Source organism: Narcine bancroftii, chromosome 12 (genome assembly GCF_036971445.1).
Source record: "Narcine bancroftii isolate sNarBan1 chromosome 12, sNarBan1.hap1, whole genome shotgun sequence".
In the NCBI taxonomy this organism is placed as follows: domain Eukaryota; kingdom Metazoa; phylum Chordata; class Chondrichthyes; order Torpediniformes; family Narcinidae; genus Narcine; species Narcine bancroftii.
This window is the reverse complement of record NC_091480.1, coordinates 28,980,107-29,268,464: the sequence shown is the minus strand read 5'-3', so window position 1 is coordinate 29,268,464 and position 288,358 is coordinate 28,980,107. Positions and strand designations below refer to the sequence as shown.

Below are 288,358 nucleotides of genomic sequence, written 5' to 3'. Positions count from 1 at the left end.
CCCACTAAAACACTCTCACTCCAACTTTACTCCATTAGGATCTCCCCAAACATTCTCCCGGTATGAACCCCAACCATCTTCCCCCATGTTCCTCACCAATATCTTCTCTCGTCCATAATTTCCTCATGTTCTCCTTCTGTCCCATAATCCTGTCTCACCCATGACTTCCCCATCCCTGCAACTCCTTTATTTTCCCCACAGTTTCACCCTCAAACTACCCCAACCCTGGTTCCTGTATGGTCTCCACTGCCCACAATAAGCTCACAAACGAAAGACCTCCTTGCACAGTCTGTGCTTTGGACAAGTGAGCGCAAGAAATGCGTTGCAAAAAAAACCTTGGAAAACTCAAGCTTGCTCCCCTCCACACTCCCCCATCATGCACCACCACTACAACCTGCCTTTTCCAACTCAATTTAATTTGGTGGCTGAATTTACATTCAATAAATTTACAACTCTTTGTGGAATCAAGGAATGAATGAAGAAAGAACTTCCATTTATGACTTCAGAAGATCCAAAAACAATGGGAGGAAACTAATCTAATTTTATGGCATATCTCTATTAGAATGTGAGTAATCCCAATTTAAATTTAGCAAGTCCTCCACTAGGAGGAATGAGATAGCATTGTTATAATGTTGGTTGCAATGTTAGGTATCTACAAGGACAGAGACACATTATGTTTCTGTTAAACTTTGTCAGTTAATACACTGCCAAAGTTTCCACACTTACTAAGACATCCCAAACCTAAGGGAAGGGCTTTGACCTTAAGAATTCTAAACTCTAGTGACTGATGAAACAAACAAATCATTTTCAGACAACTATTCCAGTTTACCAACACTACTTTCTATGATCAGAAACACGAAAATAAAATTTCCAACTTACGGCTTGGCTCTTTAAATTGAAATTATCTACAAATGTTTCCAGGCTCTGGCTGGACATGTAATGGGTTAACACTATGATCAGAAACTTGTTGTCATCAATGAACCTTGGCCTGCTCAACAGGTCAGCAAAATCACTGGGATTGATGGTATTCAACACCTGTGAAATACATAGAATTACATCGATGGTGTTGAATGTACATATAAATTTGTATTATTAAAATATCAACTCTATTTATGGTCACAGTAAATCATTTGTCACAAACATTTAAACTATTTTTGCATGCACACCTTCCCCTGGAAGTTTTTACTATTTGTTTAATTGCCAACATTTAGAAGGTGGAGTTTTCTGGGACGCAGTCACTCCAAAGAGAATGTTGCCGACATCAACCACATTGAGGATAACTTTCAGTTTTGATCATAATCAGTTGGCAATAGGTAATTTGGTCTCCCTGAAAGCATCAGCCAGACATCCATGTGCTGAAGAAACTCAGCAAGTCACTGTAGGGTGCATTGTGGAGGGTCACCTGACCTCTCTGTCTGGAACCTAGTTGGAAGTCACATCACCTGCCAATTAAGGTTGGACTCTGCCCATTCATTAGTGCATACCAGACCAATGGCTCCTTTAATCACCAAGTGATGACCTGGGCTGGACTCCCCAGTTTACTGCACATTAAAAGCCTACTACAAGCAGCAGATGAAACCTTCTCTGTGCCAGATTGTGAACTGTGGATATTGCTGAAGGAGTCATGGGTCATCTGCGCACTACACTTAGAGCGCCATAATATTGTGTGGAAATACTTAGCATTGAGACACACCCTGTTGGTACAGGAGATCAGGAGTGTGTGTTGAAGTCCCTATCTTGTAAGAGTGTGCTAGTTTCCAAATATTACTGCATATGTGTAATAATAGAGTGAGAGAAGGTGGCCACTGGTATTGGAGATCACTGTGATGTGAATACCTATATGGTTTTAGTATCAAGTATTGTTTTATGTCTTACCTGTTATGATTTCCCCATCTGTACAATAAAGATAATTCTTTGTTTGCCAGCCAATATCTGGACTTGCTATTGGGGGGTGGCATAGTTTGCATAGCTGTTTGGGGTGGGGGGGGGGGCAATCTGGGTTCAAATCTGGCACTGGCTAAGGAGTTTGTACATTCTCCTTGTGTCTTCATGGGTTTCCTCCGGGCGCTCAGGTTTCCTCCCAGCTTTCAAAATGTACGGAGGTTGCAGGTTAATTGGGTATAATTGAATGGCACAGGCTCATGGGCCAGAAGGGCCTGTTACCATGCTGTATTCTAAATTTTCAAAGATTTAAAAATATCAAACTCCAAATGGCCTGCAAGTTATTAAGAATTCTTTCATACTGGCCCAACCCAAGACTTCTATCTGCTATTAGTACACGTCTCTCTCTCACTATTAATTATAAATCTTCTGCCATTTGACAGGACGTGGTGAATGAGCACTCCCAAAAACTATTCCCAGGTTTATGTTCAGTGCAATGCTCACTGCTGACATGAACAAGTTGTGCCAACCATAAATCACAATTGAAATCGTGCATAAATAGGCAGGGAATAAAACATGGTCAAATTTCTACCCATTATGTCTTTCAGATGGAGAATTTCTTCAGAGGACACAATATTGTAGGTGAGTATCTGTTTCTTTTACATAATTTAAAGTAATTAATTAAAACTTTTGAGCAAGTCAGTTTAATTTCTCAGATTTCAATTAAAGTATTGCCAGACCATAAGTGATTCATAGCTAGTTACACTATGAATACCAGAACTATTGTCTTTCAGCTTGGTAACCAGTGAGAAAACTGAGCAGATCAGTATACAGTTCAAGGAAGTTTCCAGCAGATAGAATACAATACATTGGGTTGGCTGACAATTATGTGAAAATGAGCAACCAAATGGAATTAGTTTGTGGTCGATATCCCTCCATTCCCTGACTGCTCATGTGCCTGTTGAAATGTTTTTTAAACATTGTGATTATATCTGTCCTATCACCTTCAGGACAGCACAGCTGGCGTAGTGTTTAGTGCAATGCCTTTACAGCTTCAGCGATTGGGATTGGGGTTCAAATCAGTCAGGAGTTTGTATGTGTGGGTTTTCCCCAGGGGCTCCAGTTTCCTCCCAATGTTCAAAAAATACTGGGGGGGGGGGGGTGTAGGCAGAAATGGCCTGTTGACATGCTGTATGTCTAAATTCTCTTTTTAAATTAAATTTTCATGCACAAATACTTAAAGAATTTTGTTTTTACCTGAGCAAGGCGATCTGAAGGAATATGCAGAAAGGTATCTCTCAAGGTCAGAAATTCAAAAAAGCTTTGGTAATGCTTTTGAAGATAAACAACAAAACTGTTGTTCTTGTAGCAGAGGAGGGGAAATACTGAGGTAAAAGAAAGGATTCATTTGATTACTCTCTGACAAATGTTAATTGCTATAAATAACTAAAGTATTCTAAACATTTTTAGCTCATTAGATTTGGTTATTTCTACCTACATATGGCAGGGAAAACAACCAGTTATAAATAAACCCCATCTTCAAATGATTAAAATGATTGGAGGATTATCACTTCCAGATTTTAGATTTTATTATTACACAATTAATATCCATAATTTATTACATTTTGATAAGTCAGAGAATTACCCCTCTTGGGTAGGAATGGAACTGAAGTTTTCAAAAAAAAGTTGGCAATTTTAGGATTTTTTTTGCCATTTTCCTTTTCTAAATTGACACATAATCCATTAATGAGAAATAGGTTGAGAATATGGGCTCAATTTAGAAAATTTAATGTGTTTAATGGCTAGTCCCATTATAGATCATATTTTTCAGCTGTCTCTGATAGACATGGGTTTCAAGGAATGGTATAGATTGGGTATCCAAAGTTATAAGGATTGTTTTATTTGAGATAACTTTGCCTTATTTGAACAATTGTCAGCCAAATTTAATCTCAAACAATTTTTAGATATTTAAAGGTTAGATATTTTGTTCAGTCCAAGCTTTCTGATTTTTCTCTAATCTCAAATACTAATATCCTTGTATCATTTTTTAACTTGTGTTTTTTCATGGTGGATTAATGTCATTTATTTATAATTTATTGGATTTGAGATCAACCTCAATGACTTGGATTAAGAATGATTGGAATGAGATTTGAACATAACATTTTCAGATGAAGATTGGTAATCTACTCAACTTGATTAATGATTGTTCATTTTGTGCAAGGCATTGCTTATACCAATTTAAGGTGGGACATAGAACTCGTATGTCCATACTTGTGCAGATATTGATCCACTATGCAAGTGTATGAATAAATAAATAGATAAATAAATAAATAGAAACATTGAAGCTTCACTGATCCATGTATTTTGGGAGGACCCAAATTAAGAGCAATTTTTGAAAAGCTATTTTTCAAACTTTATCATCAATTTTAAGATCAAAATAGAACCTCGTCCATTAATTCCTTTGTTTGGTTTTTCACGTGAGCCAGACACACTTCTGTCTGCATCTCAGGAGAAAGTTTTAGCCTTTACCACAGTGATAGCCAGACAAGCAATTATATTGAAATGGAAAGATGACTCTTCACCTAAGCATTCACAGTGGTTACATGATTTAATGTTCTATTTAAGCTTGGAGAAAATTAGATTCAACATTAATGGTAGAAAGTTTCAATTTATAATAAAGATGAGGAGCCCATTCATAGAATATGGTCATGATCGGAAGAATTGAGAATTTTGAATGTTCTGGAGAATTTTGAATGTCTGATCCATAATTTCCCTTTTTTACAAAGGTTACCCTGATTAGAGGGAAGGAGTTGATTAGATTGTTTTTAGGGGTTTTTCCTGTTTTTTTTCTTACCAATTTTTACTTGGATTAATTTGGAAAATATGGGTTTCATAATGGCTACCATAGATTAATTCAATAACTTGTTTTTTGTGTGGATTCAGGAAGTCTAATATCGTTCCTTTTTTGTACTTGTATGTATTTGATGACTTGTTGTGTTTTCCTTAAAATTTTGGATGCAAGTTTATGTTAAACTCAATAAAAATTTTGTAAACATTTCAAATTACTCAAGTGGAACACAACATTGCAGGACTTTCTCAGGGCAATGTTATCAACGATGCTCTGGGGTTGGGATGAAGGACCTCTCCCATTTTCCTTTGTGCAATTTATGACTCAAATCACTGGAATATTTAATCTTTGGTGCCCATTGGTCAACTTTTAGATTTATTGCTAGAGTACATACATGGCACATGCAACCTTAAGATTCTTTTTCTGCAGGAGAGGCAGAATTACCACATATTGGTAGTGCAAAAAACTACAGTGTAAAACATGAACAAAGAACTGTAAACCAATTACAGAATTTTTTTTTAAAATCAGTGCACAAGTAAGAGTCCTTAAATGAGTCACTGAGTTTGCTGTTGAGGGGGTCTCATGCTGGAGGGGCAGCAGATATTCCTGAATCTGGTGGTGCAATTCTTGTGGCACCCATGCCTCTCTTTCCTGATAACAGCATTTGCTGGGTGGTGTGGATCCTTGATGATTGCTGCTACTCTCCAAAGGCAGTATTCCCTGTAGACGTTCTCAATAGTGTGGAGGGTTTTGCCTGTAATGTCCTGGGCCATGTCCATTACCTTTTGGAGGGCTTTATGCTTAGTGGTATTGGTGTCCCCATACCAGACCATGATGCAGCCAGTTAGCACATTTTCCATCACATCTGTAGAAATTTGCTAGAGTTTCTGATGTCACACCAAAGCTCTGCAAACTCCTGAGGAAGTAGAGGCACTAATGTGCTTTCTTCATGATGCCATTAGTGTTAGGTCCAAGAAATACCCTCCAAGACAGTGACTCCCAAGATCTTAAATTTGCTCACCCTCTCCACCTCTGGATGATCACTGGATTGTATACTTCTGGCCCTCCCTTCCTGATGTCAACAATCAGCTCCTTAGTTTTGGTGACATTGAATGTAACACAGGTCAATGTTATTGCCTCAGAGCTCCTCCCTACGTGTATCGTGTTGGTGGGAGAGGACGACACAGGGAATGTGATAGAGATGTCGATCATCTCCATCACAGATATCCCTAAGTATTGGGTTGTTGTTTGAATTGTCTGTTTCCCAGACTAGATATTTTCTACATTTCCTATTTACAGTCAATGCCATAACATTTTAGATTTAGACATGGTTTGAACTGAGATTCCTCTCAAAGAAATCACACTGCTTTAAGAATAGTTACAATTGAACATCGAATTCAATCATACTGGTGGAATCAATCATAAGTACTTGGGGACAAAAAAAAAGTTTAATATTTGAATGGTAATTTTCACTGTAGAAAAGGGTCTTAGTGAAAATGTGTTTGTTACCAATGATCTAGCCCTACCAAAACCTGTACAGTTTGCCTGTGGCTTGAAAACAGAAGGCAAATTGGAGGATATACATTTTCTTCCAAATCTCTAGAAAGATACCAGTGCTCAAGGGTATCTGAGATGATCTAGTCGAATGTTGGGTATCAACAGAGTGGAGCTGAATTTGTCTGCCCATTCTTTGAGACCACTTTGCTGTTCCAGTATGTCTAACCACCCAAGCAACATTTAAAAAGCCTTACACTATCAAACAGTATGCCTGTATTCAATATATCCACAAAAATGATTGAATTATTTGAAGTTTTGCACATTACCTTTATCAAAAGTCAATATAGCTTCATAAATAGCTTCTTGAACCTTGACATCCAACAACTTTTTTATGGAATTCAGAATTGTGACACTGGGAAAATAAAGAAATGTGTTAGATACAATGAAGTTAAAAATGCATTTCTAATTAAACCAGAAGCATCAATCATTGGGCCATATCTCATACATAATCTACCCTGTTTCAATTATCTGTGGGTTTTTTTTAGCCTTTGCTATTTAGACATCCTGGTTTTTTCCTAGGTTTCTTTAGGGGTCCATGACCCCACTGAAATTTGCATCTGTACATTTACTTTTTTTCAGTAGGGTAAGGGTGGAGAGGATAAACACAAACTTTGTATATTGTTTGAATTTTGCAAGTCTATGAAAATCAAAATAAAATATTTTTTTAAATTATCTGTCAGTTCTGCATTCAAGGCAAAACTGCTTGGGGACATACCCTAGTTTTCCCCCAAGCCTCTGACAGCTGTATCCAGTGCATGCCATACTCCTTTGGGATTATGCTGCCCTCCAGCAGCTTCCCTACCCCCTGCCCCTCAACAGCCTAGCCAAGCCTATGATATTGACCCTGAACTTTGGTTTTTACCACTCACCCATTTTCTGTTGCGTTTGAGCATTTGGTTTTTTGGCAGCAGCCCCAGACAAGCACTGCACAGTAAAAGGATCAAACATCCCTGCTCTGCAGTGAAAATGCTTTTTAAAAATCACAGTAATAGGAAAAAATGGTGGAACATACTTAAAAGGATCAGAATAATCCTGGTGGTAAACCAGTTCCAAACTTACCTAATTCAGTTGACCTTTAGGTGCCACAGAAATCTGGTGTGGTGACAGGATGTTTTTGAATTTATCTAAGTAAGGATTGGCTACAAACTGCACAAACACCTGTTCTTGCACAGGATATGAAATTGCTGTTGGAAAGCTTAATGCAGAGAAGGTTTAAACTCCTCTCACTAAATACTCTCATACTCTAAGGGTCACATGAATCTAAAATGGTTGCAGTCTACACTCAATGTTCAGTAAAGTAGCACGCTGGAGTTCTTTTTCAAAAGTGGAGACACCTATATGCATTTTCCACTCAATAATTTTTATTGGACAGGAAATAACATTCATTCTTACTAGAACTGCTCTTCATGGTCACATTGAATTTTGCCTACAACTCCAGTTAAAATCCTTATCCTCGTCTCTCTCCTCCGTGCCATCAATCATCGACATCTGCATTTTTAACCTCTTCCCCCTCCAAATTCTCCCCATTCCCCACTTCCAATCACAAACCTGGTAAATGTCTGGATTTTTTTCCCCTCCCTTTATTAGACCCCATCTGAGTGCTGAGCCACATGTGCTCCAATCTATACTACCTACCGGTGATCTGATCAATACCCGTTCTAAGCCGCCTCCTCTCAAATGGTTTATCTATTCACAGCAAACCCCTTCTCCATCTTGCACTCACTCTTCCTTCTACCCTGCAGATACCCATCTGTCAATTCACCATGTAAAATTTGAATATATAACGGATCTACACCTATAAATGAGATTGGCTTCAACCAGGTAACTGTTCCTGGAACTTAGAACATTACAGCACAGTACAGTCCCTTCAGCCCACAATGACACACTGACCAGTAGAAACCTACTCAACAATCTAACCCTTCCCTACCTCATACCCATAACTCTTTATTTTTCTAGCATCCATGTGCCTGTCTAAGAGCCACTATTGTACCAACCTCCACCACCATCTCTGAAAATGCATTCCAGGCACCCATTATTCTGTGTATATAAAAAAAAATCTCCCCTGATGTCTTCCCTAAATGTCCTCCCCTCACTATGTAGATATTTGTCCTTTGGTATTTGCTGCTGTTATCCTTTTGTTGGAGGTCCACCCTCTCCATGCCACTCATAATCTTGCAGACATCTATCAAATTACCTCTCGTCCTTCTTCGCTCAAAAGAGAAAAACCCTAGCTCTGTTAACCTTGCCATAAGACACGTTCTCCAATCCAGGCAACATCCTGGTAAATCTCCAAAGCTGCCACATCATTCCTGTAATGAGGCAACCAGAAACTAACCCAATATTCCAAGTGAGGTCTAACCAAAGTTCGATAGAGCTGCAACATTACCTCATGGTTCTTGAACTCAATCCCCCTGACTAATGAAGGCCAGCATATCATAAGCCTTCTTAACTACCCTATCAACCTGCGCAGCATCTTTGAGAGATCTATGGATTTGGACCCCAAGGTCCCTCTGTTCTTCCAGTATTAAAATTCTTGTTAAAAACATTGCTAATTGTTTTTAAAATCATATTAATTTCTACCTTACATTGATACAAAAACATTTCATTTGAGAGGGTTTTATTTTTATTTATTGTTAATGCCGCCCATTTCAAAATCAACTACATCTGACTGGAAATGCTTTATCTTGCGAAGCAACTGGGCAGCACAGATGATGTAGCGGTTAGCGCAATGCCTTCACAGTGCCAGCCGGTCCAGACCAGGGTTTGAATCCCATGCTGTCTGAAAGGAATTTGTAGATTCTCCCCATTTCTGCGTGGGTTTTTCCAGGGGGCTCTGGTTTCCTCCCACTGCTCGAAATGTACTGGGGGCTGTATATTGGGCAACACGGACTCGTGGGTCAAAGTGGCCTGTTACAGTGCTGTATGTCTAAATTTTAAAATCTAAATTGTAACTGCCAAAATGCTAAACATCTTATTTTCTATGTCTATAACTGCATGGAGACTTACATGATTTGAAAGCCATTGCAGGTCTGGGAGACGAATACCATCGGTACAGTTTTGGCAGTGAGACTGGGTAGAAGTGCTTGTAACCTTGAGTCAAGCCAGAACTGGAGCTCGGTGTCATTGGCTTTTGAAAGAATTGATTGAGAAAGATTCAGGACTTTTTCCAATAAAGTTGCACCAACATCAGAAGTGAAAGCCACATGGCTCTGAAAAAGAGGGCATTAGAACAACCTTAATTCCAAGGTAGACAAAATGTAGATAAGTTGGTCTTTTGGTCTTAATGTAACCATCCAGGTCAGTTCAGAAATGGAAGAATGGTTGTCTGTATGCATTGGACACAATGCTTATTATAAATGGTAACTTAACTAGCTAACAGGATACTCATTTAGCAAGACAAATTTTCACTGTTGTCATTTTGGTGCATTCATTAATTCAGATGATGGTCTTTAATGTTCATCCGGCAGATATTGCTCAATGTTGGCAGAATTTTCCACCTACAGTATCGTGAAAGGATTCATTATTATTTCCCTGTGTGATTCACTTGTGTAAGACTTTCAATTATTTAGCTTATTTTATTCTGTTTCTGTAAGAAACTTGGGATCAGCCTGCACAGATTAAATTCTCATGCAGATCCTGGAACACATGCTCCATCCTTACGGAATCCAATAGAGCAGCACAGATGTCCTCAGATTTTCATATTGATGTCCATGGATCCTACACTTGGACAGAGTGGTGCCAACAGAACCATAAACAGCTGGTCACTGGCATTGCAATTTCCCTTTGATTTGTGGCTGATTTAAATGAAATGCATCTAATTTGTTTTTCATGCTTTAAACATGTTAGAAATTTGTTTAATTAACAGTATTATTTTTCAGTAATGCTTTGACAGGTAGGGCTGGAGTCTCAGTGAATGGGAGCCATTCTGATAAGAAACTGGCAGATATAGTTGGAGAGATCCTGCATTACACTGGTCCGCTCTCCAGCAGAAGATTCTGTCTGGAAGCATACAAAAAGAAAATATTTGATTTAGGCAGTCAACTGGCAAGCTCAGACAGTTTATCAACAGTTTGATTACAGTTAGCGTCCATCGACAGTACCTTCGTGTTTAAAAGCATCAGTCCATTCCTTCTTTAGCACTGAAATTAACATTGAAATGGCTGCATATTGTGCTGAACCAGTTTAGAAATGAATCAATTCACTTGGAAAATTCCTAAGCAGCTTTTATCAACAGATCTTATTTACAGCCGGTTCTACCTGATTAACAGCAATGCTGAATGCATCGATGAACTCAGTAACAGTGTCTCTCGTGATGAGACTGAGAATTTTCTGCACATCTCGGATGGTTTGCAGTGTTCCGTTGTTACCAGCCAACTGCCCCAATTGAGCCACTGTCAGAAATTCCCTGGCACTGAGCTGCAAAATATTTAAAAAAAAACAATGAATCCTCTGCTCCCAATCTGCAGCTTACTCTATTGGCAAACATGATGTATTACTGTAAGTTTAAACGTAAGTTCATGTACTATTATGATGTCAGTCATTTCATCTGGGCAACAAAGCAACTAACAGTATTTAATAAAGTAGCTTCATGAGTGGGTAACTTTTACTTTGATCTGTTTTATCTGTTTTATATTTATAAATATAATCAGGCTTGTCTTCAACTTCTGGGGTTTATCCTCTGCACACAAGTCTTCAAGCTATACTCAAGGCACACAGGAAGTGAAGAAGACACACAGGAAGTAAACCCCACCCAGCCTCACTTTGAAAGCAGCTCACATGGCAACAATGAAGTTAGATTGAATAAAGTAAAACCAAAAAAGCCAAGTCAAGAAATGTTGTCATTGTAACAATTGTAGCCTGCAGAACTTCGGAAAGGACAAAGCAAAAGAAAAATACAGATGCTGGAAATCTGAAATTAGAGAATGCCAAAAATATTCAGGACATTTGGTAATGGTGGAGAGAGAAAAACTAAGTTAAGGTTTCTATCACTGGAGGGTTCTGTCAATAACCTTTCATCTGAACCTGATCTGTCTTTAGCCTGAAATAAGACTGGCCTGAAATGTTCGATCATTCTCACTCCATAGATGCAGATGGCCTAATGCGTATTTCCTACATTTTCGGCTTTAAATTATAATCTAACTGGGATCAGCCAAGACCACGTTTCTTATTGTTAAGTGTTATTTTCAAAATCATTCAAGTACCCTTTTCTTTCCATTCTTCACCAATATAGATACAATGAAAATAAGTTGAACCACAATGGTCCATTGTGAAGGATTGATGTAAACCTCTAGCACTGACTGAAACAAGCAGCAAATTGACCATTTCTTAAGTTTCTTTCAAATGAGTCAATTTCAACCATAATTTTTTTTCATCAAATTTCCTCCACTTCAGCCTGAAGCAGAAAAGAACATGCAAAATGTGTCTAGCAACTTACTTATTATCACATGGTTTTATGTTGATACAAACATAACACAATGCTGATAACCTAATTGACACATTAGAAACATCAGGCCAATTCAAAATTATACTATTTGGAGCAAATTATAGAGTATTTCTAAAAAGAAATCCTGCTTAATAGTTGACATCTTCAGTTTGATAATGAAATAATGTGAATGAATCCAAGGCTCTGTTTTCCTTCCCAAGTCAGAGCGACAGTAAACATTGAGCAGAACCACACAAGAATAGTGCAAATAATGTATTTTTATATGACGAAGAGTACACTTCATATCTAAGTGGATCCAAGACCTGCAGTTTACACTTTCATTATGCTGAGTTCATGAATTTTCTGAAGAATTTTGTACTATTCGTGACCATTTATTATATCCTAAACTTAGCCAGTTGAAGATGGTCAAAATCCATTCAAGAACAATAACCAACTGCCTCTTTTGTTCATTCTTTGAAAGTTTACTGAACAATATTTCACAGGCTTAAGAAAACAAATGTTGTTTAACATTACTTCCTTTGATAATCTAAGTAACTTACACCAATGAAGTTCTTGTTCAGTACAAGGAAATTTTTGTACACGAGGAACGACCGAAATTTGCCAAAGTTAATCAGAAGCCATGGTATGCTTCCTTTGGTATTAGCAGTGCACGCGGATGCTGAGAAAATAAACACACATTAAATTAATGCTCAGTAAATAAAGCAAGGTGGCAGATTCCCTGACTGTGTCCATTTAAGAGATAAACCATCAGAAATGGTCTTGGATTGCAGACCAGCCTCCCTTCTCCACTACCCTCTGAGAATTCCTGATGAACATATCAACTGTCCGTGTAGCTACATAACTTGCATGATATTTTGCTCCATCAGTACTTGCTAAACTGTAAATTGACCAGCTCCAATTGAAATAAATGCCCATTGAATCCTTTACAAGTTGGTTATCGTAATGACAACAAAATCAATTTGCTGCTCCTGCTCTTCAAGGTGATTATTGGTTGAACATTCAATCCTGGTTTGAATCTCAAGCCACGCGTCATGTGGGTAAAGTTAGTTTCATTACTTCACGTTCAAAATTCTAACAGAAAAATTGTTAAGAGATTCATCGATGCTTGAATCTCATGGAGCGTCTGTCAATGCACATTTTCTCAAGGCTTCTTCAACAACAACTCTACTAAGGCGATATAATGAGAAAATGGATATTACATGCATGCAAGCACAACGGCAGAGCACTGAAGGTGCTGGGCAGATTGCATTTGGCGTGCAATCCTGGCCATCCAGCTATAGTTAAGATATTAAGCTGGAAAGGTTCACAAGGATGCTAGCAGGACTGGTAAACTTCAATTATAAGGAGAGGTTAGATATGCTGTGACTATTAGCTCTGGAGCATGGAAGGGGAACTTTGTAGAGGTTTATAAAATCATGAGGGCATAGGTAATAGTCATTTTCAAAGGGTAGAGGAATTTAAAACTAGAGAGCATTGACTTAAAGTGAGACATGCGGAATATTTTCTTCACTCAAAGGGTGACGGGCACAAGAAGGAATGGTAGCTGTGGGCACAATCTTAACACGCAAAAGACATTTAGTGACATTCAGAGATAGGAAAGGTTTAGAGGGATACAGACTGAACACAGACAACTTCAACTAGGTTCATTGACAAGTTGGGCAAAATAGCCTGGTTCTGTGCTCTATGACCCCATGAAGGTTGGATGCACGTTACCTGTTAAATTAAGCTGGTGCGTCAAATATTTAACAATAAAATTGAAGATGTCTTCCTGTTGTGTCTTTGATAAATTGGAATAGACGTTGTCCAGTCCTTTCACTCTACAAGTTTAAAAATATGCAAAATATTTTATGACATCATTGATAATAGTGATTTTAAAAAGTTCAAGACATTTGCTTTTTTTTAATGTAAATTTGGTAAATTCTTTGCATTGTAAACATTCCCCCCCCCCCCAGTTAAATTTTAATTGTAACCATACCAAGTGCAGTGATAATGTTTGTTTTCCCAAGAGTCCAGCTAGACATCCCATACCTCGCTCAGGAAGGAAGACACAGTATAGAAGTTCAAGGTTACAGAGATCAGAGAGAGGTTATTGGGTGGAGACCAGTGATTTGGGAAAATATATCCTTTGTGCAGTTACTGCCTGAAAGGAGTAAGGGACGACACTTTGGGTTCACAAAAAGCACAATCGTTTATGCATTAATAAGACAGAAGTTGAGGATGCAAAATGAATCTTTATTCCACAATTGATTTCAACTTCCTATCAGAAAACCAACCACTCATTTTGTATTGAAGTCACAATGCCTTCATTGGAGAGGAACAGAGAGGAGCTTAAAAGTGGGCCACGCATTTGCTGGCATCTGGCTGCAACTAAAATCAAGTCAAGGTTGTGGGAAGCACTTTTCAGTTCACTTTTTTTTTAACATTTTTTCTTGAGGATTAATTTCCTTGGCTGAAATTATTTTGAAGAGCAAGAGAAACCTCTATGAAAATTTACTTCCTCAATAGTTTAAATCCATAGTAAATTCAGATTACTTTAAAGCCCTTCTGTGAACAATTTAGGCATGTGCTGATCCAGTGTAAATCCAGTTCTTTTTTTCAAATGATCTTCAAATGTTTGTTTTTAAATGTTTATCCAACATGACTCAATCAGAAAGGTTTCAAGCCATGAACAACAAATGACATTTAGCACAAAAAAATGCTTTTTAATCTTATCAGAAGCATACTTACATTGCTTGGTAAGATTCACAGGTTATATTGGTGGGTATTGTGTCAAGCTCAGTTTGTTTAACACTGAAGAGCAGCAAATTTAATTTATTCTGAAACCAATCAATGTAGTCACTTGGTTTAAATATTGGAAAATATGGTCCCAGCAGGTCAAAGAAGATCTGCAGCATTAGATCCCTCACCACTGCATTCTGATTTGATGTTATGTCCACCTAAAATGAAAGAAATTATTATTGGAATTAAAGACACATCCTGCACGAGACCCTCTACTAAATTTTAAATAAAAATATATCAGCTCAAATTACGTACACTCGAGCCTTAACCAGTTGAAAAACATTGAGGTAGCAGTTTGAGTGAATCCTTCAGCCAACAGACCCAATAACATGTTCTCACTCTGTCCCCTACTAAAGCTCCTGCACTACAATGTCCACCATGGATATACTGGAGAGCGTTACAGCAAGATGGATTGCTGAAGGAGTCTGTCCAAAATCTTTAGCTGCCTCCAGCAATTCAGCTTACCGGCATCCTTCACTAATGACATCCAAGGCAATTGCTCATCAGGCCAATCAGGAAGAGGTGATAAAGGTGGCTTTGCTTTTATTTTTAATAATCATTTAATAAACATTTAATAAATTGAGAATATTTACACTAAACTATAGTTGCAAAAAAGATTTTGTAAAATTGAACAATAAAACTGGTCTTGATTGAGAACATTTGACAGCTGGTTCAGTGGCACAGAAGATGGGTACCCAGAGACATAATTACAATTTTTAATTTAGACATACAGTACAGATACAGGCTTTTCTGGCCAATGAGCCTGTGTGGCCCAAATACCCCAATTATCCTACAACTCCCATTCGTTTTGAAGGGTGGGAGGAAACTGGAGCACCTGGAGGAACCCAAGCAGACATGGGGAGAATGTATAATCTCGTTACAACAGTGCCGGATTCGAACCAGGGTCGCTGGCATTGTAATGGCATTGCATGAATTGCTACACTGACCATGCAACCCAAACTTATCCTTGGAACTTAACCTAAAGAGAGGGAGCATTATTGCTCAGTAACCATCAATAGTGTTACATGGAGAATAAATTGTAGGTTAAGAGTAGCAAAGCTAATCTTTACTGTGCCCATTCTTCTGTTAGTTAAAACCACAAACGGAGTAAAATTGGTCCTGTTGACTTTACAAAGCAGGAAATGGTGAATTGCCTGGATTTTTATACATCCTGCCTGTATTGTTTTTAATAGGAAGTCAGATGGATGTTTAGCCAGCAATGGATTCACTACCAGTTATTTTGTGCCTTCAGTGAAGTTGAATTTTGCTTCAAAGTTTAATCCACACTAACAATGTAACCATAAAATAATTTAGCAATTATTATGTGTGAGAGACCGTAGCATTTTGAAACAGTGCAACAACGTCCATCTTCACTGCTCCGAAAATAGGCAGGTTCCATATAGGTAGAAGCTCTGGTCGTCCTGAGCACTCCCTTAAGTGGTAAAAAGTTAAAATTAATGCTACATTCGCTGAATCGTCCAAAGACAAAAGAAAGTTCATCTCACCACTTGTGCATCGAGATTAAAATAGTTTATGTAGTTGACCAAGTCGCTGAAATTTCTGTTTCTGAAATCATTAAGGATCTTGCTGATTTTGTCTGTATTATTTAACACATCAAGACTCACAGTCAATTCGGACAGTTGCTTTGCGCTGAAGAGATCCAAGATTTCAAACTAAAGAAATCAAGCAGTGCACAAATTAAAATGCAATTATATTTCAAAACCACAAAAAGAGCATAAAATATATTGCTTATAAATAAGATCAGAAATTTCTGTCTGGATCATTTGTATAAAAAAAGGTGCCATAGTATCAATAAACTTACAGCAGAGAAGTTCTTATTGAGATCGATGAGCTCATTGAAATTTAACTGTGAGATGAATCTAAAAAAGTTTTTGATTGTCCATTCACGGATTCCATTAGAGTTTCCAGCACATCCAATTCCCAGAGACCCTGAACAAAAAAAAAATATTTATGGTTTTGTCCCCAAATTATTCATAAATTGAAAATATACGTCATCTTGTTTTACCGCACATTTTTCTACAATTTACCAATAAGTGTTTCAAGTTCCAAATGCCTCATATTGTGGAGATTGAAACACTGCTATCTGAGCCCAGGAGTATGCTCTGAGTATCTTGATATACCTGATCGTTCCCAAATTAGAATAGATAAGATCAGCACTCTGTCAAATATATCTGAAAGGAATTTATTTTCCATTCCCTCTTCTGTAGCAGGTGGCACACAGGCAAAGCATTCCCAAAGTTCTCAGACTTTAAAAGTCTGATCAATTTTTGGCTCACTGAATCCTGCTTCCTGAAGCTCAGTCCTACCCCATGGTAGTCTCACATTTGAAAGAAGAGTAGAGCTGAAAGTTTCTGACTCCCCACTAAAAGAATTTCCCATGGTGCAATGGTCCCTTTTAGTTGACCCTTCGCCCTTCTCAAAGCAACAGTGTTGGTTGCTTTGTGTTGGGGTTACCAAACTGTCTGGCCAACGCTATTTGGCATGGAAGACCCAAGAGAGTCCCAGTTACATTGCAGTTTTTGTGTGGACCCAATTGTGTTAATTATTTCCTGGAAATCCTGGATATACTGCTTTAAACAAAGACTTGAAATGTCAGACCCTTGCTGCCTATAGCATTTAGGAAATCAGTGGTTTTCAGCTGTGGTAATGATGATCACCTTTTATGTCTTCTCACACAGTGAAAGTAAGAAATAAACCTTCACAGCCCTCGGGGGGCAGAATTTTAATGTATTTTTTTCCATCATTTTATTTTGCACAACAATATATCAATAGAACTCTCCATGTAACTTACAAAACTGAATTAAATAGAATGTTCTCAAGAGATGGTTTGATTCATTAAACATCTAATTAGCAAAATTTAAAAGTCAATGCATTACCTGAGAAATCTTGTTGGAACTTCAGGATGCGTTTACTGAAAATGTGGATCTCGTTTTGCTGTGACAGCGAAAGGTTTAGGTATAAATTATCCAGCCCTTTCATTCTGTGGAGAGTTTTTTTAAAAAGTAGCATGAATCAAAGTTCCACATTCAATCATTTTGAATCAGCTCCTCTATCACTGATTTTATAGACTGTACAGGATGGAGTTTCAAATAAAATAAACAAAAGAAGTTCGTTTAAATCCGTGTTGCCAAACCTTTCTGGTTGTGGGGACATGCAGGAATATATTTAGAGGAGTCACAGGCTTAGACAATATTAAACCCGGCAGTTTTCAATCAGTTACACTACAAAAAATCTACCTCCAGTGCAATTTATTGTTAGAGACTATGTTCTAGTGGGCCACTTAAAAAGGGGCAACAGTTGGCCGGCCCACAGGCTGTAGTTTGGCTACCCCTGATTTAAATAGTTGAAACATATTGAATGTTCGTTTGTCTAACTAATGCTCAACCTTCACGAGGTTGCACTGGTACAGGCTTGACCCTGCCATCCTTTTCAGTGGAGTGAAATGGCTATGGGGAAGGGAGAGGTATATTTCAGGTAACTGCCTTTTTTTTATACAATTGTGTTAATTTGAATGTTTTTAATTGTTAAGTATTTTATTGTGTGAATTTAGTCTACCCTTGGCTTTCATCCTGTCAAGCAAAGCATAAAAGGATGTTCAATGCAAATAAGATTCAAATATTTTCAAAAGCTAATGCATGACAGCCAGTTTATTTTAAGGAAATGGATGAACCAGGTGGTAAAGCATTTCTGGAAATTTATGGTTAGTCCCAGCCTTACCAATCAGAGGAGGAGCTGATTTTATTCATGAACTTCTCGAAGCATCTACTCATGGGAAGAACAGGTTTAAAGGGCAGACAAGAGGCAGGAGTTGGTGGCTTCAAGCACTCGGTAAGTTTCTGGTCCTGAATATATTCTCCTGTACCAAGTGCTTAATAGAACGTATAAGGATTCAACATAAATATGGAGAACATAAAAATTGTATCCATGCTTTTGTACACTGTGCTTCTAGATAGAAAAAACAGTTCATTTATTCCCTTTCAGCCAGCCCTGGCACTCATGTCATCTATATTTGGACATAAATGATTACTGCAAGAAAGATTAGAAAGAACATTAAGTGCCAAGAGAATACCTGAAGAGAAAGACCCCAAGAGCTCTCCCTTGATGCCTGGAGACCTACAAAACATCAGGAGTACTTTCTTCTGACTGTCGCAATGTCCTACCTTTGAGATTTACATTGAAATGCATCACATTTGAAGATAGTGACTTTATCATAATTATTTTTAAACCTTTTGACATTTCTGACATATTTGCTCCAAAACGCAGATGAAATATTTGTTCATATAAGTGAGCAGTATAAAAACACTCAAGTCATCATGTAGACCAAAGTTTATTTCTCGATGGATAAACTGGAATAAGCTTGAACTGATTATTGCATTCCTCAAAATTACCTCTGCCAATCTTTCAAATTAGAATTTCAATGATCTCTATCAGAATTAAGGCTGTGTAGGTCGTGGATCAACAAAGAATATTACAGTTTTACTGATTTAATTAACTTCGATGGGATAAAAGGCCAACGAGATTTAGCAAAGGTGAGTTCGACATAAATGTAAATGAACTTAATTTATAACAACAACTTCAAAGTGCTTTACTCACGGAAGTTCACTACATTTATTTTAAATGCCGACACTGTCAATTAACCCTGTATGTAGATTGTGCACTCACGTTGCCTGATAAGATTCACACAAGATATTAATGGGTATAATCCCCAGCAATTTATAGTTGATACTTTGCAGCAGCTGTAATTTGTACTGGAACCACTCAGCATAATTTTTATCATTAAATCTGGTAAAATGGGATCTGAACAAAGATCCCAGTCAACATTGCATTTCTTTTTTTTTTATATTTTATTTAAAATATTAAAATCATGATACATATAAGCAAATAATACATATGATCAATAAAGAATACATGGTATACATAAACACAATACACCCCTCCTACCCACCCTCCCCCAATTCCATCCCTCCCCTACCCTACCCTCCCATACCCATTCCCCCAAATCTCTCTTACTCAACTAACCTAAACCCCAAAAGAGTAAAAGAAGAAAGAAAGAAGATATAAACCACAATTACATAATTAATTACCATGGATCAGAGAAACACCACTACAACACGGCCAGAGAATTCAAAATGTTAAACCCATACAGTCCAAATAAAGGCTCAAATTTTCCGATATAAAAAAATCACACAAGTTATGTGTTTTTTTTTACAATGGAATACAAGATCTCACTTCCATATGCCATCTATGTAAATTCAAATCAGTCTCATTTTTTTCAAGTAATCACTAAACTTTTTCTCACTACAACCAATGCTAGTATCAAAAATGCAATTTGAAGCCTAGTTAATCTCAATTCTAAACTCAACTTTTTAATATTACCTCACAAAAATACTGATGGATCCAATGGAAATTTAACTTTAAAAATACCTTCTAAAAATTCTTTAAGTCACATCCAAAAATGTTTTACCGTATCACATAGCCAAGTGGAATGTAAAAAAGAGCCTACTTCCTTTCGACATCTAAAACAAATCTGAAGTAATTAAATTATATCTCTTTAATTTTTCTGGAGTTAAATATAATTGACATATAAAATTATAGTGAACTAATCTATATCTCACATTAACAATTTTAGTCATACTAACTTTACATGAGTTCCTCCAATCATCTTGATTAATTGTTATCCCCAAATCTTTTTGCCACTATAATCTAGATTTTTGCAAATCTAATTTAGGCATTTTATTCTGTAATAACAAATATATTTCAGATAAAAATCTTTTCTTCCCACTTTCTGTAAGTAAAATTTAAAACTGAGATGGTCTTGGCAGCCTTAAAATATTTCCAAAATTATCCAACAATAAAGCTCTAACTTGATAATAACGAAGAAGAGTATTTGATGGTATTTCATATTTTTCTTTCATTCTTTGAAAATAAATAAAATAACCCGCTTCATAACAATCTTGTACAAGTTTAATCCCCTTTTAATCCAATAATTTCAAAAACTGATTATTAAACGTAAAAGGAAAAGGTTTATTCTGATATAAAGGTGTCCTAATTGGAATTTTCCCTTGTGAACCTATTTCTTCATTTATCATATTCCATAATTCCATTAAATGTATCAAAATAGGTGAATTATGTTTACATAATAACTTGGAATTCCATTTATAAATAAACTGATACATCTTCTCTCCAATTTGAGTTAATTCATACCAATGATTTTTTCCAAATCAAACATTCTATTAATAAATTTTAATTTTCATCTTAATACAATTAACTCTGCCTATTAATGTTATCAGTAAACATTTCCATCAATTCAAGTCATTTTTAATTTTCTGAAAGGTAAATAATTTAATTTATACAAATGATTAAAATCTCTATCTACTTTAATACCCAAGTATTTAATTTGATCTGACCAATTAAATTAAACAATATATTTACCAAGGTCCAGACCTGATTTATTACATGAAGGAGAAAAAAAATTGTATGTTTTAAAAGTTATTTAACACGGCCATTTTAAAAATAAAAGAAGTTGAAGAACATGTTTTCTGAACTAGCCTTGGAACCCAGTGTAACGTGACTGATTGCACTCAGAGACAAGTGAGGAGTTCAAACACACTTTTAATAGCTTACCATAAATGTCCGGTAGTCCTCAGGTGAATCTGAGGTAAGGTGGGAAAACCAGGGTTTATACTGGGGTAAGTGAGATTAAAACTGTCTGAAAAAACTCAAGGTATTTGATGGACAAACTTAAGATCGTCCACCATGAACACTTCATGGGAAGTAGTTCAGAGGTGGAATGGAGTTTGTGATATTTAAGGGAAGGTCTGGAAATTAGTTTCCCATACTTTTAAGCATTATAAACAAGATTGGCTTTCAGTTTGGGGAGAAATTCTACATATGAGACCCCAAGGCCATGGCAATGAATTCTAATAGATTGGTAGGGAGGGGGCTTTAACTGAGGTCAGATCTTTGGTCCATGGGAGACGGAATCTGAGGTAAGTTTGTCTGTGGTGAGGAGGAAGTGAAGTCTGCTGGGGGAAACTCAAGGGTGCTACTCATTTTGAATAACTGAGGCTTCTGTAAAAGGATTCACCTGCTCTCAGAGGTTATTCTCCCCTCCTCCCAGCTCCCAGGTGCTCAAAGCCTGAACAGGACCATCAGGAAAACCAGCAAAAAAAAAAAATTAGAAACTAGAGAAAATCAGGTCAGGCAGAATCCATTAAGAGAAGTTGTTGGTCAATGTTTTGGGTTGGAACCCTTTCTCATCTGCTACATTACTGGCTTCTGGTCTGGGGGAGGGTCTTTTCATTTAACTCATCACTATACTCAATCGCTTATGCTTCCTCATGTTAGCATTCCTCCCCTTCGAGTTTTGATTCACATGTGCCAATGGTGACTTAGTCAATTGCATTCTCCAGTCCTGCAAATTCTATTTTCTAGTCCAAGTGCAGAGCCTGACTCACAAAATTCCCTGCTCATGTGCAATCGTGACAAAGTGTGATACTCATGGAGACTTTTGGACATAACATTAAACCAAACCCGGCTTGGGTCTTAAACGAGGGGACAAAAAAATTCTGGTTTCTTGGTTTTATTAGCACTAATGGTGCTTCCACAGAATAACCAGTCAGAAGTGACATGAACATAGTACAAGTATCAATACTAGAAAAGAAACATTTAAAGGTTTTGCTGAGTGAGATGGATGAGAAAAAGCAAGTGTTATAGAAACACCAGAGTGAACTAGTTGGGCCAATAGTCTTTTGCTGCATTTTCTTTATACTGCAATTTTGTAAAACAAAAATGATGAACATTCTCCTGGGAGGCTTCCCAGAATGAAGATACCATGAGCTCACTGATAAAAGCTTGCTCCACCTTAACCAATCGCTTCAGTGAAACATGAATGCTATATACTCACATGGCTTGGTATCCTTCACATGATATGTTGGTGGGTATCATGGCCAGCTCTTTTTCAGTCACACTGGGCAACAGCAAAAATAATCTTTCCTGAAACCATTCAGCATAGTCGGAGGCATTAAACGATGAAAAGAAGGGTTTCAACAGCTGCATGACCTTCCTTAGCATCAGGTCCCTCCCTGTGGTGTTTTCAAAAGCTGTAATATTCATCTGGAATGAAAGGAGAGGCAACTTCGAGTGGTCTACGGGAAGATTTTTTGATAAAAATAAAACAAAAGAAGAAGCATTCATCCTGATTAGAGTTTTTGTTTGTTTCTCCAACTTGAGAAGACACACAAGTGTTAAAGGAGGTTATTTCACCAATAATGATGAACTTTCATCATTATTGGTGAAAATCACTGAACCCATATAAAATGGCCATCAATCACAGGAAAGGTGAGAGTAGTGCACTCCTCAGGACAGGAAGCTCCTTTCCCCACTTCCTGCTTTATCCCAGCCATCAACAACTTGCATTATCTTAGACGCTGTCATTATTATACGTGCATATTCATGAATATCCTGAGGAAATAAACAATGAAAATGTTTCTGGTTTGAACTCTAACATCTTTTCTTTGTGGTCACTAAGCAGAAGTCACCATTATGCAATTTTAATCCTCTCTTGAACAGCCCTTGATAATTATTTCAATCCGTTGATTAAGATGGAAAATATTAATGAGTAAACAGAAATTGTTTAAAAGTCGTGATTGAAAAGTATTAGAGATGTAGTGATGGAGTGGGGGGGGAGTCTGAAACAGAGTGTGTGGCATCTGGGGAATGTTGCATCTTGGGTAGATTCAAGATGGAGGCCTCCACATGAGGTCTAATCGGTGTGTGTTCTGGCTTAGTGCTGTTTCCTTTAGTTAATAAATCTAATTATTTAAAAAGAACCCAAGTTTGTTTATTTTAATAAAAGAAACATCACAAGAGACAAAAGGCAAGAGATCTTACCATATACGTATCGTAATTAAATTGGATGAAATAGGCAAGGAGGTTGCTGAAATTTAGGTCCTTAAGTTTATCAACAATTTGTCCAATCTTGTCTGCATTAAACCATGCTTCAGAGCTCACAGTCAATTCAGCAAGTAGTTCAGGAGTGAGGAGGTCCAACACTTCAAACTAACAAAATAAAATGTTGCTTGTTAAGACAAAAATTTTGTTTCTTTTCCAATTGAAGATCAAGCGACAGTCAGGATAAACAACAGTGTCATTTCTATAACTTACTCCAGAAAAGTTCTTGTTCAGAGCCAAGAGGTCATTTAATTTCACGCCTTTCAATGAATTTATAAAGTTGTTTTTTATCCATTCACGGCTTCCAGTCATATTGCTTGAGCATGCAGTACCTGGAAAGCCAAGAGCGGCAAGGTCAAAAATTACAAGCACAAAGCACAGGAGGCCAAGACTTGAAATAACTGAGAAAAAAATTGCATGTGTTCATTATTTGAGATGGTTTTTAACAGAGCTCCCGCATCACAGTAGGTTATTTGGCTGCTTCCAACTGCATTACACGATGCTTGTGCTGCAATCATCTCCAGAAGAGAACATTACAGTGGGTTCATATTTAACAACACTCATTTGAGTGGTATCATTATTGGTGTTAATCTCGACTCTGGAACATCATTAAGGTGTAATGACAAAACAGGAGCCATTAGTGATGGTTTGTGCCTGTGAAGCAGCTGCCATGGTAAAACTGCTCCTGGAGTGGAGCCAAGTCTGTAATATGGAGATGAGAGGGAGAAGAGTATGGAGAATGGAGAATAAAACAGGATTAGTGCACAAATAATGTGAATCGGTGATGGATGGTTGTCAAGACTTCATTGGCCAAACAACCTGTGTGAACACTGTGTAGATATAATACAGAATCACACATGAACAGGCTGTTCTAAAGTTCTGAACAAAATTAGACTTTAAAAAAAAATTTAGAATACAGCCCTCAAGCCTGTACCACCCAAATGTACCAATTAACCTACAAACCCCTTATGTTTTTAAGAGGTTGGGAGGAAACCAAAGCATCCGGAGGAGACACACACAAGTTCAAAGATTCCTTTTATTCTCATGTAATACAAAATCACGTGGAGAAAAAGCAAACTCCTTACAGACAATGACATCAATAATGTTACTGATGTATTACTGGCATTTGAGAAAATGCTGGGGGTCCATTGCCCAGAATATAACAAAATTGGGCAGAGTCAACGTGGATTTCTGAAAGGGAAATCTGTTGGAAGCTATCGAACTTGTGATTTACAGAATAGATCAGGGTGATGTGGTGTATTTGGATTTTCAGAAAGCTTTTGATAAAGAGCCACATGGGGATTATTAAACAAATTTTGAGTGCATGATAATATGGATAGTATATTCTTGTTGGTTGAGGATTGAGTAACAAAAAAAAACAGGTTGTAGAAATAAAATGGGCATTTTGATGGGAGGCTATGACTCCCATCAAAGTGAAGAGCTGGAGGGATTGTTGCTGAATTCCTAGCTGTTCACTAATTTCCCTTAACGATCAGTATGAGCGAATCAGCAAAATGCATCCAAGTAAATTGATGATACAAAGTGAGGTGGCAGCGTGTGCTGCAAGAAGAGTATAGATGGATTCAATGAATGGGGAAATACATGGTGAGTATAATATTAAATATCAGAATGATGAGTGAGTTAAGAGGGACATGGGTGTAACTGCACTTGCAGGTACTACAAGAAATTAGGAAGGCAAACGTTGACAATTATTGAGTAGTTATGATTTGAGTAGAAGACTAAAAACGTCTTGCTCCAATTATATAAAGAACCCAAGTGAGTGAATCTGAAGCAAAATAAAACTAAAGGAACTCAAGGGTTGAGCAGCATTTTTGGGGTAGAGGAATTGTCAACATTTTTGGATGGAAACACGTCCACATCAAGACTATTCCTAGAGATTGAGGTAGCCAATAGATCGAGGAGAGGATAGGAGGGGTGAGATAGAGGCCGGCAGGGGCCTGGTGAAGCAGGGAGGGATGAAGCATAATGGATTGCTGGAACTGGGTGGGAAGGGTAAGGCTAGAGTTGGGAGACAATTTGATAGAGAGGGAAAAGATCAACCTGGTGAGCTAGGGAAGGATGAAGGTGGAGACAGTTGTCTGGGTGAAGGATAAAATAGGTCTGGTCTCCTGACCTGAAAAAGGATATAACACAGGGCTCACGCTGAAGTTTCCTAGATGGCAGGTTTGTTGTACAAGGTGCCACGCCAGACCCTCTTGTTTGGAAGAATTCAAAGCAATTTTATAGAAGTGTGCAAAATTCTTACTTGGCTTGACAAAGTAGTTGTGGAATTAATTAATATTTCCCCTGAGTGGGGTAGCTGGAAGTGGATGTCACAGTCTCAGATGAAGGGGTCAGTCATTCCAATCAGAAATGGAAACTTCTTCACCCATGGGATGTGAATCTTTTGAATAATATGTCTGATGCTCAGTATATTCAAGATCAATTGATGTTTTGATCTGAAGGGAATCGAAGGATATAATGGAGGAAATTGGCACTGAGGTCAAAGATAAACCATGATTTTATTGGATATTGAAGCAGATGCCCTCCTACTGCATTTACTAGTTATGCTCTTACATTGAATATAAACATTTCTCAAATTAAATTAAAGCTGTAAAATAAATTAATGTGCACACATTACCTGATGAATTGAGTTGTAGGAGCATAATGTTTTTACCAAATTTGAAGAGTTGTGAAAACTGTGAGTCCAATAGATTTGGGAACACAGAATCAAATCCTTTCACTCTGTAGAGAAAATAGCAAATGAATATTTTAATTATTCCATACCAATAACATGGACTTGAACTCGTGAATTTTGGCTTCACTCCATATTTATTTGATTGAGTACATTTGGAAGGATGTGTGCAGTTTCTGACGGGAAACATGGAAATTTTGTTTTATTGCATGCGTTGAAGAAAATCTTCCTAAACCAGCAGTTCTGCTGTTCAAAGTGTCATGGCTATGAGAGGTACAGAGTTCTGGAGCACGAGGCAAAGAGCCCCAACACATGAATCACGCAGGCATCCAAACCATGCAGGAAACAAGAGCAATTCAGCCTTGAACAGAGTCCAGCTCTGGGAATCCGGGGACAGCAGATATGAAGGCAGGGATCAGGGAGAGAACCAAACAGGTCTCCTCTCAACAATTGCAGCTGCATTGCTACCATTGGAACTCAGATCCCAGGGTGATCCCTGTGGTGGGCTACCGAACAGAAGCAAACCCACAAAACATAAAGTCTGTTCAACAGGCTTTATTCAACATAAACTTCCACAGAGCTGGCTGTGAGGAGTGCTGTTGCAAGCTCTGAGACCGTCTTTGAAGGGCCAGATCTGGTTTATATCCCAGAAGGTGATTGACAGCCGACCGGGCGGGGCTTGGTCCATTCAGTTCGGCTGATTGACAGCCAGCCAGGTGTTGCCTTGTCCCCGTGTGCTTCTGCAGGTTCAGAGGTCGCCCCCTGCAGTAGGTCATTGGGGTACCACCACAATCCCAACCCATGTCTCATCCTTGGGGCAAGTGGCAGCAATTCTGAGTTTGAAGTTTAATTGAAACAAAATAACAATGTGACAGAAAACTGGAAAGAGCTGGCAGTAAATATCTTGGTTTTTATTTTAAAATAAGAAACCTGTTTTCATGCAGATGATGTCCCATTGAAAATTTCTTGTCAATCAGAGGCCAAAAATCAGTCTTTTGGTGAGAGAGGCCTCAGTAAACTACAACAAATGTTCTTACTCACATGGCCTGATAAGATTCACATGTGATGTTGGTGGGTATGCTAGCAAGCTCGACATCTGTAATAGCAGGAAGCAGTGGAGGGAGTTGCCTCTGAAACCAGTTGGAGAAGTTAGTTGGGGTAAACACTGGAAACAAGGGCTTCAGTGTCCCAAATATGCTGCTGAGTAGCGTGTCCCTTATCGTCTCGTTTTGAATGACAGTTGTACTGATCTGAAACACAAAGGAAAATACATGAAAAGTAACGTGTGCTTCTGTTTGCTCTTAGTTTACCTCAGATTACAATTGTATTTAAACAGAATGTGTTCATGAGGCTACCGTGATACATTGACATGTGAAACGGCAATGAAACAAAACTTCCCTGTCTGATCGTCTTCTCCATCTGAAATTGTTTTTTTTTGTAATTCTTTATTTATCACACTATGAACCATACCAACCAATATATTTACAGATGCATCTCTTTAAATATTCACAGCGACATTTTCTTTTTTTTCTCCCTTCCCACCCCCCCCTCCAAAAACAGTAAATATTGAACATATAAAATACAATAAAACAATATCTTTATCCAAAAGGAATACAAACAAAAAAGACGTATCATCTACCTATACACATTAAATCTGATCGTGTTTATCTTCTTATCATTTTAGGTGGTGGTGGTCCGAGGCCTGCTCTTTCAGTTATGTTCCATATACGATTCCCAGGTTTTTTCAAACATTGTAACTTTGTCTTTTAAATTATATGTGATTTTTTTTTCCCAATGGGATACACTTAAACTTGGTTATATATTCCATTAATGTTTATAGTGATATAGTCCAACGTGGCCAACTTGTATCTTTATTTTCACTTCTTTTCCGCCTCTTCACCACCTCCATCCCCTTTTTTTCCCATTAATGTTTTTTAAGTTTTCCTTTTTAATCTCAATATATGACAACGCACTTAAGACATGAAATACCCCAACAATCCACACAAGTAATAACCCTTTAACCCAAAATGAACCTCCCCTCCTTGGATTGCCCCTTGTCCCTTGACGGCAACCACAACTCCCCTTTCCATTTGCTTTGTGAACTTACTTACTCGCAAGCGTCAACCGATTTTGCAGTGACAATTATTCTCCCACCCCCCCCAGAGAACACTATTTTCCTATACATATAACAAAGCTCTCTTTTTTTCCCCTTCTCTTATCCATCTTTAAATCTTTATAAATACATTATCTTTACTTTATATTTTTACATATTTTGTATATTTTCTTGCCAGTCTTCCTTCTTGTCACTCCTCCTCCTCTCTTCTCCTGTCCTGCAAATGCTCAGCAAATTTTTGGGCTTTCTTTGGATCGGAGAATAGTCTATTCCGTTCCCCAGGAATAAATACTTTGAGTACTGCTGGATGTCTTAATATAAAGTTATAACCTTTCTTCCATAAGATTGTTTTCGCCGTGTTGAATTCCTTCCTCTTCTTTAAAAGTTTGAAGCTTATGTCCGGGTAAAAAAATATTTTTTGTCCCTTATATTCCAATGGCTTATTGACTTCTCTTACCTTCTTTCTTGCCTGCTCCAGTATGTTTTTTCTTGTCGTATATCTTAGAAGTTTTACCAATATGGATCTCGGTTTTTGATGTGGTGGCAGTTTCGGTACTAGTGCTCTATGTGCCCTTTCGATTTTTATTTCTTCATGTGAATCTGTCGTTCCCAGCACCTTCGGGATCCATCCTTTTATAAATTCCTTCATATCTGACGCTTTTTGCCTTCTTTCAGGCCCACTATTTTTATGTTGTTTCGCCTACTGTAGTTTTCCAATACGTCTATTTTTTGTGTCAATAAATCTTGTGTCTCTTTAATTTTTTTTCGCTCTCTTCCAACTTCCCTCTTAAATCATTTATCTCCATTTCTACAGCAGCTTCTCGTTCCTCCACATTTTCTACTCTTTTCCTTATTTCAGTCATGACCAACTCTAAGTTTTGCATTCTGTCTTCAGCTCTTTTAATTTTTCTTTTGATTGAACTAAATTCTAATGATCGCCATTCTTTTAATGACCTCATTTGTTCTTCAAAAAAGGCTCTATCTAAATTTTGTCCTTCTATTTTACCTTCTTCTTTCCTTTGAAATTCTTGGTCTTTTTCCTCCTCTTCTTCTATGTCTGTATCTATGTCTGTGTCATCTTCTCTTTTCTGTATCTGTGTATCTTCATCCTTCTCTGGTGAGCTGCTTCTGTATCCTTGCTGGGCCTCCAGCTGCTGTGTCTCCTGCTGTTGGGCCTCCCGCTGCAGGTCGACCCACTGCTGGGCCTCCTGCCACAGGTCGTTCCCCTGCCAGTCGCCCCGTTGCCACTCACCCTCTTCCAGCCCTTCCTTCTCTTTCTCACCACTCTTCTTTCTTGCTTACTTCCCCCAGCCAAATGCCCCAATACTGGGCACCTCTCAGCTGACCGCTCAGTAGCTGGCCGCTCCTCAGCTGAGTCTCCCTCCCACCGGCGTTATCCTTTTCTTTTACTTGCACACTGTGCATGCGCAACTCTTCACACATGCACAGTTGCGCACCTCTTCTTGGCTCTGAGAGCCATTTTTGAAGTCCGCCGGTCGGGAGGACACCTCTCCTCTGGGGACTCACCAACATCGGAGATCGGGTACTCCTCTCCACGTTGGGTCTCTCTGCTCCAATGTGCAGATAAGACCTTCTTCTTTCTTCTCCAGTGATTTTCCTTCTTCCCTTTTCTCTGTTATTCTTACTTTCTCTCTTTTGGGTGCCATCTTCTGTCTCTTCTCTGTAACTTTATTTTTCTCTTCCTGTATTTTATGTTTATTGAGCTCTGTTTTTCCAAACTTTTTTTTTCTTTTCTCTGGAGAGGGCTGGTTCCACTCGACCAGCCATTACTCCATCACATGATTCCTTTCCCATCTGAAATTGTTGATATATCCATCTATCCCTATCTCCTGCCCCAATACTGTGCCGGGAAAAAAAAGCAAAGCAAAGAAACAGCTGATGTGCCAAATTTCTTCTGTCACCACTTGTCTATGATACTCAAAGAATGTGTTACCAACCAAGTGTAACGAACAGCAATAAACAATGAACAAAACAGTGGTTAATTTTAAAATACCAATTTTATTTCTTACTCAAACTATACTCTTAACTCTTAAACTAACACTAAATCTATCGCCAACTATGTACAGGTGTACTAGTTTGTAGGCAAGACTCAAACTGGGCGGTCTCTACAAAGCTTTCAAGATGCTGGCACCGGTCTCTCCAAGTGACCTTCACTGTTAGTCACAATCAAAATGAAGCACTTTGCTTCGCAAAAGACAGGTCAATCCAAAGGCCCAGTTATTCACAGAGCATGCTATATTCAGAATTCCACAGAATGCCTGGCCACAAGAGCTGCTTCAAAAAGCTGCTTTCTCTTCAGCAGTTGGAATGGTTCTCCCTTGAAAAATCACTACAAATGTATTGAATTCTGGAACAGACTGTGACAAGCCTTCCCTCAGTTCTTCCAATGTATCAAATTGTTGCTGGGCTGTAACTTGTGTGGTAATGGTACTTGTGTGAAATGTTAACAGTAACCACTCAGTTCCTCCTGTCTATACTATCCCTCACAGTAATAATCTCCGTTTACTAAAACGGGAGCTCGTAATAAATGAAACAGTCATTTACAGGAATTTATCAGCTATGAGCCAGGAGACAAATTAGGTTTCAGTGTGCAATGGCTACCATCAATTTCAATTTGCGCTCCAAAATGAGTTGCATCACCGTTCTGTAAAAGTCAAAGCAAATCAATGTGAAAAATTGCTAAAGGTTTATAGATTCCTTTATTAAATTAGAGAACAACACATAAATGTGCTGGAGAAATTCAGCAGGCCATGTAGCATCCACAGGAAGTAAAGGGCATCTACTGTTGTTTCGGGCCTAGATCGGTTCATCAGATATAAATAAAAGCAGGCAGGTGCCAGAATCAAAAGGTGGAGGGAGGAGGAGAGGAGGGAGAAAAGGGCACAGGCTAACAGATAAGAGGTCATTTTGTCATGCACATAAAGTACACACATTTGTACTCCTTTGTTTACCCTGTAAACAGGCACAAAGAGGTTCCACGAATTAAGTGCCACGATCAGGACAAAATAAAGAAGCAAAAGAGAGCCCCTACAGCAGTGGTTCTCAACCTTTTCCTTTCCACTCTCATCCCACTTTAAGTCATCCCTATGCCATCGATGCTCTGTGATTAGTAAGGGTTTGCTTAAGGTGGGATGTGAGTGGGAAGGGAAGGTTGAGAATCACTGCTCTAGACTCAATTGTTACTGAAATATTTTGCTTGAGAAAAATCGTCATTGGCCCACTTCCTTTGGCGCTATGAAACCATGCACATAACGAGTCAATGAGGTGCGATTCAAAGAGTGGTTTCCACCCACATACCACTTCCTTTGGAGCTGTGAGTAGAAAGAAAAAGGCTGAGAACCACTGCCCTACAGTGACACTGAGTTACCATGGATCCTGCTGCCTTCTCTGCTACCAGTGCTTCTGTCGACCTCATGATATCATTAGTGCGGCCATCTGGTCAGACCAGCGATGAACCCAAGCTGAAGGCTTGTCCTCCAGATCCAATTATGCCCTCCCCACAGATATGGTTAGGAAGGCATCGGCACCCAAGGACCTAGCTCATTATTGGCATCCTCACTGGTCCTGGCCCCAATACCTGGTCCCCAGATGTTGGTTATCTTGGCCTGGCGTGAGTCCTTTACCTGCCAAGCTCCATGTTGGACTGGTGCCGAGGTGCCCTACACTATAAGGCTCACTTCCAGTCTTTTTCTTCTTAGCAAAATTATTCCCCATTCCGATCCCACCCCACCCCCCACCTCCATCTCACCCAAGACTATATATAGAGAATCTTTGGACTTACTGGACGAGAAGTTGCGTTGGTAAGATTTTCAGAGTGCATGAAATCGCTGATGACTCCCCAATATTTCAGAAGCCAGTCTCTGGATTCACTAGTATTGGTGATGCAGTCCACGCCTACAGTTAAAAGGATTACATTAACACAGATATGAATTTTATCTGGCTCATTTAGAAGATATGTTCAGTAAAATGTACCTTCTACAATGGCCCAAACTTTTGTTAAACATCCTGTTATTTTTCCCACTTCATTTGTGAAAAGATATTGAATACCCTGATAAAATTCAAATTAAGGACTTTCTTTTCATTAAAAAAAAACAAGATTAAGCCAAATTCTCGACTTTATCTACTTTGGATTGCAATTTTTGCCTCCTTGCAATTTCCAAATAATTCAGGATGCTAATTCTTTCATTACAAAACTCTGCAAAATGTTCACATACAATATTTACGCAAACTCTTCAGCAACTGAATGACTGTTAAGTTGGCAGCTTTCTACTACATTGTAAATCAACTGAGGATTGTGCCATAATATAAGAGTTACACATTCCAGAAATATACAGAACAGTTGCTTGGATATATACTTCTTTTAGCTTCTTAATTAAATGTTGTTAAATAAACTGCATATTTATTTTTGTTTTACTCTACGTGTTAGGGTGGCACGGTGAGAGCAGCAGTTAGTGCAACGCTGTTACTAGTAACCTGGGTTTGAATCCTGCGCTGTCACTAAGGAGTTTGTATGTTCTCCCCGTGTCTGCATGGGTTTACTCCCACTCTTCAAAACATATGGGGGTTGTAGATCAATGGGGTCCAATTGGCGAGCACAGACTCGTGGGCCGAAAGGGCGAGATGTCTAACACTGTGCTTATTTTAGCTCTCTCTTTCATCTTTTAAAATGCACAGCTTTTATTGGACATCAGGTTTTATTCTAATGGAATTCCTGCTTAATTACAAACACGTGCATTATTTACTGAATATTGTAACTTTTTTGGTGGATGATTATTTTAAATTTTGAATACACCAAGAAAAATGAAAAAATCTTAGATTTCTTTGAACAATTGCCTAAAAATTTAACCTTGTAGCACTGCATCAATGGAAGTAAAACACTCCTTTTGGATTGTTTATGGAGAACTAAACCTTAAATATATTTATTAAAATTATTCTTTCTTACCTGTGACATTAATGTAACCAAAGATCCATTTATCCAGAGCTGCCTTTGTGGTTAATGACATTTCATTCAGACTAACATTGAATCCTTGTACACTGTCAAATAAGTTTGAAGCAGGTAAGAATTGCATGAAGAATTAAACATTCTTTGACTTTTGTCAGCACCCCTCACAGAAACCTACAGCGCTTGGTGTTCTAGACGGTCTCCCCTCCAAGTACTGACCAGGCCTGAGCCTGATTAGCTTCTGAGATCAAACAATCTCAAGCATATTCAGGCTATTAGACTTGGTTACCATGTTTAATATTTCTGATGTCCTGACCAGCTGTGTTAACATTGTAGTACAACCCTTATACTAGTCCAAAACTATAATTCTTACTCCAATTATATCCCTAATGCAGAATGAAGCAAAAGAATAATTTCCTGGGGGGATTCAAGCCATATCTTTGAGGAGGAGGAGGGGGGAGGAATGAGAGGGAGGAATTGTTGACTTTACAGGTTGAAGTGTTTCGCCAAGGTTGATCATGGAGAGATCACCAGTAGGAGGGCATGAGAGGATGGGAGGCGAAGAGACAGTGGCAGCCGGGGGATTAGCAAACCAGACCAGGGGAAGATGATGGGTGGAGTTGGAAGAGGAAGGCAGATGGTCAATTGGAAGTTTGCGAGGGGGAGGGAGACAAGGTGGGGGTGGGATTAGGGGGAAGTGGAGAGGGATGAGTTGGGGAGGGGGAACAGGAGGAGGTATGGGGAGGTTGAGGGGGAGGATTGGGGGAGGGGAGCAGGGGGGTATGGAGAGGTTGATGGGGAGGTTGAGGGGGGAGAGGTTGGGGGGAGGTTGAGGGGGGAGGAGGTTGGGGGGGAGGAGGTTGAGGGGGGAGGAGGTTGGGGGGGAGGAGGTTGGGGGGGAGGAGGTTGGGGGGAGGAGGTTGGGGGGAGGAGGTTGGGGGGAGGAGGTTGGGGGGAGGAGGTTGGGGGGAGGAGGTTGGGGGGAGGAGGTTGGGGGGAGGAGGTTGGGGGGAGGAGGTTGGGGGGAGGAGGTTGGGGGGGAGGAGGTTGGGGGGGAGGAGGTTGGGGGGAGGAGGTTGGGGGGGAGGAGGTTGGGGGAGGAGGTTGGGGGGAGGAGGTTGTGGGGGGGGAGGTGTAGGGATGGGAAGGGGAGTTGAAATGGCAAGTAACTGGCAGCTCAGAATTGTCACTGTAGACAGAATGCTCTCATGGATTGTCTTCAGAAAAGATAATCCAAAGCCAAGGATCAGAAGGTCTCTGATGTACTATTCTAATATTAATTGAAATGTATTGAAGCCATCATCCAAAGGAGCTTCTGATAAGAGCGTTATCTGCTTATTTAGAAGCAAAAGGCAATGACAAACTTCATTACTAATACAAATGATTAATCTTTGTTTTTCCTCCTGGTTAAAAACAAACAAAAAATTACCCAGGCCTTTTCAAAAATGCAATTTCTGTTTGAAAAACATTAATGACAGTAATAGAAGAATGTATCTTACAATGTTTTAAAGTTTTCACACACTATGTTGGAGTACTGAAGTGACTGGAGTATCGGTTGGGAAATGCCAGCAATAAATGGCTGAAGGAGCTGCAAGAAAGCATCTAGAAAAGTGCTGTTGCTTATCTTCAGGTCATCTTTATATCTCTCCCAGATAGCTTGCAAAATTGTTTCTTTGGCCATCAGTGGAATTGCCATTGTATCATTAACCTGCAATATACGGAAAATTTGTAGCAGCATCTTCAAAAGCCAAAGCACCATTTTAGCCCACAAGTCCCATTTGAAAGCAAACAGTTACAGATAAGCAAACAGATAAACATCATTTACAAAACTATAATAATCCATCACTATGAGAAAGTATTGTGAGAGAACTGGCAAATCTAATCCAGAATCAGTCTGAACTCACATTGTAATTATAAATATTCTGTTTACCCCTTATCACAGTTGCTGGTATTAAGTGAATTTTTACGCACTTGAGTTGAAACATTACCCAAGACCCAGATCACATTTAAGTTTCTAAGACTGAAGACCCTGTCTAAAATTCCAGAAATGAGATCAGATGCATAGCCAAGTAGTGTTGAAGAGTCAGAACTCTCCCCCCCTCAACCTCCCCCCAACCTCTCCCCCCTCAACCTCCCCCTCAACCTCCCCCTCAACCTCCCCATACCCCCCTGCTCCCCTCCCCCATCCTCCCCCTCAACCTCCCCATACCTCCTCCTGTTCCCCCTCCCCAACTCATCCCACTCCACTTCCCCCTAATCCCACCCCCACCTTGTCTCCCTCCCCCTCTCAAACTTCCAATTGATATCTGCCTTCCTCTTCTAACTCCACCCATCATCTTCCCCTGGCCTGGTTCGCTAATCCCCCGGCTGCCACCGTCTCTAAATGTTGGGATATTTGGTGTTTTTTCCATCATAGACATTGACTCAGATTAGAATCGTATTTCTTTTCTTGTGTTTACCTTGCCATCTAGTGGCAAATCCTAGCACCTGCAACTTTTCCAATGGTAACCACAGAGCAGATTGTAGTTACTGGAAATACAACAGCAATACATTCAATTTTCATGCAGAAAACAGGTAGTTAAGGTTTAATTTTTTTTTTATGTGAGGGAAGCACATTTATTAAATAATATTAATGAACTACCAAACTATTGAATTCAGAAAGAGGAACATCAAAAATGAAACTGTTTCAAATATTATCTTCTTTGCATATGCTAACATCTGTTTGACGCCCATTTCACAGACCCAATTTATCTAAGTCTTCCAATAACTTACACACCCAAATGACCTACAACCACTATGCTTTGAATGGTGGGAGGACGAAACCCACGCAGAAATGGGGAGAACATACAAACTCCTTTCAGACAGCATGGGATTTGAACCCAAGTCCAAATCGTTGGCACTGTTACAGTATTCTGCTAACTGCTATGCTAACCTCTTGTTAACTGAGCATCTTTTTTTAAATTCTTAGTCAAAAATTGCACAGTTCTTTGGACATTATCTTGCCAGGGCTAAATAGAGCCACAACTTGTCCATTTAACACCACAGCACAGGGCCAACTCTTTGGCTCTTGATGTTATGCCTACCCATATATTCCTTAAAAACAAGTACTAAACTTTCCCTACTGGCAGGGACCTGGAGCCACTGCCAGAGAGGATTGGAGATGCAGGAACCTCATCACATTTAAACAGAACTGCAGAGGGTCCTTGAAGAGCTGTGAGCAGCAGAGCCCTAGGCCTGGTGCCTGAGGCAACATGCACAGGGAGAGTAGAACTAACTGGGACCTTGATCTCCTAGTCAGGGGAGAGGAATCAGCAATGAATGTTACTGGGACCACCACTGATTTATAGTTAACCCCTTGTTGAGTGTCTCAACATTGTGCCTGCTAAAATCCTGCAAACATTGTGCCATAGTGGCCTGTACATTAATGTGTAAAGTTCTCCCTCCAGTTCTGACTCTTCAAATGTATTGTAATTCGACATTTAATCTATTACCCTATAGCTTGACATTTTCCTACATTAACTTGCATCTGCGGCTCCTTTGCCACCAATCAAATCTGTGGATACCCTGATGAATTTGCCACTAGTCATGTTTCCTTTTTTTCATTACAAGTCCCATAAACCCTTAAAAATTTTAAAACAGATAAGGGTCAAACTGCTTATTTCTGAAGGAGCTCTTGAATATTTTTTCAGTATTTGAAAAAAATAATTCAGTGGATTGAGTTCTGCCATCAGAATGAAAATCTTAACCATTTGACCCGTATCCGTTTTTAATTTCAATATATGCCCCAATGTGCCTGTGGGGGGAAATAGTGGGAAATTCCACTCATCCTTTCATCCTGAGAATTAGCCTGGTAAATTTCCTTTGGATTGCCTCCAAAGCAACTCCACATTTTCTCAACCTGAGAACCAAAATGGTGCATGGTTCACCACATGTGGTCTCATCAAAAACCTGCAAGATCGCAACAAAAAAATGTCAAGGGCAGTAAACGTGGATTACTTATCTGATTCCATATTTGTACAGTATACTTTTTCTCCCAAAACATAGAATTTGTGTAGAAATTTACCTTAGCTGAAATTTCTATTAAAACTAGCAGCAAACTACATTTTTTCCCCCATCTTAATTCCAAACCATTCCAGAATTCACAGTGTATGTTACCTCTCTGTTGAACATGTCCAGCAGATTCTCAAGCTTTGATAGACTGAACTTCTGGGTGAATAAGGCAGTGGCATTCAGATCAAAGATGTTCACAGGTCTCGTGACAGCAAAACATTTGAAGATAGAGGTTAAATTCTCAATCGTCAACTGTTCCAACACATCACACTGAAAGGGAACACACACGAGAGTTCAAAGCTATTTTCATACAAGAGAACAAAACAAAAAAATGCCACATTTTGGCCACATAAAAATTGAGAACCACTAATTAAGTGAAATTGATCCTGAATCAGCAATGAGACCCAACAGTGAGCTTCAGACCACATTTCCACTGAGCTAGCAGTTCTCCCTGTGATGAAACCACTATTGTAAATATTTATAATATGTAAATAACATCTTTCCTGGTTGACTCTGCTCTCATTGGCCAGCTCATGACTCCTCCCCTTTCTTCCCGATAAGGACTGTCATGCCACAAGCCTACCCCCAGTTCGAGTCCTGGTCAGTGTGAGCGACCAAGACATGGATGCAGTCCATCTCTTGCAAATAAAAGCCTTCAGTTTCAGCAACTTTTACTCTTTGTGTATTGATCGTGCATCACCCCCCCACCTCCCCCATCGAGGAAAGTGGACAAGACCAGAAGCTGTGAACGTAGGGATGGGAATGTGGTGCTGGATTAACAGGGGAGAGTTGGGCCAGGAAACAAGGCAATTATAACAGCAATCAGGGAGAAGTGTAAATGCTGTGATTGATGAAGTGTCAACAATTGGAATGCTCTTGATGGAATGCTAAATATCTGGTCTGTATTCTTGAATGTTCACATTCAGATGAGTAATTCTTAAAATATTTTCTAAAATGTAGGCAGAGGTTTTCATTTGTTCTTTTAGCAATCATTTCTTAAGCCCTATTTAGGTCAGATTTTTCTGATAACAGATACTTAAGCAGTGGGACAAAAAAATGTATTGCATCCTTATTTTCTTGCGCAAGAGTTCAATACCTTGAATATTCCACACCATTTTTATCCCTTGACTGATGCAGAGCATTTCTGGCCCACAATTGAGCATGTACTTTTATCAGGGAGATTTAGGAAGCTATTAGCTGACAGAGTCTGCAAAATGGAAAACCACAAGAGAGGACAATATGTTTTATCAAATTGGATTTCAAATACTGAAGTGTAGGTTTATTATTGTCTATCTCTATCCCGTTGTCTTCAGTTTGTAATTTGACCAAGAGTCTATGCATGACATATTAATCTGCCACTTCATCCTACAAAATAATGTAGACATGGTCCATATTTCCAATATCTATGTTTTTATTTCAAATATATAGCTTTGCAGATCTTGTTGTTTTTATGTTTTATTTAACGGGTTATTATGTGGAATTATTATTTTGTGCAATTGTGCAGATTAAGGTAGTTAAAGATGTGTTTTAAAAAAATTAGAATAAGAATCATGAACCCGTGTCATGAAATTTGTTTTGCAGCAGCCATATTTTGTATCATGTGTCATAATGTGCAGATTGACTAAAGGCTTTCACTGGCCTTCGAATGTAGAGAAAGTACAGCTCTGTGAATGCCTTTTTTTGGAAAATATGCAACTCCCGTAATAAACATCTGTTCAGATAACATTGAGAAACAGGGCAGATAAATCATAATCACACTGGATTGTCTTAATTGGCATGAGGGTTTGTAGTTCCCTTTTGTTAACTTAACTCATATCAAGCCCACTCTGCCCTTGACCCCTGTATTTGCTGACCTGCTCTGATCCAATAACATAGCAAGTTTATAATTATCATCCTTGTGTTTAAATAATCCTTTACTTTTAATTAATAATCACAAGGTTTACTAAATTCTAGCAACAATTATCCAGCTCCAAATTACTCTGTTTTGTTCAGCTTGACCAACGACAGAGATCAGATGCTTTGCTAACTTCATTGTTTTTTAGAATTTACCTGAGCACATGCGTATTGCAAGACCGTATAATTACAGAAATCATCGATATTCCCAGATTGTAGCTGTGATTCCAGAAGAGTGCTGTAAGAATATAATTGTTTTAGACAATAATCTAAGAATAATGATTCAATATATGTTGTGTGTGGTCTACAGTTAGAAAAAGAATTGTTGAGAATTTGGATTTTTGAAAACTAATACAGTAAAGTCCCTGTTATCTGGAATTCAAGCAACCACCAAAAACATCGGGGAAAATAAATGGGAAGAAAAATACAGATGTTTAAAATTGGCACACCTTACCGTTAGTTCTCCAGTCATGCAACAAGCAGTCTCGGACAACCGGAAAATGTGCTTATCCGGTACCTACCAATCTCCATACGTGCCAGATACCACAGGTTTTACTGTATTGGTTTTCTTATCTTCCATGGTTTAGGGATTTGACATTCCAAGGTCATCCTGTTTGGTTCTTTTCTCATAGTTACATGTTTCTTAGACTAGGATTCATATGCTCTTTCCAAAAAAAATGGCTGAACAACAAGAATAATTGTACTTATATCCTATATATCTCTTTATCATCAAATCTTTTGAACCAGCCGCATTACTCTCAATCTTTAAAAAGATTATCTTAAAAATATACCTCATCAACCTCCAGTTATTTAATTCTTGCTATGATATAACTTCTATAGGTTAAAACCCTTAAGGTGAATAGTTAAATTAAATACTATAAAAGGGCAAACATTTCTGGAGGATTTGGGAAAAAGGAGACATTTATTTTATTTAACCAACCAAGATGTGTGTTTTTAATGGCTTGGTACTATGGGTTTGACTCAATGTTTAAAATGTGTCTAATTTTCACACATTTCAAGACTTTCAGCAACAATTTTTCTTCCCAAATACATGTTGATTAATTGGGTATCAGCCAATTAGATGACTGTGGGAGAATGGGTTACAGAGGAAATAGGGCGGCTTTATGAGCTGCATAGACTTGGCGGGCCGTACAGCCTCTCCCCACATCACAGAGGCAAATGGAACAGGGCCTTTGGCCCAACTCATCGGTGTTGACCACATTGACATTCTGGCTAGGTTCATTTGTCTGCATTTGGCCCACATCCATTCTAAACCTTTACTATTCATATGCCTGTTCAAATATCTTTGGAATTGCACCTTTTTCCATTGCTTCTTTTGGCAGCTTTTGCAAAAATATAGACTATTCTCTGAGCAAAAAATTTGCCCCTCAGGTCCCTCTTAAATCTCTTCCCTCTCATCTTAACCCTGCTCTCCTGTTAAAAAAAAATGTTTTATCCTGGGACAAAGATAGTGAGCATTCACTTTGTCCATGCATCTCATGCACTTATATATCTCAACAGAGTAATTCAACAAGATTTCATGTTCCGGGGGAGTCACGTGATGGAGTAGTGGCCGGTAGGGTAAAACCAGCCCTCTCAAGAAAAAAATTCAAGAAAAGACAAAGTTCAATAAATATAAAATATAAGAAATAAAAGATAAAGTTGCAGAGAAGAGAAAGAAGATGGTACCCAAGAAGGAAAAGTAAAAACAACGGGCAAAAAAGAAGAAAAGTCACTGGAAAAGAAAGAAGGAACAGGGAGATGTGGTGGTGAAGAACGTCTGTTCTCCGAGGTTGGTATTGGCCCTGCGTAGTTGCGACCCCCCCGACTGGTCGACTGAAAAATGGCTCTCTGAGCCAAACAAAAGTGTGCAACTGTGCATACACGAGGTAAAAGAAAACAACGACGGGAGGGGGGCTCAGCCAAGGAGCGGCCAACCATGGCGCAACCAGCTGAGGGACGCCCGACACCAGGGCTCTCAGCTGGAAGATGAGGAAGGCAGCAGGAGAGGGAGTGAGGTACCAGGCGAGAAAGAAAGTCGACGGGGTGAACGGCAAGAGGAGCAGCATCAGGAGGGCCGACAGATGAGCAGCCCAGGAGAGGACCAACAGCAAGAGGCCCAGCAGGAAGAGACCCAACAAAGTGATATAAGCAACTCATGAGGAAAATCAGAAGAGACACAGATACAAAGAAGAGAAAAAGACACAAACACAGATTCAGACACAGAAGAAGAGGAAGATGAAGACCAAGATCTTCACAGAGAAATAGAAGGTAAAACAGATGGACAGAATATAGATAAAGCTTTTTTTCAAGAACAAATGAGAGCATTAAAAGAATGGTTGTCATTAGAGTTTAGTCCAATTAAAAGAACAGAAGATAAAATGCAAAGATTAGAACTAGTCATGACAGAAATAAGGAAAAGAGTAGAGAATGTGGAAGAACGAGAAACGGCTGTAGAAATGGAAGTAAACAACAAGGGGAAAATTGGAAGAAAGTGACAAAAAAATTAAAGAGAAACAAGAGTTGTTAGTTCAGAAAATTGATATGTTGGAAAATTATAGTAGACGAAACAACATAAAAATAGTAGGCCTGAAGGAAGATGAAGAAGGCACATATATGAAGGAATTTATAAAAAAATGGATCCCGAAGGTCCTGGGAATGACAGAAATGCAGGAAGAAATGGAAATAGAAAGGGCACACAGAGCAGTAGCTCCGAAACAACAGATATATCAAAAACCAAGATCCATCTTAGTAAAATTTTTGACTTGTACAACAAGAGAAAATATATTGGAGAGGGCAAGGAATAAAATTAGAGAAGATAATAAACCATTTGAATACAAGGGTCAAAAAGTATTTTTTTTACCCTGACATAAGTTTAGAACTCTTAAAGAAGAGGAAGGAGTTTAATACAGCAAAATTGATCCTATGGAAAAAAGATTATAAATATTTATACCCGGGGAGCAAAACAGACTGTTCTCGGATCCGAAGGAAGCACAAGAATTCGCAGAGCATTTACAGGACAGAAGAAGAGATGAAGAGATGTAATAAGAATGAAGAACAGTGATAAAGTATATATAAAGATGTAACAACAATGTATATGTAAAGAACTAAAGAGGGAAAAGAGAAGGGAAGTAAGGAGAAAAAAGGGAGAGCTTTGTTATATGTGTAAAAAAAATGTTTTCTGGGTGGGGTTGGGGGTGGGTAGAAGAGAATAACCGTCACTGCAAAATCAGTTGACGCTTGCGAACAAGATCGCAATCCAAATGGAAAGGGAAGTTGTGGTTGCCCGGCAAGGGATAAAGGGCAACTCAGAAAAGGGAGGGGGCATTTGTGGTTAAGGTAATATTGTGTATGGGAATTGTTGGAGTATTTTATGTTTTAAATGTGTTGTCATACATTGAGTTTAAAAAAGGAAAACTAAGAGATAAAAATGGGGAAAAGGGGGATGGTGGTGGTGAGGAAGCAGAAATGAGGTGTAAACAGGATATGAGATGGCCATGTTGAATTATATGACTATAAATATTAATGCAATACATAACCAAATTAAACAGGCTACTAAATTTACTGAAGAAATAAAAATAGATATAGCATTTGTGCAGGAAATGCATCTAACTAAAGTGGAACATAACAAACTAAAGAGAGACTGGGTAGGACACGTAGCGGAGCATCATATAATTCAAAAGCTAGAGGTGTAGCTATATTAGTTAATAAAAATGTACAGTCAAAATAGAGGAAGAGATAATAGATCCAGCAGGGAGGTATTTAATGATAAAGTGTCAGATATATTCAGAATTTTGGAATTTGCTAAATATATGTGCATCTAATGAAGAGGATCAAAAGTTTATGCAAGATTTTTTTGAAGATTGTATATTGATAGGAGGGGATTTTAACCTTAATTTGGATCCAATGTTGGATAAAACTGGACAAAAGACTAGCAAAAAGAATAAAGTGCCCAAATTTATGGTTAAATCAATGCAGAAAATGAAACATGGATATATGGAGGAGGCAGCACCCAAGGGAGAAGAAATACTCATATTATTCGAGTAGGCATAAAACATACTTAAGGTTTGATATGTTTTTGTTGTTGGCCCATATTCAAGTGAGAGTTAGGAAAACTAAATATAAAGCTAGGTTGCTATCTGATCATTCACCCCTGTTATTAGCAATAGAACTGGAGGACATCCCACCAAGAACATATAGATGGAGGTTAAACTCCATGCTACTTAAAAGGCAGGAATTTAGAGAGTTTATTGAACACCAAATTAAAATGTACTTTGAAATTAATACGGAATCAGTAAAAGACAAATTTATATTATGGGATGCAATTAAAGCTTTCTTTAGAGGACAGATAATAAGTTATGTAACTAAGATGAAAAAAGACTACAATCGGGAAACAGAACAGTTGAAAAGGGAGATAGTAAGTACAGAAAAGAAACTAGCAACAAGGGATGATATAACAAAAAGAAGAAAATTGGTGGACAAAAAAAAAACGAAGTATTACAAATGTATAAGGTGGAGAAGAACATAATGAAAATAAAGCAAAAGTATTACGAACTAGGAGAAAAAATACAAAATATTAGCCTGGCAACTTAAAACAGAACAAGCTAAAAGAACTGTATTAGCATCAAGGAAAAAGAACAAACAAATTACATATAATCCAATGGAGATTAATGAAAACTTCAAGGAATTCTATGAAGAATTATACCAAACTAAGAATGAGAGGAAAGATGATAAAATAGGAGAGTTTTTAGCTAAAATTGAACTGCCAAAATTGCAAGAAGAGGAACAAAGCAAACTGATAAAACCATTTGAAATAGAGGAAGTACAGGATATATTAAAAAAGCTGCCGAACAATAAAACGCCTGGAGAGGATGTATTCCCAATAGAATTCTATAAAACATTTAAAGAGTCATTAATTCCTCCTCTCCTGGAAGTAATGAACCAGATAGAAGAAACACAAAACTTTCCAGATTCATGTAAGACAGCAATAATTACAGTAATACCAAAGACAGGGAAGGATCCACTAACACCAACATCATATACATCAATGTCTCTACTTAATTCAGATTATAAGATAATAGCAAAATTATTAGCAAACAGATTGGCCGATTGTGTACCAAAAATAGTAAACAAGATCAAACTGGATTTATTAAGAAAAGACGAACAACGGATAATGTCTGTAAATTTATTAATCTAATTCATGCAGTTCAAGGAAATAAGAAGCCAACAGTGGCTGTTGCTTAAGATGCAGAAAAAAGCCTTTGACACGGTAGAATGGAATTATTTATTCAAAGTATTACAGAGGTTCAATCTACCAGAAAAATATATTAATTGGATTAAAGCATTATATAATGGACCGTTGGCGAAGGTAACAGTAAAATTATATGTATCGAACCAATTTAAATTAAGTAGGTCAACTAGGCAGGGATGTCCATTATCTCCCTCACTGTTCGCTTTAGTAATATAACCATTGGCAGAACTGATAAGAACAGAAAATAAAATAAAAAGGATAAAAATAAAGGAGGAGTATAAAATCAGCTTATTTGCAGATGACATCATAGTATACTTAACAGAACCAGAGGTATCAGTAAAAGAATTACATAAGAAATTGAAGGAATATGGAGAAATATCAGGGTACAAGATCAAGTAAATAAAAATGAAGTGATGCCAATGAGCAACGCAGATTATACAGAATTTAAAAAAGAACCACCATTTAAATGACAAACACAAGCAATCCGATACCTAGGGATCAGGTTGGATAATAACTTAAGCCACTTGTACAAACTAAATTATCAGCCACTAATAAAGAAATTGCAAGAAGACTTAGAACATTGGAAAGAATTACCACTAACATTGATAAGGAGGATAAATTGCATTAAAATGAATGTCTTCCCAAGGATACAATACTTATATCAATCGTTGCCAATTCCCTTAACAGAGAAATTCTTTAATGAACTAAAGAGAATAATAAGGAAATTCTTGTGGAAAGGGGGGAAACCGAGGGTAGCGTTAGATAAATTAACAGAGAGGTATAACCAAGGTGATTTGCAGTTACCAAACTTTAAAAATTATTATAGAGCCGCACAATTAAGGTATTTATCAGATTTTTACCAGACAAGGGAAAAACCAGACTGGACTAAGATAGAACTAGATAAAATAGGGGAGAAGGTACCGGAACATATACTTTATAAGTTGGATGAAAAGCACAATATAAAAGCTCACCAGTATTCATCATTTACTCAATATATGGAAGAATATTCACTTAAAAAGGAAAAAAACGAATTACCAAATACCAAAATTGTTATTGACACAAAACCCACTAATCCCTTTTACAATAGATAACATTTCCTTTAGAGAATGGGAGAGAAAAGAAATCAAAAGAATAGAAAATTGTTTTTTTGGGAAATAATTTATTAACATTTCAACAGTTAAAGAACAAATATGGAATAACTCATGGTACAATGTTTGCATATCACCAACTGAAAGCTTATTTAAAGGATAAATTGGAAAACAGACTGAGATTACCAGAACGAAGCAGCTTTGAATATGTGATTACAGACACAATGATAATTAAAAGATTTATAACAAACGTACATTAAGCTGCAAGATAAGGAAAATTATGAAATAAGCTATAAACCTAAACAAAAGAAGGAAAAGGATTTAAACATAAAGATAAAAAATGAAGCATGGGAAAAGTTATGTTCTGGGACTATGAAGAATACAATAAACACAAGGTTATGCATGATACAGTGTAATTGGTTATCATGCCTCAAAAGTTAAAAGAATGGGATCCAACATTATCAAATAGATGTTTTCGCTGTAAGAAGTACAATTTGGAAGAACAGTACAATTTGGGCATGTACGAAAGTGAAAAGGTTTTGGGAAGATCTAAATCAGATATTAAATAAAATCACAAAAAATAACATACCAAATAATCCAGAGATCTTTCTTCAAAGTAATATAAGTAGTAAGGAATTAGGCCTCAAATTGGATAAAGCGCAAAAAAGATTTATTATGATAGCCTTAGCAGTAGCAAAAAAAATCTAATGTCAACTTGGAAAATGAAAGAGAGCCTGAGAATACAGCAATGGTACATGGAAATGAATAAATGTATTCCATTGAAAAAAATAACATATAATTTAAAAAATAAAGTCACATTATTTGAACAAATTTGGGAATCATACATGGAACATAACAGAGAGGGCTTGCCTCGGACCTCCACCCTCTAAATTGATAAGAAGACACATTTTTCTTGTTTATTTTTCATTGTGTGAAGATATTGTTTCATGGTTTTATTGTATTGTGTATGTTGAATATTTATTGGTTTTGGAGGGGGGAGGGAAGGGGGCAGGGAGGGTAGGGGGGAAAAAAGGGAGAAAATGACACTGTGTATATTTAATGAGAAATATTTTGGTCGATATGGTTCACGGTGCGAAAAATAAAAAAATTTATTAAAAAGATTTTATGTTCCATAAAATAAAGAACTAGTCTATTTAGCCTCTCCCTGAAACTCAAGCCCTCAAGTTCCAATAACATCCTGGTCTAATAGCATCTCATCTTTATCCTTTTCAATGGAATTATATCCTTCTGATGGCTGGCTGACCAGAACAGCACACAGTACTCTAGGCTGGTTTCACCAATGTCTTGTATCATGATGGGCCAACATTTGCACTCATTATCCTGCACAATGAAGCCAAGCACACCAAATGCCTCCCTTACTATCCTGTTAACCTGAATCACTACTTTCAGTGGACAATGCATCTATACTCCTAGGACTTTCTCCTCTTCACACTCTCCAGGGTTCCACCACTTAATGTTGTAGAAAAAACTCTAGTTGTAAATTTCCTACTCATTGCTACGTGTAATGAACTCCAGTTAAGAGTACCATCTCTCCAGACTGCTGAGTTGAAGTGAATTAATACCACCCGGTATCACAAGTTCACCTGATCTCTATGGCCTCAGCTTCCTGCTGTTCTGACATTTTCAAATCAAACTGCCTGAGTAACCCGACTCCAATTGCCAGGTGCAGTCTTCAGATAAAATCCCCGTTGAAGTCTGTTACACTATGCAAGTCCTGTTCTGGTTTGACTTTCCAAAAAGCAACACTTCTTACTTGCCAGAGTTAAATTTCATTTGCCACTCCTTAGCCAACTTTCCCAATTTATATACACTCTATTGTAAACTTAGATATCCTTCCTCACAATCCACCATACCGGTGGTTTTAAAACTGCCCCCCTAAACTCACATTCCACTTTAAGTAATCCCTATGGCATCGGGATTGCTTAAGGTGGTATGTGAGTGGGAAGGGAAGGTTGAGAACCACTACTCTAGACTCAATTGTTACTGAAATATTTTGCTTGAGAAAAATTGTCAGTGGGCCACTTCCTTTGGAGTTATGAAACCGTGCACATAACGAGTTAATTAGGTACGATTAAAACAGTGGCTTTCAAACTTTTTCTTTCCACCCATATACCACCTTACTGATCACAGAGCGCCTGTGGCATCGGGATTACTTAAAGTGGTATGAGTGGAAGGAAAACCAACAATTTTGGTCTTGGCTACAAATTTGCTAACTACATTGTCATCCATATAATTAACATAGATTACAAACTACAGGGGGCCCAACTCTTTTAGAAATAAGTGTGAATGGATTGTTTTTCCTAACTGATTTGTAACACTTCTGACACAGCAGTTATATAAAATATACCTATCAATTGTGGTTGATTATGCAAGATAAAAAGCAACTCAATGCAATTAGTAGTATGCAATTTATCAAAATGTCACAATGCTTTTTCTAATTAAACCTGTGAAATCATAGTTCCTTGGAGTATTTGCTTCAGTCTATTATTAATCTCCATAAATTTGCATTTATGCCTTTCAAAATCTGGCTGCTGTGCCTTGACTGACCACTACTCCTTTTACAAAGAGATCCCTCTAAATTGACGTGTGAACGACCCGTATTTAAAGCAAGGTCAGGTTGGATTGGAGCGTTCACACTGAACCTTTTACTGCGACCTTTTACATAGGGGCTGGGCATCCCAGTCCAAAAGGAGGTGGGACCTGCAGCACTACATCATTGCCATCCCAGGAAGACGGGTAACCTTTTACACAGGAGCCAATGTGAAACATTTCAGCTCTAATACTTGGAGGATTAAGTACCGGGATGAAAATTATCCCCTACCCCCCACCCCCCCCATCCCGGTTTCATCACATTCACACAGTTAAGTGAAGAGGTTAAAAGGCAGTTAATTACTATCTTTCAAGGGCAGTGTAAAAGCCCCTAAGGTTATTCTGCATGCTGGAATCTTCTTACATTCCCATCCTAAGTTCACTAACTCAGTTTATCAGACAAATTACAAATATATTTGAAGAGAATCACTCAATATTGAAATTGGTCTCCTAGCTGTCTGTAAGGTGGCTCTGAATGGGTCAAATAATTTTGTAAAATAAATGGTTAGCTTACTGCCTTACAAGCACCTTGATTACTCTTTGCACTGTCTTGTTTCCATCTGATGACCTGGTTCTCCAGTCTCTACTTAAAGAATGGTCATTTGTAAAAGGTCACAGTATTTTTCAAGAAACAATGTTTATGATTATCGGAGCAGTTTTAAAAGCATGCAAGATTCTCATACTTGACATACCTGTTATTGCTTTCACAAATTCTCTGTCCTGTTACAAGTAAAAAGAGCAATAATTCAGAAATTGTTTCACTCCTTTAAACTAAAAATAATACTTAATAAATTGCATAAAAATGATCGACTTACCATCAGGGATATCTACATCGCACTAAAGAAAAAGAAAAAACATAAGTGTTCCAAACGTCTCTATACTTGAGGGGAAGAATTTTGACGCATTCTGCCATCTTTTTTTTTGCTGTCATTTGAAGGGGTTGGGGAAACCTTGGAGAAAGTGTATGAACACTTCTTTCCAAAGGTTTACATGAATTACTGACACTCGTCTTTTAAATTACAACAAGAAATTGGGAGAAAACCATAAAAATTTTAATAATTTAAAGATCGCAAAGTCTAATCTTGTTCATTCTTTGGCAGTTGTGACTTACCACAAAAGTATTCACCAAGGAGCCTGGGAAAATAAAAGAAAGATGGTGTAAAAGATGGAACTTTTTTTTTAAATTCAGATGGACCTTGATAAAATAGAAATTTCTTCTGTGAATTTTGCATGCCTGAGAGTGACTCTTAACCAAAACATTGGTCTATCTGAGCAGCTTCCAGTCCGAGAAAGGTGCAGTAAAAGTCCAAAAATCAGAATACCAGAAATCTGGACAACCTGAGAATTCTGACTTCTCAAAAATTTTTAAACTTTTAAAATATAGCAGGCTTTTGTTGTGTGTGTGTGTGTGTGTGTGTGTGTGTGTGTGTGTGTGTGTGTGTGTGTGACGCATGTGTAAGTGCCACAGAAGTCGTGGAAATGAACAAATAATTTTTTTGTACTTTGTATTTTATATGAAAAAAGTTTCATTAATAAACTATCAAAATTTAACTGTTAATCTCTTCTTTATTTTCCTTAAATTTGAATTTTAAAAATACTGCCCGAGAATCTGGCAAATCCGAAAACTTGGACTGACCTGATCCCCAAGCAGTCCAGATTTTAGGACTTTTACTGGAGACTAAAGGAGGGGTATGGATTGGGAGATTTAAAGGCTGGCTGCCAGAAATCTTTTCCAAAGGCGTTGTTGTGGATTACACTAATTTACATTATACCACCAACCACGCCTTGACAGAAGCCACTGATTTAATAACCCAATCTCTGGGCCCTGGTAAAGACTATCACCATGCAGTAAGCAAAATGTAAAATGCAAAGATCCCACAACTCTTTAGAATCAGGAATAATCGTGTGATTTTTTTTTCTCTCTGTTTCTCTTTGGCATTTAATTTCCTCAAAAACTTGGGAAACTTTGGGATTGCTTTGTGAATACAAAGATGCAGTAAAAGTTTGTGACAGGTGCATTGCAAGATTCTGAGGCAAAATTAAATCAAAAACATGCCTCGTTTGGTTGCAGGATAAGTTCGCCTGAAGAAAAAGCTTATTATTCTCTCTGAATTATTACAAACCTCATAAACATGTATGGGGCACACTATCCAAGTGTCTTTATGTTGCACAAGACAATCCCCTTATAATTTGACATTCTTTTAGTCTCTGGGATTCAACATTCATAATTCTTGGAAATCCCAACATTAGTTAAAAAGTTATGAGAGCATTATTACAGTAAAACCTCTAGTATCCAGCACCTGTGGGGATTGACATGCCGGATAAGTGCATTTTCCGGATGCTTGAGACATTCTTACATGCGCGAGTGGTGGATGGGCAAACTAACTGAGTCATGCCGATTTTAAACCATTTTTTTAACCAGTTGTGTGAATTCCAGATACCAGGGGTCTTACTTGAATTTGCAAGCTTGATTCATGATTCTTTCTTAATTGTATAAGTATGCATCCATGAATCATTTATCAATGGAGTAGAATTCCTTTGCTGAGGAATAAAGCTCATACTCATAGAAAACTAATGATAATTATGAATGAATCTGTATTGCTCACAGGGTTTTAAAATATGGATGTCCAATTATTTTATCAGTGATTGTTATATCGCATGTTATACAAAAATAAGCCTACCACTTGTAAGTATGACTATGAGAGTCAAAGGACAAATCCATTCACAAATCATCTTCTGCCCCATTTTTGAGAAGCTGTAGTTCTTTCCAAATCAAATTCAGCTCTCCATCCTGCAAAATAAAGTGTTCACATTTCTCTTACCCATTAAAAGTAACTAAAGCATACAGTTGATGTGGAAGAATATGAGAGCAATTGTGGGAACATAGAAATCGAAGAACTATGACTATACACCACACTTGTTGCTCAATCCAAGACATTAACGATGTTTATTATTTGTTATAAGATCTTACATCTATGAAAGCACGTCTCAATGGATAAAATAATAAAGCAGTATTCTATTCATGATTTTAGAATAGCAATTGTGAATAATATATAATGTCCTCGGAGCTAAATATTTTCTTTGCTCTAATTTCCATAGTAAATATCGATACTATTTTCATTTGAGTGGGATGGTCAATTTAAGATAAATCAAGCTGCAAGCTTTGGAGACTGACTGTGGGCTGACAGGCTGGAGACATTATCTACTTGTGAAGAGAGAGGAAGGCCCTGGAACACAGGTGCAGAGATTATGTGACCAACATATTAAAGAAACAGTGCACTGATCAGGGGCCATTTTAAGGAAGCAGCACTTAGAAAAGCATCTCTTTGAAGTAATAGTGTGCTAGTGGCCTCGTGCAACAATGGACAGTTTGTCTGATTTCTCCCTGTAAGGGGGATGAGTGTGCCCCATCATGGCAAATGAAAAGTCACTTCTGAAGGAAATTGTTGTCACTTTGGACTGACCCACGAAAGGGTTCTGGAAGCTTTGTGAAAGCCACTCATCTGAAATGGCATTGGCTACATAAAGGCACTTCTTGGGAAGCAACTCAACAAGGATTTTGTAAATTTACAACAGTCTGTCAATCCTGACTCTCCCAATTCATTCATAAACATTTCTTTGCATCAATTTAAGAGTCTTTGTGTCAACACTGGATTTCTGAGATTGGATTTTGAACTGATGTTCCAGAATTGGGCCTGAAATGTTCCAGAGATGTTTTGAGATATTTTACATGTGCTCGCATGCGCACACATACACACACACATACACACACACACACACACACACACAGTTGTGCATAGTTGGAGGTTAAGCTTAGATAAGTTAGATAAAGTGTTATATATTTGGTGATTAATAAATTAAAATATTATTTTAAATATAACACTGTCTTGGCTAATTTCTATTGCTGCTGTCTGAGTAGATACAAAATATACAATAGGAATGAAGTAAAGATTGATAAGGAATCTGTCTCAACCCTCAAATGGTGTTGATCACAATTAACAAGGTTTAGTCTTTATATAGCAGCATTGGTACTTCACAAAAAATCAAGTCAAGGGCCGAGTTTCTTCTGCAATGGACTTCCATTTGGATCATTGAACATTTTCCATTATTTATACTGTAAAAGCACAATGCAAGACCTTCATACAAAACAAACACAACAGACAAAATTGCTGAAGGAACTCAGCAATTCACGCAGCGGCCTTGGAAACCAATATATAGATATGTACTTAGGAATGTACAAATCCCTTGAATTGTTCTGCCAGATCATGACTAATCTGAGTATAAACACAAAACTCCCATGGCGGCTCTCTGTCTTCCTTACGGTACACAATTTTGTGTACGTTATATTCTAAATGTAGTATCACGTGACAACAATGGGACCTTCGCCTCTACTGTTACTGACTGCACCTCTTCGCATCTTGTCTTTTTTATGGACTCTATTCCTTTCCTTCAATTCCTCCACCTCCTTTAGCCTCTGCTCTCAGGATAAGGTCTTCCATTCCGGAACATCCGAGGTCCTCCTTTTTTAAAAAAAAAATGGCTTCCCCTCTAATGCCATCAACTTAGCCCTTATCTGCTTTTCCTCTATTGCCCACATATCTAGCCTGGCCCCCTCAACCCCGAATTGCAACAAGGACAGGAATCCCCCTCCCCGACCTCAATTCCACAATTTCTACAACGTGATACCAGACACATCTTACCCTCTCTTCCCCTATCTGCCTTCCTCAGGGACCATTCCCTCTGGGATTCCCTCATCCCTTCCCACTAATCACCCCCTCAGAACCTACCCCTGTGATCATAAGTAATGCTACATTTGCACCCATACCTCCTTTCTCACCACCTTGTGGCCCCAAACAGTCCTTCCAAGTAAAGCAACACTTCACTTGTAAATCTACAGGAGACACCTACTGAATCTGAGTATAATTATTCTTGTCGTTCCATCAGGGAGATTGGACAGAAACTAGGAGATCATTTTGTTGAACACCTTCACTCTGTCTGCTGTATAGAAAGGGACATCCCAGTGGCCAACCATTTTAATTCCACATACATTCTTCGATGTTCCTTCATGAAGCAATTCCTCACACTATCTGGATTAGGGTGGAACCTACAACTTCACTCAAGAATTTTACTTGAACACAATGACTCCTCTTGTAGTTTAGCAGATACTGCCAGTTAAAATAAATTAGAAATTGTGACTTCCTTTCAATGCAAGTTTGTGGGAAAGTGACAGATGGCTTTAAAGTCAGAGTAAAAATGCCTTCGGTTTCTTTCGCAGTTTGTTGAAAGGGAATCGCATGTGGCTTTTAAAATTTGTGAAACCTGCTGCTTATTTTAAGGAATTTTGAGGATTTGAAATTTTTTAATGTTAGCCTTTGGGGGAAATTTCAGAGCCTTTTGTTACGTCTCTGTGTTACTTGGGAAGCTTCTTAAATAACTTAGATTCAAATAACAAAAGAAACTTACTGATGCCTTCCACCATCTCAGAAATTGTTCACACATTCACATATACATGCACCCCACAGTGCATGTACCCCACACCTCACTAGTTACTACAGTGAGAAGGGTGCATTCTTACGCGGTTACCAAATTGTTCACATTATCCTGACTATATAACATCCCTGCTTCTCAAGATAAAGAAAAAAGTGTTCTTTACAGCATCAACCCTTCCTCCTCTTTGCTGTGGGTGAGTCTGCATAGATAAGGATTTAGTTTGCATCCTTGTGGCTTCGAAGATTTTGCCTGTATCCATAGCTTTGGCTGGCTTCAAGCTATCCTTCCCTATAAGACACTTTTGCACTTCGGGATGGGCACTCCCCATATAATTTGATCAACTAATCTTTCCTCTATATCCTTAAACCTGCATTTTGCAGCAACAATTTTTAGTCGCGCGAGGACGTTATCAACAGTTTCATCAGTCTCTTGCATCAAGCCTTGAAATTCATAGCGTTTAATTCTACGATTAGACCTGGGTTCAAGGTGGGAAGCAAACTTTGCAAATATCTGCTTTGCATCATTTTTCTCCACCTCTGTAAGCTCCCAGTTATTAAATAAGTCAAGGCCTCGCTCCCCTGTCCAGAGAAGTATATAACTGATGTCCTCCTCTGCTGTTGTACTTTTAAAACAGCTTTTGAATGCTAAATTGCACTTCTGCTAAAATCTTTTAAACGATTCAACAATGTCTTCAGCCTCCCAGCCCATTGCTGGGTGAACTGCTGTTGCACCAGCCATTTTTTTTTCAGTAATTTTTTTTTTCTCTCTCTTCTCCCCCTTAGTATTTTCATGACTTACAATCAATTGTATGGCTTTATTCCTGTCCCCTTAGACCGCTTATTTAAGAAGTTTCCCAAGTAGCCCAGAGTCATAATGAACGGGAATGGGAGTTTGCAATGATTTTGTCAGTAAGACTTTAAGGTTAATTTAACTTTAATGTTTGGGGAAAGAGTACTTTCATGAGTTCCTCAGAAAATATTACGAGCTATTTTAAGACAAAACATAGGGAAAGTAGCTGCAATATTAAGATGAACACTGTGGAAAGCCCAAAGCTCTCTTTCAATACATTTTATTTCTCTGTAAGTAACCCAGGAGAAAATCCTGCTCCAAAACTTGCACCAGGTCCTCTCCATGAACCTCAACTTTTACCCTTCAATCCAATTTCTCTACAAATCCCGACTTCACCTTGCAGTGTATTTTATAAAGCAGTTGTCCGTTCAATAAAGCCTCTTAAACATCAAACACGGTGCCTCCGCCTTACCTTTCAATCCCTAAGTGGGCGCTTTTATTTCTTGATGACCGCTGTCTACCAGTAAATCCCAAACTTCCAGTTCGCAATCACCCTTCCAAGTTGACCAAGGGACCCGTGAGGGAAATGTTCCGGCTCCCTATGCGTTACAAATTAAACCCTGTTACTAACTTCGTGCCGAGTTTGGGGGGGGGGGGGGGGGGGTCCTCCCAGCAGAAATCTCTACTTACAACTTGGTTTGAAATTTTAAATGTTCACCACGAGCACAAGTGGGAGAAATGCGACTCACCTTCTCTGGAGCTGAAAGGATGATGTGATCAATGTCCGAGAAAAGGACGCCGAGTGTTTTCATTCAGGTTGGGTGGGGTTTCGGAACGTCAGGACGAGCTGTTTTGCGAGAGTGACAATGGGAAAGAAGACAAGAATTACAAGTTCCATTCACTAGTCTTTCTAAACTTCCTGCTACATTCAGCTACCATGGTGAAACTGGCAGGTTGCTCAAGCTGGCCCTGGCTGGATAACTTCAATTTTTAAAAATAAATGTGTTAATAAACTTGCCTTCCTTTTCTTCATTTGGTTTTCATTATCTTCTTGTTTTGGGGTGTGGGGGTTCTGGCTGGGCAAGTTTCCCTTCAGTCCTTGATGAGACTCAGCTCCCCCCAGGTCTCAGTTCAGGAGTGACTGGGCTGGGGTCAATGGAGCATCACTGCCAAGGCAAATTCTCTTCCTTAAAATAAAACGGTGGTCAGGACCATTATTGGAGGGCCAACAGTAAATAAACAAAAAATAGACTGGGTACAGGCATTCTGTTGTACAACGGAAGAAGGCTGTTTAATTATGGTGTCCATGCCATAAAAGCAGAGTGGGGGCAGTGTGTCTCATTGGTGAGGAATAACATTAGAAGAGAGATGACAGAGGATCAGAAGATATGGAATCATTGGGGGGTTGAGTTAAGAAATGGCAAGGGTAAAAAGATACTGTTGGCAGTTATTATACAGACCAAACAATAACTGGGATGTGGCCAATAAACAGAAAAGGTGTGTCAGAAGGGCAATGTTATGGTGGTCATGGCGGAGGGTGGCGGGGGGGGGGGATTTTAACATGCAAGTAGATGGGTAAACCAGGTCGGGACTGAATCTCAAGGGAAGAAATTTGTAGAATGATTATGAGATGGTTTCTTAGAACAGGTTGTGGCTGCACTGACCAGAGAAATGGATTGGGTATTGCGTAGGGAACCCTGAGGAGGCAGTGATCATAAAATGATAGCATTCACTCTGCTGTTTGAGAGGGAGAATCGATATAGTATTGGAACAAAAGGGATGACAGAGATGAACTGGAAAAACTTGAATGAAAAGGCACACCAGCAATGGGTGGAGTTCCTGTGAAAAACAAGGAAGTGCAGGACAGATATATTCCAAAAAATGTGGAATATTGGAAGGGAAAAATGACACAACTGTCACTGATAAGAGAGGTCAAGGTCAAAGAAAAGGAGTACAAGGAAGCGACAAGGAAGATGAAGGACTGGGAAGCTTTTAAAAAGCATTCAGAATGAGAATTAGAATTTATTGTCATGAATAAGTCATGAAATTCAGTGTTTTGCGGCAGCGCTATGGTGCAAATATTCACATCATAACCATCTTATGTCATTATATAAAAATAATAATGTATGAAGAGTAAGGCAGTTCATTGATTGCTCAAGAATCTGATGGCAGCGGGGAAGAAGTAGTCTTTTGTGCCGTTGAGGGCTTGTCTTTAGACTCTTGTACCTTTTTCCCTATGGTAGCAGAGTGAAGAAGGCATGGCCTAGCAGGTGGGGAGTCTTTGAGAATAAAGGCTTCTTTTTTAAGGCACCACCTCATGTAAATGTCCTCGATGGGGTGAAGTCTGGTGCCTGTGATGTTGCAGGCCAAGTTAACAACCCTCTGGAGTGTATTCTTGTGCTGAGAGTTGGCACCTCCATACCAGGCAGTGAAGTCACCAGCCAGAATGCTCTCCACAGAACACCTGTAGAAGTTAACAAGTCTTTGGTGACGTACCGAATCTCTTCAGACACCTCATAAAGTATAGCCGCTGACGAGCCTTCTTTGTGATTACATGCAAGTGCAGGTTTCAGGACAAATCCTCAGAGATGTTGACACCCAAGTATTTGAAGTTCTTGATCTTCTCCACTACTGAGCCCTCAATGAGGACTGGGTCATCTTCCCCTGACTTCCTCCTGTCGTCCACAATCATCTATTTGGTTTTGCTGACATTGAGCGCAAGGTTGTTGTCATTACACCATTCAATGAGCCGATCTATCTCTCTCCTGTACGCTTCCTCATTGCCATTTGTTATTCTGCCAACAATGGTGGTGTCATCAGCAAAGTTGTAGATGGCTTTGGAATTGTGCCTAGCCACAGAGTCATGTATACTGAGTAGAGCAGGGGGCTAAGCATGCATCCTTGGGGAGCCCCTGTGTTGATAATCAGTGAGGAGGAGTCATTGTTCCCGATTCATACTGACTGTGGTCTTCCAATGAGAAAATCAAGGATCCAGTTGCAGAGTGGGGTATAGGAGCCTAGAGTTTGTAGCTTCTTGAACAGCACTGAGGGAATGATGGTATTTTAGGCCGAACTGTAGATGATGAAGAGCAGCCATATGTATGAATTACTGTTTTCGAGGTGATCCAGAGCTGAGTGAAGAGCCAGCAATTTTGCATCTACTGTGGAACAATTGTGACAGTAGGAAAATTACAGTGGGTCCAAATCTTTGCTTAGGTTACATGTTAATTCTGGCCATGACCAGTCTCTCAAAACATTTCATCACAGTAGGAGTTAGTGCTACTGTGTGGTAGTTGTTGAGTCAGCTCACACTACTCTTCTTGGGTACCAGGTTGATTGATGCCCTTTTGAAGCAGGTGGGAACTAAAAAGTTCATCAGGAATGAAAAGATGTGCTTTGAAAGGAGGCTAGCAAATTACATCCAGAAGGATACTTTTTTTTGTATAAAGGCAAATAGAAAAATGACCAATAGAAAATGATGCTGGAGATAAGGAGATGGCAGAGGAACTGAATTAGTATCTTGAATTAGTCTTTACCATGGAAGACATTAGTAGCACAGCAGACTTTCAAGGGTGTCAGGGAAGAGAAGTGAGTGCAGTCAGGTGAAGTTGAAAGATCTAAATGTAGATAAGTCTCCCGAACCAGATGGAATGCACCCTCGGGTTCTGAAAGAAGTAGCTACATAGATTGTGGAGGCATTGGTAATAATCTCCCAAGAATCATTAGATTCTGGCCTGGTTCTGGAGAATGGGAAAATTGCAAAGGACACTAGAATTTAAGGGAGGGAGGCAGCAGAAAGAAAATTATAAACCTGTTAGATTGACATCAGTGGTTGGGAAGTTGTAAGAGTCAATTGTCAAGGATGGAGTTATGAGTGCCTGGAGGTGCATGACAAGATAGGCCAAAGGGAAAATCTTGCCTAACAAACCTACTGCAGTTTTTTGAGGAAACCACAAGCAGATTAGACAAAAAACATGCAGTGGATGTTGTACATTTGGATTTTCAGAACGCTTTTGACAACACCTGAGGCTGTTTCACAAAATGGGAGCCCATGGAATTACAGGAAATATATTAGAACGGCTGATCACCATGAAACAGAGAGTGGGAAGAGAGGGATCCTATTCTGGTTGGCTACTGGTCACCAGTGATGATAGTGATGGGGCCACCTCTTTTTATCTTGTATGTAATGATTTTGATTCTGTAATGAATAGCTTTGTGGCAAGGTTTGCAAATCATACAAAGATAGGTGGATGGAAAGGCAGTGATGAGGAAACTACGAGGCTGCAGGGAGACTTAGATAGTTAATGAGAATGGACAAAGAAGTGGCAAATGAAATACAATGTTGGAAAATTTATGGTCATGGATTTTTGGTAGAAGGAATAAAGGGAAGACTATTATTTGGATGGGGAAAACTTTCAAAGTTCAGATGTGCAAAATGACTTGGGGTCCTCATGCTGAATACCCAAAAGGTTACCTTCCAAGTTGAGTCGGTGGTGAAGAAGGTGAACGCAATGTTGGCATTCATATCTAGAGGAATTGGATACAAGAGCAGGTATATGATGTTGAGGCTTTATAATGCGCTGGAATATGGGGTACAGATTTGGGAAGGATGTAATGGAATTGGAAAGAGTTCAGAGATTCTTTATAAGAATCATTCATTCCTGGAATGAAGGGATTAGTGTATGTGGAATGTTTGATGGCTCTTGGACCAATCCTTGGAGTTTAGAAGAATGAGGGGGGGGCACCTCATAGAAGCATTTGAAATGCTGAAGGCCCTAGATAGAGTGGATGTAGCAAAGTTGTTTCCCATGGAGGGGAGTCAAGGACAAGAGGGCACAACTTCAGTATTGAAGGACGCCCATTTAAAACAGAAATGTGGAGGAATTTCTTTAGCCAGAGAGTGGTGAAACTCTGGAATTTGCTGCCACCGGTGGCTGTGGAGTCCAGGTTGCTGGATGTATTTAAGGTAGAGATTGACAGCTGTATGAAGAGTCAGGATATCAAAGGTGATGGGGAGAAGGCAAGGGAGTGGGGTTGAGTGGGAGAATGGATCAGCTCATGATGGAATCGCAGGGTGGACTTGATGGGCCGAATGGCTGACTGCTGCTCCTATATCTTATGGTCCAATACTACAGTAACACAAAACTATGCAAGGAAACAACCTGACAGTTCTAAGGATGCTTTAAGCTTTCCATGGGCAATTAACAGTGTGCATGGCCACCCAGTTCATAAAGTTGAGCAGCACAGAAATAGACCCTTGGATCTAATTTCAACCAAATTGCCTTCTTGACCTAGTCCCATCCACCTAAAACCTTCCAGGCTAAATATCTTTTAAACTTTTCAATTCTACTCACCTCCGCTGTTTGTTACTTAAACACACCACCAAGTTTCCTTTCAGGTCCTTTTTAAATGCTTCCCCTACCCTGGGGAAAAATGATGGCAATTCAATCTTTTCTGCACGGAGTTTGTACATTCTCCCCGTGTCCATTGTCCCTGGGTGCTCTGGTTTCCTCCTACCCTTCAAATGGTACCGGGGTTGTAGGTCAATCAGGCGTAATTGCGCTGCAAGGGCTCGTGGCCAAAAGGACTTGTTACTGTGCTCTATGTCTAATTTTTTTAATTTTTTTCTCAATATTTTTATTAACATTGACATTTCACATGAAAAAATAGAGTCAAAAAGAAACATTACACTTAAATCATATAATTTCATCCAAGGTACCCTACATTTTCAATCAAATAAATTATATTGTATAAATATTTTATTATATAAAAAAAAGAAAATGTTTTAAATTTAAAAATTTATCTGTGGCCTTCATTATTATTTTATGTACCCCTCAGCAATCTACATTCAAAATTCTTGCCAATTAAAATCAGAACATACAAATTTATAAGATTTGAAAACAAAAAAAATATTATAAACAATAATATGCCTGAATTCTGATAAGATTTTAAGCCCAGTTACAGCACTTTTTTTCTGGCTCCTGTGCCTGTTCCATGTTTTCTAATATTCTCTTTGTATTTTTAGCATGGATATTATTTTTCTTTTGCCTTTGTATTGTAAATATCAGTGCAGAGAAGAACAGGTAACACACCTTGAAACCCATGCAAGTGTAGGACAGGAAATCACAACTAACTCACTGATGATCACAGAGTCGTCAGAGTGAGAAACTCCATTCTTGCATTTTGAGAGCCTGTCTGAGTGGAGGTCAAGAAACCAGTGCTCACAAAAATTCCTATCGGGTTGCAGCTGGAGTTTCAGGGTCCTTATGCATATTGAGAATTCAAATGTTGAGGTCCAATGCCAATGTTGTGCAGCTGTGGCAACAGGGAACTGAACACAATAGCACTGAAATGGCAAAATGAAAACTTGGCTGAATGGTGCACCAACAACAACTTCACACAATGTCATAAAAACCAAGGGCTACAGGAAAGGAAAACCAGAGGTATGCAATCCAGTGATTATTTCGGGGATTCGAGATGGAGAGGATGAGCAAATTCAATTTCTTGGGAGTTACTATCTTGGAGAATCTTTCCTAGACCCAACACCCTATTGGCATTGTGAAGAAAGCACGTCAGTGCCTTGATTTCTTCAGGAGTTTGTAGAGATTTGTAATAAAAGGTATTCAACATTTAATTATAAAATAGGCTTTGTTTTAGATAAATTTGCCCAGCTGTAGGCTATGGTAAGTGGTCTGAGCACATTTAAGATAGGCTAGTCTATGATGTTTGCTCGGCGCGGTATTCTTTTCGGCACGATTTTTCGACTGACAATGGGTTTATCAGAATGCAATCCCATCGTAAATAGAGGAACACCTGTAAAGTCTTTAAAATATTAGATGGATTGGGTTCTGGAACATTGATTAAATAATTTTTAGTCTAAATTAGATAGATAAGGCAGTGTAAATTGTTTGGTGCTAAAATACTTTTGAACATGTTACCTGTACTAGGTTTGCTGCGAGCCCTTGAAATCCACATGAAAACATTCCTGCAAATTAAAACCTTGCAAATTATGGAGGGCATGGGATTGAGTCAGAGTTCAGGACAGTATTTATTTGCTTGGCTGCTTTTTTGAGACCAAGTGGTAAATCCCAGAATTTATTTTTTAGTTTTATTTGTCTTTTCTCTGTTGCCTCTCCCAGAAGGTCAAGTGAACGCAAAAAGGAGTATGGGATTGGTCATTGGTGGGGTGGTTTTAGACTATGAAGAGCCTTCTCCTCTGCTTTGACATACAATTGCATATTTGTAAAATAAAGTGTAGAAGTATTTCCACTGGTCAATTAACTGGTTAAACCAAGTTTTCTTTTATTTGTGTTGCTTCCCCGGAGAGCAAATTTTTTAAAATTGAGAAAATACCTTGAATTTTCTTGCCCATAAATCTAAGATGAGTTAAAAGAAGCAATCAAGGAAGTAGAAAACAAATAAATTTTAAAAGGAGTGTGGATCACTGCCTGGTATGGAGGTGCCAACCCTCAGGACAAGAATAAACTCAAGAGGGTTGTTAACTCAGCCTGCGACATCACAGGCCCCAGACCTCACTCCATCGAGGACATCTACAAGAGGTGGTGTCTTAAAAAAGCAGCCTCAATCCTTAAAGACCCCACCACCACCTAGACAATGCCCTCTTCACTCTGCTACCATCTGGAAAAAGGTACAGGAGCCTAAAGACGAGCACTCAATGGCAGAGGGACAACTTTTTCCCCTCTGCCATCAGATTCCTGAATAATCTTACTTTTTGTGCACTACTATTTTAATTTTTTTATTTATAGTATTGTTGTAAGATGGTTCATAATATGAATGTTTGCACTACACTGATTCCTCAAAACACTGAATTTCATGACTGGTTCATGACAATAAATTCTGATACTGATATATTTTAGAAACAAAAAATGACAGAGCAAGGACAAAAGAATGGTAACAATGATAACTTATGGGTCAAAAGGATACTTTTTCTATTCTCAAGTGACAGACTGGTTGGTTTGGATCTATGGCACATCACATATTTAGCAAGAAAATCCACCACTAAAGACAAGGGCAGAGAGGAAGGAGTCAATTCAATCAGTCCATGTACACCCAGGTCAAAAACATATCAAGGATGTAGGTCAATCAGGTGTAATTGCGTGGCACGGGCTTGTGGGCCGTATTGGCCTGTTAGCATGCTGTATATCAAAAAATACTGATGCTCTTAGCAAGGGTTGCATCAGTGCCGCAAGGTAGATGGGATATAGACTGAAAATGTCTGATTGGGAATGATGGAAAAAGATAGTATAGAGTTGGATAATGATTTCTGTAAAAGATGCAAAATATATGTGTATAGAACATTCACTTGACCAAAGGGGAAAAAGGATGGTAGTAGAACTTTGTTTTTCAGATTGGAAGGCTGTGACCAGCAGTGTACCATAAGAATTGGCACTGGGTACAGTGTTTATCATCTATAATTTCTATGTTAACAATTTAGATGAGAATGTACTTGACAGATTTGCAATTAAAACTAAAATTGGTAGAGGTTACCCAAGATAATAAGATCTAGATCAACTGAGAAAGTAGGTCAAGGAATAGCAGATGGGATTTACTAGGACAAGTTGAATTTTGGGAAATTAAGCAGCCATAGTAAATGGCAGGGCCCTAGAGGCTGCTGTCGAACAGAGATGTAGGGCTACAAGTATATAGTTCCCAGAAAATGGCATCATAGGTAAAGAGCACAGTGAAGAAGGTGTTTACCATGTGTGTCTTCATCAGTCGGGCACTGAGTACAAGAGTTGGAATGTCATGTGTGACAGAATATATAGAAATATTTTTGGGAGATAAATTGGGGAAAGTTAGAGTAGGTTACAAACACTTTAAAACAGATCTTATTTGAAATACTGGAGAATTCATATCCAGAGTGACTTTATTAAAACTTTGAGGAAGGCTTGTGGAGACTTCACAAGTAGATGTTAATTGCATTAACGTTGTGAAATGAATGGACTATTGTCTTTAAAGCCACAGCAGAGACATGATGACTTTTCACAAGGGTGCTCAGAGAAGTCATTGATGGGTTCTTGTTTACCTAAAAACAACAGATGAACCATAAGACTGACTCCTGTTGTTTGATGAAGAAGGTCAGGTGCCCTGATGGGGCAGGTTTCATCAGCAAGATACTGAGGTGACTGAGGGAAGTACCTCAGTTGTGGATGTCCTGAAACAACAAATCTCTCTCTGCAAACCGACAAGAACCTTCCTGAGTGGTAACCATTTACCTTTCGAGCACCAAAGTCTGGTGAACTTTATACATGTTAAATTCTGTGCCCAGTATAAGAATTGCCTGCAACAAGTGAACTTGCAGGAATGAGATTGGACTGTGAACCAAAGAACTTTTCTAAACTTACCACCCATTACATTCATATGTGCGCTTAGAATTAGAAGGGGTTTTGGTTAGGTTAAGCTAAAGTAAGTTAATAATAATATACAAGTTAAAGTTTGTATCTATTTTCATGTTTAAAGGCAACTAAAAGCAACTTTTGTTTAAGTAACCATTTGTCTTGGTGAATATCTATTGCTGCTGGGTTTTGGGGTCCTTTGGGCTCGTAACACATGTAACAACTGTACAAGACCTTGGTGAGACCATAATTGGAGCTCCAACAATGGGGGCACCAATACCTCCAAGCAGTAAGCCCTTCATAAGGTAGTGGACACAGCCCAGGACATCACAGGTAAAACCCTCCCCACCATCGAGAAAATCCACATGGAACGCTGCCGTCAGAGAGGAGCAGCGATCATCAAGCATCTTCTCCACCCAGCACACACTCTATTCTCGCTGTGGTATAGATGCCACAAAGCTCATAACCCCAGGCTCAGGAACCCTACCTGAACTTGGTGGTACCCCAGTTGCTACCCCTCTGCCATCAGACTCCTAAACCACAAACTTAATCAGAGACTTATTTAAAGACTTACTTTGCACAATTTATTATTGAATATTTATTTTTTGTATTGAACGTATTAGGGTCTGTTCATATTTCTTTTTTTTTACATTTCTCTCTCTTGTATACGAATATTTTCTTGAGTACAGTTTTTTTTGCACTACAGAAAAGTAGAAATTCTGCCTGAACCCCAGGCAAAAGAAACTCAGGGTGGTGGGTGACGTCTTGTATGTACTGTGACAAATAGAACTTTGAAGTATTGTGTGCAGTCTGGTTCCCTGTAATTAAGCTGAAAAGCGTACAGAAAAGATTTACAAGAAGGATCTTACCAGGATTGCAGTTCGAGTTATCAGGCAAGACTAAATAGGTGGTACCTTTTTCCCCTTTGATGTGAAGGCTGAGGAGTGATCCAAATCATCTATTTTCAACGGGGGCCAAACCTTCCCCACCCACCATGGGGGCCACAGACTGGATTTGTACATTTTTTAAGGTTTTTTTATGTAGTCGGTAGGAGAGAAGTATGGAAGAAACCAACTAAACCCGACTGCTTCACAGGGAAGGGGGCCCATAAACTTTTAGCAGAGTCCTAAGGGGGCCACAGCCAAATAAGGGTTGAGAATGGCTGATCTAAATGCGGACATTCATTAGTTCTCCTTCAGGTTCCACCTGTTGTTACGGGCTACTCATTTTGCCAATGAGCAAGCCGCTGAGTGAGGTCATTGTACTGATGGTGCCGTGCGTCAAAAAGGTCAGGGAAAGGAAAAGCAAAAAATCAGGGGCTGGAAATTGGAAGTAAAAAAAAATGCTGGGAATACTCAACAGATCACACAGCATCTGCGGAGACAGAAACAGGTTTTGATTTCTCACAGAACAAGCTTTGCTAACTGAAATTTTATACTTGAAATGTTTTCAGAAGCCACCTAACCCTTCTGAATATTTCCAACACTTCTGTTTTAATGATTGAAAAACCCTTTAGAGCTTAACAATTATTTATTGTCTCAGAAAAATACATAATTAGCTTTAAACAGATTGTATTTTAAGAGCCACTAACCTGTTTTTACAACAATATTTCTGTTTTTATTACATTAAATGACTGGAATCTGCACTATTAATAGGGATTTTTAAAATAATACTATTATAAAATAATCATCTGTTCAAGAAAAATTCTTTAGAAGTCTTTTTTTTTTTAAAGATCAACCCCAGAATGAGAATATTTCCTAGCTTTTACCAGCCTTATCTGATTGCATATATTCAACCCGAAAAAACAGCATCTCTCCTGACCTTGGTGCATCATGCCAAAAACACTCACTAGAGTACATAAAGATCATACAAATATTTATTCTAAAATTGGTGGCACTGCCAGAGCTGCTGTAACGGCAAAGCTACCACTGGTGTGGACCTGCGGAGAGCGGGGAATGAAGATATAGCTCCCCACCGTGGGATCCAAATGCCCAATCCGGCTGCCGACGGCTCTGCACAGATTTTAAATGGCCTGTTAAAGGAGCCGATGGTGCTTTATTTTAAAATCCTGTGACCGCGGGGCCTGGGCCCAAGATGGTGGTGTGACGCCTATGTTAGGCAGCAGCCACGAGGGGTTGCAGACTCTGGGGAAGCAGAGAACTGGCTTAGGGTAGCCCCTCCCCCCCATTTGAGGTACCAGAAAACAGGGAGACCACACACCCCCATTTGAGGATAAGCAGAGGAGATGACCCATGGGACGGTGACCACGATGAACCAACGAGGCTGAAGAACACACAGGCTGTGGGCTGCTGATGGCTGGCAGGGGTACCAGGTATCAGAACCAAGATGCTAGAGAGTGTTGAGGGCTTCCTGATCACGTCAGAGGTTTGGATCTGGATTCTGCATTGCCAATGGTTTGAACTGGAATCTGTGTAGCTATGGAAACTGCGGGAGCACTGGAGGCGAATCAATGGATATTCAGTGACTGGTGGGGGGGGTTCTCTTTCTCTGAATGTAAGGGGAGCCGGCCAATTTCTGCTGATAGCGAATCTTTGTGTGCTCTAGGACGGACTAAAGAAAATTTTGTGTAATATCACTTTTTTGTTTTTATTATATGACAATAAAATACAGTAAGTTTGAATTTTAATCCTGGAAAGTCAATTCTGGTGTCACAAGCAAAGTAAATGGCAGTGCCATTAGGGGAATTGATCCACAGAGAGACCCTGCGGATGCAGTGTATCTCACCTCCTTGAGAGTCGCAACACAGGTGAATTTTACAGCATGGTATGTTTGCCTTTATAGCAGAGCCTTTGAGTACAAGAGTTGGGGTGTGACCTTCAAATTGTACAAAACCTTGTTATTGCTTAATGTTCTGGATGCCTCACTGGAATAAATGATCTGGTTGCAGAAGACATCCACTGGGAAATTGCTTGGAACAAAAGATTGAATAAGCTGGGTTTATAAAACTCACATTCCACCTTAAGTATTCCTTATGGCCTAAGTGCACTGTGATTAGTAAGGGACTGCTTCAGGTGTATGCGAGTGGAAAGAAAAATGTTGAAGACCCACTGTTTTAATTGACTTGAAAATATCTCCAAAGGAAATGGGCCAGTGACAATTTTTGTCCAGCAAAATATTTCAGTAACAATTGGGTCTGGAGCAGTGATTCTCAACCTTCCCTTCCCACTCACATACCACCTTAAGCAATCCCTTAAGAATCACAGAGCACTTATGGCATAGGGAATACTTATGGTGGAATGTGAGTATTAAAAAAAAAGGTTGTCCACCCCTTTATATACTAATGTTGGAAGAGATTGTGTTGTTTATTTGCATTTGTACGAGTCTTAAATCAAAAATAAAATATTCCAAAAAAAACGAAGATATTTCTAATCTGCAATGTAGTCCTCGTCCTGGGTGCCGATGTGACATAGATGGAGGAATTTAGAGAATGGAACAGAATCCTCAGAGGGGACAGGGTGGTTGAGGTGTAGTCAAGGTAGCTGTGGGAGTTGGTGGGTTTGTAGAAGATGTCTGTCGAGAGTTTGTTTTTCCTTGGTAAACATGAGGCAATTGAGTTTTGGGACCTGGAAGTTGTTGAAGTGATGAAGGGTGTTTGAAGCATCCCACATGGTAGGTGGGGCGGGATCGTACCGGGGGGGACAAAGCAGAGTTGAGGTAAGCGGAGGCTAATTGAGTGGGTCTTTTTCCATGAGGCAATCAAGCTCAGGGAACTCCCTATTTAATTCATATTGTTACCAGAACATCACTCAGCAGGTACACATGTTTCTCATGCAACCTCACAAAGCATGGACTCAGTTTGGAAAATGCACAAACAATAAACAATCAGAATTTATAAATTTGCCACCATATTTATTCAGGAACCATCTCGCTCAATGCACTTCCCAGCTTTTAACTAAGACATTGTGGATAAGGTTATATCAAATGCATTCAGGATATTTTTGCTCACTCACACTGTCATACTTGCAGGAATATGGTTCCAGACTTCCAAAACCACATTTTCCTCAGTCTTTCCTTTTAATCCTTTTAGCATTCACCTTAACTTGGTTGGATCTTTCACCATGGTATTGTGGCAATGAAGAGAAAAATGTCATTAATTTCTAGTATTAGGGAGCAATTTGAAAAGACACCACACAGTGGGATGCAAAGAGAAGCAGTTCGTAGAATGTATGCAAAATGGAATTAGAGGGTGAATCCACTGCATACGCTTCAAAAGTAAAGACTCCAAGACGAAAGGATTCAAATTTAAGATTAAAGGGAGAATTTGGGCCAGAATATTTTTCTTCACGACAACAAAAAACCCCACATTTATTTAGGGCCTTTATCACAAAAGTACTTCACTGTAGAATTATCAAATAGAAATTGACTCAGAGAACCATAAGGAGAACAAGAGACAAAGATCAAATGCTTGGTCAAAGAGATAGGATTAAGAAACTTTTAGCGAGGTACAATGGTGGATTTGTCTAAAGGGAATTCCAGAGCTTAGGTACTTGGCAACTGAAGGCACAGCTGCCAGTGGAAGTGCTGGTAAATGTAGAGGAAAACAAGATGTGTGAACCAGAAGGAAACAGATACTTCAGAGAGTTGGGGGGGGGGGGGGGACTGGAGTCTATATAAATAGGGAGCAATGGGGTTTTTAAAGGTTTGAAAGCAGGCTCAAAAAAATTAAAACAGAATTCTAGGCTGCAAAACAGTGCATTTCCTTTAACAAACGGATATGGATGAAGGATTCCACAGAGAATTTTGCCTGCCTCTAGGTTTATGGAAGATGGAATGAAGGCAAACTCATCAGAAGATGGTTGAATAGTGGAGTTTGAGAAAACTAAGGCAATGGATGAGGGTTTCAGCTGTCAGAATCAGCGACCTTATAAAAGTGTAAACAGTAGCCTCAATGATCCCCTGTGCATTTCATTTAGAAGATCAAATAAGAAACCAATGTACAATCACATAATTCAAATTCAGATAGTTGCAGTAAACAAGGGTTCCAATAGATTGCTGTTAAAGGTGGCCAATTATACGTCATTAGTTGCTGCTGTCGTCAACCGAAAGACACATTAAAATTGGAGATTGAATGGATTTCAATGCCACTTTATGAGTTTATATTAATTCACTCTTTGGCTACCACCAGCATCTCAGATCTTTGTTTAGTTGGCTCAGTAAGATTGACAGGCATTTTATCACAAAGGTCATCCACAAGCACAAGTAATCCCATGATCTGAAAACAGGAAAAGCAAGTAAGACAGTTTTACATCACCATTAGGGGTGTACGTTTTAAAACTGCACGCACACAATAATGACAAAGCTTACCACAATGACTGAACTCTCTTTAACAAGAACCTCACAACAAATCTTTACTTTCCATGACTTAGCTCCACCTGGGAGCATTAGTTGAAACTCTGGAATAAAACATCAAAATGTTGCATTAAGTTCTTCTACCCTTGGGCATTGTATCATTTACACAAACTTTGAGACTCAGAGAAATAACAGCCAGTTACCTGAAAAAAGGACCACACTATGCTGTGATAGGAAACTTTGTGGCAGTGTAGAGTAGGAGAGGTTGAATGGTGCAACCACACAACACTTATCTATGAGGATCTTTGCTGGAGACTGGCAGCATTCGCTCTATATGTTGACAGATGTTTGTTATCAGTTGCTATCTAGTCTCCCCTCTCTTGACCATTTTGTTTTTCCCACTGCTCTCCCCAGCCCTGGTGTACCATAGGAGGAGATGAAGTGGACTCTAGTATTTGCAGCATTTGTCAACACGGAATGAGGGCCAGTCCCAACAAGGGCCTGACTCATCATCTCAGCACTGAAAGGTCACATTACTCGACACAACCCACCCAACACCAGCCCTCAGAGGCAGCCACACCTCTCCGAACCATGTGGAGATTAATTACTGTTAGTAGAGAGACCAGACGGAACCAAATTGAAGGGTGGGAGATAGGATGGAGCAGAAGAATCCAGGGGGAAATGGGGTGAAGGGCAATTCTTCTGCTCTCTCTCCGTCCCACCCTTTGGTTCCAAACACCAATCTGTCGGAAGAACACATTAGATAAAGCAACATCAGTGGGAGAAATAGAATTGTTCTCTCCTTCATTTCCATTTGGTCTTTATATCACCATTCTCGTCATAGCTTTTTAAAAATTTTAAAAATGTAGATATACAGGCCACTTCGGCCCCTGAGTACGTACTGCCCAACTTACACCCCATTAACCTACACTCCCAGTGCTTTTTGAACCGTCAGAGGAAACTGGAGCCCCCAGGGAAAACCTACACAGACACAGAGAGAACGTACAAACTCCTTACAGACAGCATGGGATTTGAACCCCAGTCCAGTCCCGATCACTGGCGCTGTAAAGACGTTGTGCTAACCACTACACCAACCATGCCACCCCATTGCACTTAATTTCTTCTTATCAGATTCCAGCACTGATGGCCTTTATCTTCAAATCACCTGCTCCATCCTGCGACTCACCTTCCTCTATCCGACTCATTTGTTTTTCTGGTGTCCCTCTGATACGTTGAATGGATTTCATGTGGTCCACAAGAGTTTTCCAACAACCTTTAGACTCTGACAATAAACATCAGATCCCAACACCTCTGCAACAATGCCATGATTCCACCCAAATTGTATTTCCTTATGACATCGACTATTCAACTCATTGAGTCTATGACGGTTTTCAGAGCTGACTCCATCAATCCTATTCCTTCACTTGTTTCCATGTAATCTACTCTATTCCACGTTTTCATCAACTCAACTGGATTCTCCTGCCATGCAGTGGCCAATTAACCTATCATCCTGCACATCTTTGGAACAGTGGAGAAATCCAGAGTACCTAGAGGAAACTGTGGCAGTCACAGAAAGAACACACAATCTTCCACAGACAGTAACAGAAGGCAGGGTCCTGGAGAGGATCCTGCAAAGTCCTGGAAAGAGTGTTCCAGAACAGATAAACAGTTCCCAAAAGTAATGACACAGGTGGGCAGGATGGTGGATATAGCACACATGCCTTCCTTATAAAGGCATTGAGGACAAGCATTGGGATGTCACGTTAGAGTTGTACAAGATAGTGATGAAACCACACACAGACTATTGTGTGAAGTTCCAGACCCTTCTCACTATGGCAGAGTATTCGTCAAGTCCATGTAGGAAAAATATCAAAATGGTGGAAAAAGTATAGAAAAGATTCACAAGGATGTTCTGGGAGAGGAGGGCTTGAATGATGAGGAGAGACTGGGCTTTTACTCGAGATTGTATGAGGTTAAGAGTGAACTATAAGGGTATATAAAATCATGAGGGGCATGGATCAGGTGAACGGTTACCGTCATTTTCCCAGGAGTATAAAATAAGGGGGCATAGTTTTGAACTAAGAGGAGAAAAACTTTAAAAGGACCAGAGGGGAAATTTTATCCCACATAGAGTGATGGGTGTGTGGAATAAGCACAGTAAGATAATGAGAATATTGACACATACATTGTACACTGTACATGTGCACCAAAATTCTTACTTGCTGCAGCTGAACAGGTACTTTTGTGATAATGGTGCCGCCTGTCTAGATACAAGAATACACACCAGAGCCACAAAATACAAGACATTTTATTTGAGTCACGCCAGCATTAATATCAGATAGACAGTGTCACCTGGGTTAATACCAGAATCTCATTCAAAGGTTACAGAGAGAATATATATGGTGATTTTTATCAGTCCATCTCTCACAAATTGATTTTGGCTGAACCAGATCAGTTATGTCAGCCACATTTTCACAGGAGAAGGCCTGAAGGTGACCCCTTCAAAGATCAGACCAATCAGTGAAATGCCAGTCCAGACAGACGTGACAGTGCTACATAAAGATAAAAGCCGTCAGTGCTGGAATCTGATGAGAGAAATTAAGTGCAATGGGGTGGAATGGTTGGTGTAGTGGTGAGCACAACACCTTTACAGCGCCAGCGATCGGGTCTGGACTGGGGTTCAAATCCTGTGCTGTCTGTAAGGAGTTTGTACATTCTCTCCGTGTCTGTGTAGGTTTTCTCTGTGCATGGTCAACAACCTGAGCAACTTCATCCCAAACTCCAGTGAACAGGCAGCTGATGCACAAAGACATAGTGTGTTTCTGGCACAAGTAACCACAGAACACATTTGACACATTAAAAAGGCATATGTTATGCCCACCTGTTCTATTATACTACTATCATACTACCAGTCATGCTAACCTGTGATGCATTACAGTATGGTCTGGGTGCAGCATGCCTGCAGGAAGGAGAACCAGTGGCCTAAGCATCCAGATCACTCACTGACACAGAGACCAGGTACGCCCAAATAGAGTAATTGCTGGCAGTAGTTTTTACATGCTCAAAATTCAATTACTAAATGTATGGTAGGCCAGTGACCATAGAGACTGACCACTTACTCTCTGGTCACATTTCTGAAGAAGCCAATCCATGCGGCCCCTGCACGATTACAGAGAATGATACTCAGGCTTCAGAAATACAACATGACTTTAGTTTACAAGTGCGGAAAAGAAATGCACTTAGCCGACATGCTCCCAGAAAATGCATGATCCAGCAAGCTGAGGAAAAGGACACGTTTGATATAATGACAGTAATGCACATCTCCTCTTCCCGGTTGGATGAACTAAGACAGCACATGGCTGAAGGCACAACTCTGAGGAACCTGGGTGGCTGGCCTGACAAGGAGGCAGTCGACCACCTGATGTACAACCCTATTTCCCACTCCGGGGCGAATTACTCATTGATGATGGAATCATAATGAAGGGACAAAGAGCAGTAGTCCTGGGTTCATAGCAAAACATCTACATCAGCATCCAGCACAGAGGGCACCCGGGTGCAAAAGCAACCAAACGCAGGGTTAGAGACATCTTTTTTTGGCCAGGGATGACCAAAGACATAGCTTGCTTGGTGTGCAACAGCACCAGGTCACACCAGCAGAAAGAGCCGCTGCAGCTTTACGCGGTGCTGGATCTCCCCTGCTCAACCGTGGCAAAAGACATCGTCGAATGGCACAGTCAGCAGTACTTGGTACTTATCGATTCATACTCTGGATGGTTTTAGATAAACCTTTCCCTGAACTCATCTCCTCGGCAGTCATTACTAAGTTGAAGAGGCACTTTTTTGGTGCATGGGGCACCCCATGCAATGTTATCAGACAATCACAAGCAGTTTACCATTGAGAAATTCAGATGCTTTGCAGCTACGTGGAATTTCAACCACATCACAAGCAGCCCGGAGTACCCACAGTCAAACGGGTTGGCTGAAAGAGCTGTAAGGAGCACAAACCAGCTCATGGAGAAGTTGCAGAGGGGGAAGACGGATGTGTTCCTCAATCTGCTGAACCTAAGAAACATCCCTCGCGATGCCACATTGGGAACTCCAGCGCAAAGACTCGTGTCCAGGCAGATCCGGCAACCCTGCCGGTGCCAAGGAGTCTCCTGGAGCCCCAGCTAAAGGACCCACAGGAAATTGTCCCAGCTACTAAACAGGAGACTAACACAGAAAAGGTGCTACAATAGAAACAGCCGACCACTCGAGGCTTTAGCAAAAGCGCAAGTCATAAGGATGCAGACTCCACAAGATAACATCCACATGGGCAAAGTCAAAAGGAGCTGCCAAGAGCCCAGGTCCTACCTGATAAAAATCAGGAGGAAGGGTGTATCGGAGAAACCATCGACACGTCCTACCCGTAAGGGAGCCACTCCCATCCCGAACCATTCCTGATGAGACTATATCAACCTATGAAACAATACCTGCACCCCTGAGACCACAGTGGTACATCCTCTCAGGCTGAAGCACCCCAAGCATCCATTTCCTCCAGTGGCAACTACATAACATGTGCTGGGCATGATAACCCCAACCCAAAATATCAGGATGAAACTGGAATGGCTGTTCATGGTTGAACTGTACCTATTGTGATGTACAGCACCAACATAGATTGTGGGCTGCTCAAAAATGGGGACATAGACAGCCGCTCCCATCAACTGCCCTGCACCCGCTGCAATGGCTTTGAAGCCACCATACTCACCACAGCGCTACTGCGAGTTCCCGCGAGGCATGGCAGTTAAAAATGGAGCTTGGGTGCTAGTAGACGCCATTACAAGAAGCTCCCATTGTACACAGTGTTGTTTGTGTTTAAGAGTAGAACATTGACTAAGGTTACCACTTGTGTTGTCAGTTTATTCAGTTCTGTAGTGATCTTAATAGATCGCTATCTGTCAGCCATTAATCGATTGGCAACAAGTTCTGTCAGGTGGTTCTAAGCCCCAACCCCCACCCTGTAAACTTGTTGAACAATTCATTTAGAAAGTGGCTTTGAATAGTTAATTTAAATGCATGTCTGGAAAAAAACCCAGTGTTCTGCTTTGAGTGAATGTGTTTTTTTATTAACGCAGGTTTTAGTTAGGGAAGTCTGTATTTAACATACACAAAATCAGTGGTGCTTTTCCTTAATAATTGCTGTTTTTGGATGGCTCAAAATATAAACCTTTACACTTTGTTTAAACATAATGACAAAACATCAGACTTCTCAATGATAAACTCAATTAGCGACTCATTTAAGGACTCTCATTTGTGCACTTTATTGATTTTCTTGTTCTCCCTGTATTGCACAGTTCGTTTACATTCGTTATCTGTTTACAGTTCTTTTATTTCTTTACCCGTTTTAGACTGTGTACGATTTATTTTTGCTTTACCAATAAATGATAATTTTGCCGTGCCTGCAGGAAAAAGGAATCTCCGGGTTGTATGTGATGTCATGTATGTACTCTGACAATAAATCTGAAATATGAAACAACTAAATACAACTACAATAGAAAATTTGATTGAATTAAAAAGAGACAATAAACACAAAAAATAGATAGCAAATATTCATAGTTATCTTAGAACAATAAAAGTGACTTTGCAATTGTACAGCCAATCCTTTGGTAGTGTCAGAGCAGTTCTTGATTAGTGTAATAAGGGGAGGTTCAAGAGCCTGATAGCTGGAGGAAAGAAACTGTTATTAAACCAGAAGGGCTGGTTTAAATTTCAAACTTTAAATCTAGAATTACAGCACAATAACAGGCCCTTCTGGCCCATGACTCCGTGCCACCCAATTACATCCAATTAACCTACAGCCCCTGTACGTTTTGATTGATGGGAAGAAACCAGAGTACCCGGAGGAAACCCACGCAGTCATGGGGAGAACATACAAATTCCTTACAGACAGCGTGGGATTCAAACCCCCGTCCCTGGTACTGTAATAGTGTTGTATTAATTCTACTCTGACTATGCTGCCCTTCAGGGTTCTGTACCTTCTGCCTTCTGACCGAGATGGGTACAATACAACTCTTAAAAGACATTTAGAATTGTGGGTTTGTCTGACCCCAATCAAGCCTTGGCCCCGAGAAGTTGAGTACAAACCCCACAATGAGAAGCAATGTACAAAAAGGAGATGGGTGACAATCTGGGTATATTTGGAAATTCTGTCTTTAGAGGAAAGGAGTGGCAGGTTTGCCAATATTCTCATGAACAAAAAGCTGGTAGTAGCTCATCATCAAATTACTGAAGCTGTTGGAAAAGTGATAAATTAAACTGAAAATGTGAATTTCCTATCAGTTGCCATTCAAGAGAAAAGACAGAGTCGATGCTTTCTGACTTTCTGGTCAGGGACAGTAAAGCTACACCAATGGTGTTCAGAAAATGGATGGGAAATGGAATGGAAGGCCATGACACATAAAAAGATCTTTAACAGGACCACATTTGAGAGCGTCCTGTCTAGATGCATCATTGTAGCTGCAAAGTATCAGACTGGAGATCCATTCAGAGGTTCAATAAAACAGCTGAGAGGATCACTGGGGTCTCCCTTTCCTCTATAGACGGCCGCTGTCTAAGTAGGGCTCGAGGAATTATCGAGGACCCTTCACATCCAGTCCACAGTATCTACAACCCACTAACATTAAGAAGGTGATACAGGAGAATTAAAATCAGGACTGCCAGGCTGGGAAATAGTTTCTTCCCATAGGCTGAGAGACGGTTGAATAATATCCTGTAACCATGAAAATCATTTCATGTATTTATCTATACTGTATGTATTTATTTTGATTAGGAAATAATTATGTACTGTATATTGTGTGTTTTTGTACATGCACCATGGTCCGGAGAGACACTGCTTCGTCAGGTTGCATATATACAATTAGATGATAACGAACTTGATGGACTGGAAATCAGGAGCAAATTATGAAAGGATGACATGGTATTTATTGGAATCCACCTTCTGTTCCTTGTTCCATTGCCACTCCCTTCCCCTTAGTTGCAACATCATCAGGGACATTATGAAATAGTTGAAAAATATTTGTGGGAGTAATTGAAAAGATTGCATAAGAAACAACAGAACAATTTATAAACAACAGGCATTTCCCAGGTTACAAACAATATCCGTTCTTAAGTCTTTCTTTAAGTCGAATTTGTTGGTAAGTTGGAACAGGTACATATGGTTCTTATTTAGCATCAGTTAGTCGAATGTTCATAAATTGAAACTTTCTATTGTGGTGCTGGACACGGGCAAGAAAGACTCAACCACCACATTGAAAGTCATTAATGACTGTTTTTATTCAAATTCAATGCACGCCGTTTTAAGGGCAGCATGAGCTCAGTCACCTCGTGCATTGTGATGTCATAATCACTGCCGCAGGCACGCACTGGACAGGAGACTTGAGGCAGGGAGAAACCCTGACACCGCCATCTTCCCATGGCTGCCCCGCCATGAGAGAGTGCGCCGCCACACTAACTTAATATGATATCTAATTTTCTCCAAACTTAAATAGGATATTACGCCATATAACCAGTAGGTGCTTTCAAATTGCAGCACCCTGGTAGCTCGTCTGCATAAAACCGAGATATACGAGCTCTATGTACCACCTTAAATTGAAATAAGCGATGCCTTGCACAAAATGAGGAATCATTAATTAAGCTGAGAGTAGATTACCAATATTCATCTAAAAATGTTATGTTCAAATCTCATTCCCAATTGCTCTTGATCCCAGCCAAGGGGACTGAATTTAAATCCAATAAATTATTATAAATATGTAGCGGCCTGTGCCTCGGGCCAACACAGAAAATGGCCGTTGAACGTGGTGACCAGCAAAGCATCGCGCGGGCTGAAGAACCTGTTTCCATAGGCCACTGACAGAACAGTGAAACTGGCCAATTACTGCCGGTGGATCGCAGGGGGCCCAATCGGGGCCCAGGCATCCAAGGTAACCAATCGGCAGCTGGCCCGCTCAAGCCACGCCCCGATGGTGACGCAGCTGAGTTGACTATAAAAGGCAGGACTGCCACTGAATAAACTCAAGTGTCGAATATACTCTATTGGTGTGTGTGCCTTTCTTCTCCCGTAGATTCAGGGTACAGCCTTAGGGCTATAACCGAGAGCTACAACCTAGCTGTAGCTATAGCAACCTCACTACAAATACATAGAAAGTTTCAATTTATGAAATTGTAGGGCCCATTCTTAGAATTGTTTTATAATTGGAAGAATTAACAATTATTCTGGTGGTTCATTGCCTGCTCTCCGGGGATCGCCAGTTGTTCCACATTATTGATTTTTGTTTTTACTAATTTATAAGATAACCTTGATTAGAGGGAGAGGATACATTAGATTTAGTTTTCGTTTTTATTTTTAAATTTTTTTCCCCTTTTTCCTTTATTTTCAACAAACGGGTTTAACATGGTCGCAAAAATCATTTCAACTAGAAGTTTTTGAGGCATTATAAGCAATTATTGATGTAGTTTTATCTACTTTTTTTCATTGTCTTTTTCATGTGCACCAAAGAAAAGGTACAAGGACTGCCTAAAGAAATCTCTTGGTGCCTGCCACATTGACCACCGCCAGTGGGCTGATAACGCCTCAAACCGTGCATCTTGGCGCCTCACAGTTTGGCGGGCAGCAACCTCCTTTGAAGAAGACCGCAGAGCCCACCTCACTGACAAAAGGCAAAGGAGGAAAAACCCAACACCCAACCCCAACCAACCAATTTTCCCTTGCAACCGCTGCAATCGTGTCTGCCTGTCCCGCATCGGACTTGTCAGCCACAAACGAGCCTGCAGCTGACGTGGACTTTTAACCCCCTCCAAAAATCTTCGTCCGCGAAGCCAAGCCAAAGAACTTGTATACAATGTTGGAAACTTGCAGTCAGACGAAGTGAGAGGAAACTTTCAGGCAAACCTCAAAGCAAAGCTCAACGATGTAATCCGCCTCACGGACTCGTCCCCTGAAACCCTCTGGGATCAGCTGAAGACTACCATACTGCAATCCACTGAAGAGGTACTGGGCTTCTCCTCCCAGAAAAACAAGGACTGGTTCGACGAAAACAACCAGGAAATCCAGGAGCTGCTGGCAAAGAAACGAGCTGCCCACCAGGCTCACCTTGCAAAGCCGTCGTGGCCAGAGAAGAAACAAGCCTTCCGTCGCGCATGCAGCCATCTTCAGCGCAAATTCCGGGAGATCCAAAATGAGTGGTGGACTAGCCTCGCCAAACGAACCCAGCTCAGCGTGGACATTGGCGACTTCAGGGGTTTTTACGAGGCTCTAAAGGCTGTGTACGGCCCCTCACCCCAAGTCCAAAGCCCGCTGTGCAGCTCAGACGGCAAAGTCCTCCTCAGCGACAAGATCTCCATCCTCAACTGATGGTCAGAACACTTCCAATCTCTTTTCAGTGCCAACCGCTCAGTCCAAGAATCCACCCTGTTCCAGCTCCCTCAACAGCCCTTAAGGCTAAAGCTGGATGAGGTCCTCACCTGGGAAGAGACATATAAGGCAATTGAACAACTGAAAAGTGGCAAAGCAGCAGGTATGGATGGAATCCCCCCAGAGGTCTGGAAGGCTGGCGGCAAAACTCTGCATGCCAAACTGCATGAGTTTTTCAAGCTCTGCTGGGACCAAGGAAAGCTGCCTCAGGACCTTCGTGATGCCATCATCATCACCCTGTACAAAAACAAAGGCGAGAAATCAGACTGCTCAAACTACAGGGGAATCACGCTGCTCTCCATTGCAGGCAAAATCTTCGCTAGGATTCTCCTAAATAGAATAATACCTAGTGTCGCCGAAAATGTTCTCCCAGAATCACAGTACGGCTTTCGCGCAAACAGAGGAACTACTGACATGGTCAAAGAAAAGTGCAGAGAACAAAACAAAGGACTCTACATCACCTTTGTTGACCTCACCAAAGCCTTCGACACCGTGAGTAGGAAAGGACTTTGGCAAATACTAGAGCGCCTCGGATGCCCCCCAAAGTTCCTCAACATGGTTATCCAACTGCACGAAAACCAACAAGGTCAGGTCAGATTCAACAATGAGCTCTCTGAACCCTTCTCCATTAACAATGGCGTGAAGCAAGGCTGCGTTCTTGCACCAACCCTCTTTTCAATCTTCTTCAGCATGATGCTGAAACAAGCCATGAAAGACCTCAACAATGAAGACACTGTTTACATCGGTACCGCACGGATGGCAGTCTCTTCAATCTGAGGCGCCTGCAAGCTCACACCAAGAGCAACTTGTCCGTGAACTACTCTTTGCAGACGATGCCGCTTTAGTTGCCCATTCAGAGCCACTCTTCAGCGCTTGACGTCCTGTTTTGTGGAAACTGCCAAAATGTTTGGCCTGGAAGTCAGCCTGAAGAAAACTGAGGTCCTCCATCAGCCAGCTCCCCACCATGACTACCAGCCCCCCCCCCCCCACATCTCCATCGGGCACACAAAACTCAAAACGCTCAACCAGTTTACCTATCTCGGCTGCACCATTTCATCAGATGCAAGGATCGACAACAGACTCGCCAAGGCAAATAGCACCTTTGGAAGACTACACAAAAGAGTCTGGAAAAACAACCAACTGAAAAACCTCACAAAGATTAGCGTATACAGAGCCGTTGTCATACCCACACTCCTGTTTGGCTCCGAATCATGGGTCCTTTACCTGCATCACCTACGGCTCCTAGAACGCTTCCACCAGCGTTGTCTCCGCTCCATCCTCAACATTCATTGGAGCGACTTCATCTCCAACATCAAAGTACTCGAGATTGCAGAGGCCGACAGCATCGAATCCACGCTGCTGAAGATCAAACTGCACTGGGTAGGTCTCGTCTCCAGTATGGAGGACCATCGCCTTCCCAAGATTGTGTTATATGGCGAGCTCTCCACTGGCCACCGAGACAGAGGTGCACAAAAGAAGAGGTGCAAGGACTGCCTAAAGAAAGCTCTTGGTGCCTGCCACATTGACCATCGCCAGTGGGCTGATTTTGCCTCCAACCGTGCATCTTGGCGCCTCACATTTCGGTGGGCAGCAACCTCCTTTGAAGAAGACCGCAGAGCCCACCTCACTGTCAAAAGACAAAGGAGGAAAAACCCAACACCCAACCTCAACCCACCAATTTTCCCTTGCAACCGCTGCAACCATGTCTGCCTGTCCCGCATCTGACTTGTCAGCCACAAACGAGCCTGCAGCTGACGTGGACATTACCCCTCCATAAATCTTCGTCCGCGAAGCAAAGCCAAAGAAGAAAAAAAAAACTTGTATACAAGTGAATCAATTCTGTTTATGCTTACATGTTAAACTCAATAAAAATATTTAAAAACATTAGTCAAATGCTTATCTTTAGTAAATAATATAGTTATTTTAAATATCTGTGGCAAATTCAAGTTGGAAATTTTTGAACAGCTTTATTTGTTTGCCCCACTGTGGTAGATAGGGTGTGTCATGCTGAAAATCTAAGATTGTGGCGGAACACATCAAGATGCAGGTGAACTGGTTCCACACTGTTACGGCTGCAGCAGCAGAGCAGCTGCGTCAAGATGGCTCCGCCGAGCGCATCTTTTCCCGTACTCAAATGGGCTGTGCATGTGGACTTGGCTGTGTTATGATGTCACCACCTTGAATGTGAAGGAAAGTGTGAAATTAAAAAGGGATTGGGTTGGGCATGTATATTCTTCTTTATTTAATTCTAGAGCTAAAGGTGTAGCAATTTTGATACATAAAAATTTATCTTTTGAATTACAATCAATGGAGGAAAAGGCAGGATGGATTCTTAAATTGAATTGTAAGATTTTTAGTGAATTTTGGACTTTACTTAATATTTATGCTCCAAATGCAGATGATGAAGTATTAATTTCAGATGCATTTTTATGTTTGGGTCAGGCTAATGATAATATTTTAGTTAGTGGTGATTTTAATTTGTTTTGGAACCTTTATTTGATAAATCTCTGAAGAAAGTTAAAAAATCCAAGATGGCAATCCAGGTCCAAGCATTGATGAAAGATCTTAATTTCGTAGATATTTGGAGACGTCTTAATCTGACAGAGAAAGATTTTTCCTTTTATTCATCTAGACATGAATCGTTTTCAAGGATTGACTTCTTTTTAGTATTGGCACATTTACAAGGGAAAATACAACAAGCGGAATATAAAAGTATTTCAGATCATTGTCTGTTATATTTTACATATGAAACTTCTGAGAAAATTCAAATGGCTTATCGTTGAAGATTTAATACAATGTCGTTAAAAAACTACAGAATTTATTGATTTTTTGAAAAAAAAACAAAATTTTTTTTGAAAGAAAATTCTAAATCTGTTTAAAGTAAGTTTGTATTATGGGATGCTATGAAAGCCTATTTGAGAGGACAAATAATTAATTATACTTCAAAAATAAAAAAGAATCGATTAAATCAGAGTCTTGAATTAGAGAAACAGATCGATGAGTTAGAAAAAGGAATTTCAGAAAGATGCTACAGAAGATCAGAAAATAGAATTATCTCGGCTGAAATTGAAATATACCTTGCAATCATCAATTTGAATATGTGATTAATAGGACTAAACAATGGTTTTACGAATGGGGAGAGAAAGCACACAAGGTATTGGCGTGACAATTAAAGAAAGAACAGATATCGAGGACTATTAATGCTGTTAGACGGAATTCTCTTATTACTTATAAACTTTGTGAGATTAATGATGAATTTTATTCATTTTATAAAAAGTTATATACATCTGAAGGAAAACAGGAAACTGGATCAATTGAATTTTTTTAAATCACAGTTGAATTTACCGATATTAGAGGATGGAGATATACAGGAGTTAGAAGACCCATTTACTGATTCGTAAATTAAAATGGCTATGCTGGAAATGCCAAATGGTAAATCTTCTGGTGATGATGGATTTTCAGTTGAATTTTATAAAAATTTTTATGATGATTTATCTACAGTGTTTGGGGATGTATTACGTCAAGTTGGAGAACACTATGATTTACCTGAGTCTTGTTCTAGTGCTTTAATTACAGTAATTCCTAAAAAAGATAGAGATCCTTTGACGGTATCTACATATAGACCAATTTCATTGTTAAATGTAGATTATAAAATAATAGCTAAAGTATTAGCGAATAGATTGGCTAAAGTTTTACCAAAGTTTACCAAACAGGTTTTATAAAGAATAGATATGCTTCAGATAATATTTTGCGAGTGATTAGTTTGATTAATAGATATTGACAATCTTTAGATCATCCGATGGTGATATCCTTAGATACAGAAAAAGCATTTGATAGAGTTGAATGGAATTTTTTGTTTAAAGTTTTGGAGAAATTTAAGTTTGGTCCTTCTTTTATTGGTTGGATGAAGATGATTACTATAGTTTCTTCTAGAGATCCTCTGATACATGTATCCCAGGAACTTGAAGGAACTACAGTAATCATCTTCATCACTGTTCAATCAATGAAGACTGTAATGTGGTCTCTCAGCCTTTCCATCCAAAACTTAATAATAAGTTCTTTGGGTTTTTTTAAACATTGAGAGCAAGTTTGTTCTTCTGGCTCTGCACAACTTGATTCTTGATCCTATTTCTGACTCATCATTTTCCATTTGTTGGCTATCACATTTATAGATTGCATTAGAGCCAAACTTGGCTATACAACCTTGATTCTGTTAGGAATAGAGAAGGCATCTAAGCACAAAACCTTAAAGTGCCCCTGTATGAATGGGCTGATGCTATAAAATTAATAAAATTACTTTACAGAAAAATGCATGATTTGATGTCTGATACTCCTTGAATAACCCATATAATCCTTTGCAAAGTTGGAGATGGGAGTGGAGATTTGTGGAAAGATCTTTGGGAATGGGAGCAGCTTTGATACTGAGCAGCCAGAGAGTTGTGGATCAGAATGGCAAAGTTGTAATTGTAGGTGTAAATGCACCTTTAAATCATGGAGTACAGAGAAAACAAGGTCATTCAAAACCATGCTATCCTCCATATCCTTGCCATGAAAAGGCTCTTGGCAAAATCACTGCTTTTGTTGATTGACTTGGAAATGGAATATAGAATTGAAGGATGCAGGTACCCTTGAGGGTTTTTTTGCAGAGAATGTATGGGATCAGTGTTCCCTTTAGGATTCGAATCAGAATTTATAGTCATGAACACATCACAAAATTTTTCATTTTACTACATCATTACAGGTACAAATATTGCTATAAATTACATTAAAAAATAAATTAGTACAAAAGAAGAGAAAATGAAGTAGGGTCTGTGGTTCATTGTCTATTCATAAATCTGATGGCAGAGGGGAGGAGGTATTTTTGTGGTTAAAGGCAATCATCATCCCACTTGGGACATGCAAACTAAGATCTGCCATCAAGGCCAACCATTATCAGGTCTACCATTCCTGAGATTTTCAGATTGCTGCCCCCTCAGCTACATTCTCGGTTCCGTAGAATGATTGCCCTCAAAGCGGAGGTCGAGTTAACATTCAAGCCAGCTCCTCTTCTCAGGATCATCCCATGCAACTTCCATGGGTATTTGCCACCTCTCAGTTTGCAGCTCACCAGTGTCGTTGATGATTTTTAAACCAGCAGACGTGACAGCCGAGCTGTCTGCTATGCAGATAGATAAAAAGAAACCACCTTTATTTGTTCCATGCCCAATTCAGGTCCACTCAATGCATCATGGTGGTCTTCTGAATGAATCCTTAAAATACATTCACACCAGTCTTGATTAATACTATCTGTATTCATGTAGTCAATTTCTGAACAGGATAAATAATCTAATAGCAAACTGTAAAAGAATGTCAAATGTTAACGGAAGAGATTCCTGATGTGTCTGAAGACTAAAAAAGATTTACTAGCCTTGCAGATAAAGAACCAAGATTAGGTAATATACAAGCAAGGATGCATAAATCCAAGGTCTCATGTTATGTCTGAAAACAAATCTAAAAGATGTGGCAATCAGACAAACATGGTATAACTAGAGTTAGTCTATCTAAAAGTGTTGAGATTGTATGTCTAAAGACACCACAAGGATGCATGGTAACAAAAACAGGAACAAGCCAGCTGCAAGAAATCTGTAAAACTGCATGTAGCATTCATCTAAAGGACTAAAATGCTGTATGAATTGAGTAAGGCTCAGTGCAGGAAATGAATGACCCTGTCTACTCATTCTTTGTATCCTTTACTCCTGCTAGCGTCATACAATAAAGTTGGCTGTACGCTGCTGTTTGTTTTTTAATTGCAGCGCGGGTCAACTTTAACAAAGCAGTTTTTTCCCTTACCCAGAAGATGATCTATTGGTCCATTTAAAAGCTCGAGGTTAAGCATTTTAAGGATCTCTTGCCTGTGAAGAAGTCCCAAGATAGGAGACAGCCAATAAGATGCAATAGAAAAGGCATTTCCAGTCCTTACCTGAAATGCAATAATGGACACACGGTGGTCCCTGGAATAGGTCAAAACTCAACCTCATCTAGCAAATAAGACCACTTACCAAGTGGAGTGCTCCAAACCAGTTACTGTGAACGAAAGAGAACCTACGCTTGCCAAAGGAGAGTAAAGATACTGCCAAAAATGACACTTGTCATTCTTTAAAGTGAAACTAGTATGGAGACAAGCCATGATATTTTATAAAAGAGCACTAAAATTTTCCATCGCCATCTTCTCCCCTGCTGAGACGATGAACATTTTACATTCTACGATGCGCAAGTTTCATTTCATGCCTTAATTAATACATCCTCCGTCTGTGAATGACACTTCCTGTTGCCAGAGACCAGCATCCATGCAAGAGCATGCGAGTGACCTTGTGCAATGTGAATCAGTCATGTCTTTCCAAAACAATGGAAACTGGGCTGCCACAACTAGCATTAAGCATTGGTTATTCTTAACACAACTAGTAACTATCCTTATACATATTAAGATTAACGCAATTTACCAGCAGTGCTTCTGATTTCTTGTTTCTTTCCTCCTCATGACATGTTAGTCTCTATTTTACATGAATGCATATCCAAATATCAGTTCCTTCCCCCTTCACATTCTCCCCAATTACATTCTTTCACAATAAAGGGTTAAAAAGTTTACTCACCATTACGTATTACATTGAATGAACCAGAGGTTATTATTTCTCTAAAGCACATTAACAGATAATAATATTGTGGCCGTAACTAGAACTTTGAGGATAACAGTTGGCAGCAGAATTGTGAGGGTGCATTTTTGAGTACCAGAGGTGGATGGTATTTCTATTGATGCAGTACCAAACATCACCAAACCTCAGTACCATTTCTTCACAGTAGAAAATCCTGGAAACATCCAGTAGATCAGACACCATCTGTGGGAAAAAGAACAGTTATTAATGTTTCACACCCGAGGATCTCCGTCAGAATGCCAGCACCCTTTCTTAGTCTAAACTTCAAGATCTCACTGCACAACACCAACATTTACATCAAATCCCTCTTCATAAAAATGGCATGTATTGTATCCCTTCATTAACATCGGGTAGGAAGCCACTTGCATACTCAACCTGGTGATCTGCAGTTGGACAAATTCTTCTTTTTGTTATTCTAGTACATTTTGAGGGGCTGCAATATAATATTTCTCATTGACAATGGCTATATCCCCTCTGATGCCCTGATTTTTCCAATGTCACCCTACTATTGTTTGATGTTTTTTGTAGTTCCACATTCATGACATTTGTCACAAATACTTGCTTGTTGACTTGTGCGTCGGCACATGTGTACACGTGTACTCTGCTGGCTTGGTCCATTTCCTCCTTGATGCCTATATTTCTCACAAAATAGAATAAGACCACTTGGACCATAGAGTCTGTGCTGGCTCTTAGACCATCCACAAGCCCCACTCCTCAACTATCTTCTAGAAACCAATTCTCTATTTCATACCCATCAACTCCTCTGTCCTACCCATATTCTAAGGATCATTTATATCGATTAACCTACCAACCAGTAAGTTTCAGAGAAGTGGAAAGAAATCAGAACACAGGGAAACACATTCAATACAGGGAGAAGATGCATCCTCACACAGATACGGGCCAATATCAAGATCGAACATGTGTCACCAGAGCTGCACGGTAGCAGCACTAAATGCTGAGCCAGAGTACCACTTGTATTTGATATGATGCATTCACTAAAATCAGGCAAATCAACTCCCACCGCTCTGCAAAGAATTTACCCACAGCAAACCACGTTCATTGTTCCTTGGAAAATAAATGCAGCAATCTGACGATATATTCCTCTCCACTGCTATGATCTTTTATTTCTGGTCTATGTCTAAACTTTGGCATGACTGCCCTGATGAAATTTCCGATAGACCAGGTACAGCCAAAAGATCCAAACACTGTCTGATTCCACTCTCTTCTTGTGCTTTCTACACTAGACCTTGGAAACCTTTCATTGTTCTACTTACCCAAGTAGAAGTATAACAGCATTTAATTAGTGGGTTGAAGTTAAATGTTTGGATGTCATGTTACAGTTGTACAAAATGTTGGTTTGGCCAGACTTGGAGAATTGTGTAAAATTCCCGTCACCACACCACTGAAAGATCACAAGACCATAAGATGTAGGTACAGAATTAGACCATTTGGCCAATTGAGTCTGCTCCGCCATTCAAATACTTTTCCTCTCAATCCCATTTTCCTGGGAAAGTCATCTTCATCAAGAACCTATTCCATTAATCGCCTGATATCACATCCTCAGTAACTTTTCTAATCTTCCCCACCCGTCACAGATTAGAAATGGCACAAAATTGGGAGGCTCAGGACAGATCCCCCTGGGAATTCTGCATCATTAAAGTTTTTCATAAAATGGTTAAAAAAACAAAATAATGAGTCATCTAATACAGTTTTACACCCACCTCTGTATGCTGGACTCTCATTCCTTGCTGTTCCTCTGTCACTAATTCCTGTTAATTACCGATAGAATGTGGCTTTCACTGGAAATGCCAGCATTTATTGCTCATCTCCCACTGCCATCATATACATTGAGTTGAGCCACTTTACTGTACACCGAGAAACAACAGTTCTTGGATTTAGACCATCGACAATCAGAGAACATTAGTACATTACAAAGTCATGGTGCTTCAGTGACTTGAAGGAGAACTTGTTTTTCTTACCTGTACAAATTATGTATTTGTGACGCGAGGTTGGAATACCTTAGGAATAACCTCCAGTGTATTTTGAGAATAATGCATATTACAGGCACAGTAAAGAGATGGGGAGGGTAAATGTAAGTTTAGGGTGCTGGATGAGTTGCTAGTAATTTGCTTCCTCTGGCTGGCATTGAACTCCTACAAAATTGTTGGATTTATCCAGATGATTGGAGATTATTCCATCACGCTCATGACAGGTATCTTGCAAACTATGGAAAAGCTTTGGGGTGTCAGGTGAATCGCTAACTGCAGAATTTCCAGACTCGATTAACGTGGAGCCTCCGTACTTATGTGATAGGTTGTTATGCAAGGAGCAAGTTCAATGGGTCAGAGAAACAATGAATGTGGACACAGATTGATTGTAATAAAAATCTTCATGTCCCCACGCGGGACATTCGCCACAGGGAATCACACTCACTCACACAAAGTACGTGAAACAGTTGCATCGGATGCAACTAAACAAGCAATAACTATAAGCTGTGCTCTTTGGCTTGGCTTCGCAGACGAAGATTTATGGAGGGGTAAATGTCCACGTCAGCTGCAGGCTCGTTTGTGGCTGACATGTCGGATGCAGGACAGGCAGACACGGTTGCAGAGGAAAATTGGTGGGTTGGGTGTTGGGTTTTTCCTCCTTTGTCTTTTGTCAGTGAGGTGGGCTCTGCGGTCTTCTTCAAAGGAGGTTGCTGCCCGCCGAACTGTGAGGCGCCAAGATGCACGGTTTGAGGTGATATCAGCCCACTGGCGGTGGTCAATGTGGCAGGCACCAAGAGATTTCTTTAGGCAGTCCTTGTACCTCTTCTTTGGTGCACCTCTGTCACGGTGGCCAGTGGAGAGCTCGCCATATAACACGATCTTGGGAAGGCGATGGTCCTCCGTTCTGGAGACGTGACCTACCCAGCGCAGTTGGATCTTCAGCAGCATGGATTCGTTGCTGTCGGCCTCTGCCATCTTGAGTACTTCGATGATAGGGATAAAGTCGCTCCAATGAATGTTGAGGATGGAGCGGAGACAACACTGGTGGAAGCGTTCTAGGAGTCGTAGGAAATGCCGGTAGAGGACCCATGATTCGGAGCCGAACGGCAGTGTGGGTATGACAACGGCTCTGTATACGCTAATCTTTGTGAGGTTTTTCAGTTGGTTGTTTTTCCAGATACTTTTGTGTAGTCTTCCAAAGGCACTCTTTGCCTTGGCAAGTCTGTTGTCTATCTCGTTGTCGATCCTTGCATCCGATGAAATGGTGCAGCCGAGATAGGTAAACTGGTTGACCGTTTTGAGTTTTGTGTGCCTGATGGAGGTGTAGGCGGGCTGGTAGTCATGGTGGGGAGCTGGCTGATGGAGGACCTCAGTTTTCTTCAGGCTGACTTCCAGGCCAAACATTTTGGCAGTTTCTGCAAAACAGGACGTCAAGCGCTGAAGAGTGGCTCTGAATGGGCAACTAAAGCAGCATCGTCTGCAAAGAGTAAGTTCAAGTTGGAACGGTCAAGTTGCTCTTGTGTCTTGGTGTAAGCTTCCAGGCGCCTCAGATTGAAGAGACTGCCATCCGTGCGGTACCGGATGTAAACAGCGTCTTCATTGTTGAGATCTTTCATGGCTTGGTCCAGCATCATGCTGAAGAAATTTGAAAAGAGGGTTGGTGTGAGAACGCAGCCTTGCTTCACGCCATTGTTAATGGAGAACGGTTCAGAGAGCTCATTGGTGTATCTGACCCGACCTTGTTGGTATTCGTGCAGTTGGATAACCATGTTGAGGAACTTTGGGGGGCATCTGAGGCGCTCTAGCATTTGCCAAAGCCGTTTCCTGCTCACGGTGTCGAAGGCTTTGGTGAGGTCAACAAAGGTGATGTAGAGTCCTTTGTTTTGTTCTCTGCACTTTTCTTGGAGCTGTCTGAGGGCAAAGACCATGTCAGTAGTTCCTCTGTTTGCGCGAAAGCCGCACTGTGATTCTGTGAGAACATTCTCGGCAACACTAGGTATTAATCTATTTAGGAGAATCCTAGCGAAGATTTTGCCTGCAATGGAGAGCAGCGTAATTCCCCTGTAGTTTGAGCAGTCTGATTTCTCGCCTTTGTTTTTGTACAGGGTGATGATGATGGCATCACGAAGGTCCTGAGGCAGCTTTCCTTGGTCGCAGTAGAGCTTGAAAAACTCATGCAGTTTGGCATGCAGCGTTTTGCCGCCAGCCTTCCAGACCTCTGGGGGGATTCCATCCATACCTGCTGCTTTGCCACTTTTCAGTTGTTCAATTGCGTTATATGTCTCTTCCCGGGTGAGGACCTCATCCAGCTCTAGCCTTAAGGGCTGTTGAGGGAGCTGGAGCAGGGCAGATTCTTGGACTGAGCGGTTGGCACTGAAAAGAGATTGGAAGTGTTCTGACCATCGGTTGAGGATGGAGATCTTGTCGCTGAGGAGGACTTTGCCGTCTGAGCTGCGCAGCGGGCTTTGGACGGGGTGAGGGGCCGTACACAGCGTTTAGAACCTTGTAAAAACCCCTGAAGTCACCAATGTCCGCGCTGAGCTGGGTTCGTTTGGCGAGGCTAGTCCACCACTCATTTTGGATCTCCCGGAATTTGCGCTGAAGATGGCTGCATGCGCGACGGAAGGCTTGTTTCTTCTCTGGCCACGACAGCTTTGTAAGGTGAGCCTGGTGGGCAGCTCGCTTCTTTGCCAGCAGCTCCTGGATTTTCTGGTTGTTTTTGTCGAAGCAGTTCTTGTTTTTCCTGGAGGAGAAGCCCAGTACCTCTTCAGTGGATTGCAGTATGGTAGTCTTCAGCTGATCCCAGAGGGTTTCAGGGGCGAGTCCGTGAGGTGGATTGCATCCTCGAGCTTTGCTTTGAGGTTTGCCTGGAAGTTTCCTCTCACTTCGTCTGACTGCAAGTTTCCAACATTGAATCTCTTTCTTTGGGCTTTACTGTTCCTGGACTTTGGCTTGAAGTGAAGGTTGAGCTTGCAGTGAACAAGCCGGTTGTCACTGTGGCATTCCACGCTGGGCATGACCCTGGTGTGGAGCACACTTCGTTTGTCACTTTCTCACACCAGGATGTAGTCCAGGAGGTGCCAGTGTTTGGATCGGGGATGCATCCAGGTAATCTTCAGGCTGTCCCTCTGCTGAAAAAGGGTGTTTGTAATGACAAGCCGCTGTTCTGCGCAGAGCTCCAAAAGGAGGCGCCCGTTGTAGTTGCACTTGCTGACACCATGCTTGCCCAGGATTCCTGGCCAGGTTTCTGAGTCTTTGCCGACGCGAGCGTTGACGTCGCCAAGGATGACAACCTTGTCGGCTGTAGCGGTGCGTTGAATGAGGTTGCGCAGATCAGTGTAAAACTTGTCCTTTTCTGCTTGTTCCGCCTGGAGGGTTGGAGCATAGACACTGATGAGGGTGATGCGACGCTTGTTTTGAAGGGGGAGTCGCATGGACATGATCCGGTCCGAGTGGCCTATCGGGCGGTTTTCGAGTTTGGAGGCAATGAAGTTTTTGACCATGAAGCCTACACCAGATAGGCGTCATTCATCCATAGGCTTGCCAGACCAGTAGAGTGTGTAGCCCGCGCCGCGTTCTTGGAGGCTGCCTACATCTGCAAGGCGGACTTCACTGAGCGCGGCTATGTCGATGTCAAGTCTGAGGAGTTCATGTGCAGACCGACGTTCAGGTCGGTGGGTGTCAGCCTTGTCTACCATGGTTCTGATGTTCCAGCATGCTAGCTTGAGTTTGTAAGCATCTTTTGAGGGGGAGGACGTGGAGGGGGAGGACGTGGACATGTCCTCGGGCCTGCGCAAAGGAGCTTTTAGGTGGAGTGCAGTGTGCGCAGTACTGGCCCCACCCTTTACACCCATGGTTCGTGTGCCGTGGCCAAGCAAGCTGGGACATGGCAGCGAGGTCCTTCGGTCATAGGTTTTATATCGGAGTGGCCTTCTCCTATGTAGGTTTCTTACCCGGGCTGGAGGGGCCTGCCTCCCCTCCTTGGTCGGACCATACTGCCCGGACCGGGGCTGGGACCGCCGCTGCTTTCCCTGAGCCCGGACCGGGGCCGCCGCCTCAGTTGAGTGAGGCAGGCGGAGGCCCCGGTTCGGGCAGAAAGAAGGAGGCGGCGGCCCCGGTCCGGGCAGAGGGTAGGCGGCGGCGGCCCCAATCTGGGCAAGAGCGAAGCGGAGGTGGCAGCCCGGCATCGGTCAAGTGAGGCATGCGGAGGCCCTGGTCCAGGCAGAAGCGAGGGGGAGGCAGCGCCCCCGGCCTCGGCAGAGCGAAGCAGGTGGAGGCCCTGGTCCGGGCAGAAAGAAGGATAAGCTGTGCTAGATATAGATATAATGTAGAGAAAGAAGCAACGAAAGTACCAACTTGTTGGTTTCAGAGAAATATTTGTTGCTCGTTGGAAGAAATACTTTTGCATGTGTCCAGTCAGTCAATTCAGAAATGGGGTTTTCAACAACCCTACCAGCTTGCCATTTTTCAGCCTCAACGGCTGCTATAGAACTGACTTCTATCTCTCTTTCCAAAAGAGAAATCACCTGTTTGTTTTTTCCTCTCTTTGGTTGTAAAATCCAAATGACTTCTTTCAGGACTCCAAACCCAATCTTTGAAAGATCTTAACAGTATTTCAGAGCCTGGACTTTATTACCTATACACAACAGATCAGCATTCTTCTTTGCTTCTGCAAAGTCAACCAGAGCCTCAATGTCTAACTTCAGCAAAGCTCTTGCATTTTAAATAAGATGTCTCTGTTACTCTGTTTGTGAAGTATAACCTACACTAAACCCCAACAATCTAACTCTTTTAAAGACATATTTTACCCATAAATATTCTAACATACCCCAAACACCAACCATAAAAAAAGTAACCTTTCAATGCCAACCAACTAACTGGTAGGTGTAGGCTCCACTTAACAGCAATAACAGGATCTGCTTATCTCTCACAACCATCTTTCCATCAGCTTGTCATGTACACTAGATCCCGCAGATGTTAAAATTTACATTTTCATGTCTTTTTTTCCCCCATTGAGAATTTTCATAGTCCATAAGGCACAAATTAAATGTATGGTTTACTTTGTGTACATCTATATAACATATGAAATTTGATTTTATTTTTGTTTACAGAATTGTATCTTTGATAATCCATCAAGACAGATGACATACAATAAGAACTAAAATTGTTTGAGACTTCCTGGAGTCATGTTACTTACAGATGCACTTTTATCCTGCAGAGAGATCAAGCAAAAGAAGTTTCATATCTTACCATGTAAAAAAACAGGATTTCCAGGTAAGTACGCATCCAACTTTTATCACGGGTTAACACACAAATAAAAAATTTATAGAAATCTCCTTCCCAACTATTTTTGTATCCTGCAATGCAGTAAAAGTCTAAGGATCCGGATGCCAGAAATCTGGACCAGGTGGGAATCCAGACTCCTTGAAAACACTCAGCTGAAATGCATACCACCTGAGAATTCTGACTTCTTGAAAACTCTGTTTTTATGTGCATGTGTATGTCTGTAGGTAAGCGCGACAGCAGCAACAAGCGCATTTTGAAATGAGCAATCAAACTGTGGCAATGCTATAATAAAGCCCACAATAATAGATCCTAAAGTAAATGAACTTCATGGTGTGAAGAGAAAAACACATTGAAACAGTGGCAAACTTTAAATAATTCCGAAACTAGACTGTGGTGTGAGCAATACTGTTCTAATGGAAACATACAACCTCGGAAAGTCTACAACTTACGATATAAAAAAGGCACAGAATAAAATTCTAGAATTATCAGTCTTGCCTGAGACTTGTAATAAAATTGCTGAAAGAAAAAGCCAACTTCGGCCAAAATTAGAAAATTTCAATAAAATATTGCACGAATGGTTTTTTGCTAAAATGATCAGAAGGTATGGCAATTTCTGGGGCGATGCTTATTGCCAAAGCAAAGCCTTTTCATGAGCAAATGAGCAATGAATCACTTAGTGATAGATGGCTTAGGAATTTCAAAACTCGTCGTAGCTTAATCTATTCGATATTGCTGGAGAAGTCAGTCGGGTGATGCATAAGCAGCAACAAAATGTAATGTAACATTTGAAAAAAATTTAACTGATTATGATCTCTCAGCGAATTCAATTGATAATGGTGATGCAACAGGGGTTTACTGGAAGGGTTTGCCGACAAAAACTTTGGCGGAAAACTAAGAATGAAATGGAACAGGATTTAAGCTTAATAAGGAAGTATTAACTGTTATAATTACGAGTGCTAATGCTTCAGGTCAGCATAAAATTAAGCTTTTGGTGATTGGCAAATTTAGGCCCCATGGGTTTTAAAGGAGTTGTGCACTTGCCTGCAACCTGTAAACCCCAAAAGAGTGCTTGGACAGACAAAGGCATTTAGTGATTGGTTTGTTCACGATTTTGTTCCATCAGTTCACCAGAACTTGAAGAAATTAGGGAAGCCTGCAAATTCAAAGAGCCTTCTTTTTCTCAACAAGCTGAGGGACTGTGGTGTGGTAGTGTTCTATTTAACTGTAGGGCCCACGCACATTCATCAAAATTAGTGTCTGCAGGTTTTTCCACCAAATGTAACATCATTGATTCAATCCAGGGATCAAGGAATCATTAGGAACTTTAAATGTCAAGATAAAAAAGATTTTATGATGAAAAAGATGAATGCCAACCTACAGAATTTCAAACACAGTGTTGCAATCAAAGGTGCAATATTTTCACTTGTCACTGCATGGAATGCTAACTCTTGTAAGAGAGCATGGTGAAAGATATGCCGAACCTGTTTGCAGAGTTAGGATGTGATTGAAATGAAGATTTTGAAGGATCCCACATGAAGCAGAAGACATCTGAAGCGCAAGAACTGATGGAAACTGTAAAATTATCTCTGGCCAAACTTAATGCTGACGATAGAGAAGAGGGGATTACCCATTGAAGATGATGTTGAAGTTGCAGCCATTTTCATCGATCAAGAAATCATTCAAATCATTGCAATGACTGATAAGATTGAAGAGAATTATTCAGAAGAATCTGGTGAAGAGAATGTCAAAGAAGATATCTTGGGGTACTGCAGAAAAGTCCATTAAATTTGTGGAACAGAATCATACCTTCAGTCTTCAAGATGACATGCATGCAGAATAATCTTACACAAAAAAATTACAAAGATGTAAACAGGGTAACAAATGAAAGTATTTATAAAAGCTGCAAGAGTTCCATCCTCAAGCAGGTGCAGTAGACGCAATAGAAATCAACAAATATTTGTTTATTATTTTTGTACGGATATTTTATATGGAAAAAAATGTTTCATTAGTAAACTTTCAAAATGTATCTGTTCATCTCTTCTTAATTCCTCCTTAAACTTGAATTTTAAAAGTACTATGTGAGAATCCAGAAAATCCAAACCGACCCAATCCCAGAGCAGTCCCAATTTTAGGACTTTTACTGTACTGATATTTAAAAAGAGAGTGAGAAACATTATCAGGTACAAGCCTGCACTTCCATTTATCAAGGACTTGGCCAAATCTCAAGAATAGTACTACTTTCTAATCCTAACCTTTTCCCTTTCGATTCCTTCAGCACCCAAATCACACCCAAAGATTAATAATGCTTGAGGGAAAGAGACAGGGAGGGAAGGACAGCAGAAATTGGATGTTTATTTTAATGGTGATGCACCATCAATCACTCAGGAGACTATTGTGGAGAAACCAATAGGTTTTAATTCATTTGAGAATATAGTATATCCCTACTGTTCAGTTGTCTTGCATTGAGTCATGGGGGCTGTGGGACAGTCACCTTTATACAGGAGTCTCTGGGGAGGGACCACAGGTACAACCAGCCATAAGGTATGCTTGTCCAGATAATTATACATTACAGTCTCCATCTGAATGGAGAGTGCCCAGGCAGAATACGAGGTGTTGTTCCTCCAATTGGCAGGTGGTCTCAGTCTGGCAGTGCAGGGGACCATGGACAGACATATCAGAATGGGAATGGGGCGGGGAATTGAAATAGGTTGCCACTCTGAGATCCATGCAGGAGGCAGAGTGAAGGTCAGAATCAGAATTGATTGTCACGAACAAGTCACGTAACTCATTGTTTTGCGCAACATCAGAGTGAAAACTTGCCAACTCACCCTTCTACCCTCTCGTCTAAGTCATTACTAAAAATCATAAAAAACAGAGAAGTCCCAGAACTGATCCTTGAGAGACTCCAGTAGACACAACCCTTCAATCCAAATGTACTCCCTCCGCCACAACCCTCTGCTTTCTACAAGCATGCCAATTCTGAATCCACATGGCCAGGAATCCCTGGATCGCATGCCTTCTGACTTTCTGAATAAGCCTTTCACGTGGAACCTTGTCAAATGCCTTACTAAAATCCAAGTAGACCCCATCCACCACACTACCCTCATCAATATATCTGGTCACCTCTTCAAAGAACTCTATCAGGCTTGTGAATCATGATCTGTCCTTCACAAAGGTATCCTGACTGTCCCTGATCAGACCATAATTCTCCAAATGCCCATAGCTTTCCCACCATGGACACTTAGCAAACTCTGCCTCATCTAAACCTTTGGTACTCACCAATCAATATTAGGGAAGTTGAAGTCACCCGGGATAACAACCCTATTATTTTTGGACCATTCCAAAATGTGCCTCCCAGTCTGCTCCTCGGTATCCCGGCTGCTAACAGGGGTCCTAATAGAATACTCCCAATAGAATAACTGCTTCCTTCCTGTTCCTAACTTCCAGCCAGACTGACTCAAAAGAGGATTGTGCTACATTACCCACCCTTTCTGCAGCTGTAATAGTATCCCTGACCAGTAATGCCACCCTTCCTCCCTGCCTCTCTATCCCTTTTAAAACACTGAAATCCAGGAATATTCAGAATCCATTCCTGCCCTGGTGCCAGCCAGGTCTCTGTAGTTCCAAGCTCTCAGTTCATTACCCTTATTCCTGATGCTTTTTATATTCTAGTACATGCAATTTAGCCTTTCTACCTTAGTACTTTTATACCCTATATGCTGCTTCTCCTTCCTCAAATGATAGATCTGGCTTTACTCCATGCACTTCTTTCACTGACCTAGTGCTTCAAGTCCCATCCCTCCCCCACCCCCGCAAACCAGTTTAAACCTTCTGAACCACACTAGCAAATCTTCCCGCAAGGATATTGCTTCCCCTCAAGTTAAGCTGTAAGTCATCCAATCTGTACAGGTCTCACCTTCCCCAGAAGAAATCTCAATGATTCAAATATCTAAAACCCTGACTCCTGCACCAACCACTCAGCCACGCATTCATCTGCCATCTCTTCCAATTCTTACCGTCACTATCACAGAGCACTGGCAGCAATTGTGAGAATGGTATCCTTGAGGTCCTGCTCTTCAGCCTTTTGCTAGCTCCCTAACACATTCTTCAGGACCTCACCCCTCTCTCTGCCTGTCATTGGTACCAACATGTACCACGACTTTTGGCTGCTTTCCCTCTCGCACCAGAATGCCCTGACCCTGGCACCCGGAGACAAAATACTATGTGGATGTCTTTCTCATGATTTATTCTCCCTTATGAGCCTAAGGTCTTCCAGCTGCTGGTCCAGATTCCTAACACATCTTCCAGTTCGCCTATCTGCATGTACTTCTGGCATATGTGGCTCTCCGGAAGAGGGGAGCTTTCCCAGGACTGCCACATCTCACATGGTGAAATTGAGGAGGACAAGTTCAGGGAATTGGAAGTTGTTGAAGTGATGGATGGCATATAAAATATGATGCAAGAAGGTGGGGAGGGATTGGTCCAGGGGTCAAAATAGAGGCGAGGTCAGTGGATACCAGTTCAGTGGGGCAGGATCTACATGGATAATTTGATACGTGGATTGAACAGGGTAGGGGGTTGAACAGGGCAATGTGGGCTGTGAGGTTGGAGGCAGTGAAAGGAAGATGACCAGAAGTGATGAGTTCAGAGATAGTGCAAGAGATTATGGTTTCATGAGTTTTGATGGGGTCCTGTTGAAGGGGTGAGTAAGAGATAGTGTCTGAGAGCTGTTGTCTGGCTTCAGCAAAGTAGAGGTCAGTACAGCAGACCACAATGGTGGCATCTTGTTTGTGGGTTTGATAGTGAGGTTGGGATTGGTGCGGACTGGAAGGCAGAGCATTTTGAGGGGATGAGATTAGACTATGTAAAAGGAGTTATGAAGTCGAGATGGTTGATCAGTTGGAAATATAATGATCCATAGCGGGCAGAATTCCAGAAGGAGGAGGAAGGTTTAAGGTGGCAAAAAGGGTCTGTAGAGGGGGTTGGAGAATCATGGTTGAAAAACTGGGCACAGAAACTGAGCCAATGGAAGAAGAGTTTGTACACAGAACTCGTTGAGGTATGGGTGAAGGGGGACAAAGGTGAGGCCTCTACTGGAGGTCAGAATGTTCCATCTCTGAGGTTAGAAGATCGGATGGGATGGTAAAGACCATGCAAGGGATGGTGTGGAAGTCAGTGAGGTAGAGGGTATCAGGAGGTAGAGGATCGGAAGGACCCGAGGGAGGAAGAGGAAGAGGAGGCAAGGGTGAGTGGGATAGGGTGAGAGTTTGAAAACGCTAGCTCTGAATATTTTTGGCTGCAGTGAAATTAAATGCTGGATTTCCTACTTAATAGTCAGGAACACCAAATTTCTACTTATTAGCAACAGGATATATGGAGAAAGGAAATATCATTTATGCAGAGCCTTTCAAAGTTTTGGATAAGACCAACAGATGCAGCCAATTATGCTTTTTATGTCAAGAATGATCAGTATTTTCAGGCATACATCACAGCAACCAAGGTATGTATGGCCATGTTATACAGAGGAATTTCGTATAAAGGAAACTATCTATTTTGGCAACACAAATATTACACCCGATAGCACTTTTCGGAAGAGCACTCTATGAATATATTTAAGAAAAAGAAACCTTCTGTTCTTCCAAATCATGCCATAGGATCTTCTACCAAGAGGGCAGATAAAATTGATATTTAAAATTCTCATCTAAGTAACTATACCTCCATCAATTCAGCAATTGCTCAACACAGAAATTGAGGCTTGCCTTAGCTTTAATGTTCAAGCCTCCAGAATGAGATTTGAAACTACAATCTTGTTAAGTAAAATATCGCCACTGAATCTCAGTCGAATCCATGTAACATTTCAATGGTGGCCCAAGTGCAAGAAACTTTAAGGCTGATCCACGGTAGTTGCAATCCAGATAGATCGACTCGCTAAATTTCGATGACATTGCCCAAGATAACCCAGAAATAAACATCAATTTAATGATGAGAACATTAGACACCGTGACCTGCAAGGTGCCAACACTTTTCCTGCTGGCATCAGAATCACACAGCTGCAGAAAGTAAAAGGTGCCAACTTTATCCAAAACCCAGAACATTCAGAATGTTCTAAAATATTAGATCCTTATGCACAGTATTGTTACAGATAATGTAACATCATGCATTGCTGAGAAAACAGTCAAATTTAATCTTCAATCATCATGTTCTGAAATATCTGCTAAAAAAAAACCAATTGTAATGCCTTGTTCATGGAGTCAGAGTTATATAGCAGGGGATTTGCCCTTCACTCCAATTTGCCATGCCAACCAACTTGCCTACTTGAGCTCCTCCCATATGCCTGCAACAGTCATGTCTTTCAAAACCATCTAAACATCTTGTATAATTACAATATTTCCTGAATTGCTCCCCACTGACACTTCATTCATTTACCATGTCTCATTTTGCAATGGGAGGTCTAATGTTGTCTTCTAATAGGCTATTCACATATTGCTTGAAAAAACTTTCCTTTGGCAGTCCCAGTCCATATTAGGGAAGTTAAAATGACCTATTATTACAACTATTATTCTTAGGAGTGTCTGCAAACTCCCTATATATTTGTTTTGGTTGCAACTGGGGGACTCTTAGTACAAATATTTCTGAGTTCCACCCATGTAGCCACACTTGATGATGGCCCAGCAATGCATTCTTTAAATATAGGTGCAGTAAGGAGTTAGTTGACCATTAGGAAAGGTAATCCGGGTGGGCAGGGAGTGCACGATTGCCCTCGGTAACAAGTATGCTCTTCCCTATCAAAAACACTCCTCTTCTCTCTTACCTCCACTTATATCACACCTGTGGCATCTCCACCCAGAACATTGGGCTGTTGATCTCGCATATCCCCCGACCATAATTCTGAAAAGAGCTCATTGTCCCATGTACCTATCCATGCCTTAAGTTCTTCTAACGTTTCAAACCTCTTGCATTAAAATAAATGCAGTTTAGTCCATCAGATACTCCATGCTCCCTGTCCTTCCCTTGCCTATCCAGTCTAGTGAACTTGCTTGCATTAACTTCTACATTTGCCTTAACTGCCAAATTACTACTTTGGGTTTCAAACTGCTGCTAAATTAGTTTAAACACTCCCAAGCAGTATGAGCAAATCTCCCTGCCAGGATATTGGTACCTTCCAGTTCAGGTGGTACTCACCCTCTTGTAAAGGTCACCTCTGTCCCAGAAGAGACCTCAATGGTCCTAGAACCTGAAACCCTACTTCCTGCATGACCTTCTCAGCCACACATTTATTTGCCCTATCCTCCCATTCCCATCCTCACTAACATGTGGCACTCAGCAATTGAAAGATTACAATGCTGGAGATCCTTTTTTTACCCTTCTGCCCAATCCTTGGGCTCACTCTGCAGGGTATCAACCCTTTCTCTACCTATGTTATTGGTATCAACATGCTCCATGACCTCTTGCTGCTCACTCTCTCCTTTGTGAATGCTCTACAACCATTCGGAAACATCTTGCCCTGGCCCCTAGGAGGCAAAGTGCCATCCAGGAATCTCTAACACAGCCACAAATCTCCTGTCTGTCTCCCCAACCATCATCATCTTCACCTATCCCTTCTGTGCATCAGATCCAGTTGTTCTGCCACAGACAGCTGCTGCTGCTCTCCTCTGTAAGGTCAATATCCAAAATGATATACTTGTTACCGAGGGCAATCATGCACTCCTTGCCCACCCCGATGACCTTTCCTAGTGGTCAACCAACTCCTTATTGCCTGCACCTGAGGTGTATTTCAATATAGCTCCTGTCTATGATCTCTTCAATATCATGGATGCACCCGAGCCCATTTCCATTTCCAGCCACTTGATTTGATTATCCAGGAACTACAACTGATCACGCTTCCCACAGATAGTCACCAGAGACAATAAAAGTTTCCTTGTTAGCTCATATTCTGCAACAGGAGCATATGTCTGCTCTAAATGCCATCTCAAAAATCATCAAGACTACAGAGAAATGCAAATAAAAAAATCTCCTTTCTTTCCACCGTTCACTCTCCTCCAAATCCAAAATCTCAGCACTTTCACCACAAGCACATTCATTGCAACTGTCCCAAAATGGCCACTCCCAGTCTGCCATTGGTTTATTTTTTAAAGGTCAAATTATTACCTTGAATTTGATGTGCTCAGTAGCTCTGCCATAAAATTCTTACTTTTGCTGTCATGTCCTTGTATGCACACTAGTGCGTGAGCATAAAGGGAATGAGAAAGTCTGCAGCTCAATTTACATTTCTTATGTTTTTTTAGTTCTGCTCACTGTTAAAGATCCCAAAAAAACCCACAAACCACTTTTATTAAAATAGATCTCTCCTTTACACTGTTCCATTATTCAAGTCTGCACTTCCACACTTTGTATTTGGAAATATCGGACAAATTGCTTTCCTCTTAAAAAGTGAGGTATTATTTCTAAAACATATTAAAGAACAGGTTCAGTGCGTATTCAGTTTCTCTCAACTCTAATGGTCTTCTTAGCTTCCCAAGATGACTCTGCTTTGAAGGGAGCTGTTAATTTCTATTGTTCCAAATACAAAAAGCCAGAGAAACAAAGGGAAAGGTGGAACTTTTCAACTTTGGATGCTTATGTGAACTATAATACCCAAAAGGCTGTCCATTGTAATGGAAACGAAAATTGAGAATGGTGTATAATTGGCAGTTGATTCAACTTAATGTTATGCCCAAACAATATTGATGTGAGGCAAGCCATTCATTGCTTTTTCCTCACTTTACATCAGATTACACTTTAAAAAAGCATTTTATTAACGGTCTCCCAATAACTTTACACCCTATTTCTAATACTTTATTTGCACCAACTGTACTAATGTTTAAAAAAACTCTTTCATCTTGGAGTAGATTATAAGAAGTGGTCTCTGATGAGATCGCACTTAGAATACAGGTAAACCCTGCTTTATGAAAATTCACTTATACAAAGAAACCTGTGTTCGCTTTTATGAAGAAATTATAATAGGTTTTTGCTTTTACAAAAATTGCCTCCAATAGTAGTCAATAGTTCTTGCTTTACAAATTTTTGGATTATGAACAGTTTCTCAGGGACGCTCTACCTTTGTAAAGCAGGGTATACCTGTACTGTGTTCAGTTTTAATCACCTCATTACAGGAAAGATGTAGAAACTGTGGAGGGGGTGCAAAGGAGATATGCCAGGATGTTGTCTAGATTGGAAAATATATCTTATGAGGCAGGGTTAGCAGATCAAGATATTTTCTCTTTGGACTGAAGAAGCACAAGAGGTGACTTAATGGAGATCTATAAGATTATGAGAGGCATAGATAAGGAATAAAGTCAGCATCTTTTTTCCAGGAGAGGAGTAACAGAGTGAACAGAGGAAAGTTTCGGGGAGACATCAGTGGCAAATTTTTTTTTTTAATGCAGAGGGTTGTGGGTGTATGGAATGCATTGCCAGGGATGGAGATAGGGGCTGGAACAATAGGGGCATGCAAGAGTCTCTGAGACAGGCACATGGATGAAAGAAAAATAGAGGGAAGGTTTAGTTATTTTTTGGTAAGTAAATTTGGGTCAGCACAACATTGTGGGCTGAAGGGCCTGTACTGTGCTGTAATATTCTTTGTTTTGTGATAAGCCCTGACAAATCCAGACCACAAAAGAACTGAAGCTATACTGAACAATACTCAATTCATACTATGGCAAACATGTACATGCAATAGGGCATGTAAATAAATTTTGCTAACAATTTGTTACCTTATTATAGTGGTTTTCAAACTTTTTATTTCCACCCACATACCACCTTAAGCAATCCCTTACTAATCACACAGCACCTGTGGCATAGGGAATACTTAAAGTGGAATGTGAGTGGAAAAAAAAGGTTGAGAAGCACTGCTATAGACGTTTCGATGGTGGAGAGGGTTTTTACCTGTGATGTGTTGGGCTACATCCATTGCCATTTGCAGGGCTTTCTGTTCAGGGGGGTATTAGCGCCCCCATACCAAACCATGATGCAGGCAGTCAGCACACCTTTGCCAGGATTTCTGATGTCTTACCAATATTACAATATTTGTTGTCCTTCGGTTCGTGACTTTGCAGAAACCTGTGTATGATGGAGTTTTAAGTGGAACAGCCATTGCGGTCCCACTCTCTCAGCAGAAGAGACCTTGATCCAGTGGCACAACCATTACGTCTGGAGACCTCTCTTGCTTCAATGGATGAGCAGGACGACTAAGTGCCTTGTCATGCTCTTAGTGTTCCACAATGCCTGCTGGGTCTGCCTTCTTGATCGCTAGATCATTAATCAGTCGCTTTCACTCAATCCACCAGGGCCAAACTTCACATACTGGGATAGACAGATCTCCTACCTCACCAAGGGTCGAAGACCCATCAGCTGCCCTCACCTGGCTTAGCCTGTCTGCTGAGATGGTTTACTGGGGTGCAGCCACTGTGCCTGCTACCTGGAGCTACAGGTGAGAGCTGAGTGTCAGGTGGGGACCAAAGGTAGATGAGCTGCCTGAAAAGGGCACGACAGTCATCTTCCCCCCCCCCCACCCCACCCCACTAGAGGTGCTAACCCTCCCTAGACACTCCACACCAAACCTCTGCAAACTCCTGAAGCAGAGGTGCTGATGTGCTTTCTTCACGATACCATTATTGTGTTGGGTCCAGGAAAGATCCTCTGAGATAGTAACTCCCAAGAACTTAAATTTGCTCACCCTCTCCACCCCAATGATTACTAGCTAATACACCTCTGAGTACAATGACACATGTCTATAGCACACATGCGTCAAGAGCACATCTTCTGTTGAGTGTTGAGTAAGACAGGTAGGAGGAAGATGAGACACAAGAGACTTCAGATGCTGGTAGTTAGGGCCAAAAACAAGCTGCTTGAGAAACAGTGGGTCAAGCTACATTGATGGAGGCAAAGGGATAAAGGATAAAAGGGAGATAGCCAGTCTGAAGATAAAGAGAAAGGATGAGGTCGAAACCAGGTGAAGAGGAAGATGAACAGATGGAGCCCGGGGTAAGGAGTCAGATGATTGGCAGTGGGTGATAGGTAGAGGCAGTTAGAAAGAAGGATAAAAAGATGCAGAGCAGCAGAGGGGAGAGAAAGAGAGAGAGTCTAGAAAGTGACATGGAAACAAGTGGCTATAGTTGTGGAATCTGATAAACAAGGTGATAAGTGAAATTAGACAAAGAAGGAACGATGGGTCGATGGAATTAGACAAAGAAGGAATGATGGGTCGATGGAATTAGACAAAGAAGGAATGATGGGTCGATGGAATTAGTTTGGGGGAGGGATAAGAGAATCAGGTGTAATGTGTGTGCCATGGGCAGATGGAATCTGGTGCGTAACAGGGATAGGAAAAGTAGCAGAGGGAATGTGCATGAGCTGAAATTGGAAAATCCAATGTTAGAACCACTGGGTTGTGCACTACTCTGGCTGAATATGAAGTGATGTTATTCTCATTTGTGTTTGGCATTACCTTGACAGTGAAAACGATCGGGGATTGACAGGTCAGTGTGGGAATGGGAGTTACATGTTCTGGTCAACCACCTCAGAAAGATCACGATGAAGATAGAATTACAGCCATTCTAAATTCTTTGTTTGAAGCAGTGTCTAATTAACTAGTTCAGTGACCCAGTGCAATTCAGATAAGAACAAGAGAGGCTAAAAACAGCATGTTGTGGTCAACAGGCCATGAGATGCTAGGTATTAAGGCAGGAGATGAAAATAATACCAGTAAACTCACCAGAGGCAAGGCCATACAGGACTCAGATAAGAACAACCTAGTAGAAAAGACTGCTGAGCAACAAGTCTTATCTCCAAAAGTGCATAGAACAGTACAGGCCCTTTGGCCCACAATGCTGTGCTCATCATATTAACCTACTCCATTCTCCCTTCTCTACACTGACCTTACATTCATCAAGACCCATCTCCTTTGTGAATTACCAAAGCAAAGTATTCATTAAGGTCTTTGAGTGGTCTTATCGTCATTCTAGGCATCCTCCTGTTCTTCATATACACTTGGGGGTTTCTTTAATTCTACTTGCCAAGTCCTTCGCATGACTCCTTTTTGCTTTCTTCAGTCCCTTCTTGGTTGCCTTATAATTCTCAAGAACACTGCTCAACGACGATGGCTCCTTACTCTACCATCCTTTACTTGTCTCAATGGGACAAATCTATCTGGAACCCCATGCAAGCATTCCCTAAACAACTTCCACATTTCTCTTGACATTTTTACCAAGAACATCTGTTCCCAATTAACTTACCAAGTTATTGTAATTAGCCCTTCCCCAATTAAATAGTTTCTCAAATCATCTGCTTCTGTCCTTATTCATGGCTATGCTAAAGGTCAGGGAGTTGAGATCACTATCTCCAAAGTGCTCGCCCATTACCTCGTACTAGAGTCAGCATGTCCTCTAGTAGGCCTGCTATCCTATCATTCCTGGGTATTTCTGACAAGTTCTTCTCTGTTCAAATCCTTTGAATTAAAGGGGTGCCAATCAATATTAGGGGAGTTGAAGAGACAACCACCCTGTTAATTTTGCACCTTTCTAAAATATGTCTCAGTGGTCTAGCAGCTACTTGCAGGCCTTTTGTGTATTCAATACTAGGATTACTGAAGTGCCATACCAGAAAGCCACTGGTGACCTCCCATTACTGCCACTTTGACCAGCTGGACTAGAGTCATCCAATGCAAAATAATTCACCACTCTGTTGGCCCTCATTAGCCTAAAGCTCCTTAGGATCATTCACATCTAATTTCCTCATTAAGGATCAGTAACCCTCCTCCAGCTCTGCCTCGCAGGTAGCATTGCTAAGGGGATGCAAGCAAACAGGAAATGGATACAAAAAAGGAAAGCTCATGGGTGATTGGTTTTTATTTATATAATAAAACAAGGGTTACAAATCTGATTTTGAATTCCTATTTTGTGATGATCAGTGAAGCTGATAAATATTACAGGCAAACCCTGCTTTACGCGATAATTCATCCCAAATTTTACTCACGTAAGACAAATTCGTGTTAAGTGATTAATAGAATCAATGGGAATAATTACAATTAATTATTCCGTCCCTTCAGATTGTCCATCAAGACATAAAAATGTTTTTAAAACAACTTTTAGCTGCATATAATGCCAAAATTATAATGGTTAATAAAAATAATTATAATTTTCATTTTTCATAATGACATCATAAACTATTTCTTAGAAAAATATTTGTCCATTTCCTATAGCTAGCAATTCCTTTTTTCTAAATTGCTGTGGACTTCCCTCGACCAATCATGATTCCCGTTTAAACAAATTCCATTTGCATGCACGAAGTCTAGATGCTGCCACCCCTTGCCAGTTCGTGTTCCTGACTGAATGCCTTTTAAATGTTACTACTGTTTCTATCCCCTCTCCCAGTGGTGTGCTCCAGGCACCAACCACTCTCAAAATACCTATCCTTCTGCTCTACATTTTGCACGACAGACTATCAACGTACTCGGTCTCTAACTGCTACCATTTACTCATTGATGAGACAAGCTGATTGCAGTTTATCCCAAGTGTCACTCTTATTTACCCTGAGTCATCTCCATGCATCATAGCACATTCCTTTTATGTCATTTCTGATGAAGGGCTGCAGATATGAAGTATCGACTCTGCTTTACTTCCTGAACTGATGAGATCTCGCGTTAACTGAATAACTACATGCTTAAAATGGGAAATGGTGGGTTTTCCAAATCACGGTAAATGAATTTTGCATTGATTGAAGTAGCAGTTTCTTTTATCCAAGTTTTTTGAATTACCTTCCTAAATCTCCTTGCTTCCCTTTTTTAATATGCTCCTTTAAAAAGTTATGATCCAGAAATTCTAGTGCACTCAAATTGGTGCAGTAGATACATTTCTAATGATAATTTGATATCTGAATCCCCAATCTGAACTTTAGTTACAGCCAAGCTATTAAGCCGGAGATAAATTTTTTTCAATGAAGCCCAACCCTGTACTGTGGCTTGAAGTAGACAGTGGTCAGATGGGAAGAGAGACAAGGTGTCAAGGAAGCGATTGGAGAAGAGGATTCTCACCAAGGACTGAGGGTGAGAAAACATTGTCACAGACAGAGAACAGTGCATCAGAAATGTGGGAGTATGCGAGGGAGGCGAAGGAATTGCTAGGATCATCATGGAAGCAACCGTACTTAGGCAATCTTTGAAGAACCAAATCCTTATGCTATAATCCTGGATTCAGACCCCAGTAGTAAATAAAATGCAACCGTCTCATTCATGGGCCTTGCCGTTTGGTGTGGGTGATCATGTCTCTCCATCCATCACGATCTCTGATCTTCCAAATTGTAGTTGTGGACTCCCCCTGTTTTCCTTTGGTGAAGGCTCCATCTTTGAGCTGAGACCATAGTAGATGTTGAGTTCATGATTATACATGGGAAGAATACTGTGGTTTCCCATTGCCTTCTTCAGTTGCGGTGTTCATACTGGATGGGTCACCCTGGCCATTGATCAGCTGATTCATCTGCCCAGTGTTTTTAGTTTTACAACCATAAATTCCAATTTGTAGAATCTGCTTGTTAAAAAAACCATCCGGCATATGGAATCCATGGCTTCACATGAACCTGAATGGGAGGCTAAACACCTTGCTCAAGGGCGACCTGTAGGCCATCAGATGGAAGGAGCGCCTTACTTCTCTTTTTGCTGAGCAAATGCACAGAACCTACACTGCAACTGTACATACTCGTGGAATCGTCGATTCTGTGTAATAGTCGATCCCACCTCCCACTTTTTGCCCAAAAATCAATTCTTTCTATGAACCGTGTAAAAGTTGACCCCACCCCACCCCCCCACCCCCATTTTTGGCCCTGACCACTGGATCCTCTTGCCCCAGCGGTCCACCCATCTGAACTCCCATCGCCCCAACCACCCATCCAGCTGAGCTAATTCCCCGACCATGGACTTACCACCTGGTCCTGGCCATCTGAGCTCCCAGCACCTTGAATGATGCAGTAATTCAAGAGGTCAAAAGTTTGACTCGTGTAAATCAACCCCTCCCCCTTTTAAGGCCTCAAAATGTGGTCCAAAAAATTCAACAATTACATAATGTGGTAAATTCTGTCATTATCCTTCTGGCATCAAACTTGATGTCAGTGCAAAACTGGTTCTTTAAATCTGCTGTTAATAATCCCTCTCCAATTAGATTCTCTACTTCCTCATTGGGTGACCCCAATCAATGCACATTAGCAACCACCTCCTCCTTGCTGATATCAATACAGGGACATATCAAAACTGTGCACTTGGTCTTCTGTTCTAGTCCCTCTGTACTCATGATGATGTAACCACATTTGGCTCCAATGCCATTTACAAATTTGACTTCAGGTTGCTGGTCAAATAGCAGGAAATGACGAGTCATTACAGATGGAGATCAAGAATCTGTGTAGTTTCAAAACAGCAATCTTACTCTGAACATCAGCAAAACCATGGAGCTTGAAGTGGAGGCCAAGGGAGCACACCTGTCTTCATTAACGGGACAGTGGTGAAGAGGGTTAATATTTTCAAATTCCTGGGAGTCCCTATATTGGAGGGCCTCTCCTAAATCCAGCACATTAAAGCAACTATGAAAAAGGCACGCCAGCAGCTGAGACTTTCTGATATAACAGATGATTTAACATAATAGCCCCTTTCACACTTCCATCCCAGTAAATCAGCTGTTCAGTGTCCTGGGATAGGAAAGGGGGCTTGGCCTTATACACTAGACCACTCCTAACCAGGTCACTGAAAACTTTCACACTTGCAAGGGTTTATACCCAGCGTTTGGTCTGTTCTACCTTTAATAGGAAGTGCTTGCAATGCAATTTCCAGTTTCACACTTGTCTGATCTGAAGAAGCCGGGTATTGTACTAGGTAGGGGTCGAGGCTGGCAATCCCCAGTGTGAGATGATGTCATCTGACTCAGGTGTCGAGCACATTTTGCTTTCACACTTGCCACTTTAAAGGCCGTTTGGCATTTGATTCATGGGATCACTGGCAAGTGTGAAAGGGGCTATTGTTGAATATTCCATCAAATTTCTACAATTGTTGGTTGCATCTCAGCCTAACTTGGTAACTTGAATGCCCAGAAACAGAGGCACCGATCTTCTGTCCACTGAAGGCATCCATGAGAGATGCTGCTTCAAGAGTGCAGTCGGCATCATAAAATAACCCATTACCCTGGTCATAATCTCTTCTTGTCACTCCCTTCAGGCGGAAGGTACAGAAGTATGAAGTTCAGAGCCTACAGGTACAAGAAGAGTTCTTGACCAACCGCTATCAGCATTCTTGAACTTGTCGCTCCTACCCTAACCTACTCCAGAACCAACAAAAGATCCGTCTCTGGTCATTTATTTTTGACTATTGTCATCAGTGAACCTTATGTACCTGATTGGCTGCAGCAAGCAAGAATTGTGATGCATCTATACACTGTAGTTATGTACATGACAATAAACTCGCATTGACAGGGGAATCACCTCTTCAAAAAACATTTCTATGATTTATTGGAATAGATCATTTTGGCATTTTTAAATGTCAATTCAAACATTGTTCTTTTTCATATTGTGTAATTGTTAAACATCAAAAGTTCCCTGCCCCCACAGTAAAATAATCAAAGCCCTCCAAGTAGTTAACATGCATGACTTACATAAAACCAGTTTTGCATATAGTGTATTGCCAATTTTAAAATTAATTATTACAACTTTTCTTTTCCTGCTGCATTGATTCACAGGATGTAAGTAATATCTGTAGTGTCTGCAATGACTGATTACCCCCACCTTTAGAAAAATTGATGTCAAGTGACTTTATGGAATCCATGCAAGACCCAAAATGTCAATCATTCATTTCCCTCCACAGATGCTATTTGACCTGCTGAGTTCCTCCAGCAGTTTGTTTTTTTAAATTCCAGATCTCCTGCATCTGCAGTCTCTTCTATCTACATTCTCACAGCTGTTAACCACAGAACATTATAGCACAGTCCCTTCAGCTCACAATTTTGTGCTGACTTATGTATAGTAAAAGTCCTAAAGTCCAGACTGCTTCGGGATTGGGTCAGTCTGGATTTTCAGATTTTCCGGATCCTCGGGCAGTACATCTGTGGCGCTTACACAATGCACACACGCAACCAATGCACATACACAAAAGCAGTCATCGAGAAGTCCAGATTCTGCGGTGGTCCAGCAGATTTCAGCCGAGAGTTTGAGAAATCCAGATTTTTGGACTTTTACTGTAAAACTAAATGAAACCCTCCCAATCCTTTCATCCTTGTGTGTGTTTAAATCTCTTAAATGCCCCTATTGTAACAGCCCCCATCACCACCCATGGCAATGCATTCCATCCAGGCACCCAGTACTCTTTTTACCCCTGATGTCTCCTTTAAACCTTCCTCCTTCATGTAGCAAGTTCCACGATTGATCCGGAAGCTTGGACTAATGATCCAAAGACAAATTCAAAACTGGCTACAGCTGGAAAAGTGAAATTTGAAAATAAAAACAGTCATCTACATCAATGCAGATATTAGTGGCCATGAACCTGTTGGGTTGCCATAAAGTGCCTCAAAAAACAGAACAAAAAAAAATTGAGAACGAAGCAAACTTTGATTGCAAATTTCCTGCTTCTAATTTTCCTCTCTGGCTTCCAGTATTTCAGGTGACATTTGCCTCCAGCTATTCGCACCACCTCTAGACAGACATTCCTTTATCAAAGAAACACAAGAACTGCAGATACCACAACCAGTTGTCATTCGACTCACCTGCTCCCCACCCATAACTGACTTTTGTTCTCTCCACCTCTACCGATCCTCAAAATTGAAACTTAAAACTGGTTTCGTTTCTCAGTTTCTTGTTCTGATGAGATGAGAGAACACAAACAAACTGAATTATTTCCAGTGATTTCTGTGTCTCGTTTCAGATTGCAGCAAACTGTTAGGCCTCACCATCTTCGACTGCCTCATGAATGACCATTCTTTCTACATCACCTTTGTTGACCTCACCAAAGCCTTCGACACCGTGAGTAAGAAAGGGCTTTGGCAAATACTAGAGCGCCTCGGATGCCCCCCAAAGTTCCTCAACATGGTTATCCAACTGCACGAAAACCAACAAGGTCGGGTCAGATACAGCAATGATGGCGGGTCAGATACAGCAATGAGCTCTCTGAACCCTTCTCCATTAACAATGGCATGAAGCAAGGCTGCGTTCTCGCACCAACCCTCTTTTCAATCTTCTTCAGCATGATGCTGAACCAAGCCATGAAAGACCCCAACAATGAAGACGCTGTTTACATCCGGTACCGCACGGATGGCAGTCTCTTCAATCTGAGGCGCCTGCAAGCTCACACCAAGACACAAGAGCAACTTGTCTGTGAACTACTCTTTGCAGACGATGCCGCTTTAGTTGCCCATTCAGAGCCAGCTCTTCAGCGCTTGACGTCCTGTTTTGCGGAAACTGCCAAAATGTTTGGCCTGGAAGTCAGCCTGAAGAAAACTGAGGTCCTCCATCAGCCACCTCCCCACCATGACTACCAGCCCTCTCCCCCCACATCTCCATCGGGGCACACAAAACTCAAAACGGTCAACCAGTTTACCTATCTCGGCTGCACCATTTCATCGGATGCAAGGATCGACAACGAGATAGACAACAGACTCGCCAAGGCAAATAGTGCCTTTGGAAGACTACACAAAAGAGTCTGGAAAAGCAACCAACTGAAAAACCTCACAAAGATTAGCGTATACAGAGCCGTTGTCATACCCACACTCCTGTTCGGCTCCGAATCATGGGGTGAATGGTTCCCTGATGAATACATAATATTAAATTCCACTTGCAGCCCCTCAGCACATGAAGAGCCCTTTGTTTTCATTGAGCCAAACAGCATGGAACAGGCTTTTGGGCCCAGCTCGTCCCTGTTACGAAGTTAGCATTCAGATCTAGTTCTTTGTGTCTACATATAGTCCATATCTACCCGCCTCTTCACATCTTTAGAATGTTAGAATTGGACCCAGTTATACAATTTCTTCTGGCAGATTGCACCAGATACAGGCCAGCTTCGAACTGAAAAAGTTGCCCGTCAGAACCCTCTTAAATCTCTCCCGTCACCCTCTCTTCTAGAATTGTGTACCCTGGGAAAAAGACAATTCACTTGATGCATGTCCCTCAGTTTTATATACCTTTATAAGATTGTCCCTTAGCCTGCTATCCTCCATGGAATAAAGACCCAGTCCGACCATCCTCTTCTGATAACTCAAGCCGTCCAGTTCTGACAACATCCAAGTGAATCTCCCCTGAAAATTATCGATATCCTTCCAAGAGCTGGGTGACTAGAACTCCACAAAGAACTTCAAAAGTATTATCTCACCAACACCTATAGCTGCACCATGAGGTCCCAGTTTTTGCCCTCTATACCTTTCCCAATGAATGCAAGCACGCTAAATGCCTTCTGTACTACCCAGTCAACCAGAGTTGCCATCTTAAGGTGCACTTCCAGGTGTTTCTCTTCGACAAAACTCTCAAGGGCTCAGTCAGTGTGCAAGTCCTGCCCTGATTAGACTTTTGAAAGTCCAGCACACCACACTGTTCAGAGTTAAATCTTATTTGCACTCTTTGGCCCATCTCCCCAACTGCTGTATATTTAGGTATCCTTTCTCACTGTCCACACCACCATAAATTTTGGTGTCACCTGCAAACATAATAATCACGTTAACAATATTATTTATATTAACAATTTGGATGACAAATAATAGACCTGTCATCAACCCCTGTGGGACCCCATTGGTCATAGGTGTCCAATCAGAAAGCGAACGCTTCATGACCAACCTCTGAATCCTTCCACCAAGCCAGCATTGAAACCAATTGGCCAGCTCACCTTGAATGCCAGTTGATCCAACTTCTCAGACTAACTTGCCATGTGGGACCATGTCAAAGACCTTGCTCTAGAGGTGGCCAATTTTTAATTTAGACATACAGCACAGTAACAGGCCATTTGGGCCACGAATACATACAGGTGGTGCAGGTTAATTGGATGGCACAGACTTGTAGGCTGAAATTATGTTGCATGTCTAAATTAAAAGATTGGCCTCCCCTAGAACATCCTCATCCATCCTTTTGGTCCCTTTGTGAGCAATGATTTCCCACATGAAAGTTGTACTGACTACCTCAAAACACTTACTGCTTTCCCAAATCCACTTCTTCCCAATCCCTCTGGCAAATCTCCCACTACGGATGTCTGCCTCAGAGTTCCCTGGCTTGTGCTAGCTGCTTTTTAAATTATAACATCAGCATTCTCACACAGTTTAACAGGTGACAAGTTACATTTGGTCCACAAAAAGCCACCCTCTAAGAAGAGTGATTGTAACCATTTATCCTTGATATACAATGGGACACCATCGCCATCTTCCACCATCAATATCCTGAGAGTCGCTACTGCACCAGCCGCACAAACCCTGACTAGAATAAAGTTCAAATTTATTGCCAGAGTACATACAACCCGGAGGTTCTTTTTCCTGCGGACCAGGCAAAATTACTCAAGAAGAAATAATATATACAAAGAGAGAAATCTAAACAAAGAGCCTTTGAGTCTGTTGTTTAGGAGTTTGATGGTTGAGGGGTAGCAACTATTGCTGAACCTTGTACAAATCTTGTGACACCGACACCTCTTACTTGATGGGAGCAGCAAGACTGAGCATGTCCTGGGTGATGTGGATTCTTGATGATCACTGCTGCTCTCTGACAGTGTTCCATGTAGATGTTTTCAATGATGGGGAGAATTTTTTCAATTATGCATTGGGCTGTGACCACTACCTTTCTCAGGGTTTTCTGCTCAGAGGTATTAGTGTCTCCTTAGCAGGTCATGATGCACACCACTCAGCACCTTTCCACTCCACATCTCGAGAAGTTTGCCAAGGTTTCCGATGACATGCTGAACTTCTGCAAACTCCTAAGGAAGTAGAGGCTCTGTCGTGCTTTCTTGATGACATTGGTATGATATATCCAGGACAGGTCCTCTGAAATAGCAACTCCAAGGAATTTAAATTTGCTCATCCTTTCACTGGGTCATACACATCTGGTTTTTCTTTCCTGAAGTCTACAATCAGCTCCTTGGTCTTGGTGACATTGAGCAAGATGTGGTTCTTTGCATACCGTTTAGCCAATCTCCCTCCTTTATGCTGACACATTGCCCCTAGGGTGGTGTCGTCACCATATTTGTAAATTGTATTGTTGTCACAGGTGTAAAGCGAGTCACAGGTGTAAAGCGAGTAGAGCAAAGGACCAAGTACACAACCTTTTGGGTGTAAATTATGGAGAGGTCCTTGCCAATCTACACTGATTGGGACCTAGAGATGAGGAAATCCAGGAACCAATTATACAGTGGGGTATTTGAGGCCCAGGTCTTGGAGTTTGCTGATTAGTTTTGAGGGGATGATGGTGTTGAATGCCATACAGTAGATTAGAGAAGTGCATCCTGCAACTAGCCACTCTCTTCCTGACACCACAGAGCCTTTTCAACAGCTACAAGGTGCAAATCAGGTGTGTAATATGATAGTTTTCACTTAGCTGCTTGACTGCAGTTCAAGTTCTGAAGCTGGTCAGCACCATCTTGGATAAAGCTCCCCATGCAATTGGTACCCCATCCGGCACCCTAAGCATTCATTCCCTCCATCACCAGCTGAGTGGTTGCAGTGAACATCGTGTTCAAAATACATGAACTCATCCAGACTAATCCAACAACACCTCCCAAAATTGTGAGCTCTGGCATTGAAAACAACAGCAGACTATGAACAGGAAGACCATGACCACCTTCAGGTGCTTCATTACACTGGACACTATTCTGATCTGGAAATATAATCACTGTTTCTTCCCTTTTGCTGAGTCTAAATACAAGTGTGGAGGTGCCTTCACACAAAGGACTGCAATGTTTTTTTTAAACAATTTTTTTAACTTTTCACAGTGAACCATATCAACCAAAATATGTACAAACGTATCACATTAAATTTACACAGAGATCTTTTCTCCCCTTTCTCCCCCTCCCTTTCCCTCCCTCACTTCTACCCAACCCCCTCCAATACCCATAAATATTCAACATATACAATACAATAAAACCACAAAACAATATTTTCAGACAAAGAAAAATAAACAAGAAAAATACATCATCTATTTATTACACACTGAAACTAGTCATTTTGTCTTCTTATCATTTCATTCTCATTTTAGGGGACGGAGATCATAGGCAAGTTCTCTCTGATATGTTCCATGTATGGTTCCCAAATTTGTTCAAACATTGTGAGTTTATTTTTTTTAATTATGTTATTTTTTTCCAATGAAATACATTTATTCATTTCCATGTACCATTGCTGTATTCTCATGCTCTCTTCCATTTTCCAAGTGGACATTATACATTTTTTTTGCTATCGCTAGGCTATCATAATGAATTTTTTTTGCACTTTATCCAAATTGAGGCCTAATTCTCTACCTCTTATGTTACTTAAAAGAAATATCTCTGGTTTTTTTGGTATGTTATTTTTTATAATTTTATTTAGTATCTGATTTAATTCTTCCCAAAACGTATTTACTTTCGTACATGCTCAAGATGCATGTAATGTTGTTCCATTTCCTTCTTACAGCGAAAACATCTATCTGATAATGTGGAATCCCTTTTTTTTAATTTTTGAGGAGTAATATATACCCTATGTAACCAATTCTACTGTATCATGCATAACCTTTTGTTTATTGTATTCTTCATAGTTCCAGAACATAACTTTTCCCATACTTCATTTTTTATCTTTATGTTTAGATCCATTTCCCACTTCTGCTTAGGTTTATAGTTTATTTCATTTTCCTTATCTTGCAGCTTAATGTACATGTTGGTTATAAATCTTTTGATTATCATTGTGTCTGTAATCATATATTCAAAGTTGCTTCCTTCAGGTAATCTCAAGCTGTTTCCCAATTTATCCTTTAAATAAGCTTTCGATTGATGATGTGCAAACATTGTACCATGAGTTATTCCATATTTGTACTTCAACTGTTCAAATGCTAATAAATTATTTCCCAAAAAAAGTTTTCTATCCCATTCTCTAAAGGAAAGGCTGTCTATTGTAAAAGGGATCAGCAGATTTTGCATCAATAGTAATTTTGGTAGTTAAATCATTTTTTTCCTTTCTAAGTGGATCTTCTTCCATGTATGAAGTAAATGATGCAGTACTGGTGAGTTTTTATATTGCACCAGCTTTTCATCCCACTTATAAAGTATATGTCCGCCCTATTTTATCTAGTTCTATCTTAGTCCAGTCTGGTTTTTCCCTTGTCTAGAAAAAATCTGATAACTACCTCAATTGTGCGGCTCTATAATAATTTCTAAAATTTGGTAACTGTAAACCATCTTGATTATACCTCTCTGTTAATTTATCTAATGCTACCCTTGGATTCCTCCCTTTCCACAAGAATTTCCTTATTAGTTTCTTTAGTTCATTAAAGAATTTTTCTGTTAAGGGAATTGGTAATGTTTAAAATAAGTATTGTATCCTTGGGAACATGTTCATTTTAATGCAGTTTACCCTCCCTATCAACATTAGCGGTAATTCTTTCCATTGTTCTAAGTCTTCCTGCAATTTCTTTATTAGTGGCTGATAATTTAGTTTGTACAAGTGGTCTAAGTTATTATCCAACCTGATACCATTTAAATTGTGATTCTTTTTTAAATCCTGTATAGTCTGCGTTACTCATTGGCATCATTTCACTTTTATTTGTATTGGTCTTGTACTCCGATATTTCTCCATATTCCTTCAATTTTTTATGTAATTCTTTTACTGATATTTCTGGTTTTGTTAGGTATACTATGATGTCATCTGCAAATAAGCTGATTTTATACTCCTTCTCCTTTATTTTTATCCCTTTTATTTTAGTTTCTATTCTTATCAGTTCTGCCCAAGGTTCTATTGCTAAGGCGAACAATGAGGGGGATAGTGGACATCCCTGTCTAGTTGACCTACTTAATTTAAAGTGACTCAATACATATCCATTTACTGTTACCTTCGCCAATGGTCCATTATACAATGCTTTAATCCAATTTATATATTTTTCTGGTAGATTGAACTTCTGTAATACTTTAAATAAGTAATTCCACTCTACTCTGTCAAAGGCTTTTTCTGCGTCTAGAGCAACAGCCACTGTTGATTTATTTCCTTGAACTGCGTGGATTAGATTAATAAGTTTGCAGATATTGTCCACTGTTCGTCTTTTCTTAATAAATCCAGTTTGATCTTGTTTTACTATTTTTGGTGCACAATCAGCCAATCTGTTTGCTAATAATTTCGCTATTATCTTATAGTCTGAGTTAAGTAGAGATATTGGTCTATATGATGCTGGTTAGTGGATCCTTCCCCGTCTTTGGTACTACTGTAATTACTGCTATCTTACATGAATCTGGCAAGTTTTGTGTTTCTTCTATCTGGTTCATTACTTCCAGGAGAGGAGGAATTAATAACTCTTTAAATGTTTTATAGAATTCTATTGGAAATCCATCCTTTCCTGGTCTTTTATTGTTCAGCAGCATTCCTCTATTTTATCATCTTTCCCCTCGTTCTCAGTTTGATACAATTGTTCATAAAATTTTCATTAATTTCTGTTGGATTATATGTAATTTGTTTGTCCTTTTTCCTTGATGCCCGTATCGTTCTTTTAGCTTGTTCTGTTTTAAGTTGCCAGGCTAATATTCTGTGTTTTTTTTCTCCCAGTTCGTAATACTTTTGCTTTGTTTTCATTATGTTCTTCTCCACCTTTTACATTTGTAATGCTTCGTATTTAATTTTTTTTGTCCACCAATTCTCTCCTTTTCGTTATATCATCCCTTTTTAGTAATTCCTTTTTTGTACTTACTATCTTCCTTTCCAACTGCTCTATTTCCCGATTGTAATCCTTTTTCATCTTAGTCATATAACTTATTATCTGCCCTCTAATGAAGGCTTTCATTGCATCTTTCACTGATCCTGTGTTTATTTCAAAATATGTTTTAATTTGGCATTCAATCAACTCCCTAAATTCTTGTCTTAAGTAGCATGGAGTTTAACCTCCATCTATATGTTCTTGGTGGGATGTCCTCCAGTTCTATTGCTAATAATAGGGGTGAATGATCTGATAGTAGTCTAGCTTTATACTCAGTTTTCCTAACTCTCCCTTGAATATGGGCTGATAACAAAAACATCAATCCTTGAGTAAGTTTTGTGCCTACTCAAATAATATGAAAATTCCTTCTCTCTTGGGTGTTGCCTCCTCCATATATCCATAAGTTTCATTTCCTGCATTGATTTAACCATAAATTTGGTTACTTTATTCCTTTTACTTGTCTTTTGTCCAGTTTTATCTAACATTGGGTCCAAATTAAGGTTAAAATCTCCTTCTATCAATATATTTCATTGTGTGTCTGCAATCTTCAAAAAAATATCCTGCATAAACTTTTGATCCTCATTAGGCGCATATATATTGAGCAAATTCCAAAATTTCTGAGTATATCTGACGCTTTATCATTGCATACCTCCCTGCCGGATCTATTATTTCCTCCTCTATTTTGATTGGTACATTTTTGTTAACTAGTATGGCTACACCTCTAGCTTTTGAATTATAGGATGCTGTCGTTACGTGTCCTACCCAGTCTCTCTTTAGGTTGTTATGTTCTGCTTCAGTTAGATGCATTTCCTGCACAAATGCTATATCTATTTTTTCCTTCTTCAATAAATTTAGAGGCCTCTTCCTTTTAATTTAGTTATGTATTCCATTAATGTTTATAGTCATATAGTTCAACATGGCCATCTTATATCTTCCATACATCTCTTTTCCACCTCCATCCTCTTTTCCCCATTTTCATCTTAGTTTTTTCTTATTACACTTAATATACAACAACACATTTAAGACATAAAGTACCCCCACAGTTCCCACATCCACTAATACTTTAACCCCAAAAGTTACCCCCCTCTCTGGTTGCCCCATACCCCTTGTCGGGCAACCACAACTCCCCTTTTCATTTGGGTTGCGATCTTGTTTGCAGCATCAACTGATTTTGCAGTGAGTTATTCCCCCTTCACCCAGCTCTCTCCAGAAAACACTTTTTTTAAAAAAAACCACATATAACAAAGCTCTCTTTTTCCCCTTACTCCCTTCCTTCCCTTCTCTTTTCCTTCTTTAGTTTTTTACATATACATTGTTTTTACATCTTTATATAGACTATCGCCGTTCTTCATTCTTGTTACATCTCTTCATCTCTTCTCCTGTCCTGCAAACGTTTTGGAAATTCTTGCGCTTTCTCTGGATCCGAGAACAGTCTGTTTTGCTCCCCGGGTATAAATATTTTAAGCACGGCTGGATGTCTTAATATGAATTTGTAACCTTTTTTCCATAAAGTCGATTTAGCTGTAATAACTCCTCTTTAAGAGTTCAAAACTTATGTCTGGGTAAAAAAATATTTTTTGACCCTTGTATTCCAATGGTTTATTATCTTCTCTAATTTTATTCCTTGCCTGTTCCAGTATATTTTCTCTTGTCGTATATCTCAAAAATTTTACTAAGATGGATCTTGGTTTTTGATGTGCCTGCGGTTTTGGAGCTAATTATCTGTGTGCCCTTTCTATTTCCATTTCTTTCTGCATTTCTGTTGTTCCCAGATCCTTCAGGATCCATCCTTTTATAAATTCCTTCATGTCTGTGCCTTCTTTACCCTCCTTCAGGCCCACTATTTTTGTTGTTTCACCTACTATAATTTTCCAACTTATCAATTTTCTGAGATAACAAATAACAACTCTTGTGTCTCTAATTTTTTTTGTCATTTTTTTCCAATTTTTCCTCGTCATTCACTTCCATTTCTACAGCCATTTCCCGCTCTTCCATATTCTCTATTCTTTCCCCTATTTCTGTCATTACCAGTTCTAACTTTTGCATTTTATCTTCTGTTCTTTTCATTTTCCTTTTAATTGCATTAATCTCTAATGATCACCATTCTTTTAGTGATCTCATTTGTTCTTCAAAAAAGACTTTATTTCTCTTTGTCCATCAGTTTTACCTTCTATTTCTCTGTGAAGATCTTGGTTTCTTCCTCTTCTTCTGTGTCTGTATCCGTGTTTGTCTTCTTTTCTTCATTGTGTCTGTGTCTCTTCTGTTTTTCCTGATTGTCGGGGCTCTTCTTGCTGGGCTGTTCCTCCCCTCTTGGGCTGCTCATCTGTTGTGCTTCTTGATGTTGGTCTTCTTGTCGATCTTCCCTCTGTCTGTCTTCCACGTCTGTTTCGTTGCACCCTCTTCTGCTGTCATCCTTATCCTCCAGCTGAGAGCCCTAATGTCGGGCGTCCCTCAGTTTCTCGGTCTGTGACAGCCCGCTCCTCTGCTGAGCCCCCCTCCTGCTGGAGTCCTCTTTGTCCTCTGATTGCGCATTGCGCAGTTGCACACTTTTGTTTGGATCCGAGAGCCATTTTTGTCGTGCACCGGCTGGTGGGTATTAAGGATGGGCAATAAACAGTGACCTTGCCCTGGCCCTGAAAAATATACAGATCATCCCCACCTGGCTTATTTACAACTTCAAACAAATAATAGAAGAAAGCCATTTGGTTATAGCAATAAAACTACAGAAAGCTGTACAACTAAACCCATGGTAAACAAGGGACTGCAGATGCTGGTAAACTGGAACAGCACACAAAATACTGGTGGAACCCGAGGTCAGGTATCATTCATGGAGAGCAATAGATGGTCAACGTTTCAAGTTTGAGTTGTAGTCCTTTGATATCACTGTCCCAGAACTGGAGAAGAATCATAGAGGTGGATGCTCTATGATGGATGCCAGGGTGGTGTGGAGGAGGTGGACCAAAGAACATTTTCATGCTGTATGACTTACTTTCACCAGATCAGTTGTTTCTATTCATTAGCTTCTCAAGGGCAATTTGTCAGTATACTCCCATGGCAAAACAGTGCAAATGACAAAGTCGGCATGTAGTTCCCTTGCTGGAATGCTTATTTATTGAATCCCAGTTCATAACTGTACGAAAAAACAATTCTCTTGAACAAATGTATTAGCAGTAAGTGGAGACTGCATAGCACATAAGAAAAAAGTCACAAAAGTGCTGGAGAAAAATCAGCAGGTCATGCAGCGTTCTTTATGTCTAAGATACATAACTGACATTTCAGGCCCGAGCAAGTATGAGGAAAAAGCAGGCAGCTGACTCAACATAATGGTGAGGCCAGAAGCACAGGCAAGAGGTCATAGGTACATATGGGTGAGAAGGCAGAAGAGGAAAAAATGGGAAGTGATGGGGTAGCTCTCTGAATGGAGAGAGAGAGAGATCTATGTTAATCCATCCAGTTAGAGAGTGCTCAGACAAAATATTCAGTGCTGTTCCCTGAATTTTAGTGACCTGTTTGTTAGTGTGAATGGGATTATGGACAGACAGGTTGGTGTGAGAGCGGGGCACAGAATTGAAAAGGTTGGCCACTGGGAAGTTCCCACTATTGCGCGGACAAATCAAAGATGCTCTTCGATGTAGAGGTCACAACTCAAGAACTGGATGCAGTAGATGACCCCTGCAGATTCACAGATGTTGCTTCAATTTGGGGCCCTGAATGCTGGCGGAGGAGGATGCAGACTAGGAAATAGTGCAAATGTTCTCCACGAAACTGTCTGCTGTGAGAGCAAGGACTTCCTTGTGGCTAATTCCACCCCCACCCCCACCCCATTCACACACCAACATGTCTGTCCATGGGCTCATTCACTGCAACACCAAGGCCACTCGCAAATTGAAGTAACAATACCCATCATTCTATCTGGGCTCTGTCCAACTAGATGGCATTAACATCAACAACTTCTCCATTTTCTGTTAGGCCCCTCCCCATGTCTCTCCCTATCCTTTCATCTTTCCTCTAGCTCCCCACTCCATTCAGTTATTCCCCCCCATCTCACTCCCCAACATTTTTACTCTTCTGCCCTCACACCTATATACACCTTTGACCTCTTCTGTTTGGGCCTGTGCTCCTCCCCCCCCCCCCCCCCCATCCTTTTATTCAGATGCTTCTTGCTCAAACCTAGACAAAGAGCTCAGGCCTGAAATGTTGGTTTACCATAAAGAACATTGCGTAACCTACTGAGTTTCTCCAGCACTCGTGATTAAACTACAGTGTCGCAGACTTTCTTGTTTAACTAAGAACGTGACATGTTTTGCCATATACATCAGATTCATAAGATACACTGTGAAAAACAGATAACAATGTTTATAAAACAAGCTCAAACTTGACATCCACATGAGCAGCAAGCTTTTGGCATTATCCTGAAAACTGGTGCTTTGTGAATACATTATATTCCGTTCTAACCCAAAGAAATTTCATATTGCAGCAGAACAGTAACATTTTTTCATCTCTTTAGATGCTGAAAAAGCATCCAAAAGAGTGGAATAGGAATATTTATTTTGTGTACAAGAGAAATTTAACCGAGGTTCTCGATTTATTAATTGGATTAAATTGATATATCTATCCCCTACAGATTCAATTGAATCCAAACCTTTAAGAGGGCTTAAGCGACAACCCTTCTATTTAATTTAGCTTTGGAACCATTAGCGGTTGTTTTTCGGCAATCAACAGAGATCTCTGGAATCTCTAGAGATGGAAATATTCATAAGGTATCTCTCCATGCTGATGATCTCCTGCTATACATATCCAATCCTGACCATTCAATTCCACATATTTTGCTTCTTCTCAATCAATTTGGTCAGTTTTCGGCTATAAATTAAACCTCCAAAAGAGTAAAATATTCTTTTTGAACTTCCTGATCTTTAGATTCCTCTGTCCCTTTTAAAATAGTTAAAAATCAATTTAATTATCTAGGTATTACAAAAAAATTGAATAATTTGCTTAAGGAAAATTTCCTTACCTTACTGAATTATGCTCTTTTGAGGACTTTAATTGGACATGTTAATATTCAAAACAAATATTTTGCTTAAATTCTTATACAACTTTCATGTAGTACCAGTTTTTGTTCCTAAATCTTTTTTTGATTCATTAGATCAAAAAGATTTTCCTTCAAAGTAATAAGTTTGGCATTACCTAACTTTAGATTTTATTACTGGCTCTGAATATTAGATACATTACTATTTGGATTCATCGTAATGAATACCAAGGTGCTTCAAGATGGATTGAACCAGAGAATAAGTCTACTAAAAGGTATTCTCTCCTTTCTGATACTTGGGGAACACCCTTGCCTTTTTTGGCTTCCAAATTAATTGATAATTTGGTCGTCAGACACACTGAGAATTTGGTTTCAATTTAGAAAACATTTTGGTTACCATAGGTTTTTTATTGATTAGCCCTATTCTACGTAACTTTTTTTAAACCTTTGGTCCAAGATATTGGTTATACTCAGAGGCTAAGCTTGGGTATCCAACATTTTTGAACAAATTGACCAAAATTTTTCTTCTTTTGTACAATTATCTATTAAATTTTAAATACCTAAACATCACTTTTTTTGTTATTTATAGATTAGGAGTTTCTTAAATTCTTTATCGTTGAAGCTTCCCCAGGATTTAGATCTTAATTTTATTTGGGAAGTATATAATTTTAAACCTAATCATAAAGGATTGCTTTCTGCCCTTTATGAATTACTTTCAAGATCTAGGATAGTTTCCTGGGTGGTATTAAGAAAATATGGGAACAAGACTTTTAACAACCATTTGCCGAAACTACGTGTTCACTCATCTTCTCTTTGTGCTGGGCATCCATTACTACAATTTAAAGTAATCCATTGAGCACACTTTTCCAAGGTTCAGTTAACTACATTTTATCCTAATTTCCTCTAAATGTGATAAATGTGTAACTGAGGAAGGTACATTGTATCCTATGTTTTGGCTACGTCCTTCTCTGTTAATTTCTGGCAAGGGGTATTTCGCACTTATCAATATTAACTTGATTCCTGGCCCTTTCATTGTTATTTTTGGAATGAGTGAGCCAATGGATTTAATAAACTTTTTCCACAATCCCATATAGTGGCTTTTACTTCCCTCGTTGCTAGAAGAGCCATTCTGCTGGGATGGAAAGATGCTGTCCCTCCCTCTCATACTCAATGGTTGTCAAATGTGATGGTGTGTCTGTCTCTCTCTCTCTCTCTCTCTCTCTCTCGAGAAAAAAAATCAGCTGATCTACTATTGCAATGAATCTTAACTTTCTCTTTGGGGTCCTTTTCTCAATTACTTTCAAAACTTGTAGACTATCTTTGTTTTTTTTCCATGACCCTCATGGCTTCTCTTCTACATAAAAATATTATTGATAAAAATTATTGCCTTATTCATTGGATATGATTAAAAATGAGACTGAATGGCTCATGAGTACCATATTTCTCTGTGATAAAATTTCCCAGTGAACTGACCACTTGCATGCTACTTCCAAATGACGATGCAGCACAGTGACGGAGCAACTTGGGGTGCTGTTCCCTCATAGCCCCGACGGACCTTGGTCAATCTGACCTCAGCTACCTCCTAAATTTATTGGCTATTGTAAATTACTCAAGGGAATCAAAGTGGAACTGGGAGAAGTGAGAGAAAGCAAGGTGGAAGACTACAGGGAAATAAGGAAACACATGACTCTACTGCCAAAACTAGTACTGTCAATTATAAGTGCAGACTAAAATTAGCAAGGTAATGATTTTAAAAATCAGAAGTCAGAGAGAAGGAAAAATAAGCAGAAAATATTCAACCACATCTGTCAAGATAAAAATGGTTTCTGAAATAGTTATATTTAATTTTAAGTTCTTTTAAAAATATTTTTATTGAGTTTAACAAAATAATCCCACAAGTTATATTGATAAAGCAAAAGATAACATATACATATCATATAATTAAAATAAATGCACAACAAATTTTAAATTTCATTCATCATTGTCAAATGTGATTTTTAAAATGTTTTAAGCCCATAAATCCATTTATCTAAAAGATAAACCTAAAACTAATACTAATCTAACCCTTTCATCTAATCAAGATTACATGAAAAATTCAAAGATTGATCAAGTTGCGACCTTCAGAAGTCAGTTGGATCACCCAAATCACCTAAATTATGATAGTATGCGATCAATGGGCCGCAAACTTTTTCAAACTGAAACTTTTAATCTTTATTATATCTAATTTTTTTCTAAACTTAGATATGTCACTACATCATGTAGCCACTGTGCATGAGTCGGTGAGAGTCATCTTTCCATTTCATTAAAATTGCTCGCCTGGCTATCAACGTGCTAAAAGCTAAAGCTTTCACTCGAGATGCTGATAAAAGTTTATCCGGTTCATGCGTAAAACCAAACAGGGCAATTCAATGGCATGGATCTAATTTAATCTTAAAAATTGTTGATAAAGACCAAAAAATATTCTCCCAATATCTTCCTAATTTAGGACATTCCCAGAACATATGAATCAATGAGGCTTCAAATATTTCAGACTTTTCACATAATGTAATATAAACAACAATATAAATATAAATCTTGGGATCCACTGGCCATCATGACAGAGGTGCACCAAAGAAAAGGTACAAGGACTGCCTAAAGAAATCTCTTGGTGCCTGCCACATTGACCACCGCCAGTGGGCTGATATCGCCTCAAACCGTGCATCTTGGCGCCTCACAGTTTGGCGGGCAGCAACCTCCTTTGAAGAAGACCGCAGAGCCCACCTCACTGACAAAAGGCAAAGGAGGAAAAATCCAACACCCAACCCCAACCAACCAATTTTCCCCTGCAGCCGCTGCAACCGTGTCTGCCTGTCCCGCATCGGACTTGTCAGCCACAAACGAGCCTGCAGCTGACGTGGACTTTTACCCCCTCCATAAATCTTCGTCCGTGAAGCCAAGCCAAAGAAATATAAATAATAATATAAACAAAATAGAGAGAGTGCAGAGAAGGTTCACGAGAATGTTGACAGGATTTCAGGGTCTGAGCTACAGGGAAAGGTTGTGCAGACTGGGGCTTTTTTCTCTGGAGCGTAGAAGATTGAGAGGGGACTTGATAGAGGTGTTTAAGATTTTAAAAGGGACAGACAGAATAAATGTGGATAGGCTTTTTCAATTAAGAAAGGGGGAGATTCAAACTAGAGGACATGGTTTAAGATTGAAGGGGGAAAATTTCTTTACGCAGAGGGTGGTGGGGATGTGGAATTAGCTTCCGGCAGACATGGTCGAGGCGGGATCATTGGTTACATTTAAGGAAAGACTGGATCATTACATTGATAGGAGGGGACTAGAGGGGTATGGACTGGGTGCTGGTCAGTGGGACTAGGAAGGTGGGGATTTGCTACGGCATGGACTAGTAGGGCTGAACTGGCCTGTTCTGTGCTGTAAGTGGTTATATGGATCACCATCTGCATATAAATAGGATAATTTTAGATAAAATCTTCTTGTATATGACAGGGAAAAGCCCATCTTCAGAAAAGAAAGAGAAATGAGGGAATGTCACTTCCAAATTTTCGATTTTATACTGGGTGATTAATGTACATAGTTTATTTTTATTATTAAAATTTGATAAATTAGTGAATCACCCTTCTTGAGTAGAAATGAAACAACTTTTCTAAGAAATCATCTAAGTTGAAAACACACAATGCTGAAGAGACTCAGCAGGTCAAACAGTGTCCTTTATGTAGCAAAGGTATAGATACATAACTGATGTTTCGGGCTTGAGCCCTTCATTAAAGTCTCTCCAGAATTGTGTGCTTTTACTTCAACCACTGTGTCCACAGAATTCTGTGCTATACCTAATAAATCATCTATGTTGGCAATTTGAGGTTCTGTTTTACCCTTCCCATTTTCTAAATCGACACAAAATCCAATAAAGAGAATTAGACTAAGAATATGGGCTCAATTTAGGAAATTTTTTGGTTATAATAATTTTTCTCTGGCTAGTTCTATTAAAGATAACTGCCTACTCCTACCTTCAGTATTAGAGGAAGGCTTTAAGGAATGGTACAGTTAAATTTAAGTTCTCTAATAGACATTTTAAAAAAAAATATATTTGCAAGCAAGGAATTTTGTTCAGTCTAAATTGAATGCTTTTACTCAAATCGCAGCCTCAAATATTCTTGATCTTTTTGACCTACAATTTGGTCACAGCAGATTGATATCACATATTTATCTTGATCGATTAGTTTTAAGATTAGCCCCAATGGTTGAATGATTGGAAGCGTGATCTTAATATGATTTTTTCAGATGATTGGTATTGTATTTAGCATTGCTTATTGCAATTGAAGATGGTACAGAGAATACACATGCCTAAACTCTAATTTTAACTACTAAGTGGTTCAACACACCCAGATGGAAGACGAGGTGTGGTGCCCCAATCTTACATTGGTCACCACTGAAGCAAAACACGAGGCGAAAGGCAGATCTATCATAGAGAGTGGAGCTGAAATTTAAGTGACAGGCAAAAGGAACTCAGGATCACCCTTGAGTACTGAGCAGAGGTCACCAATCTGCATTGTTGGGCTATGAAGAGGAGACCAAATCTGAAGTATTGAATTAAATAGACTAAATTGGAAAAACAGCAAGCTAATTGCTGCTTCATCAAGATGGACTGCTTGGGTCCTTGGGATAGCAGAAAAGTTAGAGTTAAAAGGACAGTTATTGTGCTTACGGTTGAATGGGAAAATGGTACAATCAAGGGAGCTGTTGGGAGATGGAAGAGTGAAGAGATTCATGTAGGAACAGGCATTTTGCAATCTTGTTCTGGGAGTTGAAGATGTACCTTGTGGTGGAACCCCACTAGAGGTGATGATCACAAATTAATTCAGGTAAAAGAACACACTCTGGGAAATGTGAAGAACACTATTCAACAGTGAAAGTCAATTAAGAGGCAAGATCTACTACATCTCCTCAGCCTCCATATTTTGCCCCCCAAAATATTGTTCATTCAGTATTTTTTTTAATCTAGTTTTAAAAACTAGATTTTCTCCTTGATGAAGATGGTTGACAAAAGGGATCTGTTTTTCCCCTCTCACTGTTTCTTGATCGACTTGCCTGGATTTGCTGCGCTGAACAGCAGTTGAATCTTTTTCACAAAATAATTGAAAACAAGTACAGGAGTAGGTCAATCTGCCCCTCAGTCCTGCACCACCTTTTAATATGATCAGCTGTAGACTACAGTACCCAATTCTTAATACCCCTCCATACTCCTTGATCACTTTAGATGGAAAGAACCATATTCAGCTTCTTTTTGAACATATCTAATGCACTGACCTCCAAAAAGACTCTCTGTGCCAGGGAGTTTCACAAGTTCACAGCTCTGTAAGTCAAGTTTCTCCTTATCTCAGTCCTAATTGGTTTATCTGTTATCCTCAGACTGTGACTCATTGTTAAGGGAAGTCCAGAACATCGGGAATATTCTTCCTGCTTTCTTCTTTCTTGCGTTCTTTCTTTCACCACTTTTATAATAGCAAAGCAAACATGTTTTTTATTTTTATTTTTGGGAAATCCATAACCAGAAATAAAAAAAATACACACACACATGCCCTTTCAGGCCACGAGCCCTTGCCACCCAAATACTGTACAAACCGTATATTTTGGGAGGGAGGAAACTGAAGCACCAGGAGAAAACACGTAGACATGAAGAGAAGATTCTATTCAAGATATTGTCAATGTGAGGTGGGGCTATATACCACATGTATAACTTTTTGAAATAATTTTTGAATTGAATGTAATGCAATTATTATCAAGGAACTACATCTTACTGTGGTTTAAAATTCATAAATAAAATAATGTTAAAAAAGATAGTGTCAATGCAGCCAGGTGTCCCCTACACACAATGTTGTACTTATTCCACCTGAAGTGGTCGGGTTCTGACAGTCATCAAAACCAATGGGAAGTTTAATAAATTATTTCAGAGAAATCTGCCTTCATAAATTGAATATCCTGATTAATTATTTTTCTTTTATACTTACTGGTATTTTCTAAATTCTTAACGAGCATTTTTTAAAAAGTTAGATCAAAGCTTATTCAACAGCATATTTACATAGATGAGGGTGTGATGAGCACATCAAAGTTTTGGTTCACTGAAGAGGGGAAGAGGTGGAACAGCTTTCAAAGACTTGGGACAGTACATTTTTTTAAATCTGAAGGCAGGGATGTCACTAATGATGCTAGTCCATTAAAAGCAGGAGATTCATGGGGTAAAATGGTCAATACCTGTAAAGCAACATAAGCACACATCAATCTGATTGCCCTGGATACCTTATTAACTATGGGCCATTTATCCATCTTGCCAACAAGATGTGGAAAATGCTAAGACTCAGCTTCAAGGCAAAATCCTTTTCTTTTACAAAAGGCTATAAATATTAGCTCACCGCCCACTCATTCAACCACTGCAGGCACTTTTCTCTGTCTTCTTTTGTCTCTTCACTTGACTTTTTCACTTGTATTTTTACAGCTCGAACGCCAGAAACACTATGACCATCACATAGCTCTGTCACACTTTTCCCTTTTAGTTCCTTGATAATATCAGATAGACTATTGACGTACATGCTCATTTCCCATTTGCTGTCCACCAGATGGGTGAAGGGATCAGGCGCGGTCACCTCTACCAGTTCTCCTTCTACAGGGATCCGAAGGTAATAGGCATGAAGCATCATACGATAAGGGCTGCTGTCGGTCTTGAAGCTGTACGTGAAATCCCCCACTATGGGATGCCCCAAGGAGCTGCAATGAACCCTCAGCTGATGTGTTCGGCCTAAACAAAGGAAAGCAAACATACTGAAATAAGTCTCCTCTGTATAGTTCGGAAAACAAAACAGGCATTGCCCATATCACACAAGGATTCTGCTTATTCCTACTAGAGAGTAAAGAAAGTCCAGTTTCTAAAGCCTCTATATTGTATTGCTCCAAGGTACATTTTTTCTTTTCAAATACTCCTCATAATTAAACCAATAATCACGCAAATACTCCTCATAATTAAACCAATAGAATATGTACTGTATCCAGTCAACAAAAATAACATGATACACTTTATTACTTATGCTACTCGCTTGAAAAATGAATGAGAGATTTTGTGAAAGTCCAATTTCCATTCATCAGGTCATCTGTATCTCAGAGTGTCCGTTAATATTATTGGTTACATCTTTAAATCAACTTGACTCTCTATAATGTAATGTCTCATGTTACCACACAAAAGACTGCTCAGCTATCCACTCTACACTAGTTCTCATAGAAATTCCATTCCCCCACTTATTTCCAAACCAGCTATTTTCTCTCATGTACATTCTCTTCTCTGCTGATTCTATTATACCCATCCCAACAGCCTTGGAAGTCAGGAAGTTAACCATTGCTGCAGCATATCCAGCCTCCAATCTGCTGGGGATCATCGTACTTGTGTGGCCATCCCCCATCAATGGTACAACTACTAGATACTGGTAGCTGGAAAATTTGATCATGCTTGTGAGATTAAGTGACAAAACACAGGGGAATAGACTTTCTCTTGTCAGAGTGATTTAGAAGGCAGATTGAAAGAAAGATGAGAGAATCTAGAATTCACTGCCTGAAGCAGATGCCCTCAACACCATGAATCATGGACCTTTTGCTTGTTTCTTTGGCACTACTTTTCACAATTTCTATTTCTACTAAGGTAGCTGGGCACTAAAATGAACATCTAAAGGGGATGAGGACTGCTTCAGCTCTAGACCTTGATAAATAAAGATCCTAAAGTAAAGCTGAGTTAGGTAACTGCCCTTGTCAAAAATGGGCAGTCAGATATCAGAACAATTAAAAGCCAGTTTGCTGTTGGCCAAAAGTCTGATAAACCCAGGTTAACTTCACAAAAGGTACTGTTACAAGCCAAAACCCAGCAGTAACAGATATTCACCATGATTTTAACTATCCTTTAAACATGAAAGCAGGATCAAACTAACTTATTACTATTAACTTACTTAACCCTCTTCTAATTCTAAGTGCATGTGTATGTAATGTGTTTGCAAGTTTAGAAAAGTTCTTTGATTCTCAGTCCAATTCTCATTCCTCCAAGTTTACTGGTTGCAGGCAATTTTTATACTGTGCACAGAATTTAACATTTATGAAGTTCACCAGGCTTTAGTGCTTGAAATGTGCTTGTCAGTTTTCAGAGAGAGATTTGTTGTTCGCTGGACACAAACTGATCCCTTCTAATCAGCCACATCAGTGTCTTGCCGAAGAAAGTTGCCATATCAGGGTTTTTCAGATGACCTCATTCTTTCAGGTCACCACAGCGTTTCTTTTTGTTTCTCCTATTTCAAGTGAAACATTAGGAAGCCAGTCCTCTCCTCTTGTATGGACCACAAGGGCTTTGACCAGGCTTTCCAGCTTGTCCTGTTCCAGTCCCAGCTGCTGCTGCTGAACTGAATTCTCTCTCACTCAGAGAAAAGCCTGTTTGACTCTCTCTCTGCTCGCAAAACCACACGACCCTCTTAGAACAGCAAACTGCACTCTGACAGCCTGCGGCTCCGACGAGTTCTTTCAACTGTTGCTTTTCAAAACAACAATCCATTAGTGAAGTCTCTATAGTCACTCCCCAAAGCTTTTGCAAAGCCCCTCGGAGTCATCCTGTCTGGCTTGAGCAGAACTCCAGTATTTTAAATGGGATCTGTTTTGAAGTGTTTGTATGTGCCACAATTTATCTCCAAAAAACATTGATATACAATATAAAACACAACATATTGCCACAGTACCTTTATAGCAATCAGATAATTGTTTTTTGATAAATCTTGAACGTACAATTTTCTGAACAAAACGAATACATTAACTGCACTGGACTTTGCATCTTAGATACAGATTTAAGTTTTGGACAGCATTACTAACCTGTTAAGGGTTGGAGGAGTACTTTTGTAACTGGATCTCCACTGTAGAAACCCCTTTCCAGAACAATCAACTCAGTTTGACATGGCTTTGGATTTTGACAACCTTTGCACAATTATACAGAAATAACCAATTTTAGAGACCAGTTTCTTTTAACTTAAAACCTCACAGACCAGTTCCTACCAGACACTTATATTTAATCCAGAGTCAAAACACCTTGCCTCAATAGAATGGTTACATGCATAATTATAATTTTCCAACTTATTTATATTCTGCAAAAATGTTAGCAGTGCTGCTGCGGACCCAAAAGGAGCAGAGAGTGGAGACACAGCGTTCCTCCGCAGGGTCCAACCACCCAGTCCAAATGCCAATGCCTCTCAACAGGCTTTAAACAGCTCGTTAGGAGCCTACAGTGTTTTTATTTAAAATACTGCAACTACTGAGTCTGTGTCCAAGATGACCCTCTTCTGCTTCTCTTTCTCTTACTGTAAAGGGTGGCTGGCAATACAAGCTGACTCTTTATCTGTCTTATAGAAAACCAAAGGAAATTTCATGTCATATTACATTTCTGTTTTATCACAAGGCAGTGAAATAATCTTGAAAATTCACAATTCCAATTCTACGAATCATATTTATGGGTTATTTTCTACATCGTGCTGTGTAATTAAAAAAATCTTTCCCATTTGGTTTCCAATTTCCATCACAATTATTCAGTTCCTTTATTTTAATGAGGTTACAACAAAGCATTTTCCTCATAATCTTCATCTTTCTACCTTTCAAACCTACATTTCTACGCAAGTCAAAACACAATGCTGGAGAAACTCAGCAGGTCAAACTGCATACTTTATGTAGCAAAGGAAAAGAAGTTACATAAACATTTTGGGATTGAGCCCTTCATAAAGGTATGGACAAACTGTGGGCTGGCATCTGAACATTTCTATATGCTACACATGCTAAAATTGAGGCAGTGAACCATCTACAATTCTCATTCAATCTCTCTCTCATCCTTTGTGGATTTAATATCGAAGAAGATTGTTAAATCATCACTTCCACGGTTTCCCCACCCACTCTCGCGAGCTGGTAGATTCCTGCATTAGAGGCAGGTGTAGGAAAACAGCAATTGGGGGTGGGGGGGGAAGAAAAGGTGAGAAGTTAAAAATAAAGGAAATATGTAATACGTCTAGGAGCTTGGGAATTCAGAGAAGAGAACAATGATGTCCTGAAGCATTCCGATATTCCAAGAGCAATTGGAGCTCTTGAGATAGAATTCTTTCTTTGGCTTGGCTTCGCGGACGAAGATTTATGGAGGGGGTAAAAAGTCCACGTCAGCTGCAGGCTCGTTTGTGGCTGACAAGTCCGATGCGGGACAGGCAGACACGATTGCAGCGGTTGCAGAGGAAAATTGGTGGGTTGGGGTTGGGTGTTGGGTTTTTCCTCCTTTGCCTTTTGTCAGTGAGGTAGGCTCTGCGGTCTTCTTCAAAGGAGGTTGCTGCCCGCCAAACTGTGAGGCGCCAAGATGCACGGTTTGAGGCGATATCAGCCCACTGGCGGTGGTCAATGTGGCAGGCACCAAGAGATTTCTTTAGGCAGTCCTTGTACCTTTTCTTTGGTGCACCTCTGTCACGGTGGCCAGTGGAGAGCTCGCCATATAACACGATCTTGGGAAGGCGATGGTCCTCCATTCTGGAGACGTGACCCATCCAGCGCAGCTGGATCTTCAGCAGCGTGGACTCGATGCTGTTGACCTCTGCCATCTCGAGTACTTCGACGTTAGGGATGTAAGCGCTCCAATGGATCTTGAGATAGAATAAAGTTTGAAAAATCCCCAGAATCTGACCAAGCAGTGGTCAGAAGGGAAGGAATTGTCGGGGTCAGAGCAGAGACACTGATAACACCAGGCCACAAGTAAGATCTTGTAAAAACTGAGAAATCTGAGAAAGAGGATTTGCTGGCATTTGGAAAGTCAAGGTCTGACCTGGGATAGTCAGCTAGACTATGTGGGAAATGGTGTCTCAGGATTATTTTTAAAGAGTTGACCAAGAAGATTGATATAGGCAGGGTGGTGGACATGGCCTACATGGTAGGCTGGCTGGAATTTGAGATCAATGGGACCCAGGGTGAACTAGATACAAAACTGACCAGGTGGAAGGTATCAGAAATAGCAGCCGAGGGCCCTTTAAAAAATATTAAAAGTTGAGGTTTGTGACCTAAAGATTATGGGTGGTTAGGCCCTCTGCTGTTCATCGTATATATTAATGATTTGAATGAGAATATGTGGTATGTTCAGTAAGCTTGTGGACGACACCAAAACTGATGGTGTGATGGGCAGCGTAGGATGGTGTCTCAGATCACAACAGGACCCAGTCAGCTAGGAAAGTTGGCAAAGGAATGGGTGAATTAATTTAACTCACAAGAATGAAATGCTGAGAAAATAGCATGTATTGATTTTGATCTATAGTAATTTGGCTATGTATGTATTTTTTACATGTGCCAATAATATAAATTTTAACAATGAATGAAATGCTAAATTTTATCAAGTTAAACTTGGCAGGACTTGCATAGTAAATAATGGAGCCTTGGGGAGCTTGTAGAATAGAGACACAGGGCTACAAATACATGGGCCTCTATAATGTTTGGGACAGACTTTTTTTTTTCTCCTTTATTTGCCCCTGTGCTCCAGTTTTAAATTTGTAATCAAACAATTCACATGCAATTGAAGTGCAGATTCCAAATTTTATTCAAGGTTATTTGCATACATTTTGGTTTGACCATGTAGAAATTACAACACTTTTTAAACCAAGTCCCCTCATTTCAAGGCAACATGTTTGGAACATTTGGCTTCATAGGCGTTTGTGGGTATGTGTAATTGCTTCATTGGTGCAGGTATAAGAGAGCTAGACTTGCTTCTGAGCTTTTGATCACCCTTGAAGTCTATTGTTGCCATTTTTCAACATCCGAGGACCAGAGCTGCGCCAATGAAAGTCATGGGTGAAAAACAAGAGGCATCATCCAAACCCAAGGGTGACCAAAATAAAGTTTGGAACATCATTAAGAAGAAAGTGTACTGGTGAGCTCAGTATTGGTACTGGTAGGCCAAGGAAGATCTCCACTGCTGAAGACAGAAGAATTCTCATCATAATGAAGAAAAATTCCAAATGTATGTCCGACAGATCAAAAACACTCTTTAGGAGGCAGGTGTGGCTATGTCAATGACTGCTGTCCGCAGAAGATTGCATAAACAGAAATAGAGAGGCGACACTGCAAGATGCAAACTAGGGGAAAGGGGGTATGCTTTGGATCTTGTGCAGTTCCTTTACACCACCACACTTTCCTCTTGCCATCACTCTGATACAGGTTCATCTCAGTCTCATCTGTCTGCAAGACCATTTTTTCCAGAATTCTGAAGTCTCTTACACATTTGGCAAACTGTAATCTGGCCATCCTCTCTGTGGGTAACTAATGGTTTGCATCTTACATTGCAACCTCTATATTTCTGTTAGTGAAGTCTTTTGTGGACAGTAATCACACCCTTAAAGAGTATTTTGGATCTGCAGGATATACATTTGGGGATTTTCCTTCATTATGATGAAGATTCTTCTGTCATCAGCGGTGGAGATCTTCCTTGGCCTACAAGTCCCTTTGCAATTACTCCACTCACTAGTCTGTTCTTCTTAATGATCCAAACAGTTGATTTTGGTAATCATAAGGTTTTAGTGATTTCTCTTACCGTTTTATTCTTGTTTTTCAACCTCAATGGCTTTTTTGTCTTTACTTGGCACATTACTTGTCCTAATGTTGGAAAATGGCAACTACAGACTCCAAAAGATGATCAAAAGCTCAGAAGCAAGCCTAGCTCCCTTATACTTGTACCAATTAAACATACCCGAGTACTCACAAATACATGTGAAGCCAAATGTCCTAAATATTGTGGTGCCCTGACATGAGGGGACTAGGCATAAAAAGTGCTGTAAATTCTACATGATCAAACCAAAATGTATACAAATAATCTGGAATGTGCATTTTACATGCAAAATTGTTTCATTACAAATTTAAAACGATGGAGCACAGGAGAAAATAAAATAAAAAAGTATCTTTGTCCCAAACATTATGAAGGGCCCTGTAGTTCTCTGAAAGTAGTGACACTGGTAGACAAGAGTAGTGAAGAAGGATTTTGGCATGCTTGCATCATTGAATGAAAGAGTTGGGACACTGCGTTACAACTGCAACATGAGACTGGAGCTGGAATATTGCGTATAGTTCTGGTTGCCATACTGTCAGAAGAACAGTATGTTGGAAGATTGAGGAAGAAATTACAAGAATGCTGCAAGGACTGCTGGACTTGGGTTATGAGCAAGGACTGGATAGGATGCAAGTATTTGTTCCCTGGCGCCAAAGAACTGAGGGACAGATAAAGTGGATAGTTCACAGTCCATTTCCCAGGGCGGCGGAGTCTGTAAGTAGAGGTTACAGGTAATAGGGGAAGATTTAAAGGGGATTAGGGAGGAGTTTTCCCACAGGCGGTGTGTATACAGAACAAACTAGAGGAACTGGTCACGTCAGTTACCGTCATACTAATGTAAAAGTTGATCAGTGTAAAAGATCATCTCAGCCCTGGTTAACCACAGGCCAGAGCCTCCGGCAACTTTGACGACGCAGATACTTACCGCGGTCCCAATCTCCCTCTTGGTAGGAGATGTGTTTTGATGTGTACACTCTGTATTATTAGTTTAATTCATTGTGTATTTAATTCATTTAGAGATCATTTGGACTTCTGCTACTTGAACAGCATTTTGAATTCTAGTGTAGATTTCAGCCCCTCAAAAGAAGTATCCATAAATTTAGCATTAAAAATGGTCTACAACATTCTACTTTTACCTGAGAATATATGGTACAACCTTTAAAAGACATTTACACACATTAGTGGATATCAGGGTTTAGAGACATGCAGACTAAACACAGGCAGATCTAAATAGCTCAGGAAGGCGTATTATTTGGTGTGGACAAGTTGGGTTGAAGGACCCATTTCTGTGCTCCATCTTTCGAGAATCATTCAACATGCTGAGACTTTATCAATTTCCAATTCATTGTGGGCTCACTCTCATATACTTTACCATTCATTCCTTCAGTGCACATCATGTGCGCCATTCCCTTTGCTGTGCTTTTGCCAATTGCATGATTTATCATCATTCTGTCCAAACAAACATGTCCTCTGACCTGTGACAAAAATGAAAGCATTAGGTTGATTACATGTCAACAATCCTTTCCCCAAAGCTCAGTTGCATATCTTGAAGTATGTCAGATTTTACAGTATTGCTTATGCTCTTAATGAATTATTAATGAAGTGGCTGTGCTATATGCCTAAAGACAACTTTGGTAACATTCAGGGTAGAGTTGAGAAATGATAGACATGGTCAAGAAAGGCACCATTGAACAAAATAAGCCTCATCGACTCAAACAAAAAGGGATGACACTGGAAGCCCTCAGCAGATCAGGCCACACCTTTGGGAAGAGTTGACATTTCAGGTCGCGATCCTTCAGCTAAAACAAAAAGGAGACAAATGAAATGTGTAAAGTTGCAAAAGGGTGGTGGAAGATGTCCCTGATAAGGTAAGACCAGGGTAATCATGGGGATACGTTTTAAACAAGGTAATCTGGTTAATCAGCGATGTGGATCAATTCAAGCATGAGAGTATAGGCGAAAGAACATTGATACAAGAATGAGATTTATGAAATGCAGAGTCTGAGCAAGACAGGTTGGGTATGTCCTCCACTCCCAGAGAGAAAATAAACCTGAACTAATGGTAGATTCACACAGACTGAGAAATCAAGTTACCAGAGGTTGGACAAGTCAATATTGAGCCTAAAAGCCCAGGTGGAAAATTAGGTCCTGTTTCTCAAGTTTGGTTGAACCTCAATGTCTCAATACAGTAGGTCATAAGCCAATGCGTCATAGAGGGAATAGGGCTGAAAATTAAAATGATTGGCAACAGGATTCTCAGGGTCATCCTTGTGGTCTGAATTCAGGTTCTGTACAAAGCGATCACCAAATCTGTGTATTTCACATTGTGAACTCCAAGTGTCATACAAATTTCCAATCACTATACAAACACTATGTAAAGCCTATGACAAAGAACATTCTTAAAATCACACTGACTGAAGAGATTATCAATGTACAATTAAATTATTCAATTCTTTTGTAGATTTCCAAAAGAAAATTTGGATGGTTCCAAAGAGAACTCATTGCATTATCAAAACCAAATGACTAAGAAAGTCCATTCATTCCTGTTTGTTGGTCATGGAGTGGATCCTCTTGTATTCCAGTGCCCATATAGCAGGGATGGCCAATCCATGGCTTGCATGCCACATGCGACTCTGACATGAATGTGTAGCTCGCAGAGGTATGTTGGCCGTGGGTGTGGCTTGCGAATGCATGATAGTGGTGTGTGTGGCTGGGTCACGAGCAGTGGAATTAGTAGAGTGCAAGTGTGATCCAGGCCACCTGCCCATCCAAGCTCATGACACCTTGGCTGTCCTCCCATACGAGCTCCCATCACCCTGAATATGGACTCGTACTGAGGTCCAAGCCGGCCACCCACTGAAGCTCCTGGTGCCCTGACCGCGGACTCTTGACTCGGCCCCCTGCATGCCCATTGGAGTCCTCGACTCCTCGAATAACATAGGTATTTACTACAGACAAAAGTATCATGTAATAGTCGACCCCCTAAATTGGTACAAAAAATTCGACTACCACACGAGTATATACAGTATCTGTACATTTTGATACAAAAATACAAATTAGCAGTTTAAAAACTATAAATGAATATTATTTTTCTTAATATCGATATAATTTTTTTAACAGTTGCATGTAAGAGTGAAAATGTGTATGTAATATTTTTTGCATGTCTTGTGGCTCTCATAAATCTGAGGTTTATCATATGTGGCTCTTGCGTTAAGTTTGGCTACCCCTGCCACATAGAAATATACATTCTTTGGCAAATCAACTGACTAGATTTCTCAAAATTAGACATTGAAGTTTGATTTTGTTTTTGGCAAGACATTTAAAGGGGGGAGGAGGGGAGAAAACAAGAAGCCTGCAAATTAAACAAATTCTTTAGTAAAGGTGCTATCTTCAAGCCATTCCAGTTACCATTCTTGATTACCGAAGCAAGTCTTACATATTATTCTCAGCTGTGAAAACAAAGACACTTGGTGGCAGCAAATGGTTACTGCAACAAATCCAGTGCAAATGTAAGTCACTCAAGATTGGGTGTCATCAACACAACGGGTCCAGAGGTCATAAATGTCATTGAAAATAGGAGACCATTCAGCCTCCAAGCTGGATCCACCATACAAAATGATCATGGTCAATCATCTGAATTTGATACCTTGGTTTTACTGTCTCCTCAGAATTTATTGTCATGAACATGTCACGAAATTTGTTGCTTTGCGGCAGTGTTACAGGTGCAAAATTGCTATAAATTACTGTATATTTTGGCATACAATTCGAGTCGAGTAAAATCTCAGGAAAAAAAGGGGGGTGGGTTGCAACAGATATACTTTTGAGACCTTAAATTCAGCTCAAAATCCAATCCATGCTGATTCAGCGTACAAGTCGATTGACCCTTGAAAGGGCAAAATTCCCGACTGTGACAAATTTTCATTGAGATTTTTCTTGAAAACAACAATTAGAATCCTTCAAAATCATTATCATTGTCTGAAAACATGAAACAGTTTTAGTTTCATATCAGTGTCCCATTTCAAATCATCTTCTGTGCCATCACTTGCACAAGAGATACCGCACTTTTTGAATTATCAGTCTCTATTTTAACTTTGTCCCATGCCTTGAGCACGAAGCAGCACACATTGCCCCGCCCTTTGTAGACGACTTTTCTGCACTCAACATCCATGTATTCCATTCCTCACGCACATGGTCTTCGAATGGCTTGTTCAAGCAGACATCGAGGTTGCAAAAAAAAGATGTTAAATCACCCAGAAAACCACCAAGTATTATGTAGTGCTAATTTACTTTTAAGTCTTCTCAGTTAAGTGACTGTGAAACAGATCCCAGACCAGCAAACTCCGCCTTCTATGCAAACCATTTGGCTGCCTGTTCCACGCATTATCTATCCAGAGTTTTACACCATTTTCATCCATCCAACTTAATGAAAATGTAAAAAGTACCTGCAGAAAATTTTATTTTTGGTTTAATTTCGCATTTAAAGATCACCATGGATCTTAACTTTGTCCCGTCGACCATGACTGATAAATCCATGGTAAACCTGGTCCTTTTATGGCCGGCACAGTTTTAACATCTTTCTATTCCACTGTCCTATTGCCTATCATGTCGAAATTCATGGGGGGGGGGGGTGGTGTTTCATCCAATATTTGCCAACGAAAACTGGCATTTCTGCTGGTTACATATAATAAACTGGTGAAAACGTACAACTTTATGATCAAGATCTTTTGGTAGTTTCTGTGCAATCTTTTTTTTTGACATATTACCAGATATTTCCTGTTTATGAAATGATTGCACCGGCCTACTGTAGCCTCAAAAGTTTTACTGAGGTCTGGGTGCAACTTGGCCCACTGCAATGCAAATGCTCTATTTCAGATGACTATGCAGCAATCTTGCTTCTGTTCATGTACCCATTCTGCAACGTGATTATCCAACTCTGGCCAACGAGTGATTCCTTTTCTCAACAAACATTGCCTTTTTGGTATTTTTCTGAGAGTCTCTTCTTTCTTCCTCCAGTCTCTTACCAACTTCTCATATACATCAAATTTTATTGCAGCAGGACATTTTCTTGGCCATTTTGATCACTTTCAATTTAAAACTCACTTCATACTTTCATCGCAAATTGCATTGTGTCGATGGACCTTTCATGACAGCAATCATTTCCAGCAAAAAACCAGCAGATCAATCACGTGATCTTTGGGAGCCAACGTATACGCCGGTCAATGGCCCACCTCAGGCATTGCAATCTTTGGGAGTTGACTTATATGGCAGTCAACAGGCCAACTCAGGCATCCCGAAAACTGGGGTGGACTTGTACATTGGATATACCATAAAACCCTTAAAATTAGACTGAAAAATGGGGGTTGACCTATACACCAGACATTCTTTGGCTTGGCTTCGCAGACGAAGATTTATGGAGGGGGTAAAAGTCCACGTCAGCTACAGGCTCGTTTGTGGCTGACCAGTCCGATGCGGGACAGGCAGACACGGTTGCAGCGGTTGCAAGGGAAAATTGGTTGGTTGGGGTTGGGTGTTGGGTTTTTCCTCCTTTGCCTTTTGTCAGTGAGGTGGGCTCTGCGGTCTTCTTCAAAGGAGGTTGCTGCCCGCCAAATTGTGAGGCGCCAAGATGCACGGTTTGAGGCGATATCAGCCCACTGGCGGTGGTCAATGTGGCAGGCACCAAGAGATTTCTTTAGGCAGTCCTTGTACCTTTTCTTTGGTGCACCTCTGTCACGGTGGCCAGTGGAGAGCTCGCCATATAACACGATCTTGGGAAGGCGATGGTCCTCCATTCTGGAGACGTGACCCACCCAGCGCAGCTGGATCTTCAGCAGCGTGGACTCGATGCTGTCGACCTCTGCCATCTCGAGTACTTCGACGTTAGGATGAAAGCGCTCCAATGGATGTTGAGGATGGAGCGGAGACAACGCTGGTGGAAGCGTTCTAGGAGCCGTAGGTGATGCCGGTAGAGGACCCATGATTTGGAGCCGAACAGGAGTGTGGGTATGACAACGGCTCTGTATATGCTTATCTTTGTGAGGTTTTTCAGTTGGGTGTTTTTCCAGACTCTTTTGTGTAGTCTTCCAAAGGCGCTATTTGACTTGGCGAGTCTGTTGTCTATCTCATTGTCGATCCTTGCATCTGATGAAATGGTGCAGCCGAGATAGGTAAACTGGTTGACCGTTTTGAGTTTTGTGTGCCCGATGGAGATGTGGGGGGCTGGTAGTCATGGTGGGGAGCTGGCTGATGGAGGACCTCAGTTTTCTTCAGGCTGACTTCCAGGCCAAACATTTTGGCAGTTTCCGCAAAGCAGGACGTCAAGCGCTGAAGAGCTGGCTCTGAATGGGCAACTAAAGCGGCATCGTCTGCAAAGAGTAGTACTATACACCAAAATACATGGTACAGATGTATAAAAATTCAATTAGTGCAGAAGAAAAGTGGTGTCAGTGGTTCATTGTATATTCAGAAATCTGATGTCAGAGGGGAAGAAGCCATTTTTGTACTAATGGTTGAAGCACTGAAGTTTGCAGACACTGTGACTGTAGTAAAATCACACTGAACTTCTGGAGGAACTCAGCAGCCATAGGAGACAAAGATATTTTTCCGATGTTTCGGGCCTGAGCCCCTCAAGGAATAAGCAGAATCCAGGAAATCTAAAAGCACAGACAATGCTGGCTGGGGGAGGATGAGTGCTCATCTTCAGGCTCCTGTACCTCCTTTGTGATGCAGTGAGAAGATGGTGAGGGTCCTTGAGGACAGAGGCTGCTTTTTTGAGAGACTGCCTCGAGTAGACGTCCTTGATGGAGTGAAGATTGATTCCCATGATGGCGCTGGCCAAGTTCGTAACTCTCTCTAACCTTTTCCTGTTCTGTATGTTGGCACGTCCATACCAGACAGTGGTGCAACCAGTCAGAATGCTCTCCATGGTACACCTGTAGAAATTTGCAGGTCTTTGCTGTCATACTAAATCTCCTCAAACTTCTCACAAAGTACAGCTGCTGGCGAGCCTTCCTTGTGATTGCATCAACATAGAGGTCCCAGGATAGAGTAAACAAAATGCAGGAGAAACTAAGCATGTCAAACAGCATATATAGCAAATATAAGGATACATAATCAATATTCAACAAAGGTATGAGAAAAATTTTAATTTTTTTAAATTAGGCAGTTGTCGGAAAAAATGGTTGGGATGAGGGGCAGGGAGCACAGGCCCACAGACAAGAGGCAACAGGTAGCTAATGGTGGGAGAGGACCACAGTAAACAGGTGGGGGGGGGGAGAAAGAATGGCTTTGTAAATGGAGAGCGAAGGGGTGGAGAGCTGGAGGGACAGAGGAGAAGAGATGGAGAATAGGGAGTGGTCTAGCAGAAGCCGGAGAAGTTGATGTTAATGGTATCCAGTTGGAGATTGCCAAGATGGAATATTAGGTGTTGCTCCTCCAATTTACGGGTGGGCTTGGTTTGGCAGTACATGAGGCAATGGACAGACACGTTGGTGTGGGAATGGAGTACAGAACTGATATGGTTGGCCACTGGGAGATCCCAGTCGTTGATGCAAACAGAGCAAAGGTGCTCAGTGAAACAATTTTGCTGTCTGCATCCAACCTCTCTACTGTAGAGAAGGCCACGACCCAGATGCATGAGGTGACTACTAGATTCACAAGGAAACTGTTGCTTCACTTGGAAGGACTATTTGGGGCCCTGAAGATTGGAGATGGAGGAGATCTAGGCACAAGTATGGTACTTCCTACTGTCACAGGGGAAAGTACCAAGGGAGCGATTAGTAGGAAGAGATGAGTGGACGAAGGAGTCATGGAGGGAGCGGACCCTATAGAAGGCAGAGAGGGGAAGATGTGTCTGGTGGTGTGATTATGTTGTAGGTGACAGAAATTGCAGAGGATAATATGTTGGACGCGAAGGCTGGTGGAGCGTTAGGTAAGGAGGAGGGAAATTCTGTTTTGGTTGCATCTAGGGCAGAGCGGGCCAGGGCAGATTAGTGGGAAATGGGAGGAGATTTAGGTAAGGGCTGAGTTAATGTTGGCAGAGGGGAAGCCACGTTTTTTGAAGGAGGAGGCCATTTCAGATGGTCTAGACTGGAAGACCTCATCTTGAGAGCAGACTTGGAGAAATTGAGAGAAAGAAATAGAATCTTTACAAGGGGCTGGGTGTGAAGTGTAGTTGAGGTAGTTATGGGAGTTAGCAGGTTTATAAAAAATGTCTGAAGAAAGTTTGTCTCCAAAGACAGATTAAGAAAGGGGAGAGTGTCGCCATTGATGGACCATATGAATTTGAGGTTGGTCAGGGTGAAGGTTGGCAGGAAAGTGAATAAAGCTTTACCTCAGGATAAATCTTCAGAGATGTTGACACACAGGAATTTGAAGTTCTTACTTCTTTCAACTGCTGACCCCTCAATGAGGACTAGTTTGTGTTCTCCTGGTTTCCCTTTCCTGAAGTCCACATTCAGTTCCTTAGTTTGGTTACTGTCGAGTACAAGGTTGTTGTTATGACATCGCTGAACTATCTTCCTCATTGCTGTCTGTGGTTCAGCTGATATCACTGTGGTGATATCAGCAAATTTGTAGATGGCATATGAATCATGTCTAGCTATACAGTCATGGGTGAAGACCGAGTAGAACAGTGGACTAAACACGCATCCTTGAGGTGTGCCTGTGCTGATTGACAGTGAGGAGGAGACGAAGTTTCCAATTTGTACTGTGATTTTCCAATGATAAAGTCAAGGATCCAGTTGCAGAAGCCCAGGTTTTGAAGCTTGCTGACCAGTATTTAGGGTACGATGCTATTGAAACCTGAGCTGTAATCGATGAAAAGCAGCCTTACATATGTGTTGCTGCTGTGTCAGTGATCCCAAGCTGGGTGAAGTTGCTAGGTGCTTCTCCTTTTCTCTGTTACAATTTATTGCTACTCTCTCCTCACATTTTCTACCTGTCACTGGTTCAGACCCAAACATTGCTGCACTCCCAAGATCAATTGTTCTGTATATATTCCCCAAGATATAAACACTTCATCTCCATGAAGAGGAGCACATGGTGTCTGTGGACCTCCAGGAAGGCCAATGGGACTGCTGGGCATAACAACCAATGGACTGCCTTCAGGACAGCAACGACTGCATTAGAATCCAGCCTCTCTCCTACTTATGACCTATGTGACTTAGGTACATACAACTGGGAAAAAAAAATACAAATTAAAAAATATTAAGAAAATATATGTAAATATAAAAATTACACTTGGTCATACATACACCAGTGCTAACGGCTGCATGCTTATGTTAGTGACCGTCAGACGATATCTCGGCATTGTGTACATTACAGCATCTCTCTCAGTTGCCATTCTGTAAGCGCATGTTATTCAAGTAAATCTAACAAATTTTCATGCTGCGTTATTGCATTAAACTCCAAAGAATATTGCACAGGAATAAGACTTCTACATGCCATGCTAACATACGTCCACTTCAAGATCCGACTGATTGGTCAGAACAGAACTTGGACACGTCAGGGAATGGCTCTGCAAAATTGTCAGTATTGCAAATAATTAAATAAGTACTGTAAGGATAAAGGCCATAGTATGTAAAATTATGATGGGTATAGATGGAGTAAATGCAAGCAGGCTTTTTCCACTGAGGTTAGGAGAGATAAACACTAGAGAACATGGATTAAGGGTAAAAGTTTAAATGGAACATGGGAGGGGGGGGAGCGGGGGACGACTTCACACAGAGAATGTTAGGAGTGTGGAAAGAGCAACCAGCTGAATTGGTAAATGCAGGCTCTATTTTGACATTTAACAAATATTTGGACAGGCACATGGCAAGGATGGGTATGAAGGAATTTGGTCAGGGTGCAGGTCAGTGGGACTAGGCAGAATATAGCATGGCACAGACTAAAAGGGCTGATGGGCCTGTTTCTGTGCTGCACTGTTCTCTGGTTCTCTAGTTGAGGACACTATTATTCTATATTAGTTGAAATTAGTGTTGAAACCACACAAACTATGCACCAAATTGGCAAATGAACAATAACTAATAATGCGCATGGAATTTACTTGTTACAAAAATGAAGAAGAGAGCAATAATTTAGGATTGTTTTAAATTGAGCACATTTGGAAAGAAGGGGAGTGTATGGAAAAAGTGTTGAGGAATATTCAAGAAATGTGTTTTCCTAAAACTGATGACTTCACAAAATGGCGGCAGGAAGAATAGTGGGGAAAAAACCACCACACATATTTAATGATAGCGCAGTATTTTGCTCCTGAAACTTTGAAAGCATCGCGATATAATCGTGCATCAGCCTGTCAAAGTGAAGGTAACTCTACTGATTACGTGCGTCAGAGGCATACCAAAGCGAGGTAAATCTTGGTTACCACACGATCTCGGAAACACCGATAGGCCTTGGCAGCTGCCATCTTATTCAGAGCAATACACAGTGCCCCACTAGTGGAGAAATCCAACTGATGACAAAATCTGTCCAGAAACAAAACACAAATGAGCAATCAGGCCATTAAATAACATTAGATGAAGTTTAAGGCAAATTTGCATGACTGCAAAAATATTGTTCGATTTGAACATTGGTACATGAAACAGTTTTCTACGTGTGAGCGAAGGAGACTACCATCACGGCAATACTGTTGAAACGTGAATGCTGCACAACATAATTCAAATGATCTTGTTCTTCTGCAATACCTATACAGTGATAAGTAACAGGTACAGCAGCTTCTCGCTTATCCTTCAATGAACTATGTTAATAAGTACACACTTTGTTCCTGCTCTAACTAACGCTTGGATCAGTGATTTCTGGCACATAGAGATCATGGCATCTTAAAAAGGTGCATTAAAATAACCTGAAGAATTAACAGTTTCTCACTTCAGAAATACAAATTGTGCATTCTGTCACTTCATTTGCCCTGATTTCTAGCATTCACAGTATTTTTCTTTTACAATCCCCAAGGATCTGTGTCAAGAGTATACACAAATAAGCACATGTACCAACTTTGTCAGGTCCTTGAGAGCTTTAGCTTGTCTCGACAATGGCTCACAAACAACCCTATAACAGACAGAGCATCGTTTGTCAGAATTAGCAACTGTAAAGTGACTCCGAACTAGTTTTACAGCCTGGAGATGAGCTCTTCAGCTCGACTTGATGATGACCAAGTTGCCAAACTTGGCTCATTCCATTTGCCTGCGTTTTGCTAAATATCCCTCTGATCAATATTCCAATAAATGTTGTCATTGTACCCACTTCCTCTGACAATGTCACACACACCCACCATGCAAAAGTGTTTCCCCTGAGGGCACACATGTCAAACTCTGGCCCTATAATTATATTTGGCCCGCAAGATCATTTCAAAAATGTATTAGAGGTGGCCCGCCCTGCAGCGAGAGCCGATGCTGTTTTTTGGTCATGTCACCCCCACCATCCTCCCCCTTTATTGCACATCCTTCCCCATTGTAACACGAGAAATTGTCACACGAGAAGTCTGTCGATGTCATCAGCCGGCAAGCCCGTTGGAAGGCTCAACCAGTCACTTCTCCCACCTGTCGAGCGGTGCGGCGGATGGGCGAGCGCCTGTGATTTCCTGTCGGCGTGACGGGCGTGGCAGGTGGCGCGTGGCCCCCGGGCAGCGCGAGCCCTGCGCGACTGGCACCGGACGGCCCTTCCACAGCGCGAGCGCACTTCTCCCGGTCGCCACGGCCTTCAGCGCTTGCACCCGCACGGACCCCAGGGACGGCTGGTTCGGCCCTGCACGTGAAGAGAGAGAGACGGTGGCTGTCCGCAAAGGCTGATCGGCAGCGCGCTGGGCCTGAGTGGGTGGGTAAGCAGGGGTGGGCAGAGGGTGTAGGTGAGGAGTAATGGGCAGGGGAAGTTATGGTGGTGCGAGGGGCAGTTAGAGGGAGGGATGAGTAGGAGGGGTGGATAGGGAAGAGGTAAAAGGGGAGGGGCAGGGCGAGTAGGGGAGGGGTGATTAGAGGGTGAGAGACGGGTAGAGGGAGGAACAGGTTGAGGGGAGAGGCAGTAGAGGGGCGTGTATAGGATGGGGTGGGTAGAGGCAGAGTGAGTAGAGGTTGGGTAAAGGACTGGTCAGGTAGAGGGATGGTGGGTCGAGGGTGAATAGAGGCCTAGAGCCTGAGGAGTGAGCAGGAAATGCTGAGTCCTGATGCAGGCCAAAATGGACACAGCCTGTGAATGCTGACTACATCTCCACAGGGACCAAATAGGTTTCCCTCAGGTCAAGCAAAGGGTGAACTTGAGCTACCTACTCCTGACCTGTAACATTATCCTCCTAAAGTTATATCCTAAAGTTTAACATTACATATGTTGAAAGAAGAGAAAACATGCAGATGTTGTTGAAAATTTTCAATAAATATTTAGTTCGGCCCTCGACTTAGTCCAAGTTTTTAATTTTGGCCCTCCGTGAATTTGAGTTTGACACCCCTGCCTTAGGTCTTCTCACCACATATCTATGCCCTCTATATTTGTTGAAATTATAGGGCGGCAGGAAGAATAGTGGGGAAAAAACCACCACACATATTTAATGATAGCGCAGTATTTTGCTCCTGAAACTTTGAAAGCATCGCGATATAATCGTGCATCAGCCTGTCAAAGTGAAGGTAACTCTACCGATTACGTGCGTCAGAGGCATACCAAAGCGAGGTAAATCTTGGTTACCACACGATCTCCTACTCCTGGTGTCCTGGTGAAACTTTCTCCATGTTTAGACTCCTCTACTCTGATGGGAAAAATACTCTGCCTTTATCCATGCCCCTCCTGACTTGACATACTTTCATACATCTCTCCTTCGTCCTCTTACATTCCAAGACAAAAAAGCTCCAGCCTATCTCGTTTCTCTTTTTCACTCTGGTGCTGTTAAGTCCCCATGAATGTTTTCTGCGGGTTGTGATCTGGTAGGGTAATATCACTGGACAAAGAATTTTGGGTGTATTTTATGGATTTTGGGCTGCCGATCACAAAACTTACCTTAAAAATTTCTTAACACACTTTTGTCATATTTTTAACATGCTTCAGGCATACATAACTAGGAAATGCAACATTAATTTTCTGCATTCGCCTTTAGACTTCTTTCCTGCTGATCCTAGTGCAGTCAGTGACAAACATGGAGAAAGTTTCACCAGGACAATGCGACTGTGAAAAAGTGGTATCAGGGCAAGTGGAATCCATCAATGCTGGCCGACTATTGCTCGACGCTGACATGAGAGGCATCAGATGCTGAGTACAAATGAAAATAAGCAGCAAAACATTTTTATGTCAGTTGAACTAACAGAATACATCAGGATCATTACGTGATTAAATATGCTCAATTCAAAAGCACAATTGTCATAGCAGTTAGTGCAACGCCTCTACAGCGCCAGCGATTGGGACCTGGGCTCAAATCCAATGGTGTAAGGAGTTTGTACTTTCTCCCGGTGTCTGCATGGGTTTTCCTCAGGGGCTCCGGTTTCCTCCCATTATTCAAAGCGTATTTGGTGTAAATTGGGCAGCACAGACTTGTGGGCCAAAATGGCTGTTAAAAATTTTAATGTTTCTCCCTCTTTCGAAGGGAAACCAACTTATCAGATCCAGTCTGGGACCCGTATGATGACTGTGCGTGCCTCCATCTTTGCCTCAGACGATGATAGAGAGTGATTTTGAAGGGCTCTAAATGTGTTGTTGTTTTCAATGAAAATCTGTCGCAGTCAGTTTTAATAAGTTTTTCAAGGGTCTAGTTATACACCACGTTCCGATATCTTGATCTGTTTTTAATTTGTATACAAGTCAGAACAGGTAAATATGGTCCTCATTTATCATCAATATTCTAAAACATCTTAAACCTAATAATAGTTCTGTATGTAACTAAATAAAAGTTAACACTTACAGGAGAAGATGATGAAGAGATGGTTACACTACAGGTATCCCATGGCCTTCCTTCATCTTCACTCCTTCCAATCAACGCCTGGTTCCTTCACTTCCCCCCCACCTCTCGGTGGTGCCTCACCCGCCCAGTACTTTGCCTAGGGCACATGCAACTTAGCCTCCAAGTGACGTCGTGATCACACACACGACTGCTTCTTCTCCACCCCCCTCCCAGCTGCTCATCCCCTCACCAGGCCATGTGCGGCGTAGCGATCGTGCACGCCGCTGCTCCTTCTTTTCACCCCCTCCCATCCTGAGATCATACATCTGTATGGAGATCAGTGTGGGGGCTGCTGGCGGGCTTTCAGGAGGGAGCGGGACAGCAGTGGCGGGCTTTCAGGAGGGAGCGGGACAGCAGTGGCTGGCTGTCGGGAGGGGTGTGGGGCAGCGTGACCTGTGGAGGGACCGTTGGCGACACAATCTTAATAAAATTTTACAATTTTGTTCATTAGTACAGAAACACGATCCTTTCTCCAGACATCTAAAATCCGAAAAGCTCCAAAATCTGGTAAGTGGGGAGATAGGCGGGGAGGCGGCCGAAGGACTGGCGTTTGGGGGAGGATATGGCAGCACCACTTGGGTGGGCTTTCCGAAATCCGGAAAAATCCGAAATTCGGAACACACTGTCCCCCAGGGGTTCCGTGTAAAGGATCATGTGTACCTGTGTTAGAATTAGGACTCAACCACGCTCAAACTGGAAGTTGACGGCATTCTACTTCTGGTAAGCTTGATGATTCGTAACTACGGGTTGTTCGTAAATCGGACATTTTTATCCTGGGGACTGCCTGTACTGTAAATCTGAAAATAACTGTGTTCAGCTTGAAGTTGTTATTATAAACACCAATTTTTTCCTCAGGATGCAAATCTTTTGTAAAAATTTGTTGCCCAGTGTATTTGATTGAGTACTGAAGACAAAGTCAGTCAGCATGAAGGAAGAGGCCCTTTAGACCACCTTCTCTCGCAAAAGCCAACAGGACTAGTTTGATGAGCTTGAGGGACTAATTAAGGAGATCTTGAATGAAAATGTCAACCGTTTCTCTTCTGTTGAGGAACGCTCTGTGGGTACACAAAGGCAATGATCTAGCAGAAAACCCAGGGACCAAGGGCAGACTGTATGGAGAGCACAGCAATTCACCGAAAGGCATGACCTGTAAAGATTCTTCAACTCTGCAAAGGTCTTCACAGCCCAAATGCTTTCCCCTCTGAATGTCGAGAATGGGGGTGAACATGTCTAGGAACAAAAGAATACTTCAAAGACCTCTTCAACCATGACTCCGTCTTTGACCCTAGTACCCTCAACCTTGCCACCACTCTTGATCAATAAGAAGTTGAGAAGGCCATTTCCCAACTCAAAAATACTGAGGCCTCTGGAGCAGACTGCAGCCCCAATCCAAATGATTCCACTTGACAATTTTCTTCAATAGGTTTGCTTCCTGAAAAAAAAATATTGGGGATTATGATAGACAATTTCAAGCTGAACACAAATATAATTTCAGATTTGCTGTATCACTTAGGAAGTTGGAGAAACATTCAATTAACTTGTATAGAATTTAGTATGTTTATTTGCATAATCATCCTGACACATTGGTTAGTTGAACTGACCTAAAAATTTTTTGATGCTGGTTTTCATTTGTATTCAACACCTGATACCTCTCATGCCAGTGTCCAATAGTCAGCCAGCATTGATGGATTCCAGTTGCCCTGATACTGCTTTTACACAATCGCAACGTCCTGGTGAAACCTTTCACAATAATCACACCAAGATCAGCAGGGAAGTAGTCCAAGTGCAAATGCAGAAAATGAATTTTCAATAATATTTTGCACTTCATGGTTTTGTACACATAAAGTAGACTTAATCTTCTTATCTTTATCTTTCTTTGCCTTGGCTTCGCAGACGGAGATTTATGGAGGGGTAATGTCCACGTCAGCTGCAGGCTCGTTTGTGGCTGACAAGTCTGATGCGGGACAGGCAGACACGGTTGCAGCGGTTGCAAGGGAAAATTGCTGGTTGGGGTTGGGTGTTGGGTTTTTCCTCCTTTGTCTTTTGACAGTGAGGTGGGCTCTGCGGTCTTCTTCAAAGGAGGTTGCTGCCCGCCGAACTGTGAGGCGCCAAGATGCACGGTTTGAGGCGAGATCAGCCCACTGGCGGGGGTCAATGTGGCAGGTACCAAGAGATTTCTTTAGGCAGTCCTTGTACCTCTTCTTTGGTGCACCTGTCACGGTGGCCAGTGGAGAGCTCGCCATATAACACGATCTTGGGAAGGCGATGGTCCTCCATTCTGGAGACGTGACCTACCCAGCGCAGTTGGATATTCAGCAGCGTGAATTCGATGCTGTCAGTCTCTGCCATCTTGAGTACTTCGATGTTAGGGATGAAGTCACTCCAATGAATGTTGAGGATGGAGCGGAGACAACGCTGGTGGAAGCGTTCTAGGAGCCGTAGGTGATGACGGTAGAGGACCCATGATTCGGAGCCCAACAGGAGTGTGGGTATGACAACGGCTCTGTATACGCTAATCTTTGTGAGGTTTTTCAGTTGGTTGTTTTTCCAGACTCTTTTGTGTAGTCTTCCAAAGGCGCTATTTGCCTTGGCGATTCTGTTGTCTATCTTGTTGTCGATCCTTGCATCCGATGAAATGGTGCAGCCGAGATAGGTAAACTGGTTGACCGTTTTGAGTTTTGTGTGCCCGATGGAGATGTGGGGGGGCTGGTAGTCATGGTGGGGAGGTGGCTGATGGAGGACCCCAGTTTTCTTCAGGCTGACTTCCAGGCCAAACATTTTGGCAGTTTCCGCAAAACAGGACGTCAAGCGCTGAAGAGCTGGCTCTGAATGGGCAACTAAAGCGGCATCGTCTGCAAAGAGTAGTTCACGGACAAGTTGCTCTTGTGTCTTGGTGTGAGCTTTCAGGCGCCTCAGATTGAAGAGACTGCCATCCGTGTGGTACCGGATGTAAACAGCGTCTTCATTATTGAGGTCTTAAACTATGACAAGAAATCACAAAAATAGGTTTGACTTTTGTGATCAGCAGCCCAAAATACATAAAATACATCCAAAGGTGTTCAAGAAGCAAAATCTTAGTTGTCCAGTGTTCATATTGTTTAAAAAAATTAAAAACTAGATTGGATGCAAAGCAGTGCAATTTTCTGACATCACAATAGATGCTCTAGAAATGCATTTTATTTGCCTTCATTACCTCCATCAATACAAATTGGGAAACTTCAGAGCATCTTTAACACAGTGCAAAACAAATATGAACTCACCTAAAACCATAGTAGGTACCTGGGTCAGCAAGCTCAGGAAACTGATGCATCAGCTGAGACTGGACGGTCAATTTTTCATACCACATCTTACTGTCAATGCGGATATCCCAATGCTTATTTACCACCAGGAAATCAGAGCTCTGGTACAAAATGCACAGTTTCCCAATGCTGGCAGGTTCCATATTACCAAGCCACGTAGCAGCAGCCCTGATTGAAAATGGAGAAACAAAGATCACTGACCAGCTCTGCTACTTTCAGGACAATACAAAACAATTAGAGTGGAATTTTTAAAAAAAAATCCATTTTCTCAGAGTATAGTGAACCTGCCACAGAAGGCTGAGAAAGCATAAATCACTGAACACATTTTATGGATTGCAAGCGAACTGGATCTAAAGGAAGATTATAGTATTAGGATAATTGCCAAATTGATTTAAAGGAACAATGGCCCACTTCTGCTTTTTTTGTAGCAGGGCCATTCTATCACACCAACATTTCTCATAAAATGTAGAAATCGACAGCATGTTGTTGGATTGAATGTCCAATCTATCAGACTCAGTTATGAAATAAAATCTTCAGCCATTGATTATAGCAGCCTATTGGACAGTAAAAGAAAAATCTATCATCTTCATATGCTAGAACATTTATTTCCAATGCTGGAACAACATACAATGACAACCCAATCACCTCCAGCCAGAATCCTCAACCAGACCTATTATGTTCAGAACCCAGAATCCAACACGTTCTTCTTCTCCTCTACACAGGACCCACCCTCGCTATTCTCTCTCCTCCCCCACCCCATTGGACTCCTCTCTCTCTCCCCTCCACCCAAGACACCCTTCTCTCTCACTCTCCCCCCAACCCAAGGGACACCTCACACTCACTCACTCACTCACTCCACCCCCCTCCAAGGGAACTCTCTCCTCCCCCCCCAAGAGAACTCTCTCCTCCCCCCCAAGGGAACACTCTCCCCCTCCCAAGGGAACTCTCTCCACCCCCCCCAAGGGAACTCTCTCCTCCCCCCCCCAAGGGAACTCTCTCTCCTCCCCCCTTCCAAGGGAACTCTCACTCTCCCCCACCAAGGGAACTCTCACTCTCCCCCACCAAGGGAACTCTCCCTCCCCCAAGGGAACTCTCCCTCCCCCAAGGGAACTCTCCCTCCCCCAAGGGAACTCTGCCTCCCCCAAGGGAACTCTCCCTCCCCCAAGGGAACTCTCCCTCCCCCAAGGGAACTCTCCCTCCCCCAAGGGAACTCTCCCTCCCCCAAGGGAACTCTCCCTCCCCCAAGGGAACTCTCCCTCTCTCCCTCCCCCAAGGGAACTCTCACTCTCCCCCAAGGGAACTCTCACTCTCCCCCAAGGGAACTCTCACTCTCCCCCAAGGGAACTCTCACTTTCCCCCCCCCCCCGGGAACTCTCACTCCCCCCCCCAGGGAACTCTCACTCTCCCCCCACACCCCGCGGTACGCACTCCTCCCCCTCCCCGCGGGACCCCCCCTCCCTTTACTCCCCTCCCTTTACTCCCCCCCCTCCTCGCGGGACCCCCCTCCCTTTACTCCCCCCCTCCCCGCGGGACCCCCCTCCCTTTACCCCCCCCTCCCCGCGGGACCCCCCTCCCTTTACTCCCCTCCTCCCCGCGGGCCCCCCTTCCCGCGGGACCCCCCTCCCTTTACTCCCCCCCTCCCTTTACTCCCCCCTCCCTTTACTCCCCCCTCCCCGCGGGACACCCCTCCCTTTACTCCCCCCCTACCCGCGGGACCCCCCTCCCTTTACTCCCCCCCTCCCCGCGGGACCCCCCTCCCTTTACTCCCCCCCTCCCCGCGGGACCCCCCTACCTTTCCTCCCCCCCTCCCCGCGGGACCCCCCTCCCTTTCCTCCCCCCCTCCCCGCGGGACCCCCCTCCCTTTCCTCCCCCCCTCCCCGCGGGACCCCCCTCCCTTTCCTCCCCCCCTCCCCGCGGGACCCCCCTCCCTTTACTCCCCCCCTCCCCGCGGGTCCCCCCTCCCTTTACTCCCCCCCTCCCCGCGGGACCCCCCTCCCTTTACTCCCCCCCTCCCCTTACTCCCCCCCTCCCCGCGGGACGCCCCTCCCTTTACTCCCCCCTCCCCGCGGGACCCCCCTCCCTTTACTCCCCCCCTCCCCGCGGGACCCCCCTCCCTTTACTCCCCCCCTCCCCGCGGGACCCCCCCTCCCTTTACTCCCCTCCTCCCCGCGGGACCCCCCCTCCCCGCGGGACCCCCCCTCCCCGCGGGACCCCCCCTCCCCGCGGGACCCCCCCTCCCCGCGGGACCCCCCCTCCCCGCGGGACCCCCCCTCCCCGCGGGACCCCCCCCTCCCCGCGGGACCCCCCCTCCCCGCGGGACCCCCCCTCCCTTTACTCCCCCCTCCCCGCGGGACCCCTCCTCCCTTTACTCCCCCCCTCCCCGCGGGACCCCCCCTCCCTTTACTCCCCCCCTCCCTTTACTCCCCCCCTCCCTTTACTCCCCCCCTCCCTTTACTCCCCCCCTCCCCGCGGGACCCCCCCTCCCTTTACTCCCCCCCTCCCCGCGGGACCCCCCCTCCCTTTACTCCCCCCCTCCCCGCGGGACCCCCCCCCTTTACTCCCCCCCTCCCCGCGGGACCCCCCTCCCTTTACTCCCCCCCTCCCCGCGGGACCCCCCTCCCTTTACTCCCCACCTCCCCGCGGGACCCCCCTCCCTTTACTCCCCCCCTCCCCGCGGGACCCCCCCTTTACTCCCCCCTCTCCCCGCGGGACCCCCCTCCCTTTACTCCCCCCCTCCCCGCGGGACACCCCCTCCCTTTACTCCCCCCCTCCCCGCGGGACCCCCCTCCCTTTACTCCCCCCCTCCCCGCGGGACCCCCCTCCCTTTACCCCCCTCCCTTTACGCCCCCCTCCCCGCGGGACCCCCCTCCCTTTACTCCCCCATCCCCGCGGGACCCCCCCTCCCCGCGGGACCCCCCCTCCCTTTACTCCCCCCCTCCCTTTACTCCCCCCCTCCCTTTACTCCCCCCCTCCCTTTACTCCCCCCCTCCCTTTACTCCCCCCCTCCCTTTACTCCCCCCCTCCCTTTACTCCCCCCCTCCCTTTACTCCCCCCCTCCCTTTACTCCCCCCCTCCCTTTACTCCCCCCCTCCCTTTACTCCCCCCCTCCCTTTACTCCCCCCCTCCCTTTACTCCCCCCCTCCCTTTACTCCCCCCCTCCCTTTACTCCCCCCCTCCCTTTACTCCCCCCCTCCCTTTACTCCCCCCTCCCTTTACTCCCCCCCTCCCTTTACTCCCCCCCTCCCTTTACTCCCCCCCTCCCTTTACTCCCCCCCTCCCTTTACTCCCCCCCTCCCTTTACTCCCCCCCTCCCTTTACTCCCCTCCTCCCTTTACTCCCCCCCTCCCTTTACTCCCCCCCTCCCTTTACTCCCCCCCTCCCTTTACTCCCCCCCTCCCTTTACTCCCCCCCTCCCTTTACTCCCCCCCTCCCTTTACTCCCCCCCTCCCTTTACTCCCCCCCTCCCCGCGGGACCCCCCTCCCTTTACTCCCCCCCTCCCTTTACTCCCCCCTCCCTTTACTCCCCCCCTCCCTTTACTCCCCCCCTCCCTTTACTCCCCCCTCCCTTTACTCCCCCCCTCCCTTTACTCCCCCCCTCCCTTTACTCCCCCCCTCCCTTTACTCCCCCCCTCCCTTTACTCCCCCCCTCCCTTTACTCCCCCCCTCCCTTTACTCCCCCGCTGCCCGCGGGACCCCCCTCCCTTTACTCCCCCCCTCCCCGCGGGACCCCCCTCCCTTTACTCCCCCCCTCCCCGCGGGACCCCCCTCCCTTTACTCCCCCCTTCCCCGCGGGACCCCCCCTCCCTTTACTCCCCCCCTCCCCGCGGGACCCCCCCTCCCTTTACTCCCCCCCCTCCCCGCGGGACCCCCCCTCTCCGCGGGACCCCCCCTCCCTTTACTCCCCCCCTCCCCGCGGGACCCCCCCTCCCTTTACTCCCCCCCTCTCCGCGGGACCCCACCTCCCTTTACTCCCCCCCCCCCGCGGGACCCCCCTCCCTTTACTCCCCCCCTCTCCGAGGGACCCCACCTACCTTTACTCCCCCCCCCCGCGGGACCCCCCTCCCTTTACTCCCCCCCTCCCCGCGGGACCCCCCTCCCTTTACTCCCCCCCTCCCCGCGGGACCCCCCTCCCTTTACTCCCCCCCTCCCGCGGGACCCCCCCACCCTTTACTCACCCCCCTCCCCGCTCGACCCCCCCTCCCTTTACACCCCCCTCCCCGCGGGACCCCCCCTCCCTTTACTCCCACCCTCCCCGCGGGACCCCCCCTCCCTTTACTCTCCCCCTCCCTTTACTCTCCCCCTCCCTTTACTCTCCCCCTCCCTTTACTCTCCCCCTCCCTTTACTCTCCCCCTCCCTTTACTCTCCCCCTCCCTTTACTCTCCCCCTCCCTTTACTCTCCCCCTCCCTTTACTCTCCCCCTCCCTTTACTCTCCCCCTCCCTTTACTCTCCCCCTCCCTTTACTCTCCCCCTCCCTTTACTCTCCCCCTCCCTTTACTCTCCCCCTCCCTTTACTCTCCCCCTCCCTTTACTCTCCCCCTCCCTTTACTCTCCCCCTCCCTTTACTCTCCCCCTCCCTTTACTCTCCCCCTCCCTTTACTCTCCCCCTCCCTTTACTCTCCCCCTCCCTTTACTCTCCCCCTCCCTTTACTCTCCCCCTCCCTTTACTCTCCCCCTCCCTTTACTCTCCCCCTCCCTTTACTCTCCCCCTCCCTTTACTCTCCCCCTCCCTTTACTCTCCCCCTCCCTTTACTCGCCCCCTCCCTTTACTCGCCCCCTCCCTTTACTCGCCCCCTCCCTTTACTCGCCCCCTCCCTTTACTCGCCCCCTCCCTTTACTCGCCCCCTCCCTTTACTCGCCCCCTCCCTTTACTCGCCCCCTCCCTTTACTCGCCCCCTCCCTTTACTCGCCCCCTCCCTTTACTCGCCCCCTCCCTTTACTCGCCCCCTCCCTTTACTCGCCCCCTCCCTTTACTCGCCCCCTCCCTTTACTCGCCCCCTCCCTTTACTCGCCCCCTCCCTTTACTCGCCCCCTCCCTTTACTCGCCCCCTCCCTTTACTCGCCCCCTCCCTTTACTCGCCCCCCCTTTACTCTTCCCCTCCCCGCGGGGACCCCCCCTTTACTCTTCCCCTCCCCGCGGGGACCCCCCCTTTACTCTTCCCCTCCCCGCGGGGACCCCCCCTTTACTCTTCCCCTCTCCGCGGGGACCCCCCTCTTTACCATCCCCCTCACTTTACTCTTCCCCTCCCCGCGTGACTCCTCTCTTTATCTCCCACATCCATGGGACCCCTCTCTTTATTTCCCACACCCATGGGACCCCTCTCTTTATTTCCCACACCCATGGGACCCTTCTCTTTATTTCCCACACCCATGGGACCCTTCTCTTTATTTCCCACACCCATGGGACCCCTCTCTTTATTTCCCACACCCATGGGACCCTTCTCTTTATTTCCCACACCCATGGGACCCTTCTCTTTATTTCCCACACCCATGGGACCCCTCTCTTTATTTCCCACACCCATGGGACCCCTCTCTTTATTTCCCACACCCATAGGACCCCTCTCTTTATTTCCCACACCCATGGGACCCCTCTCTTTATTCTTCCCCCCCCCCAACAAAACCCGATCTTAATTTCCCCTTGGCACTCTCTCTCTTTAGTTTCCTCCCCCACAAGAGCCCCTGTCTTTATCTCCATAAGGAACTCCCTCTCTATATTCCCCTACCCCACCATTACACCCTGTCTTTATCTCCCCTATGGAACTTCCTCTCTTTATTTCCCCCCACCACAAGACCCGCTGCCTTTATTCCACCCCCCCCAACAAGACCCCCTTTATCCCGCCAACAAATCCTTCTTTATACCCCCGCCAACAAGACCATCTCTTTATTCCCCCCCAGAAACCCTCTTTATTCCCCCAAGAAACCTTCTTTATTCCCCCTCCAAGAAACCTTCTTTATTCCCCCTCCAAGAAACCCTCTATATTTCCCCCCCAAGAAACCCTCTTTATTCCACCCAGAAATCCTCTTTATTCCTCAAAGAAAACCTTTATTTCCCCCAAGAAAGCCTCTTTATTCCCCCCCAAGAAAGCCTCTTTATTCCCCCCCAAGAAAGCCTCTTTATTCCCCCCCAAGAAAGCCTCTTTATTCCCCCCCAAGAAACCCTCTTTATTCCCCCCAAGAAACCCTCTTTATTCCCCCAAGAAACCCTCTATTCCCCCCCAAGAATAAAGAAACCCTCTTTATTCCCCCCCAAGAATAAAGAAACCCTCTTTATTCCCCCCCAAGAAACCCTCTTTATTACCCCTGCAAGAAACCCTCTTTATTCCCCCCCACAAGGCCTCTATATTCCCCCCCACAAGGCCTCTATATTCCCCCCCACATGGCCTCTATATTCCCCCCCACATGGCCTCTATATTCCCCCCCACATGGCCTCTATATTCCCCCCCACATGGCCTCTATATTCCCCCCCACATGGCCTCTATATTCCCCCCACATGGCCTCTATATTCCCCCCCACATGGCCTCTATATTCCCCCCCACATGGCCTCTATATTCCCCCCCACAAGGCCCCTTCGTTATTACCCCCAAGGCCCCCTGTCTTTATTTCGCCCCCCCCCACAAGACCCCCTGTCTTTATTCCCCCCCACAAGACCCCCTGTCTTTATTCCCCCCCACAAGACCCCCTGTCTTTATTCCCCCCCACAAGACCCCCTGTCTTTATTCCCCCCCCACGACCCCCTGTCTTTATTCCCCCCCACAAGACCCCCTGTCTTTATTCCCCCCCACAACCCCCTGTCTTTATTCCCCCCCCAAGACCCCCTGTCTTTATTTCCCCCCCACAAGACCCCCTGTCTTTATCTCCCCTATGGAACTCCATCTTATTATTCAACCCCCCCCCCCGCCACGCCACAAGACCCTCTGTTTATATCTCCCCTTTGGAACTCCATCTCATTATTCATCCCCCCCCCACAAGATCTCCTGTCTTTATTCCCCCCCACAAGACCCCCTGACTCTATTCCCCCCCACAAGATTCTCATTATTCCCCCCACAACAAGATCCTGTCTTTATTCCCCCCCCCACGAGACCCCCTGTCTTTATTTCCCCCCACCCCACAAGTCCCCCTATCTTTATCTCCCCTATGGAACTCCATCTCATTATTCATTCCCCCCCACCCACCACAAGACACCCTGTCTTTATCTCCCCTATGGAATGCCATCTCATTATTCTATCTCCCCAATGGAATGCCATCTCATTATGCAATCTCCCGCCACAAGACCCCCTGTCTTTATTTCCACCACCACAAGACCCTGTCTTAATCCCCCCCACAAGACCCCCTGTCTTTATTCCCCTTCCCACAAGACCCCCTGTCTTTATTCCCCCCCCACAAGACCCCCTGTCTTTATTCCCCCCCACAAGACCCTGTCTTTATTCCCCCCCACAAGACCCTGTCTTTATTCCCCCCCCACAAGACCCCCTGTCTTTATTCCCCCCCCACAGTACCCCGTCTTTATTTCCCCCCCACAAGACCCCCTCTTTAATCCCCCCACAACCCCCTCTTTATTCCCCCATGACCCCCTGTCTTTATTCCCCTTCCCACAAGACCCCCTGTCTTTATTCCCCCCCACAAGACCCCCTATCTTTATTCCCCCCCCACAAGACCCCCTGCCTTTATTCCCCCCCCCACAAGACCCCCTGTCTTTATTCCCCCCCCACAAGACCCCCTGTCTTTATTTCCCCCCCCACAAGACCCCCTGTCTTTATTTCCCCCCCCACAAGACCCCCTGTCTTTATTTCCCCCCCACAAGACCCCCTGTCTTTATTCCCCCCCCACAAGACCCCCTGTCTTTATTCCCCCCAAGATCCCCTGTCTTTATTCCCCCCAAGATCCCCTGTCTTTATTCCCCCCAAGATCCCCTGTCTTTATTCCCCCAAGATCCCCTGTCTTTATTCCCCCCCCCACAAGACCCCCTGTCTTTATTCCCCCCCCACAAGACCCCCTGTCTTTATTTCCCCCCCCACAAGACCCCCTGTCTTTATTTCCCCCCCCCACAAGACCCCCTGTCTTTATTTCCCCCCCACAAGACCCCCTGTCTTTATTTCCCCCCCCACAAGACCCCCTGTCTTTATCCCCCCCCCCACAAACCCCCGTCTTTATCCCCCCCGCACAAGCCCCCCTGTCTTTATTCCCCCCACAAGCCCCCCTGTCTTTATTCCCCCCCACAAGCCCCCCTGTCTTTATTCCCCCCCACAAGACCCCCTGTCTTTATTCCCCTCCACAAGACCCCCTGTCTTTATTCCCCCCCACAAGACCCCCTGTCTTTATTCCCCCCCACAAGCCCCCCTGTCTTTATTCCCCCCCACAAGACCCCCTGTCTTTATTCCCCCCCACAAGACCCCCTGTCTTTATTCCCCCCCACAAGACCCCCTGTCTTTATTCCCCCCCCACAAGACCCCCTGTCTTTATTCCCCCCCACAAGACCCCCTGTCTTTATTCCCCCCACAAGACCCCCTGTCTTTATTCCCCCCCACGACCCCCTGTCTTTATTCCCCCCCCCCCGCCCCGCACAAGACCCGATCTTAATTTCCCCTATGGAACTCCGTCTTTCTCCCCCCCCCCCCACCACCATCATCATTCTGTTTCCTCCTCTCAATGAACTCACTCTCTGTTTTCCAACTCCCCGCAGTATTTACTGGATTTTTGTGCTGGGTGAACTTTCCATCAAAACTGCGTCTTCGCCCAAACCGTTTGGTTCTCATCGCTCACCGCCCCTCCTCCTCCGTGAGGACATCAGGGCTGCGCCAACGCCATTGCACGCAACACCACGCCGTCTCCCTTCCCCCGACCCCACGCTATCACAAGCGTTCCTTGTCAGACCGATACTTCCGGATACATTCTGGAACGGAAGCAATACTGCCAATAGCGGCAGCCAATGGGCGGAACATCGATGTGACCCGCTCTTTGAGCGACAGACTCTTACCCAATCAGGGTGCGAGGCTGGCTTCGAAGGCGGAATCGCCGGCAGTGACGTAACAAAGCCGGCCGGCTGGCCGGCGGGAAGTTCGGAGTGAAGTTGGCGACGGAACATGGCGGACGATTATGATTTGTACGGGGTGGAGGATGAATTTGAGAGTCAGTTCGCCGACGAGCTGGAAGTCTTGGCTGAGATGAGCGAGCCGACGCGTGGTAAATCGGTTACCTTCCACTTCTCATGAGTGTTGCGTTACCTGCTCGGTCTGTGCACTGGACTCGCCTTCAGCGTCTGCGGGACTCTCTGCCAAAGCACAATGTTGGAGAAACTCAGCAAGTCAAACGGTGTCCTTTAAAATATCTTTATTGAAACTTGCATGCAAAATTCAATGAGATGCATCGCCAGTCATTTCCTATACGTGTACAGAAAATCAGAAAAAGAAGTAATATAACAGTGTTAGCCAGTTGCCTATTCATATGGGGAAGAAAAGCAAATAACATTTAATGTACACAATTAAGCCCATTTACCAAATTATTTAGATATTTAAAAAAGCCTATAAAAACCCTCTCTCCCTAATCAAAGTTATACAAAAGAAAGTTTGGAATCCGATAGTGACCTCCAGACATTGGAAGATGAATTCCCAGACTCTTCAAACTTCTTCATTCTTCCAGTCATAATAGTATTCCAAGGATGGGCCCCACATCTTCACAAATTGAAATTTTCTATCTTTAATGTTGTATCCAAGCTAAAGTAAGACGTTACATTCATGTAACCACTGTGTATATGGGTAGGTGAAGAATCATCCCTCCAAATCAATAAAACTGCTCGTATGTCCATCAGTGTAGTAAAAGTTAAAACTTTTTCCTGAGTTGGCTTATGCTGTAAAACCAAACAGAACAATTAAAAGAAAGGTTCTGTTTTGATTTTTTTTAAAAATCAGTGTACTTTAGACAGCAAAGATGAAGATACATAACTGACGTTTTGTGCTTGAACCCTTCATCAGCCTTCTTGATGTGTTCTCTTGAGGCACACCAAAGCATAACAGTGAAGGGGCAGATCAGAACCCGATTTGTCTCTAATCACTCTTGAACAAAGCCTGCCACTTTCTCCCACACTGGCCTCCGGCAAGCAGAGAGATCTCTCTGTAAAGGGTATCATACTATTGTTGTCAATGAACTCCCCTACCCCACAATTTCCCTTTGTTCAACCAGAGGCATCTGACCCCCAAGATCCTTGCAAAGGCCCTTATTTCCCTTTAATTAACTGCAACCGTTTATTTCCTGTCACACTTTTCATCCAAGTTTGACATTTCTTTAGTCAATGAAGTTCATGCCTTGATTGTCGGTTTTATTTCATTCCTTACCTTTGGGGTGAGTTTGGCACACTCAAACAGAATTTGAAATTTGCCATACTTCACAGAATATCCTTTCATGTAAGAGTAAATCTATAGATAGGAGCAAATCTAAAAGAGCTTGATCTCCACTTTGGTCAATTACATTCCACATGCTCTACCTTTGTACCTGTCAGGTCATTCGTCTAAGTGATATCTTACCACATAACCCAATACTACCTGTCGGGTGGTCAATGAGTAAACGGGCTCCTCCACTAGGCCTGTCTGTTGTGGATGGTGGCTAGACACCCTCCCCGTTTGGCTTGCCTGGTGCAGAGGACACCCTGCAGAATGAAAAACTACCTGTCAAAGGGCGGATGCACCCTCTTGTAGGGTCAACCGCCATCTAGCAAACATGCCGTGAAGTGCGGAAAGGACATCCTGTTGAATATTAGCCCTCTGTTGAACATCATGATGCCCATGTTATGATTTCACCCTTCCACATATAACCCTGTGTGTCAGTAGCCATATTAGTTTAATAGAAGTAAAGGATGAGAAAGCATTATGTTTCCAAGTCTTAATTGTGTGAGTGCAGACACAACACATCCCTTTGCATCGAAGCTTGGTCTGGCCATTTATTGCAACAGAACTTACCCCAGCCATCTTCGACCTCACTGTGGCACTGGATCCGGAAGAGGATGTCGAGAGGGTGGGTCTGAACCTGTGCAACCCCTACGTATCCAAATCCATTAACACACACGCTGATTCTTTCTGAGGAGTGGGGTATCCTCACATCAAACCCCACAAACTGACTGAAAGGAACCATCATCATCCTGTGGGATGGAGAGCCAGATAAGACCTTTGTATGAACTTCATCAATTTGATATGTCCAGTCTTAAAGATTACAAATCCATAAATACATCATTATCTTTGTTACAAGATTCCTTTATTTCTCAATTTGGAGCTATTAATGTTTTCTGCTCTGGGGATTGTTAAGTGTGGTTGATGAGCCTATTCTGGTGAAGTGTTTACAATATGAAACATTTACTGAATTGTTCTGTCCCTGGATCCTGGCTAGCTGAGTTATCAGCGTTTACTGTTTTCTGTCTCACACTTATTAGTTAACTTTCATCTTAAGGTGTATATGCTACTATTCTTTGACTCTCTCCCCATGTTTCTTGCTCCACTTCATTTTAATGATATTTAATTTTAAATGTGGACATACAGCACAGTAACAGGCCCTTTAGGACCATGAACCCATGCTGCCCAATTACACCCAATTGACCTACACTCCAGGTACTTTTTTAAATGATGGGAGGAAACCCATGCAGACACTGGAAGAATGTACAAACTCCTTATGGACCACACGGGATTGGAATCCTGGTTGTTAGTGCTGTAAAAGCATTGCTCTAAACTGCTACACTAACCTGCTAGCCACAAAGTGAACTATGCCACCCTTTTATTTGTGTGAAGTGACAATGCCAATATCTATCTTGAGCAGTCCTTGAACCATCATTGTTTGCAGGATTAATTAAGATTTAATCTGTCCAAAGAATATGCTTTTGCATTTTTACACTTGTGTATAAATAAGTCATGCAGACTGTATAGTAGCAATGACAACCACATGTTCATGCCAAAGATATATGACCAATATTTCAGCCCATAGCCCTTTGTCAAGGCCTGAAATTGGTTATGCAGTATATCTCTGCCTCCTTTAGATGCTGCGGGACCTGCCGAGTTTCTCCAGAACCTTTATGTGTTTTCTAGGATTTCTATGTTGCCTCTGCTCTGTACTAACTGATCTCTCTCTGTTACTCTGCACTTTGTTCCTGTGTTTTACACGATGTGCTATATTTGGAATGGCCAGTTGGACTGCTTGCAACTTGGTACATGTGGCATGACTCTTGAACTACAAGTTCACTCTGTGCCATGTCTTTGAAAGGTTATTTTTCTCCCAGAGCAACAAAGGTTTTGATGTTCATACTCCCACAAATAAACTGTGGTAAAATCCCAAATCTCTGCTCCACGAGAGCTCTCCTGTTGACCCATTTTAGTACGTACACTAGATGCTTTCTCCCATCCAAATCTTAAAATAGAATCTGATGTTCCCCTGCAACACAGACTTGAAGGGCCTGGCTGCAAGATGCAAACCACTAGTTAGCCACAGAAACAGAATGGCCAGGTTAGAGTTTGTCAAGAAGTATTTAACTTGAAGGTTTCCGTGCTGTAGAGTTCTATGGTTCTGTCCTCAATAACAATTTGTTACCATGGATTTTTCTGTTACCCATTTTCAACTCTTAATGATTCACGATATTGACCATGCCTAATGTCTTGAGGGTAGAGAAAATTTTTAATATTGTTTTTACTGTATCTCATAGATGATAAACCCAATCAAATAATTAAAGAATCCAACTTTCGACGCAGCCAGCAGACCTTTGAAGAAGCTATTACATCAGGAGACATCTTCACCAGGAAAGAGCAAGCTGGTAGGATCTGGGTTGAGGAGCACAAAGAACAGCAGGACAATATAGGAGGTCCTGTTCCTCAGAAAAGACATCTTGATGATCTCTACTCGCATAATGAAGAGGAATTTCTTGAATGTCCGCTGCAGCAGGATCAAGCGCAAGCAGCGAGTATGTAAACAGTGAGCCAAGATGTCATCACTGGTTTTAATTTCTTCTGCAGCTTTTCTTTTGCATTGCTATCTCTTCCACAATGTTCAATTACAAATTTTAGTGTTGAATTAGATGATGTCCAAGTCTGCACGCTGAAATGAATAGGAACTTTTATTCACTAATATTGAGCTTTCCCAATCAGAATAGCAGTTCAGAATTTTATGGGCAGCAGACAATGGGACAAGGATTTTGTTTTTGTTCTGATTGAACTCCCAGCATTGCTGGCCATCAGTCCTGACTATTTTGACGTTCAGAATGATGACATTTATTTTCTCATAGTGGAGAAAGTCTTCTCCAGTTTTTTCACGGAATTTGTCTCTCTGAAGCTACATGTCCTCATTGTTTCATTAACCTTTATTTTTTCACGGAATTTGTCTCTCTGAAGCTACATGTCCTCATTGTTTCATTAACCTTTATTTTTTCACGGAATTTGTCTCTCTGAAGCTACATGTCCTCATTGTTTCATTAACCTTTATTCGAACACTGCCAGCTTTTCCAGAGCCTTGGACCACAACTCTCCGTGCTCTCTCAAGCATTTCCTTGATCTCTATATCTCTTTAGTTGCAGCTACAGTCGATTATGTTTGGGACAAAGACACATTTTTTTCAGTTACTTGCTCCTGTGCACATTCCAAATTTTATTCGAGGTTATTTGTAAACATTTTGGTTTAACCATCTAGATATTAGAGCTCTTTTTTATACGTCGTTTCCACATTTAAAGGCACCATAATATTTGGGACATTTGGCTTCACAGGTGTTTGTGATTACTCAGGTAGGTTTAATTGCTTCCTTGATGCTAGTGTAAGAGAGCTTCTGAGCTTTTGATCACCTTTGGATTCTGCAGTTGTTATTTTTCAGCATGAGGCCCAGAGTTGTGCAAATGAAAGTCAAAGAGCCATTATGAGGCTGAAAAGCAAGAATGAAACAGGAAAAGACATGAGCCATGCCTTAGGATGACCAAAGTCAGCAGTTTGGAACATCATTAAGAAGAAAAAGCATGCTGGTGAACTCCTTAATCACAAAGGAATTGGTAGGCCAAGAAAGACCTCCACTGCTGATAACAGAAGAATTCTCTTCATAATGAAGAAGAATCTCCAAATGCCTGTCTGACAGATCAGAAACACACTTCAGGAGGCAGGCATGGATGTATCAATGACGACTGTCTGCAGAAGGCTTCATGAACAGAAATGCAGAGGCTACGCTGCAAGATTCAAACCAATAGTTAGCCACCGAAACAGGATAGCCAGATTTCAGTTTGCCAAGAATTATTTAAAAGAACCAGAATTCTAGAAAAAGGTTTTGTGGACAGATGAGACCAAGATTAGCCTGTATCATAGTGATGACAAGAACAAAGTGTGGAGGTGTAAAGCCACTGCCCAAGATTCAAAGCATACCACTTAATTTGTGAAATGTGGTGGGGCGTTATGGCCTGGACACGAATGACTGCCGCAGGTACTGGCGCACTTATCTTCATTGATGATGTAACTGCTTATGGTAGTAGCAAAATAAATTCTAATGATCCCAAACACACTGCTAAAGCCACAAAGGAGTTTTTCATAGCTAAAAACTGGAAGATTCTTGAATGGTCAAGTCAGTCACCCGATCTAAATCCAATTGAGCATGTCTTCCATGCTGAAAAGAAAACTTAAGGGGACAAGCCCCTGAAACATGCAGGAACTGAAGATGGCTGCATTAGAGGCTGGCGGAGCATCACCAGAGAAGATACTCAGCACCTGGTGATGTCTATGAATCTCAGATTTCAAGCAGTCGTTGCATGAAAGGGATATGCAACGAAGTACTGAATATGACTACTTTAAAATACATAACATTTGTATGTCTCAAATATTATGGTACCCTGAAATGAGTGGACTATGTGTTTAAAAAGTGCTGTAATTTCTGCATGGTCAAACCAAAATATGTGTAAATAACCTTGAATAAAATCTGGAATGTGCACTTTAATCACATGTGAATTGTTTGGTTACAAATTTAAAACTGGAGAAAGGGCAAGTACAAGGGGTAAAATGTGTTTTTGTCCCAAACGTTATGGTTAATTAAATTTGTATTAACCCTCACGACGTTGTATATTCTTTCTCTTTCTTGGCAGTAAGGTTATTGGCATTGCTTATGGCCAATGAATATGCCAAGTTATATACTCTTACACTTGTGCACTTTTATTGATTTTCCTTTTGTTCTCTCTGTATTGGACAGTCAGTTTGTTTACAGTTATTTGTTTACATGTTTATGAGGTGTACAGTTTATTTTTTGAACTACCAATTAATTCTGCTGTGCCCAGCAGGGAAAAGGAATGTATTCTGGCAATAAATCTGAATCTGAAATCTAATTACTGCAGCTCCCAGGCACAAGAGGCCCAGGTTGAATGCTGTGAAGAAACTGGAATTTGAGCAACTGGTCAACTTACCTGCATCTCCTCCACCAGATGATGAAATTACTCCACCCACATCACCAGAAAACTACTCCCATATCCAACACCCAAGGTAGTTTTCAGTTTATGCATTCTTGCTTTATCGTATTTGTTGTCTCTCTTCATTCTGCCTCCTCAAGATGGTTACTGCAGCAATCCATATTTTGTCCTTGTTCAGATTGCACAGTGCATCAGAACATTTGGCCGCGTTCTCTGCATCAGACAGTCCGATAAATATTCCCTGTTTCAATTCATGATGATGTGCATATAAATAATGATGTTTCCTTTCTCAGTAACTGCTCCAGAAACTTGTTGACCCTTCTTCATCTGATTACTTTTTGGTATTGGAAAATATATATTTTTACTGACTGAATTGATACAGTTTTGTAGTAGATAGGATTATTGACATTGTTACAGGCCCAGAGGACCCCAAAACCCAGCAATAATAGAAATTCACTGATAAATGATTACTTACACAAAAGTTTTTAAAAAAATTATCTTTAAACATGAAAACAGGATCAAACTTTAACTTACTGCTATTAACAACCTAACTTAACCCCCTTCTAATTCCAAGCACACGTGTATGTAATATGTGTTAAAAGTTCAGAAAAGTTCTTCATTTCTCCGTCCAATCTCACTTCTCATTCCTCCAAGTTCTCTGGTTGCAGGCAATTCTTATACTGTGCACAGAATTTAACATTTATGAATCTTCACCAGGCTTTGGTGCTTGAAAGGTAAATGGTTACTGCTCAGGAAGGTTCTTGTCAGTTTTCAGTTTCCATGTTGCTCATTGGACACAAACTGATTCCTTCCAATCAGGCACTTTAGGGTCTTGCCAAAGAAAGTTGTCCCATCAGGGTTTTCCAGATGATAATCTCTTTCCTCCAGGTCACCACAGAGTTCCTTTTTGTTCCCCTTATTTCAAGTGAAACATTATACAGTCAGCCATCTATCTCCTCTTGCACGGACCACAAGAGCTTTGAATAGGCTAGAGTCAGAACATACAACCCGTCTTCCAAAATGTTTTGTTTTCCACAAGCTTGTCCTGTTCCAGTCCCAGCTGCTGCTGCTGAACTGTAGAACTGAATTCTCTCTCTCGTGCCCGCACTCTCTCGTGCCCGCACTCTCTCGTGCCCACACTCTCTCGTGCCCACACTCTCTCGTGCCCGCACTCTCTCGTGCCCGCACTCTCTCGTGCCCGCACTCTCTCGTGCCCGCACTCTCTCGTGCCCGCACTCTCTCGTGCCCGCACTCTCTCGTGCCCGCACTCTCTCGTGCCCGATTTGAGTAGGACAGTAGGATCCTATTTGCATGCTCTGGTGACTGAAATAATTACAAGTTGTCAGAATTGCACAATTCCTAGAAATGGAGGTTTCTGATATTTTAAGTTACTTTTTCTTTTATGGATTCCAAAAATTACTGCATCTTGGACAATTCATGTTTGGTGCTGATGGCAAATGTCTGCTGAAATTTGTAAGTGAATTCATTTTATGAATGGCTTTGAAATACTTTGACACAACGTACAGTGCAAATACAAATATTGCACTGTAACTTGTGGAGTTTGTGTTAAATTATTCATCTTTTTTTTTAAAGAACTCCAATGGCATCTATTCAGAGCACCCTTAGTGTGAGTGGTATGGCTCCCATGGAGGAACACCCTGTCAAGGTGCAGAAGCGAGTTCTGAAACGCCCTCCAGTTATGGAAGATTATGTGAAAGTGACATCGACTGATGGAACAAGGGTTTACATGGCCCTGCAAGAGGAGGACATGACACCGGGGAAGAAGGTAAAAGCTTCATGCAAGTCAAAACTCGTGCTTTTCATGTGAATCCTCTTGTCTAATAACATTTGGATTCAGCCTGACTCTGATTGATCTTCATGTAATCAAAATAGTTCCATTATTTCTTTAAACTGTACAAGTGTAAACTCGATTTGGACTTTCGTGTTCTTAAATTGTCCCAAGGTGATTATAATTCTTGCATTTTTCACACCCTATCTAGGAATTAGTTATCCATTTGGGTTTTGATTAAGGCTTGTCATAAGGCATATACAAGAAATCTACCAAGGTCTGCATATCACACTAGATGGCATACTTACCTTGAAAAAGGGCTCAGGCCTGAAACATTTGTTATATATCTTTTCCTCCAATGGACACCGTGAGACCTGCTGAGTTCCTCCAGCATTTGTGTTTTTACTTCAGTCAGACTTTTGTGTGACTCTAGATGGCATATTGCACTCTTTCCCTCCAGTTTCTCTTATTTAAAAAAAGTCACTATTATTGCTCTTTTCTGATGGTTTGATTGAAGTTACAATCCTTTGATTGTTATTTTGGAAACACTGATCAAAATGTCACCATGTTTTTCAATTGTTTTTTTCTTTATTTATTCTCTTTTTATTCCCATTCTTGTTACCTTACGCTTTGCAAGTTGTCCTTTCTGTTTTGCTCAGATTTTCCATAATTTTATAAATATTTTTGTTCTAACCAAAAATGAAATCCCACATCTCTTCCACAAGTCTTCTTTCCATGTTGTCAAATCACTGGTACTTGCAATTTTAGGCCATCAAAACCAGGAGGTGATGAGATGAGAGTTTCCTGTGGTGCACGAGCACAATATATGTGCTGGAGCCACACAGATTAGACACATCAACTGCAGTTATATAAATTACCACCATATTAATGATGGGTTTCAATGGAATCTCTTTTGTATAAAAAGGGACAAGGAACTGTTTAACATAATGTTCATACATATGAAGATGAGAGAATGCACTGGAGACAAATTAGGCATTGCATCTGATTTGGGTTCTCAGTTGAAGACTGTAAAACTTGAGAAAGGTCATCTGTCTGATTTCCAGTTTGAAAGTTAGTGAAACTCAAGGTGAATTCTCGTCATATCTTTTTCTGGCTGCACTTCCCCCAGATTCTTTGCAAATGCTTTCATTGTTGAAGTGCAGCTGAGGCAGTTGCATTATTCCTTTTCATAATTAATGTCCGCTCACAGAGGTTTCTGTCATTATTGGGCAAACTAGCAGTATAAGCTGGAGATGGTAGAGACAGAGGGAAAATCAAACTGAGTTATTCAAAATAGTGCATGGTTGCAGTCATAAGATTATTTCCTCTGGTGGCAGAAATTCCTGGCATAAGTTTTATCAATTGGTGCCCATTTGAAGGTTAAATACTTGCCAATGGAATGCCTCAGGATTTGCTGAAATTTTCACAATCGCTGAGTAATCTTTGAAATCTAGGTGCTATTTCTGTTGGATGATTAATCTTTCGAATGCAGAAATGTTTGAAGTTGAAGACAGTGCTTGAATGAATGGAAAAGTGACCAGATGATGGGACAAAAAGACATTTTAAACCTAGCTGCCAAGTTCTCACAAATAGTGAGGTGGTTACTTAAAGCAATTATTCATCTGTTTTCAAGAATGTGACTACTAGGGATAAATGCACTCTTTACTTTTTTGACTTGAAGGACGGCTGCACTTAAAATGCAACATTTTTATCTTAGTTGATCGACACACCTCTTTGGAATGGACAAAGGCAGCTACACCTGCTGGGGGTACCTTTCTCCTACTTGAAGGAACAAGTTGCTGAAGAGGTAATTCATTTATTTTTGGTGCAAATCTCAGTGACTGCCATTGCAAGGACAGAATGAAATAATTAACAGGCGGCACATGTCGTGATCCTTGTATGATCCAATGCAACTTGACGGCATGCAGCGAATCCTTTAGATTTCTACACTCACTAAACTAGGATCCTATTTGCATGGTCTGGTAACTGAAATAATTACAAGTTGCCAGAATTGCACAATCCTTGAAATAGAGGGTTCTGATATTTTAAGATACTTTTTCCTTTATGGATTCCAAAAATTACTGCATCTTGTACAATTCATGTTTGATCTGGAGATGGTAGAGACCGAGGGAAAGTCACTACCAAGTTCTGCATTAAAAATTGAGGCAACTAAAGCAATTATTTGATGACTGCTCTCCAAGCGCATTCCTTTTTGCAGCAATTTTTAGTTGGCAGAAATGACCTGAACTGAGAAGGTGATTGTACTAATATTGACACCTTAGATTTTGTGACACTTTTGCTTAAACTTGTTGGTGTTAATGTATGAAGCAATGAAGTTTCTGCCAGTTAATTAATGCCAGTTAATAATTGGAATGGGTGGCAGTCCATTTGAAGTTCTGACCTGTAGCCATACCCACCCCATTACGTATATTTGCATCTCTGTAACATGCTTTCGTCAGCTCCACACACTGCTGATTCAATGCTTTCCTGTTAGGTCTGCTTTGTTCAAGAATGAGTGAGTCAGACACCAGACTGAGTCGAAATCAAGGTTCTTTATTACCGGATTGTAACACTTACAACTAACAGTGTTAGTTGGAGAAGGCGCATTCTCCTGATATCAGCAAGTGATGTTTTTTTATACCTCAGGACACATACTTAGTAAATTATCATACCATTACACTGTCCAATGAATAAGCTGTTGCTACCCTTCACTGTTAGTCTGCTGCTCATCAGCTTGTTAGTGCCAAGTTTATCTTGAGTGTACAAGGTCACATCTGCATTCTGTTACTCCTTAGTACTGGGTGACTCCTTCTCCGGTCCCATCTCATGATGTTTTTACCTTACAATCTCCACTGTAAACCTTTCTTCCAGACCCTGTTGTTGTTGACTATTCTGCACCACCCATTAGCTACTTTACATATTAGATCAAATGACATTAATGCAGCAATTAAAGTTCTCAGCTTTGTACTTTTATCCATTTGAGACTCTGTTCCTCAGTTTCCATAATGATTTCACATCCTTCCCCCACCCAGCACCACCCCATCTTCTCCACTTCTCAATTCTGTGCTCTTTCATCTCTGGCTTTTGTTGCTGAGTGTAGGCCTCACTGATGTTGGCCATTTGTTAAATACTCATGAGCAGCATTACCTGCCACTGCAGATTGTTGCCTGGGCTGTATCTTCCAGGCATTATTCTGCACTAAAGATGGTTTCCACTGATAAAGCTATGTAAAGCTGGCAGTTAGCTTCAGTCCTAGAAAAGTGCCAATTAAGATATTTCAAAAAGCAAAGTGTATTCTATTTGAAATGATTACTAAATGTAGGAAATCCCTCAATCTCTTGATCTTTGGCAAAGTGAGTTCAAAGTCCTTGCTTGCACCTACCGTGCCTGCAGGTGTCACTGCGGCGGGCAGTTCAGTGAGGGCGCACTGCTCTGTATTTACAAGCTTTTTAATATCCCTCTTGCTGCTTCCATGCCACAGAGTGATGAAGGTGATCCCACTTTTTCCTCAATCATAACAAATTTGGTGTGCAGAAAATTAACCATATTTGTATATTTTGGAAGTGGAATGTTCCTTGTGCTAGTCATTGCCATGTACATACACAAACAATGTATGTACACAAAATTCACTTCTGCCTCCCATAAGGCAAACAAAGAACCACCATTACCTGGCACCCCTAACAATGAGGGACACTGTGTGCATGGATTTGCCTCCTGCAGCCTCACAGACTCCTGTTCAATTCATTGGCAACCTGAACTCTAGATTCAAGTGTGGATCTGTAGAACTCGTCGAAAGAACCAAAGACTTGTTGATCCAAACCAAGGCTTTTATTAGCAAAAGACAGGAGCTCTTCACAGTTGGCCGACCAGTCCGGAATGAGCCGACCTGGCTAGGTACACAACCCTTTAAGGCCCAGACAGTAGGCGTGGCTTAGCTCTCAGCCAATCGCTGTAAGCACAGTCTAGATACTGTAACTATATACATTGGTGATAGGTCTGTACTATCACAGGATCAAGAAGCTTTCAGTGCCTGAGGCCCATGGAACACTACAGCACAGAAATGACCTTTGGCCATTCTAGTCTGTGGCGAACCATTTTTTTTTGCCTAGTCCCAATGACCTACAGCCAGTCCATACCCCTCCATACCTTTCCCATCCATGTACCTGTCCTTAAATGTTAAAATTGAGCCCTCATTCACCACCTCAGTTGTCAGCTTGTTCCGCACTCCAACCACTCTGTGCAAAGAAGTTCCTCCTCATGATCCCTCTAAACTTTTTCCCCTTTCACTCTTAACCCATGTACTCTGGTTTGTACCTCATCTGGCCTCAATGGAAAAAGCCTATCTACATTGACGCTGTCCGTCCCTCACATAATTTTAAATACCTTTATCAAATCTCCTATCATTCTTCTACACTCCAGGGAATAAAGTCCGAACCTGTTTAATCTTTCCCTGAGCTCAGTTCCTGAAGACAGGATAATCTAATAAAACCTTCTCTGCCCTCTTTCTATCTTACTGACATCTTTCCTGTAGTTAGGTGACCGAAACTGCATACCTTGCCCCAAATTTGGCCTCACCCATATCTTGTACAACTTCAACATAAAATCCCAACCCTTAATACTTTGATTTTTGAAGGCCAATATGCCAAAAGCTCTCTTTACAACACTTTAGGAGGCCTTATTTCCTTCAGTACCCTCTTGAATGCCAGTTCTGATACCTGGTTCCCATGAACCAGTCTCTAGCAACCTGCAGCCTGGTGTGAATAATTCAACTGCAAGTCTCCAGCAGCCCACAGCCTGCTTGAGTCCTTCAACTGAAAGTTATCAATGACCTACATCACCCAGTACATGCTCAGTTCTCACTGTTACAGTCAGGAAAGAGATTTAGGTACCACAAGACTTGTACCACCAGCTACTACTCTCCACCATCAGAGTCCTCAACAATAAATTTTGGGACATTTAAGGACTCTTTTTCATTTTGTTTTTTTTCTCTCTGTATTGCAGTCAGTTTATTTACATTTCTTTATTTGTATACATGTGTACATTGCGTAGTTTATTTTGCTGCTTCGCCCACAAGAAAAAGCATCAGGGTTGCATGTGATGTTATATGTGTACTCTTGACAATAAATCTCAAAGTAACCGGCAGCCCACAGCCTGTGTGAGTTCGACCGCAAGTCACTAACAGCCTGCGGCCTGTGTGGGTCCTTCCACTGCTGAGTCCATTGCTGGTCTACTTCTGTTGTCACCTTGTAGGGTCGTCTCACAGGCTTCTCTTTCTCAAATATGGTGGGGGAGGGGGCTGGAGGGTGGGTGGCTGGCACGGTGTTCCCCCATTTCTAGTGCCCTGCGCCGATACTGCTTCCCCAGTCTGCAATACCCTCATGGTCTCTTGCCGAGCATCCAGACTGTAGTCAAAGTTTAAATAGCTTTTTCCACACTTGAATTCTTGTACTTTTCTTATTATGAATAAGCAAATGGTTCATGTCTTGTTCTCTGTTCTTTCCCCCTGCCCAGTCCTATCCTAAGATGGCAAGTAATTTTAACCATTTTTACCCCATCATGAAACCCTCCCATCCACCCCCAAATTCACACTTGAATTTACCATGTGTTCTTGCCCATCACTCCGTAATTGTTCTTCCCCAAACTCATTTCCTTTTTCTTTACCTCTTTTATTTTCTCTCTTTCTACTTCATTTTTTTATTTTCTTCTGCTTCCCTGACCTATACCTCCCCCCCCCCCACCCCCTCGCCTTCTCCATCGATAACTGATTTTGATGTAATATATTAAAAGACAATTCAAAGCTTTCTTTCAACTTCTACTTGCTCAAAGGGGTTAAGAATTTGCTGTTTTAATTCGATTTGCTCACATGTTGTTTCTATTTGAATTTTGGGGTTGAACGTGAGAACAGATCCTGAACCGTAGTTGTCAGTCCACACATGATGCTTTATCTTTAAATATTCCCCTGTTGATCTTTGTGTATTTCTAGCATCGTCAAAGGGTGATAGAGGAATCTCAGAGATTGAGTGAGATGCTAAATAGGTAAGTCTAGGCATCTTGACCAAAAATATCTTAAATGTTTGATTTTGTTGGCAGTTTCTGGTGCTCTGATATTTTTTTTAACTCCACACTATTGAACTGGACATTTTTTAATTAAAAAGAGAACTGTGTTTACCTGGGAGCAAATCAGAAACTATTGAAAATTAACACTTAATGGAATGGACAGGATTTGGTGAGAATCTTGTTGACTTGGACAATATTTTGTACTGTTAAGTTCTGAATCTGTACTCTATTGAAGCAATCCCATCCTTCAGGAGAGAAAAATGCAAGGGAATGCAACAAAGCTTTATTCTTTTAACAATGACTGACTTGTGGTTGGCCTGTGAACTTTGGGGTGATTTATGGAATTGGCTATTTCAGTCAATTCTGCCTTCTATGAGGCAAAATGGTCCACTGAACATGTGTCAAATCTTTTAATTATTGCAGAATTTGGACCTGGCTCATTTCATGTGCTAATTTTATTTGGCGAGGCAGATTTTAATGGTTTATCTGTTTTTTTTTCCCCTCCCTTGTTCCAAGTTCATTTTGAACTAAGTTTAAGATGTACCCTCCTGAAGCTATTTATAATTTGCATATGAACACTGGAAAAGAAATAGCAACATATCAGGGAAAAAAGCAATTGGGCAATTGTGTTAATGATAATGCAAAAGCTAGAATCCAGAGCTGCAGTGGAAATGGGTGTTAAACAATGAAGATCTTTGGATTCACTCATCTTTGAAAGAAACTCTGGAGAGAAAGATGATCAGCAGTTTGATTGGCCAATAAAGCTCAGGCCTGAATTTTGGAATGTCCATAAAACAGACTAAAAGTAAATTTAATTTGGAACAAAGCCCTGACTAAGATTGCACACTAAATTGTTGCTTTTATTTTTCTGTTCTCCTGATATTTTATTCTTAAAGCCAGATTGACCGGGAATTTGGTGTGGTTGATGAAGAGGTTGAAATGGCTACAGATGAAGGGGAAGTATGTGATGAATTCCATTCCAGCGCTCTATGGGTAGATAAATTCTGTCCTCGACAATACACAGAGCTACTCAGTGATGATGTAAGTTATGTTTTTGCATGGTCTTAGCCCACCTGCTTGCTCTACTGTAAAGTGATAGTAATTGATCGTATTGAACTCTTAGTTGAGCACTCAATGTATACTGTAAGAGAATGTAAAAATATTGGGGAAAGAGTAGCAATGGATTTGAAATCTGGATTTTGCTAACTAATTGGAGTTGGGATTTGATTCGTGTGACCACATAGATGCAAAGTTCATAAAATGACGCAATGGTTACAGTATAAAAGGAGGCCACTCTCACTCTCTTTCCTTCTCCCGACAGCTAGGCAAATTCTTTATTTTCAGATAGTTTTCCACCTCTCCTCTGAAAATTACAATTGAATCTGTGACCACTGGTAGTAATATGTGCAGAAACTATCGACTGCACCACTGTAAATTTTGAGTCTTTTGGTAAGGTTGACCCATTCAGAGGGCTTTCAGCTGCTGAGCGACATGAAAGAATGGACTAAATATTGGCCTGTGGAAGTGAATGGGCGAGCTGGTGATTGGCAGTCACCAATTTTTACTCACAGTCGCCACGGAATTGGTTCTGGAAGCAGTCTGCAACCTTGATTGGAGTAGGTTGATTTTTGCCTTGCACTTGGGAAAGAAGTTGATAATATTCATGTGTATGTGTTTAAGAAGAGTTGTCTAGAGGTGGATTAAAACAGCATTGGAAAGCTATTGACATTTTCAAAGACTATAGAACAGGGCATCTAAATGCAACGTGAAACCAGTGAAGTTGGTTGCTGTTGTTATGTTGGAAACAACAATGATTTTACACAGAACAGGTCCCACAAATGTCCATGTCACAGTAACGTGATTTGTGTTGGTGATGCTGCTTGAGGCCCGAACATTGGGTAAAATTGCATTGAGAATTGGTGTGAACATGATTGACTGAATAGCTGCCTAAAAATTTGTATCATTCTCTGATTGCTAGGATGGGCTATCAGTTTAAATGAATGAATGCATCTATGTTTAATGTTCGAGCTGTTGACACTCTGTGCCTTGATTTCTGCAGGGTGTGTCATTCAAGATAATAATTTCTAGCTTTGGTTCAGCTGAGTCAAGAGTACTATTCACAGATCCTTGGCTGACTATATCTTCGGTGGAATTTAGTTAAAGGCTATTTTTGCAGCAATCTGCAGCTTGCTTCTTTTCCTTGTATAAATCTGTGGATCCAGTTTTATTAATTTGAGCTTTTCTCTGGGTTATAAGTGCCCTTTTGTCTTTGCAGTATACCAATCGCTGTCTTCTGAAGTGGTTGAAATTGTGGGATACCGTAGTCTTTGGCCGGGAAAGGACTGTGAAGAAAAGCACGCAGGTGATAGAGAAGCATTCGTCTTTGAAACCACCAAAGCAGCAACAACAGCACCAGAACAAATGGAAAAGCAAGATACAGATTACGGAAGAGATTTTGGATGCTGAACTGGACGCACATAACAGGCCAAAGTGCAAGGTAACCGGACACCGAGTACCAAGTGATTTTTTCAAATGTGCGGGGCTGACTTGAGCATTTCTTGAAGTTCCTGTGAAATATACATGAATATTTAAAGTGATTTAGTTGGATTGGTCCATTATCAGAGTCACCTACATGTCCATGGATTTTCCTCCAGCCCTCCCGTAGCCTCTGCAGCCGCACAGACTCCTGTTTGATCCAGCTGGCAAACCTGTGCATCCAGATCCGAACCTCTGATACAAACAAGAAGCTTTCAGCACCTGAGACCTCTTTGGGAGCCCTCTGCACCCTCTCAAATCCCGCTCCCAATACCTGGTTCCCATGAGCCAGGCTCCAGCATCCTGCAGCTTGTACTGGTCCTTTTGTCACTGAGCCCCTTGCTGGTCCATGCCCCGGTCACCTACCCTGGAGGGTAATCTCCCAGACTTTTCCTTCTCAGCTAGAGAGCGGGTGTTCTCCAGCTCTGGTGCCCATCAGTCTGATGATCCTCTGGAGTAGGCAACCCCTCATGTTTTACTGCTGAGCATGGGGACCGCTGTCTTGGGCTCGGACCTCTGTGGTTTTCAAGATGTTTTTGAAAATAAAAGGCCCTTTAACAGACTGTTTAAAGCCCATAGGGAGTGTGGGCAGTAGGACCCTGTGGAGGAGTGCTATGCCTCTGCTCCCCATTCTCCCAGGTCCACACCAGCAGCAGTTTCACCATTTTGATTATGCAGTCATCTGTACTGAAATTTTTAGAAGTTTCAATAAATTGCTGATCTACCTTTGAGAGTGTATCACTAGAAAAATGAGTCTGCTGCTTTCCAAGAATCCAATGTCTGTCACTGCTCAGTGAGACCATAATCATTTGAGTCAGGAGATCGTGGGTAGAATTCCCACTCCAGACACATTCTCACAGGTTCACCAGGGACACCCAAGAGAGTGCAGATGCTGGAATCTGGAGCAAAAAACAATCTGCCAGAGGAACTCAGTGGGTTGAGCAGCGTCAGTGAGAGAAAAAGAATTGTTAATTTTTAAGGCCATCAAGGCAGGTGTCTACTTTGCAGATGTGGTGTTAAAATGGGACATCTATTGTTTCAATTGATGTCAAGATCCAGTGGAGTGATTTAAAGAAGGATTAATTTTCCCAGTGTCTTCACCAATACTTATTGTTCATGTACTTCACTACAAGTCCCTTGTGTGCCAAAAAAAAGTAAGCTTATGTGTCCTGCCTTTACCTGTCTTTAGGTGGCGCTGTTAAGTGGGCCTCCTGGTCTTGGGAAGACAACATTGGCTCATGTCATTGCAAGCCATGCTGGATACAATGCTGTGGAGATGAATGCAAGGTGAGAGTGAAGAATGGTCTTGCAAAAAGAACTCTCATGGTTACACTATTTGTTGTAGAACTTGTGAAGGGCTGGTGATTGCCCCGATTATTCATTATTCCAATCTAATCGTCTCAATCATGGTTAGTGTAACGCTGTTACAGCACCAGCAATCGGGATGGGGGTTCAAATCCAAACACTTGTATGTTCTCCCTGTGTCCGTGTGGATTTCCTCCGGGTGTTCCAGTTTCCTCCCACTGTTAAGAAAAAAAATTTACTGGGGTGAAGGACAATTGGGTGTAATTGGGAAGCACAGGCTCATGAGCCCAGAGAAAGTTATCGTGCTTTATGTTGTGACAGATTATAAATATGATTTTGGGAGATAAATTGGGGCAGGTTTTTTAGTGTAGGTCACATACAAACACTTCAAAACAGACCTCATTCAAAATACTGGAGCTCTGCTCAAGCCAGACAGTCTGGCTGCAAGAACCTTTCCAAGAACTTTGAAGAGTGCCCAAGGAACTTCACTAATGGATTGTTATTTTGAAAAACAACAGATGAAAAAATTTGGAAGAGCAGGTTTGGAGCCGCAGTTTGTCCGGGAATGCTGTTTGCTGTTCTAAGAGGGTCAAGTAGTTTTTTTGCAAGCAGAGAGGGAGTCAAACAGGCTTTTCTGAGAGAGAGATCAGCTTTGCAGTTTTAAAGTCAGCAGCAACAGCTGGGTCTGGAACAGGACAAGCTGGCAAGCTGGTGGAAAAACCCATTTGGAAGACGGGTTGTGAGTGCTTAGTTCAGCCTGGTCAAAGCCCTAGTGGTTCATGCAAGAGGAGAGGACTGGCTGCCTAATGCTTCACTTGAAATAAGGGAAACAAAAAGGAACTCTGTGGTGACCTGAAAGAAAGAGGTCATCATCTGGAAAACCCTGATGGACAAGCTTCTTCGGCAAGATACTGAAGTGGCTGGTTACAAGGAATCAGTTGTGGGTGTCCAGTGAACAACAAATCTCTCTCTGAAAACTGACAAGAACCTTCCTGAGCAGTAACCATTTACCTTTCAAGCACCAAAGCCTGGTGAACTTCATAAATGTTAAATGCTGTGCACAGTATAAGAATTGCCTGCAACCAGTGAACTTGGATGAATGAGAAGTGAGATTGGACTGTGAATCAAAGAACTTTTCTAAATTTATGCACACATTACATACAAGTGTGCTTAGAATTAGAAGGGGGTTAAGTTAGGTTAGTTAAGTTAATAGTGATAAGTGAAAATGTGATTCTGTTTTCATGTTTAAATTAAAAGCAACTTCTGTTTAAGTAACCCTTTGTCTTGGTGAATATCTAATGATGTGTCCTCTCGGCTCGTAACAATGTCTAAATTTAAATTTAAAAAAAATGAATGTGTAGTTCATTCTCTTTCCATATATTGCAAGCACATTCCATATCAAGGCTTGTCTTTGAGTGATAGCAAAAAAAATCAATTAATTTACTGTCTAGTATCTACAGGAGGTACAGTTCTGCCGGCTGAGTGATTATGAGTTCAAAGCTGAGTCAGGACTACCCATTATCTGGGTTACTATGCTAATGCAGCAGTGAAGACCTTTGCAATTCCAAAGGCATTGTCTTATTTCAGATCGTTCTTCTCCGGTGGATCTGGAGGATTATATGGGGTTATGGGAGGGTGAGCAAGAAGTGAAGGACTACAGTCCCTGTGGTCTTCTCTTAGAAGAGAGGAGGCAGCCAAGTTGGGCAGATATCCTGTCAGCTGCTATTTATGTATTGTTATCGAGTATTCCTGTTTAACTCCTATACAGTGATGACCGTAGTTCAGAGATATTCAAAACCAAGATCGAAAGTGCCACCCAAATGAAATCTGTACTCGGAGCCAACGAGAGGCCAAACTGCCTGATCATTGATGAAATTGATGGTGCTCCCACGGTAAGTCCATGTTATAAAGTGGTTAAATCAGGTTGGAGCCGATTTGGAGCATTTGAATACCATAGAGACGATATAAATGCAAACCTGGAATTGCAACCCAGGAAAGTCCCAGGAAAGATCAATAGAATATTTATTTTTAAACATTTTGCCTTGTTAAGTGTGAACTAGGTTTTTACCAGAATACTTTCAACATCTGTATCTAATGTTGCCTCCCAGTTTGACAATCTGTGCCTGCAAGGACTATTATCCAAAATAGTCAGGCTTTGCTGTTTCTCATTTCTGTTTGTGTACTTCATGAAAAGAATTTAATTGTCTATAAACAGCGCAGTGTTTTAATAGAGCTATATTAAAAGGGAATAAAATGATTCTTGGGCCACTATGTTTTTTATTGTTCTATTCCAGGGTTTTAAGAAAACTTCAAATGCTTGAAATCTGAAGAATCTGGAATCTGAAAAGATGCAAGCTAATCTTTTGGTTTAAAATGAGGAATTAGTGAGGATTTTGGATGAATCAGCACTAAATAAAAAAGATAAAAAGAGCAGGTGGCGAGTTAAAGGTGTTGAAAGGCTCTCAAACTGCTGCCAATGTTAGACGATGCTGGAAGTAGCAGACTGCCATTTTAAATAAAGACTGTCAAATATGCATACTCCGTGAACTGGAACTCTTTCAGATACTGCTGTCTTTGGGCTTACTTGTACCAAGTGCTGTACAGCTTAACTGGTGAAAGCTGCAGATGAAGGCACAGAAAGCCTATTTACATGGATGTGCAAATGACTTGAGAGCACCAGCAATAATTTTCCAGAAAATGTGTCTAAAGGCAAACCATTGGGTTTTATAATTGACATAGACTCCAAAGTCAATGCAAATCAGAAAGCTCTATACAAGCAACATGCAAAAGTTTTCTTCCACCTATGTTTGCATTTAATGTCATTATCATAAAACCACTGAAGCAGGCTTCAACAGCTGCCCACTCAAGTCTGCCCCACCCTTCATGATGTTCTAGTTCTCAAATCCCTAAATTTCAGATCTAGTTTTTTTTTTAAACTGTATCCTCTTTAAATATCCCCTAGAACCCTCCAGAGCATTGAATCCCAGACTTTACATCTTCTGTGAGGTTCCCACACACCTCAGTTTTAAATGACTGTCTCAATCTTTCGAGCACCCTAATCCTTTAACTCTGTCTCCACATTTGTAATTCTCCCACCAGCAAAACATCTGTTACGCCCCTGCAGGGGTAGGTACACTTCAATCAAAACACCCTTCGTTCCTCTAAACTTCAGCGAATATAGATCATCACTTAGTCCCTTCTTCATCTTCATCATGGGGGTCACCACGGGCAAGAAGCTCAGGCGGACCAGCCATGCAATGGCTATGAGTGCAGGTCAGAAGCTGGATAATTTGTGGTGAGGGACTCCACTCCTGACATCATCAAGGTCTGTTGCAGTTGCTCATAAAGGCTACGTCAAAGGCACCTGCCATAACTTGCATAAGCAAGATGGACAGCTGCAGCAGAGCACAACGCTGCCTCTATGTTCTCCTCGAGTCACGACTTGGAAACATGACGTGATTCCCTTTTCATCACTGGACTCTCTTACAATGCCATTGTGGAAGTATCTCATCAGAATGTCTGCAGCAGATCAAAAAAATCTGACTTGCCGTCTCCTTCCAAGAACAGTTCGACTTTGGCAATGAACTTGGCCTTATCTGTGATCACCTTGCTTAGTGTCAGAGCTGAACTAACTGCGACCTCCAACTGTTCCAGATCTCCTGGCTGGGTGCTTTGGAGCTGGATTTGAGTTGATTCCTTTTTTTTTTGACAGGCTGCAATAAATACACTCTTAAACCTTATCAATCGTAAAGATGGGAAGGAAGTCGAGGCGTTAGCAGGTGCTGGAATGAAGAAGAAAAAAGAGGGAGGAATTTTACGAAGGCCAATCATCTGTATCTGCAATGACCAGTTAGTATTGTTTTCTGGCATTACAGTATGGAAAATTTGTTCAAGCTTTTAGACATTTCATTTGTTTGGTAACCTTTTCTGCAAAATTTGGCCTTGCATTTTGGAAATGGGATTAGTGGGCAAGACGATACAACTCACAGTATGAGGTGCATGTGGTTGTAGTGTATAGATGTGTGGGTGTGATTGTCGTGTGAGGTGGTACAGTTGCCAAGGATGTTTGTAATCATTGCGTGAGTGTGAATAATGTGGATTTGATCAGAGGGCAAGCCACTGCAGCATTTTTCTACATGTGTTCACCAACTTGTAGTTAATGGTGGAGCAAATTCCCTTCCCTCTCCCTTCAGAGAGCTATCCCCTCCCCTAATCACTTCAGTTTTTCTCTCTTATACCTCTCCCCCATATCCATCAATGGCATCTTGCCCCTTGTCCTGTTCTTCTCCTCTTGCACTTGTCCTCATTCCTTGACAAAGGGTTCAGACCCGAAACATTGGTTACCCTTTTCATCCCATAGTTGCTGCGTGACCTGCTGAGTTTCTCCACTACTTGTATATTGCCTTAATATCCCAGCATCTGCAGATTTTCCTGTTTAAATCTCAGGAGTCAAAGTTTTGCACAAGTCTCACGTGTATGACTTCAACAAAATCTTGATTAATGTTCCAGCTAGTACTAAGTGAATGCTATCCCATTGCTGATGTTGTTTTGCTTTCGAGACATTGAGAGGAGTTCCAATCTACCACTTGAAAGATACAAAAGATTGTGCAGCATTGATTGATCATGTCTGGTGAAACTCTACAGTGGTTTGTTCTATCGTGATTCCTCTGGTCGCGGCAATAAAGCACGTTGCTATCTTCTTGTGTGAGCTTGCTTTGTGCCAATTATCTGCTGCGCAACCTTTGTGCCTATTCCACTGCCTATGAAGTGCTCTGGACAATTTTGTTACAAAAATCAAGGCTGCAAGTTTTTTTTTCCTTTTTTGTAGATTCAGATCGCAGTTTTTGCACTTTTTTAATAAGATGGGGCTTTGCACCCGCACTGGTCAGAATGATGAATTATCTCACTTGCTTTGTGGACAGGTATGTGCCATCTCTGAGACAGCTGCGGCAGCAGGCCTTCTCCTTGGTCTTCCCTCCCACTCTCCCGTCCAGGCTCGTTCAAAGGCTGCATGAGGTTGGTACAAAGTTGGGAAAACCATCTCACTGGAAACGTCAGGTTCACTCTTACCTGGCATTTAAGGATGGATAAAAGAAATGGGTTCGTGTTAAGTTGTAGCATTGCTCTTTTTGTTTGTTTCTCTCTGAGAATTGATATAATTTGGTTGGATGGATTAAAATTGAATTGATTAATTTTTTTTGTCTCCCCATGATTGGTGGGGCATGGGTCAGAAACCTTAACTGATCTCACCAAACATTGACCTGGTATTTGTGGGGTGTTAGGCAAAGATGGCTCCAGGGGATATCTTGCCAAATTTAACAACATGTCTTTTCTTATTAAAAAAAAATGTTATTTTTTTCCAAAATCAGAGAAGCAATAAGGCTGCAGCTGCTGAGCAGACTTCGAGAATGGGGCGATGGGATAGAATCAGAACAGGCAATTGATGTAGATTGTGGTTTGAGAAGGTTGAAGTGACTGTGGGGAGAGTGAGGTGGCTGTGCCATTCAAGAGGTGGTATGTTCTCTGGCCCAGGAGTGCTGGAGAAAACTGTAAACTTGCATCTGCTTCCATTCAGCTGCTGGATGTCCTGAGCTCAGGGATATCCTGGCTGCTATCCATTAAGATCGAAACTGCTGCTAGACAATTTCAGGTTTGAGCCTGTGTGCTGCTATGAAACAGATAATGGGGAGTGGGCAGTCTGCATTTTATCATTTGTGATTTTAAGTAAAAAGATTGATTTTTTTAAAAAATGCAAATGAAAAGTACAAGAAGTTTTGAACTGGGACCCTTCACCTCACTTGAACCCATTCTCCGTCGTTTGTATATCTGCTTCTTTCGGAATTATTCTGCATAGATGCAGTTTTGCAAGAAGATGGATTCCCAGAAGTAATCCAATTCTAATTTGATTTCACCAAGAGATACCTTCTCTACAGCAATAATGATTTGTTCCTCCCTGCTTTTCCTGTTCCCACCAAGGAGCCTCTAGTCATAGTATTCCATTCACCAACCGTATAGCATTGGGTCCTATGAGGTGTAATGTTTTTTACCATTTGAAAGATTAAGCAAATGTATTTTGATGTTCAGAGTTTGTCTTTTATTTTGAGATAAATTACATTTATTTTACACTCTGCCCTTTGATAGATTGCCACTAAAAAAGGAATAAAGGTAGACCTGGGAATTCTTATGAGTCTGTGTGACAAAGCTGAAAATGATATCCGTTCATGTGTGAACACATTACAGGTATGACGCTAAACAAGCATTGTAATTGGATAGCAGAATTTATTTTGTCAGAGTGTAGTCATTCACAGAATTCATGACCTGTCTGATTATGTAATTGTGGTTGTGTTTTCTGGTTAAATGTTGACATTAATAGATTGCCATCCAAGGCATTAATGGAACATTATCATTTTGCCCAATCAGTTACACTATGTTAACTGATGTTAGTTAAAAATCTCAGTTTGCTGACTTGCATTTTCCCATGTCTATGTTAAAATGTTTTGTTTTAATTGTAGTAAACATGAAAAATATCCTGTGTCCCAGAATTATAAGAATGAAAATTAAGATGCAGTTATTACTGTTCTTTGGTGTGTCCATTTTGTCATTGTGCAAATGCATGAGCATGTGTGTAAAAGCTCAGGAATCACACAGCATCTGTGCAAAGAGAAACAATGGAGTGAAATACCAAAGTCTGCAGATGGTGTCATTGTAGTAAAAATATACCAAAATGCTGGAGGAACTCAGCCGGTCTTTCAGCGTCCATAAAAAGCAAATCTATATTGCTGACATTTTGGGCCTGAGCCTTTCTTCAAGGAATAATCAGAAATCACTGGTTCAAGTCTGCGATCCTTTGTTAGAAAAGACCAGGCTAATGTTCAGTCGGATAGAAGGGAGGGGAGGATGTGTAGAACAAAAGGAGAGTCTGTGATGGGGTGGTTGGAAATGGCTGATGACAGCAGGTACCTGTGCTTGTTAATAATGTTGTGCACCTATCCAGCAGGCCAGACTTCTAAAGTAGAACAAGAAAACCTGACCCAGTGATTATTTTTAAAAATGTGACTGAAAATAGAAAATGTTGATAATACTAAGCAAGTCAGGCAGCATCAATGGAAAGAGAAATCGTTAATGCATCAAATGAGGGATCCTTCATCAGACCTGAGAATGAAAGAAACCAGCGAGCAGTGAAGATAGGGGAGGGCAGTGGGTGGAACAAACCAGCCAGTCCAGCGAGCAGTGAAGATGGGGGAGGGCAGTGGGTGGAACAAACCAGCCAGTCCAGCTAGCAATGACGATAGGGGAGGGCAGTGGGTGGAACAAAGTGAAGCTCTCTGATGGAGTGCAGTTATGTGGAGGGTGGGATCTAATCAAGTTTCTATAGCTGAGTAATTTGTTGCTTGTGTGCTTCTAGCATGCTGGTTCATGTCCAGTTTTCCCAAATGAGAGAGGCCAGTAAAAAAACAAGCTTTATTCCATGCATTGCTATGTGCAAGCTTAGGACCTCATTCTGCAACAATACTAGGTCATTCAGGATCAAAGCTATCTTGGTCCTCAGTTCCATTTCATTCTGCACCATATTGTGCTACAAACATTTTTTTTCTCTGTCAAAGATGATAAAATTTGACATCTCTTAAATTCTAATGCCCCTCCTGATCCTATCCCTTACATCTCCCCCTAATTCCATCTTTCCTCTGAATTCCAACCCCTGTAGTGTTTGTCACCATCTTCTCTGATCTTCTCCTCTCTGATCCAAAACAGTGCATGGTGCCATCCCCAGGATATCCCCATCGTTATAAATGCTGAGACCAACTGAGTGTGGAACTCCTGCCTCCATATCCATGGCTGTTTCTATAGGCAGGAGTCCTTGTCTCTGCTGCGGTCCCTTTCTCCCATCTACAGAATTTTTCTGGGATCCCTCTCCCTGGCCACATATCATCTACCATCTGTACACTGCTAACTGCTGATTGGACATTGACTGCCTTGCACTCCTCTCACCCTTACCTACTGTACTCCTTTGACTAAGAACCAACCTGGATGTTATTATCAAATCTGCTGATAAGAATAGTTTAGTTGCAACTTATCTTTCAGAGCCAAAATGCAAGCTTATAGATAAGTCCCCATATAATGAACCCCCACCCCCACCAAACCATTGAATATCAGGCCATTGTCTCCCACACAGAGACAGTTCCTCATGAGATCTTCCCACCACAGTGTCACATTTGTGGCCCGAAATTCATTATCATGACACACAGATCTTCCCAACCTTGTAATGCCCTGGTTCTGCACTACCCACATCTGCCTGGGATTCTCCAGCCTACCGTTGCCCCACTGTTCTTCTTGTTACCATGATTCCATTATGGTCTCTTCCCTTTCCATGTATCGGTGACAGTTTTTCTCGCATTCTGGGCTGTCTGCGGGCCCTCTGCTTCCTTGAATAGAGATCCAACCAGTTCCCTTCCACCAATGCACTGGTTTGCCTTCCTGAACTTGTCATGATATAATCCAATTTCTCCTCCCACTCCAGTAGCTCAGTGGCGAGAGCATTGGTTGCAAGTTTGATCCTCGCTGGGGCCTCATTTCTGTGAGGAGAGCTTGTTCAAAGTGTCTTACTTACAGTAGACAAAGTTAAAGAATTTTATGTATGTTACATTCTAAATGTCGTATTACATGACAATAATAGAATCTTTACCTTTACTTCCCCAGATCCCAGATGAGCCTTTGCTCAGACCCATTTCAACTCTTCCCCCCCCCAACCCCCCACCCCAAGTCCCTTAATGACTGCAGTATTGTACATGTACACTTTCACTCAGGATAAGAAGTGGAAGCTTGGCAAGTTGAATTGATTAGTTCACTGCTAGGTCTGAAGAAAAGGACTCTGATCTGCACTTATGGGGCAGTGTTGTGGTATTATTGAAATGCACTTTGGTTCCTTCTTGGGCACTTGAAGGTTTTCAAATAGAGTGGTAGAGAAAACAATCATCTTTCTTCTAGTTGCATTGGACAAGCTCATATGTATGTGCCAATCTCTACACAAGCTGATATGCCTTGGCGGGATGGTTTATTCTTGATGTTCTGAGAATTCTTTTCATTTAAGAGGAATGCAGATGAAGAAGGTACTTTGGTCGATATGCAGTATTTTAATTTTTCCAGAAAGCTGGTCCACTGGATCCTTCTGATCAATTCCATTGAATGTTCTGAACAGTCCAATTATGTGGCCTGATCTTCTTTTGTGGTGCCTATTTGGTTGATTAATGGACCCACTTCTCTGCGGTCCCTTTTCTAATTTCGGATTTGACATTTTCCTGGTTAATAAGTGGTGCAATTTGCAAAAGCTAGGGTGGTTTCATTCATTATTTGATTCTCGAATAACAGCTGTGCCTACCACTGCAGTATTGGAAGCCCTGCAACAAGCAGAGGAAGTATTCTTCATTGATTTGTGCATCAGATTAATATTTTAAAAAGCAAATGATAAGTGCTGAGCATAAATCCTGTCTTTGAGGATCGAAACGTTGGGGCTAGGCACTTTGGGCAAGCTTTGTCTATGATTCTGTAAATGAGCAATGAAATCAATGTTGTGGAAAGCAGATAGTTTTACTGAATTTCAGTTGCTGCTTGGAGTCTGGGACTCCAGTTGTGAATCCCCAGTTCCCAATTCTTTAATTGCAACCATTTTCTTCAGAATGTGCTCCTGTCAATTGTCAGATTGTTGATGTGGGTATAAACAACTTGCTTTTTATAAAGGAATGGAAAAAGAAATGCTGAAAATTTAATGAACAAGAGTCCTAATGAAGGATCATAAACCTTAAACTCTGTTTTTCTCCCTCCATAGGCCCTATCTGATCACCAGCATTAAAATTTTATAAGCAAATCTTTACAAACAAGTTATACGATGATAGTTGTACAGTGTAGAAGTGGGCCCTTGACCCACTCTGTCCATATTATCAGCTTTGTCCATATACACTAGTCCCATTTGCCCACACTGGGGTCTTGTTCTTTTAGGACTTGCCTATTTAAGTGTGTGTCATAAATGTAGGATTTGTATCTGATTCCTTCCTCTGGCAGATGTTCCAGATATCAGTAAATTAGTTTTTTTTTAATTAAAAATGCCCTCCAAATCCTTTTTTTTTAAAATAAAACTAATTCCTCTTGATTTTAATACTACTACATTGGGAAGTTCTTCAACATCATTGAACACAAAAGATCTGTTAGATTTTTTATATTGCCTCTTGAAGTGGAGAGAATTCTTAAGTTTGGGGACTGAAAACCTCAAAATGGCCTATGAGGAACAATGAAAATCAGGGGCTTGTAAGAGGGCTAAACTGGAGGAATTGAGAAATCTCAGAGCATGGAGCACATTGCAGGGATTGGGGTGGGGGTGGGGGAGGGGTGGCATATAATTTTGAAGATGAGCATGTGAGTGAGTGTTGGCTATTTTCAGTCCAGAAGCCAGTTCAACTCAGTGAATGAATGATGGGAGATTTCCTGTATCTCTTGGTGTGTTTCATTCTTCTTTGGCTTGGCTTCGCGGACGAAGATTTATGGAGGGGGTAAAAAGTCCACGTCAGCTGCAGGCTCGTTTGTGGCTGACCAGTCCGATGCGGGACAGGCAGACACGATTGCAGCGGTTGCAAGGGAAAATTGGTTGGTTGGGGTTGGGTGTTGGGTTTTTCCTCCTTTGCCTTTTGTCAGTGAGGTGGGCTCTGCGGTCTTCTTCAAAGGAGGCTGCTGCCCGCCAAACTGTGAGGCGCCAAGATGCACGGTTTGAGGCGTTATCAGCCCACTGGCGGTGGTCAATGTGGCAGGCACCAAGAGATTTCTTTAGGCAGTCCTTGTACCTTTTCTTTGGTGCACCTCTGTCACGGTGGCCAGTGGAGAGCTCGCCATATAATACGATCTTGGGAAGGCGATGGTCCTCCATTCTGGAGACGTGACCCATCCAGCGCAGCTGGATCTTCAGCAGCGTGGACTCGATGCTGTCGACCTCTGCCATCTCGAGTACCTCGACGTTAGGGGTGTGAGCGCTCCAATGGATGTTGAGGATGGAGCGGAGACAACGCTGGTGGAAGCGTTCTAGGAGCCGTAGGTGGTGCCGGTAGAGGACCCATGATTCGGAGCCGAACAGGAGTGTGGGTATGACAACGGCTCTGTATACGCTTATCTTTGTGAGGTTTTTCAGTTGGTTGTTTTTCCAGACTCTTTTGTGTAGTCTTCCAAAGGCGCTATTTGCCTTGGCGAGTCTGTTGTCTATCTCATTGTCGATCCTTGCATCTGATGAAATGGTGCAGCCGAGATAGGTAAACTGGTTGACCGTTTTGAGTTTTGTGTGCCCGATGGAGATGTGGGGGGGCTGGTAGTCATGGTGGGGAGCTGGCTGATGGAGGACCTCAGTTTTCTTCAGGCTGACTTCCAGGCCAAACATTTTGGCAGTTTCCGCAAAGCAGGACGTCAAGCGCTGAAGAGCTGGCTCTGAATGGGCAACTAAAGCGGCATCATCTGCAAAGAGTAGTTCACGGACAAGTTTCTCTTGTGTCTTGGTGTGAGCTTGCAGGCGCCTCAGATTGAAGAGACTGCCATCCGTGCGGTACCGGATGTAAACAGCGTCTTCATTGTTGGGGTCTTTCATGGCTTGGTTCAGCATCATGCTGAAGAAGATTGAAAAGAGGGTTGGTGCGAGAACACAGCCTTGCTTCACGCCATTGTTAATGGAGAAGGGTTCAGAGAGCTCATTGCTGTATCTGACCCGACCTTGTTGGTTTTCGTGCAGTTGGATAATCATGTTGAGGAACTTTGGGGGACATCCGATGCGCTCTAGTATTTGCCAAAGCCCTTTCCTGCTCACGGTGTCGAAGGCTTTGGTGAGGTCAACAAAGGTGATGTAGAGTCCTTTGTTTTGTTCTCTACACTTTTCTTGGAGCTGTCTGAGGGCAAAGACCATGTCAGTGGTTCCTCTGTTAGCGCGAAAGCCGCACTGTGATTCTGGGAGAATATTCTCAGCGACACTAGGTATTATTCTATTTAGTAGAATCCTAGCGAAGATTTTGCCTGCAATGGAGAGCAACGTGATTCCCCTGTAGTTTGAGCAGTCTGATTTCTCGCCTTTGTTTTTGTACAGGGTGATGACACTCAGTTTTATACATCTTCAGTTTGTTTTGGCGGGGAGTTACTAATGTCACCCTTAGTTGTATTATAGCAGCTGGTTAGTACAATGCTCTTACAAAGCCAGCAACCCGGGTTCAAATCTTCTGCTGTCTACAAGGAGTTTGTACATACTCCTCATTTCTGAGTGGGTGTCCTCCAGATGCTCCAGTTTCCTCCCTCTTTCATAATGTACGGAGTTTGTAGGTTAATTGGAGTATTTGGCATTGTGGGCTGGAAGGACCTGTTACCATTGTGGGCTGGAAGGACCTGTTACCATTGTGGGCTGGAAGGACCTGTTACCATTGTGGGCTGGAAGGACCTGTTACCATTGTGGGCTGGAAGGACCTGTTACCATTGTGGGCTGGAAGGACCTGTTACCATTGTGGGCTGAAAGGACCTGTTACCATTGTGGGCTGGAAGGACCTGTTACCATTGTGGGCTGGAAGGACCTGTTACCATTGTGGGCTGGAAGGACCTGTTACCATTGTGGGCTGGAAGGACCTGTTACCATTGTGGGCTGGAAGGGCCTGTTACCATTGTGGGCTGGAAGGGCCTGTTACCATTGTGGGCTGGAAGGGCCTGTTACCGTTGTGGGCTGGAAGGGCCTGTTACCGTTGTGGGCTGGAAGGGCCTGTTACCGTTGTGGGCTGGAAGGGCCTGTTACCATTATGGCCTGGAAGGGCCTGTTACTTTGCTGTGCTTCTAAATTTAAAATTTTTAAGCTGTTTAAATGGTCTCCTTCCCAAAATAAACTGAAATTCCTGTAAATAACATTATAAATCCATTTGCCCAGATTAATTTCCACCTCTAATTTATAACAGGACAGAGGGAGACTTTTGAGTCTGCGCAGCCTGTTACTGGAGCAATCTAACATTCATCTTACATTGACTCCTTTCCTTTGTGGTCTTTTTATCCGCCTTTAAATATTCAGAATATTTATTGATGGTACTGCATTGGCAGCAGTTAAATTGAGCTTGAACTGGGCTCGTGACAATCAGTGAACATGCACTCAAGCAGAGTATCTTCATCCCACCACTCCCCTTCCTTGCATCATTTAAATGATCACTTGTATCACCATGGCAACAGACCAAGTGCTAGTAAATGAAATTAGTATAGAAAGATACTTGATCATTAGCATGGTAATGGGATGAAGGGCCTGTTTTAGAGCTGTATGACTGAATTCATGAGATGCATCCAGTAAGTGGAGGATAAAATTAAACTAAGTTTATTTTGCATCTCCAGCCTGGCTGGCTCTAGAGTTTTTGCACGAAGACTCGAATACTTTATTTTCCATTTAAGGTGATGTATTTCAACTCGTACCTTGAAAGGCTCAACCCCAAAACGTTGGTAATATATCCAATGGACGCAGCGAGACCAGCTAAGGTCCTCCAGCATTTCTTTTTACTTCATTTCAACTCCAGCTAATTTCTCTGTAAACTTGGGAGAACTTTTAAATTGTTACTTGCTGTAACATTGACTCTCCAGCCTGAGAAAAGAAAATCAAAGTTCAAATGTATTATCAGAGTATGACATCACATACAATCCTCCGATTCTTTTTCCTGCAAGCAAGGCAGAAATTTTACTTATCTACCTATCCATTTTGAGAGATGTTCTTGTCTGTCATTTCTGTTGTCTTTTATGCACACAATGTGGGTATGCCTTTTCCAGGTGTTGAAATCCCCACAGCAGATAAAATGTTGCTGAAAAATAAAGTTTAGTATTTTTAGTGAGCTGACATTGTACAGTGCAATTTCCTTCTGCAATACTGCAATTTTTTTTTGTTTTAAAATGCAATGAATATTTTGTAACTTAATATATGCAATGGTGGCATGCATGGATATAGTTCTGAGGGATGAATATTGGTCACAAAATCACCAAAGTCACTTGGTCTTTATTGTATTGGTTGTTATGGGATCCTGTTCTGTATATATTGATCAAGTTTTCTGCAATACTCTATTGGCTGTAAAGTAACAGGACAGACTGAGGTTGTGAAAGTTGTTGGAGAACTGCATTTGTTTTTTCAAGCGATATTGTGAATTTTTTAGATTCCAAGATGCATGGTCAGTGAAATCTTTTTTAGATCCTTAATACTTCAAATCCATGATTTCTTTCAGAATAAAGTATCTGCTCATGCTGTAAGTCATTACTCCTTGTATTGTTGCGTTGCATTTTTAGTTCCTTCATGGAAGAGGGGCAAAGAAACTGAGTATGAAGATGATTCAAACCACTAAGATCGGCCTCAAAGACCATAATAAAAGTCTATTCTCTGTCTGGCAAGAAATCTTTCAGCTTCCAAAAGTTCAAAGGTAACACGATATCTAGCAGACTGTTTCACTGGTATTGCTGTTCCGACTGGTGCCACCCATCATTATGGGGTTAGTAGATTGGAATAAACTAGTACTTGATTTTTGTGCTTTCAGAAAACAGATCAGCCAGGACGGCAGCTTCCAAAGTGGAGTATGGACGGGTGATGCCCAGGAGTCCCTGAGCACTGATGCAAGGATTCCAATCAGTGCAGCAGCACAAAGATTTAATCATATTCTTCATCTTTCCACTTCAACGGGAGAGCATGAAAAGATCACTCAGGTAAACAGCTGTTCCACTTATTGGTAGTACAGAAAAACCCCAGGTATTTGGCACCTGTGGAGATTGGCAGATGCCGGATAAGTGTACTTTCTGGTTGCTTGAGACTTACTCTTATAATGCCTATCTAATACACCTGCATTAAGAATAAACACTTTAAAAAAACAAAACTACTACAGTACTTACTGTACTGTACTTACACTGAATAGACTTCACGCATGAATATTTGAACCTTAAAGCATTTTACTTTATTTTCAGTCACATTCTTTGAAAACATTTAACTGTTGCGGCATCTTCAGATTCCTCCCCCCTCCACGGAGCTGCCCAAAAGAAGAAAAATAACATTATAGATCATTAACCCTGTCTTCCCCAAGTTTACAGATAAAGCCTCTGACTGGGCAACTCTTACTAAGCAGAGATAAGGAGACACTTTAAGAGAGTCACCCCAGTGGCAAGCAGCATCAACCTGTGGCATCCTAGCTGATGCAATTGCTGTTCATACATCTTTATTTAAACAGCTGCTTCCAGCAAAGCATGACCAAAGCATTCCACTGGCTAAATATTTGCTCTCATCTACACCAAAGGTTTATGTGTAACTTCAGAGAACATTTACTTTTACAATTTTAAATGTGTATTTTTTAACTATTATTTTATTCTTATTTATTTTAATTTTTAAAATTTATTTTCCTCATTTTTTTTTCCCAGTTGCTTGAGGCTGCTAATTGCTTGAATTTTGAATAACAAGTGTTTTACTGTACATTATTTTTTTTCTGCTGAGGGTATGGGGGGGGAAAAGATTGAGAAAATGTTGATACGTTATCATTTCTGTCACAATTGATCTAACTTCAGTCACAAGCCACCTCTTTCCCTGTGCTCTAGGGGTTGTATGACAATTTCTTGCATATGAAGTTTAAGGATCCCTCTTTCAGTGGAGTCTGTCTGGCATTGGAATGGTTGAGTTTTACAGACATCCTGAATGAAAAAGTGTTGAGCATGCAGAACTTCCAGCTGATGCGGTATCTGCCCTTCCTTCCCGTCACCTTCCATATGCTCTTCGCAGCATCCAGCGTCCCCAGGATTTCCTACCCGAGTAGTCACTATGAGGTGAGAGGAGGCTTTGTGTACAGTAAGTCAATTACATGCAGATTTGTTCTAAACAAATATACATTAAGAAAGTCTGCTTAATGACATATCCTACCAATTCCAAATTTGACTAAAATTGGCTTTTTCATAGTCAAAGAAGAGACGATTGTATTTCCAATGTTACAAGGTTCAAGAATGTTTTTGACCCTTTCTTGGGAGAAATCCAGCACACCCACCAGCTGTTGGGGGGTTTTGTCCCATGACTTCAGAGTGGGAAAAAGAGCAGTCATTTTTTATTGAGATTCTTGAGGCCATAGATCAGGAATACAAAGAAGCCCCGTGAAATCCATGCAGCACAAACTATCCACCCTGCTGCTCTGTCAGCCACCTCCTGCCCCATCTGAAATTGAGATTTTGGTTCCCACTTTGGGATCACTACCTCCTCTGGTGCATTGCATCCAGAGTAGAAACAGTTTGTCCTCTGGATAGAGGGATTGAGGAAGAAAAAGGTATTAAGGGTATAAGGGTTTATTGTGAGACCTTGTATCTAACGAATATTCAAGCATCTGGGCCTGATCATACTCATATACCAGGAGGTAAACATTTCGTAAATGTCCAAAAAATGGGGTTGAGTTGGTGATGGAGTTGTGCATGGTGGGGAGGGGGGGGGGGGGTGGTGGTGGGATGGCGGTCAGAAAGGAACAAAAATGTATAGTTTTATGTCTCTTCACTACAGTCATAAGAATTTGATATTTTTTCCCTAGTGGTCATCAAAAGTACATTGAAAATGAATTAAAGTAAGAAAAATGGGATAAAAAGGATAAGGTTAGGGTTAAGGGCCTGTGAAAGACTTGGTAGAATAAAATAGATCAGATGTACACATACAAACGATTGAGCATTACTTCTTTCTTGAGCTAATTTCTTTTTATCCCCATTTCTGACAATCTGGAAACAAAGATTCCAAATTGGTCTCATTGCTATCTCTTCCTATGTACGTGATATACTGTATATTAGCCTTGTGGCTCAGGCCTGAGTTGTCTATGTGAAGGTATTCACAGAGAGGAGGAGAGTGGCAAAAGGGAGTTGGGGACCAGACAGAGCAAAGTATTGCTAGCTGAAGGCCTATGCTTGTTTGTGGATTCCTCAAATTATGTTTTAGATCACATTTCTTACATTTATTTGGATTCTGTGACAGAGGAGAAAGGGGGCAATGATCCCTACAGATGAAGTTACTTCATTGGCACAGGGTCGCAGCTCATGGCTGCATGTCAAATCTACAAAAAAAAGGTAATGAGGTGGAAAGTATTAACCTGCTCACTTTCCTACACTCATAAGATTCAGATTTAAGATTTATTATTAGAGTACATACATATTACAACCCTGAGATTCTTTATCCTGTAAGCAAGACAGATTACAACTTATTGGTGGTACAAAAATAAACTGTACACATCATACACATGTAAACAAATAAAGATATGTAAACAAACTGATTGCAATAAAGTCCAAACGTAAGAGTCCTAGATGAGTCTCTGAGTTTGTTGTTGAGGAGTCTGACCGTGGCGGGGGTAGTGGTTGTTCCTGAACCTGGTGGTGTGAGCCTTGTGGCACCTCTACCTCTTTCCTGATAGTAGCAGCATGAACAGAGCATGTGCTGGGTGGATGTATCCTTGATTACTGCTGCTGTCAAACAGCAGTGTTCCCTGTAGATGTTCTCGATGTTTGGGAGGGTTTTGCCTATGATGTCCTGAGCTATGTCCACTACCTTTTGCAAGGCTTTATGCTCAGGGGCATCAGGGGTATAAATGTAAGAAGCTTTGTTTTGGAAAATGCATTTTTCATTTGTAAATCTTTTGGGATTTATTCTTCAGAAGAAAGCTTTCATGGATTGAGTGGCTATCCTTGAACAGTCAGAGAGGTACAGCACAGGCCTTTTTGCCCACTGTTCACCTACCATCAGCCATCCATTTGCATCCATCCTGTTTTCATCCCTTTTTTTCTATTTTCCCCATGTTCTCACCAGTCCCCTCTAACCCCCAGATTTTTCACCTCACCTGCATGCCTATAGCAATTTACAGAGACCAATTAGTTTACCATTTCTCATCTCTGGAACGTGGAAGGCAACCGGGGTGCCAAGAGAAAGCCAACGCAGTTACAGTGAAATGGGGCAAACTCCACACAGATAACCTCCATGTCAGCATGGAACCTGGAGATGTGGCACCACAAGGCAGTAACTCAGCCAACTCCAGGATATATTTTGGCATTCCATTAAATGCCTTGTGTTTCTGCCATAAATCATTTGTAGTAATGTCACCAGTTCCTTTTCATTTACAATTTGGTGTGAAAAGGCATGGTTTAGTTGTACTTAACTTGAGTACCATTTTCTTTCTGCTTGCATAGGCACAGACTAAGTATGGTCAGATGCACAATTTGTTGACGTCCATGGTTGGAGAGATTAGCCCAGTCATCCGCAGCCGCATCTCACTGAAGGCACTTGCGTCAGAGATCCTCTGCCTTCTGCTCGATATCCTTTCTCCAAAATTGCGGCCGGTAAGTCAGTCGGCGTAGCTCAGTGTTTCAGACTTGGAGAATGGTAGTGATGCATTTTGACAGCCTCGCTTTTAAACAAACTTTTCTCTCCTTTTCAAATTATCCATTTGAATTGTGATGCTGGGGAGTGACTTGTTTATTTACAGCACTGGAAGATCTAGTGCAGTAATTTAATTACTGATATGGTAACAGACCCTTCCAGCCCGTGCCACCCAAATACAGCCAATTAACCTACAACCACCATACATTTTAAATGGTGGGAGTAAACGGGAGCACCCAGAGGAAGGCCACACAGACACAAGCAAAATGTACAAACTCCTTACAGAAAGTGGTGGATTGGAACCCAGGTTGATGGCTCTATAATAGACTTTCACTTACCGCAATGCTAACCTTGCCACCCATGGGCAGCATGGTTAACTTTAATGCTGCATGACTTCACTCACTTCCTGACTCCATTTGACTGCAACATTGCATAACTTTGCATCTCGATGTCTAAATAGTTTCATTTAAATATTTGATGATGTTTGCAATGAATTAATGGCATAATTCTTCTTATTTGCCAGCGCATTAAAGCCAGACTCCTATCCAACTTCAATCCACATCAGTTTGCTTACAGGTCTAATAGGTCTACTGTGGATGTTATTGCCACTGTTCTTCACTTAGCATTGACCCACTTAGAACAACAGGGATGCTATGTGAGGTTGCTTTTTATAGACTTTAGTTCTGCTTTTAATACTGTTATTCCAGGCAGACTATTTGGTAAACTTGCTGATTTAGGATTTTCCTAAATCAAGAACTTTTTAACAAACTGTTCCCTGACTGTAAAAAAAAAATAGGCATTCATTATTCCCCAACTCTCACAATTCCCTGCAGACCAGTGTGTTGAGCCCAATGTTGTATTCTCTTTACACCTATGACTGTGTCTCCGAGTATTCCTCTAAGACCATAATAAAATTTGTGACTGTGGTTGGGCTCATTGCAAGGGGTGAGGAGTCAGCCTACAGGGACGAAGTCCTCAGGCTGTCAGTGTGGTGCTCGTAAAATAATCTGGTATTGAATTCCTTGAAGAGGAAAGAGTTTGCAATGGATTTCAAGAGGAACAGTATGGCCCCAGCTCCATTGCATATTAATGGGGACTGTGTGGAAAGGGTTATGACTTTTAAGTTTCTGGCTGAGGATCTTAGACCATTAATACCATCGCTATTGTCAAGAAAGCACATCAATGTCTCCATTTCCTGAGAGTCCTTAGGAAAATTAATCGACAGGAGAAGTTATTGATGTCCTTCTATCGCTGCTCTATTGAAAGCGTGCTGACTTGCTTCATTCCTATGTGGTTTGCCAGCTGTACGGCAGCAGATAAGAGGGATCTTTAGAAGGTTATCAATGTAGCCCAGAAGATCACTGGGTTTTCCTAGACCCCTTTGGAGGATTTATTTTGATTTCACTGTATCGGGAATGCAGCCAATATCCTTAAGAATTCTACTCACCCGGGCTATCATTTGTTTGCCCTCTTGCCCTCAGGTAGATGATTAAGGTCCATTAAATCATGGACGAACAGACTCGTGAACTGTTTCTATCCCAGAGTGATTCAAGAATTAAACTCCGCCAATTAGTGTATTTGTATTTTGTATTGTTTTAATGCTGCTTTTTTTCTTGTTGTTATTGTCCTATATGCTTTTGTATATTGAATTTGTGAGTACCGCGGTTGCTTTTTTGAATTTTGTTGCATTTTCTTGTGCAACAACAAAGTACTTAGTTATCCTCTATAATGAAAGCAACCTCAGTTATAAATATGATTATCCTGTTTTGAATTTTCCAAAGCATGATAGATTTGGGGCAGCCAATGACAAGGTAACTTATCAGCTGCTTCCCAGCTGGTTTGAAATGATTATTTTAGAAAAATAGGGCAGATTTATCTCTTTTGTGTAAAGTGATGAATGCATGGTTTTTGAGTGTTCAACAGTGGCATTTGATTGTATAATGTGAATATGGACATTGGGTTTTGCTGAAGTAACTTGAAAAGCGTAGGCTGAGGGGTGAGTGGGCTGAGTACATGGTTTGATCGAATAAACATACAGATGATTGTTGACATCCAAATTCATGAACATTAATTAAAAATGGTCACTAATAAATTTAATGGGCATTCAGGAGAAGCTTCTCTTTTGTGAGTGGCCAGGATGTGGCACTCTCAGATGGATTAATTAAGGTGACATATACAATTGCATACAAGAAAACTCAGATAAACACACAAGAGAAAAAGATTATGAAAGGAAATTCTAGTGTTCTGCAAAGAACAGTGTCTGAGGTTGGTTATTAAGGTTTAACAAGAACTGCATTTCACATGGGCAACCTGTAATTGTTATCTTTATACTGAAGAAATATAAAAAGCTTTAATTTAAAGCTTTAATCATTAAAATGGGGAGCAAGAGTTCAAATTCCATTGTGAGAACTTGGTTTTAAAAGCACTGGGAAATAGAGGACTCTTTATGTCATTGCCATTAAAAAAAAATTAACTAGTTCATAATTCACCAATGGAAATTCACCATATGTTTTTGGAAATTGAGTTTGTAATTTTTGAAAAAATGGGGTAGTAGGAATAAAACAGTTTTTAAAAACAAAAACAGTTATATTTTTATTCCTTTCAAATTGAGTTTTTGGATGACGTCGTATGACAATAATTGGCTCTAAAGTCCTCAGACACTTGAATCATCATCCTCTGCTAGGAAGCAAAGTTCAAGCAAAGATCTCAACTTTATGTATGACACCTACACACTGGGAATTAATTTTCATTTTAAAAAAAATTGAGAGAGTAAAAAATGACTCATCAGTTTGTGAACTTGATAGAATTGTTCATTTTGAATGAAACTTTTTTTTGGTAACAACCTACCATACATTAGGTCAGTTCTTAATTATTCATCTCTCCTCTAACTCTGTCGCCTGGTATTTTTAGTGAGCGATAGAACTCACAGGGTAAGACTGACAAAAGAACTCTGAAGATTTTAAATTTTAGAGATTTTAAAATGATGGCGAACCAGGTGTGTGCTTTTTCTCCGCCAGGGTAAGAATTTTGTTTGTCCGTGTTCAAACACATCTTTAATATTTTGAAATGACCTTTGTTAGTTATGAGGGGGAAAGCAAGGGGTTCTGTATGTTGCTTCACAATGCCGACGGTTACATTTAGAAAATAACCAAACGGTTCCCATGCAAGTGCTTGATGGCCAGTCAGTCCCATGATCATAATTTAGGATGGAGAATTGCAATGAGAGTAAACAGATGGAGGTAGTTTGCTGAAAGGATAAACAACACAAGCTTCTATCTCAAAATCAGATTTTTTGTCAGAGTACATGCATGACATCACATACAACCCTGAGATTCCTGAGGGTGAAGCAGAATTATCACTTTTTGCAGTGCCAAGATCTCCTGACTCAACATACACATGTAAACAAATGCAGAAATGTAAACAAACTGTGCAATACAGAGAAAGAAAGAAAAATGCAAGTCCCTAAATAAGTCTCTGATTGAGTTTGTTGCTGAGGAGTCTAATAGTGAAGGGGTAGCAGCTGTTCCTGATGATGTGAGTCTTGTGGCACAGATACCTCTTTCCTGATGAGAACAGTGTATGCCAAGTGGTGTGGATCCGTGATGATTGCTACTGCTCTCCAACAGCAGCATTCCTTATAGATGTCTCGATGGCGGAGAGGATTTTACCTGTTATTTCTTGGGCTGTGTACACTAAACACTGGGCTTTATACTCAGGGGCATTGGTGTCCTCATACCAGACCGTAATGCAGCCGGTCAGCACACTTTCCATCACTCATCTGTAGAAATTTGTGAGGGTTTTCAATGTGGAGGTTTGGCATGACAAACTCTGAAGAAAGGAGAGGTGCTGCCATGCTTTCTTCTTGATGCCATTAGTGTGTTGGATGCAGGAAAGATTCTCCGAGATAGTGACTCACAAGAACTTAAATATGCTCACCCTCTCCTAATTATGATGAATGAGATCTCAAAGCTTATTAAATGCACTTGAAGTCTTGGTTTATTTGTCACATTATACTTGAAAATTCAGAGAAGGGTATTTCCATCTAACAGACCATCTCTAAGTCATATGACCAGATAAAATAGAATAACAAGCACAATTCCAGAGGTCGGAGTTATAATATTAACAGATCATTAGTAGAAAGCAAGGGCTGCTTACTAGCACCTCTTGTGGGATTCATTAAGGAGCCTGATTTCTGCAGGGAAGAAACTGTCTTTAAGCCTGTTGAGCTTTCTCCCCACTGGGAGGAAGGAGAAGAGATGATGCCCCTGGCTGTAAGGGATCCTTCAGGATTGTTTGCTTTTCCTTGGCAGTGGGAGACGTTGATGGAATCCACAGAGGGTAGGCAAATTTGTATTGTGTTCTCAGCTGCATTCACCACTTTCTGCAGCTTCCAATCTTGAACAGTGCTCCCACATCATTGTTATAATGAATGAAATATTACAGATAAATTTTACATCAACAACTTGTTGACAATATAATATCGATTTCTTTGCTTCTTTTTGATTGAGCAAACTAAACATTGGTTAAGAATGTGGAAATTCATTATACCTTGGGTTTGGAACTTGTATTATTTTTAAAAAATTGTTCTTTTCTGATTTTTGTACCCAACAGCATTTAAATGCTGGTTTCTCTGTCAGTTCACGTTGCTCGTTGTAGCTATAGATGAGCCATGTTCAATCTTTGATCTGCATTGTTGGCTGCAATTTGCTCAGGCAATAGGAACAGCCTTAATACTTCAATGGAGAGAATTAAAAATCAGGCCAGCTTCCCATTCCTAATTAGGTTTCAATCATCCTGACAAGAAACTATCATTTACAAGAATAGGGATGGTGAGAATATATTTTGGACCAGGGAAATAATATGAAGATGGAAAGGATTCCACTCGCATTGGCTGCATTTTACTCTATATGCGAATATTATTTCTAAAAATAATTTAATCGCTTATCTGGCCCTTGCTGTGGTACTCTAAATCCTGCTTGTCAAGCAGTTTGGCCATTTTTCCTAATAAACAAGGATTCCAATGAGGATTAATGCCGCCTTCTTATTTGTACTAATGGAACTCTGCTCCAAGGAGCCAGTAAATCTCAAGATTCCTTGAGAACTAAGCTGCAGCATTTAGTACACATTAGTGTCTCTACATAAAGTATATAATGCCCATGACCATCCAACTTCCCAGAATGAAGCTAGTGTATGTGAAGCCTATTTTCTAGCCTCAATACAAACACAAATACTTCGAGTTGATTTCATATCCCTATTAGGGACCAATTACTGATTAATGACACTAACAATATAAATTCTCTAGCCTTGAGGGGGATCGTTGATTTCACTGGTATTTATGTGTTTTTTGAATTCTTATATTTTTGCATTTGTATAATTTAAGGGATGGGGCGGAATGATCTCTATGCATCATATTACGTGGAGAAAGAATATTGTTTGTTGAATTTACATGAGTCTTTCAAAATCAAAAATAAAATATTAAAAAAAAACAATACAAAGCCATATGATATAGGAGCAGAAATGGGCTATTCAACACATTAAGTCTGCCTTGCCATTTGATCCATTTTCCTATTCATCCCCACTGCCTGGTCTTCTCCCCATAACTTGTGATACCCTGGGCTAATCAAGAACCTATCAATCTCTGCCTTAAATAAACTCAATGACCTGGCCTCCAAAACTGCCTAGAGCAACAAATTCCACAGATTTACCACCTCTGGCTGAAGAAATTCTTCTGCATCTCTTCTAAGCAGACTCCCTTCAATCCTGAAGTTGTACCCTCTTGTCCTAGACTCTCCCACCATGGGAAACATAACTTGATGAAGGGCTCAAGCCTGAAACGCTGGTTATCTTTGCTATATAAAATGCACTGTTTGACCAACTGTCCACACCTTTCAACATTCAGAATGTTTCAGTGAGATTCCTCATTCTCCTAAATTCCAACAAATCCAGGCCAAGAGACGTCAAACGCTCGTCGTATGATAATTCTTTCATTCTACTTGGTTGTTAAATCACAAAAAATGGACACGCAAAATACAGGCCCTTGGGCCCTTGTTGTGCCAACCCAGATATCCCTTCCAAAAAAAGTACTAAACCCTTCCTACCCCATAACTCTCTATTGTTCTTTCATCCATATGTCTGTCTAAGAGTCCCTTAAATGCCCCCAATATTTCAGCCTCCATCACCATCCCTGACAAGGCATTCCAGACATCCACAACTCTCTATGTAAAAAGTTTACCCCTGATGTCTCCCTTTAACTTCCATCCCTTCATTTTGAACATCTGTCCTCTGGTGTTTGATGATCCTGCCCTAGAAAACAGATGCTGGATGTCCACCCTATCTATGCCTGTCATAATCTCCTCTTATCCAAAGAGAAGAATAACAGCTTTGCTAACCTTGCCTCATAAGACTTGTTTCCCAATCCAGGCAACATCCTGGTAAATCTCCTCTGCACGCTCTCCATAGCTTCCACATCCTTCCTGTAATAAGGTGACTGGAACTGAACACAATGCCCTAAGTGTGGTCTTACCAAAGATTTGTAGAATGCAACATGACCTCTCTACTGAATTCAATTCCCCTATTAATGGAAGCCCAGCATCGCATAGGCCTTCTTAACTATCCTATCTACCTGTGTGGTGACCATGAGGGATGTATGGATTTAAACCCCAAGGACCCTCTGTTCATCCACACTCTTAAGTAACCGGCTATTAACCTCTACTCTGCTGTCTGATTTGTCCTTCCAAAATGCATCACCTCACACATATCCAGATTGAAATCCATTGGCCACTTTTCTGCCTAACTCTGCATCCTGTTTATATCCTCTTTGACAACCTTCAGCTCATCAACTCCTCCAACCTGCGTGTCATCCACAAACTTACTGACCCATCCTTCCACCTCTTCATCCAGGTCATTTATAAAAATCACTAAGAGTAGGTGTCCCAGAACAGATCCTTGTGGCACTCCACTAGTCACTGACCTCCAGGCAGAATACTTTCCTTCCACTACTACTCTCTGCTTTCTTCCTACAAGCCAATTTTTTTATCCACACAACCAAGGTTCCACTGATCCCGTGCCTCATGACTTTCGGGGTGAGTCTCTCATTGGGACCCTTGTCAAGTGCCTTGCTAAAATCCATGTAGGCCACATCTACCCTCATCAGTTTCTTTTGTTACCTCCTCAAAAAACTCAATTAGACTCGTGAGGCATGACCTTCCCTTCACAAAGCCATGCTGACTATCCTTGAGAAGACGGTACTTCTCCAAATGCTCATAGATCCTCTCCATTAGTTTGCACACCACTGACTTAAGACTCACCAGTCTATATCCAGGATTCTCCCTATTTTTTTAAATAAGGTGACTACATTTGCCAATCTCCAATCCTCTGGCACCTCCTCTGTGGCCAAAGAGAATTCAAAATCATAGCTACTGTCCCAGCTATCACTTCTCTCACTTCCCACATCAGCCTTGTATGTCACATCCGGCCCTGGGGACTTACCAATCTTGATGTTTTTAAAAAGATCCCACACTTCAACTTCATTGTCCAGCACACAGTCCTATTCAATTTCAACCTCACAGTAATCAAGGTCCTTTTCTCTTGTGAATAGTGAAGCAAAGTGTTCATTTAGGACCTCCCCAACTCCCTCTGCCTCCTTTATCCTTTAGTGGCCCCACCTTTATTCCCATCATCCCTCTGTTCTTCACATATGCATAGAACACCTTGGGGTTCTCCTTAATTCTACAAGCCAAGGCTTTCTCATTCCCCCTTCAAGCTCTCCTAAGTCCTTAAGCTCCTTCCTGGCTACCATATACTTCTCATGAGCCCTTCCTTTCTCCTACTTCTAATATCTAATGAATGCTTCCTTCTTCCTCTTGTTTTTTCAGCCATGGTTCCCTTTTCCTTGTCCCAGTGGGACAAACCTTTCTTGAACCCTGCATAAGGTGGTCCCTAAACTTTCTTCACATTACTTCTGTGCTTTCATCCTTAAATATCTGTTCCAATTTATTCTCGCTAGTTACTACCTCATCACTTCATAATTAGCCCTTCCTCTTTTAAGCACATTCCCATTTTGACTGTTTTTTATCCTTTTTCATAGCTATGTTAAGCTAAGGGAGTTTTAGTCACTCTCTCCAAAATGCTTCCCCACTGAGGTCCACCACCTGGCTCTCTATATTCCCTCTTCAAGAACTCATCCCTACTCCTATCTATGTCCCCAGAATGCTATGAACTCGATTAGAGACGTCCCTGACCTTGGCACCTGGGAGGTAACATATCATCTGAGAGCCTCAATCTCATTCGCAGAACCTCCTATAGGCTCTCCTACCCAATTACCATAGCTCCTCTTCTTCCCCCCTTCCCTTCTGAGCAGGGGGGCCAGCCTCTATGGCAGAGATGTGACCACCTGACTGAAAGATCCAGATTACTTATCTTTTAAGACCTGCAAGAGTTATGAACTACAAACAGTATTTTTTTTGGAACTTTAAGAGCATTGGACTCTGCTTAATGAAAAGCTGGTCAATCTTAAGGTTCCATTGATGATACCTTGGATCCTTACATGCTGCAGACTCCATGAGATCAGTGCACCCTCGGCAAATCGTGTTGGCTTTTTACATTAGTACTCAGAATGCAAGACAATAAACCAAAAGCTTGATGTGTGAGATTGAATGCTTGTGTGAACCAGTCTTGCAAATGGACCAGTTTCTCCATCATGTGGGACCAAAAACAGCCATGCTACCAGAGATGTATGCTGCTTTTGAGATATGTCACAAATGTTACTGACTAGCTATCAGGATTTGTTTTGCCTGTTTTGATGTTTTTTAAAAAAAAGTCTCTATCTGGAGCAGCCATTCACAATCTTTTTTGTCTATGGCCCCCTTCGGACTCTGCTCAGTTTACGGGCCCACATCTCTGTTTTTAAATGTTTTCTTCCATACTTCTCTTCTACTGATTGCATTAAAAAAAAACAATTTTTTTAATGATTTCAGTCTGTGGCCCTTTTAAATGTGCTGTGGCCCCCCAGGGGGTTAGTTGAGAATGGCTGATCGAGAAGATCCTTGGATGAAATATTTAATACTAATCTGAGGCTAATCGTAACAGGTGAACAATTTCAGAATCATTTTGAATGTTCATCCTCCACTCCATAGATGGTTTTATCAACAGCTTGTTGAACTGGCATGTTCAGGTCTGCCATTGAAACTACAAGGTCTCGCTTTCAAACGTGGCTCCATGTTATGTCAACAAGTCATCGTTACTGATAACTGAGTCCCAAATTCACCTAACTTTTGCTCACCATTACAATGCTTTCTATGCCATGGAGCATTGTCTCTCTTCCCCAAGTAACTTTGTCACAAGAACTCCCACGCTATATCTATTTAAGTGATATCCATACCACAAACCTCCCAGACCTCCCAGAAGCCTTTAGCTGGATAAATTTGAGGCTGAGGAAAAGAGAATGGACTTTAAAATTTCTCAGAAAGTAGCTGTAAATTCTTCTGGGAGCATTATGAAAATTTCCTACAAGTAGGTTACAAAAATGACTTTGAAGTGGCCAAAAAAAATCATAATTTAATTCAGGATTTGAACTCTAAAATAAATCTCAAATGGATAGAGCTATTCATGACAAGATTCCCACAGAGCCAAGTTCATGACTTGTATCATATATTGGTTCATATTGACACATCATTTTGAAGTAAGACACTAAAATGTAAATGCATATTTCTTGCTATATATTCTGTGTTTATGCTCTTCCCTTTTGTGTATGTCATGTTTTTTTTTTCTTTGCCAAGTTCTGTTGATGAAATTCTGCCTTGTCCCTCCTGTCATCTTCCATCATCCTCCTCATTTCTTTGTTATATTTTAACATTTTAAATTTTACATTTTCTAATTTGGACGTACAGCACGGTTACAGACCCTTTCGGCCTATAAGTCCATGCTGCCCAAATACAACCAGTTGACCAACACCCCAGATATGTTTTTGAATGGTGGGAGGAAACTGGAGCACCTGGAGGAAACATTAGTATATCTTTATTCAAAATTCTTTATTGTTGGATTTTGACAAATGGCCATCGCCAATCATGTTCTCTACTTTTGCTCTAAATTGGGGTGAGATGTATTTTCTTATGGCATCATAAAGACTGCTGTCTCTAAGAGAAACCCAGATTTTTCGAGGAGAATCATAGATAATTTCTATTCAAACCTAGATTTTTAAAAATTTCTCTATGTGGAATCAAAGAACTACTTTCCTCATATATCATGTGTGTGGCATGAAATAATCAGATTTCAAAAATATCTTTTCACAAAATTCAACAAAAGTGATGATATTTTTACTGCTGAAATTGATGCATTTATAGCGCTGAGACGCACGAAGAAACAAATTGAGTCCCCTTGGTTTTTCAAGGCCAATATGCGATTTCTGAAACAATGCAACCACTTTCCATAGTGAGACCCCACAGAGTTGAAAGGCTAGATCCTGGAAGGCTTATCACTTGCTACAAATCTTCTTCCAAAGTAGTGTTTCAGTATTGCCTTGTTCACTTCAGAAATACTACAAATTGATAGTTTGAACAATTTCCAAACTTTGTTTCTAATCCATTTGCAGAGACAGAAAACCTACTTGTAGCTTTTAAAAAAAAATCCCTTCAGAAATCTTCCATTGCCAAACCCTTTGGCAATTTTTATTAACTCTGGACCAATGTTACCCAAAACGCATACTTTTAAAATAGTGCTCAGGTTCCTTTGGATTCCGCCATTGAAGGAGAACAAGACCTTGGTCTTGAAAAGCAAAAAAATACTAATGTTGAAAAATAGAAAATGCTGGAGGTACTTCACAAGCCAGTGATGGAGTTAAGGTTTCAGATCAGTATTAGGAAAATTTAGAAAGCAGCTCTGTTTTTTTTTAATTGCAGAAAAGGGAAAGGATTAAAGAGAACATAAATGCCTGAAATGAATGTTGATTAAGAAAAAAAAATTATGATGCAGATAAATGGCATCTGAGAGGAAGAGATTGTTCACAGTCACTAAATCGTTGAAAGTGTAAATAGACGAAAAGAGGAAAACAAAAAATTTCGTCGGAAACTCTAATTTAGAAATGCAGCAGCTGCTAAATTGTAAACCTTATTTCTTGCATTATCTCCTCTTTCTAAACCACCTCCTGTCCACCTACACATTTCACACACTGGATCCTAACCTTGCTTGTGCCTCATTCTGCTTTATTATCCTCTTGTTTGTTTCCACCTATCACTCACCTGCCTCTGTCTCCTATCTCTACCCCTCCCCCACCTGGCATCCTCTGTCTGTTATCCTTCACCCATCTCCTGTCCACCTACCACGCACTGGCCTATCTCACCTCCCTTTTATAGACTGCCTTTCCTCCCTCTCCACTCTCAGTCCTGATGCAGTGTCTTGATTTGAAATGTCAATAATCCCTTTCCCTCAGCCCAGGCTGCTCAACCAGCTGAGTTTCTTCAGTTGATTTTTGCTTCAGATTCCATCATCTCTCATATCTTCTGGTTATTTTTTTTTACTGCTTTATAATGGTTATCTAAAGTTAACTTGGATTTTTGAACCCCAAAGACAGTAATATACCAAGACAGAAGATGAAATGTTCAAGCTCAGGTTGGATCTTGTAGGAACCAAAAAAGAGGTCAAAGAAAAAGACCAAGCATTTTTGGCTGTGCTGGACTCTCTCAGTACTGAACAGTTTTTTAAAGATTTTTTGATAAATTGGATCCAAGAAGACAAAATTAAATGATGAAATTGGTCTGGTTATTAAGAAGGGCAGCATGGTTAGCTCTGCGCTGTTCCAGTGCCAGTGACCGGGGCTCAAACCTGGTGCTGTCTGTAAGGAGTTCGTATGTTCTCCCAGTGTCTGTGTGGGTTTCCTCCAGGTGCTCCAGTTTCATCCCACCCTTCAAAACACACTAGGATGGAGGTTAATTGGGCGGCATGGGTTCGAGGGCTAAAAGGGCCTGTTACCATGCTGTATGTCTAAATTTAAATTTAATTTAAAAGATTGATTTCTGCGCAACCTAATGCAGCTTAAATCAGTAGCATTGAAATCAATGATAATCTAGTGGTTCCTCGTTGTCGCATTTTTGCTGACAGATGAATCTTGATTTAAATGTGAGAATTTTGCCTACCCCTATGTTGACTTCAGTGATTGAATGAAGCACGGAGGGGAAGAATTCTGCTAGTGATGTCAAGAAAAATAAATGTGTGGGTGAGTACCTAATTTGTGAGGCATCAGAAGGATTTTCAAATTAAAGACGTTCTTTGGAAGAAAATTGCCCCTAAAGATGAGAGGGACCAGTAACTTAAAACTGTTAAATAGATGGCACTTAAGTCACACATTACAACTTCTTAAAAACTTGGTTCCATTGAGGCTGATGGAACCTGGTGTTTGGAAAAACATTGTATGCGTAGATGATGCTGCATTTTGTGTTTGGCACTGGCCATTAATCACACGCTACCTTGTAGTTTAAAAAGTATATGACATTGAGGAGTAAGGAAAGTATGTCACTTAAGTTGAAGAGTATCTACTGACTTGCATGTTCTTCTGTATGTAAATACCACATAGTAGCTGTTGGCAGCACTTGCTTGGTATTATCACTTGTATGTAGGAAACCATGGTAAAGAGTGGTTAACGGAAGATTGAAGGTTTCCCTTGGAGCAGAGTTTTACCAACTACTAATTCAGATATTATAGTGAGCATATTATACAGTAACAGGTAAACACAACCATCCTGATTTCATGTGTGTGTATGGGTCCTTGTCCTTGACCCTGAAGAGACAACACTTTTTGACTGCCAGGTTAAGAAACTGAGTTTGAAGGTTCAGCTATCATTGCCTTGCCGAATTAATATGGAAATGGAGCAGGTGGTTGATAAATGTACTCATTATATTTTATTAATACAAAATTGATCATTAAAATGGAAGGTAGCAAAAAAACAATATCGCATGCCATGCACGAGTTTCCATAAAAATCAAACTACTGATTAACATAATTTTGTTTCCTCAACAGCGTTTTAAACATTTGGAAAGAACAGTTTGAATTCTGTGAAATAATAAGAACTTGATAATGCTTATTAAAGAGGTGAAATGACAATTATTTAACAGGAAGAATGGTTAATTTGAGGGATGGGATGGCACGGTCAGCATAGCAGTTACAGCGCCAGCAACGATATGGACAGGGTATGAATCCCATGTTGTCTGTAAGAAGTTTGTACGTTCTCCCCATATCTGCATGGGTTTCCTCGTGGGCTCCGGTTCACACCCACCATTTGAAATTAACTGAGGGTTGTAGTTTATTGGGTGGCACGGGCTTGTGGGCCAAAATGACCTGTTACCATTTTAAAATTAAATTTAAAACTGAATGTTGAATGAAGGCAAGAAGAAAAACTTCAATTGCTGATCACAATGTAAAATACTAGGACACAAAAGGGAAACTTAAGAAGAATAATAAAACAACATCACTATCATCCACCATATTTTGCTTTCATCAGAATTACAATTTGGAGAGATTCTCGGTAATGCCAGATGCTATTTCAGGAGTAGGTGATATCACTTACTGAATTCATTCTGATTAATAGGATTTGTTGCATCCTTTAAAAAATCCTGATTGAGGTTTGTAAGAGTACAACTCCCATGCTCTATGGCAGGGGTGTCAAACTCAAATTCACAGAGGGCCAAAATTAAAAACTTGGACTAAGTCATGGGCCAAACTAAATATTTATTGAAAATTTTCAACATCTGCATGTTTTTTCTTCTTTCAACAAATGTAATGTTAACCTTTTTCTTATTAAAATAAATGTTTAATAATAGTTTTGGTTAAACTCTTTCCAGAAGAAGCATTAACAAATGAGAAATAAAAAATTCATAAATAATATTTCTCTATAGCCTTTAAGCTCCTTTTAAATGTATTTTTTTCACAAGCCAACAAATTAAAAAAAATAACAACTTGCTTCAATGGGAGTGTTTCTAGTGAGCCGGGAAAAGCGCGGTGATGCGAGGCAATGCATGGTGACACCTCGAATTTGGCCGCACTGGAAGCACATCCGGTTGTGGCCGATGTGCAGCGATTCGAGGTGCTCCGGCGTCCTACTTTTGAGGTGGTCGATGCGGGGTGATGCGAGGGACGACCTCGCAGTGAAAACACCGCGGGTGACTCACCGGAAGTCGCAATTTTTCACCCGTGGTTTTCAATTGCTCATCGGATTTCCTGGTCACCTCGCACCGCCCTGCATCACCTCGCATTCCTCGCATCGCCCCGCATCACCGCGTATTCATCGCTTGGTAGAAACAGTTCAGGTAGTCCAAAAATGCGCGGTGATGCAAGCGACAAAAAATCGTGGTGATTCGAGGTGATGCGGTGTGATGCGAGGTGTCCTTAGTATAAACACAGATATTGACAAATAGGTTTGTCTTTTAGAGTCTGCCTCCCACCTGTCTTGAAAGGTCCTGTTTTCTGTCTTTCGTTTGGCCATTTTTCGTAAGGGGTTTATTACATGTGAGTTGGGCGTCAGGTCGCAGATGCTAATGGAAGTAAAGAGAGGAGGTGGGGGCGATTAGCGGGCTGACGGGCCGGCGCCAATGCATTTGCAAAGCATTCTGGCATTTGTAGTATTAGCTGTGCATGCGCTATTCTGGCGCGGCGGCCAGCGGGCCAGCTCTAATGCATATTTGATATGATCTTGCGGGCCAAATATAATTATATCATGGGCCAAATTTGGCCCATGGGCCTGTTTGACATGTGTGCTCTATGGGTTAAGTTATTATAAACAGCTGCACGGGATGACCCGGCTGCCTTTGGATGTATCCAATGTGAATTCGGGTTGTGGTAACATATTATAAAACCTTTGTTGCAGGTAAATACCCAGCTGTATAGCGCCAGGGAAAAGCAGCAGCTAGCTGACCTGATAGGAGCCATGCTGTCTTACAACCTTACATATCACCAGGAACGGACACCTGAAGGACAGTACATCTACTTATTAGATCCGTAAGCTTTGATTCTTAGACAAATTCATTTTAAATGAATGATATTAAAAGTTGCAAAGTCGAAGAACAATTTGTACATAACGAGGGCAGCATGAGAACACTATTATGGGTTTCATTCAGGAGCTTGATGGTTTGGGAAAACCTGTTTGCGTGTGATTTCACACTCTTGAACTTTCTCCCTGATGCTTTAAATATTCCTGCATGTCCTGGCAAAGGCACGTAGAATCTGGGAAAATTACTTGAGAAAACAGATTTAAGTGCTTCTCATGAATGGTTTGAGTCTTGTGACTAGGAATGGTTAAGCTGCTAATATTTCTGTGGTGCTGTCGTTACAAATCTAATAAAATAAAAGTTACGCTAAGGTTTGAGGAATTTATCCAGCTCAGAATGGTTCAAATATTGAAAATTCACAGATCCTTGAGTCCTAGATACAGGACAAATTATGAGCCTTGCAGTACTTTGAAAGGTTAAACATTGACTGTGCAAGAAAATCTGATTTGCCAGTGTGTGCTTTCAGTTTCCTGAATGATAATATGGAAAAATGAGTAGAGATTCCTGATTTTGCACCCCAATGTAAGTGTCCTGTTGTGGACACTTTAAAATTCATTTCCAAGGATCTGGACATGATTGACATTACTGATTCCTCGTTGCCCTTCAAAGGATAGTGATGAGATAACTTAAAAGCTTCCTTCAGGCCTTCAGACAAAAGTACTTCCACAGTATTGATGGATATGAATTTCCAAGTTTTCAACAACAATCTTATATCTGCCAATATAATTACAACTTGGAATAGTCTGCAACTTGGGATCTGTCCCATCCCAAACACACTCTCCTCCTTTCTGAATCAGGGAGAAAGTTCAAGAGTGTGAAATCACACACTAATGGTTTTATTACCCCACCCCTCCACCATTAGGTTTGTTATGTACAAATTGTTAGAATGAAAAGATCACTCACTGTAATGGGCTCTTGTTCTTCTACTTTATACTGTTGTACGAGTTGACTTGTTGGATGCCTTGCAAAGTGAACCCTTCTCACTGTATTTGGTATTGTATGACAATGACCTTGAACTGGAGAGGAGCCCGAAGGTGGTGGTGGTCCTGTGCACCTACTACTTGCATCAGTATTGGTATCAGAGCTTGTGAATTTGACAGATGTGGTTGGAGCAGCCAACATCTTTTTTGCAGTTACCAAACTTTAGAAATTATTATAGAGCCACGCAATTGAGGTATTTATCAGATTTTTACCAGACAAGGGAAAAACCAAACTGGACTAAGATAGAACTAGATAAAATAGGGGAGAAGGTACCGGAACATATACTTTATAAGTGGGATGAAAAGTTGGTGCAATATAAAAGCTCACCAGTATTGCATCATTTATTTAATACATGGAAGAAGATCCACTTAGAAAGGAAAAAAAACGAATTACCAAATACCAAAATTATTATTGATGCAAAATCCACTAATCCCTTTTATAATAGATAACTTTTCCTTTAGAGAATGGGAGGGAAAATGAATTAAAAGAATAGAAAATTGTTTTTTGGGAAATAATTTATTAACCTTTGAACAGTTGAACTACAAATATGGAATAACTCATGGTACAATGTTTGCATATCATCAATTGAAAGCTTATTTAGAGGATAAATTGGGAAACAGATTGAGATTACCTGAAGGAAGCAGCTTTGAATATGTGATTACAGACACAAAGATAATTAAAAGATTTATAACGAACATGTACATTAAGCTGCAAGATAAGGAAAATGATGAAATAAACTATAAACCTAAACAGAAGTGGGAAAAGGATTTAAACATAAAGATAAAAAATGAAATATGGGAAAATTTATGTTCTGGAACTATGAAGAATACAATAAACACAAGGTTACACATGATACAGTAGAATTGGTTACACGGGGTATATATCACGCCTCAAAAATTAAAAGAATGGGATCTAACATTATCGGATAGATGTTTTCATTGTAAGAAGGAAATGGGAACAACAGTACATGCAATTTGGGCATGTACGAAAGTAAATACGTTTTGGGAAGAACTAAATCAGATATTAAATAAAATCACAAAAATAACATAGCAAAAAATCCAGAGATCTTTCTTTTAAGTAACATAAGAAGTAAAGAATTAGGCCTCAAATTGGATAAAGCGCAAAAAATGATTCATTATGATAGCCTTAGCAGTAGCAAAAAAATGTATAATGTCAACTTGGAAAATGGGAACACAGCAATGGTACATGGAAATGAATAAATGTATTCCATTGGAAAAAATAACATATAATTAAAAAAATAAAGTCACATTGTTTGAACAAATTTGGGAACCATACATAGAACATAACAGAGCTTGCCTAGGACCTCCATCCCCTAAAATGATAAGAAGACAAAACAACTAAATTCAGTGTGTAACAAATAGATGATGCATTTTTCTTGTTTATTTTCCTTTGTGTGAAGATATTTTTAAATGATTTTATTGTATTGTAAATGTTGAATATTTATGGGTTTTGGAGGTGGTAGGGAAGAGTGGTGGGAGGGAAGGGGGGGCGGAAAGGGAGAAAATGCCACTGTGTAAATTTAATGACAAACGTTTACATATTTTGGTTGATAGTGTGAAAAATTTTTAAAAATATTAAAAATAAGAAAGAGCTTCGCCAGCAGATTTAGTTGGACAGGAGATGGAGCATGATCTCTACATCATAATTAATATTCTATAATAATGTTGCTGGATATGACCAAGCTCCTGAAAGTGAAAAGCAGTGTCTGATCTTGTCATCAGCCATTCCCACCCCCCACCCCCATTTACTCAATACTTTAATTATGTTGGATAATGATCAGATATCACAGGGAATAGAATTCACCACTGAGTTCCAGAGGTACATTTGGGTAAAGTGACCAAATTCTTGGGCAGCAAGATAAATATTAAACTGCATCTTCTGAATTGGCGGCAGAGAAGCTGATGTTACAGGGTGAAATTTGAGAACAAGCCTCAACGTTGCTGGTAAAGATGAAAAGAATAAAATTGTTAGTGTAGGAGGCTAGAATGGGAAGCCTTTTGATCTCAGGATTTAGATGGTCTCAATGAATCTGGCACTGAAAACCAGGAAACCAGAAATGTATCATCCAGTGATCATTGGGGAAATCAGAGGTGGAGAGGGTGATCAAATTTAAGTTCTTGGGGTCACTATCTCAGAGGATCTTTCCTGAACCCAACACACAAATGGCATCATGAAGAAAGCACATCAGTGCCTCTACTTCCTCAGGTATTTGGCATGACATTGGAAAGCCTGGCAATTTTCTACTAGGTGGGCAGCCAGGAGGTCCGGGGTTCAGATAGACAGGTGTCTGGGGTGAAGATCCACAGCCGGGAGCTCAGATGGCCGGGGTGTCGGAAGCTCCAGTGGGCGATGGCTGAGGCGAGGGTCCTCTGAAGGGGCACCAGGAGCTCCAATAGGTGGGCAGCTAGGTGTTGGGAGCTATGGTTGGAGGACTGCTGGGGTGAGGGTCCACTGTTGAGGCACCGGGAGCTCCAGTAGTAACTGGGGCATCAGGAGCCATGCTTGGTGGGCTGCTGGGGCGAGGGTTTGCTGTTGCGGAGCCGGAAGCTTCAGTGGGCGGGTGGCCAGGGTGTCGGGAGCTCGGATGGCCACTACAAACTCTCCTAGTCCAGTGCCACTACAACCACCCCCACCCCTTTCCAACACCGCCACCACAACCTCCCCCCCATTCCCATCCAGAGATCCTTCTAGTTGGAGTGTTTCTTTGTTTTGTGTGAATCTGAAATTAGTAGTGCAATTACTTAACATACCGCCGTTAATATTATTCTATTATCCAAAAGATTCTGTACCTGAACTACCAATAAATGGTGATTCTGCCTCACCTGCAGGAAAAAGAATCTCAGTGTTGTATGGGATGTTATGTATGTACTCTGGCAATAAATCTGAAATCTGTCCTCAAAATTGTGGGTTTAGAATGGCTTCTTGAACAATGACTTTGCTGAAAGAAGAATTCATGACAGAATATTCAAGGATATACATTCTTGTGATTCTCTGTTTTGAGTTAAAGTTCTAGAAGAACATAAATCTTTTCATTTGTAGGTTCAGGTGTGGTTGAGTTTTTGCTCCCTGCTGATTTTTTTCCCCCCATTGTCTTCTGTTGCTTTTTTGCTAATTAAAGAGAAGTAACTCCCTTTAGGAGCAGTGGTTATAGAACTATTTTAATTAAAATCGAGGGTGACTGTGTCCTTATTTCAGGTTTATCCAAACCTTGAAGGAGTTGATAATTCTTACTGAGAAGTACTTACTTCTGGATATGTCCCAGACTCATTTGTAAGCTAATTGCATTTTTGCGAGGAGATTGAAGTACTGGACCGTGTAGCAAGGAGATTTACAATAATTACATCGATTACCAAGGATATACAGCATGGAAATGAGCCATTTGGCCCAATTTGTTCACTGCAGTGTTTCTGTTCTACTAAAACCACTTGTTTATGCTCACCTTAAGATTTAGGATACTAGAACTAAAAGAGATTATAATTTTCTTGAAATATGAAGCAAGCAGTAGCCATTTTCTTTCAAATGGCTGGATCAAGGGATTTGTTATGAAAGAGTTTGAGATAGAAAAGAGCTTTCTATGTGGAAGATATTCAGAGCTGCATGCAATGGTGTAACATAATTGACACATAACCTAAGTACTGTATATGCCGGCATATAAAATGGTACTTGAACTTTTAAAATGTCACACCAAAACCAAGGTTGCCCCATACGCCAAGTATAAAATCTGAACCTTAACAGCAAAGTCTCAGCACTCCCCTGTGGGGTTCATCCGTCCAGTTCTACTGCTATCGGCTCTGTACAGGCTTTAAAACGCCCTGATAAAGGAGCCATCAGTGGTTTATTTTAAAATATACTAATAAATTTTAAACCTTTACTGGGTAATTTGTTTTTAAAGTATTATGACAGTATCACTCCACGGGTCAGTAGATGGTTGATAAAGGACTATTGGGGCAGTAAGACTTGATAGTCTGATACAACAAGTAAAGCTCAAAACCTACATTTTAAGTGGAAATTCAGGGGGTCATCTTGTACGCCGGCATGTATGATAATTGAGGAGAAGCCTGTTTAGATTTGTAGAGAAGTACAGCACAGAAACAGACCTTTTGGCCCATTAATACCAAACTGACTATCAGCCTCCCATTTATGCTAATCCAACATGGTTCCATTTTTTCCCCCTGGAATTTACCTCTCACTTGTACTCCCAGGGTTATTTACAGTGAGCCAAGCATCTTATAAACCTGCACATGTTTGAGATGTGGGAGGAAAGCAGAGAACCTGGAGGAAATCCATGTTATCAAAGAGAAAATATACAAATTCCACACAGACAGGACCTCAGATTTCAGATTTATTGTCAGTGTATATTCATGACATCACATACATCCCTGAGATTCCTTTTCCTGCAGGAGCGCAAGACTCACAACTAATTGGTAGTGCAAAAAAAACTGTACACCTTTTTCCTGATGGCAGCAGTGAGAACAGGGCATGTGCTGGGTGGTGTGGGTCTTTGATGATTGCTGCTGCTCTCCAACAGCAGCATTCCCTGTAGATGTACTTAATAGTGGGTACGGTTTTGCCTGTGATATCCCAGGCTGTGTCCACTATCTTTTGAAAGACTTTACACTCAGGGATATTGGTGTCCCCATACCAGACCAGTCAGCACACTTTCCACCATACCTCTGTAGAAATTTGCCAGGGTTTCTGGTGCCATACCAAACCTCCACAAACTCCTGAGGAAATAGAGGTGCTGATGTGCTTTCTCCACGATGCCATTAGCGTGTTGGGTCCAGGAAAGATCCTCTGAAATAGTGACTCCTAAGAACTTAAGAACTCCCAAGAAGGAAAAAAATTAAAACCTGAGGTCAGGATTGGCTATTGGTCTCTGGCGCTAAGACGTAACAACTTTACTAGTGGCACTACTGTTCAGAGGATGCTTGGAATGTGACTAAAAGTAGTTCAACCAAATACCATTTGTAAAGCCAAGTAATTGAATGAAGGGGGCTGGAATGACAGGAAGTGCGAAAGGGGGTTGGATGGAGTCAGTCAATATGGAGGATAAATACTCAGTTGGACCAGTTGGGTGAAATAGTTTGTTTCTATGCTCGAAGTTCTGAGTGAAGACTTTGAAAAACAGAGGGCAATCAATTTGCTTGATGAATTGGTGAAAGGGGTGCAGGAAAGGAATACCTATGGTGCCTTTGCAAAGCATTTTTTTTTAAATTGACAAATTTTTGGGTTTTCTTTCAGCAAACAAGTTTGAAAGTTGAATTATCCAGCACTCCTTGACCTGAAATCTTGAGTCCTGCTCGGGTTAGCTAAAGCGATTTGTATTTGCATTGTACTTTCAAAATGTGACATTAAATATTTCAAAGTTAATCACTGGAGTGCCATTAGGGTTTTTTAACACTGACCTGTAAAATGAGATGTCAAATTGACTCCTGGGAAAGTCAACAAAACTTATTATTGACACGGACATCATAAGCAGGCCTGTCGCAAGAAAACCCTGCACCAACGGGTAACCTGCTGCATCAGAGGTCCTAGCACACTTGATCACTGCTATACCAGGGTAAGGAAGTCCTACCGTTCTTTCCTGAAATCACATTTTGGGAAGTCTGATCACGTGGCTGTGATCCTGCCTTCACACAGACAGAGCCTAGAAAGAGAGGCTTCAGAGATCAGAACAACTGAAAGATGCTTGCAGGAGGATGAAGGATCGTTTCAGGACTTCCTCGAGTCAGCAGATTGGGCAGTGCTCAAAGACTCAGCTGAAGATCTGAACAATTACACCAGCTGTGGACAAGTGTGTCCCCACCAAATCGTTCAGGGTTTTTCCAAACCAGAAGCCTTGGATGAACAATGAAATCTAGAATCTGTTGAGAGCCAGATCACAGGCATTTAAGTCCAGAGATCCAGATCACTACAAAAGAAGCAGGAATGACCTTTGGAAAGCCATCTCCTGGGAAAAGTGGAATTTCTAGACTAAAATGGAAACAATGAAGGATTCCAGAATGTGGTAGGATCTAAATGACATAACCTGCTACAAACCCAAATCCGGCGTAGTCAGAGACGGCAAACCTTCACACCCAGATTAACTCAATGCCTCCTACTCCCAATTTGACCATAAGAACAAGGAAGAGCCACCACTGAGCACTCCCATGTCTCCTGTTGATCCTCTCCTTGTCTATATCTGAGGATGACATGCGGGCCGTCTTCAGGAGCATGTGTCCAAAGAAAGCATCTGGTCCTGAAGGAATACCTGGCTGAGTATTAAAAATCTTGCTGACCAACTTGCCAATGTATTCATGGATATGTTCAACATCTTACTCCAGCAGGATGTGGTGCCCACCTGTTTCAGACATATATCAATCGTACTAGTGCCCAAGAAAAGTGTGGTAACCTGCGTAAATAACTATCAACCAGTGGCATGCACATCAACAGTGATGAAGATGTTATGAGAGGCTGGTGTTGAAGGCATATTATCTCCTGTCTGAGTGGCGACATGGTTCTGTTCCAATTCGCCTATCATAAGGACAAGTCTACGGTGGATGCCATCTCACTGGCTCAACACAAAGCCCTGGAACACTTAGACAGCAAAGATGTATACATCAAGATGCTCTTTTTTGACTACAGTTTGGAATTTAACACCATTATCCCCTCGAAATTGATTAGCAAACTTCAAGATCTTGGAATCAACACTCCACTGTGTAAATGGATCCTGAATTTCCTCACCTCCAGACCACAATCAGTGAGAATTGGTAAGAACATCTCCTACATCAGTATCAGAGCACCACAGGACTATGTTCTTAGCCCCCTGCTCTACTCGCGATACACCACGACTACGTGGTTCAGTATTACAACACCACCATCTACTAATTCTCTAATAATACCATGGTAGTGGGTTGTATAAAAAGGCAATAAGTTAGCATATAGGAGGAAGATTGAAAACTTGGTTGAATAATGCACCAACAACAACCTCACACTCAATGTCACCAACACCAAGGAGCTGATTATTGGCTTTAGGAATGGAAATCCAGAGGTGTATGATCCAGTGACATTGTGGGAATCAGAGGTGGAGAGAGTGAGAAAATTTCAGTTCTTGGGAGTCACTGTATCAAAGGACATTTCCTGGACCCAACATACTAATGGCATTGTAAAGAAAGCATATCAGAGCCTTTATTTTCTCAGGAGTTTGCAGGGGATTGGTATGACATTGGAAAACTTGGCAAATTTCTACAGATGTGGTGGAAAGTGTGCTGATCGGCTGCATCATGTTCTGGTATGGGTACCCCAATACCCGTGAGTGTAAAACCAAGCACCAGGTAGTGGACATAGTTCAGAATATCACAGGTAAAACCCCACCATCAAGAACATCTACAGGGAATGCTGGCGTCAGATAGCAGCAGTAATCATCAAGGATCCACACCACCTACATAAAGAGGTATAGGTCACATAAGACTCTCTGAACCAGGTTCAGGAACAGCTGCTACCCCTCACCAACATACTCCTCAACAACAAACTCAGTCAGAGACTTATTTATTTTCGTCCTTTATTGATTCTTTTTCTCTCTGTATTGCACATTCAGTTTGTTTACATTTGTTTACATGTGTACATTGTGTACAGTTTCTTTGTTCTACCAATAAGTGGTAATTCTGCCTCTCCCACAGGAAAAAGTACCTCAGGGTTGTATGTGATGTCATTTATTGACAATAAATCTGAATCAGGAGGACCTTGAATGATTTGGTACAGTCAAAAATGGAAAATCATAGTTTGATGAATAATTAATATCTCATCAACAGATGGATTGTTTCTTCCCTCATTCATTGGCTAATAGAGTTACTATGTCCTTTTGATGCTCATTGAAGTACTTTGAAATGGTCCATGACCCGCAACCATACATCAATATAGGAAGCTGAGAGTTCAAAGGCTGAGGGTATTTTGCTATTTTCTTGTTCATTAGGATGTTTATCATTTCTAAAAACGCTGTTCTTGCCACTGCTATTCTTGTTTTTATATCTATTTTGCATTTGCCATCAGATGTTACCCATGATTATGATTAATGTCATAAATTGACAGCCAGTCTGAGCACTACCAGGTCTCGGAGCCAGTTGAATGATAAGGAAGAGAGTTGCCCTTACAGTTGGTTTCATTGCAAGTTTCTCAATTGTAATTAAAGGCTAGAGAAAAAGCAATGCCTATAGTGAAACATAAAATGAAATCGATTGAAGTATTGCTGATCCAGATGTGTGTTTTAGTGATCTGAAACTGATTTGAAGTGGGTAGCTGAGTCAATCCACAATAATATTGTGAGAAGAGATCCATTTCCATCCTGACTCCAATGTTGTTCAATAAATTTAAAATTAAATATGAGCATTGTTCATTTCTCACTATCTTCCAGGAGATGCTGGCAGGCACTAACAAATTCTGTTTGACTCTTGTTAGTGGCTTAAGCTGTTCCAATATATTTAAAGTCTGATCCTTTTTGTGCATATAAACTACTGGCTATTGTGAACTATGCTCATGTTCGAAATGCAAAGCTACTGCACCATATTATTACAAAGTACAATTACCCTTCAGTCTATGCAAAGAACAGCTGTCACTCCTCGTAATCTTACTGCTTATGTGCACAGATAGTGACTTTGTAATTATAGTCATAGATTACTTTGAAATGTGCACCAAGTATTTGCCTATTGCACAGATTACTGACTTAAATACCCTGAATTTCTGTTTAAGTAGTATGCACTAATTACTTCGTGACTGAGAAGCAGATGACAAGTCACTTGCATGATGTTTGTGCCAAACTGGCCTTTTAGTATGCTATTTGAACGTACTTCCTGCTGTTTCCAAGTGAGAACTTTATCCTTTGTCCAGTAGCTGACAGTTTTGTTTAGAAGGATCAAAGTAGTGATCCTTTAGGTTAAGTTACTTATTGCCTGATAGCAGAAGACTAGCTTTGAGTAAAATCTCTGTGGTGGGCCAAATAACTGCATGTGTTAGCCAGACACAATACTATAATCCATTGCACTTCTGATTGAGTAGCAAACTGATGGACATTCATATATGTTTTTTTACACTGCAATTGCGATATTTTACCATTATGAAGTGCCAACCCAAAGCCGGCATTGGTCGTTCAGTCTGGAATGACCAAAACCTGCAAATTTCAATTTCAGTCCATTATTTTAAACAGAATACCAGCATTCCAGGAACAAAAGTGGCGGGATGTGTAACTTAACAGCATTGGTGTCTAATGTCACGTATAACACCGTATTTCACACCCAAAAAGTGGCTCAAAATATTCTCCTGGTTTTGTACGCCAGGTTAAAATTAGGATGATAATGGTGAGAGCATGGGAAAAAATGCGCACAATTTCTAAAAGAATGGGGGAATATGATTGTCATATCATACCAGATGCAGTGAGCTGGTTAAATTCTGTTGACCTCCTTAGAATTTATATGTTTAGAACACAGAACATTATGGCGCAGCACAGTACAGGCCCATGAGTACTTCTAAACTCTAAAGGATGGAGCCAAGCCTCAATTTGCCATTCTCAGGAGCCAATCTTCACCTTAATGTGCCTTTTTTTGTGTGTAAGGAGACAAAAATTGCAAACAAATCCAAGTGAAATTGCACCAAGGACGTTTCTAAACATAGTATGTACTCTACTCTTTCAGCATAGTTAAACTGCCATAGTATATTTAGGTTTTATTATGGATTTGCTTTTACCAGTATGTGCACAGGTTCTCCATGCAGAAGCAATCGAAGTAGTATGGTAGGTGGCCTAAAGTGTTTCTGACTAGCTGGCTGATTTTGGACTGTTTACTGCCGTGGATCAGCCCTTTGTTTACATAGAAAGGCACGATGCCAATGAAAGAAGTCATCTTATTGTGCCTTTTGTAACTGAGCCAATTAGTCATGATAGCCGATGGAGAATCTTGAAATGTCTCGCAGAAAATGTGGCAGCCAATTTGCAAGTGGCAAGTACAGAAATGGTTGAGGGATAAGTTCCCCAAAACTCCTCTGTTCATCAAATTTGTGTCGTGAGATCATTTGGGCTGTAGGAGATGGTAGTTGAAGCTAGTGTTTAATGTTGCAAAAGGACATTAGTTTTTCAATAAGCCTGTCTGAATGTAGTGTTGACTTCTTTAGAGTGGCCTGGAGTTCACAAGCCACTAGGTCAGAGGAGCAAGTGCTACCCTCATGATGCATCTAGCTCAATGCCTCAATGAGTGCTGAAGAGGCATTGAATACCATGACATGTGAAAACTGACTCCGTTTTACTTTTGAAATTTCTATAATAGAGGTTGTTAAAATCACATTCATGTGATTTTTCAATACGCGCAGTTCCAGAGATCAGTTACTCTAAAGGTCAAATTCATCTGCTTATAACTGAAAATCCGCTCGTGTCAGCTTAGTGATTTTGCATTTCAGTTTTTTTTTCCCTTGACATTCACAAATCTCCGATTCTCCAAGAACTGAAGAGAAAATCTCCCTGGCAAGAGTATAAAACAGAGGTGGGGTGGGGGAGCTATTTATGATCAACACGCATCCAATGGAAGAGGATAATGAACGGTGCTGGCATCTGGAAGACAAAAATAAACACTCATTTAATCAGTTCCACAGGCAGATCACCATCAAATCTCCTTGATCCTATCTTGAGGCACAGTTCTCCAGAGTTCTGCACACAGGAAGCAGTCGCACTGAGAGGGGATGTGTTCCTCTGCAACACAGCATGAGACCAGCCAGTCGTCGGTTCCGATCCACCAGCTTACATTTCAAGCACGGTGCGAAGAGACAATCCTGATAACTAACTGGGGGCTGCCTTTGGCTGTGGCTCTCTTTTTGCTTTGGCTCATCTATGCATTCATCTACCTGCCAGCTCTGGTGCATCGGTCGATGATGGAGAACACAATGAAAAATCTCTCGCAAGTTATCGAGCATGAACATGCTAGTCACCTCAACTCAAATTAGAAGACTAAAGTCTAATAGAAGCAAGGGAGAGGTTTGTGGGAGGGGTGACTGGGAATTATGCTTACCACTTCAATCTCGCAATGATGCCTTTACTTGGATGCTGAGTAATGCAATGCAGATTTAATATTGATTAGGTTGCAACCCGTTCAATGTTCAATTTTGGGCAAAGAGAGGCTAAAGCAGCATTGTGTTTGGAACTCTTGAACTTGGTCAAGCCTTCTATGCCACAATCCAATAGATTTCAACGGAAGATGGAACTGAAAGTATGAGATCTATGCCACAAATGGCTGAGGGAAGGAGTCAGAAGTATGTACTAATGGGGTAGTGTTTTCACTCTAATCCTTCATGGATTGGAACTCCCATGTGATGTAGTGACAATCATCCACTTTTTCTTTGGTAATGCGATTTTTCTTTTTGGAAGTTGTTCTTTCATAGTCTCACAGCACATTCTTGAACTGAACTAGGCAGTGTGGAAGATGGGAATAAAATAAAATCCTAAATTTAAGATTATTCATTCCCTGAGGATCAAAATTTAGTTCTCAGAAAACCTGCTGACTCTTTTGGTAGTAACTGCTATTCTACAAAGTTTGTTCAATTCCAATGGAAACTGTTATGCAATATTTTATCCTGATTTAAACTTAATGTGATAGCTATTGTTCCACAGGGAGAACCAACATTTTATTGTGTTGCCATTCTGTAACTATCCGCTTGACTTAGTTGATGTTTTTGACAGAAGCCCTTGGATTATTAGACTTTGGATTGGGGAATGAGTTATATGCTGATAGAACTATTTCACTCCATGTTTCTTCTCAAATGAAGCTTCTGCTTATTGAGGTTATGGAAAAAAAATAATAATTAAAGGGAAAAAGGCGGCCATCCTAATACTTTTGTCTACATTCTCTTCCTTCCACTAATTGCACCAAAATTACTTATTGAATGAAAGCTTTTCAAGGACAGATTGGAAAGTCCTGAGGGCAATTTATGTGGCCATGTAAAATAAACGTTCTTTATTTCTGACATCGAAGTGGGCACACTTTTTGCTACAGGTACTTGTAAAAATTTTCACTATTTCCAAGGCAGAGGGAGGAAACCTGATAGAAAGCAAATTAAAATATTGTGCTTTCCAATTTGCACAAAACCCCAAGGACTGGTGTTGAGTAAAACTGTTTTGAATCATGTTTGCTAATTTGTTGATTTTGGCGGTAATGTTCTTGAATTTTATTTTGTTCAGGAATACTCTAATTTATTCAATCGTTCAGGACATTGTTTTTCAACATATAACAAGTCCAGAGATTACTTCCTGAGTGTTTGTAATAATTTAACTTTTAAAGGCTGCTTCTGTCAATTTTACTTCAGTCTGTAATATCATACTTTCAAATGTTCCAAAGGTCTGAATTTTTTGGGCTCCACTCCTTGTAATCACAAGTATTGGAAGAAAAACATGTACACAGGATGAATGGGTGGAACTAAATTACTTTGACTACATTTTGGTGCTCTTCCATTACCTGTAGTTAGTATTCCAGAATGTGTGAACTTTGTACCTTGTGTTGGCCATCTCTGAGCTTCTCTACCATTCACCCAGAAACCCATTTGACAATTACACATTTTTTTCTAAAAATCTAACCCAATCTATTTTTCTGATTAGGAAGCTAGTGATTTTAATAGAGTTTGCTGGACCTAATGTGTAATCTTCCACCACTTTGTGTTGAAGATGCTGTTTGAATTGCACCTTGGCCTGCTTTCTGATAATTTATTAAACTCCGCAATTAGCCTTAGAAGTATAGATTTCAGTGGCCAGTGGGGAGCTCCCCATATAACACGATCTTGGGAAGGCGATGGTCCTCCATTCTGGAGACGTGACCTACCCAGCGCAGTTGGATCTTCAGGAGCGTGGATTCGATGCTATCGGCCTCTGCCATCTCGAGTACTCCAAAGAAGAGGTACAAGGACTGCCTAAAGAAATCTCTTGGTGCCTGCCACATTGACCACCGCCAGTGGGCCGATATTGCCTCAAACCGTGCATCTTGGCGCCTCACAGTTCGGCGAGCAGCAACCTCCTTTGAAGAAGACCGCAGAGCCCACCTCACTGACAAAAGACAAAGGAGGAAAAACCCAACACCCAACCCCAACCAACCAATTTTCCCTTGCAACCGCTGCAACCGTGTCTGCCTGTCCCACATCAGACTTGTCAGCCACAAACGAGCCTGCAGCAGACGTGGACATTTACCCCTCCATAAATCTTCGTCCGCGAAGCCAAGCCAAAGAATAGATTTCAATATAGGCATAATACATTTCCCTGTGTCTGTTCTGAGAGTTATCAGATAAGTGGCATGGTTGTCAAGCATTGCAATTTCACTGTTTACCTTGTGGTTGAATTATTCTAGACTAATGTACTCTGCCAGTTAGTGGCATTAATGTGAGTAGTGATTTTAAAAATTGAAACCTCACTTTTGTTTTGTCTCTCTGATGCAGAAATCTACAAAATAATTATCTCTTTGAATGCCCTTGCCCATTCCACATTAGTGAATTCTTCATATCATGGCTGAGAATAGATTTTACTCCTTGAAGTACTTCCTAATTCAGCAAATGTCAACTTTGAGCACTGATCTTTGTGAATATGTAATGTTGTATCTAGTCATCCTGTACAAAGCATTAAACTGATCCACATATTTCTGACTGGTATTTTATAATCTACCTAAGACTATCAATCCTGTTTTTTTTAGAGATTTACGTGTTTATGTGTGTGTGCATGAGAGGGGGGGAGGGGGAAAAGAGAATAGCTTTGTTTGTGACTTAAATATAGCATGTTTCATCAAACAGAAGGAGTAAATATTTTACTCCTCTTCCTGTGGTTTCTGACTTGCACAGACTCTCAGTCGAGCAACACCTTGGTTTTAAAATTCTCGCCCTTTTTCAGATTTCTGCATGCTTTTGCCTTCCCTGTCTTTGTAATCTCCTCCAGCCGTGTAACTTTCAAGGTATCCAATCATCTCTAATTCAGGTCTTCAACACACTCAGTTTTTAATCACTCCACTATTGGCAGCTATCCTTTCATTTCAAAGTTCCAAACCTCAAAGAACTTCTGCCTCTAAAGTTGTCTTCTGACTCCTTTCCTTAAACCCTTGATCATCAGTCCCATTAATGTGACTAATTGTCAATGTAAATGATAACATTTCTGTGACGAATCTTGGGTCAGTTAAAGGTGCTTTATTAATAGAAGTTGGTATTGGTCCAAAGGTAGAAGAGGTTTATTGCATCAGTGAGCTATTGTAGTAGACCGTCAGAATCAGAATTTATTGTCATGAAGATGTCACAAAATTCATTGTTTTACAGTAGCATTACAGAGCAAATATTGCTATAAAATTAGTTTAAAAATAAATAAATTAATGCAAAAGAAGAGAAAGTGAGGTAGTGTCTGTGATTCATTATTCATTCAGAAATCTGATGACAGAGGGGAAGAAATTATCCTTGTGCTGTTGGGTATTCATTTTCAGGCTCCCGTACCTCTTTCCCGATGGCAGCAGTGTGAAGAGGCGTGGCCTAGAGAATAAGAGGATGCTTTCTTAAGACACCGCATCTTGTAGATATCTTTGATGGAGTGGAGGCTGATGTCCATGGTGGCGGTTTTAGTTTTTTCCTGTCCTGTGCACTGTCTCCTCCGGGCAATGAGGCAACAAGTCAGAATACTCGTCACTGTACACCTGTAGAAGTTTGCAGAGTCTGGTGACATACCAAATTCCTCAAACTCCTCACGAAGTTTCGCTGCTGGTGAGCCGCCTTCGTAATTTAGCAAGGGCAGAAGTCTGGAAGTATCTGTCTAGTGCAGATTATGCAGTATGTGCTTTACACGTAAACTTGGAAGAAATTGTACAGGCTGTAGTTAAAATTGGCTCACTTAGTTTACCCAATGTAGCTACACATTTCAGACCAGTCAGTCCCATGGAAACAGTACTCCGGTATGTGAAACCGTTACAGACAAGTTATTTATATTTGCTGCATTATCTTAAGCCTTAAATTTCAAATGCTGATGGGATCATGGATAATAAGTCATTTTTCACAAGCACCTTAAATAAATGAAAAATCATCTGTTTATCCCGTGGGTGCTCTGAACTTGAGTAAATATCTGGATAGCTGAAAACAATTCCCAGTACATGGAGAGAGCTTGGGGCCCACCCCTCCAAAACTAACTTGAAACAGAAAGTAAAAGTGCTGAGGGAGAAGTCAATTGAGCTTTGGGCCTGACGTTTGATGCTCAGTCCTAATGTTTTCTTGTATTCATTTGAGATAGCGGTGCTTATTGTTCATTTTCAAATGCCTTACAGACATGACAACTTGGAACTTTTCCTTCGACGATGCATGTATATTATGGGTTTTTGTTTTACTCTTTGCTGCCTCTGGTGTGCATGTATTCTGATTTCAGTCAAGCTCTCTGATCAACTTTTCCAGACAAACACCATTTATTGAAGAAAGCTCTGAGTTAGCAGAAATGCTCTGTTGTTTGCATTTGCGCATTCAATGTTATTTGGATCTTCAGAGAGTGAGTATTGGGGGAAGGATTAGGAATATTAATCACTCACAAAGGCATTGATACTAAAGCTGGGAAAAATACGTTTGAGACAGTAGCAATAGGAAATATCCAGAAGTGGGATAATGAGAAAGATGTTGGCACATTGATTTGAATCAGGGGTGGGCAACTTTTTAATTTTTAATTTAGACATACAGCATGGTAACAGGTCATGACGGCCAACAAGTCCATGCGCCCAATTAACCTACACCCCTGGTACATACTCATGGGCCAAAATGGCTTGTTACCATGCCTTATGTCTAAATTAAAAGGCTGCCCACCCCCAGTTGAATCATAGATTTGTACAGCACAGAAACAAGTCCTTTTGATCCACTTCATCCAACCACAATGATTATCAAAGCTATTCCTATTTGCCTGCATTATGCCTATAACACTTTCTGCCTTTCCTACTCAAGTATTGGTCTAAACATTTTGAAAACATTACAAGTTATTATCATCTGATTGCACAAGTACAACCTGAAGAAACAGTGTTCTCTGGTCCTCAGACACACAACCAGACATAGCATACATACAGAAAAATTATACATAAGACAAGTGCACAAACACACACAGTTTCGTGCATATGAGAGTCTAGGATGGTTACTGTGAGCAGTTCCTCTGGTTGTTCAGCATTGTGACTGCCACGCTGGAAGAAGCTGTTTCTCAGCTGGTGCTGGCTCTGATCCTCCTCTATCTCTTTCCTGATGGGAGTAGCTGAAAGATGCTGTGTGCAAGGTGGTAGGGATCCTCAACAATTTTGTGTGTCTCTTCAGACAACAATCCCAATAGATCAAGTTGATGGGGGTGGGAGGAAGACCCCAGTGATCTTCTCTGCCACTCTTATGGACCTATAGATCGACCTCTGATCCAATTCTCTGCAGCAACTCTGATGCCACTGGCCAGGATTCTCTCGATAGAACTCCTGTAGAAGGTTGACATGATGGTGGCCGGTAGCTTTGTCTGCTTCAGACTTCACAGGAAATGCAGTTGCTGTTACACCTTCCTGTCAAGCGAGGAGATGTGTGTCTTGTTAAGTGAACTCCAAGAAATTTAGTGCTCTCCACTCTCTCCATTACCGAGTTATTGATTCGTTCCTGATTGTCCTAAAGTCCACAATCATCTCCTTTGTCTTGTCTATGTTGAGACTCAGGATGTTATTTTTGCATCATATCATGAGATTTTTCACCTCATCTCTGTTGCGAAATTCATCTTTGTTGCTATAAAAACACAATGCTAGAGAAACTCAGCTGGTCAAACTGTACTTTGTGCAGCAAAGATAAACATACATGACCAAGATTTTGGGTTTGAGCCTTTCCTCAAGATATCAAATCAAGTTAATCTTCAGATTATTGCAGATGAGGCCAACAATTATTGTGTCATCTGCAAACCTGATGACTCTGTGGATCTGGATTGGTGATCCATTTGTTGGTCAGGAACATCAACAGGAGTGGGCTGAGTACACAGCCCTGTGGTGCACCTGTGCTCAGAGAGACTGGTGTTATCTGCCTCCACCACCTCATTCGGCAGTTTGATCCAGATATTCACCATTTTCTGTGTGGGGTAAAAATGAATCTTCAGATCTTCTTTAAATCACTCACCCAAACCTTTGCCTCTTGTTCTAAACTTCCCTGCCATGGGAAAAGGATTCTATATATTGATCCTATATAAATCCTTTATAATGTCACCTTTGTATATTCCATTTAGAATCAAGTCCATCCAATTTCTCTTTACAACTACAGCCCTCAACTCCAAGCACTGTCTTGGTCTCTTCTGCACCCTCCCTATTGCAACCACATACTTTCTGGAGAGCAGTGATCAGACTGTACAGGATACTTTATGTGCAGTCTAATTTTATACAACTGCACCAGGACATCCCATCTCTGCATTGCCGCACTCTCGGAAGGCAAGTCTGTTGATAGCTTTGCTGTATCTTCAGCCTCACCTATTTTCACGTTGCTTGAATATTTGCCAATTAAACCATCTACATTCAATCCCAGCACAGATCTTTGTGGTACATCACTTTTTAAATACATTTACATAAATACAAATACATTTACTTTACATTAATACCATTTCAAACACATGTGGTATATATAAGAAAAAGAAAAGAATGAAAGAGAAAGAACCCCTCCCCCCTATAAACCTCCCACCCTCCCCCCTCTAACCCTCTTCAAAGCAAAAAAGAATGGGACAAGAGATCTTCAACAGGAGCACTCCTTACTGTAAGTATTCTTCTAATATACAGAGACCTTTAGGGGTGAGAGAGAATGTCTGAGATTCATTTAAATGTTCATACCCACAGTTTGTAAATATGGGCTCTATATTTTCCTAAATATATGATATTTGTCTCTTAAATTATGTAATTTTCTCAAGTGATATACAACTCCAAACTTCCACATGCCATCTCTTCATTCCCAAGTCTGTATCAGACTTCCAAGTTATAGCAATAAATTTTCTACCTATTGCTAAAGCAATTTGGACAAACTTCACTTGATAGATAATCAATTTTAACCCAACAAAAATAACATTGGATCCTGTGAAAATTTAACCCCCATTATTCATTCTAATAAATTACCTATTTCCAACCAAAAATGTTTAACCTTGAGACACTGCCAAGAAGAATGCAAAAATGTACCAACTTCCTGTCCACATCTGAAAGATAAATCCGAGAAAGTCTGATTCATTTTATTTTGCTTTTGTGGTGTCAAATAAAATCCAATGAATAAAATTATATTATTCCAAACTACCTCACATTTATTGCGGTTTTCATACTTTCTCTACACAACTCAATCCAATTGTACTTGTCTTTTTTTTTGGTAACAACCTATACATTACTGAAATAAATTTCTTTATATCACACAACAATGACTCCTGTCCCTGCTGGCAATAATGGATCTTGATAAAAATTTTCACGTAAAACTCTCATAACCTGATAATAACAAAATTTGGTACTCTCGCATATCTTAAACTGCTCCTTCATTCTTCCAAACATAATAAATTTCCCTGCTTCAAAACAATCCAGTCTGAGCACACAATATTGATCCATGAAAGAGAAATCCAATTAGCTTCATACACTTTTTCCTCTCTCCCTCTTCCTCCCTCCACCTCTTCTCCACCCCCCTGCAGGGGGCCATTCATCGTTTAATCACAGTATACAAAACTGCCGGGCAGAAGCGAGGGGGAGGCGGTGGTCCCGGCCTCAGCAGAGTGAAGCAGGCGGAGGCCCCGAGAAGCAGGCAGAGGCCAACAGGTTGGATTGCGAACAGGTATGGTCCAACCTAGGAGGGGAGGCAGGCCCCTCCAGCCTGGGTAAGAAACCTGCATAGGAGAAGGCCACTCCGATATAAAACCTACGACCCAAGGACCTTGCTGCCACATCCCAGCTTGCATGGCCACGGCACACGAACCATGGGTGTAAAGGGTGGGACCAGTACTGCGCTCACTGCACTCCTCCTATAAGCTCCTTTGCGCAAGCCCGAGGACATGTCCACGTCCTCCCCCTCAAAAGATGCTCACAAACTCAAGCTAGCATGCTGGAACATCAGAACCATGCTAGACAAGTCTGACAGCCACCAACCTGAACGTCGGTCTGCCCTCATCGCACATGAACTCCTCAGACTTGACATCGACATAGCCACTCTCAGTGAAGTCCACCTTGCAGATGTAGGCAGCCTCCAAGAACGCGGCGCGGGCTACACACTCTACTGGTCTGGCAAGCCTATGGATGAACGACGCCTATCTGGTGTAGGCTTCATGGTCAAGAACTCCATTGCCTCCAAACTCGCAAACCTCCCGACAGGCCACTCGGACCGGATCATATCCATGCGACTCCCCCTTCAAAACAAGCGTCGCATCACCCTCATCAGTGTCTATGCTCCAACCCTCCAGGCGGAACCAGCAGAAAAGGACAAGTTCTACACTGATCTGCGCAACCTCATTCAACGCACACCTACAGCCGACAAGGTTGTCATCCTTGGCGACTTCAACGCTCACGTTGGCAAAGATTCAGAAACCTGGCCAGGAATCCTGGGCAAGCGTGATGGCAAGTGCAACTACAACGGGCGCCTCCTGTTGGAGCTCTGTGCAGAACAGCGGCTTGTCATTACAAACACCCTTTTTCAGCAGAGGGACAGCCTGAAGACTACCTGGATGCATCCCCGATCCAAACACTGGCACCTCCTGGACTACGTCCTGGTGCGAGAAAGAGACAAACGAGATGTGCTCGACACCAGGGTCATGCCCAGCGCGGAAAGCCACAGTGACCACCGGCTTGTTCACTGCAAGCTCAACCTTCACTTCAAGCCAAAGTCCAGCAACAGTAAAGCCCCCAGAAAGAGGTTCAATGTTGGAAACTTGCAGTCAGATGAAGTGAGAGGAAACTTCCAGGCAAACCTCAAAGCAAAGCTCGAGGATGCAATCCGCCTCACGGACTCGTCCCCTGAAACCCTCTGTGATCAGCTGAAGACTGCCATACTGCAATCCACTGAAGAGGTACTGGGCTTCTCCTCCAGGAAAAACAAGGACTGGTTCGACGAAAACAACCAGGAAATCCAGGAGCTGCTGGCAAAGAAGCGAGCTGCCCACCAGGCTCACCTTGCAAAGCCGTCCTATCCAGAGAAGAAACGAGCCTTCCGTCGCGCATGCAGACATCTTCAGCGCAAACTCCGGGAGATCCAAAATGAGTGGTGGACTAGCCCCGCCAAACGAACCCAGCTCAGCACGGACATTGGCGACTTCAGGGGTTTTTACGAGGCTCTAAAGGCTGTGTACGGCCCCTCACCCCAAGTCCAAAGCCTGCTGCGCAGCTCAGACGGCAAAGTCATCCTCAGCAACAAGATCTCCATCCTCAACCGATGGTCAGAACACTTCCAATCTCTTTTCAGTGCCAACCGCTCAGTCCAAGAATCCGCCCTGCTCCAACTCCCTCAACAGCCCTTAAGGCTAAAGCTGGATGAGGTCCTCACCTGGGAAGAGACATATAAGGCAATTGAACAACTGAAAAGTGGCAAAGCAGCAGGTATGGATGGAATCCCCCCAGAGGTCTGGAAGGCTGGTGGCAAAACTCTGCATGCCAAACTGCTTGAGTTTTTCAAGCTCTGCTGGGACCAAGGAAAGCTGCCTCAGGACCTTCGTGATGCCATCATCATCACCCTGTACAAAAACAAAGGCGAGAAATCAGACTGCTGAAACTACAGGGGAATCACGCTGCTCTCCATTGCAGGCAAAATCTTCGCTAGGATTCTCCTAAATAGAATAATACCTAGTGTTGCCGAGAACGTTCTCACAGAATCACAGTGCGGCTTTCGCGCAAACAGAGGAACTACTGACATGGTCTTTGCCCTCAGACAGCTCCAAGAAAAGTGCAGAGAACAAAACAAAGGAATCTACATCACCTTTGTTGACCTCACCAAAGCCTTCGACACCATGAGTAGGAAAGGGCTTTGGCAAATACTAGAGCGCCTCGGATGCCCCCCAAAGTTCCTCAACATGGTTATCCAACTGCACGAAAACCAACAAGGTCGGGTCAGATACAGCAAGGAGCTCTCTGAACCCTTCTCCATTAACAATGGCGTGAAGCAAGGCTGCGTTCTCGCACCAACACTCTTTTCAATCTTCTTCAGCATGATGCTGAAACAAGCCATGAAAGACCTCAACAATGAAGACGCTCTTTACATCCCGTACCGCACGGATGGCAGTCTCTTCAATCTGAGGCGCCTGCAAGCTCACACCAAGACACAAGAGCAACTTGTCCGTGAACTACTCTTTGCAGACGATGCCGCTTTAGTTGCCCATTCAGAGCCAGCTCTTCAGCGCTTGATGTCCTGTTTTGCGGAAACTGCCAAAATGTTTGGCCTGGAAGTCAGCCTGAAGAAAAACTGAGGTCCTCCATCAGCCAGCTCCCCACCATGACTATCAGCCCCCCCACATCTCCATTGGGCACACTGAATTCAAAACAGTCAACCAGTTTACCTACCTCGGCTGCACCATTTCATCGGATGCAAGGATCGACAACGAGATAGACAACAGACTCACCAAGGCAAACAGCACCTTTGGAAGACTACACAAAAGAGTCTGGAAAAACAACCAACTGAAAAACCTCACAAAGATTAGCGTATACAGAGCCGTTGTCATGCCCACACTCCTGTTCGACTCCAAATCATGGGTCCTCTAACGGCATCACCTACAGCTCCTAGAATGCTTCCACCAGCGTTGTCTCCGCTCCATCCTCAACATTCATTGGAGCGACTTCACCACCAACATCGAAGTACTCGAGATGGCAGAGGCCGACAGCATTGAATCCACACTGCTGAAGATCCAACTGCGCTGAGTAGGTCACATCTCCAGAATGGAGGACCATCACCTTCCCAAGATCGTGTTATGTGGCGAGCTCTCCACTGGCCACCGAGACAGAGGTGCACCAAAGAAGAGGTACAAGGACTGCCTAAAGAAATCTCTTGGTGCCTGCCACATTGACCACCGCCAGTGGGCTGATCTCGCCTCAAACCATGCATCTTGGCGCCTCAAGTTCGGCGGGCAGCAACCTCCTTAGAAGAAGACCGCAGAGCCCACCTCATTGACAAAAGACAAAGGAGGAACAACCCAACACCCAACCCCAACCAACCAATTTTCCCTTGCAATCGCTGCAACCGTGTCTGCCTGTCCCACATCGGACTTGTCAGTCACCAAGAGCCTGTAGCAGACGTGAACATTACCCCTCCATAAATCTTCATCCGCGAAGCCAAGCCAAAGAAAGAACAAAACAGACACAAGGAGACCCAGATCCTTCACCATTTCAGACCTCTGCACTCTCTTACCATTACAATAATATGCTGATTTTTAACTACTGAAATGGATAATTTCATATGTTGACACCTCTTTACTCCATGCCATGCTATTTGCCATGCTCATTCATTATCCTATGTTCTTTTGAAGTCCTCTTCACAAATGTTACTACTAATCTTTGTTATCAGCATGCCTCCATCCAAATTATTCTCATAAATTTATAAAATGTTAATCCCCAGCACCAATCCTGATGCCATACCACATTCTAATTTGCCAACAAGAAGCAAGGCAGCACACTGGTTAGAGCAACGCTGTTACAGCGCCAGCGACCTGGGTTCTAAACTGGCGCTGTCTGGAAAGAGTTTGTATGTTCTTCCTCTGTTTGCGTGGGTTTCCTCCGGGTGTTCTAGTTTCTTCCTACCCTTCAAAGCATAACTGGGGTTGTAATTTAATTGGGTGTAATTGGGCAGCATGGGCTCATGGCCCAGAAGGGCCTTGTGATTGTGCTGTATGTCTAGAAAGTACTGACCTTTGAATACTTGCTGTTTCCGTTCTTCCATCCCTGTCATCATGTTAGCTCCTGCACCTTGTGTGTTTGTTTTCTGCAATAAACTTTGTGAGGCCTTATCAAATGCTTTCTAAAAATGTATTTATAGCACTTTCACTGGTTCTTCTTTATCAACAACTATGCTGCTGTTTCTGGGAGCCTCCTGCATGTACAATGATTGCTCTGTCTCTGATATCACTGCGAGTACAATAGTGGGATGTTTGAGAGCTTTAGTTGGAATCCTGAATGGTAATCATATCAAATGCCTGTGACTTGAGTGAAACTTTGAGAATAGATCACCTGACATTCAGTGAATAAAGTAAAAAAAATACTTGTACGTCATTAGAAATTCTACCCTAGAAATATTAAATAATGAAGTTTCTAACAATTGGAAAATATGAGGATTTAATTCAGGATTTTGCACATTTTGACATTAATTTTTTTTGCAGAAAACTCCAGTGATCCTGCATTGGAAAAATACAGTTAACGTCTTTCAAGAATACTAATTGATGTTAAATATTCTCAATATCTGTAAAGTTGAATGTAAAAATATTCACAGATGTTTATTTTCATGACAACATTTAAAAGGATTAATAAGAATTGACCTATATCGGAGCAATCTGGATCAGCACTAGGAGCCTGTGTAATGGTATTGAGATATTTGATTATAAATGGGAAAATTCTTCAACAGAATACTCTTATTGAAACTATGGTGTAAAAGCACAAATTGAAGGTTATTTTGGGTTATTGATGCAGAACTATTTTTATAAAGAGCCTGACACATTCCAAGCCACCCCACAAATGTACTTTCAAGGTCATATGAACAGCTTGCAACTGTCACAATATATTGACAACTGTGATCTTCAACTCATTGATATTCATGATCAGAAAACTGCTGACAGGGAACCTTCTTAATCTGGACAAAATGCTTTCAAAACATCTCTGGAATCTCCATCTGTAATATTAAAAAGATTATGCCATTAATGGTATGCTATCACACTGAGGTTTAATTGACCCATAGCAAAGATGCAATATTTATTCTTTTTAATTTGCCTGCGTTAGGGTTATTTTTCACTCACTTTAGCAAAGGGCTAAACTGCATGCAATTCAGTTTTAGCCAGAAATCTATCTCTATTTCCTTTTGGGATAACCTCAATCACAGAAGCCAGCCCCCCACAGCCATTTCGATTCAGTCCTTGTGATGTCAAGACACGACTGAGAATTCTGTACCCCAAAGACTGCTGGATTAGATGTATCGCAGTTGTATTACTATAGACGTGTACTCCAGAACTAGTTGTGCCTCTACCCATGTTGTTCCAGTAAATTAAAACTAGTTTCATTATGACAGTTATGAAAGTTGTGAACAGAGTATACTGGAGCAAAAAAAGGCAAATCCAATCCAATTACCTCTCAGCCACCAGCAAAGTGATTCAATCTTTCATCCACATACCTCTGCCCAATTTGCATTTCATCATGACCACTTGATCCTGAACCACAGCACACCTTTGGTCCAGATAGAGCAGTATTCCATGGGTGAATTGAGAGTAATTGTCCATACTATTAAGAAGCTTGACCATTCATTTCACTTAATTAGCATCTGATCAACCCAAAAAGACCTCTATCAGAGTGGATAATAGCTGTCCCAGCTACACAAGGAACTGGAGTGGCTAACCCAAGATTCTCCAACAGCACGTCCCAACTGTGACCTCTACAATGAAGAAGGCCATTGGCAACAAGTGGAATCCCAACATCTGCAAGTTCCCTCCTTAACTCACAAATTAGGGCAAATTAATAAACACTTGATCACAGCTTTTCAATTGCAGCACAAAATGCTGGAGGTTTGGTATTCCAGACTCCAGGCTTAGGCAGCGGAAGATATAACCACTAGCAATGGTGAAGCTGAACTCTGAATTGGGCAAGGAGAATGTGAGAGAGAAAACACTTGTGCTCAAATAAGATGCACAGAAGGTACTGTACAAGATGAATAACTATCATGATGTACTGTTTTTTGTTGGTTATGCTGTTAATCTGATGGAACCTTGTGTCACAGGAATGTGGAAGATGTGTGCCGATTTCCTGACCTTCCCGCTCGGAGACCAATGACCTACCAGGCCAAGCAACTAATTGCTCGGGAGATTGAGCTGGAAAAGATGAGGCGTTTGGAAGCCTTCCTCAATGCACGAAACACAGAGAAGGTAAAAGCTCCTCAGATTGCCCTGCTGGCATTGAGATCAAGGGATCAGTGGTGCAGATTTTCCAGAAAAGTGATGGTAGTTCTGCTTGCCACTGGCATTATCCCTTCTAAGTTCCATGAATTTGGGATTCCTGCTGTTGACTGTCCAGAGAAGAGGTTAGAATCTTCTTAGCAGCTCTTCATCAGTGTATGCCCAGTTGAGAAGTTGTGGAAATACTTAGACCCCAACCTTCCAACTGAAAATGAGAAATATGCATTAAAAACCTATCATTGGGGGAAAGGTACATGACCCTAAAGACGAGCACTCAGTGGCACAAGGACATCTTCTTCCCCGCTGCCATCAGATTCCTGAATAATCTGAACCAAAGACACTGCCTGACTTTTCATGCAATGTTATTATTTTATTTTTTATAATAATGTCGTAAGATGGTCATAATTTATATGTTTGCTCTATGATGTTGCCACAAAACACTGAATTTCATGACTTGTTCATGACAATAAATTCTGATTCTGAAATTTGAGTTAATTTAGATTTATTTAATTCATTTAAATATTTAAACAGTGTTTGCATTTTGTCTTATAATAGTACTTCAAATACATTTTAGCATTTGTTTCAATGTTTGTAATAATTCTTAACTGCTTTTGCATGGTGGAACCATTCAACATAGAGACAGTTTTCTAAGGCAGGAGGTATGACGTGTGAGGTCTATAAAGTTTTTTCTTTGTGCGTTTCATGTTCCCATCTGTCTCCCATTCACTCCCCCATACCACATCATCTTCCCCACCATCCCCACTGTGATCAGATCTGCATGTGGAAAGCCTTGTCTTGTGGCAAGTCATCACCACTGAGCTTGGATCCTACTTTGAGCAGCAAGTTTGCCTTCAGAGATCCACATCATGTAGACACAATCTTTTTTGTAAAAGCCAGTGGTGAGCTCTGAAAGCTTGGTGCTAAATGCAAGTAGTTCAGTATTGTAGGAATTCCAAGAGTGTGGGAAAGCACTGTATAATCCTTTCCATAGTGTGCAAAATTCACAATGGAGCACCAGACCATTCTGTCCACTGCTCTATGCTAATAGTAAGTCACCTCCTGACCTGCTTCATCTCTCCCATTCATATTTCTATTTCTTGTGTGAAAATCACTTTAAATGTGCCCAAATGAAATTTCTGTTCCATGGTAGCTGGGCTGGTGAGAAACCAGGTTGCTTGTTCTTAGAATTCGCGAGGACTGGAAGGATATAATTATAAGGAGAAAGTGGATAGACTAGGTTTATTCTCACTGGTATGTAAGAGGCTAAGGATGATCTTATAAACGTTTAGAAAATGATGAGGAGAGTAGATAGAATCATTCTTCCCCCAAGGTGTAGGGAGTCTAGAGCTTAAGGGTACGTAAACGGTGAGAGAGAATATGAAATGTTTTTCATATGATAAATATCTGGAGCAAGCTACCATAGTGGAGTAGATATAATTATAAATCTTAAAAGACATTTGGACGGGTACTTGGAGATGAAAGACATAGAGGGATGTAGGATAACACAGATGCATGTGATTAGCATCACAGTTAGATAACAAAGTGACCTAGAAGTGCCCACTTCTGAGCTGTATGTTTCTTTGATTCTTTGAGATGTTGCAATGGTTTAAACTGACGGCTTTACATAAGGAGAGATGTTCTTTTTCTTTCCAGCCCTGCTTCTGTTGGGATGTGGATTTTAATGGTTCCCAAAAGCAATCACATTAATTTTCTCATCCAACAATGTTTTGTATGTGTCACTAGTGGTGCCAGGGTATTTAAGCTTGAAGGGTGGAGAGTCCAGAGATGGAACAACAGGTCAGATGCACTCCATCATGTGCCTGACCTCCCGTGCTTTGTAAATGAAAATGCGGAACTAGCAAGCACATTGAATGATTTACTGTGTGCCTGTCATGACAACAGAGCTAGGCATTTTAAAGAAGCAGATATGGAATTGGGAATAACATTAAATTAGTACAAGTTAAATAATGAATTAAAATAATGTCAATAAAGAGTGAGAAATTAACAGGACAAGATGGTTTCCATCACAGGACTGTAAAATAGATGAAAATGTTTCAGTCATTGTAATCTTTCTAATTTCACTCAACTGAGAGGTGGATACCAGCAAATTATAGACAAGTTAGGCTAATATCAGGTGTCAGGAAATTGCTGGTCCATAACTAACAGCAACGACAACTTGCATTCATGAAATGCTTTAAATGTTGTAACACTTTTCCATGGTGAATTGCAGGAGTGCTAACAAAAAGGAAATTGTGCTAAACCACAAAAGGAGATGCAGTCAGAAGACAAGTGATTTATGAAGTAGCAAGGTCTTAAAGGAACAAAGACAGATGAGGGGTGCAATGATTTAAGGGTGAAATGTTGCAGTTACAGCTATAGATAGTTGAAGGCACGGCTTTCAAATGTGGGACAATTATATTAGGGCATGCGTTCAAGGTGCTAGATTTCTTGGTTTATGATGATGTGAGAAATTTGAAAACAATAACTGCTTAACCAGGATCAAAGTAGAACATGGGTGAATGGGACTTTTCACATAAACATCCTCCCTCTACCAGTTTTGAGTTCCAGGATCATTACTGAAACTTTTTAATGATGGGAATGTGTATTTATTGACCAATGAGTGTGTCTGGAGTTGACCAGAGAGAATTTCCAATTAAGACATAATTTTAGTTACAGCCAATAAAAAGTTAAAAGGTAAATTATAAAAGAGAGTACATTTCACTGGCTGGAAACTGTCAGACATCAGAAAGGAATAATTCATTTCCCTTTTCGCAACTTCACTATTTTGGGGAATGGGAATTTTCCAGATATTGTTCGGAGTATTCCACAAATTCGGCGACAGCCGGCCAAAGCTTCCAGTTGTCATTCACTCACCAGCTAATCCAAGTTTTTAAAATTGTCATTTGGTTCTGTTCATGGCTTTCATCTTTTGATGAAATTAAACTTCATGTTTCACTCCAAATTATAAACATCCCAATCGCTCCCTGCTTTGAATGTCTATGGTTTTATTGCAAAAAATAACCACAGAGCCATTTTTTTTTAAATTAGCACATTAAACCTACCAGGTGATTCCAAAAGTAGGATGAATTATCAGCTAATTTCAAAGAGAATCAATTGCTGAAACGTGTATTGGTGGTTGTGTTAGTTTAAAGGGGCTGGGTGGACATTTAATAATGCCCTTGAGATCCAAAGAAGAAAATGATAAGATATATTCACATTTCTAAAATAAACTACTGTTACCATGTCATTTTTTTACTAAAGAAATTTCTTTAAAATCCTGTGAATGAATTGGAAACATTTATAAAAGCTGTAACTTTTATTGTGCAGCCTAACTGATCAAAGAAATATTGTGACTATTAAGAAGTATAGGCAATCAGAACAAATTTCAATTTACACTTGCTACAGTGAGAAGGTTTCTTCTATGAGCAGTCTAGCAAGTCAACTCTAACATGCATACAGTTGTTGTCCAAAGCGGAAGAGAGCACAATTACAGAGAATAGAGTTACAATGAGAAAGATCAATCAGTACATCGCAAAGGCAGCATGTTGTGGGTTGATCCAGGAACTCTTGACTGTGGGGGAAAAAGACATTTTTAATCCACACTCATGAACCTTCTCTCCAATGGTCTTTTGGTACGTTAGTTGCTGTTCAACAGGAAGTATAGATGGAGTTGACAGAGGCCTATGCAATGATCTGAGTGCATTCACTGCCTTTTGCATCTTCTTCCGATCCTGGGCGGAGCAGCTTCCTTTCCATGCCTGGTTGCTTTTAATGGTGCTCCAGTAGAAGTTCTAGAGGTGTACATGGGACATGCTGAATGTCCTTGGCCTGAGTGTAGTTGTTGTACTTTCCTGACTGTTGCATCAATATCATTGATCCAGGTCATTGGAAATGTTTACTCCTAAGAACTGGGAGTCACCACTTCAGTGCCATTGATGTGGACAGGGGAGTGGGCTCCACTCCTGCCCATCTGAAGTCTAAGATCAGCTTCTTTGTCCCACTAATGTGAAGAAAGACATTGTTATCTTGGCACCAGGCCACTCGTCACTAAATCTCCTTCCTGTATTGGATCTCATCATTATTTATTTGGTTCTGACAGTGGTGTTGTGTGAATTTTAAGATGGAGTTGGAACGATATTTGGCTGTACATTCGGTGGTGCAGAGGGACAATAGTAAGGGTATTAACTAGGATTTGGATAACTATTCAGTCCGGCAATGGAGAGGAAAATTACTTAGATGTAAAAAGAAAAGGGTGGTTTGATGTTCTTACAATGGCTTGAGGGTTTTTTTACCAGTGCAGTTAAATATAAAGTTTCCATCAGTGGTGCCACTGTTGTAGAACTTTCAGTAACTTGTCAGGTTAAGGGTTAACCATCTATTCAGCACATAATTCTCTTGAAGTGGAGTTTTTTTCCCCTAGGATGTACTATGCCAAATTAATGAGGCCTTTAGAGATTGGTACCAGAAGCTACAAAGTGTGGATTCAGAGTTAAAGGTGAAATGAGTCTTTGGAGAATAATTGTTTATGTGATAAAGGAAAAACAAATCCCATTAATCAGCTAGTGAAGGCCATCATGATAAAGTATATGTACGTATCTCAGGGTAGTTCAAAATAGTTGCAGAGAAATGGATTGGAGATCAATCCACAGGACCATAAAAGTGGCAGAGAGGATCACTGGAATCTCCCTCCCTTCCATCGCCATGAGCTACCAGGATTATTGTCTGAAGAGGCCATGCACAATCATCTTGGATGTGTGCAGGGAAGACGGACCCCATCTTCCCTGCACACAGCACCTTTTATCTGCTCCCATTGGGAAAGAAGAGATATAGGAGTTTCAGAGCCAGTACCACCAGGCTGAGAAATAAGTTCTTCCCACAGGCAGCGAGAACAACCAAAGGAACTACTCCCACTACCTATCCAAGACTGTCCAATTCACAAAACAATATTTATTTGTATAAATGAAGTACATGTCCTGTATAAGTATTGCTTGTATCTGTGTTATGTCTGGTTGTGCGTCTGCATGTTTTGCACCGAAGACTAGAGAATGCGGTTTCATCAGCTTGTACTTGTACAATCAGAAGACAATAAACTTGACTAAATGTGGAGAAGATTAAAGTTTTAAATGTTCCCTGATTCATCATTCTCTTGTTGCTGGGTGTGACTGTTGGGTTTGACATCTTGACCTAATACCCTCTTCATTACATCTCTGCACCACCACTCATTCATTAATTCTGCAGGCATTCTGACAAACTCCCATCCTCTATTCTGTTCAAACTCGAGCTCTGTTCAAACTCTAGGTGTCTCAGATTTAAAAGGCTTCATCCTTATTTGCTTATCTCTTGAAAGCCTTGTCTTCCACTGCTGATTATCAGTGTAAATCCATTCCTTTTTTACCCAGCCCATTTACGAGTACTATTTCAACCATGAGTTATTAAGTGGACCTCCATACTTGAGCTCTCCAACTCTCTCTTGTTATTAACATCTTTTTGCCTTCACTATGCCTTTGATTACCACTCCTGATATATTTCAGCTCGGTATCCAGTTGCTCAAGTTCCTCAAAACATTTTACCATGTTTTTCTGATGAGGACTCCATTGTTAAACCGTAACAGATCTTATTGATATGCCTTTGGCCATTAGTCATTATCCTGTTAATTTTTAAACACTACAGAACTGGGAAAGCCTTTGTGGCGATTGGATTCTGAAAATGTTCCTTATTCCTATGGATTTTTTTCTTGTTTTCAGGAAACAGAAATCAACAATAAACCAACAGTAAGCAAGAAAAATTTGACATCTTGTGTAAAAAAACATGAACAAAGACTGGAAAATGTTCTCAAGTCAGTAACTGTGAAAGAAGAGGTAAAACTTGTCAATAATAATTCAGAATTGAAAATGTTGTGCCCTAGAATATTAAATTGTATCTCCTTCAACGTTGCAGCACAGATCTCTCTCTTCCAATTCCAGCCTCTTGCACATCCATTGACAGTGTGATTTCAATTACCGGAGTCCCAAACTCTAGAATACTCTTGCTCTGTTATCAGTCCCAGTATCATCTATGTAGCATGATGTCAGAATTTGTTCCATTGTGCTACTGTCGATCATCCTAGAATGTTTTACAACTTTAAAGATATTATGTAAATCCAGTTTGAGGGAATAATTTGCATATACTTCCCTTTTCTGGAGAACCATTAACCAGAAACTCAACTGGATCAGCATATGGATAGTGTGGCTAGCGAAATGGTCAGAGACTGGATGAGAGGGACTAAATAACTATGGCAAGGGGCTCGCCTGACTACTCAAGCCTTTCAACTATCCACAAGTTACAGGTCTGATGGAATATTCGCCACTTGCTTGGTTCGATACAGTTTTGACAGTATCCTAGACCAACTTGAACAAAACGATATGCTTGATTGGCTCCCTATTCCCTTCCCCACCTACTGATTCTCTCCACCACCAGCACTTGGTGCTGTGGAGTGTATCAACTTGTACTCCAGGTGCTATCCTGATGGCACTTCCCAAGCCTATGTCCTCCGCCACCAACAAGAACAGAGCAGCAAGAGCATGCTACCTCCTGTATGTTCCCCTCCAAGTATCACACCAACCTGACTTGTTATTCCTTCACTGTGGCTTAGTCCTGAAAGACCCTTCCCTAAAGCACCTAATAGTATGAGTGACAGAAGGATGCAGTGGTTCAAGGATGTGGCTTATGTGTACAGAACTGTGGGTGTAAGGTTGAGCTTTCCAATCATTTCAACTCCCCCAAACATTTCTGTTACAGCCTATCTGTCCATAGTCGCATCCTTGTCAGGGTGAGGCCAAATATAAACTTGAAGAACAACAAATCATCATCCTTCTAGACAGCCTTAATCCTCAAGGCCTGAGCATCAGTTTTTCCAACTTTAGGTACCCCTAACCTCCATCTGGTGCCACCGTTTTCACCTCTTTACATATTCCTGTACGTTTTTTTCTCTCTTCCCCCTGCCCACACCAGTGGCCTCTCCATCTCTCACACCTCTGTCCTATACCCTATCATCTTATCCCGTCCCCCAGGTTCTGTTCTCTTTCTCTCTCCCCCCCGCTTTATAAACTTAATATCACTCCTTTTTCTCTTCAGTCTTGATTCGAAACGTTCACTGACCATGGATGCTATCTGGCCTGTCTAAAGAATTCTTCCAGCAGTTCTTTATTTGCTCAAGATTCCACCATCACCAATTTTTGTGTTCCTCATGATTAAAGATGCTGTTTCTTTGCTTGTAAATGTAGAACAGCAGAAATTAAGTCCGTTATTACAGAGCAAGCTTTGGGATATTCACTGCTTCAAGAACCTAATTCACAAAACATTTATTTTTGTGACTTGCTTTGTCTACTTGCTGGGTGTATCTGAGTTCACAACTACTAATTTCCTAATTAAATAAGAGATTTAAGTCAGAGTTTCCACTCTTTAAACTATCATTGAGTCTGATAAAATGATGTTAACGTGCACTGGAAGAAGTGTTCTTTCTCATCACTTGCAGTGTGTGGGTATCACGAGCACCCTGCTGTTGGCCTTGAGAAGTGATTAGGCTGGGACCTGCCTCAGTACCTGCTTATTACCATTTACTGCAACTGATGTCACGAGTCTAAAAGGACAAAAGTCAAGTGTGTGTCAGCCAGTCCAGGAAAGGATGGTCGTTTTGCTCCTCCCTGATTGACATGAGGGGTGCAGTGTGATATTTATAATGCCAATCTCAAAGTTTCATCATCACTGTCTTATTGAAATCCAATAAACTTTATTCAAATTGACTGCAGATGAACTTTGTGAAGTACCTGACTACTGGAGTTTTCAGACCCTGGATGAATCATGTTAGTCTGTTAGCCCATTGACTTGATTTTAACTTTTCCGTAAGTGTGACTGGGGTTTGTTGATTAATCATCTGCTAACTTCTGCTTTGTTCCCTTGTATTCTTTCATTTTGGATAGCATTATTTTATATTCAGTTTATTATACAATTTTTCAAATTATTAATTTAAGAAAAAATATTGATTGAAACTAATTTTAAGGGATCCTGTGAATCAAGCTTGTCTCTGGTTTTCACTGAAGCACTTAAGTCTCTTTTAATTTTCCCCTAGGTTTCTCGGGGATTTAATTTTATTAATAAAATCATGAAAATACTGAGATCCTTTGGAGGTTAGCTGATGAAGGACACCCAGGTGACAGTTCCGGCTGGGAATATGGGCCCGCAATGATAATATATGTGAGGAACAAAATCATCTCATAGATAATCCCATCTAAAAAACCTAACCCCAAGATTGTCCAATTCTTTTTTTTTTAAATTTTTTTAAAGTCAGAAAATGGACCTCATGGTGCCATATCCCTGCTGACGATCTTTACCTATTTGTTCTGGTGATTACAATCTGTTCGGGGATATGTGATAGTTGGCTGATGTGCCATCAGGAATTAAACAACTAATCTAGCGAGCTGCAACTTGCTGAGGAGGATATCAACATGTTCATGCCAAGGACCCTGCCTGTGAAGTTTACTCAGGAGGCTGAGCTACCCTGCTGTCTCATCCTAGAAAACAACACTTGGAAAGATTATATATCTATCAATCCATGTTTTACATTCACTCTCCTTGCAGCATTTTAATATTGACCTTAATATTCAAAACAACCATTTCATATTTTAACCAGGATCCCACAAAAATGTGGTTTTAATGTGGGGGGGTTTTTTCCCCATTTTTCTCCTTTTGACAAGAACACTTTCAATCTTTCCCTTAACCCTGCTCTATCCTCATGGCTGGTCTGCTTGCTAAACAATTTTCACATCAAAGCTCAGGAGATTGTTTCACTTTTTTTGATTTTTTTTTGGGGGGAGGGGGAAATATTTGATATTATAACAGCTTTATAATGTAAGTTATTGTAAAAGTGCATTCATTTCAAACAAGTGACTGAATTTCTTCCTCGCACTCAATAATGTGACACTGGAATCTCCATTAATATTTAAGATTTTCTTCTGTTGATAATATTTTTCATCCCAAATTATGGCAAATGCATAGGATCAGTAATATTTGTATGTGTACATTCTGCTGTGTTATGTAACCATAATGGGATGAGACCACTTTGGAGTTGCTCTACATTTGGTGCACCATTGCTATATACCTCTAACTGCTGGATGAAGCTGGGGAGATGGCCATGTGGCTTGTGTAGGCATCCTTTGTCAAATATCCTATCCAAACTACAATGATCTTGGAAAACACCAGGTCAGTTAATTCTGTCTGGATAATTTAATCTGCATTCATTCTGCCATGAGCACATTATGTAACACCATCTGAACTGAGTGCACTGAGGTCGATGGAGCAAGAGCATACTAACAACTGTGTTTTAGGGAGAGCAAGACCTCTCTTGAAGCATTGGTTACGCGTGAGAAAGATAAAGCTAAAATACTGCTTTAGTTTAACCACATGACTCTCCCTCTCAGTTAAGGTAGTCATCCTGCTTGTGTATATTCACTGACGCCAGCCTTAATTACCTAAATCAGCCTCCCTCTCAGTCTTCAGCATGACGTGCAATATTTTATTTCCACAGAAAAAGGATTAGCTTGGAATAAGTTATGTCCTAACCAATTAAGATAATTGTGTGCAGCAAGAAACAAGCTGCTGGAGGAAGTGAGTAGGTCAGAAGGATCTGTGGAGGCAGAGAGATAGTTGACATTTTAGGTCAAGACCCCGCATCAAGATAATTTTCTGTCCATGCAAGCAACCACAGGTTAATGAGAGAGTGCTCCTCTCCCCCTGACCTCATTACCCATTGGAGTGCTGCATCCAAGTATCAAGTGCAATCTGAGGTCCAATAAGGAACTCTCATCATTGCGGCTGAGGCCAGGGTCATAACTCTCAGTAAAGGTATTCAGCCATTGGCAGAGATATTTGCAACCTAATTTGTTTGTGCTGCAATTTTAATGTTTGTTTATTGATAGCAGCTGAGCCTTTTATTCATATTATATAACTCAAATGTATCCAACCTCCAATTTTGTGTTGTTTTTCAGACTGAACGAGACTTCTTTGGACGGCGAATGAACAGAAAGAAGGTTGTTTCAACTTCGACAGGTAGCCTCACATAATTACCTTTTCCCTCATGAACACAGCCAAATGTCTGTATCAAATTTCATTGGTCTCTTAATGAAGCATAACTTTTGACCAGGTTCTCAACCTTTTAGAATTGACTTGAACTCTCAAAGATTGTTAAACTTTGACACTGAAATCCAGGCAAAAAATCGTAAGGACATTAACCAGATGTGTGCTTGCTTCAGTTTTCTTTGAATGTTTTTGATTTATTGATGATGTGAGATGCTGTTAAAAATTAAAAGTTTGCGAAGGCTCTTTGGAGAAAAACAAGAGGCCAGGACTAGAAACCTCTTGGAAATTAGCTCAACCAAAGTTGGAAGCACGTGATGCTGGTATTTTTTCCTTTTTCCTCACTGTATAAGGAATTTGGAATCGTAAAATAATTGTATTTTGGTGGGTGGTATTAATTTACTGAATCATATAGGAGAGAGGCCATTCAACCCATTTGGCATACCATAATAATAGACCATCTCAGTTACTCCAACTCCCCTCTCCATGTCCGCTAGCCTTGAATATTTTTCATTTGTAACGATATTTAAAGTTACCCTTTGAGAATTCTGATTGAATATGCGTTCACTACTCTTTCAGGTAATCCATCCAAAATTGTAACCCACTGTAAAAAAAAATACTCTTCCATCTGCAAGTTTCTCTTTGCCTACTCTCTGAAAATTTTGAATTTTTAAATAAAGCATATTTGAAAAATAACATTTTCACATCTGTCCCTCAAATAAATTGGTACCTGATTGAAAGCTGAGCTGCAGGTCTGGTAGCCAGCATCACTGCTGTCTTCAGCACAGCTTGATCAGTGGAGCCATTTTGGAGTCTGGAAATGATTCAGTAACAGTTGTTCAGAGCAGTGCGCATTACTTTCACTATCTCACTGTTTCCATGGCAACATTACTTTTTTTCTTCCCAGCAAAATGAAGTTTCTATAATAGTCTGTGGGGCTGATTGTTCAGTCAATGTCTCACATACCAAACAGGCTCATTTACTGAATATTCCGAGCTGTTATTTAGCATTATGTTGCTTGGAAGATCTTCCTGAATACCTTTTTCAGGGCAATATTCTTATATTTCAATTTATAGATATCAATGGCTTTGATTATTGAAAGCCAGCTGTCCTGCAGATATCGTGTTACTGATATGAGTTAGACTGAGATAATGAATTTCTCTCCCCCCCCCCCCCCCCTGCCCTGTATAGAAAAATCTGGAGAGCAGACTGCATTTCCTGATGTTCCTTCTCAATATTAAAAGTGGTCCAAAGCCCTGCCTTCACTTTTACCTCCTGGAATTCCTCAGTCCCAGGAACCCAAAACTGGAACTGCATTCATCCTCACACTCCAACCAAGTTAAGCCTTTAAAACCTTAATGATTCTTCCCATGCCATCACAATAATGCTGGAATCTACCGGGATCGTTGTCTGAAGAAGGCGCGCAAAATCACTGAGGACCCCTTCCACCGTTCACACAGCATCTTTCAACTACCCCCGTCGGGGAGGATAGACAGGAGTATCAGAGCCAGCACCCCCAGGCTGAGGAACAGCTTCTTCTAACAGGCAGTGAAAATGCTGAAGGACCTGCTCACACTAACCATCCAAGACTCTCATTCGCACAAAACATTATCTCTTTATTTATTTATTTATATTAATAGATAAAATACTTTTCCTGCAAATGTATTATTTGTCTGTATGTGTTATGTCTGGTTGCATGTTTTTGCTCCGAGGACTGGAGAACACTGTTCCATCAGGTTGTACTAGAAGAATCAGATGACAATAAACTTAACTTACTACTGGCTTACTTACTTTATTTTTTTCTTTACACTTGCATTTAAAAATAAAACACTCCTGCGTTTTCATTCTGTGCCATTTGGAGGCAGTTTGAATGATGGACCCAGCAAGAATGTCGAAATACATTCTCTTTTTCACTTTTCTAACTCGCAGATTTTCTGGATGTTTTTTTAGTCTGGTTCTTGCTGTTTATATTATTGATGCACAACGTCTCGCTGTAATCTGGAGTAACTAGAGAATCTTTTTGCCTCGGTGCATTCAATCATTTTTGACTGCAGATCAATGGGCAGAAACATTTCCTTTCTCTTATAAGGAGCTCACAACAACTTTGGCTTTAACATCATTATAATTCTTGAGTTGTGCTGTTTTCTGTGTGGATTTTATGTGAAAGAATTCAATTGAAAATGGGATAATGACACTCCAAATTAATTTTGGAGTTGCCCTTATAAAATCAGTCAAATAAAACTACTTTCAATCCATTTGCTTCCACTTGCTAATTTTGGGTACTTTGAGTGGACTGGCAATGTAGCAGTCAAAATACACAAATAAATTACATTAGCTGGTGCATAAGAGGTAAAGATATATGACTGATATTTTGGGCCTGAGCCCTTCAAGACATGAGTAAAAAGAGTCAGGTATCTACATTAAAGAAAAGGGGGAAGAATGGGAGGGGGGAGGAGTACAGACCAACAGACAAAAAGTGTTACTTGGGTATGATGAGAGGAAAGGTGAGAATTGATTTTGGTTTCGAAAGGAAACAGGGAAAAGTGAAGAGAGAGAAAGAGGACAGCTAGAGGAAAGGGGAAAAAAGATAGGGGTGTGGGGGGGGGGGGTTAACAGAAACTGGAGAAGTCAATGTTAATGCCATCCAAATGGAGGGTGCCCAGATGGAAGATGGGGTGTTGTTCCTGCAATTTACGGGATCATAGAATTAAAATTCCACTGGGCAGGACGGTTTATCTATGAATTTCTCTTTCCCTTGATCGTTGGATTTTTTTTCTAGTTATTTAGCTCATTATTGGTGTGTAAAGCTGCAGAGAGAGATGGTCTGTGTTCACAGTCAGAGTGCCAACATTATGAAGATACTGGACCTCATCCAACCTTGGGATAAAACCAGGAGGGCACACAGTCTGATTTCCTACATTTACACCGCCGTACTGCCGCACATTTCCAGAACACCCAGAGGTCATGAAAATACTTTCTAAACATTTTGTTAAGTTACCAATTGATGAACATGGAAGCTCAAGAGGAGAATGTTGGCCAGGGAAGATGCTTGCATGTGGGAGAACTATTCAAGTACAATCATTGTATTTATAAACTTGAGTGTGGAATTAAAATATTCAACCATTTCATCTCGATCAGCATATTGATTTTTCTCTCTTCCTTTACTCCCCTTCAGTGACTGGAGGTGCTGAACCTGTGGTGGAGTCAGCTGAGAAACTAATTGGAAAAGCAGTTGGAAAAAGTGATGTTTGGTTTCGATTCAATGAAGGGATGTCCAATGCAGTTAGGCGCAATGTTTATATTAGGGACTTGCTCTGAAAATGCACCAGGTGATTGAGCTGAGGAATGGTGTTTATATAAAAGAGGAGGAAGTGCACAAACTTGCATCAAATCGGACCCTCACTTGTCCTTGAGCTCCCACAGGTTGAAAGAAGGCATTTGATGTTGGCTCTTCATTGCCATTTCTTGTGACAGACAAGTTCCAGTGAAATGGAAGGAATATCGTAGCGACTTTAATCATGTGGTGTGAGCATGGCTCAATGGACTACTTTGGTTGGACAATTAGATTTGGAATCTGTTTTTCCACTAAGAGGGAAACTACTGTTTCTGCACGTTGCTTATTGATATCAAAGTACGAATGTTTAGTGTCATTTGCCAGCAGTTCAGTTCCAAATATAGACTCTGCGTTGGCTGGCTGGGCATCATCTAAATAGTGATTGGAACATTAAGTCCTGTTTATTCCAGACAGCAAGGGATTCCAGTCTTGACAGACATGTAAGTAATTATTGCTTTATTTGTTATCTTTCTTTTACATTGCTTTATATTTGTACAAATAAGTTGATTATCACTCATACAATGACTTTGCTTGGAATTACCATAAAATGTACAAAAAATGTAATGCATGAGTTTAAGAATTTAAAAGACTTTGCCAACAAAATTCTCCTACAGAGTCTCTTTCTTTACAAATTAATTGTTTTACGCAAAGAACAGTTTGAAAATGTCAAAGTATAGCACATTTGCCTTTCTCTACCCATGGGTTGTTCTTCATTAACTCTGGGTTGAGGAATGGGTCATTTGGAACTCCCTCTTCTATCCACTTCACAAAGCTTCCATGGGAGGATGGAACAGAAAGAAGACATGATTAATAGCTGAATGCATATTCATAGAAACAATAGATGAATACAGTCAATGTCAAATTGTTTATTTGGAAGACCTCATCCTTTTTCACTTATTTAGCTGGGAGTATAAAAGCTTCACAGACTGCATGGATACTGGTTTGAGAGGAAAAGAAGAATGACTGTTTTGGTATTGAGAATTTGAGTTGATGCATCAAGAATACGCAGCATCCCTGCACGAAGAGAGGTAGGAGTAGACCACCTCTCATATCACCTCACTCACCCAACTGGTCATGCTCATCCTGCCCCATCTGTTTTAGAGTCTCAGATTTTGGTCTTGTACCTAAATCAGAAACTCAAAACAAGAGTTGAATTTAATCATTCTCGGTACTAAATTACTACAAAAGAAGAAAACACATCGGAGCATTCTTCCGAGAGAAAAAACCTAGTTGATCAATTCGATGTGAAGCTGAGACACTCATAAACAACTTGTGCCCCTGATTCCTAATCCCCTGTTGATAACACTGGACAACAATTTTTTTTCCCCAAAAGGTTTGCTTCTGGAAAAAAAAATTTGGGATTATGATAGACAATTTCAAGCTGAAAACAATTTCAGATTTGCTGTATCACATAGAAAGTTTGAGAATTATTACATTAAATTTTATTGAATTTTAACGTGATGCTGACACATTACGCGACTTCAACTGACCTAAAAATGTTTTTCTGCTGATTTCCATTTGTACGCAGCATCTGATGCCTCTTGTGTCAGTGTCCAACAATAGTTGGCCAACATTGATGGATTTTAGTTGCCCTGATCCCGCTTTTCCACGTTTGCAATGTCCTAATGAAACCTTTCACCATTTTTGTCACTGACTACATCAGCAGGGAATGCAGAAAGTGAATTTTCAAATGGCATGTTGCACTTTATGGTTTTGTAAGTTGTTTTTTTTTAATTTATTTTTCACACTATGAACCATATTAATCAAAATACACACAAACATTTCCCTCTTAAATATACACAGTGTCATTTTCTCCCCTTTTCCCCCCTACCTTCCCCCCCCACCCTTTCCTCCCTCCCTCCTCCCTCCAAACCCATTAAACTTTCAACATATACAATAAATGGTTTTGTAAGTTGAAAGCATGTTCTGAATCAACATGTTGTAGCTGCACACTACTCGAAGATACACACACACACACACACACACACACACACACACACACACACACACACACACACACACACACACACACACACACGTATAGTCAGGTATAGCTCTGCTTTATTGGAGCTGAAAGCCCAACTTTTATATCAATATGTTCCTGCCATTTGCCTCTGTTTGCTAACATCACTGCTTGCATAACAATATCAGGTCTCCCATGCGTGGGTACATTCTTACATGACAATGCCTTCTTCCCTGTGTGCTTGTCCATTTCTGTTGGCTGTGCAGTGGGGCCAACATCACATTGGGGATGCTGGCCCGCCAAGCTGCCTTAGCCTCCCGACCGCCAGTTCGCTTGCTGGGGCCAGTGGTGCTACGTGGTCTGCTGGCCCCTGGTTGTGCTTGCCACTCGGAGTGCCGGCCCAATTGCCGCCGTGGCATGCCGCTACATGAACCCCTCCCCTCCAGAACTGTTGGTATTGTCTTGGGTGCCCGCAGGCAATGTGTCTGGGCTTTTGGGTCTGCTTCTCCATCATGATGCTGGCATCTTGACTGGGCAAGCCAGCTTTGAACTTGTCCACAATGAAGATCTCTGTCTTGTCTCCAACCTCCAGTTCGAATGTGGCCCTGTTGTTGCATATAACCTGGAATAGACCCTTGTACGGACTTTGTAGTGGTGGGCGATGTGGACCCCTGCGAATGAAAACATACTCACAGTCCTTCAGGTCTTTGGGTATGTTGGTTCTCACTTGTCCGTGCCTGGTGGAGTCAGGGCCAAGTTGCCGACTCATTTCCCTAGCTTGCAAAGGAGCACTGCTGTGTTATCTGGTTGCTTGTCAGGGGGTGGTGCGGATTCCCCAGGAATCAATGGGGTTCCTTAGACGAGCTTGGCAGAGGAGTGTTGAGGCCCTCTTTGGGCGCCATGCGGATTCCTAGCAGTGCTCATGGTAGCTCTTCTACCCAGTGGGGTCCTTGCAGTCTGGACACTCCACCAGGCAGTTTTATTGCAGTTGATAGGCTGTGGTGTGGTGTAGCTGAGCACCGCACAGGCTGGCGAGGTTGGACCATAAGTTGGAGGAGAATTGGGCCCCTCTGTCCAATGTAATGTGGGAGGGAATGCCAAACCGTGCAATTCAGGAGGAGATTAGGGCCCTGGCGCACGAGGTCATGGAGGTGTCTATCATTGGGACTGCTTCTGGCCACCTGGTGAAACAATCAACCATTGTGAACAGGTAGCAGAACCCTTGAGATACTGGTAGGGGTCCCATGATGTCCATATGGACATGGTCAAACCTTTGCTCCGTGGGCTCGAAGTGCTATGGTGGGGCTCTGGTATGCCACTGCACTGTGGCACATCTTTGCCCACCTGCTGACCTGTTTCTGGAGACCATGCCACATGTATTTTCTGGCCACCAGTTGGACCATGGTCCGGATGGATGAGCGAGCCATCCTGTGGATGGAATCAAAAACCTGTCTTCTCCAAGCCGCAGGGATGATAGGTCTGACCTGTCTGGTGGCCATGTCGCACAGGAGGGTGGTGTTACCTGTGCTGCAGGATGTCCTGTAGTTGCAGATCCAAGATAGCCGTCCTGTACTGGGGCATCTCCGCGTTGTCTTGCTACACCTTCACCAGCGCCACAAAGTTCCCTCCCTTCGATAGCACGTGGATGTTCTGTCTGGATAAGTCTCCTTGCCCGAGGCGTGTCACACATCTGTGGCATAGTCAGAGATGTACGATAGATGACACTGTTGGCAAGCTGACCAGGGGTCCGAGATTTTCGCCATGGCAAGGGTCAAGGGTTTGTGATTGGTGAAGGCTGTGAATGACCTGCCTTCGGGGAAGTACCGAAAATGACGGATGGCCAAGTACTGTTGAAAGCGCTGTATTTCAGTTTCGGAGGCCGCAAATGCTTGCTGAAGAAAGTCAGCTCTCTTCGATCTGCTGCTTCAGAACACCTCCGACCGCCATGCCTGAGGCTTCTACCGTCAGGGCTGTTGGATTGTCTGCCTTGGGGTGTGACAAAAGAGCGGCGTCTGCCAGTGCTTCCTTGACCTTCTTAAAGGCTTCCGCCAACTCTTTGACCCATGTTAAGTCCTTGGCCTTACCTTCCATCTGGGCAAGAAAAGGTTGCATGATTCCGGCAGCCGAGGGGAATGAACTTGTGATAAAAGTTGATCATCCCAATGAACTCTTGCAGTCCCCTGGTTGCGCTGAGCCAGTGAAACTTTCGGATGGCCTCCACCTTGCTGGACAGTGGTGTGGCCCCTTCCTTGATTATCCTATGGCCCAGGAAGTCGATAGTCTCCATCCCGAACTGGCATTTGGCTGGGTTGATAGTCAGGCCAAACTCACTCAACCGGTTGTAGAGGTTTCAGAGGTGCACCAAGTGTTGTTGCCGATCTGTGCTCGCCATGAAGATGTCATCCAGATAGATAAAGGTCTCGGCCCATCGTGTCCATCAGCTGTTGGAAGGTTTACCCAACATTCTTCAGCCCAAATGACATGTGGAAGAACTCGAACAGGGTGACGATGGCGGTCTTGGGGATGTCGTCAGGGTGTACTGGGATCTGACGTTACCCCCGCACGATATCCACTTTTGAGATCTTTGCCCCGTGCAGGTTGGCCGCAAAGTCTTGGATTTGCGGCACGGGGCAACGATCTGGCATGGTAGCCTCATTGAGACAGCAGTAATTGCCACACAGTCTCCAACTCCCAGTGGCCTTGGGCACCATGTGCAGGGGAGAAGCCCATGGGCTTTCTGACCGCCATACTATGCCAAGTTCTTCCATCTTCTTGAACTCCTCTTTTGCTAGTTGGAGCTTCTCTGCGGGGGGGGGTGGGGGGGGGGGGGGGAGTCATCTTGCTCGTGTAAGGATGTGGTGCCTCACGCTGTGCTGGGGCACCTCTGGTGAACTGAGGGTTAATCACTGCTGGGAACTCTGCACGGATCTTGGCATATTCGTCTGTGGATCGCTGCACTGAGCCGAGGTGGGGTGCCAGGATCCTGCTGTCCTTGAGGGTGACAGTTTGGAAAGCCTGTGTGTAGACTAGTCTCAAACCTGCAGGCTGTGATGCGAAGGAAGTCTGCCCCGAGGAGCAGCTGCTCCACTACTGCCAGTGAAAAGAGGCTGTCTCCCAACTGTAGCGTGGGGCCCACTTGTCTGCTTCTGGTGTCCTGCCTCGATGGGGGTAGAACGCTGACCTCTGCCCCTGTCCAAGAGGAATCGCTGTCCAGATTGACAGCCCTCAAGTACAGGAGGCTCTCTTGTTGGCCAGCCATCGAGGCTGGCTCCGGAGTTTCCCTGGAACATGCATGGGGGTTGGCATCAGTGGGCTCCGGAGCCCCATCACTGGTGATAAAAGCACCACTGGTCATTGGGCTCACCTTCCTTGTGGGATTGCTGTTCTCTCGGTGGGTCAATCTGGTTCTGGCCACGGGGTTTGGAAATGAGCACCACGGATACTGAGCACTCTCTTTTCTGTTTCCAGAGGATGTCCACTCATGCTGTGACCTTCTGGGGATCACTGAAGTCAACGTCCGCCAGAAGCAGTTGAATGTCTTCAGGTAATTGCTCTAAGAGCATCTGCTTGAATATTATGCAGGGTTCATGCTTCCCAATGAGGGCTAGCATGTCATTCATCAGGACCAATGGGGGCCTGTCCCCCAGCCTGTCCAAGTGGAGCAGGCGTGCTCCTCTCTCGTGCCTCGAGAGCCCGAACGTTTCGATCAGAAGGGCATTGAAAGTGGTGTAGGCACCTTCCAATGGGGATTCCTGGATGAAATTTGCCACCCGGCTCGCCGTGTCTTGGTCCAGGGAGCCAGGTAGGACTGGGTGGACTCTGCTGTGATCTGGCAGATGTGAAACTGTGCCTCAGCCTGATCAAACCACATGTGTGGCCAATTTGTCAGAAGGCTGGCGGCTTCAGGGAGATTGCGTGGACTGCCGGTTCACTAATCATTGTGGCTAGATGCCGTCTAAACCATCGGGGTCACCAATTGTAGCTGCGTGCTACTCAAAGTAAAGATGCACACACACACACACAGCCCGACTTTTCTATTGTTCGTGTTCTCTCCATTTGCCCCTGTTTGCTAATGTCATCACTCGCATAACAGTAGCGGATCTCCCGCGCAGATACATTCTTACATGATAATGCCTTCTTCCCCACACGCTTGTCCCTCTGTTGGCTGTGGAGCGGGGCTAGTGCCATGTTGGATATGCTGGCCCCTATGCTGCCTTAGCCTCCAGACCGCCGGTACGTTTGCTGGAGCCAGTGCCGCTGTGCGGTCTGCTGGACCCTGGAGCGCCAGCCCGATTGCCACTGCGGCGTTCCTCTACGTGTTCAATCAATACAAATGTAATGCACGGCATCTGTATATATGAGCTGCTTTTATAACCTGTCTGCATCTATCCTGGCTAGGCATGCCTAGGGCTAAGACAACATTTGTATAGCACCTGCACTGAGCGCACGCCAAGGCATGCTTGGACTTGCTTTGTGGGCAATGAATGAGTGGACAGGAAATCACAAAAATAGATTACATCTGAAAAAACTACGTGATAGGAAAAATGGAGGTGATTTTTGTGATTACCATCTATAAAGTACACCAAAAATGTTCAGGAAGCAAAATCTCTGTATATGTAGGCGGCTGATGAGGAGAAATGGGACTTAGTATAATATTTTTTTCCCAAATGGTCAATGAATGACTGGAAGCTTTTGTTTTGCTCTTAATTTCAAAGCAATGTGAATATTATCACTAAAGGAGAATACTTTTCCTTCTGTTTACCATTCAGCAAAGAGCAAATCTGTTATATAACACACAGGTTATCCAAAGGAAATAGGAATCAAACCTGTTTTTTTTTTTACAAATTGGCTATGAGGAGGATTGTATGGACCACAAATGTCTGTATAGATTGTTATTTTTTTTTACAATTTAAATTTTAAAATGTTTATATTTAGGCATACAGCACGGTAACAGGCCCACGAGCCTGTGCCACCCAATTAACCTACAACCCCCATACAGTTTGAAGGGTGGGCGGAAACCAGAAAACCCACACAGACACGGGGAGAATGTACAAACTCCTTACAGATGGTGCTGGATTCGAACCCCGGTCACTGGCACTGTAAAAGCGTTGCACTAACCGCAAAGCAAACCATGCCACTGTAGAATGACATATAGAAATGTCATTGTAGAAAAGGACTGAGTGGCCTTTTCCTTAGTTTCAAATGCTTTGCAATTGGTTAAGCTATTTTCTGGATGATTTTTAAAACTGCGTGCAGCAGTTGAGTGGATATGAAATAGTTTTTATTTTTACTGTTTATGATAATCATGTCTCAGTTAAAATAGAACAAAGAGTTTGAATGTCAATTAAGCATGATTTCAAAGATTCAAAACCATTTCATATCTGTATTTCATATGCTGGCAGGGTGACTGCTTACCAGAAAGATACTAAATCTAGTAATCTGCCCAATTATTTGCAGGGGAAACCCATCATCTTCCTGATTATTGTTTGATCAGAAGTTATAGTTCCTTTTTCCCATTTTGCCGAGCTCACTCCCCCCTCCCACTGCTGAGGATAAGTGAGTGGAAGAATGACAAGTGCCTATTGCTCATCTCCCAGGATAAAGTCGGGTTGAAATGGAGAGTATACTGGTGCAATTGGAATTTGTTTAGATGCGTGTCGGGACATCATCTAATCATGTAGACCTCAGCTGGCATCTAGTTGAATGACAAAGCAGGTCAAAACCTAGAACTTTCTTTTCTTGTGTTTCCTTACAATACAAAGGAAATAAACATGAAGTACATTTAAAAATATAATTGATAATATAAAAAAAAAGAACAGAGGTATGACAGATGGGTCCTTGACCCTGCGTTGTCATTCAATAAGGTACTTGGCCCCTGCTCCATTTTCCTGCCTGTTCTCCATTAGTCCAAAAATGTGCCTTAAATACATTCATTGACCCTGCCTCCTCAGAAAAGTAGGGAAGAGAATGTCAAAGGTTAATGATTCTTTATGAGAAGAAATTATTCATTTCATCTTAAACGGGTGACCCTTTTTCTAAAACAAGAGAGCCAATAAGTGAGCTGCTTTAGCCTGAGTAAATTTGAACCATTTTGTGTATTGTTAGCGATGCTCTCATCCAGGTAAGAGGAGAGTATTCAGATACACTATTGACTAGTGCCTAGACTACAGAAATTAGACATTATGAAAAAGCACATGGAAAACTAGGGTTGAGGCCAAAATCAACCATGCATTTACTAAAGGGTGGAGCAGATATGAGTGATTTTGTGGCTATTCCTGCTCATATCTTCTGTCCTAATGACACTGCCCAAAGGAACTCCAATGTATCTTCAATTTCAACAGGCCTTTTTGAAGTCCCATTTAGTCATGTGCTGCTGTGGTGTCAAAGAAAGTTACCATATAGCTAGAATTAATCTCTGCACCAAAGGAAGGTTGTCAAGGAATTCAGCAGGGTGTAGACAATTTGCAAATGTGGGCAAGGAAATGGCAGGTGGAAATTTAATCCGGATAAAAGTGAGATGCTGTAATTTAGGAGGCCAAAAATAAGAGGAAAGTACACAGTAAATGGCAGGACCCTTAGGAACATTGACGTACAGAGTGATCTTGGGGTGCAAGTCCATAACTCACCAAAAACAGCAGCACAAATAGATGGGGTGGTAAAGAAGACATGTGGCAACTTGCCTTCACTGGTTGGGACATTACGTATAAAAGTTCAGAGGTCATGTTGCAGTAGTATAAAACTGGTAGGGCTACATCTGGAATGTTGTAAACAGTTCTGATCGCTGCATCACAGGTAGGATGTGGAGGTTTTGGGGAGGGAATAGAAGACATTTACCAGGATGTTTCCTGGATGAGGCTATGAGAGATGGGACAAATTTGGACCATCAGAGTCTGAGGGGGTGACCTGATAGAAGTATATAAAACTGGAGGCATAGATAGGGCAGATGGTATACTTTTAAGATAGAGGGAAAAAGTTGAAAAGAAAATTTACAAGGCAAGCTTTTTTTTTTATACACAGTTCTTGATGCCTGGGGAAGTGGAGGAAGCAGAAATGACAGTAGCATTTAAGAGGTAATGAGACTGGCGTGTGAAGAGGCAGGGAATGGAGGGATATACGTGACAAGCAGATAGATGGAATTAATTAAAATTAGCATAATGGATGGCATAGGCATTGCGAACAAGATGCTCTTTGCTCGAACTCCAATTAGTATACAATTCCAGTGCTTGGGTACTTTAACTAGCAAGCTATTCCATGTCTTTACCTTTTACATGTTTGTGATTTTATAGAATCTTAAAGCAAGGGAAAAGTTTCATGTTGAAGGGATCTCAGTGTTAGTTTCAAACATCGAGGAGTGATTGATTCTTATTTGGAGGCTTAATCACCATTTTAAACAGGATTTGAATCTTACTCGGGGATTGTTTTGGAAGACATTTCCCTCTTGTACGTCAGTTGATACTTCAGACTCTCCACTTCTTTTTTGAATTGCGGAATGTCCCAATCTTCCATGGCCACAGATTATTTTAACTGTCTTCTTGAGGGGAAAAAAAAGAATCTGAAATGTCAAAAACAAAGAAATTCAGTAGTTCAGACAGTACCTCGAGCCTTGGAAATAAATCTTAACTCGTCAAGTTGCTACAACTGCTGTTCTCTCAGATTCAAGATATTTTCATGAAATTATGATTATTTTAAACCACAGTTCAAAAGACCTTTTGTGATTCAGAGTCATTTAAACAAGGTCAATCGGTTTGTAGAATAGATGAATAGTCAATTTTTTGTCCTTGATTGTACAATTGGATCTTAACTAGAAACTGTAAGCATCTCATCAGTGATAGAAAAGGGAGGTGAATGTACTGTCTAGGAATACAAACTTTTTGGCTTGGCTGAAAAACCCAATGCTATATTAAGTGGTTAGTGAGAATTAAACGATTAGGTGACATGGGATAGAAATATCACAGCTGGCTCCAATACTTTTTCCCCACCTGATAAAACGAAAAACTCACATTTCTACAATTCTTGTGTGATTTTTCAAACCAATTAAAGCATTTTGTAATATATAGTACAGTTGTAACATGGGAAATGGGGCAGGCAATTTGCACATACTGGTAATCCAAAATCTACAATGTTAATAACTATTAACACTAGACAACAAAGAGTTTGCTTCCTGAACACTTGGGATGTATTTTATAGATTTTTGGCTCCCAATCACAAAAATCACCTTAAAATTTTCCTATCACATACTATCTTTTAGATATAATCTATTTTTGTGATTTCCTCTCATATTTTAAGTCTACTTCAACCATGACGTGCAACATGTCAATGACAATTCATTTTCTGTATTCACACTTGGATTTCATCCCCACTGATCTTGGTGCAGTCAGTGACGATCATGGTCAAAGGTTTCACCAGGACATTGCGACCATGGAGAAACATTATCAGGGCAATTGGAATCCATCAATGCTGACCAACTATTGTTGGACACCAACACAAGAGGCATGAGATGCTGAGTACAAACCAAAATCAGCGGCAAAACATCTTTTAGGTCAATTGAACCAATGCAAATGTCAGCACCGTTCTGCAATTAAATATGCTAAATTCACTAAAAATTAATTTAATGTTTCTCAACTTCCTTCATAATACAGCAAATCTGAAATTATCTTTGTGTTCAGCTTGAAGTCATCTATCATAATCCCAAATATTTTTTCAGGAAGCAAAATTTGAAAAAATTTGTTGTTTAGTGTAGTCTGTTGGTTAGAGAATAAATACCATCCAGGACAACATTTTTCATTCCTGCCTGAGATGGCAGAGGAAACACTGGTTCGACATTTCATCTAAAATCAGCTATTCATCTTTGTGCATGAACATGTAAAAATAGAACCAAAGCTGGAATGGTTCCCACATTGTTTTTCCAACACCTGTGTATGTCTTCCAGTCTCTAAACAGTATTTATTCAAAATTCAACTGAACCAGGAGCACTTTATGAGTAAAATGTAACTAATTCCTTCCAACAATTAGAAATCAATTCAGAAGCAATCTAATTATCTTTCATTGAAAGAATGCAAAATAAATTTATCAATACATTCCAAATTCAGGTTCAGTCCAAAAGCAGTCACATCATCAAGCCTTTTGCACCATTACATTACTTAAGCAGAACTCACCTACAATTTGAGCTGGGCTATAAGGGCCCTCAAATCCCAGTGGACATCTGAAGTGTGAATGGGACATCGTTGGGTAGAAGGGAATCAAAATGTTGTGTTATAGAGTCAGTAGGGAATGTGTCAGTAAGGAGACACTATTATCACTGTTGCCTTTGGTTTGGAACTAGATTGCCTTTTTCTTATCATGACATATGATTGTGGAGTGTTCTACACATTTCCTACATTAAAAATCTTAACTATTTAATAATCCTGGATCTGAGTAAACAACAGACATGACAAACTAAAATATTGCCAGGGAAAATAGTTCAGCATGGACTAGATGGGCTGAAGGGCCTGTTTCTGTGCTATAACATTCTATGGTGTAACTGAATGGAAGTGGGCGGGCCTGAACAGTAAAGAAGACACATATAGAACATTGCAAGGTACCAGATTTTGATTTGAAGAGACTTTATAGTGTGAAACATTTTCTGGAAAATAGAGCTCTGAGAAATAATCTACATAATAATTTATTGTAAATTCTGGTCTAGACAATTACTGCATCCACCTTTAGGACAAAATCTAAAAAGAGAGCTGTTGTTGAATTAATTTTGTATCTTCTAATGAGTGATAATTGGATGGTTTCTAAATCTAGTCATCCATCGAACAGCCATTCTCAACCTTTTCTTTGTTGGCTATGGCCCCCTTTGAAGCAGTCAAGTTTTGGTTTCTTCTGTACTTTTCTCCTGTTCACTACACAAAAAAATATTTATGTTACAGGAGGTGGAAAGGAAACAAGGCTTTTACTTAAATGTGCTGTGGCCCCCATTGAGAATGGCTTGGATTTCTGGAGAACTGAGTACTTCATTTGATGTTATCAAATGAAATTTGATTCTATGCTGGAAAATGTGATATTGCCCCCATGACTAAAAGATTAGTCGTAGAGGTAGGTGTTTAAAAAAGGTATGTGGAATAGCAGTGAGGCAGAGAGCTTTAACTAGGAACTTATAGAGTTGAAGACTAAGGCTGCCTGTGGTGGAAGCATAGAGATCAAGTGCACAAAAACCCAGCATGATTAACCAAAAAAATTGCAAAAGCTGGTGAAAGTTAGTGAAGTCGTGAGACACAAAACTACGAAAAGTTTGAAAACAAGAATGAGAATTTTAAACCATCAGACAGAGCAACATATTATAAATTCTATTAGCAAAGCTGTGCAACACGGCTGTGAATTTACCAGCACTTTGAAGAGATTGGCCGATGACTTGCCTCTCGAATTGTTTCTATAATAGAAACAAATTTAAGACTCTCACCAAGTTGAACAGAGTCTCAGAGATAGCCCATATCAATCACTTGGCTAGTTTAATAATATTTCTGGCACTTCCCTGGATTTGCCAACCCCTGGGGTTGTTCGCAGATGATTCCCGTGAACTCTTCTTTAAGCAGTGTGGGAGAAAAATCATTTAAGAAATTCTGTGAATCTTTCATTAGCTATGTAATAGGGTAAGCAGCTGTTTAACTGACAGTCAATAGTCATCAATATAGATAATTAAGAGGTTAATTGTTGTGGTTTATTGGTGGCTTTTGAGGAGGATTATATCTTTGGACCAACAATAGGAATGTTGGGTTGAAAAAGTTAAAGGCAGGAAATCTAGATGAAGCATCCCAAATTATGTCGACTGAAAAGGAACCTTCCATCAGAATTGGTCCACTTTCCCAATGTGCACAAGAGTGATGAGAACTGAACCCCTCACAAAGCTTTTGTTTGGAACCTGACGAGTGTCACGCATGACCTTCTTGCCTAATCTCAAAGCTGTCTCTGAAAAAGCACTGGCAGCTGGGTACTTCGGTCAAGATCACCCTCACCTGGAAAGGTGAACAGGGGGAGTTCTCCAGGTGATATCAAACCAGGACGAATTATTCCTGCAGCTTTTGCTTTTTTTTTTCCAGTCAATCGATTATGTGGAAGGAAACAATTTCAAGGGATAATGGTTCGATGTGGAGAACCCACTGACATGTCTAATATTCTGTGGGGTTCTCACCCTCCTGAGATTAAAGGGGACCTGCTTGGCAATCTTTCAACATAGATTGAAGTTTGTCAAGCAGTATCGAAAGACAAAGAACGTTAATTATGGCGGAGACAATAATAGGGACTCCACTCCAGCGGACCACTCTTTGCTTGTCCGTCGACATCTCTGCATCGCCGGCTCGTTTGTCTGCAGTTCAACATGACAAGCATCAACAAGCGCCGCAGATCGACAGGGGCGAGTCCCAGATCGGATGGATGAAAGTCGACCCACCTTGCCGTTTCCAATCTCTCCAGCGAAATTTTACAAAGTCTCCATTCATCAGCCTCCCCCCCCCCCCCATGTTTTGCCTTGATCAGATTGCATCGATTAATTCCACGTCCTGAGAACGACTAAACAAAGAAGTCGACAGCGCGCAACATCAACTGATGTCTGACACCCTCTTGGGCCAAGTGGGCTGTGGGCTGATGGACAGGTTTTGGGGAGAGCTTGGTCGCTGCTTGCCTCTCAACTGTCTGATCAATTTCACACGCTCGCATACACACAGGTGTAATATTAAGCAGCGGGAAGCGTGTGAATTTGCTTGAGGGGTGGGAAGAGGCAGAGCAGAGTGGGAACCATTTTAAAATACATGAACCAGGTCCCTAGAGAAGAGCATTTTCCTTTTAGTTTGGAAATGCTCCGGAACGAGCAATCTTCTTCCCCCAGCTGGTCTAGAATTCGCAGCCGCTATTGATCAGTCACCACGTCCAGCTCTGTAAAGCATGCAGGATCCTTTCAGTCCGGTCGAGACTAAACCTTCCCCCGCGCGGTTTTCCGCTCTGGACTCGAGCAAGGTTTTAAATATCTCACTAGACCGTGGCCCGGACACAGCTCGAAGAGGAGGTGGGTGCCTCACCTCCCGTCTTTATTGATATCGATTCTGAATAACCCAGTACCCACCAGCTGAGTATCACTGGGGAGCAGGCGATGCTGATCAATCGGTCGTCTGACTTATTCAGGCGAAGAGAGATCGGGAGGTGCACTGCCCCGTGCGCAACATGTCAGTATCTACAGAATTCCGCTTCAAGCCAAAGCCTGGATTTGCCGGGACTAAAATGTGGAATCCACAGGCGACCAGTCACAATTGCCCCCATTTAAATCGCTAAGATCGGCCTTGAGCCACACATTTAAAGATATAACCAAACTCACCTCAATCTCAGAAGGCACTTTCACAAACCTCGGGCAAAGTGATGCATCCAGCAGCCACCAGCAGGGAGGTCGAGCAGACTTTATACAGATGTTGTCCTGTCCTTTTAGGAAATGCAAATCCTTGGTGTAATCTATTACTGCAACTGCCGATCCATTCAGGCTGCGGAGCTGATGGCCTTTGGAGAGGATTTGCGCAGCTGGGCTCTCCCGCCTGCCCGCTTTCCAAATGCCGCCCTGGGTCGAGTTGAGTTGGAAAGGAGAGCAGATGCTGAGAGGGTGGGATGGACTGTCGTTCCCGGTGCCATAGCTACCTCCTCTTGGCAGCATCCGCTTCTTTCCCTACGTCCCTGCGGACCATATTAGGGCTGTACAACCGAATGTCAATTCCACAAAGAATAAAGTTGGACTGATTTCGTTCAGGTTATTTCCTTTAGTGCCTGGCTGCAAGGTTAAAGTAGGGAAGTAATTCAGGCTTCACTCTGGGCTCTTCAAATCTGCCTTTGTTCTCCGCGTTACTTTTCTTCGGCAGCTTTTGCCGATATTATATTGGCCAGACGTACATCCTCTTTGTTGGTTTCGTTGCATTTTACTGAGGTTATCAGACAAAGTATCACCTGAAGAGGTGATTTTAAAGAACAGCTGAGAGGAGGAAGCAATGGTGAGGGTCAAAGCCGCACCCACCCCCCAAATATTCATCCCGCCCTCTGTCTGGGAGGTTGGGGTCTGGGCTCCGGTTTGCCGATGGGAGGTGAAACCACAGGCACTCAGTGACTCTGGGGGACTCTTCTGCTGCTCTTTCTCTGGCTCTAATGGGCGTCAGGCAATGCAAATGCTAATGGGGAATCGTGGTTTGCCAAAATTCAATTTTGTGTAATATTACATTTCTATTTTATTACATGACAATAAATAGCATCTGTAATGCTAGATCAGGAGACTTTCCTCCCATAACGTGTGGGGAAAGGACATGACTTAGATTTCAGATTTATTTATTGTCAGAGTACATACATGGCATCACATACAACCCTGAGTTTTTTTTTCCTGCAGGCCAGACAGTACCACTTATTGGTTGTGCAAAAAAAGGTGCACGTGTAAACAAATAAAGAAATGCAAACAAACTGACTCTGCAATTCAGAGAGGGGAAAAAAATCAATAAAATTCAACAGTAAGAATCCTTAAATGAGTCCCTGATTGACTATGTAGTTGAGGAGTCTGATGATGGAGGGGAAGCAGCTGTCTCTGAACCTGGTGGTGCGAGTCTCGTGGCACCTATACCTCTTTCCTGATGACAGCAGCGAGAACAGGGTATGTGCTGAATGATGTGGATTCTCCATTGCTGCTGCTCTCTGTAGACGTTGTAAGTGGTGGTGGGGATGTTTTGCTTGTGATGTCCACTACTTTTTGCAGAGCTTTATGCTTAGGGGAAAGAGCTGGCACACGTGACATTCGGAATCTGTTCTGCAAGGACGAAGGGGGTTTGGGAGCAAGTTTTAGATTCTGGGCCTTAATTTGAAAATGGGCAGAAGGCTAGAAATGGGGTAGGGCAGAATCTCAGCGGATTATAGAATGGGAAGATACAGGGAGGGAAGGAGGCAATTTCATTGGTGCATGTTCCTTAATCCATGCCTTGCCCTCACTGGTGGTCATAATAGACATGACCAAACTCAGAACACACAATATCGATGTTTATTTTTGCCAGCATCTGCCTCTGGGCATTAAGGCAACAAGACACACAGGAGACTACAGATGCAAAATCTGAGGCCAAACAAAATCTGCTGGAGGAACAACTCAGCGGGTCGAGCAACATCAGTGGGAGAAAAAGAATGGTCGACATTTTGGCCCGGATCCCTTCATCAAGACTGGGGATGCAGAGAAGAGATGCCCTTTTGTTTCTCTGTATTCCCAGTCTTGATGAAGGGCTCCAGACTCTTTCTCTCCTGCCATTCGACCCACTGAGTTTCTCCAGCAGATGGTACATTTCGCTTCAATTCAGCCAGCAGCTACATACAGTATATGTACCTACAGCCACAGACTGTAACGCAAAAGGTACCAAGTGGCCGCTTCTGAGCGTGTCCGTAAAAAAAAAAGACAAAGCCAAATTTTTTTGATATAAAGTCAAATTTAATGAGGACCAATGTTTGCTATGTAACCCAGGAAATACATCAACTTCCTTTCCAGAAAAAGGTTAAGCTGTATCTTAATTGGGCTCCCGCACTAGTACAACTTTTTAATCAGGGCGTCGCTGGCTGGGTTTTGAGAGTGTAAGTAATGAGGGGTGTCCTCAAATCCACATTTATTCTTATAAACTGAATAATCTCCTTCACTTACCGGTAATATTTCACTTTTTTCCCAGTTAACTTTATATCCAGAAAGACATCCATATTGTATTAAACATTCCTTCAAATGCAAAAGTGACTGAGCTGGATTTGTTAAATACACCAATACGTCATCAGCAAATAAATTAATTTTATACTCCTCATCTAAAACTTTCATACCTTGTATCTGTGTATTTTGTCTTATCAACTGTGCTAAAGGTTCAATCACTAACGCAAACAAAGCTGGTGATAAAAGACAACCTTGACGAGTTGATCGAATTAACTTAAAAGATTCCGAAATCAAACCATTCATTAATACTCTAGGTACCGGTTTACTATATAGAGCACTAATCCAACCAATACAAGAAGAACCAAACTTAAATTTCTCCAAAACTTTAAACAAAAAATTCCATTCAATGCTTTTTCTGCATCTAAGGATATCACCATCGGATGATCTAAAGATTGTCGAAATCTATTAATCAAACTAAACATGCGCAAAATGTTATCTGAAGCATATCTATTTTTTTATAAAACCTGTTTGATCAATATGAATCAACTTTGGTAAATATTTAGCCAATCTATTCGCTAATATTTTAGCTATTATTTTATAATCTACATTTAACAACGAAATTGGTCTTTATGAAGATACTTTCAAAGAATCTCTATCTTTTTTAGGAATTACTGTAATTAAAGCACTAGAACAAAACTCAGGTAATTGATAATGTTCTCCAACTTGACGTGCTCCCCAAACACTGTAGATAAATAATCATTAAAAATTTTTATAAAATTCAACCGAGAATCCATCATCGCCAGGCGGTTTAACATTCGGCATTTCCAGCATAGCCATTTTAATTTCCAAATCAGTAAATGGTTCTTCTAACTCCTGTACATCTCCATCCTCTAATATCGGTAAATTTAGCTGTGATAAAAAAAATCAATCGATCCAGTTTCCTGTTTTCCTTCAGATGTATATAACTTTTTATAAAATTCATCATTAATCTCACAAGATTTATAAGTAATAAGAGAATTCCGTCTAACAGCATTAATAGTCCTCGATATCTGTTCTTTCTTTAATTGTCACGCCAATACCTTGTGTGATTTCTCTCCCCATTCATAATACCGTTGTTTAGTCCTATTAATCACACATTCAAATTGATGATTGCAAAGTATTATATTTCAATTTCAGCCTAGATAATTCTATTTTCTGATCTTCTGTAGCATCTTTCTGAAATTCCTTTTCTAACATCGATCTGTTTCTCTAATTCAAGACTCTGATTTAATCGATTCTTTTTTTTATTTTAGAAGTATAACTGATTATTTGTCCTCTCAAATAGGCTTTCATAGCATCCCATAATACAAACTTACTTTGAACAGAATGAGAATTTTCTTTCAAAAAAAATTAATTTGTTTTTTCAAAAAATCAATAAATTCCATATTTTTAACAACATTGTATTAAATTTCCAACGATAAGCTATTTGAATGTTCTCAGAAGTTTCATATGTAAAATATAACAGAGAATGATCTGAAATCACCTTACTTTTATATTCCGCTTGTTGTATTTTCCCTTGTAAATGTGCCGATACTAAAAAGAAGTCAAACCTTGAAAACGATTCATGTCTAGATGAATAAAAGGAAAAATCTTTCTCTGTCGGATTAAGACGTCTCCAAATATCTACTAAATTGAGATCTTTCATCAATGCTTGATCCTGAATTGCCATCTTGGATTTTTTAACTTTCTTTGGAAATTTATCTAATAAAGGTTCCAAAACACAATTAAAATGATAGGTTCTAGGGGTAAATTATTGGCTTTGACTCCATTGTATAATATTTCTTTTTCAATACATAATCAAAGTTTATTGTATTGGAGATTTAAAGGTCTGAAAAATTTGGGAGATTGTTTTAAAGAGGGTAAGTTTTTATCTTTTAATCAGATGAGGGAAGATTTTTGGGATTGATAAGAATTCTTTATTTCTTTATTATCAAATTCTATCTTTGGTAAAATGTATGTTTGGTAGAGATATGATTTTACCTGAAATGACTAAATTTGAGACTTTTCTTATGAAGATACCAGAGAAGGTATCAAATATTACAGGATGGTATGGATAAAAAGGGTTGGGATAGATCTAAAATTAAATGGGAAGCGGATATTGGTTTTATTTTTTCTGAGGAGGATTGGTTAGATATCTGTTATGATAGTGTAACTAGATTGATAAATGCATGTTATGCAATGATTAATTACAACTTTTTACATCAATTATATTTGACACCTGAAAAAAAATTTTTAAATATGGTTTTAATGAATCAGATTTGTGTTTTAGATGTGGTGATACGGTTGGAACTTTTTTTCATGCTGTTTGGTCATGTATACATATACAATCTTTTTGGAAGAAAATTCAATTGTTTTTAGAATATCTGTAGAAGATTAAAATAGTTTTAGATCCAACAGCATTTTTATTGGATAGTTTGCAACCTCTGAAAGGCTTGGGATTAGATAAGTTTCAGCTTGCTTTTGTATATTTAGCTTTATCTAGCGAAAAAATGTATTGCTAGTACGTGGAAAGATACAAATATGATTGATATTAATAGATGGCATAATGAGATGAAATATTGTTTAATAGTGGAAAAAAATTGCATATGTATCGCATGATAATTATAATTTTTTTATTAATAAGTGGCTGTTAAACTCGGAATATTTACATTTCAATTCATATTCATTAGATTTTAATATGTATATTTAATTTTTTTTATATTCTTTCTTTTTTCTTTTTTTATGGCTCTCCTTAGGAGAGTTGGCTGAAGGGGGGTTCTTTTCTTTTCTTTTTTCTTTTATTTCTATATATATAGAACATTATCTGTATATATAGAAAAAAAATGTTCATTTTCATGTTTAGTTGCTGTATATGTCATATATTATTTGTTTTTTGAACGAATAAATAAAGTTTTTAAAAAATCCACATTTATTGAGGCTTTCATGTTCACCTCGCAGTTCCCTCGAGAAATCTGATTAACACAGGGGATTTCCTTGCTAACATGGTGTAGGTCCAGAATGCACAATGCCAAGTGAGTCTCTTGTAAGGCAAGAAACAAACCTTTGTTAGCTCCAATTTCATGATGGTAATTTCCAGACTGTGATCCTGCCACCCACAATCTAAATTATAACATAGTTCTCCTTAGAAAGTTATGTGGGTTGGAAACATTATCTCTGAAAGTGAGTATAACTAAAATTGTAAACCACACAGATGCAAAGTTTCTCTGGATGATAAAGCAGAGAATTGAGGGTGGGGTGTGGTGGCAGAAGTATTTTAATTAAAACTAGACTGTGGTATCTGATTTCTAATTGCAGCACAGACTCACCGTTTGATAATGTTTGACTGTGGCTGAAGAAAAGACAGTTTTATTACTGAAAAAATGTTAAATGTTGTCATGTGTCACTATCCTAAATCAAACTTTGCATTTTTACAGCAGTCTTTGCCACCTTGGGATATCACAAAGAGCTTTTCAGTTAATGTTGCAATTTAGTGAGGCAGCTGATCTGCATTAAGCAACATCTTACAACATAATAACTAACCAAATAATCTGCCTAACATTTTATTGGATAAATCACCTTCTCTTGTCTGGAAGAGACAGTGGACAGAGGCTCAGTCTAACATTTCGTTTGACAGGCCATATCTACAGAAGAATAGCTCTCCCTTTGTTCAAAGGAGAGTCAGCCTGGATTATGTGTGAAAATTGCTGCAGGAGGTCTTGAATATGTCAGCTTTTTCTTTCAGAAGCAAGAGCACTGATCAAGAGGCTATTATGGATAATTGCGCTTGTTCCTTGTTTCAGCCATGCATTTGTTCTCCGAGAATCTTGAATCTCACCAGTCTGGTGACTGGTGTTGCTATTTTGGATTCATGATAATACATTAAATTTCTCTCTTCATAACTTGCTGCAAGCTCCTTTTTCTCTTTCACCTATTTTTAATACCGGAGAACGATCATGCAGTGTTTTCAGAGTATCTGGTTACAACTTTCCCCTGTTGGAAATGCCCTGAAATAATTACTTGTACAGAATAAATCTTGAAGCTCTAGGCATGACATAATGTTGATTTTTTTTTGACTGTTCACATACTTACCTCACCACACCAGAATTGCTCTTCCATGTAATGTAATGCTAATCTTCTGGGAGGAGAAATGAGTAAATGAGTAAAACTGCTAAATTCAATGTAAAATAAAAAGGCAAACACAGTATTACAGTGTTGCACAGTGTTCTGACAGAATAGCTATTAGTGGAGCTGATCTGAATGCATTGTGCAACATTTTTTAAAAATTAGACATACAGCACGGTAACAAGCCATTTCAGTCCACGAGTCTGGGCCGCCCAATTTACACCCAATTAACTGACACTCCCAGTATGTTTCAAACGGTGGGTGGAAACTGGATCCCCCCCAGGGAAAACCCATGCAGACATGGGGAGAGCATTCAAACTCCTTACAGACAACGTGGGATTCGAATCCCGGTCCTGATTCCTGTCACTGTAAAGGCTTTGCACCAACCGCTATGCCAACCATGTTCACTGAAATAGTAGGAAAACCTGATTTCAGATACCATACGGCTTAACAAAGTGTGATCAATAGAGCGTTTAGTAAATAAGAAACAAACTAGCAAGTAAATTTGTTTCACCATGTCACTGATATAAAGAAACACCTTCTCGTTCCTAATAGTTATATTCAAAATGGGGTAAGTTTTCAGATAATCTGGAGAAGATTTTAGGTTTTTGTCATGTTTGAGTGTTGAGACAAGGAGCGTTGATGTGATCTGGAACAATCTGTGCTATGAGTATATTTCAAGATAATGAAAATCAAGTGTGACCAAATGGGACAGGGTTTTGTGACCTAGCTTTTTGTTTTGCGTAAATCTTTACATTCAAGTTTCTTTCCAGTAATGACTATGCTGTGGTGGTCATTTTATGAAGCTGATAAATATTGTGAATTCAATATTTTTTACATATTTAGTTTAATTTCATATGGTGTAAGATAACATTAATGGTCCACAGTTACATGTTCTCTTGTATCTATATAGTCAATAACCTACCCAATATTTGCAAAAAGTGAAAAAAAATTGTAATATGTTATTATCAGTGTTTCAGGCCTGAGCCCTTCTTCAGGGGTGCCAAGATTGGGCAGATTCCCAAATAATAGGGCGTGGGGCAAAGTGGGGGTGAGGTGCACAGGCCTGCAGGTGGAAGAAGGAAGAATGGAAAGAAGTTATGAGAGAGGGAAGGGAAAAATGGCTGAGAAAGATGCTCTGTGATAGGAGGAAGGGAAGGAGGTGGTGAGCTGGAGGAAGGGAAGTGTGGCTGACAGGCAGGAGAGGGTGGTGAGGAGTGGGGGCACGAAAAAACCATGTAAGGTGCACAGGAAGAGAGGAGGTCACCAGAAATGGGAGGTTGACATGGATGTCTGGTTAGAGATACTGCCATGACAGAATATAAGCTATCGTTCTTTCTGGAGTGCGCGTCGAAACAACCAAAGACTTGTTGATCCAAACCAAGGTTTTTATTAACTAAAAGACTAGAGCATATCACAAGTAGGTCGACCAGTCCAGAATGACCTGGTCTGGCTAGGAGCAATCCTTTAAGTCCTGCCAGTAGGTGTGGCTACACTCTCAGCCAATCACAGTCATCCTACACTACCATCTCGACATATGTACATATACACATTGGTGATAGAATCTGTACTATCATTCTTTAAATTTATGAGTGGCCTTAACCTGGGCACTATACGAGGCCATGAACAATGTTAGGGGAACCGACAAGAGGTTCTGGGGAAGAGCGAAAATCAAAGATGATATGTTACCACCCTCGCACCAGGGTGGTAACATACCTCAGGTCGAGTTCACAGCATTCTCAGGAAGGAGGGTGACCAGCCAGATGTCATGGGTAGGAATGTTAATGAGGTCCTGCAAAGAGAGTCCAGGGAGTTAGGTGCTAGGTTGAAGGACAGGACCTCCAGGGTTGTGATCTCAGGAATTCTACACTTACCACGTGCTAGTGAGGTTAGAAATAGGAAGATAATGCAGCTTAACACGTGGCTAAAGACGTGGTGCAGGACGGAGGGCTTCTGGTTTTTGGATCATTGGACTCTTCCAGGGAAGGTGAGATCTGTTCTGAAACGATGGTTTGCAGCTGAATTGGAGGGGGAGCTAATATCCTTGTGGAAAGGTTTGCTGGTGCTGCTCCAGGGGGTTTAAACTAAATTTGCAGGGGGATAGGGACCAGAATGCCAGAGCAGATGGGGACTGGAGGAGGAAAAAGATGATATGAACACTGCATGTAAAGTCAGAAATCAAAGGGTGTATGTGGTGGAAATATTCTCAGCTGCATCTATTTCAATGCAAGGAATATTGTAAGAAAAATAAGACAAGCATTCAGCTTGGATTGGCACATTGGAATTATGACACTGTGGACATTAGTGAAACTTGATTGAAGGAGGGGCAGGACTCTGCTGATACACCACTAGCCTACTGTAGGGGTGTACCTGCAGAAGAGCACTGGAGGACAAGGCAACACCTGGCTGGCTGTCAATCAGCCGACCTGAATGGACCAAGCCCCACCCGGTCGGCTGCCAATCACCCTCCGGGATATAAGATAGATCCAGCCCTTCGAAGCCAGTCTCAGAGCTTGCAACAGTATTCTCACAGCCAGCTCTGTGGAAGTTTATGTTGAATAAAGCCTGTAGAACAGACTTTATGCTTTGGGTGTTTGCTTCTGTTTGATAAGCAACACAATTTATTCAAGATAAAATTTGAAGCTGCTATGGAGAAGCTCCTGAGCGCCGAGAGCCTTGAAGTCGACCCACGCCATCCGGAAATGCAGGCACTCTTCAAAATCTGGAAGCACACGGTCGGAGAAATCATCGAGGCATATGCCTCCAACAGAAAAAGGCTCGTTTTACTCCGCTCAAAGCTAGTGGTGTGCCTTAGGGATCAGTGGTGGGACCAGTGTTGTTTTTCATCATTGATTTGGATGATAATGTGATAAATTAGATAAGCAAATTTGCAGTGGAGGTGTTGTGGATACAAGGAAGGATTTCAAATCTTGCAGAGGGATCTGGATCAGCTGGAAAAATTGGCTGAAAAATGGCAGATGGAGTTTAATACAGACAAATGTGAGGTGTTGCATTTTGGAAGGACAAACCAAGCTAGGATGTACACGGTAGGACACTGAGGAGTGCAGTAGAACAGAGGGACCTGGAAATACAAATACATAATTCACTGAAAGTGGTGTCACAGATGAATAGGGTTGAAAAGAGAGCATTTGGCATATTGGCCTTCATAAATCAAAGTATGGAGTATAGGAGTTGGGATGTTATGGTTTTCTTTGGCTTGGCTTCGCGGACGAAGATTTATGGAGGGGGTAAAAAGTCCACGTCAGCTGCAGGCTCGTTTGTGGCTGACAAGTCCGATGCGGGACAGGCAGACACGATTGCAGCGGTTGCAAGGGAAAATTGGTTGGTTGGGGTTGGGTGTTGGGTTTTTCCTCCTTTGCCTTTTGTCAGTGAGGTGGGCTCTGCGGTCTTCTTCAAAGGAGGTTGCTGCCCGCCAAACTGTGAGGCGCCAAGATGCACGGTTTGAGGCGTTATCAGCCCACTGGCGGGGGTCAATGTGGCAGGCACCAAGAGATTTCTTTAGGCAGTCCTTGTACCTCTTCTTTGGTGCACCTCTGTCACGGTGGCCAGTGGAGAGCTCGCCATATAATACGATCTTGGGAAGGCGATGGTCCTCCATTGTATAAAACATTGGTGAGGCCAAATTTGGAATATTGTGTTAAATTTTGGTCCCCTAACTACAGGAAAGATATCAGTAAATTGAAAGAGTGCAGAGAATATTTAATAGGATGTTGCCCGGATTTCAGGAATGGTTAAACAGGTTAGGACTTTATTCCTTGGAGCTCAGAAGAATGAGGGGAGATTTGATAGAAGTATTTAAAATTATGAGGGGGATCGACAGAGTAAATGCAACCAGGCCTTTTCCACTGAGATTGCATGAGATACAAACCAGACGACATGGTTAAGGGTGAAAAGGGAAAAGTGTAGGGGGACAATAGGGTAACTTCTTCACACAGAGCGTGGTGGGAGTGTGGAAGGAGCTGCCAGCTGAAGAGGTGAGTGCAGGCTCAATTTTAACATATAAAAAAAATTACATGGACGGAAGGGCTACGAAGGGATTATGGAATGGGTGCAGGTCAATGGGACAAGGCAGAATAATAGTTCAGCATAGTCCAGAAAGGCCTGTTTTCTGTACTGTCATGTTTTATGGTTCTATTAGAACTGGTCAACAATTTCAACATTAATGAGAATCAAAAATAATGTTTTGACAACTCTATCCAGCTTCCTTTCTGCCTGTCAAGGTTATGTTTTGTTTCACACAACAAAGATTACTTTCAAATTTTAATATCGGTTTCATCTTTGAGCGAGCCAGTGGTGCTAGGCTAAGTGGACAAGTGCCAGGAAATCAATTACCACTGAAACATTTAGATTCAAACCAACTGAGCAGAAGAGGACATGAGCACATTTTATTTATTTGCAGTGCAGATTGCAGATGTGGAAAGAGTCACTGGTGGCGTCATTAAAAAAAAAGAATATCTTAGTTTATCTAGTAATTCTACTAACACTAGCCTATAAATTTAGCCAAAGAGGACCTTTATAAAGGTCCACGCATCAGCTAAGCATACTATTTGGATGTCAGAATTGCAAATGCTCTTCAAGAAATGTTAACAAGTGAACAAACATGGGTTTATTTATAGCACATGTCCCATAAACCTATTCGAACATTGTGACAAACTGACTTCATCGAAAGTGAGGAGAAGAGGTTGGCAGTTCTTTATTCACATTCCCAAATGGAAAAAATAAATCCCAGAGACTAAGTGAATGTAGTATTCGTATATTAGTTTAAAACTGTTAATCCCCAGCTCTGAATTATCATATTTAATCAATGCAAAATGCAACAAAAAAAAAATCACCCTGAATCAACCGATTAAGGATGAAAAATGATTTGGTTTCTTTGCACACAATTGTCAGGTTACGTGAGAGAAATCCTCATTTGAACAATATGTGTTGGTTTTGTTTTCATCCATTATTGATCATCTGTATTGAGCAGGAGTCTGGAATCCATTAGATGTACAGGTTTCCATGAGAGGACGTGGGTTAGGGATAAAGGAGAAAACATTCACAGAGGGCCTGAGGAAAAATCCCTTGCTAAAATCCAAGCCTTTATTCTCTAAGTAAAACATGAAAGTCTGCAAACACTGGGGTTGAAGTAAAAGCACAATGCTGGAGAAACTCAGCTGGTCAAATACTGTATTTCATACTTTGCTATTTTAAGTACACTGTTTGACTTGCAGAGTTTCTTCTTTATTCTCTGGACCATTCCACCTATCGCTCCTGCAACCGCACACCCTCCACAATATCTATTCTCTGGCTCCAGCCTCTGGCTCATTCCCCTTCGTTGCTGGCAGTTCATTTTGCTTGTGGAAAAGACCAGATTTGAACATAAACAGCCCATTTTATTTTGTTCAAACCATTCAGAAATATACATAAAACAATATTGTTGTTTTGTAAACTACCAGTTATCAAATACTGGAGCCAATTATCCCTGTAACATCTGAGAAGAAGACTAGGACAGGAATTTTAGAACAAGGCATCTTGAAGCACACAGTGTCTGTAACGTATTTTTTTAATAAAACTTTCAAATTGAATTTAGTCCCAGAAAGACACCTGTACCCACAATTTTATTTTAATTTCGACTACCTCATGGTAGCAGGCCCTTTCAGCCCATGAGGCTAATTAACCGACAACCCCCGTATATTTTGAAAGGTGGGAGGAAACCGGAGCACCAGGAGGAAGAACATACAAACTCCTTACAGACAGTGCCCGATTCGAACCCAGGTCACTGGTACAATAATATCATTGTGCTAACTGCTACACCTTATTGTAATCCACTGTAAAATGGTGACAGACTGGAGCTCAAGTTTACTGTACCAGTATTATGCAGTGACTCCAGTGTTACATGGTATCAGCCGTGCCCGTATTCACTGTACCCCAAGGTCCTGGACTTAGTCTGAGGACAAACACCACCAAACATGCCACTGGCTAGCCCAGGTCCAGCTTTGTCAAGCTCTTATCTCAGCTTTGCCTGTGCCCTGGGACTTAGGATGATGGTGGGGAAAGTTGTCTTCTGCCTCCTCCCTCTGGCTCTTCCAAGTTCCTAGGGGTTTCTCCGTGTCTTCTCCTTTTAGGCATTTGGGCCTTTCGTGGAGATTTTTGGGATCTGATGACAAACACCCAGATGGACTGCAAAGTAATGAGAAGGGAAGGAAATGGCCCTCAAAGAGATCGTAATAGCAGAAATTAACATAATGGGGAAGCACATTGAACTATCTTTCTGCGTTATAAGTGTTAAAAACAAAATGTTTTTTAGCTGGTTTGTGACTGGTCTCCTAGCAACAAGCAAAACCATTTAAAACCAACTGATATTGCAACCATGACACCACAGCTCTAGAACCAGTTAATGATAACAGTAGATTGACTTTATTTTGTCACGATAGGAGCTTCCTCAATGACTTTGGAAGCTTGAAGAGGCACATAGGTTTGATTTCGTACAACTAACTTTGAAGCATATGATTTAGGACCAGTAGTGGGCCACTTGGCCCCTGAAATCTACTGTCTCATTTAATGAGATAATGGCTGAAGTGATTGCAAGCTAACTTCAATTTCTCATCTACCCACAGTAATACTTCATCGTCCACATGCCATCTCCCCCTGCCTGAACTCCATTTCCACTGCCCTTTGAGGAGAAGTGTAACAAAGATTCGTGACCCTTTGAAGAACAAAAATCGCCTCATATGCGTCTTAAATGAGCAAGTCTATTTTTAAACAATTGCCTCTTATTTGTGCTTCTTCCACAATAAAAAAAAGTATTCTCCACATCCACCTTGTCAAGGCCCCTCAGGATCTTGTGTTACCTTTCATTCTAGCAGATAGCCTGCCTAACTTTCCTCATTAACCTGTCCACGACTAGTCCATCTTATCTAAACTGCTCCAAGGAGACCAGTGATGAGCGCTGTATTCCAGATCTGGTTTCACCAATACCTTGTAGAACTGTATATGTTTTTTGTATTTCTGTATTTTCAGTCAGTTTATTTACTTTTCTTTCTTTTATTTACATTTCTTTCATAGAAATTCTGCCTGGCCCGCAGGAAAAAGAATCTCATGATTGATGCGATGTCATGCATGTACTCTGACAATAAATTTGAACTGAAACATCACCCTCCAGACTTTCTATTTCCCCTCGCAATAAAGAATATGCTGATAGCTTTCCCAATTACTTTCCATTACAACATACCATCTTTGTGGGTCACGCACCAGAATGCCCAGTTCATTTTAAGAACATAAGAAATAGAGCAGGACTTGGCCATCCGGTCTGCCATTCAGTGTGATCATGGCTGATTTGATAATAAGCTCATCACCACCTACCGGCCTGTTCCTCATATTCCTTAATTCCCCTACTATGTAAAAATCTATCCACCCTTGTTTTAAATATATTTACTGAGGCTGCCTCTATTGCTTTAATGGCCAGCGAATTCCACAGAATCATCATCCTCTGAGAAAAGCAGTTTCTCCTCATCTCCGTTCTAAATCTCCGACCCTGAAACTTGAGGCTATGTCCCCTAGTTATAGCCTTCCCCACCAATGGAAACAACTTGCCTACCTCTATCTTATTTCATAATTTTATATGTTTCTTGTTCTTCTAAATATCTCTCATAACAATCACTCACTTTGTATTATCCCTGCTAAAATATACAATTACACATTTTCCCACAAAATAGACAGACAATTGGCACCCAGATGGTTTCTGACTGGCCTTGCCCCACAGAACTCCTTCTTCCTGCAGTGAGTCTATTCTTTCTCCTTGTCTAGTGCCTTCCCAGTAACATCCAGGACACCTCTGACTTCTGCCGCTTTGACATTTTTGGCCACGGTGTTCCAATCCTTTCACATCTGGGCCGTAACGGTTTCCACCACGTTATGATAACGCCAGTGACATGGATTCAAATCTGGCTGAGTCTGTACATGCTCCCCGTGATGGTGTGTGTTTCCTCTGGGTGCTCCATTTCCTCCCACCTTCCATAAATGTACAGGGTTTGGAGCTTTAATAGTGTATATGGATGGCACAGGCTCAGGGCCTGTTACTGTGGTAGATCTCTACAAATTTTTTAAAAAATGTTCACTCCACACAGCATAGTCTGAGGGCCCTTAGATTCTTCACTGGTCCAATTCAGTCCTGCTTCATCGTTGCATATTCTGCCTGAACCCATTCTCACATTGATCAGCTCCTTTTTTCGAAAAAAAAACTCCATTCACTTCCTTCAGTTCAAATTTACACACACACACACACACATATATTCTCCAGAATTTTGTTCTCCAAATTTGTCTTCCCCATTCCTCCCTTTCAGTCATCTGAAGGGCTGGATCCCTCAAACTCCCTGGTTCACCCTCCATTCCCACAAGCACTCATCATTCCATCCCTACCTTCTAACGACACGTTAACGTGTATCTACAGGCAGCGTAATGCCTTTTCCCTCTCTCCTTCCCACTGTTTCAGACCCAGATACTCCTTCCAGGTGAAACACTTGTACTTCCAATATTTCATTTCAATGCCCACACTGTGATTTCATCCTCTATGTGGATGCCAAACACAGACTGGCTGACCACCTGGCAGAATACAACAGTCCTGTTCATAAGAATGACCTTGAGCTCCAAAATGCCTGTCACTTTAATTTTCCAACTCAGTCCACATTGACCTGTCTGAAGGCTCTTACTTAACCCAGTTATTACAGCATGAGTGACCGGTTCGAATCCAGCGCTGGATGTAAGGAGCTTGTATGTTCTCCCCTTGGCCTGTGTGAGTTTTCTCTGCGTGTTCCAGTTTCCTTCTACCCTCCAAAATGTGTGAGGTTGATAGGTTAATTGGGTGTAATTGGACAGCATGGGTTTCATGGTCTGGAAGAGCCTTCTATCATTAAAACATTTTAAAAATTAAAATCCAACAAAGTCCATCATGAGCTTTGAAAATGGAGCCTGACCTTCACTTTGTGGCCCCTGGGTCCCAAACATTGGTTTTAAATTATCAGCATGTATTAGAAATGGCCAGTTGATTTTGTAATTAGTTACATGTGTAAAGTTGGCTTTGTTTTCCCCCTCTGGAAATTCCAGAATTGCTTTTATTTTAGATTTTTAGCATCTTCAAGGTTCTCCTTCGCATAAAGTTCCAACAGTTTTTGCTTTGTCCTTATTCACCTCTTTCAATTGCCATAGTCATCCAAACAGATCATTGTTGAAGATATGGATCCTTCATCTTTTCCTGATCTACCCCCCCAGCCCGTATATAGACATTCCTCCTATCACAATTTTGGTTGAAGGTGTCAAAAAGTTACTGCTTAACATCAATATGGCAACAGCTATTGGGCCAGACCAGATTCAGAATCAAACCCTCAAAACTGCAGCTGAAGAACTAGCTCCTGTTCTGCAGTTTATCTTCCAGCAGTTGCTCAACTCATTTGACCTTCCCCTGGATTGGAGGAAGGCAAACTTCACTCCTCTCTTCAAGAAGGGCTCAAACATCAACCCGGCAACTTATCGTCCTGTTTCATTAACAAGCACCTGCTGCAAACTCCTGGGGCACATAATAGACGGCAACCTGATGAGGCATCTTAGCAGTAACAATATTCTTGCTGATAATCAGCGTGCATTTAGGAAGCATAGATCAGGATCCTAATTATCCTAACAACAACTGACCTGGCCAAAAACTTTGATAACAATGTCACCACTGATTTAGCAGTTTTCAACTTCTCCAAAGCATTTAATGTCATTCCCCACTAAAGATTACTTAAGAAGCTCGATTACTATGGTATTTGCTCCAACATTAAAAGATGGATTTCCATTTTCTTGATGAAATATCTCCAGTGGGTGTACGTGAATGGAAAAAAAAAACTCTGAATGGTGTCCAGTGTTAAGTGGTACACCCCAGGACGCAGGCCCACATTTGTTTTTACTCTATATCAGCGACATTCATGGAAAAGTTACAGGCACCACTAGACTATTCGCAGATGACTGGTATACTGTCCAATTAAGTCAGCTGATGATAAGATAGCATGGTAGAATGGTCACAAAAATGGGGTATGCAGTTCAATCCTTCCAAATGTGAAACCATATATATCACCAGGAAGAGAAAACCAGACTAAACATCATACAAAATCCCAGGTGTCACCCTTGATGAAACCAAACAGACCAAATCCCTTGGCATCAAGATCCAAAATGATCTGTGTTGGAATGATCAGACGCATCATACAACGGTTAAGGCAACAGGAGCCCTAAATTATCTGAGACGCAACTTCCACCATAGTTCAACTTCTGTCAAGAAGTTGTACCTCACCCTCGTCAGACCACATTTGGAATACACAGTAGCTGCGTGGGACCCAACACAAACAAAAACACTACTCCCATTGAACAAGTCCATAGACAGGCAGCCCGATTTTTCACAAATACATATGGAAGAGAAGTGAGTGTCACAAAGCTCTTGGATTCATTAAAGTGGAGCTCTCGCCAAGACAGACGTGAAGCACGCCGTCTGACCTGTTTTTACAAAATGCTGAACTCCCAGCACGATATAGATGACCAAGCCTACACCAAACTCAAGTCTGCTAGGAGCAGATGTGGGCACACAACCCAATTCATAGTGCCATCTTCCAAGATAGACGTGTACAGCAATTCATTCATTCCCCCGTACACTTAAAGCATGGAATAATCTTCACCTGACCATTTTCACACAATTAGACCTAATTACATTTAAGTCAGCTCTTCTTCAACAATCTCCTCCTAAGCACACCCTCCCCCACCTCCAGTTTAAATTTGATAGAGAATATTTTGGAGGACCAAGAACCAAGAATTGCCAAAGATTCGGGCCTGAGCCCTTCTTCAAGGAATAAGCAGAATAAGCTAGAAACAGGAAATCTCAGAATTCAAACAATGCTGGCTGGGAGAGGAATCCAGACCAACAAAAAGTATTCCCTCTGTTCTCTCCACCCCTCCCCAAACTCTGCCAACTAAAGCAAGTTTGTTTTCTAACTTGTCTTTTTCTAGTTCAAACCTTGACTTTGTCCCTCACATCACTAATGCTGCCCAACCAGTTGAGTATTTACGTTTTCTGTTCTTTATCATCACAGATAATGTTGCTTCCTTCAAACAGCGGTCTGTTTATTGTTTCCTTTTTAATATCAGGGAGTCAAGAGGTGTGGGTTAGCACAGGAAACTGACACTGAGGTTAAAGATTTATCAAGATCTTCCTAATGGTGTCCTAGGGCTGGCACTTATATCAGTGTCCCCATTTTTAAAAAAATCTGCACAATTAACCACCACACACGCCATCTGTGCCTGGCACCTGACATAGTTTCCATTTTAAGTGCCCCTCACCATTATCACACACACAGGTTGTGGATACAGGTTGTGAGACGTCAATCTGTCTTTACCCCTTCCCTCCTCCATAGGCTGTTTACATCATCTTTAAAGTAAAGAACCTTTTCCTTCATCCATGTGTTGTCTAAGAACTCACACTTACGAATAGAAGATGAAACATGGTGTCAGAAGTGGGATGAAAGAAATTAAATGGAAATGCTTTAAAAGGAAAAATCTAAAGTCAGCAACTGATCAGTGAAGAGAAACTAACAAAGTGAAAAATGGAAGGATTACATCCACCAACGAAACTTCAGTTGACAGATAATGTGACTGAAAATTGGAACAGATTTAAACAATGTTTTGGATTGTATTTAGTGGCAGTCAGAGCTGACAAGAAAAGTGATAAAGTGAAAGCGTCAGTTTTCTTACATGTTGTGGGTGATGAAGCCCTGGGGGTGTATAATAACTTCATATTTGCTACTGAAGGAGACAAAATGAAATTGTAAAAAATAATGGAACAGTTTGAGGCATACATCATACCTAAACATAATATGACATTTGAGAGGCACATATTTTTCACATGTGTACAGAAAATGGAGGAAAGTATTGATCAGTATGTGAGTGAACTGAAAAACAAGCAAAACATGTGAATTTGGTGGACTGACGTGCTGATAAAAGACTGACTTGTGTGTGGTATTCCAGATAATAGTCTAAAGGAAAGACTTCTAAGAGAGCAAAATCTAAACTGGAAAAAGCCATAGCACTCTGTAGAGTTACAGAAACTGTAAAATTCCAGGCAAAAGAGCTGTTTAGTGAAACTAGCTGCAACGTGCATGCAGTGAGCAAGAACGGACATAAACCATTTAACAAAAAGAGCACCAAAGTGGAAAGAGAGACATGGCCAGTGAACAAAAATGAAAGGGACAATCAAAAGCCATGTCATCGATGTGTTACAAAACACCTACCAAATAAAGGGTCTACCATATGGTAAAACATGCAATACGTGCAACAAAAGCAACCATTATGCCCATTGCTGTAGGAACCAAATGCAACAAAGCAAGGTTCATGCCGTAGATGAAAAGGAGATAGAGGAATTCTATGTAGATGTTGTGACTGAAAACAAGGAAGAAAACAGGGACTGCATGTTGAGATTAAAAGTGAATGACATAAACATTTCATTGTATACTGGAGCACAAATTAATGTAATATCAGAGACTGATTTTAAGAAGATTAGACAAAGATGTATGGAACATAAGTGAAGGTGACAGGATATTCAGGTGCCAATATATCAGTTCAAGGAGAATGCATGGTCAAAGTGAAACACAAGGACGGAGAACATATGCTAGCATTCATCGTGATACCAAAGGATGTACAGGCCATACTAGGTTTAAGAGCCTGTGAGAAACTGAACATGAAGAGTCTCTGTTATGGACAGTCTATGATGAACTCATGAAAGAGTACAATGACCTATTTCAGGATCTAGGACTGCCTTCCAGGAGAACACACGATCAGAGTGGATAAACATGTGTCACCGATAATACATCCATGCAGAAAAGTTCCATTTGCGCTTCAAAAGCAACTAAAGCAGAGTTGGACAGGATGGAAAGCCTGAACGTGATTCAGAAGATAGATAAGCCAACAGAGTGGGTGAGTTCACTTGTCATTGTGGACAAAAAGAATGGAAAGCTTAGAATTTGCCTGGATCCAAGAGATCTAAACAGAGTAATAAAGAGAGCACACTTTAAGCTTCCGACGCGTGAAGAAATCATGTCACAGTTTGCAAATGCAAAGTTTTTCTGCAAGTTAGATGCATCATCAGGATTTTGGCAGAAAATTGGATGAAGCAGGTTCAAGACTGTGCATGTTCAATAGTCCATTTGGCAGATACAGATTCCTAAGGTAACCATTCGGAATACCCTCAGCTCCTGAAGTATATCACAAAACTACCCATATGGTCTATGAGCACCTGGACGGAGTTGATACCTCAATGGATGACATCATAGTCTGGGAACCACGAAAATAGAGCATGATGAGAGACTAAGGAAAGTCCTGGAAGCAACAAGGAAAGCAAACCTGAAACTGAATAGAGAGAAATGCCAGCTTGGGGTGACAGAACTAACATTTGTAGGAGATATTATTGGCAGTGAGGGCATCAGACCAGATCCCAGAAAGGTGTCCACCATTGGGATCATGCCAAGGCCACAATGCATAAAGGATGTACAGAGGTTTAATGGAATGGTCAACTATATGGGTAAATTCATATCCAAGCTCTCAGAAAAGATGGCTCCAGTGAGAAGACTAACAGAAAAGAACATTGAATGGGAGTGGAATCATGAGCAAGAAAAGTCATGGAGTGAACTAAAGAAACTGCTCACAGAGGAACCAGTTCTGAGGTTTTACAACCCAGCGAGACCCATCAAATTATCATCAGATGAATTACATAGTGGGCTCGGTGCAGTTCTTCTGCAAAAATATGATGACTGGCAACCCATTGCGTATGCATCACGCTCAATGACAGACGAGTAGACACAATATGCTCAAATTGAAAAGGACCTGCTCAGCATCACATATGCCTGTGAAAAATTTCACCAGGACAAGTAATCAGTGTAGAGACTGACCATAAGCCCTTGATTGTATTGTTCCAAAAGCCATTAAATGAATGTCCACTTAGAATACAAAGAATGATGATTAGGCTGTGACACTATACACTGATTGTGGCATACACTCTGGGAAAGCTAAAGTACACCTCAGACACGTCTAGAGCTATTGACACGAGAGAGCCTGCAAACACCAAAGTGGATGAAGAAATGAATGCCTTCGCTCGAGTGTGGTATGTCATTGGCTAGAATCAAAAACCTACCCATTAAGGAGAATCTCCTAAAAACAAAAGAGGGGAGAAAGTGAGGAAGTTCAAAGAACAACAGAAAGAAAAGCAAAAATATTACTTTGACAGAGGAACAAGAAACCTACCGGAACTCCACACTGGTGACCAAGTAAGGCTAAAAGACAAAACAAACTTATGGACTCAGAAGGGAACTGTCCTTAATGAAGTCCAACTAAGATCATACACCATTCAGACAGATGAAGATGCTGTTCTGTGAAAAAACCGTTGAAAGACGGATACTGTTGAACAACTTGAATACATATCTGAGAAGAGATCGTCTGAGGCAACAACTCATATTCAAAGACAATCAATCAGGAGATTGTCAAGACACGTGAATCCTCCTAAGAAACTCATTGAGCAAATTTAAAGACCCCTGGTTATAGAATGAATTAGTGCTATCTTATTCACTCTTCAAGATTTAGTGTATCTAAATGTGAACACACAAAACAAGTTTAAAGAATGTGTTCCTGGTGTTAAAGTTAAAATTGCAGAGTTATACAAAGAAAATATGTTAGTTAAAAGTAAGTTACTTTTGTTTTAAGAAAGGGAGGTGGAATGATTATGATCATGGTGCAATGCATCTAGCAATGTCTTAAGGATTATAGCTCCTGTTTGATTATACTTGGCTGCCAGCAGGGGCTGACACAGAGCAAGAGACTACAGTTTTAAAGATCTGTAATGGAGGCTTGCAGCCTCATGGGCTGTTTACATCAACTTTAAAGTTAAGAACTCACACATATGAATACAAGATGAAGCTCCTGTGCTTCCCATTTACACCCAATTAACCTACAACCGACGTACGTTTTTGGAGGGTGGGAGGAAATCGGAGCACCCAGAGGAATCCCATACAGACTCAGGGAGAATGTACAGACTCCTTACATACATGTCCAGATTCGAACTCAGGTTTGCTGACGCTGTAACAGAGATGCGCTAACAGCTAATTGTGCAGCCCTACTACGCTAAATGTGCTGCCCTCCTATGTTAACCGCGCTGCCCTACTACACTAACCCTCCCTCCCTAGTCTATAAAGTGCACTCATTATCTAAAATGCATCTTTTAACTTGAAACTGGATGATTAATAGTTCACCTTTACT

At 41.3% G+C, this 288,358-nt stretch overlaps 4 protein-coding genes and 1 long non-coding RNA gene across 16 annotated transcripts in view; 1 reads left to right on the top strand and 4 right to left on the bottom strand.

Moving 5' to 3' along the window:
- The window catches only part of LOC138746590 (uncharacterized), a 133,601-nt gene extending 78,588 nt beyond the window's left edge, over positions 1 to 55,013 (bottom strand). Inside the window, exons 1-26 of the mRNA XM_069904881.1 lie at positions 54,895 to 55,013; positions 50,825 to 50,934; positions 49,255 to 49,277; positions 48,959 to 48,980; positions 48,836 to 48,863; positions 39,351 to 39,432; positions 37,407 to 37,571; positions 34,751 to 34,959; positions 33,252 to 33,343; positions 32,091 to 32,203; positions 27,217 to 27,425; positions 26,122 to 26,225; positions 23,694 to 23,812; positions 23,421 to 23,588; positions 22,435 to 22,643; positions 17,405 to 17,508; positions 16,330 to 16,457; positions 16,013 to 16,180; positions 14,457 to 14,665; positions 13,443 to 13,546; positions 12,269 to 12,387; positions 10,544 to 10,702; positions 9,293 to 9,495; positions 6,553 to 6,638; positions 3,139 to 3,266; positions 880 to 1,035 (exon numbers count right to left, since the gene is read on the bottom strand). Coding sequence (XP_069760982.1) covers positions 880 to 1,035; positions 3,139 to 3,266; positions 6,553 to 6,638; positions 9,293 to 9,495; positions 10,544 to 10,702; positions 12,269 to 12,387; positions 13,443 to 13,546; positions 14,457 to 14,665; positions 16,013 to 16,180; positions 16,330 to 16,457; positions 17,405 to 17,508; positions 22,435 to 22,643; positions 23,421 to 23,588; positions 23,694 to 23,812; positions 26,122 to 26,225; positions 27,217 to 27,425; positions 32,091 to 32,203; positions 33,252 to 33,343; positions 34,751 to 34,959; positions 37,407 to 37,571; positions 39,351 to 39,432; positions 48,836 to 48,863; positions 48,959 to 48,980; positions 49,255 to 49,277; positions 50,825 to 50,888 — 3,171 coding nt within the window. The 5' untranslated portion in view covers positions 50,889 to 50,934; positions 54,895 to 55,013. The remainder of the gene's footprint in view (positions 1 to 879; positions 1,036 to 3,138; positions 3,267 to 6,552; positions 6,639 to 9,292; positions 9,496 to 10,543; positions 10,703 to 12,268; positions 12,388 to 13,442; positions 13,547 to 14,456; positions 14,666 to 16,012; positions 16,181 to 16,329; positions 16,458 to 17,404; positions 17,509 to 22,434; positions 22,644 to 23,420; positions 23,589 to 23,693; positions 23,813 to 26,121; positions 26,226 to 27,216; positions 27,426 to 32,090; positions 32,204 to 33,251; positions 33,344 to 34,750; positions 34,960 to 37,406; positions 37,572 to 39,350; positions 39,433 to 48,835; positions 48,864 to 48,958; positions 48,981 to 49,254; positions 49,278 to 50,824; positions 50,935 to 54,894) is intronic.
- An 8,378-nt stretch (positions 55,014 to 63,391) lies between these two features.
- On the bottom strand, positions 63,392 to 161,113 carry rpusd1 (RNA pseudouridine synthase domain containing 1). Of its 7 annotated transcripts, XR_011347523.1 has the most exons (8): positions 160,936 to 161,113; positions 152,211 to 152,417; positions 145,381 to 145,504; positions 136,414 to 136,516; positions 131,306 to 131,407; positions 129,002 to 129,209; positions 85,166 to 85,408; positions 63,392 to 63,468 (listed from the first exon to the last, which is right to left on the bottom strand). XR_011347523.1 is itself a non-coding variant. In XM_069906783.1 (7 exons), exons 1-7 carry the CDS (start codon positions 160,962 to 160,964, stop codon positions 85,351 to 85,353), a joined length of 831 nt encoding a protein of 276 aa, XP_069762884.1. In that variant the 5' UTR covers positions 160,965 to 161,113; the 3' UTR covers positions 85,069 to 85,350. The 7 variants fall into 7 exon arrangements, 6 of the variants coding, with proteins under 6 accessions (XP_069762884.1, XP_069762881.1, XP_069762880.1 ...); XM_069906783.1 differs by lacking the exon at positions 63,392 to 63,468 and having other exon boundaries at positions 85,069 to 85,408; XM_069906780.1 differs by lacking the exons at positions 63,392 to 63,468; positions 85,166 to 85,408 and adding an exon at positions 124,310 to 127,908 and having other exon boundaries at positions 160,936 to 161,112.
- Positions 67,628 to 69,416, bottom strand: LOC138746902 (uncharacterized). The gene is made up of 3 exons (XR_011347178.1): positions 69,292 to 69,416; positions 69,104 to 69,192; positions 67,628 to 69,011 (listed from the first exon to the last, which is right to left on the bottom strand). It is a non-coding gene; the product is annotated as an uncharacterized lncRNA (long non-coding RNA).
- A 175-nt stretch (positions 161,114 to 161,288) lies between the features above and the next one.
- Positions 161,289 to 252,860, top strand: chtf18 (CTF18, chromosome transmission fidelity factor 18 homolog (S. cerevisiae)). 5 transcript variants are annotated; one of them, XM_069904975.1, is made up of 22 exons: positions 161,289 to 161,428; positions 164,922 to 165,176; positions 167,568 to 167,712; positions 169,233 to 169,425; positions 171,146 to 171,235; positions 175,412 to 175,464; positions 176,382 to 176,526; positions 177,761 to 177,982; positions 179,210 to 179,307; positions 181,094 to 181,217; positions 183,038 to 183,174; positions 184,248 to 184,341; positions 185,467 to 185,565; positions 193,633 to 193,763; positions 193,878 to 194,043; positions 194,920 to 195,144; positions 197,521 to 197,670; positions 212,562 to 212,692; positions 238,648 to 238,792; positions 244,567 to 244,680; positions 248,845 to 248,905; positions 252,108 to 252,860. In XM_069904975.1, exons 1-22 carry the CDS (start codon positions 161,329 to 161,331, stop codon positions 252,248 to 252,250), a joined length of 3,021 nt encoding a protein of 1,006 aa, XP_069761076.1. In that variant the 5' UTR covers positions 161,289 to 161,328; the 3' UTR covers positions 252,251 to 252,860. The 5 variants fall into 5 exon arrangements, with proteins under 5 accessions (XP_069761076.1, XP_069761077.1, XP_069761078.1 ...); XM_069904976.1 differs by lacking the exons at positions 248,845 to 248,905; positions 252,108 to 252,860 and adding an exon at positions 246,610 to 246,696; XM_069904977.1 differs by lacking the exons at positions 238,648 to 238,792; positions 244,567 to 244,680; positions 248,845 to 248,905; positions 252,108 to 252,860 and adding an exon at positions 218,986 to 219,114.
- On the bottom strand, positions 252,725 to 266,818 carry gng13b (guanine nucleotide binding protein (G protein), gamma 13b). Of its 2 annotated transcripts, XM_069904982.1 has the most exons (4): positions 266,576 to 266,818; positions 264,595 to 264,640; positions 261,638 to 261,781; positions 252,725 to 253,038 (listed from the first exon to the last, which is right to left on the bottom strand). In XM_069904982.1, exons 3-4 carry the CDS (start codon positions 261,733 to 261,735, stop codon positions 252,933 to 252,935), a joined length of 204 nt encoding a protein of 67 aa, XP_069761083.1. In that variant the 5' UTR covers positions 261,736 to 261,781; positions 264,595 to 264,640; positions 266,576 to 266,818; the 3' UTR covers positions 252,725 to 252,932. The 2 variants fall into 2 exon arrangements, with proteins under 2 accessions (XP_069761083.1, XP_069761082.1); XM_069904981.1 differs by lacking the exon at positions 264,595 to 264,640.
- Between the last annotated feature and the right edge of the window lie 21,540 nt (positions 266,819 to 288,358).

What these genes read in the sequence shown, in the direction of transcription:
- rpusd1 (XM_069906777.1), bottom strand. Translation starts at nt 160,964, where the DNA reads ATGGAAAGTTCACCCAGCACAAAAATCCA. An exon ending in TCACCCAGCACAAAAATCCA is followed by an intron (nt 152,418 to 160,935) that starts GTAAATACTGCG and finishes ATTTTCAATCAG; the next exon opens with GGCTGCTGCTACGTGGCTTG. An exon ending in GGTACCTACTATGGTTTTAG is followed by an intron (nt 145,505 to 152,210) that starts GTGAGTTCATAT and finishes GTTTCTGGACAG; the next exon opens with ATTTTGTCATCAGTTGGATT.
- chtf18 (XM_069904975.1), top strand. Translation starts at nt 161,329, where the DNA reads ATGGCGGACGATTATGATTTGTACGGGGTGGAGGATGAATTTGAGAGT. An exon ending in ATAACAGGCCAAAGTGCAAG is followed by an intron (nt 177,983 to 179,209) that starts GTAACCGGACAC and finishes ACCTGTCTTTAG; the next exon opens with GTGGCGCTGTTAAGTGGGCC. An exon ending in GGTTGTTTCAACTTCGACAG is followed by an intron (nt 248,906 to 252,107) that starts GTAGCCTCACAT and finishes ACTCCCCTTCAG; the next exon opens with TGACTGGAGGTGCTGAACCT.
- gng13b (XM_069904982.1), bottom strand. Translation starts at nt 261,735, where the DNA reads ATGGAAGATTGGGACATTCCGCAATTCAAAAAAGAAGTGGAGAGTCTG. An exon ending in TCTTCCAAAACAATCCCCGA is followed by an intron (nt 253,039 to 261,637) that starts GTAAGATTCAAA and finishes CTCCCATGGAAG; the next exon opens with CTTTGTGAAGTGGATAGAAG.